Source organism: Callithrix jacchus, chromosome 1, assembly GCF_049354715.1.
Source record: "Callithrix jacchus isolate 240 chromosome 1, calJac240_pri, whole genome shotgun sequence".
Taxonomy (NCBI): domain Eukaryota; kingdom Metazoa; phylum Chordata; class Mammalia; order Primates; family Cebidae; genus Callithrix; species Callithrix jacchus.
Genome location: NC_133502.1, coordinates 103,237,307 through 103,525,664, shown reverse-complemented (window position 1 = coordinate 103,525,664; position 288,358 = coordinate 103,237,307). Strand labels below are relative to the sequence as shown.

The 288,358-nt window shown below is 39.4% G+C and overlaps 1 protein-coding gene, 2 long non-coding RNA genes and 1 pseudogene across 10 annotated transcripts; 3 read left to right on the top strand and 1 right to left on the bottom strand.

The window, feature by feature from the left end:
* Positions 1 to 86,983: 86,983 nt before the first annotated feature.
* Positions 86,984 to 236,121, top strand: TLE4 (TLE family member 4, transcriptional corepressor). 8 transcript variants are annotated; one of them, XM_035304155.3, is made up of 20 exons: positions 86,984 to 87,855; positions 88,714 to 88,811; positions 89,879 to 89,942; positions 91,122 to 91,166; positions 124,138 to 124,200; positions 138,691 to 138,765; positions 163,289 to 163,490; positions 165,388 to 165,404; positions 213,971 to 214,090; positions 215,085 to 215,138; positions 215,932 to 216,084; positions 217,298 to 217,430; positions 217,777 to 217,970; positions 218,773 to 218,849; positions 228,354 to 228,603; positions 229,671 to 229,918; positions 231,354 to 231,501; positions 231,796 to 231,946; positions 232,308 to 232,384; positions 234,370 to 236,121. In XM_035304155.3, the coding sequence occupies exons 1-20, from the start codon at positions 87,811 to 87,813 to the stop codon at positions 234,475 to 234,477; spliced, it is 2,322 nt and encodes a 773-aa protein (XP_035160046.1). In that variant the 5' UTR covers positions 86,984 to 87,810; the 3' UTR covers positions 234,478 to 236,121. The 8 variants fall into 8 exon arrangements, with proteins under 8 accessions (XP_035160046.1, XP_035160037.1, XP_035160087.1 ...); XM_035304146.3 differs by having other exon boundaries at positions 163,286 to 163,490; XM_035304166.3 differs by lacking the exon at positions 86,984 to 87,855 and adding an exon at positions 88,226 to 88,392.
* On the bottom strand, positions 147,204 to 166,779 carry LOC144581901 (uncharacterized). Its single transcript, XR_013533313.1, has 3 exons — positions 166,739 to 166,779; positions 151,512 to 151,609; positions 147,204 to 150,501 (listed from the first exon to the last, which is right to left on the bottom strand). It is a non-coding gene; the product is annotated as an uncharacterized LOC144581901 (long non-coding RNA).
* An 18,211-nt stretch (positions 236,122 to 254,332) lies between the features above and the next one.
* LOC118154527 (uncharacterized) lies at positions 254,333 to 258,585 on the top strand. Its single transcript, XR_004744527.3, has 3 exons — positions 254,333 to 255,529; positions 256,460 to 256,571; positions 256,828 to 258,585. It is a non-coding gene; the product is annotated as an uncharacterized LOC118154527 (long non-coding RNA).
* Positions 258,586 to 259,954: 1,369 nt separating this feature from the next.
* Positions 259,955 to 264,872, top strand: LOC100389479 (ATP-dependent RNA helicase DDX55-like; annotated as a pseudogene).
* The last annotated feature ends 23,486 nt before the right edge of the window (positions 264,873 to 288,358 follow it).

Below are 288,358 nucleotides of genomic sequence, written 5' to 3'. Positions count from 1 at the left end.
TGAAGATTATTTCTTCAAAACCATTAGTCACAGCAAATACTTTCCTCCTCGTGTGTACTGCCAACAACATTGTTGCCTGTTTGGTAGCTTTTGATGAAAAGACACTGACAAGTTTCTGCCTCACACCTGACTTTAGAAAGGCCCTTAGATACTTATAATGGAGATTGTTTGGTGTGTTGCAGTTAGTTACAAAAGGAACTCTAACTTTCCAAGAAGCTTTGTTGCAACATGCAAAACAAACAAAAGAAAGGTAGCAAAACTCTTCAAGCCATTACAAAATTTTTATTCAAAAACGAATTAAGTACACAGGGTAACAGAATTCATTTAACTGCAAAACCTAAAAACAAAAGAACAGAAGACAGCTTATCACAAATTTTGTCAATTGTTGACATTTTGTTTTTATTCTTTTAAAATGCACTGCAGCACGAGTTTTTCCTTATACATGTATACATTTCTCCTCAGCTGGGCTAAGAATAAAGTATTGTGCAAACAGTAGGTGAATGAAAATACTAGTCCACTAACTGATTTTAAAAGCTGTGGGAGAATTCTGCAAATTAACCCATTAAGCAGCTGTTGCCACCTAAAAGTTTGTCCTATGAACACTAAAATGCAAGATTAGACCTCACACAGGTTTGGTAATGACAATCTTGTCTACTGTTAAATCCAGTATTCCAAAATTCTAGCCAGATAACACGAAGCTAGGAGCATAGGGTCTGAGCTGCCTGAAGATTTGAACTTCCATGCTGTTTTATAAAGGAACGTTTATAGCCTGTTTACTTGAGGTTTTCTGGGGGGAAAAGGCAGTCATTGTGTGCTTTAAACCTTTCAGAGAAAAAAAAACTTAACAATATGCTTTGGAGTAATTCAATTTAGTTGAATGAGCAGTTTTCATTCTGGAGTTTAGATTTCAACGGCTGACATGTTCTGTGACTTTGGCCAAGCACTTTAACTCATCCTCTGTCATATCTATGAAAAGCGAAAAAGAATGCTTCACTGGAAATTTTCACTAGAGTTCCAGAAGATGAAAATTCTGGCCTTGATATTCACAAGTGCTCCGAAGACTTGAGCTGGGAGGTTCTTGTGCATTCTGGGCATAATGGGAGCAGGGAAAAGAAGCCATTCTGAAGAGAGGCACAGCTGCAGAGAAGCTTTCTCAACATAAAGCAAGAGTCTGGCCTCTTGGAGTCTCTGAAATACTCAGATTCACTGAACGCAGACTGGGAGGAGGACTATATATACTTATATATTGATCTGCATGCTGGGGTTTCAAATGTGATTCATTATGTACCATTTCCTTTACCCTAATCCATCTGCTAAGGTTTTCTTCTCCTGTGCAGAAGGAATTTGAAAAAGAAATGCGACTTTAACTGAGAAGAGAGTAACAGCATGACATAGTTAGCACCACCTGCACTAAGAAAGATTCAAGATGGTATTTGTCAAATATTGGAAGATATGTGTCTGCTAGCTGAGGGATAACGGGATGTTTTCAGAGACTGTTTTAAAGTTCTATGGCCAAGAAAAAAAAAAAAGCTGCATTTGCTTCTCATAATAGTGGTTATCGTTTCTCTTGTGAAATGTTTATCTACTGATGATCTCACTATGGCTTCCTTTGGATTGTCTTCTTGTTTTATTTTCCCTCACTAGAAAAAGCAAACATCTTGGTTCCTGTCTCTTTCTATTATAAGTACCAAGCATGTGCAGAGTTAAAACAAAGGCTGCACATTTCCAAGGAGCTGGATAAGTACAATCTAGTGAATCCTAATGGGAATACCACAGTGTGGGCATTTGGTAGCACATGCTTGTTGATTTGGAAAAAAGTGGGAAGAAGAGATGGATAAAGATGAGAAGGAGGCAGAGTAAAGAGAAAAGAAAATTAAGTAAACACTGAAGAGCATAGCCTCTGAGATGGGAGTGAATAAAACACTACTCAGCTCAATTTATAGCCTGTCAACTATGCTTTATATATACATAATTCCTAAATTTAATATGTTGAAATTAGCTAGTCTTCAACCAGGAATAAGCAAAATCAGTGTATCCTACCTAAATGGGTGTTTAAGTTTTTAGTCTCCTGGTTTATTATCCACACATATTGAAATATATTGACATCACAAAATTGCATTAGGGACAGAGTCTGCTCTGTAGCTAAAGTTGGAGTGCAGGGGCTCAATCACAGTTCACTGCAGCCTCAAACTCCTGAGCCAAAGCCAAATTCCTGCCTCAGTCTCCAGAATAGCTAGGATAGAATAGAATGTGCGTGCCATCACATCCAGATAATTTTTTTCACTTTTTGGTAGAGACAAGTTCTTGCTATGTTGCTATGTGGTCTCAAACTCCTGGGCTCGAGTGATCCTCCTGCCTTGGCCTCCCAAAGCACTGGGATCACAAGCATGAGCCACTGTGCCCAGCCCCAAGGTATTTATTACAGCTTTATTTTTTTCTTTTATTCCTGAGACAAAAAGAAAGTCATAAAATAATAGAATCATGTTACTAAAAATTTGGAGACTACAGAAAATGAGAACAAAATGTATTCATAACACAACCCATGACTACCATACAACTGTTGATGCCAGCCTTTCACCTTTTTGTTCTTTCTCTTTTTACCTCATGTTTTTACATAATGGCAATTATTCAAATATGTATATAAACACATTTTCTGTTTTACCTATTCCCCATAACATTATATTTGCATCATTCTTATGTTATATGTTTCAAAAATAAAATTTAATGACTGCATATTATTTCTGAGTGAATTATAATTTATGCAACCTGGCACTAAATCCAAAGAATATTCATATACGTTACTTCAAACACTGGAGTCCAAAAGACTGGAATACACCTAGCTGGAAAAAGTTAATGATGTTACTTTATCACAGCTCCTCCATACTATTATGTACTGTGAAGCTCCAGGAGAGAAGCTGTTCTTAGTGTGTTCTTTTCTCAAACTTAAACATGGATCCATTTCACTGTGAGCATTATACAACATGGTGTTCCCCACAGAACACTTTGGAAAACAATGATATGACCATTCTCTATTGTTTAATAGCTAGGTTATTTCATTATAATAAGTAATAAAGAATTTAATATCATATATGAAAATACTTTTCTATTTAGAGTTATTTTCTGGGAATCATTTATCAAAAGTTAAAAGAAAGTGAAAATGTATATTATTAAGGTCTTTGATACACATCACCAGGTTTTCTTCCTTCCTTCAAAATCCTTCTGGCAAATACCATTTCCAAAAATGAATATGGTATTATGCACAATCACTACTGCTCTTGGATTTAATTATGAATGAGAAACAAACTTAGGTATGATCGGCAATGTATTTCCACACTCTACAAGGCACCCACTGTTAGTCTCCAGATGTATATGCTCATAAGATTTATGGGCTTTATGAGTTTCAAAGTAAACTACATACATCTGACTATTGTTTACTGAGATTATAGGCTAAGATTATTTTTTACAAGTCATAAAGAGACTGAAGATTGTGGTAGTGTGTTTTTGAGATACCTAGAAAGGAGCTGACACATGGTGTATGCTCAGAAAATGTTTACTGAATAAAGGAATGATTACATGCAGACCCACAAAATGTTTCCTTTTGATCATTTATCTTAAGATGGCCCCCTTCACCCATTACCTTCTCACCATGGAGCACTCGGCTGATGCTTAAAACCACAGATGATCCAGGCTCACCATGGAACGTCAATATGGCTGACCACAACTCCTTAAGATACTTGAAAACGCTTATTCAAGGAATGACAGAAGCAGTGGGCCTTGGGAATTACAAGCCCCTGGCTACATATATGACCTTTGGCAAGTCTTGGACCTCTCTGGGATTCCATTTCTTCATAAAGAAAATAACAAGAATAATACCCCTTCCTGGATGCCCAGAAGTTCAAAGAGATACAAAAACACTTTGAAACGTTAATATCTCACTGAAAATATAAGATAGTATGATTTTTACCAACTCCATCCTAAACAGTGAGACAGAGAATGGAGTGCTTGGGGGTTTTGGATTAAAGAGAAAATGCCTGAAGGTAACACTGTTGTTTTTCCTGGAAGAACAAAAGTCTTTCCCCTTACTGGGATTTCCAGATTCTTCAGAAGTTGCCAGAAGCTGCAGACTTTAGAGTAATTTGCTGATTTAAAAGTAAATATTATTGACAACTGGGACTATATGGTATTTCTTTTATCCTAGGCTTTTAAAAATCAGGGTTTAATCAACATGATCTTGTGAAATACTTTGACCCCTCATTAAAAAGCAACATAAATAAAGGTGAGGGAGAAGTAAAAGCAGTGTGGTAGATCCAAATAATAAATTTATGAAAACACAGTGATAATTTTATGTAATTAGACACTTAACATTCATAAGGAGTACAGACCTTTGGAATCCCCAAATTTTTGACTTCAGAAATATTAGTATAAGCATTCCTATTGAGAGGCATGCATTTCTAGTACATAAGTTTGCAACAAATTAGCTACAGTATTATTTTAAACTTTAAAGTTTGGATCTTGCTCAAGTAATGATCTTCACAGTGACTAGCACATTTTTCTGAACAGCTTCATGGATCTAGTTTCCTTGTTTCCACATCTAGTTTATGATGGTCTTATCTATATTATTTACTTAAGTCACTGCCACATAGATATTACACTCATTTATTATCTCAAAACTCATAGTTACTGTCCACGAGCCCATTGTTCTTTATTTTTTTTTTTTTTTTTATATTTTGAGACAGAGTCTCACATTGTTACCCAGGCTGGAGTGCGGTGGCACAATCTCGGCTCACTGCAATCTCCACCTCCCAGATTCAAGCGATTCTACTGCCTCAACCTCCCTAGTAGCTGGGATTACAGGCGTGTCCCACCACGCCTGGCTAATTTTTTGTATTTTTAGAAGAAACGGGGTTTCACTATGTGGACCAGGCTGCTCTCAAACTCCTGACCTCAAGTAATCTGGCCACCTTGGCCTTCCAAAGTTGTGGGATTATAGGCATCAGCCACCACACCCGGCCTATTCCTTATTTTTTACAACTTTATTAAGGTATAATTAACATATAAAAAACTGCATAGCTTTCATGCATGTAATTTGATGAGTTTGAATATGTGCAAATACCCATGATCACATCAACAAAACCAAGGTAATAAACATATCCATCACCACCAAAAGTTTTCTTGTGACAGGGAGTGGGGGTGAGACTGGGAGGTGAGAACACGTAACACTAGATCTATCCTAAGCAAATTGTTAAGTGCATGATGCCATATTGTCAATTATAAGCACTATTTTGTACAGCAGATGTCTAGTAACATATATTACAGTTATATTACAGTTAACATCAAGTTACATTGAACAATCACTCCTCATTTCCCCTCCTCTTGACAGCTGGTAGCTACCATTCTATTTTCTGCTTCTGTACACTTGACTATTTTGGATACCTCATACAAGTTGTGAAGAGCACATTATTTCTTATTTTTTATTTTTATTTTTGAGACGGAGTCCCACTCTGTCCCCCAGGCTAGAGTGCAGTGGCACGATCTTGGAAGAGCCCATTATTTCTATATTTTTCACTATTTTTTCTTCCTTCCTTCCTTCCTTTCTCTCCCCCTTCCTTCCTTCCTTCTTTCCTTTCTTCCTTCCTTCCTTCCTCTTTCTTTTCTTTCTCTTTCTCTCTCTCTCCTTCCTTTCCTCCTCCCTCTTCCTTCCCTCCCTCTTGCTTTTTTTCTTTCCTTCCTTCTCTCTTTCCTTCTTTTCTTTTCCTTTTGTTGGCCTTTCTTTCCTTTCCTTCTTCCTTCCTTTCTTCTTCCTTCTTTTTTCCAGTACAGCCCTGAGAATTATGCTGGCATGTACTCTAGAAACATTTGTTGAATGTTTTCTTACATTTCTTCACATTCATACCAGAATCAAAAGGTGACCTTTGGGGGAGGGTAATTAATTTTCCACAGAGAAATAAAGTTAGTTTGTTTGTTTTATTCATTTCATACGAGTTACTGTATGTTATTCCCACCCTTGATGTTACCTTATACGTGGAAACGCCTAACAGAATACCACACTTTTGGCCTCTCCTTTCACTGTAGGGCAGTGTTGCTCAATTAGGGGAGATTTTGCCTTGGCAATGTCTAGAGACACTCGTCAGCACTGGAGGATAGGATGGGTGCCATCAGCATCTAATGAGTAGAGGTCAGGGATGCTCCTAAACATCATGCGATACAGAGGACAACTCCACAACAAATAATATTCTGACCTCAGATGTCGATACTGCTGAGTATAAAAAACCCTAACCTAGGGAGAACTAGAATACAATTAAGCTTAGTTGTATTAAGGACTTTTATGCCATTCCCTTGTCCTTTTTCTTCTCTTTGATGTTTGCCTGCCTCCATCACATTAGCATGTGTTCGCAGTATTTCACGGAGTAAGTTTACAGGGAGGACCTGCAGTTTGAGGGTGTAAGTTCAATTCAGAGGAGTGATAGCAAGCTCATATATCTGTGTTCCCCATGCCTTATTAGTTTAAAAAGTTTGAAAAGGACATTTCAATCTCCCTCTGCTTAAGTCCTGAATCTCTCTCTCTCTCTCAGTTCACTCTGGATGTAGGCAGGAAAAGTTACAATTTGCGGGGTTTCCTCAAGCTCCCACATCATATTTAATGACGACAACATGGGATATAAACCCAAAACGGCCATCTGAGTGTACTGACTACCTAAGGCTCTTCCTTCTTCACACCAGCTCTGCTCATGAACAGCTGAAATGGTCACAGCAGTGAATGCCAAAGGTCTGATAGTTGGGAAAATTGAGGTCCTTTAGAGGCAGAGAAACTGAAGAGCTAATTAATTTAAAACTGTAAGAATGACCATTAATGGAAACAAAATAAATACACATGGTATCCTTTTGGGACATGCCTACTAGAATACCTGCCCCAAATTAAAGTGAACATAATCTTTCTCTCCAGAATACATCTTTACACAACGAAACCTACATTTTCCTTGAGGACCATGTTTCTTCTACTCTTGGTCTATGTGAACCAACTTCATACCTGGCTTCATGGGTAGGCATGAGATAGAGAAACAGCCCATGGCAGCCTGGACTCTTCTGGGTCTCAGTGAATACATCAGCAATGGATGGAAGCCCAAATCAGAGCCAAACCAATATTTGAATTTTGCTAGAAAAAACTGGAGGTACACCTTTTACTTCTGCTGGAGTTGGGGTATGAGTATGGTAGCCTGAGCTGCCATAAACAGAATGCATGAAACAGAAATCAACATTCAGAATTTTTTACAAACCAAGAGATGACGAGAAAGAGTTCAGATCCTGATGGTATCATGACTGAGATTCAACCATGCCAAAATCTTGGATTTCTCAGTCACATGAGTCAATGAATTTCACTACCACCATCCTTAAAAAAAAAAGAAAGAAAAGTTGGCCTAGTGCGGTGGCTCAAAAAAAGAAAGAAAAGTTGGCCTAGTGCAATGGCTCATGCCTATAATGCCAACACTTTGGGAGGCCGAGGTGGGCAGATCACAAGGTCAAGAGATCAAGATCATCCTGGCCATCCTGGTGAAACTCTGTCTCTACTAAAAAAAAAAAAAAAACATATATATATGTATATTTATATTTCTATATAAACATTTATATATAAAAAATATAAATATAAAATATACATTAATGTAAATATTTATATATATATATTAGCTGGGCATGATGGCATGTGCCTGTAGTCCCAGCTACTTGGGAGGCTGAGGCAGAAGAATTGCCTGAAGCTCGGAGGCAGAGGTTGCAGTGAGCAGCGATTGCGCCACTGCACTTCAGTCTGGAGACAGAGCGAGACTCCAACTCATAAATAAATAAATAACATCAGGTGGAGTCTTAAGTAATAGAGACATCAACTGTAGACTCACTGTCTCAATTTCCCCCTAAATAAAATAATTCCTCCAAATTCTAGATATTTATACAGTGCTCATGGTCTTCCCAAATTATATTCTCTTCATTCCCTCTCTTGATTTCGGATGTTCAGATGCTTTGGTTGCATTTGAAAACATTTTCTAACTGTCACTGAATATTCTGACAGCCGTGGGTAAGACAATGCCACAAACAGGGTCATGGGTGAAACAGCATACAAAGATAAGATTGTGGCATTGTACCTGATCAGACTCTTGGAAAGACCCACCAAATGCTTTTCTATGATAATGACTAAAATAACAACAAAACTAATTTGAATAGTCCATACCACTAATTAGCATTTTACTACTTTTTTTCTCATATGCTATGTGCATTTTATGTTGTCTCAAGTATTTCTCCCACCGACCCCTGTAACGCAGTCTATGTTCTTCGCTTTACAGAGGAGGAATCTGAAACAGAGAGCGGTTCGCCAACTTACCGGAGGTTATGAAGTTAGAAGATGGTGGCAGTCCTGAAAATTAGATCAGACTCCAGACCCTGCGGCCTAAATCATCGTTCTCTTTTATTTCTCAAGAGTACTCACTGGTAAGTTCCTTTGCAAGGTTTCACAGCAGTCAAATGATGGAACTCAATGGCAGACACCCTTACTCATCTTTCCCAGGACATTCATTCATAGTGATTCCTTTATTGCACCTACAGGGAGCAATGTTTAAAATATTTCTCTGTAAATACAGGTAAAATTATATGTCAAGAGATGCGATGCCTGTGTAAAAGACACCAACCCAGACAGTTCTTGTAATTATCGGTCTAACCTTCATCAATCCCTTACCTTTCTGAGGCTCAGTTTCCCCCAGGGCAAATAGAAGAGGCTGTAATAGAGTGTAATGATAATGGCAGTCATTGACTGAGGGCCTACTACGTGTTAGGAACTCTACTGACCCTTCACATCCATCAGCTCTAAGAAATCCCTAATGTCTTTTTAGGTCTAAACCTTCTGCCATTATAGGACTTCTGTGAAATAAAACGTTTCTGAAAGGGACATCTGATAATACAAAAATGCCACAGGTTGAAAAGAGTTTAATAAAAAGACTGAATAATACACCCGCCCGAAAGTTAATTTTTACCTTTCTTCTTCACAAGGAAGCATTGTTTGGACTTGGCAAGCATACACACTGTAGCCATTATCCTGGTCTGGGACAGCAACCACTGGCTTTGGTGTGACTAAGAAACGAAATGCTTACAGCTGAGCTCCTGGTGGCCTGCTTATCCACTTGGCTGGGTCCTGTTGTTCTGCCGACACCCAGCAGACACGTGAGCAGCCAGAACATTTTGTGAATATGCAGGAGTTTCCTCCAAGGACGTCAAAAGGCCTCTATGACTCAGAAAAAATTAGGTTCCTGAGCAGTAAACTGCCCTTTAGGGGAAAGGAAGAGAAATTCCAAGGGAGAGGAGAAAAAAAGATAAAATTCATTTCAACTGCTTTTCTCAATTATGATTAAAACAACTATGACGGTACATGCCAATTGCACATTTTAGATACTGGCTCGCCTCAGAGTCATCTTCAAACTGGTTTCCTCCGTATGTATTTATTTTTCTTTAAATATCCGGAGACGTGCACATTATTATCTTCTGTGGACATCTTTAGTAAACAGGGAGCTTAGGCATGTTTGCATTGTTCTGGCTTGTTGCAGTTGTTGACCTGATTGGATCATGCACTGCTTTGATCACTTAAAAATGAAAGCAGCTTTCACTGCAAATTGCGCTGGGATGATTTGAAAACCAAACAAACCAAAAGGACATGTTCTATTTATTCTTTATTGCTCACACATTTAGAGAACACACAGACCTTCCTTCCCTCCCTCCCCAAAATATGAATGTGTTTAGAACATACTTTTAAAACCACTTCTTCTTTTAGCCTTGTAGGCAAAATCCTCTGGAGGGTGCTTCATAAAAAGGGTCTACAGCTTGGCAATTTCGATTTGGAAAAGCACACTTTAAATTATTTCTCCAGACTCTCACCGAAGTCCTGTTTTACAGGCTTGGGGGTTTCCTTCTGGACACTAACAGTCATTGGCCTTATAATCCTGGGCACAATAGCCACATCTTGAGTTTCATTTTCTTCATCTGTAAGATGGGGATAACTTTTCAAAACCTTATTGAAAGGATGATATATCTTCAAGCACATTTAGGCATTCAAAACAAATGTATACTATTTTTCCTTATGGTATTATTTTTCAATTTACAAATAAGAAAGTTGGACCTCAAATTAAATGCCTTGTCCAACTACTCACAGCACACAGGTAGTAGAATCTAGAAATGAGCTCTATTCTTGTGCCTTAAAATTCACTTCTTCCTCTTTTCTTCATATAATAGAAACATGTAAGTAAAGAGTCTGTGCTCCTATATGCACACTGCTTCGAGATTAGTCCCTTGTCACTCCCTATTATATAGTCAACACAAAGTCCCTTGTATAAGACATTCTAAAGCTGCCATTTTCTCTACATTATTTTTATTAAAATGTCCCCTAATTAAAAGATACTATTTTTAAAAAGAATTGAGAGGCAATAGTTTTAAAACTACTATTAGCATAATGATGTATCTGTTACCATAGTTGCCTTTCCTTGTCTTTTGATCAACAGCAGTGACAGCCTTATCTTCTCAGGGTTACAGTCCTGAGGTTATTAAAAGGGACCAAATAACCTAACAGGCTTGTATCTTTGATTTTTCTGCCATAGTTTCCAAGTTAATGAGTAAGAGGGTCGAGGGAATTTATTCCTGTGCTTTAGGAAATCTACAAACAATATTAAAAAAGAAGTTGGTGGCAGATTAAGAAACTTTTAATAACCTTGTGCAAACCTTCCAGACACTCATTACTCAGCTTCAGTTAGCAGGTATAGGTGATTGAAATATTCAATTTCAAAATACGCTGTGGGAGTTAGAAGAGAGCCAGCAGCTGACAGAGAAGTAGGTTGGGCAAGAAAAAGAGGTTTCGGGACCAAGGAGTCCAGTAAAAGAGTCAGCCCTTTTATTTTGTTATATTTTGAATGAAAATAACCCATAAGAAGGAATGTTGGAAGCCTTGGAGGGTCTTGCATGCATGCCATTTTGAAACTTGCTAATGAAAAACCACTGATTGATTTGAGGCCTATATATTTTGATTAAAAGCCAACACTGTATTCTCCCTTCTCTCTCTTGCTCTTGTTTTCTTAAGATACTATTTTCCAAGCAAATAAGAAGTATCCTAACTGCTTTATCCATTCCAGTCTAAGAAACGGAGGTTCCAAGATATTTCCCTATTTATCTTTGAACAGTGTTTATCTTCCCAATGCTATGTTTCTCAGACCCAACTGTGAATTTGTACATAGATTGAGATCATCAACTGGATTCCAACTCTAACCTTAGCTCTTTCTACTTTTAAAAACTTGTGCCAGCCATATTATGGTTTAATACAGGGTGTGTTGAGTATTATAGCCACCTTTGACAGAACAATGTCTAAGGCTCAGAAAAACTAAGTGACTTATCCAAAGTCACATAGCTACTGGCAGAGTTTAGAACATTTGACTGAGATCAAGCTATAACAGATCCCAAGTTCTTGGGCTGCATCCTACCATTCATTTCTTCCCTATAAAATAACAATAATCATCATCTCTGCTCTTCCTTCTAATAGAATCAAATAAACTAGTATTTGTGAAAATGTTTTATATGCCCAATGTAGAAATGAACAAATATGAATGTTTCAGGGTGAAAACAGAAAGGATCATTAGAGTGGAGGAAGCCACAGGGTCAAGAGCATGCAGGAAAGAGAGACTGTGTTATAGTTTGGATGTGGTATGTCCCTACCAAACTCATACTGAAATTTGATCTTTAAGGTGACAGTGGTAGGGGATGGGGCCTAGGGGGAGGTGTTTGAGCCAGGAGGTAGATCCCTAATAAACAGACTAATGCTCTCCACTGGGGTAAGTTCTTGCTGTCACTGGAATGGATTGTTTGTTAAAAAGAGTCTGGCTTCCTTGGTTTCTCTCTCTTGCTTCCTTCCTCTCCATATGATCTCCTTACACTTGTCTACTCTCCCTTGGCTTTCTGCCCTGAGTGGAAGCAGCATGAGGACTTCACCAGAAGGTGAGCAGATGCTATTTCCATGCCCTTTGAACTTCCCAGTCTGCAGAACTGTGAGCTAAATAAACCTCTTTTTTGTATAAGTTACCTAGTCTCACGTATTCTGTTTTAGCAACACAGAACTAACTAAGACAGAATGCCTTACCTAAAATACAGTTGAGATTACACCAACTTGAATGGGAATTCATGTGATAGAGCTGGGGTTGGCAAACTTTTTCTGTAAAAGGCTAAAGGGTAAATATTTCAGGCTTTGCAGCCCATATGTTCTGTCTCAAATACTCAGCTCTGCATGAAAGCAGCCATAGACAGTATGTAAATAAATGAGCATGGCTAGATTCCAGTAAAACTTTATTTATGGACACTGACATTTGGATTTCATATCTTTTTCATGTATCATAAAACATTATACTTCTTTTGATTTTTATTTCATTTAAAAATGTAAAAACTATCTTTAACTCACAGGCCCTTTATAAATAGGCAGTGGGTCAGATCTGGCCCACATGGACATAGTTCAAGATTCCTGCTATAGAGCAATGAAAAATGATAAAGTTGTTGACTCATTTGGGTAACATTTGATAGGCAATTCAATGTCACTAAAGTTCATTAGCAAGAAAGTTATAAGTTTGGAGTGCTTTGGGCTGCAAGGAACCAAGAAAGCTGATTAACATCACCTGGGGTGATAAGGGTATGTATAGTATGGTTAACAAGAAATCTGAATGTGGAGGTTTGACAGTCCATTCAGAAATTTAACAATGCCCTCAGTGATCCAGACTCTTTTCGCCCTTTTGTTCCTCCATTCTCAGCATTTGACTTTCCATATATATGCTTAATGCTGCACTTTCCAATGATTGCTGCCAAAGCTTCAAGCAGCATGTCCTCACAATAGCATCCCCAGCATAAAAGAAGGGTAAGATTGTTTCACCCACAAGCTCTTCCCCATATCAGTCTCTTTGTCAGGAAGCAAATGCTTTCCCAGAAGCCCCACCACAGACTACTCTCTTGCTAAAGTTGGGCCAGGTGACCATATCTTTACATGGCAAAGGAAAATAAATTTGTCATGGTTGGCTTACATCAATCCTCATTTATCACATGGGGTCAAACAAAATTAGGATTTCATTAGCAAGGGAGAAATCAAGCAATGGCTGTTGGGTAGGCCACTGATAGGAGCTGCTTCAATGCAAGAAGCAATTTTTATGAGAAATCGAGCTAGAAATCAAGTTGAGGTAGGATGAAATTTTTGGATTCCCACAAGATCTTCTATCTTACCATATAATATGGAATTATTAATTAATGCTTCTATTTTATAAATGTACAAAAACATTGCTGAGAGCCAGGCCTATATCTTATTTATTACTGTGCTTTCTATCTGGCACATGTTTACAATTCTTTTGGCATCGAGAATACTTGACAAATTGAAATGTTAAGGCTTGTAGGCAGAGCTAAATAAATAAATCTTTCAGAAAAAAAAAGTGTCTGAATTGGAGACAAATAAGAAGAAATGGAATATGAAAGATGAATGTTCATAAACTGAAGCATATGCGACTTTATTTTCCCTGTGGGAAAGCCTGAAGTCTTCCTGGGAGCAATGCCTGGTCCTCACTCATGCCTCCTAGTATTGCTATATTCTCAGTGGAATGGAAAAGACTGGATTCAGTCTTTTTCCATCAAGTAAATTAGCCAAAAGAGAAGAAGAAAAGTTATCAGTGTTCCACCACAAAAGGGCTTTAAAAAAATATCTGGGCCGGGCGCAGTGGCTCACGCCTATAATCCCAGCACTTTGGGAGACCAAGGCGGGTGGATCACGAGGTCAAGAGATCGAGACCATCCTGGTCAACATGGTGAAACCCCGTCTCTACTAAAATTACAAAACATTAGCTGGGCATGGTGGCGCGTGCCTGTAGTCCCAGCTACTCAGGAGGCTGAGGCAGGAGAATTGCCTGAACCCAGGAGGCGGAGGTTGCAGTGAGCCGAGATCATGCCATTGCACTCCAGCCTGGGTAACAAGAGCAAAACTCCATCCCCCCCCCAAAAAAAACAACAAAACAAACAAAAAAATCTGAATGCATTCAAAAACAACTTACTAAAAATGAAAAGACAGACTCATAGCATGGGTACTTCATCAATAACAATTGGGAGCTAGACTGTCAACTACAGAAAATTAGGTGTTTCATCTTTTCTTCTTTTGTTTTAGGAGAAAAATGTAAGAATGTGTTATACTCTCTTCTAACTTGTAAACTGGTGGCCAGGCACTCTGGTCATATGGCAACACCCCAGTGAGTAAGGCAAGCAAAACTTGGTTACTAGAAAATTCAAGAGAAATATGAATGCTTTCGTGTCTAATTTTTGAGATAACATATTGAGTTCAATGGTGTCATGAAATAAAATGTACACCAAATTCAATCTGTTATATCATTAATAATATGCCTATGATTTGTCACACTGCCTGGTAAAAAGACAAAGGCAATAAATAGTTAATTTACATGGATATAATTATTATTAATTTTATGTAAGAAAGCTGAGATTTTATGATTTGTATTTTTCTTTGTGAGTTCACCATTATCCATAACCATGTCAATGTATATTACCTCCCCTCACATTTTTTATAGTTTTTCTCCATGACATATAAAGACAACAGACATTCACAGTGCAAGTCAAAGCAAGAGTCACATGCTCCTTTACAGACAAATTTCTGAGGTCTGCTTCTTTCACAGCCAGTCTCCTAAGCACTTTACATCTTAGCCTCAGGTCTAAGGCCCCTGTTCCACTAACCTCTCACATTCCTGGTTACTTCTACTCTTCCCTCTCTTACTATCTCCCATTACTCCAGACAGGGATGACAAAGTAGTTTTATCTAGAATGCCAACTCCAAGTCAATTGTACTGGTTGCTTAAGGAGCTGTACTTAGAAAAATTGCAAGCAGTGTTACTATGGGCCTGGGATATAAAAAGAGCTGGGTATCTGTCTTTCCTCATTTTAGTGGTTCTCAGAAGTTATTGCTTGCTCCTCCCTATACCTGAGGAGAACCAGCCCTCAGTGTCATAGCCACCGAAGAACTTAGGACAGAAAGAAGCAAGGGGGCATGGTACCACAATGGCCTGGCCCACTAGGACATCCTTTCAGAAAGAAAGGATGGAGGGTGGGTAGAGAATGAAGGAGAGAGAGAAGATGGCCAAAGAATGGGCGGAAAGCAAGCATGGGCAGAAAGAACAAACACCAAAAGAATGAACCTGAGAAAGAAAGAAGCAGATAAAAGTTAAGAGTGAGAACCATTTAAACAGGAGGAACTGTTTTCAGGCATAACATCTTATGCCTGCAAAATCCACTCTTTTTTTTTTTTAAGTGAAAAATATTATTTTAGAGATCATTAATGTAGGGCATTGTGGCTTCTGAAATTACCTTTCTTTACTTGAAGAGCCAGCTGCTTTGTACAGACAGTGATGTTACAGATTAATGTCAATATATGGACAGGAGTAAACAGTCAGAAATCACCACCGACCAATGGAACAGTCTGGCTACTTTGAGGCCAAAAATCTGAGCTCCCAAACTTCAGTGTTTTCTTATAGGAACATGTTATAAGAAAGTTGCTGTTTTGTTTTTTTTTTTTTTTAATGAACGAAAGAGAAAGGGGGAGAGAGAACAGGAATCTTGCTCTATTGCCCAGGCTGGAATGCAATCTAAAAATAGGTATTGAAAACCTCTTTTAAGCCGATAATTGGGCTTAACAGCGGAGACAGGAAGGAATAAGGGAAGAAAATAACTAACAAACAGCCAACCAACCATTTAAGTCTGTGAAAAGCCATGCAAATGCTGAAGAGTGATTTACTTCCAATTATGTAGTCACTTTCAAAATAGGTGTAGTGTGATACTGAGAAAAATGTACGTTCTGTGGACCTGGGGTGAAGAATTCTATAAATATTCACTGAGTTTACTTGTTCCAGGTCTGAGTTCTAATCATATATGTCCCTGTTAATTTTCTATCTCATTGATCCGTCGAATATTAACAATGTGGTGTACATGGTAGGCATGTGGTGTCAAAGTCTTCCGCTATTATTACACAGGAGTCCAAGTCTCTTTATAAGTCATTAAGAACTTGTCTTATGTATCTGAGTGCTCCTATATTGGGTGCATATATATTTATAATCATTGACTCCTGTTGTTGCATTGATCCTTTTACCATTATGTAATGTCCTTCTTTGTTTCTTTTAGTCTTTGTTACTATTAAAGTCTATTTTGTCAGAGATGAAAGTTACAACTCCTATTTTTTTTTTTTCCTCTCCATTTGATTTGTGCGTCTTCCTCCAATCCTTTGTTTTGAGTCTTTGTGTGTCTTTGCTTATGAGACGGATCTGGATACAGCGTACCAATGGGTTTTGACTTTTTATTCAATTTGTCTGTCTGTGTCTTTGATTGGGGCATTTAATCCATTTAAATTTAGGATTAATATTGATATTTGTGAGTTTAATATTGTCATTTAATGCTAGCTGGCTATTTTGCCCATTAGTTGATACAGATTCTTCATTGTGGAGATACTCTTTACCTTTTGGCAAGTTTTTGGGATGGCTGATACTGGTTGTTCCTTTCTCTGTGTAATGCTTCTTTCAGAAGCTCTTGTTAAACAGGCCTGGTGGTGATGAAATCTCTGAGTGCTTGCTTGTTCGTGAAAAATTTTATTTTTCCTTCATTTATGAAGCTTAGTTTGGCTGGATATGAGATTCTGGGTTGAAAATGCTTTTCTTTGAGGATATTGAATATTGACCCCCACTCTCTTCTAGTTTGTAGGATTTCTGCTGAGAGATTGGCTGTGAGTCTGAAAGGCTTCCCTTTATGGGTAACCTGACCTTTCTCTCTAGCTGCCCTTAGAATTTTCTCCTTTATTTCAACCCTGGTGAATCTAACGATTATGTGTCTTGGGGTTGCTCTACTTGAGGAATACCTTTGTGGTGTTCTCTGTATTTTACCTGGAGTTGGGTATTGTCCAGCCTTACTAGGTTAGGAAAGTTTTCCTGAATAATATCCTGAAGAATATTTTCCAGCTTGGATTCATTCTCTTCATGACATTCAGGTACACCTATCAAATGTAAATTAGGTCTTTTCACATAGTCCCATATTTCTTGGAGACTTTGCTCATTCCTTTTTACTCTTTCTTCTCTAATCTTTTCTTCTCATTTCATTTCATTAAGTTGGTCTTCGACCTCTGATACCCTTTCTTCTGCTTGATCAATTCGACTGTTAAAATCTGTGCATACTTCACAGAGTTCCTGTATTGTATTCTTCAGTTCCATTAATTCACTTATATTCCTCTCTAAATTGTCTATTCTCATTAGGATTTCATCAAATCTTTTTTCAAGGTTCTTAGTTTCTTTATGTTGGGCTAGAACATGTTCTTTTAACTCACAGAAGTTTCTTATTATCCACTTTCTGAAGCCTAATTCTGTTAATGGAATGCACTCATTCTCCATCAGGCCTTGTTACCCAATTGATGCGGAACTGTGATCCCCTGTAGAGGGAGAGGCATTCTGATTTTGGGTATTCTCAGCATTTTTACGCTGGTTTCTTCCCATTGTTGTAAATTTATCCATCTGTCTTCTTTATAATTACCAACTTTCAAATTAGGTCTCTGAGTGGACATCAAACTTGTTGATTCTCAACACCAGAATCTGAGCAACCTACTCGCTGGCCAAAACAGCGGCATCAAAATTCATGTTGCTTTTCTGCCCGGGAAACTCCGGTCTGGCTTCCTTCCCGAGTCCCTTTTTCAATCAGCTGAATGGGCGACTCTGCCTTCCCGGAGCTCCAAACGTCGACCAAAAGGGTTCCCAGTCCCGTTTACTCTGCACCGAGAACTGCTGCGCCAGCCACAGGAGTCACGCTGGCAACCCGTGGGGCTCCTCCTCTGGGAATCTCCTGGTCCATGAGCAACAAAAATTCGTCTGAAAGTGTGGTGTCCTCTCGTTCTCTGTGCTTTCACTGGGAGTTACAATCCTGAGCTGCTAGTAATCAGCCATCTTGGATCTCCACAAGATCCAGTCTCTATGTTCATGGTCTTTATGGGAATAGCTCTTAAATAAACCCAGTCTAAGAAAAAAATATTAGTTACTGCATTGTTTTTTTAATGTTCATGAAAACAGTCTTACACACACACATTCATGAACACCCATGCCCACACACAGGAATGTACACACACACTCACCAAAACATACACACAGACACACACAGTCTTATCTTTTCATACCAGTCAAGTTGCTTCCACTTGGATCTTCATACTTCTCAGAAGTGTCATCCTTCTCTTGGATTGTCCTGTCACCATGGAGAAATTGGTTGTGCAACCCAGAGTCAAAAGCTTTGGCTGTTTTCTTATCTATATGCTGTACTTGCCTAGAGGCTTTTCATTTTAGTGTGCTTTTCTTGCCAGAAAAGCAGAGTGGGTGGTTGATTACAAATAGAGACCTTAGGTGGTGGTAACTGTCGGCTGGTACAGCCATGGTGGCACACAGTTTAGAGGAAATACTGCTTCTGACTAAGTGGACAGAAACTAGAAATTTTCGAGTGAAAATAGGAAGTACAGACAATGGTCAATGACTCTAAACAACAAATGCTGAAGCATCTGGGGAGAACTATCTGCAAGATTGCATTCAAGTTAAACTTCTGCTCTTGAAATCAATCCTACATATTGCTAATATTGATTGTGTTGCCCTCACCTAGAAATTGGCCTGAGGTCATTTTAAAGGCCATCCTGCCTACTGCTGCTCCCCCTCTTCTTCCCCCAAACCCCACTCCCTGCCTTGTTTGTTGATCTCTGGGATTCTCAAAACAAGCTAAAAACTTTTATTCTCCAATTCAGTTCACATGGATGGACTACCTGTCATGAACTAGGTCTGGGGTTTTGGGAGATGAATTGTGCTTGCCTTAAGGAGTTTACAATCTGAAAAGTTAAAGAAAAAGAAACTAATAAATCAGAAAGAAAAGTAACATTCTGGCTTAAATTGGCACTAAGGTGCTTGTTTCTTGGTTACACCTCACAGTTGTCCACAGAAGGACCTCAGTGATGAGAGGAATAAGCAAATATGGTTGACACTGTAGGGACAAAGCCCAAAATGGTTTACCACATTCACAAAATATTTATATAAGTATCATGCCTTGTATTTGTGGTTTTCAACCAAGCATGACTTTTCCACCCAACTACAGGGGACTTTTGTCAGTGTCTGGAGACATTTTTGGTTGTTACAACTGGAATTGTGCATCTAGGGGTTGAGGCCAGGGATGCCGCTAAACATTCTGCAATGCACAGGGCACTTCCCGGCAACCAAGAATTACCCAGCCCAAAGTGTCAAGGGCTGAAACTGAGAAACTCTGCTTTATATTAAGATACACACAAATTTTATATTCTACTCCATGTTCGGTATAATATTATTTTACACATTTTTTTTTCTTTGAGTAAAATTGACACTGTAAGAAAATGGGTCGTTTATCTGGTGCCCCAGCCTGAGGTCTGGTACACGGCCATGCACCATGCTTTGAAAAAGATGGCCCTATCCCTTTTCTTCAATTGATGCCCTCATTGTACAGCTTAGTTCTGACCTCTGGAAGAGATTCCAGAGGCTCACAGCTGATGGTTGTCAGATTTACCAAATAAAAATACTGTTTCCTGGTTAAATCTGAATTTTAGAAAATTGATAAATAACTTTCTAGTATAAGTATATCTCATGTGAAGTTCAGGATGATTAAAATTTAGAATTTGAACTTGGGATTTGAATTTCAGATAAACGGCAAGCAATTTTAAAAATAAAAGGTATGTGCTATGCAATATTTGGGATCTAGTGATACAAAAAGTATCTGCTTTTTAATTCTGAAATTTGACTTTAATTGGGCATCCTATGTTTTACCCGGCAATCCCACTGCAGTTTCAGTATTTGCTCTCAATATCTATGATATTATGAGCAATATTCCTCCCTCTATACTCATGGTTAATGACTACATATGTTTATCTATTAGTAAGCATGTTTTAACCCTCCAAGTAAAATCAAAGTTTCATAGTTTTTGTTCTTTTTGCCATGAAAAATACCCTGAATATTGCAGAAACTCAAAAATTGTGGATGATGCATCATGTCATCATAATGTTATACGGGGAAACTAGAAACTTTGTTAGGTGTCATTGTATAATGGATGATCAAAAAACTAGGATTTTAGCATTGAGTATAAACCATATTGATTAGGGCAGCTTGGCTGTGAGTACCTGAGACCAATAATAATACTAATAATAAGTCATTTCTAAAACAAGACAGAAGTTTGATTCTGTCTTGTGTAAAAGCAGGCTGGACATCAACAGGGAAAAATTGGTGTGGAGTCTCCATGGCCAGAGACCCAGGCTTTTTCCAGCTTCTCACTCTTCCATTCCTAAGGTATGGACTTCATCCTCATGTTCCAAATGGCTGCTGGATATCCAGCCCTCATATCTATATTCCATAAACCAAAGGTGGAAGAGAAGAAAAAAAGATCACCCTTCATGTTAAAATTGATTTCCTCTACTTGCATCTCACCGACCAGAACACAGATATATGGTCACACACAGCTGCAAGGGTGGCTGACAAATGTGGTCTTATTCAGGGGAATAGAGTGCTCAGCTAAATGTGAGGTTAATCTGAGAGTAAAGTAGAAAATGGACATTTGATGAGGGAAAGGTACAGTCCATACAGATCTCTTCTGGCTTCAGTTTCTAACTCTTTTACCACATTTGAACTAATATCCCTTATTCTGAAAATAACTGGGAAACAGAAACTGGAAGATTGCCTATCCCCATCACAGCTATTCAAATCTTTGTTGTTTTCAAATGCCACCTCCTTCACCCAGCAGTCTCAGATTCTTCCTCTTCCTTATCTGCCCCTTATGAACTATCAAGCACTCAATGTGCCTCTCTTGGTGTGCACCATTTTTTTAAAACCTCACATTGTAGTTATTTGTGTGAGTTCACGTTTCTCCCACTAAATTGTAGCCATCTTGAGGACAGTCAGTTTTAAAATTATGTCTCTGGCCTCTTGATGTCTTATATATACTAGGGGTTTAATATTTGTTCCACAGATGATCAACTGTCTTGTATCTGAAGGAGAGAAGTGACAGCCTGGCCTGTGTCCATAGTCACGCAAGGGGGATGTCCACACGATCTTTAATGGTTGTAAAGATAATGTGTTGTGGAGATGATTTCATTTTGTTAAGCGGATTTGGTAAAAAGGAAAAATGAGTTTGTTTCAGGACTACAGGGAGCTTTTTAATATAACTGATGTAAGAGTCTCAAGATTTGGGATAAAATCTTGCCCCAACCTGCTCATGAAAGCCGCATATCTGCAAAACTCACCATTACCGAATGACATGGTGCAGAAAGGCTGTTAGGAAAGGCTAATGCCTATACATCTGGTGTAATGAAGAAATGGGAGAGTTAGGCATGGGAAACCGCAGCTCCAACAGAAGGAGCTGAAAAGATATAGATAAGATTAGTGACATATGTAAAGGCCCAGATACTGTGTGACAAAGTCTACCCAGCTGAATAGGCTGAAGCCAGAAGTAATAGGAAGGCCATGTTCTCCCTAATCCTCCAAGATAAGCTGTTCCATCCAGAATTATCAGCCAACAATCTTCAGCGTATCAGGCTGAAAATGAAGTTTCAGACCGCTTTGATTCCTCATCCATAAATGAGAAAGTGCCTGAAGGATCTTTATTTATTCTCGCTCCCACCGAAACACTCTTCAAAAAAGTGCCAATATACTAGCAACAGATGCATAAAGCCTCCCTTCCTTTGATTGACAGAACATGATATAAAGCAACCCTCACTTGACATTTCAGTTTCATAAGGCTCCTAGCAGGGGGAGGAAAAAAAATCTTGAAAAAAATCCACTAGAAAATAAAGAGGATTTATGCAAACTCACATGAATGTTTTCAGAATCAAATTGAACAATTTTATTTCTCTGCAGCCCTTATTCGATATTTTGGGTTGCAGATGAATCATTTCAGCAGGAGGAATTTCAGCCACTTGCTTATTAATGTTTATGGCTTATTAAAACAAAGTATTTACATGTTAATGTTTGTTGATTACTGGATGTTTAAGTTGCTTAGTTGTAAATGATTGAGATACTCACAATATGGGGAGAAGATATTTAATTTGGTGTTGTGGGTGCTTTAATTTAGATTTAAAAATAAGTAATTGAATGAGAAAATGTCATCTACACCTATGCATTTCAGTTTTGAAAGGTCATCCGTGGTTAGTTTATACATTTTCAAATTCTTGTCACATTGCTCAATAAGATATTAAAGTCAACTTCACCCTATACATATTTCTTTCAATTGACATATAAATGTTCTGTTTGAAATAATAACTGAATTTAATGCCTACATATTTCTTTTGGAAGAAAGTTTGGAAAATCTTCTAGATGAGCCCAAGAGAAAGACACTAATTCTTTTTGTTTTATCTAAGGAATTTCTTTTTACATTTAATTGCTCTCTGACTTTTTTTTTTTTTTTTTTGCAGGTTATCTGAAGTTGGAGTTCTTCATGCTCTGTGGATAATATAGTGTATAGAACTCCAGCATTTTCCTGACAAACATCAAAGCTACTTTGGATCCCAGGGTTGACTTCACGTCCCTCAAAGAGCATTTCAAATGGTAATCTTCAGACTGCCAAGAAAACTTGGGGTGAATAAAAGCAAAAGAAAGAATATACCAACTTGACAAACTTTGGCTTGATAAAAGTCAGTTTTATTTCAAACATAATTTACTTATTTATGCTTCCTCTTATTTTCTCCACTTTCTAACCAGCTAAACAATAGTGAGCAAACAATGTTGCTAATAACTGTATCTTTTTGTTTTTGACATAGAATCTTGCTCTGTCACCAAGCTGGAGTGCAATGGCGCCATCTTGGCTCACTGCAACCTTCCCCTCCTGGTTCAAGGGATTCATCTACCTCAGCCTCCTGAGTAGCTGGAACTACAGGCACGTGCCACCACACCCAGCTCATTTTTTGTAATTTAGTAGAGACAGGGTTTCACCATGTTGGCCAGGATGGTCTCAATCTCCTGACCTCGTGAATCGCTTGCCTCGGCCTCCCAAAGTGCTGGGATTAGATGTGTGAGCCACTGCGCCCGGCCTCAACTGTATCATTTTTGCCACGGTACCAGTGGTATTAGTGATGAGGTGGCTTAATATATTGGCTATTTTACCAGAAGGAAGGGGAAACTTGAGGAAAGGAAAGCAGAGTAACGATGTTCCTGGCAATGTACTTTTGCTGGCACAGAGATACTCTCAGATAAGCCAGAAGTGAGTTACTGAATTACTCTCTCCCTTTGTTGATTGGATGAGAGATTGATGTAATGTTTCTGGATTTTAACCCACTACCAAGAAGCTCTAAGGACTCTTTAAAGAAGTGCAATCTTCACCTTTGAAGAGAAAGCCTTGTCTGAATTCCCCAGCAGAAAAAGAGGAGCCATTAGACTGCAAAGACTGAACATAGACTATATAGAAACAAGTATTTACATAACTGTAGGAAAATTCATCTTACTTCCTTATGTCTTCGCTTGCTTTCTCCAGTGGTGACTTCTATTCCTCCTTAGTAGTAAATAGACTTCTACTCTTCCTTCCACGTAGGATTGAAATATTCATCTTTGATACAATAATTCAGATGAGATATGCAAAATGAATGGAAGAGCATAGGATGGGGTGGAGTCTCAGGACTATATAATTAGGCACTAGAAAAAAAGTATATAACTAACTTTAGCACATATGCTCAACTATGGGCCCTGAATCAGAAATAGATTGTTAAATTTTAAAGCATATATAAAACTGGCTCATGAGACCTTCAAGGCTTGGCTCCCAAAGACATGGATGGGAAATAGATTTTGGCTAACAGTCGTTCATTCTTTTTTCATTCCTTTATTTATTTATTTTTTTTTTTGAGACAGTCTCACTCTGTTGCCCAGGCTGGAGTGCTGTGGCACTCACTGCAACCTCCACCTCCCAGGTTCAAGCAATTCTCCTGCCTCAGCATCCTGAGTAGCTGAGATTATAGGTGCATGCCACCAGGTCCATCTAATTTTTGTATTTTTAGTAGAGACAGGGTTTCACCATATTGGCCAGGCTGGTCTCAAACTCCTGACCTCAGGTGATCCACCTGCCTTGGCTTCCCAAAGTGCTGGGATTACAGGTGTGAACCACCATGACTGGCCCAGTCGTTCATCCTTAATGACTCTATCCCCTTGAATCTATTTTATCAGTTTGCTTAGTGATTAGGTAAATTGTATCATGGCACAAAATGTCTTATTTTTATTTAAACCTCACAGAGACATCCAAGATAATACAGGGTAGGAGTGGGGATGTTGTACCAGGAGCTTCCATCCTCTCTAAGAAATATGAAAATGTCCTATAGTTTTTCAGAAGAATTTACTCATAACTGGACCATGAATAAGGAGAGACACTTACAATCAGTAGAGTATTAGAATAAATCTCGTTAGTATAGAGCCTTCTCCTAAAAATCAATAGTCCTTTTTTTAATGCTTACGGTGAGGCTGGAATTTTGTATACCTCATCTCATGTAAGTTTCAAATAACCCTAAGAGATGAGTACTATTATATTCCCCATCTTACATAGAAGGAAATTGAGGCTTCTTTCTGAGTTTAACTGAGCAAAGTTAGGTAAATTGTCAAGACCACACAGCTACTAAATAACTGAATCCAGCTCCATATTCAGCTCCAACTACAAGTCCAGCCTATGGTCACCACTTATTTTTTTTTGGTTTTGTTGTTTTGTTTTGTTTTTGAGATGGAGTCTCTCTCTGTCACCAGGCTGGAGCGCAGTGCCGTGATCTCAGCTCACTGCAACCTCCACCTCCTGGGTTCAAGTGATTCTCCTGCCTCAGCCTCCTGAATAGCTAGGACTCCAGGTACATGCCACCACGCCTAGCTAATTTTTGTATTTTTAGTGGAGACAGGGTTTCACCATGTTGGCCAGGATGGTCTCAATGTCTTGACCTCGTGATCCACCAGCCTCGGCCTCCCAAAATGCTGGGATCCCAGGCTTGAGCCACCACGCCCAGCCTGGTTACCACTTTATATTGCTAGTTTCTGACTCTTAGTTGGGAGTCACTTCTACACATTGCTTGCACACATACTTATTTTATATTGTAATGAAAAATAAGCCAACCATAGCCCATATTTTACTTGTAAAATCTTTGGATCTTCAGGCATAATGAAAATATTTCACAGCATGCAATGTGCACAGGATTGCCACAATATAATTACAGTATCAGTTAGTGTTGTGTGTGCATGTATGTGCTTAAAGGTGTCATTCCATCATTCTAAAATATACTTTCCATGCATAAGAATACATACTTTGTCAGAATGACACTTATAATTTCAGGATATGTGCAAATTAAATCTACCACTTAAAATGCAAAAACCTCAAATAAACAGACTAGATTCAAAAGCTGGCCATTTAATATAGAATTATTGATTAACTCGTGCTGTGCTACCTAGGCAAATCTTACATTTACTTGACATTGGTACAAGTCAGATACAAGCTGGTGCATTTTGCTATAATTCATGGTTACTATTCACTGTCTAAATTTCTTACAAATGCAGATCATTTCTGGTAAAGGAACTAGATATCAATGTGGACAAATCAAGATTCCCTTCTCCCTCACCAGGTCTTCTGAGCAAGTCAGTAATAGATTATGATTACAATACAAAGTATGTTCTTTTTGTTTTTTGTTTTTTTTTGCTTGCTAGGTTGGGGAAGTTCTTCTGGAAAAGTATGGTTTTTAAAAGGTATCAGCATACTCTCATTAGCACAGGAAATGCATTGTTGGAAATGGGAATGCTAAATTAATCAGCACTATAGGGTGTGAGGGTGTGGTCCCTATGTATTGAACATAGGGCATATGTTCAATCATTTACAGTGCTTGAGATAGTCCCCGTTCGAGAGCAGACACTCAATAAATATTTGAATGGATTCTCCATTCACTTCAACTCCCTTGAAATCATCACAAGTCATGGGACATTATTTCTTCTGGATATTAGCCATTCCACTGTAGTTCTTCTTCCTGTCTGCAGGGATGTCTGCCTATCTTCTGCCTATCCTAACCGTGACCTGATCTTTTCCCACTGTTTCTTCTCCTGCAAGCTTTTCCTTTGAGAGCACCTCAAGCCACCATCACCCTTGAATTTTAAAATCACACCTGCTAGTCTTACTTGCACTATTGCCTCGCTTCTGCCTTGTTTACCAACACATTTTTTATCAGCTATTATGAGAAAGATTGTGTTGCTTTGTGTTCTGCTGAACAGAGTAGAGACGCAAGAGAGTCAACAAACTCATTGATAAAGCTTTCAAACGGAGGAAAGCGGTCTGTTCCCATTCACAGACAGAGCCAAGCACTGCAGTGCACTCTTAGTCTGTACTGGCTGCCCTGTCATAAGAGAATCATGAATCTATTACACTAAACATAGATCTTTAATAAAAGTATTTCTAATAAGAGTAATATAACAAATCAGTAGTATAGGAGGAAGTCTTAAATATATGCCTATATTCTAGGTAGAAAACAAAATATTTTTGTTTTACTCTTTTGTTTTTAAATTTATTATGCATACCATGAAGTGTACAACTTTAAAACATCTATTTTCCTGAAGTCTACAAAAGAATACACACCACCACACAACCTAGAAAGAAATCACCAGCCAACCAGAAGCCTCTCTCATACCCACTTCTAATAATTTCTTACCCTATTCCCACCCCACATCAGAGATCTAAAACTGATTGCCAAAGATCAGTTTCCTGTCTTTTTACTTGTTATATATCTACGTAGACTTCATATATTGTAGACTCATCTGCGTCCCCTTCACTCAATCTTTTATCTGTAAGATTCGCCCACGTTGTTGTTGCTGTTCTTATTGCTATGTAGTATTCCATTGTATTGTAATATCACAATTCATTTGCTTTTTAATGGAAAATTGGATTTTCATCAATTTGGGACTAATGTGAATAAAGGTGTTATAAACATTCTTGTACACATTTTAGTGCACATACTTAAGGTTTCTGTTGGATATGCAGCCATGTGCCACATAATGACATTTCAGTCTATGACAGACTAAATATATGACAGCGGTCCTATAAGATCATAATACGGTATTTTTACCATACCTTTTCTATGTTTAGATACACAAATACTTACCTTTGTGTTACAACTGCCTACAGTATTCAGTATAGTAACATGCTCTACAGGTTTGTAGCTTAAGAGCAATAGGATACACCATGTAGCCCACGTGCCTAGTTGGCTGTACCAATGATGAAATTGCCTAACAATGCATTGCTCAGAACATTTCCCCATTGTTAAGTCATGTGTGACTGTATATCTAGGAAGGAAATTATTGTGTTACAGGATAAATATATTTATCCTGTATCCTTTTGTTTGTTTTTTGAGATAGAGTCTCACTCTGTCACCCAGACTGGAGTGCAGTGGTGTGATCCTGGTTCACTGCAACCTCTGCCTCCCTGGTTCAAGTGATTCTCCTGCCTCAGCCTCCTGAGTAGCTAGGATTACAGGTGCATGCCACCACATCCAGCTAATTTTTATATTTTTAGTAGAGACAGGGTTTCACCATGTTGATCAGGCTGGCCTTGAACTCCTAACCTTGTGATCTGCTCACCTCAGCCTCCACAAAGTGCTGGGATTAGAGGCATAAGCGACTGCACCAGCCTATTTTTGTTTTTAGAAGGTTATGGCCAAACAGTTTCCCAAAGTAGATGAGAATTCCCAGTTACTCTATGACCATCAAACACTTGGTATATTCTGGGGATTTGGGATTTGGGTTGTTTTAATCATTCCTGTGGATATAGTAGTAACTCTACGTGATTCTATTTGCATTTCCCAGATTCCTAATGCTGTTGAACACCTTTTCATATGCCTATTGGTCATTTGAAAATTCTTTTTCATAAAATGGTTGTTCAAATTATTGACCATTTTCTTGTTGGCTATTTATTTCTTATATATTTCTGATATACAGAAGACATAGATGAACAGATAAGATGTATGTATATATACACAAAATCATAGGAGTTCTTTATTGGAGACACATGGCAAATCTCTTCTATTCTCTCACTTGTCTTTTCATTATCTGAATGATATCATCCAATAAAATAAACTTCTGAATTTTAATTCATTCCAATTTATCAATCTTTGCTTTTATGGCTAGTGTTCCTTGCATTCCGTTAAGAAAACTGCCTTTAACAGCACTCTTGGACTTGAAAAAGAAAAAAAAAAAAAAAAGAAAACTGCCTAACTCAAGGTTAAAAAAAAAAAAAAAACAACTCTTCTAGGAAGCCGTATGGTTTTAATTTTCTCATTTAGTTCTATGATGTTTCTGGAATTGATTTGTGTATGGTGTAAATTAGGGGTCAAGATTTTATTAAGTAGGGATATTTTTAAAATGTGCCTTGTTTTACATTGCATTACAGTGGCACATTTGTTGTAAATAACTTGTTTATGTGAATCTGACACTGGACTCTATTCTCTTCATCTATTTGTCCATCTTGGCATTAGTACTATTTTAATTAATATAGTCTCAACAAATACTTACATACAATTTCCAACATTCTTTCTCTTCTTCAAGAATATCTTTCCTATTTTGGCAAATCTGCAACTTTTATTGTCATTCTATTGAAACTGTAGATAAATTTAGAGAAAAATCACATCCTGAACAATAATTATTCTCCTAATTCTTAAAAATGGTATGCCTCTTCATTTATTTAGATACTTTTTTAGTTTTCTGGGGAGAGATTTTGCACATACTTTGTTAAATTTATCCCTGGGTGTTTTATTTTTTATACTATTATACCTGTGTATTTTTCAGTTTTAGTATATAATAATTTGTTGCTAATATATAAAAGTTTAATAATTTATTTGATATTGCCCTGTGTTTATGCATAGAGTTTCAGGTTTTCAATGTATATAATCTCATCATCTGTAAATAATATGGTTTTTGCGCTCTCTTTTAAATATTTATACCTTTTATTTTTCTTGCCGACTAGGACCTCCAGTAAAATGTTGAGTCAAAGTGATGATAACTGATATCATTATGCCCTTCCCAATTCAGAATAAAAACTTTCAACAATTCAACCTTATGAATTGTTTGCATCTTTTTGAAGATATCCATTATTAGATGGAGAAAGATTCTATTTCTAGTTTACTAAGAATTGTTATGAATAAGTGTTAGCTTTTATCAAATATTATTAGTTTATTATTATCATTATTATTATTGATATAATCATGCTTTTTCTTCCTTATTCTATAAATGAAATGAATTATATTCATTGACTTTTTGAATGTTAAACCAATCTTGCATTCCTGGACAATGCTTATTTGCTTTCCATTATTCTTTATATATGCTTCTGGATTTAATTTGCAAAGATTCTGTTTAGACATTTTGCCTCTATGTTACTAAGAAATATATGTTGGCAAAATAATTGGTACCTGCTTCTCAATTAGTAGTATCAAGTGGCTTTCTGCCGATGTTTTGTAAAGGGGCCAATAACCTCTTTCAACCAGGATATGGATATTCATTGTTGCGTCTCTTGTAAGATAATAAGGCTTAGACATCCATGAGCAAATATAGCTAAGAATTTTGAGTTGTATGAGTTCTCCTGAACCCTGGATCTTCATAGCAAGTGGTAGAATGGAGGCGCTGGCTCAGAGCTTTGTGGACGTGTCTCTGAGCCCACAGCTTTCTCCTGTAGATAGGTATGATTAATCCATGTAATGGTTTGCCTTCAGGATAAATTCCAAACTCTTTAATACAGAACCCAAGACCTGTGGGTCCTGGGATCTACAGATATCTCTAGCATCATATCTCACTCTACTTCCTAGCTCCTTCTCACAATCTAGAAGTCCAATGCACTATTTACTGCACTACAAAGCCAGGTCTTCTTGCAATCTATATGGTTCATATGTACTGACTTCCTTATAATTCCTTGAATACATCAAGCTTTCACTAATTTTAGAGACAGGGCCTGCTTTTCTCCTGCCTAGACCTATTTTTTTCTATTTGTATTTTCTTTTATAGTGTGCCTTATTATACAGAGATATCACAGAGGATGACTACTATGTCTTATTCATCTTTTTATTCTATAAACTTGACCAGTATATAAGAGGCATTCTAAAACTATGTTTGTTTGAAATTAATGAATTAATGAAAATGTACTTGCTACAATTCTCTTATGTTCATTGGCATCTCAGTGTAAGAACTAAGGATCAGTCTGGGCTCAGTGGCTCATGCCTGTAATCCTAGCACTTTGGGAGACCGAGGCTGGCAAATCACCTGAGGTCAGGAGTTCGAGACCAGCTTGGCCAACATGGCGAAACACTGTCTCTACTAAAAATACAAAAATTAGCCAGGCATAGTGATGGGTGCCTGTAATCTCAGCTACTCAGGAGGCTGAGGCAGGAGAATCGCTTGAACCCAGGAGGTAGAAGTTGCAGTGAGCCAAGATCACATCATTGCACTCCAGCCTGGGTTACAGAGTGAGACCCTCAAAAAAAAGACCCAAAAGATAAGTGAGAAAAGCAATAACATCACTAACTTCTTCATTAACTAAGTCAGCAAATGACTGCTGAATATAGATAGGTGAAATCTTTATGCTTTCCAAATTCAGGGTTGAAAAGTTTAGTAATTCAACTGTAAGTGAGAAGCAAGAGAGGGGCAAAGGAAGTGCCACACATGTTTAAGGGACCAGATCTCAAGAGAACTCACTCACTATTGTGAGGACAGCACCAAGGGGGATGGTGCTAACCCATTCATGAGAAATCCACCCCCATGATCAAATCACCCTTCACCAGATCCCACCTCCAACAATAGAAGTACAAATTGCCATGAGATTTGGTGGGGGCACAGAACAAATCCATATTAGGTGGTGACTATTAAGGAGCCAGTCAGAACTCTTACTTTTATACAGTTCTGAACCAGGGTTTAACCAGATCATAATTTTATTCAGGTTGGTTTATCTTAGCAGTTCTCAAAGTATTGTCCAGAAACCAGTAGGGTTCCAAAACTCTTTCAGAGGAGCTGTGAGGTCAAAACTCTAACACTAACATTGTGATATTATCTTGCCTCTTTCACTCTCATTATCTTATGAAGGTATGGTGATTTCCAGAAGCTACATGGCATGTGATATCACATTAGAATGAATGAAGAAGCTGTCCTTTATTAAACCAAACATTAATGAGATCTGCAAAAATATGTACAACAGTGCCATTTTCTCACTCAATATTTTTGTTTTAGACAATATAGTTATGTTGACAAAAATGTGTTTTTTATGTTAATATGTCATGGGTTTATTATTGCTATTTTATAATAATTTAACAATTACCTTAAAAATGTCCAAGTTTTAATTTTCAATGTGGTAAATATTGATAAGGCCTCATAAACCAAAACTCCTTTGAGTTCTCAAAAAATTTTAGGAATATAAAGAGATTCTAAGATTGAAAAGTCTGGAAACTACTGGTTTTGCTAGTAAAATTAAGATCAGGTAAAAAGAATATTATCACTAGATGAACTAACAGATACCTAACATGATATACAAAAAATGGTCCCTGTTAACCCTCCAACTTTGGACACAAATTGAAAACATCTGTCTGAAAACTGAAACATTCAGTCAAACATCTTGAATGTTCAGAAATCTTCATGTATAGCAGGTTATGGATAAAACATTCTGAGTATTTGAGGGAGCGGGGGCATGGCTCCATGAGGAGGAACGTTCTGGTCCAGTTATGCGGTACCCCATAGACCCAGACTGAGTGTTTTCCATTTTAATTGGAAAACTTTGCAGCCTCTTGTTTATAGCACAGGGGACAGGAAATCAGGCATTCTTAAGTGAAATAAAAATAGAACCAACTCCTCAATTTAAACTTCTGGAATCTTTTCCTTGAAATGTTGCCTGCAGGTCTCTCTACCCAATTATTCTGCACCAGGACTGCTCAGCCACTGTCCAAGATGATCAATCCTGAACCAAACGCCATAAAATATTCAACTGCTCCACACCTCGGCCTGCTCTCTGGGCATTGTAAGTGCAGCACCTCCATCATATTTTTGCCTAATTTTTACTCTCATTGGTAAAATTAAAAGTAATAAGACTTCCAAAGATATGAGATCCTTATGAAGGAAAAATTTCTTCAACATCTATTTTTTAAAAACCTAAGTTCATTTTTCTGTCATTCCAAAGAAAAATTATCCATTTTATCTAGTAAAGTCATATATGTTTTACACTTTATCCAAAACGAAACTAGTGCCCCACCACCACCAAGAAGTCAAGAACAATTAAAAAAAAAAAAAGCCCACTAAAACAGGAAAAGATTGAAAATAGCAGAATGTATTATTTTTGCGGATATTCTTACAGTCTTGATGTGCTGTACCCTAAAAGACATTTTTAGACCAGATTTTGCGAGCAGAAACTATGATATTACTTTGCGAATCCTTCCATTTGAATTTACTTTTTCTATTGTAAATATGCTCATGCAGATTTATACGATGTAATATATACATGAAAGTGCTGTACACTATAGCATATACACTAATATTGGATTATTGTTGTAAGTAAAGAAAGCAAAATAAAGGTCAGGCATGGTGGGTCATACTTGTAATCCCAGCACTTTGGGAGTCCGAGGTGTGTGGATCATAAAGCAAAATAAAATAAATAAAATATGATCTTTTTAAGTAAAAGCTAACAACGATATTCCTATCTAATCACCTTCCATCAATCTGTAAGAATGCCTTACTGAATCCAAAGTCTCCTTTTTAATTGACTAATGGAATATTTCTAGACTGATCTATTGGAGTATAGATTCCATCAAGTAATCTGTCTGTAATCTGGAGACTTTTTTGTTTAAAGATGTCCAAGTGTATCTTGGATACTTAGTAATCTATTCCAGAAAGATTCTCTGTTAGCAAAGTCTACAATATGCATTATCCTACCTACCTGAGTATTGAACCAAAAATAATGGTTTGTAGGTATTATAATAGACAGTGTCCAAACTTTACCATTATGTTTATAATTATTTACATACATTGGTTTAAATTCAATGATACATTCTCCAGAGCTAAGTTTTTTGATTCAGATAGTGAATGGGTTTCCAGAACTTAAAGAAACAAAACAAAATAAAGCAAAAACATGAAAAGTCAAGCATTAGAATAAAAAACTCATAATAACTGTCATTCTTGTTCTGAGGACTAAGTTTGTTTGAAAATAGTTAACTACAAAAAAGAAAAATATTATTCGATGAATGTGAGGATGTAGAATCATCGATATATTTCCTTGAAACAGACTGTTAATAATAGTTTAAAAGATATCACTACACTGTGAGATAAACTACTTCAATGTAATTATTCGGTCATCAAGGACTATGAACACATAAATACAAATTTTGTCAACGGAATTATATAATATCTTCTGTAAAGTTTACTTTACTGAAGGCCTCTTACTGCCTTTACAGAGGCCATTTACTGCGAGGCCTCTGGTCATCATATCACTTTAACATTCTTTAGATTTTCAATATTTCATGACTATGATTTGGAAAAGTGAGGGGAGGCCTACAGAAAATATTTTACTTCATGGATATGCTTGTGTATTTGATCTTATTCACCAAGTTTCTATGTTTCATCTGTATTTCCCTGATAGTATCACTCTAAAGTGAAGAAATGGAAAGAGAAAGATGTAACAATATGTTTTCTTCTTAAATACCGTACATCCTCAGCAAATACTCTTGAGAACTTCAACGCTGGTTATTAAGGAAAAAAAGTAATTTACAATGCATATTTGGCACACAGATGTCCAAAGGAGACACCTCCTATTTTAAGTGCATTGTCTGCTTAGAAAGAAAGACATCTTCCTGAAGGAAAAGAATAGACAAGGGTGGAATTTCAAGTTTCAGCTTTATGGTGTAAATAGGTTGGCTTATACTGAAAAAGAAAGAAGAACCAGGCACCTTCAAAAGCCCCTACACATTTCTGGGAGGTGGTAGCAAGTGGCATGCTCTGCCTTGCCCAGCATTCATAATAACTTACAACAATAAAATCATAGATTTTGCCCCAAATAATTTCATCTGCCAATCATACATGATAAATTGGATTATGAGATTATTGGCACATAGTTAAATGTATTTAAATTACTATTTGTACAGCTGATGGAGATTTCTATAAATGTAGACTAGCAACAGAGCCTATACAACATAGAAAATAGCATGCATAAATCAAGTTAAATATTTGGGATCACGTATGCTTAATATGTGATGCAGCTGAACATTTTTTATCAGCATTTTGGTGTTTTCTTTCTCCATCCTCATCTTAGGCTGTGTTGCCAATGGACAACGTAGGGAGTACAAAGTACCCAACTTCTTCTTTTCCTTGGTTGGAGCTGAGTGATCCATTGACATTTTCAGTGGGACAGGTTGGCAGGGTTAAGGCTAAGGAAGAAGCCTGTGAAATCAAAATATTGATTGCTTAGGGGTGTTGAACAAATAAGTGAATAGATAGGCAATAATGGCAAGCAGGTTTCTCACCTTTGGAGAAGGAGTTACAAATATAGAAAAAGTGAATGCTGCAATTAAACCTGTAGTACTGAACTGGAATTGGAAGTGTCAATGTAGAATCATGGTTTTTAAATATACTTAAACAGAAATAGCGCTGTAGGTGTGCATGAGTGAGTGTGTGTATACTTGCACATTTTTTCTAGTACTATCTGAAAAAAGGGCCTAGATGCAATGACACCCTGATAGAAACAAACATTCAGGGTACTCAGGTGTTGGTTTCAAAGTAGTGTTCACTACTAAGGAAAAACCAAAGGTCCTGCATAAGTGATGGAATCAAGGACTAGGGCAGGGAAACAAAATGAGCCTGGAACATCTTGTGACAGAAAGGAAAAGCATGTTCAAAGAATTGTGAGGATAAGTCAAAAGGACAAAACAGCCAGCTTGAAAGGGCTTTCATTAGCAAAGCTTGGGACAAATTTACCATCAAGTTTTATAACTATAACATTGGAGTGTAACTCATTGAGTAAAAGAAGATTCTGAGCCAATACTGGTGTACATGGTAGGCAGACAGACAAGATAAATGATATATTGGTGGATGAATGGATGGATGAATCTGTAGACAGATGGACAGATAGCTCTACCTTATAGTAGAATGACATACATGTAAAAGGAATCATAGATTATACAAAATCACCCTTTACCACCCGTTATAGAAATAATTTATGCAGGCAAGAGTCATCAAAAGATGGTAAAACTAGTGGGTGAAAGTTCAATGAGAAACAAGATATTCATAGTCTCAAACTATTCCCCAAGAATTACTTAATGATTCATGACTTAATATGTACAAAACACATATTAAATATTCTAAACCTAGAAAATGCCATCTAAACAAAGTGACAGGAGATAAATAGCACTAAGAATGAAACAGCTGACATCATGTACCTGCAGAAATATGTGCTAAGAACACAACATCAGTTCAATGGTACTTCCTTGTAAAATGTATAAATCAAAAGAAAACATGAGCTGGAACTAAATTCTGGGACATTCTGCAAAATAATTGACTTATATTAACTAAAAATACCAAGGTAATAAAGACAAGGAAAGACTGAGGAACAACTCCATATTGAAGAAGACTGAAGAAACATGACAACTAACTGCCATGTGTGATCTTGGATTAGATCCTGGACTTCATAAAGAATGTTATTATGATAATTGGCAATATTTGAATGGGGGTCTATGGATTAGGTGGTAATATTTCGTCATAGTCAAATCCCTGATTTTAAAGATTTGAATGTGATTACATAAAAGAGTGTCCTTGTTTTAGGAAATACACATTGAAAGTAATAAAATATCATGTCTGAAACTTACTCTCCAATGCTTCAGAAAAGTGTATAGCAATATGCACATATTATGTATATTGTGTGTTGTGTGTGTGTGTGTGTGTGGAGAGACAGATGGAAAGAATGGTAAAATAAATGCTCTAGAGAACGATCCAAGATGGCCGATCAATAACAGCTCAGGATTGCAGCTCTCAGTCAAAGCACAGAGAACTAGAGGACGCCACACTTTCAGACAAATTCTGGTCACTCACGGAGCAGAAGATCCCCAGTGGAGGAACCACACGGGTCGCCAGCGCGATTCCTGAGACCGGCGCGGAGGCTGTGATGGCACCTCAGCGCGGCAGCTCTCAGTGCAGAATAAACGAGACTGGTTCCCCTTCTGACCGAGGTTTGGAGCCCGGGGAAGGCAGAGTCGCCCATTACGGACACAAGAAGGAAGCCAGACAGGAGAATCCTGGGCAGAAAAGCACCATCAGTCTTAACGCCGCTGTTCTGGCCCTGGGAACTAACAACTTGGACATCCAATCAGGAGACCTAATCTGAAAGTTGGTAATTTCAAAGACGACAGGAGGATAAATTTACAATGATGGGAAGAAACCAGCATAAAAAGGCTGAGAATACTCAAAATCAGAACGCCTCTACCTCTAAAGAGGATCACAGTTCCACATCAACAATGGAACAAGGCTTGATGGAGAACAAGCGCATCCCAATAACAGAATCATGCTTTAGGGAATGGATAATAAGAAACTTCTGTGAGTTAAAAGAACATGTCCCAAAGTAAAGAAACTAGGAACTTTGAAAAAAGGTTTGACGAAATCCTATTGAGAATAGACAACTTAGAGAGGAATATAAGTGAATTAATGGAACTGAAGAATACAATACAGGAACTCCGAGAAGTATGCACAGGTTTAAACACTCGAATTGTTCAAGCAGAAGAAAGGATAACAGAGGTCAAAGTCCAACTTAATGAAATAAAACGAGAAGACGAGATTAGAGAAAAAAGGATAAAAAGGAATGAGCAAAGTCTCCAAGAAATGTGGGACTATGTGAAAAGACCAAATTTACGTTTGATAGGTGTACCTGAATGTGACAGAGAGAATGAATCCAAGCTGGAAAATACCCTTCAGGATATTATTCAGGAAAATTTTCCTGAACTAGCAAAGCAGGTCAATATTCAACCCCAGGTAATACAGAGAACACCACAAAGATATTCCTCAAGAAGAGCAACCCCAAGGCACATAATCGTTAGATTCACCAGGGTTGACAGGAAGGAGAAAATACTAAGGGTAGCCAGAGAGAAAGGTCAGGTTACCCACAAAGGCAAGCCTATCAGACTTACAGCAGATCTTTCAGCAGAAACTCTACAAGCCAGAATAGAGTGGGGGCCAATATTCAACATCCTTAAAGAACAGAACCTTCAGCCCAGAAATTTCATGTCCAGCCAAGCTAAGCTTCACAACTGAAGGAAAAATAAAATCTTTTATGAACAAGCAAGTACTCAGAGATTTTATTACCACCAGGCCTGCTTTACAAGAGCTTCTGAAAGAGGCATTACACACAGAAAGAAACAACCAGTATTAGCCTTACTAAAAATATACCAAAAAGCAAAGAGCAACAACATAAAGAAGAATTTACATCAACGAATGGATAAAACAGCCAGTTAACATCAAATGGCAATAATCCTAAATTTAAATCGACTAAATCCCCCAATCAAAAGACACAGCCAAAACCCAATGGCATGTTACATCCAGACCTGTTTTACATGCAAGGATGCACAAAGACTCAAAACATAGGAATGGAGAAAGATTTACCAACCAAATGGAGAGCAAAAATAAGTAAATAAATAAATAAATAAAAAGCAGGAGCTGCAATTCTCGTATCAGATAAAATAGATTATAAAGCAACAAAGATATAGTGGTAAAAGGATCAATACAACAACAAGAGCTAAAGATCCTAACACCCAGATACATAGAGACTTAGATTCAATGAGACAAAAAATTAATAAGGATATCAAGCACTCAAACTCAGATCTGGAACAAGTAAACTTAATATATATTTATAGAGCTCTCCACTTCAAATACACAAAATATACATTCTTGTCAATACCACATCACACCTACTCATAGGTTTAAATGAAGCATTGATTGGCCATTATTAATACCCATTTTTTTTCAGAATAAAGCAATATTTCTGTTCACCCTCCCTCTCTCTCTTCCTCTTTCTTTCTCTCCTTTACTCATTTTTTTTCTTTCCTTCTCTCAAAAAAAGAAATCCACTTGTAAACCTCTAGATCCAGGTCAGCAATGTCTCTCTGATTGCTTGAATTCCTTCCTTCCCTTTCCTCCCTCCCTCCCCCCCTCCCGCCTTCCTCCCTTCCTTCCTTCATCCTTTCCTTCCTCCCTCCCTTCCTCCTTCCCTCCCTTCCTGCATTCCTCCATTCCTCCTTCCCTCCCTAAAAAAAATAAAAAATAAAAATAAATTAAATGCTCTTAAAAATATATTGGGGAACTTGATTGAGGACTACAATCAAGACTGAGAGATCTTTGTGTTGCTTCTGCATCTTTTTTTTGAAATCAAATATACCCAATCCCCAAAGAATTTTATAAACCATGCTTTTTTCTTTAGCTACCATTCTATCAATCTCCTTTCCTCTACTAATTTCTTTTTTTTTTTTTTTTTGAAAGAAAGAAAGAGAAAGAGAAAGGGGGAGAGAGAACAGGAGTCTTGCTCTATTGCCCAGGCTGGAATGCAATCTAAAAATAGGTATTGAAAACCTCTTTTATGCCGATAATTGGGCTTAACAGAGGAGACAGGAAGGAATGAGGGAAGAAAATAACAAACTAACAGCCAACCAATATTTCATTTAAGTCTGTGAAATGCTATGCAAATGCTAAAGAGTGGTTTACTTCCAATTATGTGGTCACTTTCAAAATAGGTATAGTGTGATACTGAGAAAAATGTACGTTCTGTGGACCTGGGGTGAAGAATTCTATAAATATTCACTGAGTTTACTTGTTCCAGGTCTGAGTTCTAATCATATATATCCCTGTTAATTTTCTATCTCATTGATCCGTCGAATATTAACAATGTGGTGTACATGGTAGGCATGTGGTGTCAAAGTCTTCCGCTATTATTACACAGGAGTCCAAGTCTCTTTATAAGTCATTAAGAACTTGTCTTATGTATCTGAGTGCTCCTATATTGGGTGCATATATATTTATAATCATTGACTCCTGTTGTTGCATTGATCCTTTTACCATTATGTAATGTCCTTCTTTGTTTCTTTTAGTCTTTGTTACTATTAAAGTCTATTTTGTCAGAGATGAAAGTTACAACTCCTATTTTTTTTTTCCTCTCCATTTGATTGGTGAGTCTTCCTCCAATCCTTTGTTTTGAGTCTTTGTGTGTCTTTGCTTATGAGACGGATCTGGATACAGCGTACCAATGGGTTTTGACTTTTTATTCAATTTGTCTGTCTGTGTCTTTGATTGGGGCATTTAATCCATTTAAATTTAGGATTAATATTGATATTTGTGAGTTTAATATTGTCATTTAATGCTAGCTGGCTATTTTGCCCATTAGTTGATACAGATTCTTCATTGTGGAGATACTCTTTACCTTTCGGCAAGTTTTTGGGATGGCTGATACTGGTTGTTCCTTTCTCTGTGTAATGCTTCTTTCAGAAGCTCTTGTTAAACAGGCCTGGTGGTGATGAAATCTCTGAGTGCTTGCTTGTTCATGAAAAATTTTATTTTTCCTTCATTTATGAAGCTTAGTTTGGCTGGATATGAGATTCTGGGTTGAAAATGCTTTTCTTTGAGGATATTGAATATTGACCCCCACTCTCTTCTAGTTTGTAGGGTTTTTGCTGAGAGATCGGCTGTGAGTCTGATAGGCTTCCCTTTATGGGTAACCTGACCTTTCTCTCTAGCTGCCCTTAGAATTTTCTCCTTTATTTCAACCCTGGTGAATCTAACGATTATGTGTCTTGGGGTTGCTCTACTTAAGGAATACCTTTGTGGTGTTCTCTGTATTTTACCGGGAGTTGGGTATTGTCCAGCCTTACTAGGTTAGGAGAGTTTTCCTGGATAATATCCTGAAGAATATTTTCCAGCTTGGATTCATTCTCTTCATGACATTCAGGTACACCTATCAAATGTAAATTAGGTCTTTTCACATAGTCCCATATTTCTTGGAGACTTTGCTCATTCCTTTTTACTCTTTCTTCTCTAATCTTTTCTTCTCATTTCATTTCATTAAGTTGGTCTTTGACCTCTGATACCCTTTCTTCTGCTTGATCAATTCGACTGTTAAAACCTGTGCATACTTCACAGAGTTCCTGTATTGTATTCTTCTGTTCCATTAATTCACTTATATTCCTCTCTAAATTGTCTATTCTTGTTAGAATTTCATCAAACCTTTTTTCAAGGTTCTTAGTTTCTTTACATTGGACTAGAACATGTTCTCTTCCCTCCAGAAGTTTCTTATTATCCACTTTCTGAAGCCTAATTCTGTTAATGGAATGCACTCATTCTCCATCAGCCCTTGTTCTCTTGTTAATGAGGAACTGTGATCCCCTGTAGAGGGAGAGACATTCTGATTTTGGGTTTTCTCAGTCTTTTTACGCTGATTTCTTCCCATCATTTTAAATTTATCTTTCCATCATCTTTGTAATTACTGACTTTCAAATTAGGTCTCTGAGTGGATGTCAAACTTGTTGATTGCCAGCACCGGAATCTGAGCAACCCACTGCACTGGCTAAAATAGCGGCATTAAGATTCATGGTGCTTTTCTGCCCAGGAATCTCTGGTCTGGCTTCTTTCTTGAGTCCCTTTTTCAATCAGCTGAATAGACGACTCTGCCTTCCCGGAGCTCCAAACGTTGACCAAAAGGGGACCCAGTCCCATTTACTCTGCACCAAGAACCACTGCGCTAGCCACAAGAGTCACGCTGGCAACCCGTGGGGTTCCTCCGCTGGGAATCTCCTGGTCCATGAGCAACAAAAATTCATCTGAAAGTGTGGTATCCTCTCGTTCTCTGTGCTTTCGCTGGAAGCTACAATCCTGTGCTGCTAATAATCAGCCATCTTGGATCTCTCTCTGTTTCTGCATCTTTTCTATAAATTTAAAGTCATTTCAAAATAAAAAATTAAGAAAAAAGCTTCATTTCCAGTACCCTTCAATAGAAGAACAGGAGGCGCTCTTTTTTTAAAAAAACAACAAATATGTGTGTGTACACATACAAATACAAGAAGCAATGGCCCAGAGTCTGCAAAAAATAATTCAAGGTTTATTAAACTATCAAAATATAACCAGAAAATATAGTTGTCTATTTCACCCAGTTCTGTCTCCCAGAAGATGAATCTCAAAATTTGGGCTCCAAATTTATGTCCACTTTTCTCTATTTCAATGTATTGATTTCCAGTTTCTCAGAGAATTATTTTGGCAGATTGTACTTTTTCTAATATTTCTCAGTGAGGCCACCATCCAAATATTCTACCTAAAGTTTTATAAATGTTCTCAATATAACCACGTATCATATCTCTCCCATGTAGAAAAACAGAGAGATTTTTTAAATTCGTAGATAATACCAAGTATTTTAATTTCAGGAACTTTGCCTGAAAACTAACTTTTTCTCCCTCTAGTGTTTGGATGTAAAGCATGGGGCCTTAGATAGTAGACAGGGAAGAAGATTATTATCAGAGGTGTTTCTTTCCAGCATGGGAGTTTTGTAATACAATAAATTTCATGTTTTCAGTATGATTTTCTTTAATTCTAGATCATGACTTTCATTATTAAAGTTTAAGACTACCTTTTAGGTAGGATATTTTTTAGAAAGGAAATCCTGGTCTCAATATTTGAGTGATAAGCTACAATAAGCAATTCTCTTTGTGACACTCTTTTAAGTTTTAAAATTTTAAATCAATTAACAATTGTGTTTTCGGGAGTATATTAGTCGGGGTTCATCAGAGGGACAAAACCAATAGGATATGTGTGTGTGTGTGTGTGTGTGTGTGTGTGTGTGTGTGTGTACATATATATGTAAAGGGGAGTTTATCAGGAAGAATTTACTCAAACGATTACAAGAAGAAGTCTCACGACGGCCATCTGCAAGCTAGGAAAACAGAAGCTAATACCCTGGCTCAGTCTAAGTTCAAAAGCGTCAAAAGCAGAGAAGCCAACAGTGCAGCCCATAGTCTGTGGCTGAACAACTGAGAGCCCCAGGTGACCACTGGTGCAAGTCCCAGAGTCCAAAGGCTGAAAAACTTGGAGTCTGATGTCCAAGGGCAAGAGAGGAAGCAAGCCTCCCGCAGAGCATGGGAAGAGAGAGCTAGCCAGAGAAGACACAGCAAGCTGCTTATCCCTTTCTTCCGCCTGCTTTGTTCTTGCCAGGATGGCACCCAAGTGGATGGTGCGCACTCATGTTTCGGGTGGGTCTTCCTCCCCAGTCCACGGACTCCATGTCAATCTCCTCTGGCAACACCCTCATGGACACACCCAGAAACATTTCACCAGCCATCTAGGCATCCCTCAACCCAGCCTAGTTGACACCTAATATTAACTATCACAAAAGTTATAAACCTCTCCCCTAAAAGAACTAAATGCTCTGTTTTCCATAATGGGAAGACAAAATAATTGAGTTTTGGTAGAAATCTAGTGTTACAGAAGTCCCAGCTAGATTCGAAATGGTGTTGATGAGACAATGATGACAACAGCAGTGGAGTGTGGTGCTGAGTGTGGGGATGATTATAAAGAAGAAGGAAGAGGGAATTAATACGATAATGTTAATGATTATATGTACTAACATTTGAGAGCCTATTTAGGTCCTGTTTTAAGTGTTCCTCATATCCTTAGCATACTTAATCATTAAATAACTCCATGAAGTATATATTATCATTATGCACATTTTGGAAGTAAAAAAAAAAATGAGTTCCAAAGAGATCAGATAAATAGCCAAAGGTCACAAAATGAACAAAAGGTAGAACCAAGCTCCAAATCCAGGTCAATATGTCTCCCTCACAGCAGCATGTTGAATTAGGAGTTGCCCTTCTCCTTCCTGGCCCCTCTACCAACACGCATCAACTATATTCCCTGAATTTTCTCAGAACGTAGAAGTTGAATGGAAAATAATCTTAATCCTGTCCACTGTTGTATTTCAGATATACAGACACACATGCCTGACATATACAGGGGGACTACGAAAAAATCATTATAGATGGCAAGCAAGAAGCCTGAGTGTTAGAGAAGGCAGAAACTCATAAGTGAGGGCAGCCTTGGTGACTGCTTGAAGGGAGCAAGAGCAGTGGTTCATGATACAGAGCAGACGCTGCTAGAACCCACCCTAACCTAGAGAAAGTGTTTCTCTGTTCTGGGAAGATGAAAACTAATTGCAAATCTGAAAGAAAAACAACCCAAGTTTCCAGCAACTCTGCTGAGTGGTCCTCTCCCTCTCCCACTGGCACCGAATGGGGGATGTAAGAGGGAGAAGGCACTACCAGGAGCCCCGTGAGAAAAGCACTCACCCCAATCATGTTCAAGTTAGAGAAGGTCAGCACAACTGCCTGGGCAGCCAGAGGGACATCAAGAGCTAGCAGGCATCAGAGCAGCCCAGCATTCAGCCATGAAGAAGGACAAGATGAGAAAGACCTTCAGCCAGCCGAGGTGGGGCCCACAAGCTGGAGTGTACATTTCAAACTAAGATATCTTTCTTGGAAACCTGAACTGAGACCCCAAAAAACAGGACTGAGTTTCTCTGTTACAGGAGTGAGAGCTCTTCAGTTCTGAGACCTAGAAGTAAAGCCTTAAAGTGGCCTATTCTCAGGTCTACACAGTCTAGGCACCCAAGCATGCTTGGGTTAACACTAATTTAGTAACAGGCTACTCTATTTTTAATAACTATTTAGGTTTGCTTTCTCTTATTGAGTCCTTAAGATCCCTACTTTTACTTCATACTTTTCTGTTATAAAAGATGAGCCAGGAAAAAGCAAACTCTGATTCTGTGTATTTTCCTAACAAACCATTCAGCCATCCAAATGGGAAAACAGATGATTTGCTATCTTTCAGAATGCTCTTCCCACATGGTGGGAAAAGCTTGTTTAGACATTCAGACGGATCTGGCGCGCTACCATAACTTCGTTCATTCACTCATTCTGCAAATATTTGTGGGGTGCTTACTCTGTGCCAAGTACTTGGTGCACCCAAAGCAAAGATCCCCACCCGCATGGAGTTTGTAGTGTGGTGAGAGAGATCACTTACATAATGCATAATTAATAAGCTAATTATTTGGGATGTTAGAAGATACAAGTGCTATGGAGAAAAGAAAAAGTCAAGCAGAGTAAAAGAAATCAGAAATGGCAGACAAGAGTTGAAGTGTCAAGGTTGAATATTAAGCAGTATAAATAGTTTTAATGTTTGGTAATAGAAAAAAGTCAGACTTGTTTAATGTGACCCACACCCAGGCTGTCTCCACATGCACCACCACCAACTCGTTATAAAGTTGTCCAGATAAGAACTTCAAATTGGAATTATTTTACTGAAATAATTCAAATTATTAAATGTAACTAGTTAACATTGTATAGGATGATGTAACTGAGTGATACATTATAGAGTTTTATAGTTTTCGAAATGCAAAGGTCTAATTAGAAAACCAGTGACTTCTCATGACATAGGTGAAAACACTAGACCCTGAGAGTTTAGGCCGTTTGTCCAAATCACTCAGCATAAAAAGAACTAAAATGTAGTTTTATCAAAAAGTCTTTTTTGTAAGCACAAATTTCAATTTTTTTTCTTAAGGAGTTTACCTTTCTTGTTCCTGTTTACTTTTTATTCCTAATTCCCACACAACTAGGGAATTTTATTACCAGTTCATCCTGTTTCCCCCTGCCCTGCTCCTTAGTTAGGGGTGTGTGTGTGTGTGTGTGTGTGTGTGTGTGTGTGTGTGTGTCTTTTAAGGTGTTTCTATATGCAGAAACAAGAAAATATGAATACATTATTTAATCACTTGCAAACACAAAAATAACATGTAGATACTGTTCTATACTTTCATTTACTTAGTTGTCTTTTAAATGAAACTCCTTACCTATTTCCTTAAATTCTACAGGTACTATCTTGCAATGAAGCATGTAATACTAGCAATGATCTTTTCTTAGCAGAGATTGAGACTCTGGAACAGAGTTCTTTAATCAAGATTTCAGTGAGAAAGGCCCCAGGTTGACTACAGCTAACAGAAAGCCTGATTTACAGAGATTCAAACAAATAGATGTTTTATTCTTCTCCTATAACAGAATCCCCGAAGTCGGTGGTTGCTGGCATTGAGTTAGCAGTTCAGGGATGAGTCAGGGACCTAGATCTTGTTTTCTCATGCTACCATTCTTGAAAGTTGGCTTTTATCTTCTTGCTTGCACCTTCAGGCATTATCTACATGGATGCAGAGAGGTGGCTAAGAGGCCCCCTCCTCAAGCAAGTTTGCATTATTGTTCAGGAAAGAAAGCCCTCCCTGCTAGCCCGCCCATTACACTTCACTGGCAAGAGCTGAGTCACATGCACACTCTTAGATCAATCACAGGCCAAGAGGAATAAAATTACCTTAGCCATATAAACCAATCAGCCTTAGGGATGATAAGTAGGGATGCCAATTTTTTGTAATTGTTGCACAGTATTCCATTGTACAGAAATAACTGGTTCTCCATTGATGGATTTTAATTGCTTTCAGTCTTACACTATTACAAGCTATGCTGCAATTACCATTTCTGGAATTATGCTATTTTTCACAAGTGGTACTTTATTTGAAAAATAAATATCTAGAAGTAAAAATTATTTTAACCAATTTTAAATGGAAACAATGTTCCAAAATACATAGTGCACAATGACATATGATGACATGTTTATGAACATTATTTTTAGGTTGATTGATCTGATTTAATAATGTTTCATTCATTGATTCAACAATTATTTTTAGATTCACTACTGTAGAGAAAGCTCTGTATAATTTCAAGGAATACAACGAATAATTTTTGCCTTCAAAGAGCATAAAAGTTTGAGAATTTAGCAGGCTGAAGTTAATTAATTTTAAAAGTTTTTCTAATTTAATGTATGTCTTAATATAGATAATTTTCAAATGCAGGCAATTAGTAGACCTTTTCTCCTAAGGTATATATAATCATTTTTTCAACATGGAAAAGAAATCCTTAAAAACTTTCAGACACCTTAGTAAAATTACTCATCAGTTTTAGGGTTTCTATTAACATATCAATTTTGTCTTTGTTATGGTGGCTTTAAATAAGTCTAGTTTGCAGTTTGACACACTGATTCCTCTGGGTTTTTTTCTACACTTTACGGTTTCACTGTGCTTCCCTGGATATATGTTTTGTAAACCAGCTCCTGAAAGAAGGGAACAATTGTCCAACTCTTAAAGAGCAAAATATTATTTTCAAGGTTATTTTTTCCACATATTTTCAGAAAGGAATTCAGAAGCAAAGGCATTCATTAAAATTTTTCAAACATAAGTGGAGGCCACTAAAGACATCCATTCTATAAAATGGACACTTACAGAGCTGACAAATTACATAAATGGCCTTTTGTGGATATTGATACCAGCTATGCAGAAAGAGGAGGCTCTCCACCAAGCATCTATCAAGGGCGCCAACAGAAAAACTAATTGGGCAAATCTCAGAATGTTCCTAGACAGTGTTGTTAAGGAATAAATAATAACAAACAATTAAGACACCAAGAATAAGGCAACAAAGCTCTTAAGGTTAAAAAGTAATTCCTCTAAATCGAGGACCTCTGTGAAAAGGGTTTGAGTCGGATCTAGAGCAGTAGTCCAAGTGTGAGGTTAATTGCTAGTTTTTGTAGAGCCAGGGAAAGCCCTGGCTTCAGAATGGTGTCATGATTGAGAACATGTGACGGCTGAGGATACGATGCTGTGGATCAGATACACGTGAGTCAATGATTTACCTTCTGAGTCTCAGTTTCTTCAGCTATTTGACAAAGATAATATGCCTACTTTTATTCAAGACCTGAACAAAAGAATATGATGTAACTATTAGACAATCTGCAATGTGCTGAAACTTGCGTATGAGTATGCTGTTTGGTTTTGGCTGGGCACCTTGGTTAGCATATCACTAAAGACTTCCCCAGACCTGACCTGAGGCTTCTTCTCCAGCACCACCTGTCTTTACACCTTAACTCATAAATTGCACTTGAGGAAACAAAAATCCCCATCATGCCACATTGTAGTTCCCCACACTGTTTCACATCTCTGTTCCTCTTGCCTGGAATACTTTCTTTCCTCATGATCAGCTCAAGGGTAACATCCACCAGTGGTGTTTTGCTCACCGCTGGATTTCTGGAGTTCCGGAAGTTGGTGGGTTTGTGCATGGGCCAAGTCATGCATGTGCTGCGTATCCATGTGTTACGCAGGAATGGGAAGAGGAAAGACGGCAGGAAATGGGCAATGAGGCTTGTTGTGGTTTGAGTTTGTTCCCCCAAAGTTCATGTGTTAGAGACTTAGTTGCCATTATAACAGTTTTAAGAGGTGGAGCCTTTAAGAGGTGATTAGGCCATGAGGGCTATATCCTTGTGAACGGAGTGATGCTATTATCTTGGGAGTTGGTTAGTTATTGAGGGAGTGGGCGCTTGATAATAGGGTAAGTTTGGACCTACTTCTTTCTGTCCTACATGCTTGCTTGCTCTCTGCCATGGGATAATGCAGCAAGAAGGCCCTCACCAGATGTCAGTGCCACGCTCTTAGACTTCCCAGCCTCCAGTACCATGAGCCGAATAAACTTTCATTTGTATAAATTACCTAGTCTGTGGTATTCTGTAATAGCAGCAGTAAACAGACAAGAAAAACAAGGCTGAAGAGGTCTTTCAAGACCATATTGAGAAGGGCTTTACGTGTTACAGTAAGGAGTTTTACCTAACATAATGGGTGAAATTTTAGGGAGGTTACGGTATTTTAGTAATGAGAGGATCAGATATTTTTTATTCAGGAATATGATCTGGCTGTAGTGAGGAGGATACATTGGAGAGAAAGAAAAGGTCACAAATCCAAATGGGGCCTGTCAGACAAAGAAAAATATCCTCCTCTCCTTTGGAGTTTCCAGAGGTTGGTGGGTTTGTGCATTGGCCCAGTGAGGGTGGTACGTAACAGGAATCCTGGAGACTTATAAAGCATCATGACATGAGTGTCTGGATCCCTGAGGCATGAGTCTAACTGTGGCAGCCCAGCCTCTCCCCAGGGTCTGCTCTCAGCTCCTCTCTCTTTATAACAGAAGACAGAGGGCAACACAAATATATTCTAATAATAAAAAAATAGAGGGAAAAATCATATAAACAGGGGAAGACAGCAAATGAAGAAGGAGCATGCTTAGAAGGGAAGTTACCATTTTTGTTCCTCAACTCTACGCCACTGGTTTTTCCTTTTACAATGTTCCTCAAATTTTAGAATGCACTGGAATCATCTGGAGGGCTCATTAAACCATAGATTCTGTTTCTGTAAGTTTAAAGTGGAGCCAATAATTTGCATTTCTAACAAGATCCCTTGATATGCTGATGCTGCTGGTACAGGAGCCACACTTCCAGAAACACCGTCCTAGTTTCTCTCCTGAACACCTCAATAACACAGCAGAGTGGTATTAACAGAACTTAGGGAAGGATTAAGCAATCTGCCCTCTGCCCTGGGTCAACTAGTTAGTAGGAAACAAAACTTGGGAGTCAGATTCTGTTGAGCTCGAAGTTCTACACGTTTTCACCTCACACTCCTCTTTCCTCCATCGATGTCTTGAGACAGAGGACCGGGCAGGGGAAGCTCCAGGTTTCCTCTCTATCAGAGTCCAAAGTACCCACAGCACAGAAATACGAGGGTGGAGTTTAGAGGAACATCTTGTACATCTGGGCCTTTCTTTTCCCCCAGAAACCATTTCAACTCCCTGAGTTGTAGTTCCTCACTGTGGCCCAAAAGGTGATATCCGGATATTTGCATGTGCACAGGCAATATCTCCTCTGAGGGAGGCACAGAATGAGCATCCCATTTTTCTACATGCGACACAATGCCTAGAAGCGTGTGATCTGCCCACATGCATCTTGCCTTGGATGCCTTTTCCAGTGAGTTCCAGCCTCCCTGATGTTTACATCACTACCCCCTCTCAGCCCCTACACCAGCACTTCCAGGTGGTTTTATAAGAAATCACCCTACTGTGCTCTCTGCAGACCTTTCCCCATTTTTCATAAACATTTCTGCATGCTATAGATGTCCCACACCTGATTTTCAACTTTGAACGATTTGTTTGAATGCCTTCACTTGCTTTTGTCCACTTTGGGCTAGAATAAAAAGAAAAAATTTAAAAACAAAAACAAAATCACCCTGGGAAAGCGTTTACTTTGAATATTGCTGTGCTTTGAAATTAATTATTTTCTCTATAGGTAATAAAAATGTAAAAAGCCAGGATGTCTGCTTTTGATCAAAGGAATCATTTAAACCCCATGTTTAATTTTGCTCCTTTCTGAAAGGTAATATTCAACTTACAAGGTGGGCAAGGTTTGCATGAGGAGTCTTTAAAGTCTTTCTGTGTTATTTACACTGCATATGTATCCACATTGAAATCATCATAAGAAGGCTAGTTCCCCCAAATATTTTTTTCCTACATAAGAGGTTGTTGTTTTTCATTTTTTTTGTTGTTAGTTTTTCTGAATGCGAAGGTAGTAACATCAATAATAAATTTTGCCCAAAGCAGAACCTCACAATCCTCCCAAATTTTCAAACTAACCTTACCAGTATAGTTCCTATTGACTTAGTTAACGTACTATTAGTCGACTTAGACTTGCTGTAGTTGTGTATTCCTTGACTTTAGGTGGCATTTTTGTCCATGTGGAATTTAATTAATTTATTATTATGATTTATTTTTAGACAGGGTCTTGCTTGGTTACCCAGGCTGGAGTACAGTGGTGAGATCATTAGATCACTACTCACTACAGTCTCCATCTCCCAGAAATCCTGCTTCAGTCCCCCAAGTAGCTGGGACTAGAGGTATGAGCCACCACGCATGGTGAATTTTTGTACTTTTTGTAGAGACAAGGTTTTATCACGTTGACCTGCCTCGTCTCAAACTCCTGAGCTCAAGCGATCTGCCTGGCTGTGTGGGATTTATTAAATCATTACACCGTATATAGTTTAGGTAAGTAAAAAACTACATTTTCATCAACGTAGATATTTAAAATATAATGCATTCTTCCTCTTCCTCTCACTTTTCTTCTTGTCTCCTTCCCTCTTTCCGTCTTACCTTTCTCCCTTTCCCTGTCCTTTCATTCCCTTCCCTAACACTTCAGCCCAAAAGCTATTCGGCAGGGCTGAGCAAGACGCAGTGGGGAGGAAGGTTGCTCAGTTTCCCAAGTTAAAACACCAGTGAGATGAATACGGTTCTGCACTAAGTTACGGTGGTGATGGGTGGCCCAGTATGTAAGGTTGCCAAATTTAGCAAATAAAAATACGGGTAGCCCTGTTAAATTTGAATTTCAGAGAAAGAATAATTTTCAGTACAGGTATACCCATGCAATATTTAAGAATACTTATATTAAAAAATTACCATTTATTTGAAATTCAAATTTAACCAGATGTCCTATATTTTATCAAACAACTCTATGTCTGAGCCCGTGTAGATGAGAAGGGCATTCACATGGGTAAGGAGCAGAGAGGGCAGCAGGTTAGCATGGTGTGCCAGAGCCAAGCAAGGTGCCAGGGACATCCCAAAAAGAGAGGGACAAGGGCCCAAGAGATTGCTTATGCACATGGGAAATGATCAAGTAAGAAAACACACTGAGGAATGTTTTGAAGATGGGAGTCACAAATTTGGAGTGGGAGAAAACTAGATGAGACATGTTATGGGACTGACTGAGCTTAGAGATACCAGTGTGAACACATGGTTGATAACTTGAAAATGCCATATGTACATATTTGCTTCATATGCATAGAATGCCTCTAGAATATACACGAGAGTTGTAGCAGTGTTTATCTCCAGAGAGTAGGACTGAGTGGCTGGGGCACAAGATGGAAAAATTACATTTCTTTATTTTCCTTTGCTGCTTTTAAAAGTTTTAATGTCAATTTAATTTATTTTTTAAGTTTAAAATTTAAAATTTTTAATTTAAATTGTGACACATACATTATCTGTACTAGAAAATGTATTTTTTAAATATTTGTTCATGAAAAAATGTAAAACTGGCCTTATTTCCAATTAGAAACCTTAGAGATTTTCTAGACCAAATTCCTGTATCCTTGAGGTCACAGAGCCAAATACAGCGGTGAGAAGGGGCTCTGGATTCACATTCTGATGCTGTTGCATGGCAGCACAGTGCCCTTGCCTCTCTGAATGTCGTTTTCTCACACTACGGTATAGAGTACAAAGCAAGGGCTCTGAAGTCAGCCCGCTTGAGGATGAGTCTTGTTCAGTGTCACCTGGTCCCAGTGCATAATCTTGGGCAAGTCAACTCGCCTTTCTAAACTTCAGACTTTGTTGTGATTGCATTAGCTTTATTCCATCAAACCTGAGAAGCCCTGGGCTGTTTAAAATGCACAATTATTTTATGTTCTACTAATAACTTTTTTAAGTGCTAGAATTTATTGTAAGATGTTAAGCACTGTGAAATGCAGGCTGATTTCCACATACATTAAAATGTGAAAAACATGCATCTTAGAATCAATATAGTATGATCACATTTACCAAAGGGAAAAATGTAACATTAAGGAGGTTCAGTGGTAATTGAGATGTAAGTGGACAGAAGTGAAGAAAATCAGGCTAGCATCCAATAAACATTACCAATGGGAGAAAAAGGAAAGCGAAGATATAATGGGAGGTAAACACTTCAATCTTCGCACAATTTTGATCAAGAAAACATAAACAGTTTGTACGTACTTTTAAGTAAACAAAAAATATAAACAAAATAGAATTGGGGTTACCTCCCAGGAAAGGCAGCACTGTTGTCAATAATGTAACCAAGACGGTGGCTCAAATCCCAGCACTTTGGGAGGCCCAGGTGGACGGATCACTTGATTCTAGGAGTTCAAGACCAGACTGGGCAATGTAGCAAGACTCCTACATTAAAAAAAATATTGGCTGGGCATGGTGGCTCACACCTGTAATCCAAGCATTTTGGGAGGCTGAAGCAGGTAGATCACAAGGTTAGGAGATTGAGACCATCCTGGTCAACATGGTGAAATTCCATCTCCACTAAAATACAAAATGCTAGCGGGTGTAGTGGTACGCACCTGTGGTCCCAGCTGCTCAGGAGGCTGAGGCAGGGGAATCGCTTGAACCCAGAGGCAGAGGCTGCAGTGAGCCGAGATCACGTCTCTGCACTCCAGCCTAGTGACAGAGCAAGACTCTGTCTCCAAACAAAAAGTTTTAATGTGAATAATAATAATTAATAATATGGCTGTGTACCTAGATTGCCTTCATTATCCACCAACTAGTCAGCACCTTATACCAGAACTGAGTCCTGGAAGGAGAGAGCCATGTACAGATTGTAGACAGTGGCACTGTTTAGTATCCCTGCTTGGGATGAGGGGAGTGCTGATGCCCTTGGGAGGGTCAGGAAGGGTGGGGTTGGGAAGTGGAGTGTTGAAGAGGGAGGAGATGTTGTAGGAATTAATAACATCACCATGTCTGGCGCATGGTAAGTGCTCAGTAAATGCTAACTATTGTTAAATGAAAAAAAAAAAAAGCTTTTTACGCCACAAAATGCTATGTGAATATTTATATTGTGTACTTTTTTAAGCGCCATCACGATTAGATCCTGATTCTTGAGACTTGCAATTCACTTTGCAATATGCCACACTACGCTTATTTCATGCACTATTACTTTAAATTGAACTCTTTTTCAATAAACTGCATTATATATACTTGTTCATAAACCATATTTTTGTGCATGGGTGCCGTGTATCTTTCAGATATTTCCATAATATACACACATAACGTAACATAGAAACACAGATTTTTCTTTTAAAGCCAAAGCTTCAGCAGTTTCTCTTGAATTTTATTCTGTCGTTTGACTACATTATATTTCTGATGTTCAATTTGTACTGAGTACATTACGGACTTCTCTAGGGAACAGAAAGAATTTTTTAAGTAAACATAAAATGCTTTGATAAATCAAAACATGTGAATGAGATTTCCGTTAAAAATGTTCCAATCTGTTTTGAGACTTGAAATAAAGCTGTCTTTTACATAATAAAACCTGTTAACCTAAAGGCAACAGAAAAATAATAATAATAATAACTCATTTGTTATAGAAGTAATGCATAGGGCTTATTGTGAAAGGTTAGTTATGTTAAATACAAAGGGGATCTTATTATAAACTAATTGTAAAGAAACATAAAAGCTGTTAAGATCTATGCTATCTCACTTAAGCTGATGATAAGTATAAATTATTGGAACCCATACTTAACCATTTATATCATAAACTAGCCATCATGTCTCTCGGGTTGAAAAGTCAATCATATTCTAAATGTCCTGGAATCTCACCTTGGTGCTAACTCCATGAGATCAGAGATCTTGCCTTGCCCATCCGTAGCTGTATTCCCAGCAACTAGAATAGTGTCTGCCATAGTAGGGTACTATAAATCCTAAATGAATAAACATTATACATAGATTTTTCATGATTTAAGAAATCTTGATCATCAAAATTTCAAATATAGGCCCAGAGCAGTGGCTCACACCTGTAATCTCAGCACTTTGGGACCACTTGAGCCCAGGAGTTTGACACCACCTGGGCAACATGGTAAAACCCTGTCTCTACAAAAAAAAAAACTTAGCCAGCTATGGTGGTACATGCCTGTAGTCCCAGCTACTTTGGGGGCTGAAGAAAGAGAATCGCTTGAGACGGGGAGTTGAGGTTGCTGTGAGCCATGTTCATACCACTGCACTCCAGCCTGGGTGACAAAATAAGACCCAATCTTGGAGAAAAAAAAAAAAAAGAAAAAATCCAAAAGAAAAAACAGACAGTTGGGGAATTATAATTTAAAATGAAAAATGGTTCTGTGGGCTTGCAAGTTTGATCCAGGTCAAAATGTAGTGAAACAGAGATCTGAAAATCTCAACTCAGCTGCCTAACCAGCTCTGTCTAGTCAACTATGAAGCTCTGCCATTTAACTTCTCTGAGTTCCAGTTTCTTTTTCACCTCTAAAATGACTGGAGGTAAAAGGAGGGAAGGATGTCTGAAACTAATGATTCTAAGGGCCCTTCTCGTCCCCAAAATTTGTGACACTGTGAGCTATAAAGCCTCACCACAAGGCATTTATGTGTATGTTTACACATTTTTACCTGAGATGAAAATAGAAAAACTAATAGCTAAGTCACCCAAAACTGCCAATGTTGTAGAGACTGTTGAGTGACCTTCAAAACCTCTTCTCCCCCTTCCTCCTGTGCACAGTGCTAAGTTACATATCTCCTTTTCCTGTGCAGTGAGGTGTGGCCAAGTGACCATGTTCTAGGGAATAGAGTGTTAGCAAGTGGTATGCACCACTTCCAAACCTGGCTCATAAAACCTCACATGTATTCACTGCCAAACTCTTGCCCTTCCAACTGTCGGGAGTGATGAGCTCCACCCCCACCTCAACACACACACACACCCAGAGTGACTTTAGAAGTTATATGTTGGTCAGGCATGGTGGCTCACGCCTATAATCCCAGCACTTTGGGAGGTCGAGGTGGGCAGATCAGGAGGTCAGTAGTTTGAGACCAGCCTGACCAACATAGTGAAACCCCGTCAATACTAAAAATACAAAAATTAGCCAAGCGTGGTGGTGCATGGCTGTAATCCCAGCTACTCAGGAGGCAGAGTCAGGAGAATCGCTTGAACCCAGGAGGCCGAGGTTGCAGTGAACTGAGATGGCATCACTGCACTCCAGCCTGGGCGACAGAGCAAGATTGTCTCAGAAAACAAACAAACAAACAAACAAACAAAAAAGCCATGTGTTGAATGTGGTAGACTCACTATCAGTCCGAATTCCTGAATAACTCTGTGCAGTAGAACATCTACCCCCTTTCTCACCCTAGAAAATTTGGGATACAATTCTCCGTGAGTCTTTCAGTTTGTTGTTGTTGCTGCTGCTGCTGCTGCTGTTTTGCACATCCTATGAGCAAAAGCACTCAATCTCTGCAATTCTTGAATCAAGGCTATTAAAAAAAAAGCCATTGAATCTTTTTGTTCTGAGCTGTCTTTTCAAGGAAGTTTACATAGTGAACAACCTTGAAAGATAGACTCTCCCTTGGAAGCAAAGGGCATATTTGTTTATTGTACTGTATGATAAAGATGATATCTCCCTATGGGGCAAAAGGCAGATATGCTTGCAGCTCATTAAAAATGTTATGAGTTCGCTAAGCTCCAGGATCCTTAGTTTAGCATAAACTCACTCCATGAGCAGCCCTCACCAACGACAATCGATACTGCTCGTGCAGGACTTGGGAAACATGGGGAAGTGACATAAACATGAAATTTATGTTGCTTGCTGTGGCATGAGTAATAAAGTCATTTGTCTCTGACCCAAGAATTTCATGTCTTCTGCCAACTTCCATGAAACTACTGTGGGCTAACTTGTAGTAGGGTTGCAAGTTGGGTAAGATTCCAGACATTCATAGTACTTGACACCCACTTACTTTCTCACCCTAGAAAACCCCTGGACTCATATGAACAATCCATTACAGTTTGGGTCTGTTTTTATAATCAGTACAGCAGTAGTCACAATTTCTACTAAAAATCAATAAGAAATTAGAGTAGATTACCTTATATTTGTCAAACAATAAGGTAAAAATAAAAAATATGAGTCTGTTACATGAGATATTCATATTAGAATATTTTTCAAAATGTATCAAAGGATACCGCTATGGTTTAAATGTATATGTGCCTTCAAAATTCATACATTGAAACTGAATCCCCAGTGCAATAGTATCATAGAGACTTTAGAAGGTAATTAAGTCACGAGGGTTACACTCTCATTAATGAAACTAGAGCCCTTATAAAAGCACTTAAGCGATCCTGTTTGATCTTTTTTGCCCTTTTGTCCTTCCATCCTTCTGCCATGTGAGGACACAGCAGCAAGTTGCCTCTTGGAAGCAGAGGTCCCTCACCAGACACCAAATCTGCTGGTGCTTCTTGGACTTTCCAGCCTCCAGAACTGTGAGAAATAAATTTCTGTGATTTATAAGTGACCCAGTCTAAGGTGTTGTACTGTAGCAGCCCAAACAGACTAAGATAGGTACACACGTCCTGTAAGGTCTGGAGAAAATAGTGTCCCATATTTAGATGTTCTGCAACAGGTTCACTGTGTTAAATTTCATCCCCCTTCCCTGGAGAGTCACAATGCACATTAGCTTATTAAAGATTCTGAGAAACCTGTAGTAAAGAAAACTATTTGCAGCATTTAACCCGTAGTATTTCCTGCACTTTTTCAGCATAACCCCTACTGACAAGCTATGTAATGATTGTCCATGGAATACACATGGGTAAATGCAGGGTTAGATTGTTTCTAGAATCCTTTATGCATCTATGATCCAAATGTCTGAAAATAAGTAGGAAACACATTTATTAGACAAATATGAGTACACTCAGTGCTCCTTAAATTTTAATGTGCAAATAAATCACCTGGGAATCAAGTTAAAATACATATTTTAATTTAGAAATCTGTGTAGGGCCTGATATTCTGCATTTCTCTCTCTCTCTTTTTTTTTTTTTTGAGATGAAGTCTCGCTCTGTTGCCCAGGCTGAAGTGCAATGGCACGGTCTCAGCTCACCGCAACTTCTGCCTCCCAAGTTCAAATGATTCGCTTGTCTCAGCCTCCCAAGTAGCTGGGATTACAGATGCCTGCCACCATACCTGGCTAATTTTTGTATTTTTAGTAGAGACGGGGTTTCACCATGTTGGCCAGGCTGGTCTTGAACTCCTCACCACATGATCTACCCTACACTACCTCCCAAAGTGCTGGGATTACAGGTGTGAGCCACCATGCCTGGCCGATACTCTGCATTTCTCCTGAGTTATCACGTGACGTCAATGCTGCTGGTCTACAGACCATTCCTTGAATAGCAATATTCTAGACAATATAAAATCTAAAAAATAATAGTCACACTGTGATTATTGTTTTAAGACATGTAGCAAATGAATAGATAAGAATATGTTGTTGCAAATAAGTTTTGTTTTGCTTTTATTTTTTTTTAATGAGGTTGCTCACCCAGTAGAAAATGTATGGGAATCAGTTTCGGATTCTGCACCATTGTGAAGGCTCTTCCCATTTAAAAGTTTGCACAGAGACAGGGTCTTCTACAAAGACACAAATAGCTTGTGATTCAACCCAGCAGATGGAATTAATCTGGCCATATTTTTACCTATGTGCTTGATATGGTTTGGCCGTGTCCCCACCCAAATCCCATCTTGAATTGTAGCTCTCATAATCCCCATGTGTCATAGGAAGGACCCTATGGGAGGTAATTGAATCATGGGGGTGGGTTTTCCCCCTGCTGTTCTCATGATAGTGAATAAATCTCACAAGACCTGATGGTTTTATAAAGGGCGGTTCCACTGCACGTACTCTGTTGCCTGCCACAATGTAAGACATGCCTTTGCTCTTTTGCCCTCTGCCATGATTGTGAGGCCAACCCAACCATGTAAAACCGTGAGTCCATTAAACTTCTTTTCTTTATAAATTACCCAGTCTCAAGTATGTCTTTATTAGCAGCATGAGAACAGGCTAATACAGTGACCTATACTAAAAATTACTGAAAATTATTCTCTCCATAAAATGCTTTTTTTCTTGTTTTCTCCCAGTTCACATTTGAACTTTTTTGACCTATGTTTCAATAACCATTTTCCCCACTTCACACTTATAATTCTATGATAGAATTCTTTCAACAAAATCTAAAGCCACATGAGATCAGGTAGAAAGATTATAAGGAGATCCATTTCCTGGAGTATAAAAACATAATACCAACAAAGTTACTTCCAACAATAAAAAGAGAGAAAGTTTGGCATGTGCTAATTAAAGAACCTGATATGTGTGAATTTGTTTCCAATTATGGGATTTGAATCCAATAATGAATTCTTTGAAACTGTTTCCAAAGAAACATATTTGGCTCTATAAAAATTTTATAACAATCCCTAAATAAAAATAATTTGCAAACTTTATGATACATGAGAAAAAAATGTCAAAGTTATACTGTATACTCCTAATTAAAAAATAAAAAACATTTAAAATTGTAAGCATCTAGGGAAAATTCATGATATAACATAATGTGAAAAAAAAGAAAATGTATCTTTTCTGTAAGTACACAACCAAAAAAATAAAATAAAAGAAGTTTAGTATGTGGGGTTATAAAATCATGACTAAAATTTTCTTTCACATAGATTTCTGTTAATACTGCATCTCTACTATTGGTGTATGTTATTTAAAATAACTAGAAAAACAGTTACTAATTATGGCAACAGGACTTAGAAAAAATGCCTTTTGTTGGTGTTTTTTAATGTGTTGGAGTGGAAGAAATGTTTACCTATCAGAATTTTCTGTCAATTTTCTGTCTGTAGTCTATAAGACTAAGCTATACATAGGGAATAGATAAGAAACCCAGCAGAAAACAGCACATCCAAAGTAAACCACTGAGAGGAGTTTAATAGCCTCTTTACAAATGTGTGGGCAAGGACTTAGGGAAATCAGCAAGGAATCAGGCAGTTCCAGGTCTGGGGGCGGTGCGGGGCTCACAAACGAGAAGCCGTTGTCACTCTTGGGACCAAAGGGAAAAGAATGCAGCAGTCAATGGAAGCTGGGTTGCATTGCTTAATGGAATGGGAAGGAAGCAGCTGACGGACAGAATACTGACAGCATGAGCCTAAGGAATAGATACCCCAACCTCACATTCCTGATGCATCCTAATCATAAATCCCAATGAAGCCAAAGAAAAAGGGAGCTGGCTGGTGCAGGTCAGCCCTCCAGGGGTAGAGGTAGAGAACAGACGCATGAAGATATTGAGACATGTGTGGACAATAAGCAGAACAAGGGGTTATACAGGAATGCAGGAAGGGGATCTGTGCATTTACACATGGGTTCACACAGGGCTTATGCTAAGGGCTTCAGGCTAATGCTAATGAAGAAAAATGTGACTAAAGGCACTTTGAAAACCTGGAGCATTGCATAAACATGTTTGTTTTTCCTTATATGCAAAAGTGCCCATGCTGTGTTTGCTTGGCTGAAATAAGATGTTCCAAGACATCCTGAACATTCCTTTGCATTAATAGCAAGAGCTAATGGATCTTAAAACAGAAGGATCTTATCAAACCTGTGTTTAAAAATCTCTCCTGCAGAATGGAAGAAAATTTTGTAGTCTACCATCTGACAAAGGTTTAATATACAGAATCTACAAGGAGCTTAACAAATTTACAAGAAAAAAACAAACAACCCCATCAAAAAGTGGGCAAAGGATATGAACAGACACTTCTTAAAAGAAAATATTTATGTGGCCGACAAACATATGAAAGAAAGCTTATTATCACTGGTCATTAGAGAAATGCAAACCAAAACCACAATGAGATTCCATCTCACGCCAGTTAGAATGCAGATTATTAAAAATTCAGGAAACAACAGATGCAGGTGAAGCTGTGGAGAAATAGGAACACTGTTGGTGGGAGTGTAAATTAGCTCAACCATTGTGGAAGACAGTGTGGCAATTCCTCAAGAATCTAGAACTAGAAATACCATTTGACCCAGAAATTCTATTACTAGGTACCAAAGGATTATAAATCATTCTACGATAAAGACACATAAACATGTACATTTATTGTGGCACTATTTATGATAGCAAAGACTTGGAAGCAACCCAAATGCCCATCAATGATAGACTGGATAAAGAAAATGTGGCACATATACACCATGGATTACTATGTAGCCATAAAAATGAATGAGTTTACGTCCTTTGCAGGGACATGGATGAAGCTGGAAGCCATCATTCTCAGCAAACTAACACAGGAACAGAAAACCAAACACTGCATGTTCTAACTCAGAAGTGAGAGTTAAACAATAAGAACACATGGACACAGGGAGGGGAACATCACACACCAGTGCCTTTTGGGGAGTGCGGGGAAAGGAGAACATTGGAACAAATACCTAATGCATGATAGTTGATAAGTGCAGCAAACCACCATGGCAGATGTATACCTATGTAACAAACCTGCACATTCTGCACATGTATCCCACAATTTAAGTAAAGCTCTTATTTTACTTAAAGTAAAAAGAAAAATCCTATCCTGATCATATCTTCTTGTAGCAGATTTTATATATCATATAAATAATTAATAAACCCCCCTACACCCTAATGGAGACTTTCTTGACTTCTAAATTTCCAAAAAAAAATTCTTTTTCTAGAAGTATAAATTGTTGATGATAGTGTTAGTGGTGACGTTGGTGATGACTACAGCTATCGCTTATTGAATACTTACCATATGTGCCGAAGTTCCTAAGAGGTAGGTACTAGTACTGTCTCCTTTTCACATGGGTAAAAACTAAGGCTAAAGGAAGTCCATTAACTTCTTAAAATCATATTACAGAAATGACTTGGGCTTTTGGAGGCAGTCACACTATAGAGCCCTCCATTTTAAGCAGTTTATTGCCTTTCTCTCTGAAAACAACAATACATTATATCTTTTATTTTAATTCTGAGAAAATTGATTGATAATCTTTAAAACTTTTGCTTAATAGCTAATTAAATTAAATACAAAACTGCTAAAGATGGAGAAAGAACAAGAGAAAAGATAACAGACAGGGCATGTACTGAGGGGAGATGGAGGACTTGGAAAGTTCTAAGCTGATTTCAGTCTAGTTTTTGGCTCTTGCCATTCACAAATGTCCTCTGTGTCTTTCCATCTGAACTGACAACTATCCTTTCTTTTCCTAAATGAGTGTCATGAACATGTGGGAGCTAAGTTGGATCATTTTGTCGAATCTGTATTTAAGTCCTTCATATGAAGCTGTAATAGTTTTGTATGTCAGAGGCCTTAAATTTATCCCATGTCAGTTTTGTTCAATGAAATTCTAAGAAATATGATGGAACTGAGCATATGACCACATTGCATCTGTCAGCGTGAAACAGCTATACTAACATGTCAAGCTGATTTTTGTAAAACACACCAATCAACCAAACCTGGGGGTCATCTATATTACTTAACATCAATAAATAGTCATTTTCACTCAACTTAGGAATATCAAAAGATAAATAGCCAATTGTAGATTACTCACACTTGATGCTTCTCCATCTCTAGACTGGTGGGCCTATTTTTCTGTTTATCAGATGATAGTCCATACTATGTAGAAACAGAACCTTTTAATAAGTTAATTTAATGACTTGTTAACAGCTTTGACAAAAAGGTTGGCGACGAAAGTAAAATGATTATATAAAGTGACATATTGAATTTACTTGTGGAATTCAATTATTCATGATATCTATTAACATGAATGCTGAGAAGGTGCTATAAATTTCCTAAAGCTTGGACTGCCCCGTAACTTAACCCATATTTAGCAGAAGAGATGAGAACGAATTCACTGGCTCCTAACTGGTCTGATTTGTCTGGTGGTGATGCGCCAGTCTATGCTGGTGCAGATGTGGGAATTGTAGGCGGCTGAAGACAACCCCGTTATATTCCTTGCTTTGCCACATGTTAGAAGAGACTTTATCTGGGCAAGGCCTGGATTTCCAAATTAGCTTTCTGTCATGGTCATCTGTTGTTTTTATCTTTTTGATATTTATTCTCTTCTTCTCCAAGTTACAATACTTCAAATTTGAAGTTAGCCCCACTCCTAATTTCAGAACATGTGGTTTGAGACGGATCTTGTGATCCATGCTTAGGCTACCAAAGCCCTGAATTTCCTTCGCCGTATTGCTTTTTCAGAGGTGGGCACGTGAGTCTGGCCTGCCGTACCATCAGAATTCCATCCCTTTGGGCATGCTGAGTGGTTTAGAAATCTGCAGAAGCCCAAGTTAATTCAAGCATAGTTAATTCTGAATCCTGGGAAGGTGCACTAATAAAATTGTCTTTTCTGCTGGGATGACTAACACTAATAGTGAAATAATCTGAGATTTAGAGCACCCATATATAGAGTTCAAGAAGGAAGCTCATGAATGCAAGACAGAGAAAGCCAAGAAACTGATTTCTTACAGCATTGTTTGAGCCCCTGGATCAAACCTTACCTGAAAATATGAGTACTGAAATTGGGTTTTCTGCCACGCAGTAAGAGAGTTCTAAATAATATATTTCTGAACTATAGTTGGTCTCACTTTCCAGTTCTCCTAGAAAAATCTCCCTATTGATCTCCCTTTTGATCTAGCACTCTCCTGTTAAAGAACATTTAGCAATAAATCTTCAGTGCTTAGCTTGACAGGCACAATCTGGCCTCTCCCTTAACTTGGCAGGCTCAGGCTTGTGGCTTAGCAGCATGAGGCCAGTTGGAAGGGAGAAAAAGTAGGACTTGGATGGGAAGTGGTCAGGGTGCTGTGGCCTCCTTGGAAGAGGGCATTTGTGGTGTCTGGGAATAGTGCCCCGTGGTCATTTCTAAAATCAGGAGTAAAATAAATATGGAAGATTGGAGACATAGAACAAATATTTCAGACATAATTCTGGGAAATCTGGGTCATCAAAAGGAGTTGGGATCCTGCAGCTCAAGGGAGAGGTAGATTTCCTCTCTGTCCTTAGGTGCTTGGACCTGAGTGGAGGCAGGCAGCCAGCCAGCCATGTGGTTGGGCCACCAGAGCTCATTCTGGAGAGAACCATGCAAAGCCCCACCTGCAGGGGAAATTCAGGCCACTGCCAATTGTACTAATCCTGTTGATATTTACTCAAGAAGTCAGATGGTCCTGAGCTTGCTCCTATGAGCCATTGATAGCTTCAGTTAGAGAAGACAGGCAGGAAACCAAGGTAGCTGCTAACAGGTGCAACCCACCTTCCAGCTCCATCCATTGGTTTGGAGACCAGCGTGGACTTGGGCTTAAGTCCCAGATCCACCACTGGCTAGTTGTACAGTCTTAAGCAAGTGTTTAAATCCCTATGCCTCAGTGTTTTTATCCACAAAATAGTGACTTTTTTCAGAAAGTAATGATGATGATGAAGTGAGAAATGTGTATAAATGCTTAGCACAGAGTAGATACGCAGTAAATGCTATTTCTTAGGACATCTCTACACTGCAGACTACGTGGACATCCCATTTTCTCTATGCATAGCTGCTTCTCCTACGGTTACACATTTTGTTTTCTCCTCTTACGTTTCCCTACTGAAATTCTACCCACCCTTTAAGATTTAATTCAAAAATCACCACTTTCATGAAGCCTTCCTCCCAACTAGATGGATTCTTTTCTTCAGTTCTAGTTCTTCGTAACAGACAGAAACCGTATATACAGCAGTAGTTCTTAATCTTGGCTGCATATTTGAACCATTTGAAAATCTATTAAAAATATTGATGCCTAGGCCCCAATCCCAGAAGTTTTGATTTAATTGGTCTGGGGTGAGGCTCAAGCATCAAATTGTTTAAAAAGCTCCCCAGGTGATTTCACTGTGCAGCCAAGATTTAGAACTACTCACGGTTGCATGAATATGTTCTTAAATAATGTTTACCACTGAATTCAAGCTAAGGTATTAATGGCTTTAAGTTTTAATAGACTAACCTTTAGAATACTTGTGTTTTTACTAAAAGCAGGGCAATACTATGCTCCAAGAATACAAAAGCAAACCAGATTTTTTTTAACATTTAGCCTAAAGGAAGGAATCACAGTTTAACTAGGGAGATGCATATACAGCTGTAAGCAAAGAATATGTATATATGAGTTGTACCCTAGCAATGTGTCAAAAATATTTTAGCAGCACAAAGAGGAAAAGCCAGCTAATTTTGAGGTGGCAGTAAAAGGAGAGAGAAAAAAATCTTCAAAATATGGATGAGTTGAGTGTTGAAAGGTGACAACAGGTTTGCAAGGTCTGGGTCAGAAGGCTTTCCAGGCCATATACGGAGGTGTCAACCCATGTGGCTCCTTCCTCTTCATATACCTTCCTAACCCAAATGATCGATTGCTAATAGAGGGAATTGCAAACACACTGAGAGGAAGTTTTGAAGCAGGAGGTCTATTTCCCAAATCACACCTATATCAGACTACTTTGGTTACAATGAACCAGCTTCCAGATTCAGTTTTTGTTGTTGTTGTTGTTGTTTTTTAAGAGAGAAAGAGTTACCCTCCAAAACCAGCTCATAGAAAGGATGGGTATGACAGGGTTCAGGGATGACTGTACCTGGAACAGAATGCTCCCAAAATTCTATTCTCCTCCTTCCAAGGACTGCTTCTCTTTGGATGTCAATTTCATTGCCACAGGCTCGTTTGTCTGTGCTTCTGTGGCTGATTCAAATGAGAATCCACAGTTTCTGGATTCATATATTCTCACCTGTCCCACTTATAAAAGCATTTTGAATGGCCTGAATTAGGACTTGTTAACTTCTAGACCAAGCAGGAAAGCAAGATATGGCGTACTCTGATTAACCTAGTTTGATTCAAGTGTCTATCTCTGGCTATCACTATGGCCAAGGAAGCAGAGTCTATGGGAAGTTCAGCTTCCATTCAAGTAAGTCTTGTGGTTAAAATAAGCCTTTCTTAGAAGAGACAAGGTGAGTGCTGCTTGGAAAAGTGTTGGGCAGATGTTAGAGATAAATCTCCACCACTGTCCATTTCATGGCCACCTAGCTCTCTCAATAATCTCATCTTACCATTTAAATAATTTCCCACATGCCTCTGTGGGTGACAGCAGCAACAGCCATCAAAAGGTGGAGTCTGTTTCCCTATTCCTTGAATCTGAACTGCACTTGTGACTTGCTATCGCCAATAAAATGAAACAGAAGTGACTGGCAGCTAGTTCTGAGCCTAGGCTTCAAGGGTCCCTGTGTACATCTACTCTTTTAAAACCCTGCCACCAACATTAGCACAGGTTAATCTGATGGAGGGAAGACCCTGCAGGCAGAATAAGATTGTTTTAGATGAGTCTATTCTAGACCAGCCAACCAACAGCCAAACCACCAGCTGAGTCACAGACACATCAGTAAGCCAAGATCAGCCAAGCCTAGCCAAGACTAGAAGAACTACCCAACCAAGCCACAAACTCATGAGCTAAATAAATCGTTGTTGTTTTAGGCTACTACATTTTGTGGTTGCATGTTAGCAGAATTTTTGTGGAAACAGATAACCAATATAGCCACCAGTTTACAAAATGTAATAATCCCACATATGATCATAGATATAAGCAGCCCACCTAAATGCCAGTTGCTTGATGTCCAGTATCACAGGATACTGTCTGTTCCTGTCCAGAATAGTCAAATGTGACTATTTTTTCTGACACTAATATTTAATGATGGCGGAAAAGTAGGATAACACCAATCAAAACTTCCCACTTAAACATGGAGAAAACAAGAGCAAGAGCTATGTGAAGGGGCAAATGCCACCTGGCATTGATCCATGCTATTGATCCTTGTCCCCAAGGGTTCCAATTTCCTTTGGGAGTCACCACTAGGGTCTGTGTGTGTGGCTTTAGTAGGAAGATAATTCCAGGTTCACAGAAAAAAAATACAAAAATTATCCTGCTGGACAGGGCTAATAAGATAAATGATAGCTTTAGTGGGTTTTCACTGTGTTCAATCATTGCCCTGGGAATATATTGAGTTCTTTAATTGGCCAAGCTGGTAGGTAGCTCAGGTTCTGTCTGCTGGGTGATTTTCCTTCTTGATTTTCTTCTGCAACAACCCTGAGGGAAGGGAAAGAGACTTAGAGAAGTTTGGACAATTCATCCATTCAGTTCACCTACAATTTGGTGCAGGAAACCCCAAAGGGCTAAGGATTTCCTTGGAGCCTAAGCAGTCACTGACTCCCGTATTCAGGTTTGGGATTTCTTCTGCAACATCATAGCCACCTAGTCACCAGCATCAGAAATGCGGTCCAACCTGATATTTGAACTAAACATCATCCTCACTTTTCTCCTAGCTTGTATCTGCTTAGGAGTTTAAAGAATCAGCTCTCTGCCTCCGTCTTGTGGTTGGGAGGATGGATAGAGAAGGAAGGCAAAATGAAATCTCCCTTTAAATGCCAGGTAATACTTGGGAAGGCTTGGAGATCAGACTTCCTAATTTGCCTGGATTTACCGAGTATTCCACTTCAGCTTGAACTGAGAAATGGACTTTTTTAATTTGCCAGTGCATGAACACCAGACATTTAGCAATATAGGACTGCTCCCAAAGGACAGAAATGAATTTGCTTAACAAAGCTATTTCTCTCCCCTGCCTTCAGCAGTGTGCATTCAGCAAGGGCAAAGTGTAGCTTCCTCATGGAGCACCATACTGAATGCCCTAAGAGGAAGCCCCCAAACTTCACTATCATATTTTTCTACCACATTCTCTAAAACTTCAGCCTTGATAGACATGTGGTTTGAACCCAAGAAACCATAGGCTACAGTTTAACCAACAGTTTCAAATCTGCCAGGATTTGAGCCATAAGCTTGGAAGACTGTTTCCAGAAGAAGAATCCTCTACCCAGAACATCAACATTCTGGACAAACAAAACAAATCCCTAATCATTACCACTTTATATTAAACACTGCTCTAGAATTGCCAACTCTGATTGATTAGCAGGGGTTGCATACAGTGCTGTATTGAGAGGGATTCTGAGGCTGTCTGGATTCTGTGGGAAAGAATGCCATGATTAATTAGTTATGTCTGCCAAGGTCAAGAGACAGGAGAGTAACAAGATATATGTCATGTTTGCCATCCTTATTTTATACCAATTAGGCTTAAGATCAGGCCTGTTACATGGATTTTTCTTTTAAAAAAAGAATTTCATAATATAATAAGCATTTGAGATAAAATTTGGGAAGAGTCTAATGAAAAATAATCACCTTAACTTCTCAGGAAAATACCTTCACTTTTGAGATGACTAGTTCACTTGTTTATATAAATAAACATTGCCCACAGAAGATTTTGTTTGTACTCCAAAAGTTACAAGGCATCCGCAGTTGAAACTGTCTCATGCTTAAGTTACACATCTTTTTCCTCTTAAATAAAAGGTCAAATAATAACTGAACACTTTATATCTTATAAAAATAATCCTGAGTTTTTGAGGCTCAGATATAATACTTGTTTCGCCTGCATCTCAGTCCTGTGAAGATCAGATGCACTTTGAATATGTTAAAATCTGTACAAAAGTTATTTTTATTGCATTCCACCTTGAAAACTCTAATACTCTATGAAACTAATTTTTGCCATCATGGAATTTTTTTTATTACTTGGCTCCTTATTAATGAAACTTCTTCCTTTGGGAGAATGATCTCCCAATGTCCTTTGGGGTCGCTCCAATCTCCTTTGGGGTTACCTTCAACTGTGAGTGTGTCCATGGTAGATGCACCTGACAGTGATAACTTGACTTGAGAATCCCCTGAGAATGACCTTGTATGAGAGAAGCACCTGAAATATGTGTTCAGAGTCCCAAGCTAAGGAAACCAGGAGTAGTCAACCTAGAGCCCTGTCCTGCAGAATGCGGGCCATATAGGGGATTGAGGCCTTTTATTTTGGTTTAAATAAAGACTGCTAAGTAGAGGTTGCTGGAGAGAGGATGAGAAGTGAAAATGCTATATGAACTGCATGCCTTTGGCAAGTAGTTGTGGTTCTCCTGCCCACCCCATCACCACTGGAATCTCTCCCATGCATGTAAGTCCCCCATAAAACCCCATGTCTTGTTTGCTGGCTCTAGGTCTCTTCTTTGACCTCATGAACCTGGTGACACCCCTTTGGAGTCTATAGAATTTGGCACAACACTGTGGCCTTGGCATAATGGTGGTCTCATCATCCTCACCCACGAAAAAATAGGGCAACAGTAGAGGGATCACTTTCCTTTTCTGAAAAGGAAAGCACCCACTCATTTTCTGAGATTGCTAGTGTCTAGACATGTGAGAAAGCTCAGCAGAATTTGATGCTGTCTCTGAAGATACTGGCTCTTGAATATGGGCAAAAGTCAGCAGCGGCAGCAGCACATGTGATCACAGCCTTGCTTGAGGGCTGTGATGGTGGTGGTGTTCTGATTCTGACTTGACCATTCCTGGGAGTGAGCATGCTGTGCCTCCTGGTGCCTGGCCTCCTTGTCTTCCATCTGTTTCTCAAATCACATATTTAAGTCTTACGTGAAACTCTTCATATCCAGTGTCTTCTAGGAATCCCCTTCCTTCTTGTATTTATAGTTTAATGTATTTATTGCTTAAACCAGCAGTAATTTCTGTTACAATCAGAAGCCTTCAGGGATGCAATCATGGACCAGAGTGACAACGTAAACTCTGTGTCTGTATTTTGTACAGTGGGCCTGAAATGTAGCAGGTGTTCAATAAATGACAGCTGAATAAATGCAAATGTGGAATATAACTGACTTCTGGACTCTCTGCTCTAATTAGCCACAAAGAGATCCCAGTGCAGGTCTAGGCAATGTGTCTCAATTTAAGGCAGAAAGGCCATGCCAGCTGAGTCTGTCCACTGATGAGAGGAGTAAAATCCCTCCCCAAAACCATCACCCAGAAAACTTTCACTTATTCCTCTTTGATGACCTCCAGCTCCTGTGAAGTTTGGGAAATCATATGTTTTACCTGGGGCTGGTTCCTTTCTTGCCACAAACAGATATGGGGGTCCATAAGTAAGAAAGATATGGATAAATACATACTGGATAGACAACTAATGATGTCTGAGAGAAAAAAGAATTAATTAAAAAAAGACAATTACCCTGGCCCTCTGAGCATCAGAGACTACTATGACTTGGACATGGTTTATTAGTCCCTACCAAAACTCATGTTTAAATCTGATCCCCAAAGTAGTGGTTTTGGGAGGTGGCACCTGCTAAGAGCTGTAATGGTTGGGGTGGATCCCTCATGAGAGGCTTGGTGCTATTTTTGCTGTAGCATGTGAGTTCTCACTCTCCGGAGACTGGATTAGTTCTTATGAGAGTGGATTGTTGTAAAACCAGGATCCCCCTCAGGGCATCCCCCTCTTCCCATGTGTCTACTCCCCTTCCCTTTGACCGTCTTGCCACGTTATGACATAGCATGAAAGCCCTCGTCAGAAGCCAGGGCCATGCCCTTGAACTATTCAGCAAGCAAAACCATGAATGATATAACTCCTTTTCTTTATAGATAACCTTGCCTTGGGTATTCTTTCTTTCTTTCCTTCCTTCCTTTCTTCTTTCTTCTTTCTTTCTTTCTTTCTTTCTTTCTTTCTTTCTTTCTTTCTTTTTCTTCTTCTTCTTCTTCTTTCTTCCTTCCTTCCTTTTTCTTTCTTCCTTCCTTCCTTCCTTCTTCCTTTTTCTTTCTCTTTCTTTCTGTCTCTCTCTCTCTCTTTCTCTTTCTTTTACCTTCTCTCTTTCTTTCCCTTCCTTTCTTCCTTCCTCCCTCCCTCCCTCCTTCCCTCCTTCCCTCCTTCCCTTCCTTTCTTTTTTATTTTGTATGGAGTATTGCTCTGTCATCCAGACTGGAGTGCAGTGGTGTGATCTCAGTTCACTGCAACCTCCACCTCCCAGATTCAAGCAATTCTCCTGCCTCAGCTTCCTGAGTAGCTGGGATTACAGGCGTGCACCATCACACCTAACTAATTTTTGTATTTTTAGTAGAGACGGATTTTCACCATGTTGGTCAGACTGGCTTCAAACTCCTGACCTTGTGATCTACCCGCCTCGGCCTCCCAAACTGCTAGGATTACAGGCGTGAGCCGCTGTGCCTGGCAGGTATTCTTTCACAGCAACACAAAATGGACTAAGACAGAAACCAGGGAATCTGGACCACTAAGGAAACTTCCTAATAAGTCCAGGTCCCCAGAATCCACTCTGTCTGCCCCAGGCCAAATATAGATGTCCCTAGAGAAGACTTGTTAAGTCTGAGGATGGGGACTTATTTTCATATAAAAATATGTAAGCTCTGATTGGAGAGGAGGACTTATTTATTAGGAGGAATCAGTATTACTCTAGCTGACCAAGACCTTAAAGCCTGGAGGTTTCTATCTGAAGGCAGAGATGGTACTAAACTGCCTGGGATGAAAAGCTGAAGTCTGTGATGTATTTTCAGTGATGCAGCTCTCCTGGCCAAGGGCTCTGTGTGCTGCCAACAAGCCTGCTGAATCCTTCCCTGACTGCCTTACAAGGGCCGCTGCATACTAACCTGGCTCTGGCCTTCCCCTTCAAGATGGAACATCCCACGAGACCCCACTAACCCAGCAATGACCCTTGCCACTCTGACCTTTTGCCAAGCTCTTGCTTCTGACCACAAGAACTAAATACTCCCATACTCTGCCCCATGAAGGCTCCATACACTGGGACCGAGTCATAGCTAATTGGTTTTTTACAAGCCTAAAATAATCCAGACAGTTAAATATTGATGTTCATTTCTGGGTAGCTATAAACACAAAAGGGGTGAAAGAGGATGTTTAACGGCTTCCTCTCATTCAGTCTTTACATAATAATGGTCTTTAGTCAATAAGCCCAGCTTTATAAGAGAAAATTCATTTGAATTAAAAGGGATGGTCCAATGTGCTTTATGTCATTATGACACAATGGTCCATCCACTTGCCGACATCTACTCTGTTCACCGAGCACACTCCTCTAGGTACATTTATTCTGGGGTGGAAGGAGGACTGTAGAAATCTTGAGACCTGGGCTGAAGGAGAATAATGCAGACCACATTGGGTGCCCAAGGGAGCATCTCCCAGCAGCAGATGAGACCTTGTCAATGACGGGGAAACCCTGACATTCAACTCAAGATGAAGACTGGGAGGCCATGGTACCATTGCCTACCTCTCTTCAAAGCACAGATGTGACAGAGGACCCAGGTGGGGACTTAAGATGATAGGGGTAGACTGCTGAACTGACGTGTCCAAAAAGAAACCTCAGCACCATTTCTGTTCCCCTTGCAATACCATTTATGTCCTCCCATAGTGTCTGTCTGTACTGGTCTTGTCAGGTCCTCAAAATGCACTTGTCCATACATTCCTGACTTTTACTCTTTTTTTTCCCCTGTATTAGTTTATATTATTTCTTGAAAATGCCCATCAACAAGCAGACAATAATTTGTTCCAATGCTGATACTTCTATTTTCACGTGTATTTGATTGTTACCATGAAATGCACATAATACATCCATATGATCTGCCTTCTTTATAAACCAGGATCAATGAATATTATAAAGATGTAGTAATCATCCTAATAATGACAGTATCCTTTGGTTCCAATAAAACACCATTAATATTACAATACAGATCACAGAATCACAATTTGCTAATTTATGCATAATTGGTCTGTCTCTCATAGACATAGATAGTTGGTATATCTCTCATAGACGTTTACGTTAAAGGTAACTTATATTTATGTAGGTTCTCATGTTGTCACTCTAGATTCTAGATTATTGAGGGCAGTGTGTTCGTTACACATTCACGTATATTACCAATCGGGTATTGATAGAAACTACAGTTTCTTTCATTTTTCTATTAATTGATAAATAAGGAACTGGGCAGCAAAAAAAGAAACAACTAAATTTACTTTAACACCCCAGGAAATTTTATCTTTTTCATTAATTTTGGCATTTTTCTACCTAATATGGAAGAAAATGCTATTTTGGAAGAAATGCTCAGTCTTTTAGATTTGTGCTTTTCCTCCCTGTTTTTCCCCAAAGCAGCCCCTGGGTCTATTTGAAGAAGTGGGGCTTGGTTGGTTCTGTGCAGTAGTGGGGAAACAGGGTCCTCAGAACAGCAGAGTCTACCCTGGACCCTTGTGAAGTCTACTGCAGAAGATCTCTGGGCTGGGAAACTGATGACCACAGCAGGTGGCTTTCCTTCCAGGAGGTTCTGCTGGGACCTGGTCCTAGAGCCTGGGACTAGTGTAGGTGATGTCAGTTTTCTCTTTCAGCTTGATCTACAGCCAATCACCTCCCTGGTGACTTAGTCCCATGTTCACCCTTGCTGGTGCCAAGGACTCCCAATAGATCCAGGCCCAGCCAGTCTGCCAGCAGTCCTCAATTGCTGCCCCTAACGCAGTGACTGCCCTCCTGCTAGAAGGTTCTTACTCAACTGTCCTTTAGCTTTCCAGACCCCCCTTTGATATTCTAGACCTCATTCTTGCTATAGAGAAGCAGATAATGGTGGAGGAGGTCCACCTTCTACCTCACCTTGGGGGATATGTGGGTTTACTTTCATAGGGCCATTCTTGATTGCTGAGAGCAGTCTGTGAGGACAGAGCCCCAGGTAGAAAGGAGGACAGAGGCTGGACTCTTCTTCTTTCTCCTCAACCTAACACATTTCGTTCACTCTAAGATGCCATTGGTGTTAAGATGTACCATTGTTCTGTGTACTTCTGCTACTACTAATATAACATAATAATAACCTAATAATGATGTCCAGAAAGCTGTGACACATCCTCATGCATCCAAAGTGTGAAAACATATATATTAAATCAGTGAAATGATTTATGTGTCGAATATACATTAGTACCCAAAGAACATTAGCCCCAAGAGAAAAGACAGTAGCCTCATCACTACTAGCCTTCCTCTCACTTCCCCCCACAATCCCTAAGACCAAGAGGAATAAGTCTGGGCTTTTTCATTTCCTGTCATTATAACCTCCTGCTATTCCAGGGTAGCAAGTTTTACTTCCTGGCTTCTCCTCTCCATAAAAGAGCCACCTAGTCACTCATGGCTCTTTTCTTTTTCTTTTTTGAGACTGAATTTCACTCATGTTTTCAAGGGTTGGGTGCAATGGTGCAACCTTGGCTCACTGCAACCTCTGCCTCCTGAGTTCAAGTGATTATCCTATCTCAGTTTCCAGAGTAGCTGGCATCACAGGAACCACCACACCCAGCTAATTTTTTGTATTTTTAGTAGACATGTGGTTTCACCATGTTGTCCAGGGTGGTCTAGAGCTCCTGACCTCAGGTGATCCACCCGCCTCAGCCTCCTAAAGTGCTGGGATTACAGGCGTAAGCCACCATGCCTGGCCTCATGCCTTGCTCTTGATGTCATGATATGATGATTCTGGAAAGTTTTTTCTGCTTTGACAAAGCCTGACTTCAAGACTACATTGACTTGTGACATATCCCCTTTTGAATATCAAAAATTGAATATTAGCTTTTTTTTTCATTTTGAACCATTTCTATAACAATCCTAAAATTCTCTGAAGCATGTTTTTTAGATGCCTCTGGCAGAATAGGGAAAAGTTCAGTTTAAGAAAATACAAAACAAACAAAAAGTCAAAGCACATTAAAATATTACAAAAAAAGTTATTGTTTCATTTTTATCTTCTCCTAAGACCTAGTGTGAAACAATGGGCAAACTTGACATAAGGCAAATTCTAGCTGAAAAACAAAGGATAAAAATACTTCTATTTGTTCTTCACATTCTTTTTGTGAGTACCTTTGAAAACAGAATTTGTATCATTGACTTTCTTGTAGTTTCTCACACACACAAAAAAGCTAAATTAGGTCTTTTTTTCAAGGAACTCACCAGGAATACTGACATAGTAGTTGACATCTTTGCCATTTCTAAATTAATAATATCTGTACCACCAAAAATAACCTGATGCCCTACATACTTTGTATTTCTTTGTGTTGCAATCTTGGGATAAGGAGTGAACATTTGCTTTTTTTTGATATTCTAGTAGTAACATCTCATAGGCAAAAATGAGGTACACATAAAAATTGTTATTATTATCTTGATATGAATGTAACTTTCCAGTATTAATTTGGGGCAGGCCAAAAGAGAAATTTCAGGAACAAGACTTGTAGTAGAGAGGTTTTTTGCTGTTACTGAACTTTTTCTCCCTGGCATTCTTTAAAAAGAAACTTTACTGAGATGCCTGGTGAGGTAACACGAGTGGCTTCTCTGTCCAGGATTTAGCTGCCTGCACAAGGAATAACTACCTCCTAAGGGCCTGGCCCTTTGATAGCAAGTGCCAAGACACTGAAGACAAAATCTAAATATAATTCTAAAGTATTTGGCAGGTCAATAGTTGATAGTACTATAAGTATTCAAAAGAAATCATAACATGATTGCGTTGACATAAAATAGGTAGCTGAAAGAAATGAAAAAACTTTCAAAATCACATGGGAGATTTTCTTAGCCCAAAACTTCATAATTTTTCATATTTTCAGTGTTTCAATCATAGAACAATAATTTAAAATATAATTTTTGGGAAACTATTATTTCCATGAATTTTGAGGTGTGATCTTTACCATATTTGGCAGAATCGTGTGTGTTGTGTGTGTGTGTGTGTGTGTGTGTGGCAGCAAATCTCTAGTAAGCCCAGTTTTAATATGGAAGTCATAAAGAGGGGAAATGATTGAATGTTGCTGAAATTTACTTTATAGCTGTTGCTTTTGGAAGCTGCTGATGAGCTAACATACTATCAGTTTTGCAAACTGATCTTTAGAATCCTAAAATAAATGAAAAGTTTTAGTTCTAAGATTTTCATATGTATTGGAGGAATTAGTAGAAGGGGAACATTTCTTTTTATGGTAACTGTTAATGGATTTCTCCAGTTCCAAGTATGATCCAATATTTCCTCATCAGTTTTTTCTTCTGTTTGTAATAGGTACTTTCCCTTACTCCAAGAAGCGTTTCTCACCAGCCAATTAATAGAATGCAACACACAAAAAGGGCTAGTGAATCTGTTTGTTACAGTCTACTTACTAAGGCTATGGCTACAATACTCCAGTGCTGAAGTCAGTGAAAAGGCATCATCCAAACACAATCCAAGGAAAATGCAAGCTGATACAGCACAAAGATGCTTTGTTTAAGAATGGCAGAAATTTCCAGCAACTATCTGGGAGAAAAAATGCAGGATGGGAGGGAATGTAATCAAATAACAAAACAAACCCAAACTAAAAGAGAATCTTTATAAACCAGCACAAGGACACTTTGTTTTTAAGTGCACACAATGAATTTTAAAGATCTTTGTTCAGAAGGGAAATAAAGTATTATGAAGGATGGACACATTTGATGGATGGATGGTTTCTGAAAAACCACATTATCAATTACTTTTTCCTTGTTTGGCTCCAGTCCAGTAATTTTTATTTGAACAAGCCACATGCTAGCATGGTTTTGATTGCAGGAAGTGACTGGTTGTTGTTAAAGGATACTATTTCACTGATGAGCTTATCTCTTCCTCCCCCCTCCCCTTTCTGATGGGACTCTGATATGAAAGGCACAGCTTCAGTTGTTATAAACAGAGTCAGGGATTGTTTGATAGACCCACCCGTGTTTTGCTTTCAGCCTTCTGTGGTACAATCCAGACAATGTATTCAGCAGGGCTTCAGAAAACAGTTGAATTCGGCTTATTTCTGTTCTCAACTCTGACATGAAATTTTGATATCTTTAATGTTTGTCTCTCATAAATTAAAGTTTGTTAGCAAAATAAGTTATGAATATTATATTCTTTTCTATATTAGACTACTATTTCAAGCGACTCTACTAAGAAAAAATAATCTTTATGAAACAGTGAAGCTAAAATATATCAAAGATCTTCTTGAACAATACTGTGCCCTGTTCTAGCTTTGCTTGTTTTCTAAACTTATCAAAACAAGTATATCAGAACACAGTCTATTAGTGTAAATATAAGAAATACAGCGAATTAAGCTATGTTATTAAGTACTCTTCAGTTTTCCCCTGTAATTAAAGAAAGGTTTGGGGGCCGTCATCAGTGGACAGGAAACTATCTATGAAATCAATTGCTAACACACACTGGGCTCTTTGGGTGTGTATGTGTCCACTATTCAAGATAACTTGCTTTATAATTGAATTTTTTTGCGTGTTACTGTCCCTGAAACTTAAACTAATTCCAGGTTCCCAGGGTCTCATAATAATTATAGGCTTTGGGTAGTTATTCAAGTATGTTTCCTAGTTCTATATTTTAAACACTAATTTTAATGATTATTTCTCTGCTGAGAATTAAGAAATAAAAAGATGGGCTTAAAGAATGGGCCATTTGATTGTTCATCAGAACATGAAAACAATTCCGAATGAATTAGAATTTAACCTTGTTCAATGGAGGAAATATAAATTTAGCAACCATTTTGTTGACTTACTGATTCATATCAGAAAAGATCTCACAACATAAATATATAAAATGTGTTATGAACCACAACTCGTTCCCTGAAAATAAAATGAAGACAACAAAACACATTTCATATCACAATTATGTATCCAAACATCTTATTTCTTTCTGATGTGAACGCATCTTGGAAAACAACAAGCAAAACAAGAAACCTTCCAGAGAAAGAAAAGTCCTGGGTTTGAATTTGCTGGTTGGCTGAACTTAGACAAGTTAGGGAACCTGAGGCTCCATGGACTCACCTTCAAAAACAAGATGAGACGGAGATTAAGGGATTGTATTCAATCATTTGTATTAGGATGTGTGGCACACTCAATAAATGTTAGCTACCAGTGGGGTTGATTACAGAAGCTAGTTGTGGAATAAATACAAGTCCTTTCCAGGATATAACAGAGCTTAGAGAGGCAAGATTCGTATTAGAGCCTTTCCAGCACTCTAAATCTTTATGATATCAAAAACAAAATGGCACATCCCTTCATAGATTTAAATATTCAGTTGAATTACTAGTTAGTACTCTGCTTGCCAGTTATTCCTTCCTAAGCTATGACTTTGTATATATTTGGTTTTAATAATTAGTAAAGTTTGAGTTGTGTATGCAGTAGCTTTGCAGCTAATAAAAATTTAATCAAACTTACTTTGATGCAACTTTGATTATAAATTTTCCTAAACATTGCATAAATAATTCAAAAATGTGACTAACATCCTTCATTCAGCAAAAATCTAAACTTCTCTCAAATTTTCAAAAGCTAAGTCTTAAATGTGGTTATGTTAGGGTATTTTAAACATCCTGTTCTAGAATGGGTAGAAACTGTACAGTTAACCATACCTTTTGCTTAGTAAAGTTGTTATTACAGTTTTTGTAGGTTAGAGGAGATCTCTGAATCTGACTAATTTTTTACAACATGATTCACATGTTTACGGCTTTCAGAGCAACCTTTTAGAGAAGGGTTGCTGGCCAGCAATGTAAATGTTATTAAAAATGTTTCTAATTTGCAACAAATATCTGACAATTCTTTCACATTTTCGGTGTCTTATGAAAATATATTTGTACATGAAAATTGCAATCATAATAAATAATTTTCTGAATGATGACATGTTAAAAATTTCAAAGAATATAAGCTCCTCCAAGGATTTAAAAATAAACTGTTTCCTTTCAAGAAAGCATAAGAACCAAATTTCTTAACCTTATAAAGGAAAAAGAGTTCTTTATTGCTTTTTAAGTCCTTGATGAAAGTTATTCCTGGAGATTATAAGATTATTGTCAGAATGACTTTCCTTTTAAAACCCTTAATTTCTCACTGGAGAAATTATAAAAGGTGCCTCAGTTTGGATTACATATTGGGAATGGAGAGTTATTTTTGCATTTCTCTCTTTCATATAGATGTTGCAAAAATTAGTCAGATTCAGAAATCTACCCTAAGCTATAAAAACACTGCACAGTAGCAGCTGTCCTGGGGAAAAGTATGCCAGTCATGCTAATCATAGACTTTCTTTGAGGTGAGAGTAGATGAGGGAAGGAGAATTGCTAGACTGCACAGTGACTGAGTGGTCTCTGCTACTGAGCATTTCAAAGGAGAGATATAAGCAATCAGTGGTTGATACACCACTTTCAGTGTGTGCCCTCCTGACTCATTAACTCCCTCTTTCCCTCAAAACTTCGGTAAAATCGTTCACACATGCCTTGTGTCAAGGTACTTCAGAAGAGTACAGGATGTCCCAAAAGGTAGTCTGGTATGGAAAATGGACAGATGAGCAGGAGGCATGGAATGGAGATCAAGTTTATCAGAACCAAGAAATGACAGAGAAACAGAGATACTCCTGCAGCAATCCCTGCAGCTGCTGAGAGGGATGTTGAGTTTCTTATTGTATGTGGGTTGATGGTGAGTCATTCTTGTCTAAAGTTATGAAAACAAAAATTCCAGCAGAGGCTGGAGATGAGGACATCCATTCCCTGGCATACGGGTTATACTGATAATGCCTTTCTATATACATACATTTAGACTGTAGAGTTGGTGTGTACCTATGTTGATACATATACACCAACTCTGACCCGGGCCAGTCACTTTTCTCCAAGTTACAGTTTTCACATTTTTAAGATGGCCACAACAATACATGCTCTCCCAATCTAAAGGGTTTTATAAGGCAGGAATAGACATGTGGAAGCACTTTGTAGAGCACAAAGCATGATAATCATTGTAAGGCATTAAAAGGCAGCTCTAGGCTGGTTGCTGTGGCTCTCATCTGTAATCCCAGCACTTTGGAAGGCTGAGGCAGGTGGATCACTTGAGGTCAGGAGTTCTAGACTGGCCTGGTCAACATGGCAAAACCCTGTATCTACTAAAAATACAAAAGTTAGCCAGGCCGGGTGGTCACACCTGTAATCCCAGCTACTTAGGTGGCTAAGCCACGAGAATTGCCTGAACCTGGGAGGCAGAGGTTGCAGTCAGCCAAGATCTCACCACTGCATGCTAGCCTGGGTGACAAAGGGAGGCTCTGTCTTAAAAAAAAAAAAAGAAAAAGAAAAAGCTCTAGTAGAATGAAAAAAAGTAGAATTTGAAAAGTTTGATTCCCAGCTTGTTTGCTTTACTAGTTGTATAATCTTCAAGAGGCCATTGGTTTCTGTGAACCTGGTTTCCTAGTCTGTAAAACAGGGATTATAATACCCATCCTGCTTCTCTGCTGGTGCCTTTACATAGTACCTGAGGTAATAATATGTAACAGCACTATGTAAACACTCTGGGTTCATAAAAAATAAGGTATCAAATGGTCTCTCTTGCAGACATATTTAATAAAAATCTATAATAAAAGCATTCAAATTTCATTCTACATAAAAGCAAGGAGCAGAGGCAGAGGGTGTCTCCATGAATGAAAGTTTCTCAGAATATAATTGTCTTTTCTAAAAGTAGTAGTGCACTGGACTAGATGTTACGCTGTGAATGATGGCTCACTCACACTGTTTTAGAAGGATTGCTATTAAAGGAAGTCATGTGATTTACCAGAATTGTTCCAGGCTACATAATATTGAGGACAAGTCCTGAATTGAATTATAGCAGTAGGAGCCCACATAGTAGCATTAAGAATATAGTTCCTTACAGTTTAGATCACTTTATGAGACACCTAATCAATTTTCAGCAAAATGTGTCTGCAGCCACTTTCCCCCAAATAATCTTCATTGCAGGAGTTTATTTCTTCAGAAGTATTAAAAATGGGCAAGGAAAATATAATCAACCTTATTAGATAATCCTAATACAAAATCCATTCCATATGACCAACTCTAAGATAATAAAACATTTTTTTAGAGCAGCAAATGTTTGCATTTAGGGGAAAGAGGTTTAGAGATCACACTTAGCTCCTTTAAGATTAAAACACAATGTAGATGAGACCAGAAAGGCTAAAGAGATTAACCAAAGTTAACCAGATTGTGGTAGACCGTGAATTAGCCCCCAGTTCTAACGAAGATAATACTGGGCTCTCTGGCCAGCTTGGTAGCTCACATCTGTAATCCCAGTGCTTTGGGAGGCCGAGGCGGTTGGATGGCTTGAGCTCAGGAGTTAGCCTGGGCAACATGGTGAAATCTCATCTCTACCAAAAATACAAAAAATTAGCCAGGTATGGTGGCCTCTGCCTATAGTCCCAGCTAGTTGGGAGGCTGAGGTGGGAAGATTGTCTGAGCCGGGGAGGTGGAGATTGTAGTGAGGTGAGATCGTGCCACTGGGCACCAGCCTGAGCAAATAGAGTGAGACCCCATCTCAAAAAATAAATAAAAATAATACTAGACTTTCATAAATTATTTTCTTGTACAAAGCAGTAAGATATGTACACTTTCCTACACCTACCCCATTCCCGCACCACTCATTTCAGAAAGTCAATGCACAGATTTTCTCCTGTAATTTCTGCCCTGTAGGCTGTTGTGATAGTTAGCAAGAGTGGGAGCCTGTGGAGAGGCACAGCAAAAGCAGCTGCATAGGTGTGAACCCTGCTGATTGTTAAAAAAGGACCATGGCTTCAGCACTGTTCATCTCTCTGGAACTTCCTTACTGAACCTTCAGACACTCTGTGGTTGGAGGCTGAAGGTCGTGAGCCTTGCTTCCTGCGGTCGTGGTAATTCTGTTGCAGCTTTTGCACAGTGGCAGCTGCAACACAGTCATCTCCCCTATTCAACCTCTGCCCCCATTTTCACAATAAAACATCTGCTTGAGAGGCGTGAACCAGGCAGGTGAGTTGGATAGTGCTCAAATTACATTCTTTAATTGAATACTCACTTGTGGAACTCAGGTTTATGTAAGGTATGAAATCAGGAGGTAGGAGACAAGAGTTCTGATCTCTGCTTCAGTACGTACACACCATATAACCTTGGGCAAGTAACTTCTTTCTAAGGCTCAGTTGATTAATCTTTAAAGTGGGAATAATGGGGATAACTTGTTCACTTAAAGGCAGGAGAATTAAATAGAAACAGCTCTTAAAAATTCCTTCTAGGCTGGGCACGGTGGCTCACGCCTGTAATCCCAGCACTTTGGGAGGCCCAGGCGGGTGGATCACGAGGTCAAGAGATCGAGACCATTCTGGTCAACATGGTGAAACCCCGTCTCTACTAAAAATACAAAAAATCAGCTGGGCATGGTGGTGCGTGCCTGTAATCCCAGCTACTCAGGAGGCTGAGGCAGGACAATTGCCTGAACCCAGGAGGGGGAGGTTGTGGTGAGCCGAGATTGTGCCATTGCACTCCAGCCTGGGTAACAAGAATGAAACTCTGTCTCAAAAAAAAAAAAAACAAAAAGAAAAAGAAAAAAATCCCTTCTAGGCTCTAGAAAAGTAAAGATAATGTGAGCTTTCCTCAAGTAAGGGAGTCATTTTTAGTAGTGTATTTCTTAGATATGATCAGTGTCATAGAGTATAAATAAGTTCACAGCTCTTTCCAAACAATTGTTCAGACTAGCAAGAAGTCTAGGGTCTCCGTTAGCTCCATTGTTGACATAGGTGTGACTATAAGAGTCCTATGCAGACTTACCTTCCTCACACACTCAGCCATTTATACCAGAGCACCCCATTAATGCCAGGATGTCTAAGCCAAACGGAGATTCACATCTTTAGTAAAAAGTTATTTCAGAATGAGAAAGGCATGTACTTCCTGCCTCTGTATTGCAGCTAGTGAATTTGGGTCACTGCTCCATTCTCCTGTTGTCTTTAAGTTGAGTGCTAGATAGCCCTCTGCCACATACACCACTGTGTCTGCACTATAATCTCTGGGTGGGAAGAGAAAGCGTTTGTGCTCCTTCTTGCCTACAGACTTAATTAGGGACCATTTCCAAGCATGCAAATAATGCAGCGTTTCAATAAGGAAAGTTATTTTGTCCCAGAAGCCTCCTTAGTACCTATGCAAATTTGTCCACTCCACTCCCAAGCCAAGTTCCCTCCCCACAAAATGGCAATGGGTACCTATATGCCTTTTATCCATCAAGATAAGAAGGGACTTCTCAACACAAAGATGGCTTGGCAGCCTCCACCACTAAACACAGAGGCAGCTGGCGACAAAGCACTGCCTAACCAGACAAGAAGTTAAGAAATTTGTCACTCTTGAGCATCAATGTCCTGAATCTTTTTCAATCATGAGTTTTCTGTCCAGTTATCTGTAACTTCACATAGATGGGAGGGTGGCTACTGAGCCAGTCAATTGCAGATCTAGAACTGGATATGCATGTTCTTGATTTTCTATGATCATTGCTGTTCTAGCTGTATATTCAAAGCAGAGCTTGACATTCTGACGTGCCTAGGCAGCCTCTAACCAAATTAAAATTGACCCATTACTCCTTGGTGGGGGTGAGGTGGTGGCAGTACCAGAGGATGTGTGTGTGGGAAGGGCAGGGTGTGTGCTTCTGTACTCTTTATCAGCTGCCCCCAATTAAAAACAATTTGATTATTCTTTAATAGGACAAAGGGTACTTTCTTAATCTTAGGTCAAGTGTGAATGTAGGCACCTTATACCAAATTGATATTTGTAATGATCTTGTCACTCCCTGCTTATGAGCCTTTCTCCCACCACAATGGCTTTCTATTATAATCAGATTAGAAAATGAATGCTTTTATCAGGCATAAGAAGTTCAATGTGACCAGAACCCAGTGATGTAGCCATGACCTAATCTTATATTACTTGGTCTCTAGCATGTAGCAGTCTTTAAAAAAATACTCCCATTCACCAATAGTTTCTCAAAATGAGGCTTTTGAATCCATATGAAATTAGCTTCTTAGTGGTTTTTGCTTTGGCTGACTCTTTTTAGGCTTTCAGGCTCCTGCTTAAATGTCATCTCCTCCAAGAAGCCTTCTGTGAACTCCCATCTGAACTAGTTCTACTACTCCTGTCACTCATTCATATTATGCTGCTATTTAACTGTTTTCTATCTCCCCCATCAGAATGTAGGCCCCAGCAAGAAAGACACTTTGCTTATGTTGTTTTTTTATATCAATGTGGATCTGATCAAGAGAGAAAAACAGTAATTTCAACAAGGAAAGTTTGATATAAAATATTATTACCTGTAACAGGGAATTGGAGCAAAGGGGGATTGGTAAGAGGTAAAGAGTACTCTAAATAATACAGAAATAGAGATTTAAGGAACAGCTACTTACTAACGAAGGGCTGAGATGCAGCATCTCACAAAGAGCTACTCCAAGACCCAGACACCCTCTTAGGACTGGCTGAGATCCAGACTTTGCAGGAGTGTGCACAGCTGTAGCTTTCTGAATAGCAGGAGAGTCCTGCTAGATTTCTTCCTTCTAGAACTTGCCAGAAATCCACACTCCAGAACTTGTTGGAAATCCATTCCCTGTGGTTTCAGGAAAAGCTCTTGAGGGAGATGTCTCATTAGAGGCACTTGCTCCGAAGCCACCTAAGGGGCTTCTGGAGGAAGCTGCTGGCTGCTGGGTGCTGCTGCTTGCTACCGGTGCTGCAGGAACCTGCCCAGTATGCACACCAGAGCCAGAAAGTCAAACGTGTTCCTCCTGCAACGTCTCTATTGACAGAGCTTTTGTAACAGATGGAAAATATTTAAAGGGCTCAGATTCAGTTTCGCTGAGCAGGCAAAGATGGTGAATTTGGAGCTAAGAGGCTAAATCCCTGCATTCTGGCACACAGTAGGTTTAATAAATATTTGGTGGTCATAAATGATTTACATCTAACCTAAGTGAAAAGTATGCTTGTTTGGCATATGTCACTTCAAGATTGGAGCTTCCAGGCCTAGCTTTTGACATGAAAGTTTCTGCCAAATGCCTTCGGCATGAAAACTCTGGAACCTCCCCAGCCTGTCTCCCCCAACTCTGTGGTAGGGATAAGAGAAGCCCCCAGATAACATCAGAGCTTGGCTCAACAGTTAGTGAGAAGTGCAATGAGAGAAGCACAAGCAGAGAAAAGGAGAGAAAAGAGGCCATGAGCCCCACTTACAGTCTGTGTTAGGGCTAGGGCTGGGCCACCAGTTGCTTCATTTGTCATCTTTCTGACGCACTGAGGTGAATTATATAGCTCTGCCATATGGCCAAAATGTGAAACACATCCAAGGGCTGTATTTTAAAACGTAACTTAAAAAATAAAGAAACATCTTGATTTCTCTAGCCACTTTTCTGTTGACACAAACCATCTAGAGAGATTAGGCGAAAGATCCCTGCTACAAGCTATCTGATATTTCCTAACAGAGCAAAGCTTCCTCTTTGTCCACTGACCCTTTGAATAGCTCTTCAGGTTCTATTCTTAGAATTCTCATTTCCTGTCCTGGGAAAAAACTTCACAGAATTTCAATAAATATTACCCAAATTATGTGGAAGCTTTCTATCAGGATGCAATGTGGTGTTCATTCACTAATGCTATCAATAAATATTTACTGAGCACCAACATCACTGAGACAATGATGGCAGACATAATTCTGGGCGTTTGAAGTGCAACTGTGAACACCACAAGGTCCCTGTTCTCATGGAACTTGCTAACATCCTGGCTAAAATAAAGAACATGGAACTTCCTAGAGAGGCACTGTGGGTGATTTAACAAACCATTGAAATGCTCTGGTTGGAGCATTTAACCAAACTGAATAAAACATGGTTGTTGCTGGTCTTCTTGGAAACTTCACTGTCCTTGTGTACAAATTATATCACTCAAGTCTTCTAACTTTTGATTCTTGGGAAGGTTTCAGAGCAGTACTCTCTAATGGTAATATGTGAGCCACATAAAGTAATTTAGATTTTTCTAGGAACAAAGTTCAAAAATTAAAAGGAAGTTGGGTACAGTAGTGTGTGCCTCTAGTTCCAGGTACACTGGAGGCTGAGGCAGGAGGATAGCTTGAGCTTCAGCTTTTCAGGCCAGTCTGGGCAACACAGGAAGACCTCATCAATACAATAAATAAATAAATAGAAACAAACCGATTAAATTAATTTTACTAATATTTTAACTGATTTATTCAAAATACCACAATTTTGACATAATCACGATAAATTATTGAACTGCATTTCTTCACATTATTTTTTTCGAAATCTCACGTATATGTGTACTTACAGTACATCTCAATTTGAATCGGGCACATTTCAAGTGCTTAACAGCCACATGTGGCTAGGTATGGAAGGGCAGAGGTTCAGAACACCGCCAAAGGCGTTCTCTGTCCTCTTATTTTGGGGATGGAGGAGAAAATACTTGCCGAATTGAAACATTCTGTGAACTTTGGCTCCGGGTGTTTAGTATGAAATCAGAGTCAGGTCGGGAGCGGTGGCTCACGCCTATAATCCCAGCACTTTGGAAGGCCAAGGTGGGTGGATCACGAGGTCAAGAGATCGAGACCATCCTGGTCAACAAGGTGAAACCCCGTCTCTACTAAAAATACAAAAATTAGCTGGGCGTGGTGGTGCGCGCCTGTAGTCCCAGCTACTCGGGAAGCTGAGGCAGGAGAATTGCTTGAACCCAGAAGGCGGAGGTTGCGGTGAGCCGAGATCGTGCCATTGCACTCCAGTCTGGGTAACAACAGAGAAACTCCGTCTCAAAAAAAAAAAAAAAGAAAAAAAAAAGAAAAAAAGAAATCAGAGGCAGGTGAAGATCACCATAGCCTTCCTTTGCACTGGCTCACTACAGTGGCCACAATGGAAGGAGGTTCACAGAATGTGCTAGTTTGGACATTAAGTCACTGAGTCTCCACTGAGGAAAGAGATAGCATTCAGAATAGTTTTCCCCTAACGCCAAACCGGCGGTACCATCTCAGCCCACAGATCACGTTACAGTAGCAAGCACGCTTAGAAATAAACGTCTAAAATTCAGCTTGTTACATTAGCCAACACTCTTCTTGACTTTTTCAGAATTTTTTCCCCTTTCCCAAGATTAGATGCTTGCTAGGAAAGACTGTGAGCCTCAGCGGCCTTCCCTTGAACTGTGGAGCTGCCTTCAGCTGGACACGGACTAAGGATTGAAGGGCACACTGATTGGGGCCGCCTCCATTTCCCAGGCCCCTCCCTAGGGGTGCCCCTCTTCAGCCACGCTTCCCCTCTCTTCCTTCCCCTAGCATCTGCCCCTGGGGCCACTCCCACCTTTCCGATATCTCTCGGGCAAGCGTGGCACCCTACTGTTTCAACAGGGACAAACTTGTTTCTCCAAAGAGCGGGAAAAAGACGAGCAGTCTTGGTACTGATCCGGAGGAGGAAAGTCCCAGGGCGGGCAGGGACGTTTTCTACCCATGCCCCGTCGGCCTGTTCTGTTCAGTACCGACTGTCTGCGGGGTTCACCTCGGGAAAGTTTTTTGGAGATCCAGCGATGCTGCTCCCCTGATATTCAGCTCCAACCGGAGACCCCGGGGTTACTGCCCTGCGACCCCCTGATACATCGTCGAGATGCACTTTCTCCCCGACTGCCCCCGGGGGTGGAGGGAGGGAGACTTGATTCGGGGCTAAATGGCAATCACAACCCCCGCAGGGCTCGGAGGAACGAGTTCCCCGCCCACCCCGCGGCCCCCGCCCCAGCCGGCACCTCGCGGCTCCAATTCTGGCTCTAAACAAGAACAGGGGCCCGAGTCCGCGTTCACACGGAAAATTATGCTGGCTCCAGCGGCGCGTAAAATTGATGTGAACCGAACGAAGAGGGATCAGCGTGATCCTCCCTCTCTTGTCTCAACAGGGGTTTCGGCGCGTTACACAAGGCCGAGCTTGTCTCTTTAAGGAGACATTGGACCCTAATTAGTCCGCATTCCAGGCGCGGCCACCGAGCGAGGGGCCGAGGGTGTCTGGGTTGGGAGATCGGTGGGCGGGAGGACGAGACTCGGAAGGAGATCTTTTGACCAGCCTCCAGGCTCACCGCCCCCTCCACCCTCTTTATTTTGCCGCCACCACCGCCACCAACACCGAATTCTGGAGATGCAGCCAGGGCAGCAGCAACAGCAGCAGTCGCCGATTCTCCCAGCCCCACGTTACTTTGATTGACAGCTGAACAAATGTTTCCCTGGTTCGAACGCTCGCGCTAAGGAACGTCAGCCACGGCGAAGCTCCGCCTTGGGCGGGCCATCTCCGCCCCGCCTCCGCCAACCTCATTCCTTTTCGTTAATTGGTCGGAGATACAGGCGACGCCCGGCCCCCACGTGGGTTTCAGCCGGGTTGGCTCCTCCCCGCTGGCTTGCCATTTGTCAGCAGTGAAATGATGGGCACTAACACAGAACGGCGATTAATGTTCAGCCATCTCTGATTGGTTGCTGGAGACGCCTACCGCAACGGGGGCGGGCGGGGTACTTGGAGAGCGCCCCAGAGCGCTCGCGTGGTGGGCCGGTGATTGTAGTCAATCTGGCCGTATTCTCAGGCAGGGTCGTCCGGGGCGGACTACATCTCCCGGGATGCTCCGCGGCCCCCCCCCGCGGAAGATTGTGAATATGTATCAGAATGTTAATGATTAGCTGCTGCTAAATTTGGTCAAAGAAGTCACCTACACAGAGCGTGTTGTTAGAGCTGTTCTGAGCGGGTGTTTGGGTTGTTGGCTGCTTTCTTCCCCCTTTCTCACACACTTGTATATTATTTTGAGGTGGTGTTCGCAGAGTTTGAAAGGAGAGAGAATTAAAAAAAAAAGCCGCAAGCGTTTCACTCTTTTATTTTTATAATCCCCTTCAATTTGGGGTTAAAAAAAAGACAAGAAAACAGGAAGGAAGAAAAATAAGGAAATGAGATGTGGTAAAAGAAGCTAAAAGGTGCCTTTTAAAAGATCGTTGCTGTGAAGTGAAAAAAATCTCCAGAGAAACCAAAAAGCACCGCCGAGACCTCTTCCGAACCAAAGGAGTTTGTGTTTGCTTTTAGGGAAGAAGAAAGATCATTCATTCGGAGGAATAACAACCAATTAAAAGACAAATAAAAAAAAGTTTGGAGTGGGACGCAGAGCGAGCGAGCAGCGCTGCCGGCGGGTAGTGGGGCTCGGAGCTCGCACTTCACCGGCCGGGTGAGCGGCCGCCGCGGCGCCGGGCTCGGCGGGTGCGCCTCGGCGAAGCGAACGTCGGAGCGTTGCCTCGGGAGACGCGCGCCGGACGATGCCCGCGGCGGGCCAGTGACGCCCGCGGGGAATGCGGAGCGGCCCGGCCGCCGGTACCCAGCCACCGCCGCGCGTTCCTGCCGCCCGTGTCACGCGAGACCCGGCGGGGGCCGGGACCGCCCGAGCCGCCCCTCAGACCCGGCCGGCCGCCTCCGCCGCCGCGGCCGCCTCCTCCTCGGGGCCGTTAAAGCCAATGAGCCGCGCGCCTCTGCCGAGCGCAGCCAACTAAATCGGCTTGGATGATTCGCGACCTGAGCAAAATGTACCCGCAGACCAGACACCCGGTGAGTGCAGGCGGCGGGGGCGAGGGCTCGCCGGGCGCTGGGGGATTCCCCGCGTCGCCCGGTGCGCACCGAGTTGTGTCTTTTGGCCGCAGGGGCGTAGAGAGCCGCCCGAAATCGGCGCCCAGCGCCGGGAGCCGCCCGCCCGCCATCACCCACACCCCCGGCGCGATGGCCCTCGGAGGGGGTGCGGAAAGGCAATTGAGTTGTAGCCATTTTCTTATTGTTGTCTTTGAAGCTCCTGGAAGCCGAGCCGAGCCGTTTGCGGTCCCTGCGCCGCGACTCCTAGAGGGGGGGTGGCGAGCGATGAAGGAGGCGCGACTCCGCGCCCGGGCGGGGAGGGCGCCCTCGGCGGCGGCGCTGCTGGGCTGGCAGAGGCTCGGAAGTGCGGGGCGCCGGCCCCTCGCGTCGCAGGTCCCCGGGGCGAGGATCACACGAACGAACGAGTCGGGAGGGTGGCAGTCGCGCCCCCCTCCTCCGGCCTGACCGCAGCCCGACGCGATGGCGCGGGTCCCCCCGACGGGCCAGTTTCGATTCCGGGTGAGGAGGGAGTGGGCGCGGTGCGCCAGTCCCTGGGCGCCCCTCTTTGGCCGGGGATGGGAGCTGGGGCTCTAATCCTCGGGGTCCGGGGCGCGCGGGGCTGCAGGCGGGAGCACGCGGGGGCCCGGGGCCACCTGGAAACCAGCCCCTGCTTGGGCTGTTGGGAGCGAGGAGGGGCGCGGGAGGAGAGTTTTAATCGCTCTTTGCCTGCGTGAGCGATGACCCCCCCACCCCCACGCTAACGCCGCGTGGTGTGTTTTCTCCGTCTCCCGGCTTCGCTTGTGATGTGGGCTAATTAAATATTTTATTGTTGTTCTTTAGGCACCGCATCAGCCTGCTCAACCCTTTAAATTTACAATTTCCGAATCCTGTGATCGGATTAAGGAAGAGTTTCAGTTTTTACAGGCTCAATACCACAGGTAACGATATTGACTTTAGCTGATCCTCCTGTTTGCTTAGCTCTTGTCTCCCCCACAAATATACACAAACACTTACCCTCCTCCTTTTTGGGGGGGGCGTCACAAAGGTATTATTTTTTTTTCCCGGTGGGCACAAAGGGCAAATCAAGGCCTCTTTTCCGTAGGCAGGTGTAAATAAATTAAGCATTTCTTCTCTCGTAAATAAAAAGAAGGCAGAACAATCGAAACTGGGGAGACTTGGAAAACGCTGAGGCCAAACTTTCGGTATTGATTTATTGGGGCCAGGAGAATGAAAGGTTGGGAGGATTCTGGGGCCTTTTGACATCCTTGGTTCTTTATTACTCCGGGCTTGGTTCCTTCTCACTTCTTTCTGCCATTCCATGAGAGCTGAGAGACCAGGGAAGTCGGAGTGAGCGATTTCATTACTTTTATGCTGAAAAAATGCTACATCTTATGGTTGATTTTTAGATTTCGGTGCCTTTGAAACATTTTTCTTTGGCTGGCTTTTTAATGATGCCTAATTCTTATTTAAATGCGAGAACCAAAACAAGCCGCTGAACCGGTTTGACACTTTGCTCCTGGGTAGTGGTATTCAACTTGTCTGTGTGTTTTGGAGGGAAAAAAAGACATCATTCTTAAGACATGCTTGATTCATATTTTCATTAATATCTTTGTAGAACATTAAAGAAACTCCCTTGTGACATTTTGGAGGACTTATTTGTGCTTGTATGTGCAGTCATTATTGAGGTTTATTTTCCTGTTTTATTAGGTGAATATTAAATTCTGGATGAAGTTTCTGAATTAAACGGACTAGAGGATTTGTTTCCTTTTAATTAAAAAAAAAAAACCCCTAAAAAAAAAAAAAACCACATATATATGATCCTTATTGAAGGTACAAGTCCAGGCTGGTTCCAATCACAGCTTTCCCCTTCCCTTTCTATGATGATGGAGGTATTTATTTAAGATTGTTGATGTAATTGTTTGTAGGTGAGATTTAGCATACGTGTTTAGAGTTGAAGGATGTAAGTTAAGATCACTGTACTTAGAGTATCTTATGTCTTGAACAGTCTGAAGCTGGAATGTGAGAAACTCGCCAGTGAGAAGACAGAGATGCAGCGGCATTATGTCATGGTAAGAAAACCATGTCACAGATTCCGAGTGCTTATTAGTTTGGAATACCAACAACAAGAACACGTTTAAATGGCTGGAGGCTTCAAGATAGATCACAGTCACCCTGCCAGTGCAGTTGAGGTTGTGGAAATGTGTCTATTAGCAACCTGTAATTTTAGGATGTTATAACCTGCCTTTGACAACTAGCTTTGATTGGAATTTTCAGAAAGTTCAGCCACATGGCATATAATTTTCTGTGCTTTGTTTTTACAGATCAAAAAAATAAAAATAAAAACAAAACCTCATTTGTTTTGTTTAGTCACAAGCAAAAATATTTTTGTTAGTGGTTTTCTTTGTTGTCTTATTGCTCCTGCTCCAAACAATTTTAAGCAGTTTTCTGTATGTTGTTAAAAATTTAATGTCTTATTTCTTTTCAAAGGAGTGATGGATAAGAAAAGACAGCAGACCATTTTTCAAATATTTTTCTCACTTTTTATGTTACTATTACATTTATATTTGTGCGTTTTCAATTTCTAAAATACTATATTGGTTTGAAGAATGTTGTAGTCTCCTGTATAACTGATTTGTTCTGCCAGAATTTCTATAATGCGAGTTATACTGCATGTTCGAAAAACCAGATTTGCTTTTACAGAAGTATTGTGAAGCATATTTTTGTGATTGTCCAAGAAAGCTCCAGAATAACCCACTCATTTATTTTTCTATCTAGCTTTTTTTGCCTTGAATATGTGAATATGAACAGTAACTAACAAATCAGAAATCAAACTCTTAAGTAGCATCGCCTTTTCCAACCTTCCTTTCAAAACATCAGCGTTTGTATGAGATATTCTTTGCTGTTAACTTGCCTGCTGTGCCTAGGAATTAAGAGTCCATGGAATTCCAAATTTTCATCAGACTTTTTTTGATGCATCTGCTTGGGATGTATAAAGATAACTGGAGATGTTAAGAATGCTGTGTTTGAATTTAATTTTTCTTAGTTTTTGTGAGTATTCTCTTAGAATCTGTATCTTAAGTTGGCTAAGGATAGTGATGGACTCTTGATTTATTGGCATAGGTTATATGAATATACTGGTTCAGGTGAGGCTTTTATGTTTGTTTCAGCTTTACTTGGGGCATTTTGAACAAACTAGGGAGATTGTTTGGTGAAAGTCAAACATTTAATTGCTTTTCTTTCTTTGACAGTATTATGAAATGTCCTATGGGTTGAATATAGAAATGCACAAACAGGTAAGTTATATCTTTATAACATTTTAAATGACAGTAATACTGTTACACTTTGAAAAGAAAATTGTATGTTTTACAGTTTTACTCTGTAAGCCATTGTGGCTACCTGTATTTAAAAGACTGGGTAGTGACGAAAATGCCGTTTTCACATGTGTGGCTCCCCATCTTTCTTTCATGTTATCCTAATTTTTATAATTTAAAAATGTTGCTTTAAAAAGTCTGACTACGTATTAAACTTTGTATGCTTTCAAAAGCAGGATGCTAAATTTTAAAATGTCTTGTTGTTCTTCTGAAAGAATTGCTTTATTTTGGGCATTGTAAACTTGTGAAAGAGCTTTTCTTGCAAAATATTAAAAAGTAAAATTAAATTGTGTGGTGCCTTCGTTGGCTTGATGTTGAAAGAATGGATAGAGGGTGAGCTGGGAGGATGAAAATGAAATCTGTGGAGCTACAAAAGAAATTGATGTAAAATCCTTGTACTGGTCCCCTGATGCTACTTAGTTGGGTCTTACCAAGAACTGCAACCGTTACTTCCAAAATTTGTACAGAGTAAATGAGCCTGATAGGAGGATGTGATAAGGTTCAACACTGGGTCTTGAAATCTAGCAATTAGTTCAGTAGCAAAAAAAAAAAAAGTCAGAAAGCACTGAGAGATACGACTCAGCCTTCTTTTTCTGCAGGAGACTGAGTAAAATAATTTGGCTTAAATTTCCTAGACAGAAGAATAATAGCACATACATATATATATATATATATATATATATATATATATATATATATAAACACATACACACATATGTAAAATATTGTTTGGCAATAATAATTCCTCTAGGAAGCATTTATTTTTAGTGATCTCCTAGTGGAAGTGCTTCAGGTCTCATCAGCCATTTCAGAATAGGTGTGTATGTGTTTGCCTCCTGGGAAAAAGACAAGGGAAAACTTACTCTTCATTTCTTCTTTATGGTCAAGGTGGATGTCATTGCTTTCTAAGTTGAGAAAATATGAAATGAGCAGATACTATTAGGCCTTCACTATTTATGGATTTCTTTTTGGATATAGTTTAAAGATGTCTGTTAGACAATAAAGCAATCCGATGAATAGTATTTGAAAACAAAAAGTTGGAAAAAAATGAGATGTTGCTTACACTGAGGACTTTTAATTACACATACTGTTTTACTTTGTATGCTATTCGGTTATGTCAATATTAGCATTATAGTATAGTTTGAATGCCGCCTGTTGAAATTAAATTCTTATTTTGCCATCTTTGCCATTTCTGTTTAGATTAGTAATGTAACCATCTTCTGCTTAAACAAAATCCGTTCAGTCTTAAGGATGGACTTTCCTTAGCTCCACCTTAAAGGAATAAATTACATGAGCGATGTAGTTTGTTAATTATTACATTTCCTTTGAGGTTTGGATCTTGTATATGTCTCTTTTTTTTTTTGTCCTTACCCCACCCCCCAAAATTAATTAGTGTCTTTTTAAGGATTGGACCAGATGATTAATTTAGTCCCTTTATTTCTCCTCCTTCTGTATCTTGTTTACTCTAACCACTTAGTTTCCAGGTCTCCTTGTACCATCTACATTTCTGAAAAGCACATAGCTTGTATTTGGCTGTATGTATTTCTTTTTTGAGGGGTATGTGAGATCCCTTAATTTTACACATTTTATGCCACTATAATTCTGTCATCTTCTTGTCCAGCTGGCCTCAAATGCTGTCCATTTAAAATTGAGAACAGTACATTTTCTCTTTTTTTCTTTTGCTTTTAAATTCAATCATATCAAGAATCCTGAGGGCAGTTTATCACATTATGAAATACAGACAGCCCTGCAAACCACCTACTTATTATATTTTCTTTCTTTCTCCCCCTTAAGCATAGAGGCATATCTGTCTTTATTTGTTTTCCTAGGCAGACAGCCTTAGTTCCTCTTAGCCTCTCTTCCAGATGCACTCACTGGATACCCTTGTAATGGAAAGCAGTAATAATGCAGGGAAGTTGCCCTGCGGCGTAATTGGGCCTAGTTCTCAAGATTGGGTTAGGTTTATTCACTTATTAGATTTGTGTCTCGAAGGGTTCAAGAGTAGGAGTCCCGGGAGTCCTTGGAAGTACCCTAGTAATTGGTGGCCCTGATATTTGAAACCTTTGTGTATTTTTTGGTTAATGTTCCTGTTCTTCTTGGCTGCTGCTAGCCACAGAATATTTATTTTTAGAGACATTTTTCATTGGAACAGAAAATGATAGTTGTGATGGAGTCATGACTCTGTGACTTAGCAAACTGATAAAAGGATAAAAGTATGAAGCAAAGACAAACAGGGTGGAGGTCGGTATTCTCCCTCCTCCCCTTTCTATGTGATGCTCATCATCAGTCACCCTGTGTTGATTCTGATAGAGAACTATAAAATGAAACCTATGGGGAATTTGTCATTCCGAAATGAAAGCTAATGTAATTAGTACCAATTAAAGTACATTTAGTAAATTGGATTTAATCTTAATTAAGCCTGCATAATGTTGCCAATTTTTAACAATTATGTTTGAGAACATAATTAATTTAAATTTTGGTAACTGAGTAAATAGCATTAGTCTGGTAGAATTAGTGAACTTTTTTTAAAAATGGGAACTTGGTGACGACATGGAATTGGAGCATGAAATATGAATCTAAATTTCTGGTAATTTTTAGGATTTATAGAGGAGCAGATGAAGCTGGAAAAAAAACAAAAGTTAGGATGGAGGATTTTAGGCTATAATGGGAATTAATGCTTTGCCACTGTCTCAAGTTCTGGCATAAAAGTGAAGATGACAAATAGGACATGGTTAGAAATGGCACATGTTTTAGTGTGATGTCTTCAAAATGGAATTTTTAAAAATGAAAGAACATAGGCCTTTATGCCCTAAGGATTTCCCTAAGTGTGTGGTTTTTTTTGTTTTGTACCAGATAGCTGACCCAGGGTTTAGTTGTTAATTTTTTTTGCTGATTGTTCTTCTTTGTAAATACAGTGCGGCTTCTAAATGGGTTGGTGGTGGTGGGCACAGTGGGGCGATGCATGGAGTTGATAGCATTACTAAATGCTCCTTGTTCCCATCTTTCACCTGTAATGCTGTAGTTAAAGAAGTCCTCACTGATGGACTCTGACAGCAGTGGTTCCCATTCTAAACCGCGAATATTGGATATAGATTAGGAACAATAGGTATGTGAATTCAACCTACAGGAACTATAAATGGAGATGAACATACCACCTTTTGAAAAAGAGAATGAGAACATTTATGACTTCCTTATAGTTAATATTCTATAACATCAAAGCCTCTTTATTTGAATTTTAGAAATCATTAGGAAATTTTAGAAATCTGAAACACATGGAATCTAAAAGTACTACACATTTATGTATGTTTTATATGTATTTTTATGTGTGTGTGTGTGTGTTTATATATATATTTAATTAAAGCAAGAAAACTCCTGTTTCACTCAAAGCCATGTAAATTTTATTATGAGACTTAGGCCACAACCATTTGAGTGCTGCTAAAATATTAATTGAATAGAAATGAAAGGGCCTTGCCAACTGATAGGATATCATAATCATAGCCTTTTTGGTCGATGGTAAATGATGATAAATGACATTAGGAACCTTTTAGCAAACTGTAATAACTACAAGGAGGGAAGCAGTATGGATTTGCATTATATCTGATACCCTCTAGTACCAAGTGGATTGCCAATACTGCTTGTTTAGCATTTTCTAAGGGCAATAAGATATTGATTTCTGACTTAGAAGGAACAGCTCTATTTTCACCATTGAAAAGTATTGCAGGTTGTTAAGAAGAAATTGACTTGAAGAGGCCGACTGCTGCCCATCATGGAGCAAATAAAGCAAAACTGCCGAAGCATGGTGGAGCAGCGAGACGGGCCCTCAGCAATTTGTTGCTATTAATTTACCATGCTCGACAGCAAATCAATCGGCATCTACTTCATCTGCTGGAGAAAATGCTGTCCAGGGTAGATAAAAGGCTCCACATGGTACAGAGAATAGACTGGATTGGCCAAAAGCTGGCTGCAGTTAATGTGTAAATAAGTGAAATCAAGGCCACTGTTGCAAAGGAAGCTGTTGTTAATTAGGTTGGTGTTTTTTAGTGAACTGTTTTAGAAAACAGCTAGGATTTGGAGAGTTAGAAGAGATTTATTGGGATTGAAGTAATATATGACTGGCGTGACAGTCTAGCCTTGAGTGTACTTGACTCTAGGGTGTGATAAATTTATTTGTGGACACTGCTTGCTGTGGAGTTTGTTGAAAGTTCAGTTTAGACCAAATTTTCCTTTGAACTTTAGACCAAATTTCCCTTATGATAACTTTTTTTTGGACCTTGCCAATTTCTTACATATCTGTCATATTGCGTATGCTTAGATTTAGAAGAGTAGATGGAGGAGTAGGTGTTTTAGTATGTAGGCACAAATGTGTCTGTTGTATTCTTACCCAGTGCCTTTGTTTTTTTCAGAGATGGGTATAACTGAACTCTTGTGTATTAATGAGAGTGGACTATCATCGAAGATGCTAGCTGAAAGTAACTAATAATCAAGGAAAATTTTGCTGACAGAACTTTCTTTTGCTTTATAAATATTAGGAAATAACAATCTAAAGGGCCCGGGTAGTGGGTGAATACTACTGGACTATAAAATCTCAAAGATGGCAAGTGAAATTTTGATGCCTGCAGAAACTTCAGATACAATTATAGGATCATGTGTGTTGGGGGACTGCGGGGGAGCTGGGGCAGTTTTCGTGTTTTTGGTTTTCATTAAGGTTTAAAGCCACCTTTTCTAATTTAAGATTATTTGCACTCTGATAATATTCCACAATTAATGTTAACGGAGTGAAGGGTATTGGTGGTGTTTTATCTTCTTGACTCTCATTTGGGCATTTTAAAATAGGAGGCCAACTTCATTTACTCCTGTTTAGTAAATCTAAATGAGTGTAGGTTTTAAATTCAAGTTTTTTCCCAAAACACTTCAGAGGGTCTAGCATTAGGGCAGTTGATAAGTAAGCGGAAGACCCTCAGGCAGGACCCAGTGAGCTGTCCTTTTACTTGTCACAGCACCTGCAAGGGAAGCAGATCTGGAGGATGAAATTTAACCTGTTAAGGTGCGTGTATGTTTTAGGGTGTTTTCTGAATACCGTGGGGAGTTTGCTTTTTCCTTCTCCCATGATGGATTCTTTTGTCTTTCTAGGGATATCATAGGAGGATATCTGTAGATTTTTTTCACCTAAGGCAGTCATTCTTGAGTGGAATGGGAATTTTCTTATAAATTGGAATTTATTATATATGTGGCTTGCACTTACCACTGATCTGGGCACACTGCCAAAATTCTTATCTTTAGTTCTCATAATGATCCTAAGACAGGGATTATGTTCAATCAAAAGTTGATTAAACAGGGTCAGCTGTGCACAAGGTTATACAGCTAATAGTTGGTGGGTTCAAGACGTCAAATAAATTTACCTGGGAGGATATCTCCTGGGAGATGGGTTTGCCATGGGTGAAAGATTCAGACACCAGTTCATTTCTGGAATAGAGAGTCCTTGAACTTTAGGCTCATATGCAGAACGTCTTGAGTTGGGGGATTCTCTGCAACTGCTCAGAGTTCATACGTGGCTCAGCTTGGCCTCTGTGTCCAGACTGCTTTCAGAGCCGGAGACGATGAGGGTTGCTTTGGAGAGGATGAGGGTTGCTTTGGAGAAGAGGAGGGTTGCTTTCACTTGGAATCTCCCACACATGGGCTAGGAGAGCTGCTTGCTTATCAAGATGGAATTTGCTTCCTCCCTAGGCAACCTATTTCTCATTTGTTTACAAACTTGCTCTTCTCTTTAACTTTTATCTTTTCCTGTGGCTTATGAGAGTGCCTACAGAACAGGGGCTGTTTGTTAATCACCATCTTGTGGGCTTTTGAAGGGGGAAGCTGGGAGGGGAAAATGTGATGTTTTGTAGCCTCTGTGGTGTAGAAAGAGGTTCCTAGATGCAGGAAATCACACACAACTCAGTTTTAAATGAAGGCAGATGTTTTGCTTTTACTATTAAGATAATTTCTTTGCAGCATTCAAACAAAAGGATCTTTCCTTTCACTGCCCGTTAATCCCCGCTGAATATTATTTATTTTTATTTATTTTGATGGGCAAAGTTCTCTGTATCTAGGTATATATCACTTTGAGCTGTGGATGACAAATGGACCGGGCTAATGAGCTACATCTCTAGGTGCTGTAGCGGCATTGGTGAAGGAGACCGTATAGGCACCAGCCCATTGTTCTTCATATTCTTCATTCAGTCTTTGCTTTCCTGGAATGTATATTTTTTTCTTTCTTCTTTTTCTTGTGCTGTAAGATAGGTAGAGGAAGCCAGTTGGGAATTAAATGTTGAAAAAATGCATTTATAAGTTTTTTGTGGTTTGAATTTGGCCTTTTTTTTTTTTTTTGCCTTTGAGGTAATATGATAATTTGGTTTACCACTTCTGGACAGCAATACTATATTTGGTGGCTAGAGAAAAGAGGGACAGGGATGTGAGTTTTAAAAGGCACTTTCTTGATCCCTTTACACACCCTCTTAAAATGACTCCAGTATTCCAGCAATGGTGGCAGATTCAGTGGTTTTATACTGGGTAAGTTATTGTCATTTTTGTAAGCTGGGCTGTTGGAGAGAAGCAGGAGGCCGCACATTTAGACATAGGCAATGGAGTATTTCCTCTGGTAATGACAGTTTGCACGGCTTAGGACTTATTCGAAGTAAGTACCCTACAAACAGGGTTTATGAAATTATCACTCTAAAGAAAAAGGGCCTCAGAAGTTTTAGTCAAAAGCAAAAGTTAGAGCTGTTTTGTCTTTGCCTTAGTAACAGCTGTCGGTGCTAGTTGTTTTCTATCTGTGAAGAGAGATTTAGCTGGCATTCATCACCACAGATCTATATACCCTCTCTGTTTTCATTGGAACTGACCCAGCGTTTATGCCAGGCTCTTGCTATTTCTATGTCATTGAGCCAAAACTTACCCCTGGAGAGATGCACTCTGTAACCCTTGTTCCATCCAGGGGTGACACATGGGCAGGGTGTGGATTTTCTTAGCTGGTTCGTCAAAGAAGCTGAAGAGAAATACTCTGGGATACCCCTTAGGTACTTTGCCCTCTGGTGAGTGGATCACATTGTCATCTCTTGAGGATTTTCCCACACATACGTCAAGAATTGTATGGTGGAGGCCGCTTCTGCGTTTCATGGAATGAAAGGATAACTTCTTCTGGCACAAGACAATACTCTATCCACACGGGGTTTGGCTGTGGTGTGCTGGAACCTCTGCTTGCAGCAACTTAGGCAAAGTGAGAGGTTGGGGAAGGAGGAGGAGGGATACTGGCTTTTTGATTTCTTAGCAGGCTTATTTAACTCATTATTGTTACTATTATAATTAGGGTTCTGTCCTCATTTTCTAACTATTCTGTTTCTGAAGGTCTGTGGATAATTTTGCTTACAGAATTTGAAAATGCAAGAAAATATAATGGAAAGAATAGTCATAGTAGAAATTATAAGCGCTAGTACTCTGTAACACCCTTTCTTTACAGAGAGCTTAAGGCATTTTATATGTTCTCCTTAATCTTCCTCATGTTCTGTAAAGCAGGTAGCAAGCTTGGATCCATGTATTTATTTAAATAGCTTCTGTCAGTGGAGTACCCAACAGTTTGCCAAGCAGTGTCATTCCACTGGCCTCCTTTAACAGATGACACTGAGGCTTAAGGGCTTAAGAGACTAGCCCAGTGTCACAGTCAGGGAGGATCAGCACTCGGGTGGGGATACCAGAGTTCACGCAGGTCAGCGAATGCGCCTGAGGTTGCATAGTGAGAGTCACTGGCAGAAGAGGAAATAGTAGGTTTCTTGACTTCCCTTCCAGGGCTCCCTTCGCTGACCATGCTGTTTCCAAATAGCGAATAATGTGCTTGTTTCTGTGATGCGTTTGGCTTTCTGCAACATGAGGAGCATGGTGATGCTACTGGTGGTCCAAGAGTGTTACACAGTCATCTGTAGTGCGAGATCTGATCTGTATTTGTGTTTGAGTATATCTCCTCCCTCTCTTCCCCTCTACCTTTCCATTGCCTGTGCCCTACCTAAAGGGAGTCTAGGATGAGCAAATTGAAATAGAAAGCCAAGGTCCACTTTTAGCAAAGTGCTTCATAAAATTGGCTGTCTTCTGTTCCTAAACTGTACCACGGAAACACACTATATTAGATACATACCTGTTTATTGCCTGTTTCTCTCGTGCTAGATTGTAAGCTCCATGAAAATAGGAGCTTTTGTTTCCTGCTGTGTACAGGGTGTTGAGAACTATATAGTAGATGCTGGTGCACAATAAAGTATTTGGTGAATGAGAGAATAGCAGTTAGAGTTAGCCAAGAATATGTGTAGTTTAATATTTTTAAGGGTGTATTTAGGTTGCAAGATACATAAAAAATTTCGAATCTACAAGCATACTTAGGTCTGTGTTGTCTGCTAGTGTGGAAAAGTGACAGGAAGAGGAAGCAAAAGCACCCGAACTTACTATGCCTTTTAGGAACAAGTTAGTATAGTTAAAGTAGAATGTATCTATTTTAGTATGATGAGTCTGCCTTTTTAAATATGAAAACATGAATCCGTCTGAACAGAATTTAAAATTCAGTTTGAACATCATTCTATCACTAGTCAGTGTTTAGCTGAAGAATTATTTTACTATTAATAGATCTGTGTACCTGTGGTTTGAATGAATGTAGGGTGATATTGATCTTAACTATATTGTGTTGTATTTAGCTAACTTCCCTGCAAAGCTGTAAAACATGCAAGCTTCTAGTTCTTTTCAAGGGGTAAGGAACTTTGAAAATGTCTTAGTTTTTTTTTTTTTACTAGTAGAGATAGTATAATGTTAAAGAGTAGTAATCATAACAGTAAACAATTTTAGGTTGTTTATCATGTTGATAATATTTTACTTATTCTTGCAACAATCTTATGAGATTACAGTAGTAGTAGTATTTCCATTTTATGTATGTGGAGGCAGAGACACAGAGAGCTTCAGTACCTTAGTTGAAATCAACTAGCCGGTAAAATAGATTTTGGGTTTGAGTCAAGATCAAAACACTGGTTTGATAGATATTTCTGCTTTAGTCCAATTGACATGTTTGGAATACTCCATCATTAGCATACTTACTACCTCCCCTCAAATGCTTGAGTGATTCTGGAGCCTCAGTTTCTAGTTCTGGCCTTGCTAGTAACCAGCTATGTGATATTGCTGAGTACCGTACCTTTAAGGCCCACGCTTTTCTCAGCTCTTAATTAGGGTGTAAGTGAATGCCCAGATCTCTTTTAGCTCCTTTGGTTAAAATGATCATTTGGGTTTGATTTGTTGCTTGCTGTGACCCAGTGAACAGAAATTGAGACCGTCGTTTTTTTCTGTTTTAGAAAGTCTCTTTTAGCACTTATTTTCAGAATTTTTAAAATCCAAAATTACCAAATGGGCCTCGGAGTAGAAATGTATATTTATATAATATTAGTACTTTATTTTTTATAAGGTGCTTTCTTATCCATTTTTTTCATGTAAGCCCCAATAATATTAATAAAACATTCCCGCCCCCATCCTGTGGATGAACACAGTGAGACGCAGATGTTAGATGACAAAGTTTTACCCTTAATTAGTAGGTGGTTTAAAAATTCACTGAGTCTCTTATGGCCAGTGTTCAGGCTAAAGTAATGTTGACACAGAAGTAGAGCAATTTTCGTAAACCATGTAATATAAAAATAAATATAAAATATATCAGTATGTCTTTAAAGTGATTATTAGTTTCATACTTTTACTTTGACATATATTAGAAAACTTAATTGTATGACTTCTGAAATTGTGTAAATTATAATGTGATCCAATAATTTTCTTCCAAAGATATGCAAAGGGGCTATATAGCAGTTTATTACCTGTTAGGTAATTAGCTCTAGGGGTTACTCTTCCAGAATCTAATGTAGATGCTTAAGGTAAAGCATGTCTGTAAACTGTGGCTTCCAGAGAGCTTGACATCTCAGAGCCTCAGGACTTTCTTGCTTTGTCCCATCAGGGATTCTTTCCTTAGGGAAGATAGATTCATTGTAAATAAATGGCTTCATCATAAATAGAGGAAGGAAGAAATGTTTAATCTTGACCTTTTTGAGTTTATGAATCAAAGACACAGTAGAGATCAGGTTCTTCATTAAAGTGTAGTTCCGAAAAGGAAGAATGTGGTTTTGATTAAAGAAATTTTTTTATGTTTTTAATTTTTATGAGTACATGGTAGGTGTATGTATTTATGGGGTAAATGAAATATATTGATAAAGGCATACAACACATAATAATCCCATCAGGTTAAATAGAGTGTCCATCAACTCAAGCATTTATCCTTTTGTGTGTGTGTGTTAGAAACTTCTTGCTTATACTCTTAGTTATTTTTAAACGTACAATAAATTATTGTTGACTGTAGTCACTTTGTTGTGCTTTCAAATACTAGACCTTATTCATTCTGACTATATTTTTGTACACAGAAGAATGTTTTGTTCACTGCTACACCACTAGCACCTAAAGTAATGCCGAAAATATAATAGAAGAAATGAATGAGTTAGTGATGGAACAGCTAAAGGAATGGTTTAATTTTTTCATTTTATTGCATTTCATGTAGCATCACATATTCTGAGTATCAGCTACCTTTATATAAGCTGTCTTTGTTTCTGAACTCTTAGGGTGGGCCTGGCTTTATGATGAGCGAAAAAGGCCTAGATAGGCAATCAGAGAATGGGAGTTCTTATCTCAGTCTATTACAGGTCCTTGAGCTGATGATTGGCATTTAAAAAATTTAGAATGGGATTCAATGCCAGATGATTTATTTCTAAGATACCTTTCAGCCCTTAACGTGATGTTTAAATGACCAGCTTAAAAATCCATCCCTACTTTCATTGCTTGGTACTGTAGGCATGCCATTTTAGTAAGTTAATACAGCTTGGTTTTTTTTGTTTTTGTTTTTTTATTTTTGTAGAACCTTGCTTTGAGCAATGTAAGGCTCTTGTGTGGACAACTAAAATAATCCTAATATTCCTAGTGTTTCACAGCCTAGAACCATCTGCTGTCTTGCTTTCTTTTCACAGTTGTAGCTGCATGTTACTGGTCCTTTTATAGGCTAAGAGCACATCAGTAACTACGTATAGTTTACAGATTTTCCATATGTATATTTTGGGCAAGTGTTAGTAAGAGCAGTTAAAATTTATCAGGTGCCTGCTGGATACCAGGTAAAGCACTAAATGCTTCAGATTTATTAATTTGTTTAATTCGTAATCCTTTGAGGAAGGGATCTGATTATCATTATTGTGTATGAGGAAACTAAGGTAAAGAGAAGCTGAATAATCTGCCCATGGTTATACAGCTGGTAGGTTACAGAGTAGTAGCTATGTCAAGCCAGGCATTCTGGCTTGAGAGCCTGCATTCTGGTTCTGAACCACTGGCAATAAATGCCTCATAAGTGACTGTTTCATTAGGGTAAACTTTTTTGTTTGTTTGTTTTTGTGGGTTTTTTTTTTTTTTGTGACAGAGTCTTGATCTGACACCAGGCTGGAGGGCAGTGGCATGATCTCGGCTCACTGCAACCTCCACCTCCTGGGTTCAAGCGACGCCTGCCTTAGCCTTCTGAGTAGCTGGGACTACAGCTGCTAATTTTTTGTATTTTTAGTAAAGACAGGGTTTCACCATGTTGGCTAGGATGGTCTCGATCTTTTGACCTTGTGATCTGCCCGCCTCGGACTCCCAAAGTGCTGGGATTACAGGCATGAGCCACTGCATCTGGCCTGTCCTTGTTTTTTAAATGACAAAACAGACTGTTTGCTGCTGTGTTCTGTACAGTGTGCTTAAATTTTAAAAATAATAGCTGTTCTCATTTGGGTATTTCATTTTGTTTTTGTTATGCAAATTAACACTAGATTAGTGGACTCATTCATTGGTTCACCTTTTATCACAGATTCTACTGTTTGTCCCTGGCTGGATGAACACAGGCCTCTAGATATTTTTGTACCTCTGACTGTGAGATTTCTAAAACAGGCATGACACCTTCTTTTATAACCACACATCACATGGGAACATTGAAGGAACTATAAACTTTTGAGTGCCTTCCTGGAGTGGAGAAGAGATTGAGGTTTTTGGCTGGGTTTGAAAGCTTCTATATAGTTCTGGAGTTTATATGCATAATTGTGTGCCTTTTTTGTGGGGGCACAATCTGTAGCCCTTATTGGCTCAATGAGGAAACTGGAACCCAAACAAAAGAGTTTAGGAGGTACTGTGCTAGAGCAGTGGTTGCAAACTGGAGCAGTTCCTTTGACATCTGGCAATGTGATAATATTTGCGGTTGTCACAACTTGGAGGTGCTACTGGCATCTAGTGGGTAGAGGCCTGGATGCTGCGAAATCTCTGTACAGGACAGCCCTGTGCAACACAGAGTTAGCTGGCCTAGAATCTCAGTAGTGCTGAGATTCAGAAACTCTGCTCCAGAGAGAGGAAAATATTATTAAATCCTTTTGCTTTTTTTATGGCCTGGAGAGTTACAGGTCTGGGGCATAATGACCTCTTTGAGTAGAAAATGCTAAGAATGAGCATTGTCTGGCTTCTCTAGGTCAGTCAATTTGAGATAATCCTTCAAACCATACTTACCTTTTTAGGTTTTTCCCTCCCTTTCCCGTGATAATAAGCAGAGCGGGGTTGGTGGTAGTGAAGTTCTGAATGGAGATATTACATGGTTCTTTGTAATCTTCCTTTTCGAAGAAGGGACCGTGATAAACCTTCCAGGAAGGGGGAACTTTTCACACTTGAGTTCAGCTTCTCATTGGAAGTGAGCTTGATTTTCATGTAAAACATCCAGATCTTTGTGGTGCTACTACTGTGCAAAGCAGATGACTTTTTCAGTGGAGGTATTGGACTGGCAGAAATTTCTTTATGTGAGGCCCATTTGTCCTGTCTCCCCATTGAAGTCACTAGAATTAGTCTTACTCCTTGTCTAGGTTTTTCAGAGGTGTTGCCCTTTATTAGCCTTCCTTTGTCCATGCTGGGGATTCTCAGTCATTTCAGCTTTTCTCTCGGGACACCAGTCTGGTTGGTACCAAGATGTATGTGATAGACCTGGCTGTCTGAGCATTCAGTATGACACTTCCGGCCTGATGCTACCCAACTGAGGGATTAGGGTAGATCTTTTTGCAAAATTGCCCTTCTGCTCTTTCTCTTTAGGGCAAAATACATTATGCTTGTCTTTGTCATGTCCTGATCACACTGTAATGAACAAAATGGAACCTTGAGTTTTCTGAGTAACCTGAGTCCACAATACGGGTTTGTTTTTATTTTTAAATCTGTGGGCACTGATCAGTGACCCTGTTTTACTTGGACTTCTTTTCCCTCCACAAATCCCACTATTCTGTGCTATGAATGTGGGAGACTATTTTAAAGGCCTTTGATTTTGGGGGGGTACATAGAACTGTTTGGGAATGTGGTTTTACCCTAAGTGTGTCTACCTTGGTTAACCTTCCCAAAAATATAGTCATCCTAAAGTGGCTAGTAAGAAACAGTGGCAGTTCTGTGGTTGCTCGTTTGCTTGAACATTTTTTGGGTGAGCTAGGGGAAGACAAAACACTTATTTGGGCTTCTTAATGGAGAAATTGTGTCCCCAAAATTCCAATGTGTGCTTCTTAAGCTATCACCCATTTCTGGGTTCTGGGAATATAGAGGTAAAACTTTGGCAATCCTACTTGTTTGTAAGTCTTCTCCATACATTTCAGAGGTGTCAGATTTAGGAGAGGCTGGGCAGGCAAAGCACATTATGTACAAAAACCTTCCTTTTGTAATGTGGGAACTCGTTTTCAAGGGCTTGATATGGCTAGCTTAGGAGTCTCATAGTAAAGACTCTGCTTTAGATGTAAGCAGAGCTGATAGAAGGGTTTTCTTATAATCCAAGCAAATTTTTTAAGTTATTTTGCATCAGTTTAGGATGCATACTTGTGAGGTGGTATTTATGCCTTCTTTCCAGATTAGATTTACAAATCCCACTTTCTTAGATACTTGAGTTTACATTTTGAGTCATGCTTTTTCTGCCACTTTCTTCCTGTTTGAGGCTCACACTACAAATTAACTTTCTAAACTGAAATATTTAGCTGCTCAAATTGAATACCTGGAACTGGATGTATTATAAAGATTAAGAAGATTATAACCTAAATACTTAAACTTGAAAAATAACTTAATCTTCATGAGATTGTTTTATTCTTTCTTCATTGGGAGGGTTACTTGGTTAAGAGCCAGTAGTCCTGGTCACCTCAGAGGGAATGCAAAGGCTATGTGGCTTTTATTCTTTCATCCGGCAAATGTTAATTAACCTCATACTATGTGCAGATTGCTTTGAGGGCTTAGCAGGTTAGGAAAGGTAGAAGGCTTGTCTCCATGGAGAATCTAGTCTTTTTATGTCATTTGGACCACTGTGAACAATACGAAGCAGTGCTTCGTTATGGACACACACTTGTGACATAGGTGGAAGAGAAGGGGGGTCTTTCTGGCTCTTGAGTGATTAAGGATGCTGTTATACAAGAGATGGTCACATTTTAGTGAGATCTCAGTGGAGGAGGGGCACTTAGGCAGGAAGAAAGGAAAGGGTAAGAAGTGGAAGCCACAGGAACAGGAAACTGCTGTGCGTAGTCAGGCTGCGGTCAGCGTTTCCAGCTTTATTAGTGGTAGAGGAGAGAATAGTTGGGAAGATAGGTTTGGAATGCATTATGGAAGGCCTTGAATGCTGGTGGTAGTGCTTGGGCTATGCAAAGAAAGCAAAGGGAAGATTAATCAGTTAGTTGGTCAAGAGACCATATCTGTCTTGCTGATTTGCTCGGCAGCCAGCATGAGGCCTGAGAGTGAATGTTGGTTGAAACAATTTGAGTGGAGAGGGGTGTGACTGGAGAGGGAGAGGGTGGAGGAGGTGAAGTCTGAACTAGGAAAACAGCAGTAGAACTGGAAAGGAGGAATCTTTATGACCTTGCATATTTCACTGGAGGAGGAGTGTGGAAATGCGTAGCAGAAAAGGCTCTAAGACATTGACATCTGCAAAGGGACAAAATCGTGGTGTCATTCATTGATAGAAAAACATACTTTAGAAAGGGAGAACTTAGTGTTGATAAGGCTGCCAGGTGTGGTGCCTAGGAAGGAGGGAGTGAAAGAAGGAAGAGGAGGGAATGAATGAGTTTGTTGTTTCTTTTGCTTTCATATCATCACCTTACTTTCATCTTTCCTGCTATATTTTATAATCCTTCCAAGAACCTCAAGGATTTGCCCCACGTCTTTTGTATACCACAGTGGACTTTGCCGGGTAGTGCTTTGTGAACATTTGTTTTAGGAACTATTTGTTTTTTTGTAGGACTGTAGAAGAGAGGGTTTTTTTTTTTTTTTTTTTTTTTTTTTTTTTTTTTGAGACAAGGTCTTGCTCTGTTGCCCAGGCTGGAGCACATTGGCATGATCATGGCTCACTGCAACTTCAGCCTCCTGGGCTCAAGCAGTCCTCCCATCTCAGCGTTCTGAGTAGCTGGGACTAAAGGTCCTCATCACCATACCCCGCTAAGTTTTGTAGTTTTTGGTAGAGACTGTTTTGCCCTGTTGCCTAGGCTGGTCTTCAACTTCTGAGCTCAAGCGATCCGCCCACCTCAGCCTCCCAAAGTGTTGGGATTACAGGGGTAAGCCACTATGCCCAGCCAAAGGTAGAGAGTTTCTGTCATTTTGCTCGGTTATTGTCATTACCTTTATGTAGACATAATGGAACTTGTAAATTAAATTGATTTTTAACTTTTTCCTCTGTAAAGCATTTTTAACAGAAGCGGGTCCAGCATCCTCTAAATTATTCATCTATCATTGAAACTCTTTGCTGCAGTTGTTCTTTTCTTCCTTCTGATTTTTATTTCTTTTTTGTCTTGGCCAACAACTCTGGATATCAGTGATCCTATATCCTTTTTAAGTTGAGAAATATCATGTAGACATAAGGCTGAGTCAATAATTGTCTTGGGCAACTACTGTGTTTCAAAAGAAATAATTATTCCCATTGTTCATTATGCTCCTGATGAGCTAAACACTGAAATTACAATAGATGGCTTTAGTCAATGTGAATTATTTGCATGTGGCTAATTTTCTTCTTTTTTCTTGCTGATATGAGGCATATTCGGTATTTTAAACTTTTACTGCTTTTAGACACTTGTCTTAAGCTGCCTTGGTTGAATTAGAACAGCAGTGGTACTAAGGAAAGTTAAGTAGAGATGAAATTAAAAAGGCCATACAGTACATTTTTGGTAAACCAAAATATTGCTTGGTGGCATAAAGCCACAGATCATTTAAAAAAAAAAACAAAAACAAAAAACGAAATGTGGTTTTGCTGTCTGTCCTGCAGTCTGTTTCAACTGTCAGAAACATACGTTGCTTTATGGGATGTGTTTTTCAAGTCTGACCACAGCTTTTAATTTCCTTCATTCCACCCACACCTCCTACCACACACCCATGTATCTGGTACTAATTTATAGGCAATTTGAATGTAATGACATAATCATCAGCAAAAGGGTCAGCACTTGTGGCAAAAGTGTCTTTCTTGGTGTGCTAACTATCAGTTCTGCACTCTTGGAAACCCTTAACAGTTAGAACACAGTGATTGTCCTTGTTCTTGGACTTTTCAGTCTAAGTTAGATTGAGGCCTTTAAAAGGTGGTTTTGAAGTAATTTGTATTTTTGCCGAAAACATAGTATTGAAGAAAATTGAACAATATTCAGTGAATTTTAGAAAGCAGGAGAAAGAAACTCATTTATGTTCCTACAGCTGTGCCTTAACTGCTGACCAGGCAGAGGCACCCCTGTGTTTCCATCATGTATGCTGTGTCTGATGGAGTTCGTGTCCCTCTCATGAAAAAATACTAGTCAGGGTTCAAAGGGTGATACATAAAATACATAGCATGAAAAATTAATGAAAAAATGAAACCTCAGATCTTTAAAATTAGTTTTGACTTATTGGTAACTTTATAGTTTCTTCAACTCCTTATAGGAGACATGGTCCTAAATATTTTGAAAAATCGAGTCCTAATTCAGCCAGTAACGTTTTGTGATATTGGTAAATTATTTAACTTTTCTGAGCCTCACTTCCTCGTCTGTAAAACAAAGGTCTAGGACTGGATTTGCACTTACTGTAACATGTTTGTTCCCAGGCCTTTAATCTGGGTCTTAGGCATCAGCATTTTTCTAAAAGCTACAGAGGTGATTTTTGATGTACAGCAAGGTTGAGGACCAGTGAACTAGAGCAGTGCTGCTCAAACTTCAGTGTGCATACAAATCACTGGGGATCATGTTGAAATCAGATTCTGTTTCTGTAGGTCTGGGTTTGGTGCATGATACTCTCTATTTCTAACAAAAAGATCTGGCAATACTGATACTGCTTGTCTCCACTGACCACATTTTGAGTAGCAAGGAGCCAAAACATCTCCAAAATGTCTTCCATTTCTACATGATAACTCCATGGTATAGTTTATGTAGTTCATGGGAGCCCATATGCTTGCTGCTTGAGTGAGATCCCAGATTTACAGTGTTAAGATTGATAGTGTATTATCTACATAACCTCTCATTGTTTAAGCTCCATCCAGACTCATGCATCTTTTTTTTTTGTATTTTTTTGAGAGATTCATGCATCTTTGAAACAATTCCTCATATTAAAGTCATTTTAATAGTACCTTTCTTTAGACAGCCCGACACCTCTAGCTGGTGGCTGGTGGGTTGTTACATTTGCTGTAGAGAAGAGGGTTTTCATTTCTCCCTTCTTTGTTAACTCCACTCCAACACATACTTCTCCTTTCGTCTCTTCAACAGGTACCCTCCCCATATTGCCCTCTAATACTTTGGGATAAATGGGCAAAAATAATCATTTTAATTTTTTTCTCATGCATGTACATTCTCTGTACACACAGTTAATAAATTTTGCAGAAAATTTATTAAACATAAGTTTAAGGGAGCAAAACTCCAACTTAGAAGTACATTTTCTTGTAGAAAAAGCTCAAACATACTTAAGCTGTAACATTTGTTTAATCCTATACTTTAACCCTAACACTTGGCAATTGTTTTTAGAAATAAGAAAATACCGTTTATAGTTTGTGGTTCTTTATTTTTGTTTGCTGCAGCTCAGCCTCACGTTATCAGGCATCATGACCTAGTGGGAAGACCCCTGATATTCTAAGCCTTCACCCACCCTTAAGTAGTTTTTGCATCTGTAGGCACTTGAGTTCTGTAACTAAACCAGAGAGGAGATTAAGGAATACTCCATTTCGTAGGGCGGTGTTGGTTGCCTTGGAGGAACATACCTGTCACCTAAAGTCTAAGACAGTAAGAAATTATAGTTTGTGATTGAAAAATGTTCCTTTGGAGCAGTGACACTCAGCGTGTGGTCCATAGACTGGTTCAGGTCTGTGAACTATTTCTTAAAGATGGGTGAATGAGATAAGGTAACTTGTTACTTGTACAAAAATTGACTCAGTGTTTTCTTCATAGAGAATGTCTTTATCTTTAAAAAACAAAACAGAAAACTCCATGGAACTAAAAGGCAGTTAACCATTATCTTTTTGCTAATTGGTAACAGTCTGGGAACTAGCTACTTGCTGCTTTAGAATACTTAATCAGTCAAAAGGTGTATCAGATTGTTTTATAATTTAAGAATAGACTGAAGTGGAAGCTCATAAAATAAAGTGTAACCTAAAAAATAAAAAAGTAAATTTAGAGGCAAGTTAGGTTAAAGATAAGAATCAAATTTAAGGTGGTGTGGTGGATATGTGTAACATAGTTAAGTCCAAGGCAGTTAACACAGGTTCACAAGTAGTAGGTAGCTTCTTACAGAGGCGGCAAGGTGCACTGCAGTTTGTGCTTGGTTAGTGCAAAGCTTGTTTAGATTCTTCTTAGTGCTTCTAAATTCTCTGAGATAATTTTTGTTTTTCATTTTTTACCATCCACTTAATCTAAGAGAACTTATTTCTGTTAATCACAAATAATTTTTATTTTGTAGCTTTAAATTTCAGAACCATGTTATTGTCTGAGAAGCTTTCAAATTAAGCTTGCCTCCCCTCCCTCTGCCTGATGATCTTTATTCTTTAGTACTATATATAAAATTAACTGCATCCTCTCTGTTCACCAAGAAAAGAGGAAGAGAGATCCTTCACCAGGAGCAAAACATAAATATTGAGAATGTCTTTTTTTGGGTCAAAGTGCAAGAAAAGTAGAAAAACAAAATTTTCTGGGGCTAGGTCTGTGAGCTCACTCCTTCCAATCAATGAGGAGGCACTTGTCTTCTGTTACTGTGCCAGTGAGTGTGGCATCCCCATCCCACTTTAGATCTGTTCTCTAGCCGCCTCATGGTCCTTGCAGCCCTTCCCCTGTGTAGTATAAATTAGTGAGGGATGCATTCTTAATTGAGAGACAGTAAAGAGCCCAAAGCTTGAATCGATATCTAACAATACAGCTACTCAATTTGTAGCACTATCTAATCTCAATTCTGTCTAAAACAGAACTACTTACCTTAAGGGATTTTATTTGTAAGCCTACCCTCGTAAATATTTCTGCCAACCAGATATGGGGCAGCTATTCTTCCCATTTCACGATTATAGAAATGGAGTCCCCAGTAATTTTGGGGTTTGTTTAAAGTCATGGGTTAGCTAGACTAGAAATTAGAGTCACACTAGAATTTGGGACTGCACAGCTGTATCATTCATAATATTTGGTGTTCTTTTCAGGATATTTTGTCACTTGGTTCTGAATTCTTCCCATGCCTCTCCGTAACTGTCCCCTAAACAAACCTTAACACAAGCCTGTGATTTTCCTATTTTAATGAATGGTAGGTAACACCATATCATCCAGGTTTTACCCACTGGAATCATGGGCTCCGTATACTCCTCTGGTTGTCTAATCTAGTGAAGGCACATAGTCTGCTAGTTCTTCATGTGCAGCCTGCCTCCATTCCTTGTTATCACCACAGTCACTATCACTGGCCATCAGACTTGTTGTCATACTAGAGGCTATGGTGGCCTCCAGACTTTTTGCCTACAGCCTTTGCCTTCTCTATTCCCTTATCTGGGCCTACTGGAGTTCCTGGTCTACTTCTGTATCTATCTTTTGGTGTTGGGTCATGTTTTAGGGGCCCTTCTCTGCCCCTGGAAAATCCTACCAGTATTCCCATTATGGCTCTGTCCTCTTCTCTGCTCACTTTGCCCTTTTATTTAGGTAATTTTATTCACTCTGAGTAGATGAATCTCAGGGGTTTTTTTTCCTACTATCCCAGACCTCTCCTCTGAAACCATTGTATGTCCTCATTTCCCTGATACGTAAATTCAGCAGATCCCAAAATGACATAGTCCTCCACAAGCCTGTTTAGTGATTCTTATCTGAGAAAATGCCAGCACCATCCACCCAATTTCTCAAGCCAGAAACCCAGAGAGGGAGCTGATTATTGTCCTTCCCTCTTATTCATTAGCCATACTTAGTCAAACATGAGGTCTTCTGGTATCGACTCTCAGTTACTCCTGCATTTGTTTACTTTTTTTCAGCTATATGATCATGGTGAATTAATAACTTTACTCTTCGTTGGCATTATTTGTAAAATGGGGACGAGAATAATCCTCTCAAAATTGTTCTGAGCATTAAGTGAAATATCTGGCACAGAGCAAGCTTACCATAAATGTTAGGATGGGGAACACCCTTGGCCACCATTTTTAAAAGGACTCATTATGAGTAATGCAATAGCCTCCTAACTGGTCTGCCTGGATAGAGATAAGCCTGGTCCTCTAGGCTTTTTTGGATCTACTTCTCCAGCTTCTCCTTGTGCTGATACTACCCCTTTCACTTTTGCCTTTGAATGTCAGTGTCCCTTGCTGGTATGGCAGGCTTTTTGGGGAATGGCCTTGCCTTTTTCTCTGCCCCCTTCTCCTTTGTGTGTGAGACTCAGTTCACCCTCAGTTACTCAGGGAAATAGTCCTCTATTAAGCATTTTAAAATAACTTGCATTCTGTATTTGTTTCAGTGTCTGTCTCATATGCTAGATTATGGGCTCTTGTTCCTCTGCTGTTTTTTCAGACTATAACACACTATACGGCAGAGTAGCAGACAATAATCAAAAGTTATGAAATTAATATGGCTCACATTTCACTCTCTTCCCAAAGCCAGAAGGGTTTCTTTCCCCTCCTCACTCTTAGATTTCCAGGGCTCCTCTGTGTACTACCTAGGGCCCTTAACATATGGCATTCGTATTGTGTTTATTTATATTTGATTTCTCTCCTGCTAGATTAGAAACACATCAAGAGTTCAGATCAGTTCTGCATTCAGAACTGCTGTTTCTACCACAGCTTCTAGCTTAGAGTAGGAGCCAGTAACTGAAAACATCTTTTTGAATTTCCTAAGTCTGAGGTGCTTTGGAAATTCATTTTGTTCCTATTCTGAAACTATCTTTCATCCTCCATCTTTCCTCTTGTGGTATATTTTGTGGTTATAAATCTCTTCTTTCCGTCCACAACCATTTAAATATAATCAGTGGCAAGAAGTGGGTGAAGGACAGAAATGCACTGTGGTGTCTTGACCTGTCTGGGACGTATCATAGCTTTCCTAGAAATTGACCTTGATGGGCCCTTACCGCCTTCTAAATAAAGTTCAAACTCCTTAGTGTAGCATTCAAGACCTTCTGTAGTCTGACCCCAGTGAACAACCCCTTTTGCCCTTATTTTCCGCTCTATTTTTTATTACATGCATCCTGTGCTCTAGCTTAATGTTTTTCAGTCCTGCCTGCACATTAGAATCACCTGGGGAGCTTTAAAATAAAATACTGATGCCAGGGTCCTGCCTTCGGAGATTGTGAGTTAATTGGTCTGGAGTGAGGCCTGGGTGTGGTTGTTGTGAAAGGTCTACTAGTGATGCTGATGTAAGGCCCAGACTGGAAACTACTGACGAGCCCAGTGTTTCCCACAGAATATCATTTCCTCTCAGAATTTTGAGGTGAAAGGGGCCCGAAGTCAAAGAAGTTTGAGTAGTAATTGCTTTTAATGTGCTTCTTTCCAAAGATGTAGAACGAACACTGTCAAATGAAAGGCTCTGAGATACCCAACAGTAAAGAAAAGTATTTAACTTTCTTCATAGTGTGTGAGGTAATCTGATCAGGGACTTCTTTATGTATATAATACTTGTTAATAACATCTGCAACATGTGCTGTAGAAAATTTTCTTTTCAGCTACATCTCAGCTTTCAAGTCACTTCTTTATTTGTCCTTCCCTGATAATGTCATTCAAACCAGATCCACCTCCTGCCCCAGGGCTCTCTCTTAGACCCCCTATTTTGTCTTCATAGCACTTCGCAGTATCTAAAATTCTTCTTCATATACTTGTATGTTTGCTTCTGTCTTCCTCTGCCTATGATGCGAGCTCCATGACAGCAGGAACTTACTTGTCTTGTTTACCCCTCTGTCTCCATTCAGCACCTGCAAAGTTCTGACAAGTACTTAGTAGGTATTTAATAAGTATTTGTCAAATGGACAAAAAGGCAGTAATACACTCGTGGCTTAGACTTTTTCTAAGGTACATTTATTTAAATATTTTAAACTGCCTATAGAATTTAATTTAAAAGCAACCCTGAAGTACATTTTAAAAGTGACTAGGAATATAGGAACACAATAGCTAACTTTAGCTTTAATTTTCTCAACCTGCCTAGTCAAGTATTAAACAAGAAGAAAACAAATAAAAGTAGATGTGAGCCTGATTACAGGGAAAATGCTATTAATTTTCTGATTATAGAGGGTTTTCAGTCTGTGGTAGGGGACTTCTTTTTTCTAATTTCTTAGCCTGTCCCAGGTAGCTTACCCCAGCATTTGGAGATTCCATTTGTGTGAGCCAGTGAAGGAGCCTAAGTGAGGAATCAATGAATAATAGTGGACTTTGTGTGCAGTACACCAGTCTGCAACAACAAAACACACAAAAACAGGCAAGGAATTAGTTTAAGTAAAAACTTCCTAATAATTAAAACCCTCTTACAGTGAGAGTATTCAAACAGGTTTATCATGGACAGTGGGGAGGCAATTTGTGTGTCAGAATCCATATGTGGAATCCCAAGTTTGGTTGCCTGCTGCTCAGCAAGTGATGTTGCAGCAACTCTTGGACCTTGTTCTGAAGGGATTTGAATAGCCTCTTCTCTAGGGGTCCTCCTGCTGCTGCTGTGCCCTTGCCTCCCCAAGCCTTACTCTGTCTTGTTTTGAGTGCGGTTAATAAGTATGAACTGGTCTACATATTCTAGTGTGTACAATTCCTGAGCTCCTCCACCATACCTTGAATTATTAGGAACTGTCCTTTTACTTCCTGTGAATCTAGTGATGCCGTTGCATGACCAGACCCTTTCCTTGGGCTATTAAAATCATCGAGTTGGTTCACTGGAGATAAGATTGTAGAGATTTACCATGAATGCTATATACAAGGTACTCTCCCAATATGCTGTCTAACATATCCCTCAGTCCAGTGGGTCAGATGATCAGCAATCTGGTATAAATAATCTCAAGAAGGAGGTTGAGCTGCATTTCCTTTATTACATTTAAAAATAATCTTTAAAACACGTATTTTGCCAAGGTTTCAGAATGGAAGCTTTAATCATTTATCGTCAGGAATTGTCCGGAATAAATTTGCATTTCCTTTTGTGATAATTTATTATTTTTTTGAATAGCATGGTATCCTAAATGCCAGAAAAGATGTGTGATGGGAAGCTAAATAAACCAAATCGGAATTTAATCAGCTTTTCCGGATGGATACTCATTTATGGTTGATACATTAATGTACTTTAGCTACAGGCATACCTTGTTTTACTGGGCCTCGCTTTATTGTGCTTCACAGAGACTTTGTTTTTCACAAAATGAAGGCTGTAGCAACAGCCTGTGTTCTTAAATTATCTATCCTTATGTCAGCAATAAGGCTGTTTCATTTTCTTAGTAGATCTTTTCATTTCCTTCAACTCCTTTTCATTTGCATTTATAACTTGGCTGTTTGTCCCAACACACCTAGCTTTTGGCTCATCGGCTTTTGACATGCCTTCCACTCTTAAGGTTAATGATTTTGATTTAAAGTGAGAGGGATGTGGCCCCGTGCGGTGGCTCACACCTATAATCCCAGCACTTTGGGAGGCCGAGGCGGGTGGATCACGAGGTCAAGAGATCGAGACCATCCTGGTCAACGAGTTGAAACCCCGTCTCTACTAAAAATACAAAAATTAGCTGGGCATGGTGGTGTGCGCCTGTAGTCCCAGCTACTCGGGAGGGTGAGGCAGAAGAATTGCTTGAACCCAGAAGGCGGAGGTTGCGGTGAGCCGAGATCGTGCCATTGCACTCCCAGATGCCGTTGCACTCCAGTCTGGGTAACAACAGTGAAACTCCGTCTCAAAAAATAAATAAATAAAATGAGAGATGTGAGACTCTTCCTCTCCCTTGAACACTTAGTGGCCCTCCCCTGTAGGGTTATTAATTGGCCTAATTTCAATACCGTTGTCTCAGAGAATGGGGAAGCCTGAGGAGAGGAAAAGAAAGGGGAATAGCATGAAGCAGTGAGAACACACACAGCCTCCATTCTGTAGCCCATGATCAAGGAGTAATTTCAACTTTTAAGACTTAAAGAAATACATTTTGTAAGGCTATAGCTGCCATGGATAATGATTCTTCTGGTGAATCTGAGCAAGGTAAATTGAAAACCTTCTAGAAAGGATTAGCTATTCTAGATGCTGTTAAGAACATTTGTGATTCATGGGAGGAAGTCAACCCTCATGGATACCTTTGAAGGGTTCAAGGCCCTGACAATGGTCTTTGGGGGGGTGGACCTTGAAGATGTAACTGAATTGCTGCAATCTCATGATAAAAACTTCAGTGAATGAGGAGTTGTTGCTTATGGATGAGCAAAGAAAGTAGTTTCTTGAGATGGAATATACTTCTGGTGTAGATACTGTGAACATTGTTGAAATGATCACAAATAATTTGAGTATTACATCAGCTTTGTTGATAAAGCAGGGGCAGAGTTTGAGAGGATTGACTTTTAGGAAATTTCAAAGAAATTCTGTGAATAAAATACTGTCAAACAGCATCACATGCTACAGAGAAGTTCTTTGGAAAGGAAGAAACAGTCAGTGCTAATAAGCTTAGTTATTGTCTGTTTTCGAGAAAATGCCATAGCCCTCCAACTCTCTGCAACCACAACTCTGATTAGCCATCAATATTGAGCCTAAACTCTCTGTCAGCAAAAAGATCATGGCTCACTGAAGGCTCAGATGATGGTTAACATTTTCTAGCAATAAAGTGTTTTTAAATTAAGATGTATTATATGTGCTGATTTTTTTAGATGTAATGCTACTGCACACTTAGACTATAGTACAAAGATAACTTTTATGTTTGTATTATACTGTAGTACACACATGTACTAGGAAACCAAAAAAATTGTGTTATTCTCTCTATTGTAACATTTACTTCATTGTCGTGGTCTGGAATTGAACCTACAATATCTCTGATATATGCTTGTATTTCTAAGCAATTCTAGCATACCTGCAAAAGAAGTAATGAGATTTCAACCACCCAAACCGTAGTTTCTTCCTTTTTTCAACAAAAGCATATTGAGTGTCTTTGACATACCAGCCACTGAAGCTAAAGGTATCTGCAGTGGAGCCTACATTCTCTAGAACCGTACTACTAGGGGTCTGGTCAGGATTTTCAGCAACAGCTTAAAGTTTGTTAGAAGTGTAGACTCTTGAGGTCCTTTATCAATCTGGATTTTAACATTTCCAGGTGATCAGTATGCACATTACAGTTTGAGAAGCACTAGTACATGTAAACAAATACATATATGACATAATTTCAGATGATTACAAATGCTGTCAAGAAAAGATAAAACTGTAATATGGGCCAGAGAGTGAGAGGAGGAGGAGTAATTGAGGATGGTAAGTGAAGGCATCTGAGGGAGTTTCCTGTGGGCTGAGACTTAAATGATGGTTGGGGATGAGCCATGGGAATATCTGGGGAAGGTGGTTCCAGGTAGAGGGAACAGCAAGTGCAAATACTAGGAAGAAGGACTGTCTCCTCCATCTCCTGCTGTGCCCTCTGCTCTAGCCGGGCCCAGACCCATGAATTCACTTGCTGACTGTGCCTGCACCTGGAAGTGTAGTGGAAGTGTAATGGTAGAGCAGTAAACGGGAAAAGGCCAAAACTTAGGTTTCTCACTATAAGCAGCCATTTATAGTGAGAAAATAATCAAATGTATTGTAAGGATGTGTTGGTGGTGACAGCTTCAAAGAATTGGAATTTTATATAGTTGGGAGGAGGGAAAAGAATCACTAGAGGCCATGCTAGAATTGGAAGAAGAGGAAATACTGAGAAATACAAGATAGATGGAGATTTCTTGAAAAACAGAGAAAAATAAGAAGTAAACAGACAAGGAAGCTTTAGCCTCACCTGAGAGGAAAGACTAAAAAGTAGAGCATGGCTCTCTCTTTAAAAGGTGGCTTGTTTCCATGGAGATAGGCATCCTTGATGATAACGGAGTAAAGACCACTGGTCTGTTTTGTTTTGTTTTATTTCTATATCCAAAATTCCTTTGTCTTTAGATATTTCTCACATCATTTTGATCATACAGATCATATTGGGAAAAATCAAGATGAATCATCTCCATTTACTATGGGCACAAGGAATATTTTCTTCCCTCTTCTGTGGCTAAGTGTGAAAATGTTTAATTGTAAATCAGCATTCAAAGGGAACTGTACATTTATGTTAGTAGGAAAGAGAAAGGTGTATGAGAGAGGAGGAGGAGGCAGGGAAGGAGAGAGAAAAGAAGAGAAATAAAACGTAAAGCAGGCAGTTGTCAAGGCTTGCTCTGACATACCAGCTGAGGAAAGAACTATTTGTAGAACATAGATATCTTAGTAATCAGAGTAATCAGGGTTCTCTGACTGGCTCTACCTTGTTCTGTGCAGGCTGAAGTTAAGGTCTCTAGAGAAAGTAATTTTCTTTCTCTACTCCAACTGACATCCCACTTTTCCCTGCCATCCTTTCTTCCCCCCACCATTTTTCCTGCCTCTTCCCCTCTGGTGGAGCTGAGTAGAACCATGATAACATTGGTTACAGTGTTTCCAGACTTGAGAACTGAAATGGTTTGACCTTGTACAGGTAATTGGATGTCTGACACAATGATCTTCATTCTCAACCTTGATAATATATCTCTCTCAATCTCTCTTAACGTTGTAGCAGTATTTAAACACAATAACTAGAGTGCAGAAGCTGCATGTAGGTAAATAGGCACCAATCTAGGATTTCTCTTTAAAGATATACCTCTAGAAAGCTCACATGGTAGGAGAAAATAGAAGGCACTCTTTTTTTTTTTTTTAAACCATTGTAAAAACGCTTCAGTAAAATACAGCTTTACCTCTGGGGGACAGATTGGAATAGTTCCATGAAATGTAGGTATACGGTGACCCTCTCTCTTCAAGAAGGACATTGTTCTGCATTTTCCCAGGTGAGCACCACAAACAGTAGCCCCATGTATCTTGTTAGGACAAACAAATGGGACCCCTGAGAGTATGCAGTTAACTGAGCTGCACGTTGAGTACTTTAAAGCACACTTAACATGCAGTAAAGTAGCATAAATAGGAGTTCAAAACACAAACCAAATTGGCATTGCTTGTGGTATCATCATTAGTAGAATCATTGTTTTGGTTAAACACTCTGATGAAGCAGTGGAAGGGAGATATGGGGGTGTGTGTGTGAAAAAAGGTTGAATGTTGACACTTTCACATTGTTTAACATAATACAAATTGACTACCCTGTTATAGACAGTGTCTTTTTCTCAATGGAGTAAGTGAGATGGGCAGAGCTTTTAAAAATAGCAAGTCTTAGTTTTAATCTGTCCTTTAGGAAATTGATAGACATATCAAATCAACTCTTAAAATGTTATCGCTTTGTTTTATTGCTTTATTAAGCAGTAGTAATTTTTTTTTTTTTTTTTTTTTTTTGTACAAAGTAAGCATGTGAACTGAAATAAAGCTTAGGCATTTGGTTTACCACCTTGCTACCAATACTGACAGTATCTTGGTCTAAGTCTTTAAGCTTTATTTTCTTAAGCTTTAAGTCAGGCTTAAGAAAAAATACATACGATTAGTTTTGTGTGTTATGTGTTCTTGACTCTTTTGTAAAATTGATTTTTGATAAGGCAAAAACTGAGTTGTCAGTTTAGAGAAATAGTACTACTTGAATATTTTCCCTTAACGTTTAGTCTGGATTTTAAGTCAGAAAGAATTTCTCATTAGTCCTCTGACTGTTACTTTAGAAAATTTGGAACAAATCAAGATATTTTCTCATTGAAATTTTAAAGAATTGCAGTCTTTGATCTGAAGTGGTGAAGTAAAGTGTTAAGGCTGCAAGATTTGTGTTTATTCTAAAAACTATTTCAGGCAGGGTAAGTAAGACTTGTCACCTTTTACAAAATGTTTCTTTAGTGAAGGAGGTCAAGCACGGTGGCTCACGCCTGTAATCCCAGCACTTTGAGAGACTGAGGCGGGTGGATCACGAGGTCAGGAGTTCAAGACCAGCCTGGCCAAGATGGTGAAACCCCCTTATCTAGTAAAAATACAATAACTAGCTGGGTATTGTAGCAGCTGCTTATAATCCCAGCAACTCAGAGGCTAGGCTTAGGCAGTCAATTGCTTGAACCCAGGAGGCTGAGGTTACTGAGCTGAGATGGCGCCACTGCTCTCCAGCCTGGGTGGCAGAGTGAGAATTCATCTCAAAAAAAAAAAAAAAAAAAAAAAGTGGATGAATGTATGTTCTTGATAAACATTTAATAAAATAAATAGGTTCATCTTTTAAAAATATTTGGCAAGAAACTACTATATAGAAAACTGATGGTAAAAGTTTATTCTTCAGGAATGTTTCCTAAAACTGTTAATTATTTTAAGTTGGCTGCTGAAATGGTTTCCTAATAACGCTTTGTTATTCTGTTTTATTTCAACAATACATATGTAGTAATATTGTTCCTATTTTGATGAGAGACAAACCCATGAAACAGTTTTTTAAATCAACAGTTGCTTTTGATATATCCCTTTGATTATCAAAATAAAGCTATTGGTACTTTTACCCATTTGTTATATTTTTAAAATAAAATTTGTGTCTTTTTAAGAAAATCATATAGGCAGAAATAATCTAAATAAAAATCAGATTTTTATTGTCTTTGAGGGAATGTAGTTACATTCCTGTATATGGTTAACTAAGTTTTTGTCTTTTAAATGATTTGTAAAATTTGTTATGTGATAAAGGAAATACGTATTCGGTATTGTGTGAATTAGTATTTGTTACTTTTTAACATAGTGATTGAGTTACAGCTTTCTTTTCAATGCATGATACCATTTTCCCATGATGTAATATAGTTAATAAATTTTCCAGTGATTCTTGAGTGTTGGAGTATGAACAGATAAAGGATAAAAGATTCTTGTCCGTGTTTCCCTGTTTCATTACCATGTGGTCATGCTCCTAGTCCACTGTCCATCAGTATTGTAGAGTTAGCCTATTGACATCCACATGTCAGGTGTCGTGTACATAGCCAAGGGATTTTCATAGAATGCCTTTTTTGTCATTACGTTTTTCTAAGATATTTTACCCAAACCAAGTTTTTTTCTTTAGTAGTGATGGTGCTCATTTTTATTTTGTTTATCTTTTTTATTGGAGAATGGTGTAAAGGAGAGGAAATAGAATGGTAGTGAGTTGCGGATAGGAAAATATGTGTGCAACTTTCTGATTTTTTAAATGGATATCTTCAGATGGAAGATATAATAGAATTGTCAAAAATTGTTAATGTGTTTGACAAAGTGTGGTTGCCAGTATGACCTTTTTGTTACATTTTGACATGAACAATTGTCCTTTTATTGGGGCTGTTAATGCTATTTTGGAATATCATGGGCATCTAAAGGCAATAGTTTAGCAGTGTCCATAAAGCCATCAAATGTGTCCATCAGATGCCATTATAATATCTAGTAAACCTAACAGCAGTATTTCAGAATCCCTGCCTGTTTAAATGGGCTATCTGTGAATGTACTTGCTCAGGGATGCATGACCCACATCACCTATAAATTTGATTGGAAGCTACAGTACTGGCGTAGCCTGATGGATAGCAGATTAGAGCCCTGATTAACCATGTGATTCAAAGACTGGGAATATATTGTCTAAGCAAGATTCATCAGATGCAATCAGAATTTCAAGTGGTCAGATGAAATTCAAATGTGTATTGTGGCTTTTCCTCCCCTATTGCTTTTCCTCTTAGGTTGCCTTCTTTCCCCAAAGCTGAAAAATACTTCTTTGATGAATCTGCTCCTTACCCTAAAGCTGTCTGTCTGTTATTCATCAGAAAGCAGGTCGCAGTTCAGTGAGCAGAAGAAAAGATTTTAATAGAAGCTGTGCCAAGGGCTGTAATGCATCATTTTAGGGCCCTAATTACATTACAATGACAAATATCAATGGTGACAACAGCAATAACCTACATCCTTTAATGGCTGTGCTGGAAAGGAGTTTGGGCCCCACGCCATTATATTAGACTCAGTTTCAAAACATAGGCCATTAGAAGTGTGTGTCCACAGTGTTATTGGCTGATCGCTGAAGCCCAGTGGAAAGGCCTGTAAATAAATGATGCCTCTCTAAAGCTGGGTCCTATGGGACAAAAGAGGCAAAATTAGATGACCATGGAAGCAGCCGTGTTTCCGAGGCAACTTTAGCTTTCAAAGTGAAGAATGACCTGCTTAATTTTATGAAATCACACACACATCCAACCCCCCACCCCCACTGCCAATTAGCCTGACCATGAAAATCCATTGGCATGACAACTTAAAGAAATTAAGAAGTCTATTAAACAAAAGGAGACCTTTAATGAAAGTTTGGGAGGTTTCTACTCTCCCTTTTCTGTTGTGTGTGTGTTAACATATGTGATTGAGTAGAAAAGGCTCTTCTTTTTACATTTATTTGTAAGAATATGTAGATTTTTTTTTAAAATAGTTGCTCAGTCTTAATACAGTCTAGGTCCAAAATTTTGTTATTTTCAACAGATGAATAAGTTTCCTTAGAGTAGTTTTTATTGCCTAGATTATGTAGGCAAACTAAAGTACTCAGTTTTCTTATGTGCCCACACATTTTTCAGCCCTCCTAGCAAGGGACTATTTTATTTATGTAAACAACATAATGAGGAAAATATGCTTGGCAGATGGTTCTAAGCATTAGAATCATCAGTTTGGTCTGCCCCAAAGTGTCTCATTATCTTTTATTCTCTCCCCCTCCACCTCTCCCTGCAAAAAGCTTAACAACCAAATGCCTTTGAGACGCAGTACTTTCAGTTTGGTGAATGCTACACTATTTTCTTAGCTCACCCTGAAATTTCACCCCATAACCACTGTGGTATGTTCGTCCAGGTGGAGAGTGGTTTGGTGATTCCCATTGCAGCTCTTCATGGTGGCTTAAGCATTCTTAAAGGATGGCTAAATGCTCCATGGGGCCAGTGCAGTAAATTAAATCAGGTCAGCACAGTTGGGTCCTTATTCACTGCCGCTTATTGGTGCTGGGTTTTTGTCCATCCTGTTAGTAATGCAGGCTGGAATGGAAAGCTTAGGTTTGAAACTTCATGGTGAATTTGTGTTTTCTTTTTGCTAGCAAAGTTTTTAAGGTGCTGGCATTTAAAAGATTGCGTAGCTACAAAGTTAGAAGGGTTGCTGATGAAAGAAGGAAGCCTAGATTGCACAAGTAGAGTGTCACTGTCATTCTGGTAATGACTTGGCAAGAAAAAGCATTTTGGGCCTCTCATAAAATGAGGAACTGACCCCTGGATGGAATTTAAGAATGTCTTAGAAATAGTAATTTCTTTACATTTTCTGCCTTTCAATGCATCTTAGCTCTCTTTCCTTCATTCCATCATTAAACTATAAACTATTTTGTATGTATGTGTATTAAAAAAAAACTATGTGTTTATATGTTACAAGTATACAGGGCACCATCTGAAAATACAAATTAAGATAAACTGGTAAATCTGTGGGTAACTTTTTAAACAAAACATATAGTGGTGATGTATTTTTTTAACTTTCTGTACCATCTTATTGGTTTAAAATGTCTGTACTTCCAAAAATTATTGGAGAATAGACTGTTCTCCGATACTGTTGGGACTTTTGTATATCTACAGTAAAAAAATAAAAAATGTTCCCAAGGATAGTCTTCAGATACATATAGATTGCTTTCTGCTAAGTGTAATAAGATTTAGTGTATCTCAACCTCTGTGCACCGAAAACTCTGATAGAACACATTTGGAAATTTTTATGGTTGAAGAAAGCATCCCATTCTCCAAGAATTTATAAGAATGTGAATTAACCCACTTTTTTGGGTTGCTTGGGTACTGCTATTTCAGAAGTTCAGAGTCTTGGGTTTTAAATCACAGTACCAGTGTTTTTAAAGCAAAGGTCACAAATACAAAAACCCAATGAGTTACTAACTAAAGGAGTTGAGATGTAGGAAAGGATGTATCTTTACTTATCTAAATTCTTAAGCACTTAGAACTGACTGCAGATTTTATGAAAAACATTAGTATGATCAAGGTTCCTGGTGAAGGCTTTTGAAAACTGATTTCCAGTCATAGAAATTAAATTCCATTTTATATTGCCCTGATCCTTGAAGGTTAACTTTTTAAGATGAATGCTGGTTAATAAATTGTGCTGTTAATGTGGCACCGTTGTCACTGCTGCTTTTTAATGGGCTTGCTGATGAGATAGTTTTCCTCTTCCTTAGGAAATAAGCCAGCTAAATTATAAAGTATGTTTTAATATCATCCTGTTAATATTTTGGGAATCTATAACCAGCTGACTGTTTTCTTTATTGCTTTCCTTTCCCTTATTTTTTGCAGGCAGAGATTGTCAAGAGGCTGAATGCTATCTGTGCACAAGTCATTCCTTTCCTGTCCCAAGAGGTAAGATAGTTGATTTTAGGTACTGGGCCAAAAGTTGCCATTTTAGTGGTTTTGCAGAAAAGGGATTGTAAAACTGACTCTCTGGCCTTGCCAGTCTCTTGGTGTTTGTATTTTATTTACATTTCTAAGGAACAGTGTTCTCATTCCAGCGTTTACACCTTAACTTTCTGTGGAATATAATTTAAATGTATTTACGTAATGGAATATTTTCTAGTTGGGTTAAGCAGAATTCAGTCATTAACATATTTTGCTATCTTTGTAGTGTTGCTTGGAATTAACGCTTGTTTGTCATAATCGTACCTAATAGGGTAGACTGAAAAACTGCCAGGAAAACAGGAGCTTACTCTGTACTATTGTGATTGGGTGTTAAGAATTGGCAGAAGACATCTCAAATGCAAAGACTGCGTAGTAAACAAACTAATGAAGCTTTTGGCTAGTTACTTTAAAAAATTTACTTCTTGTTACCTGATTATGTCTTTATATTATTATTCATTTGGGAAAAGATCTGCAAGATGAACGCAATGAACTCCTTTTTCTAAGTGTCACTTTTCTCAAAATGAGGTTTTGGTGATGGTAGGCTTAGCACATTGCTAAAGTCTGGCATGTGGCTCGCTAGTTCTCTTGCTCACCGCCAGGGGAAGAGCATGCTGTCAGCAAATGGGTACAGGTTGGAATAAAGCGTTGCATTTCTAGTGCTTGTTGGCTTCCTTTGTGGCTTTTCTTCTCTCCCTGCTTGCTTTTGGTAGTCACAAAGTTTAAGTGGGAATACTGGAAAAAGATAATTTTTTGCTTCTGGATTACTGAATGCCTTCATTTGCTCAGGTAAGATCCAGTTTAAGAAGGAAGGAGCTAATGAAATATCTGTGTGTCTTGTAGCTGCAATACTTTGTGCTATGGGCTGAGAAGGCACAGAGGCACTTTTCTCCTACCCAGTTGTTCTATAAGTGTGTTGTGTCACTGCTTTTCAGGAGAGAGGTTTATTCACCTGCCTGCCAGAGGGCATGTGCTTATGTTATGTGGCCAGTATTTGAGCATGCATGTGTTTTAGAGATATGCAGATTGCTATAGATGATTTTTTCTTTGGTCTGAACTGGGTTAGACCTGAGTAACTACGGGTACCCTTCATAACTATGTACTGGGGAGGGGGCACTCATATTCACAAATCTTAACACTGAATTCACATGCTTTCCTGGGTCTCCATAAACAAAGGATATGTTGTCTTTTCTCCTCCTTTAGCTGTGAGTACAAAACCTACCACTAGTCATATCCGCATTTGCCTGTTTTTACTTAGGATTTGCTTATGACTAGATTAGATGGCTTGGTGAATGAGGGTCAAGGGGTGTATTTGCATTTCTTTTGGAAACTTGTCTGCCCCCTGCCTGATCCAGATTAATGTGTACTTTTTACTTTAAGCAGCTCTGCTTTATGGAGATGGAGAATGGGAAGAATGTGTGACCCACAGAGCTGTAACCAGGCTGGGGTGTCATATTCTAAGGTGATAGGAAAAAGTTTGAATTGTCCCTGGGGTGGTATTAGACTTTGGGCCTCTATAGGCACAGACCCCTGTATGTGATCACCGGTGCGGCTTTGGTCTCATCATATTTCTGTGGATTGTGTTCAGAAGCCGAAGGTTGTTTTGGGGATGTCAATGAAGCTGATTTGCCAGTGAGTTGTTTTCCCACATGAATTATGTTGTTTGTGTGAGCAGGCCCAGTGGGAACAGAATGTTTAATAGTAGTGGTGCTGAGCAAGACTAGACTGAAATTACTTGTCTAAGGAAGTTGTACCTATAGATAAAAGCCATGGGGAGATACTGGCAACTGATTTGCTCTAGTTGGGAGGACAGTTGTCATACTTAACTGTTGTCATGCCACTTAACTGTTTATTTCCCAAATACTTTGATATTTCTTGGTTGAAATCCTTGATTCATGAATAATGATTTATGCCAAGCTTGTCCAACCCCAGGACCCTCAGGCCACATGTGGCCCAGGACAGCTTTGAATGTGGCCCAACACAAATTTGTAAATTTTGCTAAAACATTATGAGATTTTTTTTTGCTTTTTATTTTTAAAGCTCATCAGTTATCATAGTGTATTTTATGTGTAGCCCAAGACAATTCTTCTTCTTCCACTGTGGCCCAGGGAAGCCAGTAGATTGGACACCCTTGATCTATGCCATGGAAATGTTAATTCTGTGTATATGTTTTCTTTTGCTTACTTTAGATTTAATTTGCTCTTCTTTTTCTAGTTTCCTAAGGTGTTTGTATATCTTTTACTAAATGAGACACAAACAGTATTTTGTTTCCTTCAAATCAGGGCATCTCTGATGTTTTTTATCTGAGCATTGTCCACCTTCTTTCCTCTTCTGGGCGTTCTGTGAACATCAGACTCTTTACTTCTGCCCTGAAGCCAGATGGACCATAATCTGGAGGGAGGGGAGGAGCAGGTTATTAGAGGAAGATGAATTCTATTTCCTGTCTCTTCAGAGGCATGGAAAATCACTCTTGCATGGCTGTGAGCGTCACTCTGTGCCAGGACTGAAGGCTCTTAATCTGATCTTTTAACACCGGCTCTCTGTGTGACAGTCTCACTGCCAAAACGACAGCTGCTGCATTAGAATTTATTTTAAAATGTTTTTATTTAAAAATTAAATGATCATATTTAGAAAAAAGAAGAACAATTCCTGAAGAGTAGTGTATATAAGCTAACAGAACAGTGGCTAGGAGTGATCAGGCTTTTTGGAGTTTGACAGGAACAAGGGGTATATTTACATACTGTTAGATGAAGTCTCTCTTTAATTTAGTCCTTATGTGTTGATTAATATACCTGCTTGATATTGCTTGCGTCTGGTTTACCACATTTTTTAAACTTTAAAAATTATATAGTACTCAATGATAACTATTAAATACATTTAATTTTAACTTCAAATGAGTTGTATAATTGTAGTTCAGAAGTACCTGAAGTGTGTTTGTATATAAAAAGAAAGATATTTTACTATTAGAGTTTACTAAAACGTTAAAAAATATTATAGCCGTATATACTTTAATGATGTGCTGGTCCACTCATGTACAACTACTTCCAGCGTTACAGGGATTTGACAAAGATATTGCCAACTCTTGTCATTAAAAGTGAGTGTCCACCACTTGGAGTTAATAGAATTTCACAGGATTCTCAATATCAGAATTTAGAAAAACCTTGTGAACTCTCATCTGTCCCAAGCTATTCTTTTCTCTCACTTTTTAGCTTTTAGGAGTGGGTAAGACTCAAATTTCTTCTTCAAAAAGCAATCTCAAGGTGGTAAACGGGAAGCGCTTTTCTTTCCCTTTTTGGGTCTCATTTGCAGGGGAAGAACTATAAATATCAACTCTGAGTTGGCAGTTCCATAAACAAGAGATGCCAGGATGATGACAGTTGGATCTGGGTCCTGGCCTCCCTATTACAAATCGTGTGGTTTACTCTAACCGGGCTAAGCTGGGTGACCTTTAGCAAGTGTGTTGCCTCTCTAAGCCTCAGTTTCCTCATCTGTATGATGAAGTTAATCATAGCATGAAGCACATCCAATGTCTGTGAACATTACTTGGAATTATATCTGGGTAGCTTAGCACATAGTAAGCACCTACTGCCACTGACTGTTAGTATTAGCCACGGTAGTGGCAGTGGAGCTCTGTTTACCCTTGGGAGGACCTGGAACCAGCTTTCCCTCCCTTAGCTAATCATTGCATTTGGGAACATGTGAGTTGATTATCTTTCTCTCTAATTTCCTTATAGAAGAAAAAGCGAAAATTAAAAGTGAACCCAGGGCCCTAAGCTGGCTAAAAATCGGTGTTTTTGTTTGTTTCCATTGGCAATTTTGGGATATGGTTTGTAGACCCTTAGACCTCAGTGAGTCCTCAGTAAAACTGAAGATTGCCTTGCCTCCAGTGTCCCAGTAACAGCTCTTCCTCCAACCCAATTCCAGGAACGCATCTCCATACAGGAGAGTCTAAGGTGGACTGAAAATTATGCATCACTGTTACACCCAGGCAGTAAGGGGCAGCATTTCTGTTAATTTAGAATTGGACTAGCTCTCCCTCTTCACTAGCTTTGTGTTGCAAAGCTGATCTTTTTAAGCCTTAGTATTCCTATAGAATAAGTTCATCTTTGCAATGTACATTATGTGATCAAAATGTAACAGACTTGGCATAGGGAATGCCATTTCCCACCCACTCTTTTCCTGTTCTACTTCCAGGAAATGGATTCTATTTCAGGTTATTTTGGGTCCTAAGACATTTGGAAAGGAATGACTAGGTAAAAACTGGGAAGAGTTCAAGGTAGTATTTCAAAATGAGCTGGCTGGCAGTCTTTCTGTGGAGTTAGCTAGGCCTTGCAGCTCCAGTAGCTGCTTCTAACAGTGGACGTTTAGCTCCACACAGATTGTCTTTCAGGAGGAAGAGAATATTTTTATTTTTTTAGTAAACCAGTAGTTATTTGTCTTAACCTATTAAATTAAGCAGGAAATACTGTGCACTTAGTTGAGGACCTGTTGGAGGACAGTTGTGTTTTTTGTACTCTTGTTTCCCTGTAAGGATCACTTTTAAGATAGACAGGGTATGCTTCACAGTAAATCTACAAGGTGTTCTTAAGCTCTTTGAGAACCTCAAACTCTTGAAAGGCAGTAAGGTCAGTAGGTGAAAAGTTTATTACATTTTAGTTAAAAATCATTCCCCCAGGGTACAGTTGTTTTTTTCAGAATTGTTGCTTTAGTAACAAGGAGCACATTCATTGGAAGAGCTATGTTAGGCAAGAGGCAGTGTGATAAAAGCCAGAGGTCAGCCAGAGCCAGGACCAAATTTTGGCTCGGACACTTGCTTTCTTTGGTGTTGAGCAAAATACTTAGCTTTTCTGGGCTGCAGTTTGCTTATCAGTATAATGGGATACCTGTACTGTAGGATTGTTATATGAGGATTTGTGATAGTTTAAGGACCTCGCTGAATGTTTGGCTGCTTTAACAGAGATCAAAGGAACAGTGGTTTGTTCAAGAAAAAAAAAGCTGTTTCTCACCTAATAGTAATAGTTGGCAGCGAAGCCATCTGTAGCACATTTGGTGACTCCATGATACTATGAATTCGGGTTCCTTTTATATTGATGTTCATCATCCTCACACTGTCGTGTCTTGCCCCAGTGGCACCTGGCAGGAAAGAGAAATGAATGGGCAAATTATTTCCTTTTAAGGGCATGATGAGGAAAATGCTCACATATTTGTCTCTTTGCAATGGCTAGCACTTAGTTAACCTGTCAGCGGATAGTGTAAGGGAGAAAAAGAAATGTAGCCTTAACTGAGTAGCTTCAGTAACAAGGAGCACATTCATTGGAAGAGCCATGTTAGAGAAGGACTACTGGGGACAACTATCACTTGCTTCCAGACATAATACAATGCACAAAATAAAAATTACGGGTATTACTATTGTTACTGCTAATGGTTTATCTTTACATAACAAACTCTAGCTCGTGTAATTAGCACATCTCATGTTTTCAGTTATATAAGGTATAAAATAATGCATAGTTCTTGTTAATAGTAGTCTCTTCCTTACCATTCAAATGTTTGAGAAGGATCACTCATCAGATATTATTTATCATTTATACATGCACAGGGGATGAAAAAGAACCTATATGAACAATATGGCCTCAGTGGGCTGTCTATATTTATGTTTCTTATGACCAGTAGCTTCCCAATTTTCATTTATTAAACTCATAGTCATTTTTACCTTTAGAGAAATGGCATTCATTTTTAACCTTGTTATTAGCAGACTAGTTTCTAGTCATTGGGTGCAAAGGAGGAGGGATATTTCCCCCCTTCTCCACTCCTGTAATTCCATGACTGTTTGTTATTGTTGTCCTTTGAGTTAAAACAGAAGCCAAACTGCTTAGAGGCTGATGGAGGAGCCTCTCATCACTGTGATGATGAGAAGCACACCAGGGGACCTGGGCTTACCTGTGAATGGAGCTGTTTTTCCCTTGCATCAGTTATTTTAAGAAAATACTGGTTTAACAAATGAAACAAGACAAATTCTTCTTTTTACATTATTTAACAATATTTCTCTGATCCTTAGAATATAAAGGGAAATTAGGAGTAAAAAATGGAAACCATCTGTTTTTATTCTTATGTTTACCTAGGGAAAAGGGAACATACTAGCCTGAATGCTTTCTGGTACAAATTTAATTTTAACTTAAAACTTGGTTTGTTTTGTTCTGTTAGCTTTTCTAACATGTAGTACCAAGTAGTAGTTGGGCACTCTCCATTGCATTTAAATGGTAGAAAAATAATATTCAATTACATAATAGTGATAATATGAGTTTATTTGAATTACAGTTCCAGGAGCTAGAAAAGCTAGTCATACCAAACAAGACATAAACCCCTCTTTTGGACATGCCATAAATTTGGTCCATGTAATTTGATGGAAAACAAACCCCTTCCAATACATTATGATATATGGGTGTATCTCAGGTGCTGTTTACTTGGGCACCTGGGTTAATATGGTACTGAATTACTTGGAACCAGATTTTTCATATATAGAATAATTGTGAAATGGAAGTTGAAAAATGTGATCAGTCACTTTCATATTATGCCTTAGGGAGGAAATGAAGAAAATACAGTGGTTATATGCACTGGTGGCAGTGTTATTGCCTTACAATCATACCAGATTAACTCATCTTATTGCTTGTTAACTTTGTAAGGAATCAACGGCTTGTGATAACAGGTTTAGTATAGGAGAGCATGGTTAAAATCAGAGATCCCCTGGTAAGCACGCAGTGACACCCCTAAGACCATCTTCACAGAGTGCTCATGTAAGTGCCAGCAGCCTGCACAGGTCATGTTTGCTTCCTAGTTGGGGCCATTTTGTTGGTCTTGGTAATGCATTATGACAGTGCCATATATCGGAAGAATGTTCTAAAATATATGTTTTATTTTATGGACTAAATACCTGGAAGCCCCAATCCATGTCAATAGAAGGCATCCATGTCAATAGAATATTCTTCTCTTGATGTGGATTGGGGCTTCTGGGTATTTGGTCCAGTTTTCTGATTTTTATATTAGGTTGTGGGCATTGGTAACTTTTCATTAAAAAAAATTATATATATATAGTTTTTCATAATAATGAGCCATCAGCATAATTTTGTCCCATGTTTCGTGGTTGACTGATTGGCTTACTATATATGACCATGTATTTTGGTGACAATTGGATGTTTGGTAAGATTCATCTGGTGGCATCATGTCCTGTTTGACTTCCGGAAATGAAAAATGATTCTCAGGAGGTAGAACTTTTTTTCCTGTGATTTAAATGTGGGCCTTCATCCAAAGGCAGCAATGCTGAACTTTATCTGTACATCTTAAAAAATTAATGAGTGTTTGAGAACTGACTTATTTCTTTGACTTTTAGTTAGGTAGTGATTAGATTATTATTACTGGAGCTAAGTTTGAAGGCACTTTGAGTAGAGTTGCATTGTCCAATACAGTAGTGACTGTGTAAAGTTAAATAAAATTAACAGTTCAGTTTCCTAGTTACTCTAGCAACATTTCAAGTGCTCGGTATCCACCCATATGTGGCTAGTGGCTGTCATATTATTAGCACAGATACAGAACATTTCCAACATTGCTCAAAGTTCTGTTGGACAGCACTGAATTTGTAGAGCTTACCTGTCCATGAAGAATGCCCTGTCTCCACGTGAGTGAGAGTGGAGAAGACAAGGCCAGACAGTCAGTAGTGTGCACCTAAGAACTTTAATCCCGCGTTTCACAGCAAAAATGGTTTGGGAAGTCAGGTTTACATATTTACCCTTGCTAAGCTTTGTGGTGCTGAGACAACCTGTAGTTTACCAGGTATTTGTCATATTAAACCTGTGTTTGTGTATGCGTGTATATTTCTTGTGTGACTGTTAGGCTGTTCTTGCATTGCTATAAAGAAATAACCTGAGAGTGGGTAATTTATAAAGAAAAGGATTTATTGGCTCATGGGTCTGTAGTCTGCACAAGTATGGCACCAACATTGCTTGGCTTCTGGGGAGGACTCCCGGAGCTTTTTTTACTCATGGTGGAAGGCAAAGTGGGAACAGGCATATCACATGGTGAAAGCAGGAGAGAGAGGAGAGATTGAGCGGGGAGGTGTCATACATTTTTTAAGGACCAGATCTTTTGAGAACTCACTCTCTATTGTGAAGACAACATCAGGCCATAATGTCGTAGTGGCGCGAGCATAGAAAGTCAACACCAAGACAAAAGTATGCCAAATTGCAGGGTCTTTATTGCTGGCAGCCATGGAGGACTCACGTCTCTCCAACCTGTGGCCCGGAAAGGAGGGTGTCAAGACCTTTTATACCCGTAAAAATCACGTTGGGAGTGAGGGTGAGGGGCGGGGGTGGGGGTGAGGGGCTTCAGACATTCCGAGGGCTAGTAGATTCTGTAAATCACCTTCTGGGTGGAGATAAGGGTGAGGGGCTCTGGACATTCCAAGGGCCAGTGGACTTTTTGACATTCTGATTGTTACTTAAGTGGTTCACAAAAGTCAAGATTAGCATTTGTTTACACATTGTCTGGGTAAGGTGGCAATTACAGTTCTTAAATACTTATTCACATTTGGGTTATAGAGAGCAGTTTCAACAGAAAGCTGAGGTATGGTTGAGGTACGCAGGTTTATGGGGCTTTTTACCATGTCACAATGAGAGATCCATCTCCATGACCCAAACACCTCCCACCAGAACCCACCTCCAGCATTGAGAATTACAATTCAGTGTGAGATTTGCACTGGGACAAATATGCAGACTGTATCAGATTGACATTTCTTCGAATACTGTATAGGAAAGGCTGATTTGGGGAGATTGGATTAAATTTAAAGTTGATTTGTACTAATAAATGTAATAGAGTTGCTGAAAAGGCTTAGTAGGATTTTTACCCTGACTTAGCAGACATGGAGTGATCCTTTCACTTGAATTTGATCTGCTTGGCCATACCTGGAGTATTGTGTTCTAGACACATTGTGCATTGAAAGAAGACTAGCCAGAAGGATGGATGAGTGGGCTAGAGCCCCATGACACAGAGAAATTGTTGAGTGACCTGAGGATGGTTAACCTGGAAGAAATAAAATTGAGAACATGCATTATGCCATTTTCAAATATGTCAGTCAGTGGAGGAGAATTTAGAGACAAAACTGGGTCCAGTGGGAAAGAATTTATGGCAGAGTAGATTTCAACTTAGTATTAGGGCTCATTATCCCAGAATGGAAAAAGCTTGTCCATGAGGTAGTGAGTTCCTTTTCACAGGAGGTGATCAAGGAGAGATTTAGTTAGGGTGTGACAGAGGAGATTCATTCATTGGATAGAGTAGTGGCCTTTGGCCTGTGGTTGGTACTGTAGTTCCACCATCCCAATCCCCTCAGCCCAGAGAGCCTTTAGAAATCTGCATGCTTTTGGAGAGGGGAGAATCTTTTGTTGGTTGATTGGTTGTTAATAGTGCCTGGGGTACTTCTGGCACGTCTCATGATCTCTGAAGGCCTTTTCCAATTCTGAATTTCTGAGTGGCTTCTTAAGTACGTGTGGCTAATGGCTCCTGTTAGCCAAAGGGCATTTGATCCAAGTTTGGGCCTAAGTATCTTTCACCCTGGAATATTGCAGCCCTCTAACGGTTCATCCTTCAATCTGCTTTACCTCTCTGCCATCCACCTTCTTTACTGTTTCCAGATCCATCTTACTCAAATGCAGAACTGATAGCAGGCAGCTGCTTAAAATTTTTTTAATAATGTCTCATTTCCAACCAGGATAAAGTCCAGCTTTTTTGCATGTCATGCAAAGCCCTTCACTGTTTGGCCTCCTTCTGTCTTGCCAGAATTCATTTCCCATTAGTACTTTGTTCTTTGAACCATTCCCAGGCTACATTCGTGTCTTCATCCATTTGCCTTTGTTTTTCTTTGTGTGCACACCCTTTCCACTTTAAAGTGTTTTTGCTTATGTGTCATGTCATACCAAGAAGGCCCCATAAAATTGTACTAGGCTTGTCTGCAGCTGTGTCCCCTACCTGTTCTCCTCTTTCAGCCACACAGACATTCTTACTCCTTTTCTATAGAGGCAAGCTCCTTTTCATTTAAGGCTCCTACCCAGTTCTCTTCCCTCTGCCTGAAATTCTTTTCTTTTCATTCTTCATCTATAGAATTCCTGCAAATCCTTCAGGTCTCAGTTGTCAGGTCAACTTCCTTAGGGAATTTTCCCCTAGTCCCAAGATTACATTAAGATATTTCCCTGATAAATGATTGCATAGAATTCTGTAATTTTCTTATGGAAATTATCCTCCAGTTGTAATTACAGAGCCTTTTGAGTATTAATTCACCGACTGTTTTCCTTGGTAGAGTTTAAATTCTATGAGATCAAGAACTGTGGTTCTTGTTCATTACTCTAACCTCAGTATCTTTCTACCACAGTGCCTGGTGCACAGTAGGTGCTTAATAAATATTTGAATGAATGAATGAAAAGAAATGAACAAAGACTTCCCTGATGCCCCTAGAAGTGTGCTGGCCATTTCCTCCTAAAACTTCTCTCAGTATTTTATGTCCTGTATTCCTCTGTTACAAGATGTGCTCTGTATCTGAGTTCTGTGAGAAGCAGGGCCATTGGTCTTACATGTTGGAGACTTTAATTAATGTTGTTCATTATGAGAATCCTAGTTCATTTTATGCCTATCTCTACCCTTATACTCCTTCACTACCCCTATCAATAGGGGGAGTATTTTTTTAATTAAAAAAAAAATTTAATTTATAAAATTTGAAGCATATTTTAAAAGTAGAGGGAGAATGTAGTGAACCTAAAGTACCCCTACAAAACATCAGCAGTAATCAACATTTTGTCTTTTTGTTTGGTTTATTCCTTAGGATGAGTTTTTTTTGTTTTTGTTTTTTTAATTCTAAGGTGTCTTGTTTTTTATTAGAAGTATTGCATCTGTTGCTGTGCCCTAAAACATTGGCATGGCAGGTATGCTCATCATCATACCTTCTAAGAAATATACATTAAATATTTACTATACACATATTGCTGGTTTGTTAAGATCCCTTTTTTTTCTAGCAGGCTTTGTTGGACTTAATGAGCTTGTATTATTTTAGTCTCTTATAGGAAAAAATATTTTAATACTTTTTTTGAACAAATGCCAAAAATAATTTTGTGATGATGGAAGTAAGGCAAGTGATTTAATGTACAGAATTTCATTTTGCTGGTCCTTTCCCCCTGCAACCATGTTTGTATTACTTAAATCACTGTATTTTTAAAAAATGGTTTTTTACTGAGGTACAATTTACACATCATAAAATTCACTCATTTTAAGTGTGTGGCTCAATACTTTTCAGTAACTTTACAGAGTCATATAACCATCACCACAATCTAAGGGTTTGTTTTTCTTTTATAATTTTTTTTAATGATAAATTACAGTATTTTAAAGAATAAATAATTGGACATTTTTTGGTCTCTTCAAAATCCCAGTTAGAAGCCCCTTCTCTTATCCTTGGCTTATTAATATATTCTTAGTAGCATTTCATTTGGTGGTACTGGTGGCACATTCAAACAGGACACATATCTGAGTGAGCAGCTGGAGCAGTAAGAAAGATGACAACTCTGTTGCTTTATGCAGATTGGCTAGACCCACCACTCTGGTGCTAGTGCTGGCTTGGTGGCAGAGGGAACAAGTAGGAAGTAGAAGAGGAAATGAGATGTGTGGGGAGTGGGAAGAGAGGACAGATTGGGGAGGGGAGGGAAAGTGGAAGATAAGGTAGACATAATGGGACAGCCCTCATAGTTCTAGGAAGATGTGAAAAAGTTGCTGTATTTTCTGAGTGAGAGCTTATTTGTTAAAACCCGAAAACAGGAAAAAAAAAATGCCACCTGGGCCAGTTTACAGGAGTACTTTGGGCTTCCTTGTGTGTTCATCTTTCTCTTTTGTATGTAATGTTTTGCCCCTTTCTGAGTTTTAATTTTCTCACCTTCCCTGGTGGGTGCTTCCTCAGGCTGTGGTGTAATGTTACATGGTGTGGCTGAGTGAGCTAATATATTAGGGTGTTTCTGGAGCTTTCAGAGCACACAGGGGAGGAGGCATTGTTTGCCTTAGGGAGCTTCTATTCAAAAGGTCCTTAAACAATGAATGATTCACGGGTTGTAAGTAGGAATATAGGGAAGTAGAATTCCGAATTACAGGTAAAGTTCAGATACTGTATCAGCCCATGGCCATTGCCATCAAAAAGGAGAAGCCGAATCATGACTTACATTGTCATTTTAGCTTTATAACAGGAATTTCTTTAGGCTGTCAGAGTTATGGCTCGCTGGCGTATGCTTCCGGTTTTCTCAAAAAATGTGCTTGATTTTAATGCCGACACAGAAAGATATCTCCCGCTGCCTAAGGCATTTTACCCTATTTTAGCAATTGGAATCTAGCTTATAAAACAAGTGGTGAAAAAAAAGTATCTTAAAGTCTTCATGGTAGAATGGCACTAAGTGGATGTATTTTGCATATCTCAGTCTCAAGGAACGGTTCTTTGAATACTTACAGCTAATATTTCAATAATATGGAGAAATGGGAGAGTAAGAGCTTTAAAACTTTTGTTGAATGAATGAATGCTTGAGTAGAATGAATACCTGGTAGATGCGACTAAGTGTGGTCCTTTGTTTCAGGTGTTTGGAAGTTTTAATCTGCCATTGTTGAGTAAAAAGTTGGCAAAATCCCGTAAACATTTCTGTCCTACTTTTTTTCCCCCCGTCTTCCAACTACTGCCATTTCTCACCACCCAGACAATCAAATTGTCTAAAATGTGAGCATGAGCTCTGTGTTTGGCACACAGTAAGTGCTCAGTATACATACATAGTCAGGTTGGCTTTAGGGGAACCTGAAATGAGAGTTACTGGCCATTTTATTGACTGTGCCCTTCTATTTACTTGCTGGAGAGAAAGAAACTTTTTCTTCCACATTGGCAAGTATTATAAGGAGTAAGAGAATGGAATGGACATATCTGTAAATAGACTTTGGGGTTACTTCTTAACCCCCTGCTTTGAAACTGAAACGCCTACAATTAAGAAATATGAAAAAGTATATAGTTTAATAGTCAGAGTCTACTAAAAGCTTAAGATTGGATGGTCTGTTATTTGGAATTTTTCTTTCCATTAGTCATAGACACAAAATATACATTAATATTAGGAAACCAAGAGTAAAAACATCACATTGTAGATAACTAATGTAAAGCAGTTCCCTTTCCAGGTGGCCTCCCCGCTTCCCTTACACAGCTCAAAGGTAGAAATAGTGGTCACCCTGCGTAATCTCAGTAACTGTATATTTGAGGGTTTTGGAATGGGGACCAGGTGGTTCACAGAGAATTCCACATTGAACTGATAGCTCTTTGTATGTATTAAGCAGTGTAGTAGTTGAGCTTCATATTTTCCTCAAATAAGTGAAGAAAGTCAGCTAAATTTCTCAACTGAGATTAACCAAAATTAAACTCTTCAGGCATACAGACGAGTGCCTGTTTCACAGTGGAGTTCCTTTGGTTCTTCATTCACTAAACCAAGTTGAAAGGAACCCAGTAAGACTGATTTTAAACCAAAATTGACTGTAGATACTAGAGTAGTCAAATGTATTTAATGGGAAATAATATTTATTTAGTATTTGGATGGGGGGGTAATTCTTGTAAGTACTTCTCTGTCTAGATTATAAATGAGTGCCCCCATATAAAGACTTCTGTGCTACTTTTTCTGTTACAAAAATTGATTAACATCAGTTCTTATTCTCACTGGAACTGAATTTGGATGGAGGGATTTTCCTGCACTGTCCATCCTAGTTTTTCTTTAAAAAATAAAAAAGTATCTTAAACTTTTTTGGGCTTTAGTTTTTCTGTTGGATTTAAAAGAAATACCTGAAGTTCTTAAAGTTGAATTCCACATTTTTGATCTCTTTTAAATATGCAGCCCTTCATGATAGGAGTTAAAACATGAACAGTTTGCAGATTTTCAGAAGAAACATGTATGCTGTATGTTGTTCTGGTGTCTATGCTAACAAAGAATCAGGAGAAAAATTAAAAATAATTACCTCCAGGAAGTAATTTAAAAAATTTTTAATGTAGATGGCAAAGAGAAAAGGGAGTGGGTATAAAGAAAGCAAGTGGGATGGGTTGTGTTTTGTTTGTTAGTACTAATAGCAGATGTGTGGTCAAAGTGTGCCATAACTTGAAAGTGAAATTTAAGCTGTTGTAAAGGAGCATTTTTCATGGGGTCACAGAGATGGTACCTGCAGTTGGATGCCCAGTGACTCCTCAATTTTGTAGACCCAGAGGTACCCTAGACATTTAGTCATCCATCACCTCAAACTTGTGTTGGAAATCTGGAGATCCCCCAAATGCTGTTTTGCATGTAATTGAAGTTAGAGGACATGTTAGGAAAAGCTGTTCTTGACTGAGTAGAAAACAAATAATTGTATTCTGTTTCTGATCTTCATTTATAGCACCAGCAACAAGTGGTGCAGGCTGTGGAACGGGCCAAGCAGGTGACCATGGCAGAACTGAACGCCATCATTGGGGTACGTGGCCTTTCCATTTTAGCTCTGAACTTCTGAACTTAGTGTTTGTCATCAGCTCTCTCGCTCTTTCTTTTTACATTTTGTTCCGCCAAAGGGGCAAAAAGCAATAGATGACTACAAAATGAAATTAAGCACTTTGCCTTCAATCTCCTGTGAAATTTGATGGCTGCCTCAGAAACATTGGATCGCATCCTCACCAATTTAAGTTGATGTGTTCATGAAAACTCTCCTCCAAGGAGACTGGATAGCTCTTTTTCATAATATTTCTTTTCTTTGCAATCAGCTTCTGTAGCTAACCTAGGCCAAAAAAAGAGACATAGATTGCCCTGATGTTAAAATGACCTCGTTTCTTTTCTCTTTCCTCAAATAATCACGTAGAGTATCTTACTGTCACTTTCAGTGAGGTGTATTTTTCATATCTCCCCTTCTACTTACTCTTCCTTCCCCTGTCATGAGTGGCTCTTACGGGTTGGTGTTCATTTGAAGTAGAAATAATAGATGAATTACACTTTTTAAAAAAATGAGTGGCCCATTTAGAAAATACTTCTTGGCAATAGTGGCATTAATGTTGCATAGAAATTGTGCTGGAATTCATGGGTTTGGGCAGTCACTTCAACTCTGCTTATGTATATATATTTTTTCTCAGATGAATGTAACAGGTAATAAAATTATGCGCTGAAACTTAGAAATAATAATAAAGGCGAGAAATTGTAGCTGTAAAGAGCGTCATACTCACCTCTCTATTTATGCTGATTGTACAAGCAGTTCCTTGGGTTATTCTAATGGAGACACTACAACTGTATTTTCCTCTTTCTGTCCCCTCCCAAATACTTTCTTTTGTGTATAGATTATACACAAAAGTCTTTTTTTTTCTGTCAGTGTATCAAACACACTTTGAAATGCTAATTATTTCATTTACTTTCATTAAAATTCAAATTGCTGAGTGAAGATGTGGATAAGGGTTGCCGGATAATCAATCTGAAGTGAAGATATTGCTTCAATTATTCCTCTGTCTTTTAACAAGGAAATCAGAACTCTGGGATCACTGCTGCTGATGTTGAGGGCTCAGTAGTCTGATTGTAGCTTGTTTTTTAATGGGCTGTTTGGAGCTCTATTTTGTGTCCCTCTGACCAAAAAAGAAAAAAAACTGGTAGGAAATTAGCAGACATAATGAATGGAAAAGAGTGACCTTTATCTCCTCTGAAGTGCACCTTGGAAAGAAGAGGCTGAATCAGAAGAAGCCACGTAGAATCATGAATAACATTTGTCATACATTTTCTGTGCTGGGTGGGAGTAGGGACGGATAGTAGAGATGAATATATTTCACAATTGGTTTTTGTTTCCAAAAACTGCAGGAAACAGCAGTATATTGCTTTTTTAAATTTGAGAGAGCTTTAATTTTAAAGTTAAGTGTGTGTATATTTATTTATTTATTTAAAACCAGCTGTGCTCACTTGAAGTTTGTGCACAAGTGCAGGTGTTGTACTCACTGTGGATATTTTTTTTACCAAATCTTTTAGGAGTCAGAAGGGATATAACTTACATTTCTTTGCTGTCTGAGCTGTTTAACATGGAGAGAATGTGCAGAGTAATCCCTGATAGGAGAGGTTGCTGGATCATTTCTAGCTTAGTGTTTACTGTTTGTATGAATGGCTAAAATACAGATAGCCATCCTGCCTTATGTCTGATTGACAGCGTTTTCTAGGAAAACAGAATGGGTTATTATTATTATGTTTTATTTTTTGAGTCTTTTAGTGACTGCACAGTGGAGAGATTAAGCTAAACAAAAAACACATTGTTTTTGTGTTGAATGTTGCTTAATATGAGGGAAGATATAAAATTATAACAAGTTCCCTTCTCTACATCACATCAAGAATATTTTTAATACTGTTTTATATCTATTTCATTTTTATTTATTTTATTTTGAATGGAATGGCAGATTGCCTTCTGTCAGGGGAATGAGGATTTATTAGACTGCAGCCAGGTTACTGACATATTGTGTTTATATGGATTTAATTATCAAAATAAAGCTAATTTAATTTTGTGACTTAAAACTTATTCAAAGAACTAACTCAGCAATACATGTTGTCAAAGCAGCACCGTGTGCTATCAGAGCGGCATATACTATAGTAGGATCTGATGGGAGTTCCACACTCTTGGTATCCAAACAAAAAATGGAGTCAGAAATCACAGAAACTGACTCTTCTGGAAAACAGATTACAGAAATAGGAAAACAAATCCAGCAGTTTTAGGGAACCACAAACCAAGTGAGAAGAAAAGAGCTCAGTTACAAACTCACTCGATGAATTTTTGCCGCTGAGATTCTCTTTGTCTTTTTAGCCATGGTAGTGCCTTGCATCCAGTAGTTTTTGGAGTTGGAACATTGCAGTATTTTAAAGGCACTTGCTGTTCTCTGTGCCTTGAGCATAGATGGCTGGATAAGGTGGTGGTATTTTGACCCACTACCAAAAACAATGAGGAGCCAGTTTTAGATTTTTGTTATTTGGTTTTTCAAATGTAGTAAGCAGTGATTTTCTACACTGAAGGAATGACAGTTTTCCTCTGAGAGGCGAAGACCCATCTAAACCCCTGCAGACCCTCATTTATTTATTACTACATATGTGTCTATTTTATATGTATGCACACTATCCAGACAAGAGCAAATGTTCCCAGATTTAATGAAATCTGATGAAGCACCTTTTTAACTCTGCAATATTATTCTACCTTCATTGGTAAATGAGCCAAACCAGTGATCCATGCAGTTTAAATGCAAAATGCTGAAGTGAGCCTGAAACCTGGAGAGGAGGCTGTTCTCTTGACAATAAGCTAGTTGTGTTTAATGGAATGAAACACAGTTATAATGATTTCTTTCACAGGTCATGTTCAGTTTAAAACTGTTGATAGACTGAAATAAGTTAAATATCATTTATCTTTTATTTATAAGGAAGAAAACCAGGAAAATTCCTGTGTTGTGTTCTGTAGTTGCTATTTTGTGTTTTGTTTTGAATTGACGGTATTGTGCCTTTCCTTCAGGCCTTCCCCAAGTTCCCCCAGATGGGCCAGGGGAATGTTATGGATCTCCTTTGATTTTGTCATGTGTCTTGCTAGCCACTGTGTTTTTAAATTAGAATCTCTGCGAGATCACACTGTTGGAACAACACACAAATTGTAGCTTTAAATCAGTAATATGATCTAATTAGAAATGATGTTTTCATTTCCTGTATTATTAAATTGAGTCATCCGACTATCTTCAAATGCTTTTTAAATCCATTATGCTATATAATCAGTACATGCTGTGTGAATGTGGTTATGCTTAATAAAGGAGGCTGACTTTGGAACCTCATAAGAATTTCACCAAAGAAGCTACCATTAAGGAAAAAAGTTTAGTCAGTATGAATAGTGGAAAAGAAAATGTTTGGCTTATAAAAATAGACAATGTGGTTCCTTTGGAAACCCCCAACCCACTTTTTAAACCTAACTCTGAGGGGAAAAAATGATAGAAATGTATGTATTTGGAAAAAAGCACGCCTCACCCCTGAAAAACCCTTAAGAAACAGGTATGCCATGGTGTTGTAGGAATTGCAGTTTAGCACAAGAAATGCTGAACCTCAATTTTTAGCAGTGACATTTTAATGATAGGAAGTCTGCAAAATTATTTGCCATCAATTGTGAAGGCAATAACAAGCCTTGGTGGTTTTTCACACTCTCTGTGTTAAGTGCTTTCAGAATGACAGCGTAAACTGTGTTAGAGAACTCCAAGGAAGTAAAACTGATTAAAATGTTCATGCTTGAATGGTGCTGATGGAATAGTTCATTTGGACTTTCTCTACCTCCTGCAGCTCAAGCTGAAATATTAAAATTCAGTGGATTTAAATCTCTTTCCTCTCAGCTCAGGAAAAAAACATTACATTTTAATAGGTTTTAAACCCATAATTCATTGGTTTGGAGCAGCACTATTAAATCTATTTAAATATTACTTGTATTACTAAGGAAATGATTTAAATGACATTGCCTTTACCATCCTATGTGTTTGAGTTAGTTTAAAAAAGAAAGACAATACCTTTGGGGTCCTCCCCCCCTTAGCATTTTGTTTTCTTGTCCTTGTCATATGATTGAACCTTAAATTTATGTGTGCACGCACGCATGTGTGTATTCTATCTACACTGAAATCCTGGCAAGAGGGTCTTGCAGTATAACTGCTTAAAAATGTGTGTTTCTTCTTTTCTGTTATAGATATCAAAATTGCTATTTTAACTTTCAAAGGCATTTGGATGAGCCCCTGTGGTCATTTTCATTGTATTCTTTTTAAACAATTTAGCCATTAGGCAGAAAGGGAAAGATATAAATATGCAGGTATATATAAAAATGTGTGTGTGTGCTTCCCTCCCTTACATCACAAGTGTAGGAAGTATACCGCTGTGGATACATGGCCTCCAATAACACACAACTTGAAGTTAAATGGAAAAATATGCCCTCACGTTTTTTACCAAGGTATTCTCCTTCGTGAGCCCACCACGTAGCACTCAGTTTTTTTCTGTCTAGCCCTTGCCACCACAACATGCGTCCCACAGCTTGGCAGCACCTCCAGTCAACCACACTGTGAAAGTGCTTGCTTCCCCACAGTGCTTTGTGGGAGACTTTTGTGGGACTCCACCTTTCACTTCCCATGCACAGCCTGGAAGAGTGCAGGAATTACAGCCACAATGGGTAACCCTGAACCCCACAGGTAAACAGAGAGAGTAGAATGCTCCCTGCACTCTCCTGGGGGGACACCTGTAAGATGCCTTCTATACTACTACACAAAAGGATGCAGTAGGATGGAGCTTCAGTTGCCCACAGTAGTGATAGGCTAGAGAATACATGTTTATTTGGAGTTTTCCTCATTCCGCGGTTCACTTTTCGTAGGCCTCTACTCCTGTTGTTTGATCGTTTCAAAATTACCTGCAGCCAAGCCCAGTCCCTCTGCTTTCCCCACAGACACTTACAATTTGATTTCATAGGCCTCAAGCTACTTAAGAGGGCTTTAGAGTATAGGTAGGTAGGTAATTGTAGTTGTGTACTAGAATCACGGCTCCTTTTCTGATGCGAGTTCTGTGTGTAAAACGTATTCTTTAACAGCTAAGCTGTGCGACTCAGCTTTCACGTTACTTTTAAAATATTTTTTAGTAAACTTACAGGTAAGCTTCTCTGTCTTGTTTTGCTTCTTGCAGCTGATTACTATTGGTATTTCTAGATGTATGTAATACAGAATGAAATTTAAAATGAGCTATAAAATATATTTATCAGAGATTGTTATTTCAGCTTTGTTACTGTCTTTACTGAATAGTGTGCCTGGAGCTTAAAGGCTTTATAAAATATGCTGGCCACTGGCTGCATCTTGTACACACACAGCTTGCACAATGGGACAGGGGCTGGCTTGAAGATATACTCTGGTTTTTGTACTTGGAGGGCTTTACTCACCTTCTCTCATCAAATGATGGCAGGAAAACCAAAGCAGTTTTACATCACATTCTTCTTTATCTTCTGTGAGTATGCTTGCCCCTCACCCTTTTTCTTTCTAAACTGGTTCATTTACCATGGAGCAGGGGACTACATTATTGAATGATGTATTCATAATCTAATCTTTCTGCTACAGTTTGATGAGGCTCTAAGAGGGAGTAATTTCCCTTCTCTCATAACAAAGACTCTCATATATTTAAGTAATTTTAAAACTCTGCCTGCACTTCAGAGACGCCCAAAAAACACTAGGTAAGGAATAGGATTTCTGATTTGTGCTTGTGATGTTTTCTCAGTTATTTTCTATAACAAAGCTTCCCTGGGAGAAATTTCTAGAAGCCAGTCTATCCTCTTATCGCTAAAATTGGTACTAGCCAGCAGTGCTACAGTTTTTTCTTTCTGTTTGGAGTTGAGCCATCCTTTCCTTCTCCCCCAGTGAATGCACTTCCATGCTGTAGAGTTGAGTACAGTGTTACCAGAGTTGCAGAATGTGTCTGGGTAGATGTATCTGAGGAGGGATGTGGGCATTGGCTTCCACTGAGAAGAAAGTGGCTTTCCCAGATCCACAGAGCTTAGCAGTCTGAGGTTGTGCAGAGGTCTGAAGAAAACAGACTAAAACAGAGAATAAGGCAACCTGCAAGCTTGCAGTTCCAGAGTGTTACCTCTTTTTATAGGTTGTATTTGTTTGGTTTTGCGTTTCCTTTTGTAATTCTCTGATGATTTCCTGCCAGCAGTGTGTCTACACACAGCATCACCAACTTCCATATAGTCAGAGACCTTTTTCCTGTGGTGTCGGACTGCTTTGTGCCCCTCAAAGTTGAGGGAGGAGGCATGGGCTGTGAGAGGCAGTCTCACACCAAACAAGCAACTAAAGGGTTAATGACTGTGGTTGAATGTCAAGCACTTAGGTGAGGTTTTTAAGGACTTTTGTTGCCTATTCTCAAAGCTCCCTAAGAAACCAGTTTGGGGATCTTACTACTCCAAAATTCATTTGTGGCCTTAAGTGTTGTCCTTAAGACTTTTTTGAAAAGGTTAGAACTCTTTAGTGAATAGTAAGAGTTATTTAGTGATTATATCTACTCATTCATTCATTCAGTAAATATTTGAGTACTTTCACCAATATCCTATTAAAGGGGCATATTTTATTTTCATTTCGAGTGATATTTTAAGTTGTCTTCTGAAATGTATTCTGAAATGATCCTCAAGTTACATTTAAATAATTCTATTAAAATTTTGGTAGTTGTAAGCTTTCTGGTATTACATTGTACTATACATAATTAACTTTTCATTAACACATCTAAATTTCAATAAAACTAGTTTCCATGGATAACAGAGTAAAGAGAAACAGTTAATAGAAAAACATAAGAATGAGGCTGCATCCATTTACAAATTTGTATTTTTTTTTTAAATATTTGCAGATAATTGTTTCAGATATTTGGGATTAGGAATTCAGAGATTCATTATTGATATTCTCTCTTCCTTTATATCAGATTTAGAGTTATAATCTACAAAAAGTAAAATTTGCCCTTTCCAGGGTATAGATCTTTGAGTTTTGACAACCGAATACTACCGTTAGTAGTTGTGTAACTACTACCACAATGAAGATACAGGATAATTCCCCCACCCCAATCGCTTGTTACTCTTTGTAGTCATTTTTTTCTATCCCAGCCCCTGACAACAACTGAAAATGTTTCTTTTCCCAAAGTGAGCCTTTCTGACAATGTCATATATATGGAATTATATATCATGTGGCCCTCTGAGTTTTCTTCTTCACTTAGCATAAGGCATTTGTGATTTGTCCATGTGGTTGCTCATATCAGTATTTAGTGCCTTTGTTTTGCAGAATCATATTCTATTATATGAATATACCAGTTTTATCTCCTCACTTCTTAAAGGACAGGTGGGTGAATAAAGCCCTAAGAAACATTCTTAAATGGATATTTTAAATAAGTGAATGTAAGTTATATCTTTTGAGTATATTACCTAGAAGTTGGATTGCTGAGTTATATGTTAGTTGTATGTTTAACTTTCCAAGTAACTGACATACTGTTTTTCAAAGTGATTCTACTGTTTTGCAGTTTCACTAATATAATATACACGAGAAAACGTTTCCTCTACATCTTTGTCTGCACTTGGAATTATAGGTTTGTCTAGGGTTCCTTTAGCTATCCTAATAGGTGCATGGTAGTACTTACTGCATTTTTTATGCACTTTCGTAACAATGATGTTAAGTGTCTTTTTGTATACTTATTTGTTATCACTGAACCTTTTCTGATACAATATCTGTTCAAATCTTGGCCTGTTTTTTTCATGAGTCAGTTTTGTTTTATGACTGAGTTTTAAGAGTTCTTTAAATTTCTGGATATGTTTTTTATGTATTTTGTAATTCTCTCAGTTTATAGTTTAACATTGTCAAAGTTCAACATATGCACTGTTTTCCTTTATGGACTTAATTTTGGAGTTGTCTGTAAGTAATCTTTCTTAACCCAAGACCACAAACATGTTCTTCTAGGTTTTCTTGTAGAAGTTTTACATTTAGGCCCCTATTAAGTTTAATTTTTGTTTATGGTATGATATATGCATTAAGTTGAGGGGCTTTTTTTTCCACATGGTCAGGGATTCAGCTTTTCTAGCACTATTTGTTGAAAACGACTATCCTTTTTCCATTGATTTGTCTTTGCACCATTGTTGAAAATCAACTATATATATGTATGGGTCTGTTTCTGGACTGCTCCGATCAACCATTGCTGTCTCTTTTGCTACTACCATCTGTCTTGATGACTATAGTTTTCATTATTGATATTCTCCATTCCATTTTGCGCTTGTTCTTTCTGTTCTTACTTTCCCTTTGCAGTACTCCTCAGCACTTCAGGTCCTTATCATCAGTATCCTAAAGACTGGCTGATGGATGAAGGGAAAGGATCTAAGCCCAATATAAACACTTTGTATCATCAGAAATAGTGTCTACTCTGCCTCCTCACATTTCTCTCAAGGTTGAGTGCGTTTTTATTTCCTCCTGGTCCAAATAATGCCTTTAGCGAGACTCTTCCAGCTCCTCCTGATAGGGTACCTTGTTTCTGCATTTGTCTTTGTATATTTCATTCTACACACAGCAGCCCGAGTGACCTTCTTATGAAATAGAAATAGGTTCTATTGGTCTTCTGCTTAAAACCACAATGAGTGTAGTAGCACTCCCTATATATAGTCTCAGCTACTCGGAAGGCTGAGGTTACAGGATCACTTGAGCACAAGAGTTCAAGACCAGCCTGAGCAACAGCAGGACCTCATTTCTAAAAAATATGTTTTAAAAAAAAAAGCAAATGAAAAATTTCACAAAACCTGATGGCTGCCCCTTTTATTTACAAAATAAGTCTGAATTTCTGACCACGGCCTACAAGATTCTTCATGAACTGACCCCTCCTTCACCGGCCTTTCTACTGTCACATACCACTCATGTTTTTCATTCAGCTGTACTTGAGTCACATTGGCTTTTTTCTTCTGTCCCTTCTGTCCCTGGGTCACACCAAATGCGATCTCAACTGAGGGTTTGTGCACCAGCTCCTGTGGACTGCCCATCTTCTAGATACTAGAGTGGTCTTCCTTATGCCCCTTTTCAGTGTGTCAGCTCAGATGTTATCTCCTGAGGAAGGACTTCCTTGGCTGGCACTCTTTTTACATAGGGTTGCTTCTAATTCATTCTCTGTCCCATTAGCCTGTTTTATTTTCCTCATAGCACTTACCATTGATTTGTTGTGTGTCACTTTCCTTTGAGTAGCTGGTGAAATCTGATTCACTTTTATAGCCATGAAGCCTAGAATGATAGGTATCTCATAATTTTCAATAGATAGTTATATGATATATATTCAGTAACTGTTTAATAAATGTGCAGTAATTTGTTCATAATAATTTTTAATAGATGTTTGTTAAATACTGTACTCTGGGATAGTTTCTCATTTGGATATTCCTCCTACAGTTTTGAGCCAAGATAGAGAAGGAAGCACATGGACTGGTAGAAAATTCACAGTTCTGGGTTTCACTTATTATATGATATTAGGAATTTCATTTATGTTTTCTCATCTGTAAAATGCAAGGCTAGAGCTGATAGCCATTAAAGTGCTGTCTAGTCTGATGTTGAGTGATTGTATAAGCGTATTTGTTTTGATGATTGTGGACTTTTATTTTAAAACTCGTGGTCCTTTTGTATCACAGTTATTTTTCTAGGTTCATTGCCTCCCTAGGCTTGTATTTTTTTCCTGAAAAAGGTAACCAAATATAGTAAAAGTTACAGAATATTCGCGGTATGTCAGGTACTGTGCTAAGCATTTGCATGCATTATTTTGTCTAATCTTCACTTCAGCGCCATGTGGAAGGAAATACTATTCCAACTTTACAAATAATGAAACCAGGGCTTTGAAGAGGTGAGTTGTTTTCTGAAGGCCACACAAAGAGGAGTGGCAGAACTGGGATCCAAACTCAACCTGACTTCCGAGCTCACACGTTTAACCATTATGCTCTTATTTGTTTTCTTGACTCTATTCTTTCTTTTACACTAGGATCAATAATCTTTTTATCTTGAGATCCACTGATAGGATTGTCCAATCAGAGCTCAGTGTTGGAAGGAAAATGGAAACTGGGTATGCTGGGTGCACATACCAAGTGGTTAGCCTAAATTGTCTGAATTATATTAATTGCACAGATCAGTCGGATACTCTTGACTCATGAGATGTTGCTTCCTGTCTGTTGTATCTTACTTCTATGTACAAGAATTGAAAGTTGTTATAAACACAGCTATTAAGGCAGTGTTTTAACCCAGTGTCCTTGGATTTTCTGGAATTTCATGCTTGGGCATTGGGCTGACAATTAGCTGCCTGAAATGTTTGCAGAATTGTTTGTGTAGTGGGTGGGGGCATGTAGGAGTGGAGTATGTATAGTTTTTGGAGAATAGTGTCTGCAAAGGGTCTGTGACATGAACAAATTTGAACCCATGCCTTATAGAATAGGGCTGTGCAAGATCCTTATATGAAATAGTAAAATATCATGTGAGATGCATGTAGACAAAAAAAGTGTTTGCTTGTAGCAGTGTAAGGACACATTGTAAGGTGGTTGTTCAGAAACTTGGAAATCAGGAGTTTACGTGGGAGGGTTTCTTGATTAAGAACTGTTGTTGCAGGCAGTAGTAGATGAGGCAGGGGACATGACTGGGGGCGAAGGCCACAAAGGGGTAAACAATTTAGAACTCATGGGGATTGCCATTATTTTGTGGGGAGGTCTCTTTTTGAATTTACTTGATTGCTTTATGATAAGCTGTGTACTTCTTCACTGCTTTCGTTTCTCCATCTTGAGAGAACCTTGTATGCTGACTTGTGAAAAACAAGTATTTCATGGGGTATAGTAATACTGCTAACTTAAAAAAATAATTTTAACTAGTTAGAGGTAACTGTGCCTTTGACCTCAGCCTCTTAAGAAAAACTCAAACGGTATGTACATTCTTGAATCCTTTTTAAAGCAGCTGCATGGCTAGTCTGCCACTTGTGTGTCATGCTTTTTCTTTCGGTAGATTCATAAAAATGGTGAGTGTGTATCTTTGCTCAGGTTGTCTTCTGTGACCATCAAGGGCAGCGCCACTATGGTCCCAAAGCAAAGTGGCAGTAATGTTGCTTTTTTTCTTTATTTCCCTAGAGTGTTTCTGGGTTGACTCAAAGCAATTTGTAGACACAGCTCTGCACAAATTAATGTCTGGGAGAAGAAACTGTTGAGAGGTAAAAACAGTTTAAGTTGCGATCTACTTGGATTGAAAGCTCAGAGGTTGTTCTTGGGTTTCTTTCAGGCAATAGCTTCAGAATGGCCTCTGAGCAAAGACAGATGTCGAGGCAGGCTTTATTTGTTGGTTCTCCTTGCAGGCGGAGGCTACCTTCTGCTATGAAGGCCAAAGCATTCCAGGTGCTCTTTCTAGCCTTCCTTACAGATGAACTGTGGGCGTGTGACCCTATCCAGGTCAGTGAGATACAAAGAGATGTGGTTTTCTTCTTAACAGAAACCCATGGAGAGAGAATCAATCCTGCTTTCTGCATTTTAATATGGTTGTATGAAGACATGAGGTAATTTGCGGAGCTGTGGCAGCCATCTTGTGATGGGTGAGGATGGAATATGAGGGAGCGTACATGAATCAGGGACCCAGAGCTTTGATAATGTTAAGTCATCCATCCAATCCTGGACTTGTAGTGTGAGAAATAAAATTCCCTTTAAAAAAAATTCAGGCAATTTTTGAGTATTCTGTTCCTTGCAGAGAACTACCTTAACTCAGATAAACAGTTACATGCCATATGATGATGTTTCAGTCAAGGCAGACCACATATATGACAATGCTCTCATAAGATTATAATAGAGCTGAAAATATCTTATTCCCTAGTGACAGTGTAGCTATCATAACACCATAGCAAATTACTTTTTAAATAAATTTTGTGTAGCGGTGCAGAGTAATTGTAAAGTCTGTAGTGGTGTTCATTCATGTCCTAGGCCTTCACATTTACTCACCACAGACTCATTCAGAGCAAATTCCAGTCTTGCCAGCTTCATTTATGATAAGTGCTTTATATAGGTATACCATTTTTTATCTTTTATACTGTATTTTTACTGTACCTCTTCTGTGTTTAGATGTGTTTAGTTACACAAATACTATTGTGACACAGTTGCCTATAATATTCAGTCCAGGAACATGCTGTACAGGTTTATAGCCTACAGTTAATAGGCCATATTGCATAGCCTATGTGTGTAGTAAGGTATACCATCATCAGATATACTCTGTAATTGTACTGAAATGAAATTGTCTAAAGACTCATTTTTCAGAATATCTGTTAAGTGGTATATGTCTCTCTTTCTTTTTTTTTTTCTCTCTCTCTCTCTCTGTATATATATATATGTGTGTGTGTGTGTATATATATATTTCCCTGGTATATGACTATATATATATTTCTATATGTATATATATTTCTATGTTAATGTCATGACTTATATATGTCAGAATATTGGGAAGAACCTGAACACCCAATACTGGGCACTGCTTAAGTGAACTCAGGTATCTGTACAATGGCATACTATGTAACTATTAGAAATGATGTAGTCAAGGTAGGGAAAATGTTTTTGGTACATGGTATATAGGAAAGGAAGAAACAGGTTAAACCACAAGATAGTTTGATGTTATTTTTGTTAAAAATGCTAACATGGATTAAAAAAATACTGGGTAGACTCACCATGATATTAGTAGTTTTCTTTGGCTGGTAGGATTATGTGTGGCTTTTAATTTTTTTTTTCACTCTGCTGATCTTCATTTAACATACAAGTTTCTAATCTGAAAAAAAGTTAGAAGATAAAATTCTATTCATATGGCCATTCCTTCTCTCTTCTGCCCATCTGAATAAATGGTATTACTGTCTACCTTGTTACTTATGTTCCAACTTTCCAGGATATCCTGAATTCCTCCCCTTAGGTCTTACTCTGCCTTCTTCCATAACCAGGTCTTTTTCTCATCTCCTTCTGTGCTTTGCACCTTGTACTGCCACAACCCTAATTGAAGTTCTCATTCATTATTTTCTCGTTTGATTCCTCTGCATTACCTACTAGCTGGTCTCCTGCCTTTCATTTTTGCCACTCTCAGATTCAGAAAAATTATCATTTTTTAATATTGCAGGTTAAAATACTTATTAGTCTTTATACAGGCCAGTTTAAGCTGGTTTATACACTCAAGCTTAAAATACTTGTTAGTCCTCTTTATATAGGTCAGTGAAATAGAATAAAATACTAAGAAATAGATTCACTTGTATCTGTCAGAATGGACAAGCAGATCAGTGGGGAGAGAGATGGAAGCTAGTAAAAAGACAGAACTTTAAAAGTTTAAAAAAAAAAAAAAAACAGGAGAAATCTGTTTTTTTTTCTTGGAGTAGGATTTCTTAAAAGGGTCACAGAAAGCTCAACCCGTAAGAAAAAGATTGATAGTATTTATTACTCAGTTGAAATGAAAAACATCTGTTCATCAAAAGATACTTTAAAGAAAATGAGAAGACAAGCCAGAAACTGGGAGAAGTTATTTGCAACACATGTAACCAAAAAGTGATTATGATCCAGATTTATACCAGTTAAAGAGCAACTAAAAGTTCAACTTAAAAAACAAAACCCAAAACCCCATCATAGCCTAGAGCTCTCATTATTCTTAAAAGAAGGTCAAAAACCCTTCGTGTGCAGTCTGTTTCCCAGAATATATTCATACTATATCCGACTTCCCCATGCTAACTGGATTCACACCAGGCTTCCTTTTTCTTCACTGGTCACAGCAAGTACCTGTCTTGTTCTGGATCTTCTCTGCTGTTTTTCTCTTGCTTCGGATTCTCCCAGCTCTCTGCAAAGTGCTGCCATTGGCATCCTGCAGGTCTCAATTCAAAGGTTATTTCCCCACAGGATCTGCCTCCATTTATTTTTATGAATGAATGATTGTTTACTCTTTCTTCCCTAGTTGAGAAAGGGTCCTAATGGGGTAGCAGGTACATCACTGCACTAAATGGTAGAGGCTTGTGCTCCATTTCTTGATGGTAATACCATCTCCCACTGACTCTTTCATCTAGGAGATCACACATGTGAGTGTTGGCTGTATTAGTGTTCTTTAGGTTGCAGCTCCAGAGACTCATAAGTTCACAGTGAAGTCCATTCAGTGGGTCATAGTGGAATTTTTTTTAATTACAAAGGGTATAGAAGACAATAGAGAATATTAGAGTATGTTGTACATAGTAGTGTTTGGTAAACTTTGTTCATTCACGTGTATATTCTATGTAGACACATACACCTATGCACATAGACACACGCATATAAACTGTGATCAAAGTTTTGGAAAGCAGGCCTCCTAGATAACATCTGAGGTTCATTCCACTTCTAATGTTCTAAGATCAAATGCAGGATTACTGAACAACCTAAAGTAGATAGGCTTTTTAAATGCTGCTTTACTTAAAAAAAAAAAAAAAAAAAAAAAAGAGAGAGAGAGATGGAGTCCGACTGTGTTGCCCAGGCTGGAGTATAGTGGCTGTTCATAGGTGTAACCACAGCGTACTACAGCCCCAAACGCCTGAGCTCAAGCGATGCTACTGCTTCAGCCTCCTGAGTAGCTGGGACTACAGGCACATACATGCCACTGTGCCTGGCTCAGCTTTACTTTTTTTTAATAAGTACTCCGAACTAACTAAAGAAGGTTTTTCTGAGTACAGTCCATAGCTTGGTGACTTTAAAGACTAAAACTCACAAAATGGAACCATTGGTACCAGTAAGATGATAAAGACTCTAAAAATTTTTCTTAAGTAGTTTAAACAAGCTTCCGGGAAATTGTATTTCCTTTATTAATTTGCTTAGAAGTACGTCTACTAGTAAACTTTGGGTCAATTCATAAATTGTGCCAACAGGATCACTAATGGGAAAGTTAATAAATCAGGGTTTTTGTATTTTTTCCCCTTCCTTTCTTGCCATTATTACTTCATGAGTTAAACTACAAGTTAGGACAGTGGAGCCACTGGCACAAATCTCATGATTTGCTTGCTTTGCTTGTTACTTGCCATACCCTGAAGCCCAGCCCAGAGATTTGGAGGACTACAGAGATCTGTGGTTTGTTTAGCTTGAGAAACTCATCCTTTCAGTGATAATCTTACTTGGATTGCTTAAATGCATGTCTTCTCCCTGTAGTAAATCTCATGTTGTAAGTCATCAGAATGAGTTACAGATAAGCTTAGCTTGAAAAGTTTCTTCCTTTGTTCTTTTTATTCTTGCTGCTTTCCATATATTCACTTAACATTTAGCTTTTTCTGGAGATATTTGTTGAAGCAAGAATTCTCATCTTTTGGAAAGAAGAGCACATATTATTTTCCCAGCCTCTATAACTATAGGGAAGTTGAATGACTCTTAAAGCATATTTACTTTACTTTGATGATGAATGTACTCATCACCTAGATTTATCAGTTAACATGTTGTCACTTTTGTTTTCTGTCTCTGTTTATATACTCATACAAATACATGTGTACTTTTTGAAGGTGCTGAACTGATTGAAAGTAAAAGGCAATCATCATATTTCACCTCCTAATAATTTGGTTTGCTTCCTCTAGGAACAGGACATCTTCCTGTTATAAGCACAATACCATTAACACCTCCCTATACCAGTGGTACAGTTTACAATCATTTTTCTCCAGTTGTCCACAAAATGTCTTTAATAGCACTTTTTTCTTCATAGCATTTTTTTAAAATCCAGGATTCAATATAAAAATTCTGTTTGCTGTCATGTCTTTTTACTGTTTTTTAAATTGCAATACCCCAAACCATTTTGCTTTAAGATGTTGGCATTTTGAAGATTCCAGGCCAGTTTTGTGGCATCTTCCACAATCTAGATGTGTCTGATTGTTTCTGATTGTTTTCTCAAGTTTAGATTTAGGTTAAGTGTTTTTAGTAGGAATACTAACTAGGTGATGTGTATTACCAGTTGTATCACATACTGGTGAAGCCAGGTGATCTGTGGGGTGATTCCTGGACACTATGAGTAACCTCTTTACCTGCAACTTTTAAACTAGTGGTTGTAATATTGATGGTTGAGTCTGTCCTGCATTAGTTAATACATTTGACATGGTGAAATGATAAATTTTAAGTTATTTCCTTCCTTTCAAATTAATATTCTGTAAAGAAAAGCTATTCCTGTTTTCTTTTCTCCTTTCTCCCTCACTCTCTGTGCAAATAAGAATGTGGACTTCTGGTACCTTTCCTTAATACTAGCAGTCACCATTTATTGTTTATTATTTGCCAAGCACTGTGTGATATGGTTTGGCTGTGTCCCCACCAAATCTCATCTTGAATTATAGTTCCTACAAACCCCACATGTGGTGGGAGGGACCTGGTTGGTGGGAGATAATTGAATCAGGGGAGGGGCAATATCCCTTGTGCTATTCTTGTGATAGTTCTGTTGAGATCTGTTGGTTTTATAAGGGGCTTCCTCCTTCACTCGGCTCTCATGCTTCTCCTTCCTGCTGCCATGTGAAAAAGGATATGTTTGCTTCCCCTTCCACCATGATTGTAAGCTCCCTGAGGCCTCCCCAGCCATGCTTAACTGTGAGTCAATTAAACCTCTTTCCTTTATAAATTACCCAGTCTTGGATATGTCTTTATTATCAGCGTGAGAATGGACTAATACACTGTGCTAAGGGTTTTATACATATTATGTTATACCATTCTCCCAGCAACCTCGGGAGGTTAATTTTTAACTGTTGTCAGTTTTTACACCAAAAAATGGAGCATCAGAAATATTTAATGACTTGTTCACATAGATAATAAGGATTCCAGTGGCTCTGATGCCACTTCATTGTGATGCTTCCCAAATGTCAGCCACACTGTCCTTTCTAACACCCAGCCAGACTTATAGACAGCAGCGGGGCCAGCAGAACAACTGTCCACATAGTAAACAGTGTTTTCACAAGCCAAGAAGTATGGATACTAGCCCAGTCCTGGGCCCTTCCCTGTGCTTGCTGCTCTATTTCAGAGTCTGTTGCCTCTTCTGTTTTAGCTCCTTTCAAGGTCTGCTGAATCTTTCCTTCTCTCCTAGAATGGAACAGTGTCTCCCGGTTGGATTGAGGCACACATGCTCAGAGCAGGCAGCTCACAACTTGGCTAGCTCCTGGTGGAAGAATAGTATGGTTGTGGGCTTGGGAGCCAGCCAGCCCTGAACTTAAGAGTTGGCACTGGCTTGAATTCTCTGTCTAGTTCTTTGCCCCAGAGTGCCCACAGCTTCAGCTATTTTCTTGGAGTACCAAAACCTCCATTTCTGAAAACATTAAAAAAAATGTGTTACAACCCATATAGTCATTATTCTTAATGATGCTGAAATTATCTCAAGTTTTGCCAGTGGAGAGCTCTTCAAGTTGGCTCATTGTTCTTTTGACACAATATCCATTGGTCTAGATAGCTTTCTTGATTTCTGGCACAAGAAATAGCAGGTTCACCTTTCACTGGCACTTTTTATTTTTTTATTTTTAGAAACCAAAATATGAGCACAAAGTGTGCTCATTGCTACTGAGATGTTGTTGCTTCTAAGGATGATGCATGATTTTTGAGAATTATTCTGCTATTGATAGTCTAGTAGAGTTGGAGTGGGGGGTGAACAAGAAAACAGCTGCCTGGCCTTCAATTGGAAATGCCCAAAATTCATGTCAGTGACTGCAGCTCTGTCCTTGCTAGCTTCTGCTTGGTTAATGACTTGTCAGTCCCTTGTTGTCAAGCAATTGGGGTCCTTCGATTAAAAAGAACTCCCTTTTTTGCTGGCAGAAAGACAACATTTCAAAGGATGTTTCTTGTGAATTCCAGTGGTCCTTTTCTGCCCTTTGTGCCAAACTAAAAACTGCAGGGAAATCTTTGTTACAGAGAATCCAGTAAAAAGCTATTAACAGCATTGAGGCTGTGTCTGTCACTTCATTGCGGTGTATTTTCTGACGTCATTGCTATTTCTTAGAATTAAATTATCTTAACGGAGTACTTATTTAAGCTTAAGTTTAAAGTTCACTCCATTTTAATGTTTATTTTTTTGAATAGCCCATCAAGGAAACAGAAAGTAGTAGTTTATTTTGTATTGTGGTTTGAGATAAGAGAGGGTTTTGTTTATTTTAAATTTTAAGTAAGGCACCCAAAGATAAAGGCCTAGCAAGGATAGAGGGAAGAATTTTGTCATTATACATATTTTTCTCAGTAAGTCTTCCTCAGTGGTGGCTACACAGTATATGCTTATTTTAATATTCCAGTGTATGCCCCCTTTAATTCTCTAGCTTGATCTTTGTTTTATTTTTCTTCTAAAGCCTATATATATATATATAAAACCTGCTAGTTTGTAATGTATTTTAAATAACATCAGTAACAAATCTGTGTTATACTGTGTACTCTTATTACATATTTCCCTTCCTTTTGGTCTTTAAAAAGCAAGAAGTTTTATGTTTCTTAGTGGGACTGTAAGATAAAGTAGTAAATCTTTGCAGGTTAATTGCTCTGTAATTAACCCAGATGGGGCAGAGGGCAGAGGACAGTTTTGACTTAACCCTATTGGGAAACATCAGCAAGCTTTCACTTTATTGTAGGGCAATCCATCAGATTATGGTACTCTCAGCTCCTTGAATACTATCCAGAGAAAGCTTGCTCCTTTTCCAGGAAATCCCGAGTTCCTCTGTTGATAACAAACCTTAATAGAAATATGATTTTAATGAATTCTTGAAATTTGATAAATTAAGGCCTTTTATTTTAGTAGAGAAAAAGGTAAAGTTCAGCTTAACCATTGATGACTTACTGCTTTTATTTAAGAAGATGGTTTCTAATATGTTTTATTGACTAATCCTTATTAATTATAAAATGTCTGTCACTCTAGTTCTAGGCTAGTTCCTAAGGTGGAAATTTGCAAAGAAGCCTAAAAGTGACCACTAAGTACAGAAAGGAGTCTCTTTTATTAATTTATATATTTTAATACCTACTGTAATATTTTAATACCTCGCTTACATTTTTGTCATATGCTTTTTGGTGACTTAATTTCGTTTTATAGTTTAATATTTTTAAAACATTTGACAAAAATTGCTCCTTTCTACAGGATGCCTGAGTGTAATTTTTCTGTTTGATATTTTGTATATAAATAAACATGAATTTATGGTAGCTGCCTCTCGTTTATTCTTCCTTAAGTTCAAAGCATATATATGCTTGTAGTTTGGTTGTTAACATTCATAAAAATCTTTAAAAGGACTTTATAATTTTAGTATAGTAACAAATGAAAAAGCCTCTCTAAATGCAATATTGTATGCTGGTTTGGATTCTGAGACAGAAAAATGACATTGTGGAACAATTGGAAATCTGCATAAAGTCTCTAGTTTGGTTAATAGCAATGAACTGATGTTAATTTCCTAGCTTTGATAAATTCTGTGGTTATATAAAATGTTAACATTAATGAAAGGTGGTAAAGAATATATGAGAACTCTGTATGTAGTAGAAACTTAACTCATTAAAAGCTTTGACTATATATAGACATATGACCATAGTTTGGATTTATTAAGTAGTTTAGGAAAAGTTTAGTGGTAGTTACATTTAAGCCCATTTATAATTCGTAATTAAGAATTTAAAAATTAAAAGACCACCAATAAAAAATAAATGCACTTTTCATATGAGGTCACCGAGTTCTTTTTAGTGTGTTCGATCACTAAAAATATCAATTTTACTCATTTTAGATTATTGCTGCTTATTTTAAAGTGTCCACATGAAAGCTTACAGTACAAGCAGCTTGCTTTTTTAATTTCTTTTAGTTTACTTTTAAATTCAAAAGATTGAAACATCATATGGAGGAAAATAGAGTCAAAATTCATCAGTTTATAAAATCAGTGCTGATATTAGTTGGTAATCTGTTTGCATACCTACTAAGTGTGAGAAATATGTAGGTACTGTGGGAAATATTTTTTAAATAGCTCTAATTAAAAGGTGTGGCATACACAAATGTACGCACACACATGTAGTACGTATATATATATTTAAACAGTCTTTTTTTGTCTTGGGTTGTTAAGTGTCTTAAATGGTATTGAGCTTAAGTGGTATCAGAATTGAGAGACAGTGGTAGAGATTACTTTGAGCCAGGGTGATGAGGGATGTCTTCACCAAGAAAGTAGGCAGGAGTTTAGCTTAGAAGGATGAGTAGACCTTCTACATGTAGAGACAGATGAGACAGTACTCTGTGGGTGTGTGTTGATTAGTAGTAAAGCTGAGCCCTAGGGGTTTAGATGTCTCACTAAATAGACTAATGTTACGGGCAGAGAGTTCCCTGGATGGTGTTGCATAGTAGGGTGGAGTTAGGCGGATGCTAGTTTATGGAAGCTCTTGAATGCTAAGAAATTGGAACTTTTGGTTTTAGATAAAATGGGTCTGTTGCTTTTGGAACCGGAGAGTAACTATCAAAGAAGTTTTTATTTTCAGTAGTATCAGAGTTTTGTATTGAGTTCTCGCTATGTGTAGGGAACTGAGTTAGGTGCCAGGGGTACCAAGAGGCCTGAGACTGGTCTCTTCTTTCCAAAGTCTTATAGTCTCTGGCAAGTCAGGATCTTCTTATTTGTAAAAAGATGAGTAACAATACCTTTATGAGGCAATATATGCCAGTGAATAATACAGTGAGCCCTATAAGACATTAGATACTTAAATTGTTTGGAGAAGCCTTTAGGGAACAGGTAAAACATAAGCTCAGCTTAGATGGGTGAGTACAACTTAGATAAGTAATGTGGAGGTTGTTCTAAAAGCTACAGAAGGATATAAATTTAGGAAAGAAACTACAGTGGAGAAAGCAATATGGCTTAATTGTAACTAAAATGAGCTGATGGAAACTTAGAGTAATCAGCATGTGGGGTGATGAGTGTATTAAGTATGTGACAGTAGAAATGAGATTATTTGAGAATTGTCAGGACTTGGCAATGATCAATATAGGAGCACAGAAGGAAAACAAATTGGTGGTGACCAGTAACTTGAGCCAGTAGAGGTTGTTTTGTGTCACACATTTTCATTTCCAGGTAATACTGGACTGTCAAGTACAATTGTCTGACAAAAAGTTAGAGCAGGGGTACCAAAACCTGGAAGACAAATGTGGGTTAAAAGTGCATAAAAATGGGTGACGCCAAAGAGGAGCAAAGGAGCAAAAAGAGAAGAAGCCAAGAAGGACATATAACTGCTGCATTCATAGAGCCGAAGAAAGGCTGGCCATGGTGATTATTTCAGTGTTTTTGAAGCAGTTGGAGGATATGCCATCTATGACTGCATACACATCAGAAAAAGAAAACTGGGAAATGCTCAGTTAGTCAGATGTGAGTGGTCCTCAGTTTTATGAGAGTGGTGGGCCTGTAGTCCAGATGATCGGATGTAAGGAATAAGTGTGTGTGTATAGAGGGGGGGATTGTTGAAGTGGAGGCAGCAGATTTACCCCAGCGTTTGAAGAAGTTGGGATGTGCGAAGACAGGGATGGATATACATACATACATACATACATGACAAGGCAGTAGCTGAAGAGGGTAAAAGAAGGATGTTTTAGTTAAATTTATCAAGCATCAAGTGCCAGTTTTGTGCAAGGCACTAAGTGAGGGGCACAAAAGTGATTAAAATATAGTGGGATTTTTGTCCCCCTGAAAAAGTGCTGCCTCAAGTTCTTTTGATTTTAGATGGGCAGTTCTTAAACAAAACGTTGGACTCTGATATTAAGCATGGAATGACAAAATCAGTGACAGAACCACTGAAGATGAGGGAGAGTTGGTGAATTGAAGGAATAGTGAAAAAGTGGAAGAAAACATGATGTGCAGGTGGAGAGACTGGCCTTCAAAAGGAAAGGACTTTCTCTAAGATGAGCATAAAGAAGGAAGAGAAGGAGGTCATTTTAGACCTGTTCTGAGCTAGAATAAGGACCCCAGGAAGTCTTTACTGTGAATGTCATGTATAACACACAGTCTGGGGTTATGATTTCTGCCTTTGGAAAGTTCTAGTGCAATGGAACAATGAGTCATTCGGTGCTTATTTTTTATCCTTTAGGAGAAAAAGAATAAAAGCGACACGCCTGGATCATTAAAGATATTGGGTTTTGGCTGAGGTTTTGTTGTTGTTTTTGGTTTTGTTTTTTTTTTTTTTGAGACAGGGTCTCGCTCTGTCACACAGGCTGGAATGCAGTGGTGCAATCGTGGCTCACTGCAGCCACGACCTCTCTGGGTTAGGTGTTCCTCCCACCTCCGCGACCTGAGTAGCTGGGACTACAGGAGTGCGCCACCATACCCAACCTTTTTTGTATTTTAAGTAGACATTGGATTTCGCCATGTTGCCCAGGCTGGTCTCAAACTCCTGGGCTCAAGTGATCTGTCCACTTCAGCTCCCCAAAGTGCTGGGATTACAGGCATGAGCCACTGCACCTGGCTTTTTTTTTTTTTTTAATGTCTAATGTAATACCTATGTTTTAAAAACTGTAAGATAATGTGTGACTATTTCAGTGTCTGCAGTTAGCTAGGATTTGTGAGATGGAGACTCATAGAGCATAGAGTCTAAGAAGGGAGGTAAGGAAGACGAACGTGCAAGATCTTAATAAATGCCTGCCTGTTGACCTCTGATGGGAGGTAGAAAGTTTCGTGCCCACACTATACACATGGAATATTAGGGGATTTTAGAGGAAAAGAATTGGAGCAATTTAAGTTGAACAAGATTTTGAAACAAATTTGTCATATTTATTTCAAGTCCCTATTTTGTTTTCTTCACAGACATTATTTTCCACACAGTTAGGAAGTAAAATTGTGTGCTCATACTTTTTGGTCCCCACTGATAACAGTATATAAAGAACATGATTTTGGCCACTTAAATGAAGAGAATCACCTTTTTTTTTTTTTTTTTTTTTTTTTGAGACGGAGTTAGGAAAAGCTTCTGCAGGAATTGGAATGTGGATGGGGCTTGGTTGGTGGAGGCAGGACTTGGAGCATGGGTGGGGCTTGGTTGGTGGAGTATCTGGATGTGGCTCGCATTTTCCATTTTCTGCTTGTAAACTTGCTTTCAAGGTGTTCATACTTTATTTTATTGGCTATATTTTAAGTGCATGTAACCAGAAAATAGGTGCAGGTCAATAAGAGAAAAGAGCTAATTAATACTCTACTTTGACTTTTGTAGTCAAACATGGGAAGACATGTAGGAGGGGAAGAAAATAAACCTAATTTGGAAAGAAGGAAAAAAAGGCCCACTTTTTTTCTCTGAGATATTAAAAATATCATTTCAAGATTTTTCTTGGTAGAATGATTCCCTCTCTGTCCCTGTCTCCAGATATTTTGTGAAATTTTTGTTGGAAAGAAAATTATAGAAGGGACTATTTGACTATCATAGAGTAGGCCTGGAAAGTGATTTCTTTAAAGGCAATAACTAAAGTTCAGTCACTCCAAAAGTTAATCTGAGAATTACTCAATACTTGCTCTCACAGTATTGGTAAGCAGGGTTTGAGTTGAAGGGATTCCTATTGAGGGATATATTTAATGTCCTTCCTTTACCACCAGCTCCTCCTCTCCCCCACCTCCCACTCGGAAGAGGCAACAAGGCTTGCCCACAGCGGTTCCTGTAGCAGAGCTTGATGCAGCCTCGGCTGAGGTCAAGCACTCCCATTCCAGCCTCTTGAGGGCTTTCTCTATGTGTTGCCAGTGTGCTGGTAAAAATGACTTTAAACTCTTGTCAGCGCGGTTACTGGTGCATGCATCACAGTCCCACTCAAATAAACCTGTCACAACACAGAGTCGGCCGCTAGAGAAGAGTACAAGGGCAGGCCTCTAGCTTTTCATTCGAGCATCACTAAACGTGCACAGAGTGCCCAATTATTTCAGCATTATTGAGCAAGCCTACAGGAGGACCCAAGCCTTGCTACATTAGATTTTCTTTAGTAATTTGCTCAAGTACCGCTGAGGACACTTAAAGGGCTTAAAACGGTGGCTGCAACCGGTTTCCTTTTCTGGGTTGTTAATTCAGGTTTTCTCTTTCAAATTAACTCTCCCTGCATGCTGTGCAGTGGTTCTGGGAGAACTGTTTAACACTAATTTTCTCAATTTTCAGCTTTTTTTTGTTCAACATAACTGCTTTAACAGTTATTCACGTGTACGTTTTGATTAGAAATGTATGATAGTGAGGCCTTATTTTTTGAGATAAAGCCTTTTATGAGGTTTGTTGAAGAAATGTTTGAATGTCAATCATTAAAAGTTACTTATATAATTTCACCAGTTAAAAATTATTTATAGTGCGTGTGCAAAACCTCCAAGTATAAGAAAGTAAGCATTTATTGACTATGCAGCTTTTTTCCTCCCTCCGCCTTTTAAAAATATATATGTTAATGAAAATCTTTCTTTCATAGGCATTCAATTTTTTTATTGTCTATTTGTGCCTCCCTTTCTGTTTCTGTTGGGACAGGGCTTGGATATAGGGGGCAAATTCAATATCTGTGTTTAATTTTTCACAGCAGCAACAACTCCAGGCCCAGCATTTATCACATGGACATGGTCTCCCTGTACCTCTGACTCCACACCCTTCAGGACTCCAGCCCCCTGCCATTCCACCTATCGGTAGCAGTGCTGGGCTTCTGGCTCTTTCCAGTGCTCTGGGAGGTCAGTCCCATCTTCCAATTAAAGATGAGAAGAAGCATCATGACAATGATCACCAAAGAGGTGAGTGACTCTCTTGGGATGCCAATCTGAGATTACCTGCCTGCTGCTGAGAGTAGGTTCTGGATGCCATTGTTTGTTCTTTCTGCATTTAGTTTTACCAATGACTAAACAAAAGATTTCCACTGAAGGTAAATTAATTACTGCAAGTAGTCAGTTGCCAAATGTTATTCTAGTGGTTGGCAAGAGCTAACATACTCCCCAGAGGCAGAGGGGCCTGTTTCTGATTATTGCCTTTGATTTCTTGCTACCTCCTGTGTTCCCCAGGTCTACATCAGCAATGAAATCCCATGATGCTCTGTTTGAAGAAGCATGTTGCATTAATAGTTAATTTTGACGGAATTTATTTTGGGGAATGTCTTGCTGATAAATTCTCACTTGATATTTGACCAAATCAATTATTATTTATAAACAAATGAGCCTATATAGAGCAGTAAAAATCTCACAGGTAAGAAAACAATTTCAGTAGTCTTAGTAATTAAGAAGGTACAGACCAAATTAATGAAATCTGTTGGTTTAACTATCTCTCTTACCCAGTCTGTTTAGAAGCATGAAATTAACTAATTTCTTCCTATAAGACCAACATAATTGTTTATGCAGTTAATTGATTTAAAGGCCAGTTGTGCTCCTTCTAGGTTGATTTCCTTCTTCCACTAAGGTAGATGAAGGAGCAGAAACATTTTTATGTGACTGTTGTTTTTCTATGGTGCTTACTGAAAATTTTTATTAGTTAATGACAGAAATGAAGATGAAAAAGTCTCTCCTAGCATTCCTTTCTGGGAATTTACTTAGCACATGGGTGGTTTGTTGACTTGAAAGGTGTAGTTCATAATTAAAAGCTCATATCCCCATTTCAGCATCTTTGATATGAATTATAATATTAGTCAGTGATTTTTATCACATAAGCATAAATTTCCATCTCTGATGTTAGAAACACTGTAATTTGTTATCCAGTTATCTTAATGCTATGGTACAGAGTTGATGCATGATTATAAATACTTTCTTTCTTTTTTTTTTTTTCTGAGACAGTCTCACTCTGTCACCTAGGCTGGAGTGCAGTGGCACAATCTTGGCTCACTGCAACCTCTGCCACCCAGGTTCAGGCAATTCTCCTGCCTCAGCCTCCTGAGTAGCTGGGATTAGAGGCATAGGCCACCACGCCCAGATAATTTTTGTATTTTTAGTAGAGACGAGGTTTCACCATGTTGGTCAGGCTGGTCTCGAACTCCTGACCTCATGATCCACCCGCCTCGGCCTCCCTAAGTACTGGGGTTACAGGCATGAGCCACCGCACCCGACCTGTAAATACTGTCTTTTTTTTTTTGAGACGGAGTTTTGCTCTTGTTACCCAGGCTGGAGTGCAATGGCGCGATCTCGGCTCACCGCAACCTCCGCCTCCTGGGTTCAGGCAATTCTCCCGCCTCAGCCTCCTGAGTAGCTGGGATTACAGGCACACGCCACCATACCCAGCTAATTTTTTTTGTATTTTTAGTAGAGACGGGGTTTCACCATGTTGACCAGGATGGTCTCCATCTGTTGACCTCGTGATCCACCCGCCTCAGCCTTCCAAAGCACTTAAGAAAGTATTTACAGGCTTGAGCCACTGCGCCTGGCCTGTAAATACTTTCTTAAGTGGAAAAGTCTATAAGGAGCGCAGATAATAAGAATGTCTAGCTTTGGTTCTTCTGAAATTGTGTCAAAGATAGATTGGTACTTTGTGAATTTGGCTGAACAGTATTAATAATTAACTTTACAGCACAGTTGACATCTGTGTAATTTATTATTTAGCAGAGATCAAGTTTGATAGATTAGTATGATTTTATGTAAACTAACTAGTACTTTTCTTTTTTTCTTCTTCCCACCACTTTATGTGCTTGTGTTGCTGCTGTTTTGCATATAGACAGAGACTCCATCAAGGTAGGACTCAAAATTTACAGACTGAGGAATGGCTTAAAAGGGCTGTAAATGATTTAAATGAATCTAGTAAAGAATTCTTTGAGATTTAGAGAATGATTTCTTCTTTTGCTTTACTAAGTAGTGGTTAACTGCACTTTTTAAAATTACCTTCAGGTGTGTGGTTGATTTTTTTTTTTTTTTTTTTTTATAAGGTCCCATTTCTCTATCAGAATCAGATTTGTAGACCAAGGTTGAACTGCAAGATCTGGCTTGGATTGTTCATTTTATTACTTGCTATGTGGAAAAAAACAAACTGCTTTTCTTCACTTAGGCTCTGGCTGTATGATAACAATGAAATGAAGTAAATAAATTGGTTTGTAAAGAAATACATATGAGTTTCATATTTGAGGAAACACCGTTCCATCCTACAAAACTCTTCATCGAAACATGTGTTTAAGTGAACGGTGTAATTTTTTTATCACTAGAAACAATTTTCTCTTTTAAATTTAGGTGAATTTTTTTTACCAGATTTTTTTTTTCTTTTAAATAAACGTTTTGGTTTCCAGTATAACAAGTTAATTCTCTTTAGGTTTTTTATCTGTGTTATCTGCCTTTTGTATCCCTTTTTAGACAAGTTGTGGGGAAAGAGGAAAAGTATTTAGGGCCTAATGATTTGGATATGCTTCTATACCTCAAGAATGAGATGTGCTCAGGATACCTGTATTTATTTAGTAAGCAAACAAGAAAACCAGACTGCCATGGTAGGAAATGAGTAAAATATGAAAATTGATGTGATCACTTCTGAACCAGATACAATATAAATACACCCATTGTCTTATGCATAATTGTATTACATATGCCTTTGTGTGATTTATTGGTTAGAAGGAAAGGACATTTCTCAAGCATTGACTGAGGTACAGATCTGCCAATTTCTTTATATTTTACAACAGTTGAATGTTTTGGAGTACATCTTGCAGTTTTTAATGGAGTTATGTATATGAAGATTAAATCTTCCCCCCAAACCACTGTGCTAGCACTTTGAATGCCTTTTTACTCCTTCTTGTTTTACAATGAAAAGGAATTTTTTTAAAAGCCCTTAAATAATGGAAAATAAAACTCGAGTCTATCTGTTTTATCCTTCAAGAATCTTTGTAATTTGAAAGGGCATCTGCACTCCCATATAAATGTCAACATTTACTATTATAACTGCACACACTGAATTATTTAATTACGCATTTACAGTTGTGTATTTTGTTGTATCATATGTGTATCAATACCTAGATTAAAAAGCATTCTATTTTTATTTATTTATTTTTATTTCTAAAAAGCATTCTTATTCAAAGTATATTTCATACCTGTGTACTTAGGAAGTAGTATGTAAATGCAGTGACTAGGATTAACTGATACCAGCCTTTGAAAGCCTGTCTAGTTATTCTGAGGTCATAATGTAAACATTCCCTGCCTTCTTATTCTAAATATATACCTTTAGACAGTCCAGTGAACTAAACAAAAGCCTTCACTCCCAGAAGACTGTGAAAATATTTATACTTCAGTGCACACTTTTGTGTCAATTACATTTTCTTATTCCCTCATGCAAGAGTAGGATGTGTTACGAAATCATTTATAATCATTCAGGGTGAGCCTGGAAATGAGTATATAGCCAGAAGCCAGGGGAAAAACAAAAAAGAAACACTGATGATTTTGTCTTTCTATTAATAGATGTTTTGGTTGGGTACCATTCTCAAATGTGAAGTTGTATTAGGCCAGGTCTGGGGCTGTCCTATAGTTGTACAAGGTGAAATAGTTTGCTAATTTTTCTGAATGAGTTCAGTGATGCTCAGAGAAGCAGTTTTAGTTGCTTGTTCCATCGATTGTCCTCCCATAAGTGGTTCCTGGTTAAGAAGGGCTTTTTACGACTGTCTGCTATGTGACTCTAGATGGTTTTTATCAGCCAGAGCATGCCAGCTGCCTGCAGCTGGAGTTGAGCTTGTATGAAATAATTTATTTATGCAAGATAATGCTCCTTAACATTTAACAGGTAATGAACGTGATATAAATTTCCTTCTTTTAATTTTTCCCTTTCCTTTCTAACGTGCAAACAGGCAGCTCTGGTCCTCTAAATAATAAGTAATTTTTGGCCATCTGTCAAAAGGAAATTTCAATACAAATTTAAATTAATGGTGCCTGAAATTTTTTATAGCTCCTCTAAAAGCCTCTAATGTGCAGAAAATTCTGAATCTGCTGGTAGTAATTAGTGTTGCATGTAATGAGGATGTGGGCAATCTTATACAGCCCCAGTGGAACATTTTGATATGGTAGCAAAATTTTGATTTATACAAGGTTGTAGATGGGTTTAATTGTGAGAGACGCTTTAAAATGTTTTCTTGATGTTACAGATTGTTAAACAGGGCAGATTTCAGAATAGCTTATATACTATAAATTTAAACTTACTGTAAAGATTCAAGTAATTAAGGTACTTTACCTTTAGATGCCAAGTAAAATGAAAGAAATTCACTTGTTAATGTGTTGGGCCTTTTTTCTCCTCTGTTTTTCTTTTCTTGGAACTTCTGGGGCCACTAAATCGCATACTGTTGGCTTTACTGAGCTCGTTTTTTGTAGCTCCTGTAGCCAAGTTCATTCCTAAGCCTGTTATTTGCAGACCTGTATCTGAAGTTTTTCAACAAAGGTGGAGAATGTAAATATGGATCTAAAGGAGAAAGCACTGTAGGAGCCCAAGAATCAATTTCCTTGGTGATGAGAAACTAGACCAATGTGTGTTGTAGGGCTGTTGAACTCAGGAGCCATGGCACCTGCAGCCTGCCTTGCTTGTCACTTGGCTATCCAGTGACTCCATGTGCCTAACAGTAAGTCCCACATTTGAGGCCTGAAAATGGCAAGAAACACAGACTGTAATTTACTCTCACCCTTAATGGGAGGGCAGAAAACCCACATTTATCTCTCCAAAAGAAATCCAAAGCAGGGTAAGTGGGAGTGTTCTCACCATCTTTTGAGTATTGAGAACCATATCTATCATCCCTAGAAAAGGCAAAAATGACATTAAGGACAAGTTTTCTGAGATGATGGAATCTTCCATTGCTCACCTCCTCTCATTGAGAGCCAAGGAGTAAAAGTAATTGGCTCTAAAATGGTGTCAGACCGGACATTCCCACGTGCTGCCAGGAGCCTCCCATTTTATGGAGGTTCCAGTTCATTAAGAGGAGTCAGCTGCCCTGAGTCATTAGGTTTCTCATAGCACTCTCTAGTTTTTGTCTGAGTGACTGAAACAAGGGTAATGATACAGAGCTGTGAAGGCCAAAATTGCCTAAAAGTTGGTAAGAATCTGAGGTTCAGAAATTAGTGTTATTTCCCACGCCATCCCAAATGTCTACATAATTTCAGGTAGCAAAAACGAGGCACCAAAATTAAGACCAGCTTAAATGTAAGTCCCAAAATTAACTCTCACCAAGTGCTGATAGCTCCATGGCCTCACCCAAGTTGCTATTGTGCATTCTTTATTATTTTGTAAGTCCTTTTTATGTGTCTTCCTGCTTCTGTGTTTTATCCTGAGTGCAGTAACCTTCTCAAGTCAGATCTATGAGGGATTTGCCTTTTTTATCTGCAAAATATAGCAGAAGTACAAATATTTTTTTTCCTCTGTGCCTATGCTTACCCAGTACAAACGTTTTTTTCCCTGTGAGTGGTGGTGTTTTTATTTTTGTTATTTCATTGGAATGTCTTCAAGCCCAGAGTGCTGGATGTATCATCAAAGAGTATGATCATTTTTAGTGACTTGTGCAGTGCCAAATTGATCTCTCTGTACTAATTTAAAATGCCAAATGCAGTGTTTGAATATGTTGCCACACAATCCGCCAATATTGAACTTTATAGTTTTTGTAATTTTTGTTGGCATAATGAGTTTGGATGGTGCACTTTGTTTTTTTAATTTACATATAATTATTTTTTAGCTAAATGCTTCTCTGTGGGTATATATACATTTTCCGATGCAAATTCCTTGATTTTGTTTAAAGGTTTTTATGGTGATTCATTCATTATTTGTGTTTAAGGAAATGCCTTTTTATTCTGCCACGTCTATATTTTGGGGCATAGATGACTAAAACATCATACATTGCTTTTTTCTATCTCCCAGTTGTTCTGTTGACCATAAAGGTTTATCAGCGGAAAATTAGAATAAGGTTACTTTTATGTTCAAATTGAAGGGCATGATTCAGGCCAAGAAAGCACTTTTACCTCATTCGTTACATGTTACAGGTGAAAGTGGGTTTTTAGCCTGAATTAACAGAATGATTACTTCATACACCCCTTTAAGTAGGCATGTTACCATTTGGGAAATAACTTACTGGGATAAATTTGTATTACTTCAGACTTTAGAAGTACATATTGTAAAAAGGCAAAGGCATAAAATAATAGAAAGCTAGATTGAAAAGGGGGAATCAATGAACTCCACAGAACACTAAAGAATGTTGAAGCAAACAAAACAGTCATGGACTTTTTGTCTCTGGGCCCTCAGTAATCAGTAATCTGAGAAGAGACATTGTCTAATTGAGGGCTGTAGCACTTCAGCTTTCTACTCTAACCTAGGGAAAAATAAGGTGGATCCAGTGCCCACTCAGTCCTACTGATCTCTGAGCCGCCCCCACTGCATGTATAGCTCATAGGTTAGATTTGACCATTGAAGGTAGGTGTTGTTATGCTTACTCTTATTTCATACCTGAGGAAAGGTTTAGAGGTGTGAAGGCCTGTCAGAGGTCACATAGCCAGTGCCGTCCTCAAAGGGAAGCTCTTGGGGTGACCCAGTTTCATTCTAAATTATTAAAAATTTGAAATATACTACAAAGTACAGAGAACCCCCTATACACCCAGCAACTAGGTATAAGAGCTATCAATATGTAGCCACATTTTTATTCTTTTTTCTTTGCTGAAGTATTTGAAAACAAATCCCAGATAGTATACATTTTGTTCCTATCTACTTCAATATGCAAAATGAACACATTGTCTAAATAGTGAGTCTTTTTTTAGATAACCATAATGCTTTTAGTCACTTAGTAAAATAATTATTTGATATCTTCTGATACCCAGCTTATAATCAAACTTCTTTGATTATTTCAAATAATTGGTTTGCTTAAAATGGGATTCAAACAGGATCCCTTTTATTTTGTTGTGATCTCTGTTAGGTCTCTTTTAATCTAAATCTTTCTCATTAAAAACATTTTTGTTTTACGCCACTGCCTAACTCATAATTTCCTTCTCAAACTAATCTTTGATTTGTCCTCTTACACAATTCCACAAAGAAGATTAAGATTTTTTCCCTCAAGAAGATCAAATTTAGGGGGAGGATAACTTTACTCATTTGGGGCATGGGGAATCAGGGATACCACCTAATAAGGAAATAAAAGTACTTAAGGTATTTTTAAAATCATATTTTAAAATATGTTTTAAAAAGCCTAACTTGAGCAATACTTATTTGGATAGTGGATTTGTATTTCAAATACATGATAGTCTGTGTTTCAAGGTTAAGGAATAGAAATAGAATTCTAACTTTTTATGTTGAGCATACATTTTTAGGTATCTTACTCCCTTGATTATTGGTAAAATCCATTTCATTGTTCATCACCAATGTGTACAGGCAAAGCTAGACTTCGTTATCCTATCCCATTTTCCCATTATAAGGAAAAGGCTTTTCCTGGTGTGATTCAGCATGAAGTATTCTTGAAACCACAAGGAAGCACATTGAATCATTTAGAATAGTAGCCGTTCTGTAGGAAGGCTATGCCAGGTTCTTCAACAGTCCTCTCTACCACTAGGCAAGCTGATCAACAAGTCATTTAACCTCCATGGATCTCAAGGCTGTAACTCAAGGCATTCTTCTAAGTATTTGGAATATAGCTATTTTCTTACGTGTTATTTAGTCCTGTCCTAGAAGCAAATTTTGAAATTAAAATCTTATACCATAGGTTATGTTTCAGCAGTAAAGTTGGCCATACCATTAGCCAAATTAACACAGTGGTTAGCCAGGCGTGGTGGCGCACATCTGTAGTCCCAGCCACTCGGGAGGCTGAGGCAGGAGAATTGCTTGAATCCAGGAGGCAGAGATTGCAGTGAGCCGAGATCGTGCCACTGCACTCCAGCCTGGCACCTGGCGACTGAGTGAGACTCTGTCTCAAAAAAAATAAAAATAAAAATAAAATAAAATAAAAAACACAGTCGTTAGAAGTGCAGAAGTCATTTGAGGTGTTGGGTGGTAGGGTGATAAATTATGCCTTTCAAGTATTTAAGGTTATAACTCTTTCAGCTTCCCAAAATAATATGGTAATTTGAAATTAGGTGTTTTGGCATTACTGTTGCTTTTTAATTCTTTGTTTATAATACTTTTAGATATTTATTTTTACCATAACTATTTACAGTTATCAAGTAACAAGTTTTGTTCTGTGGGTCTATGATGCAGTAATTTGTTCAGTATTAACTGATACCTGCCTTTAGGCGTGTAAACTGCGTGAAATGTAACAGGTGTCCTAATTCCAAAAAATATGTGGTAATTGTTTGTTTGTCAAACAGATGAATAAATATCTTTAGGGCATAGCTGGTCCTCAGGTGGTGAGCATAAATGGATTAATGATGTGACTCTGGGAGACACCCAAGCGGCACCCTCCTCCACCGATTGCTGAAGCAGAACAAATATTAATTAACAGGGGCGGGCTGGCTGGCAGGTTGGCTTTCTCCAGCTGATTTGGCAAAATGGTTTAATCCTTTCCCTCCATAAACCAACCCTTTTAGTTATTAGACAGACATTTTCATCCTGATGTTTAGTATATCTAATTTTCTTAATTAGGATGCATTCATCTCTTGGGAAAATTTTATGAAGTTTATAGTTAACATTTTAAAAAATTTAGAGGAGCCCAAGATTTATTTAAGTGTTAGTAGTTGGTGCTTGAATTTCAAAAGCATTTGTTTCTCAAAATGTAGATACTTCTTCCAATGGAATTATTTCAAAGAATTGTTCTCCATCGATTGATTCCTTCCTTCCTTCCTTCCTTCCTTCCTTCCTTCCTTCCTTCCTTCCTTCCTTCCTTCCTTTCTTCCTTCCTTCCTTCCTTCCTATTTATTTGAATCTAAATGTTGAATAAGGTAAGTCATGTTGCTTTAACTTTATCAGATTATTCATTATTTAGAACCAGTCCAATTTTTTTTGTATGTAATAAAGTATACTGCTTCAAAAAACATTTTAAGCTGAGAGTAGTGGTATTGTAACTTAAGAAATTCCCACTTATGGCTGGGCGCGGTGACTCACAGCTGTAATCCCAGCACTTTGGGAGGCTGAGGCAGGTGGATCACAAGGTCTGGAGATCGAGACCATCCTGGCTAACATGGTGAAACCCCGTCTCTACTAAAAATACAAAAAATTAGCTGGGCATGGTGGTGGGCGCCTGCCATCCCAGCTAATTGGGAGGCTGAGACAGGAGAATTGCAGGAAGTAGAGGTTGCAGTGAGCTGAGATCACGCCACTGCCCTCCAGCTTGGGTGACAGAGCAAGACTCCATCTCAAAAAAATAAATAAATAAAATAAAAGTAAAATATTCCCACTTATTTGTGATAGTTGCAGCTGGCGGGTAAGTGCCCTCCTCCTCCCACCCCGGGTTCAGTTTTGCCTCTTCACTAGAAACTGGAGAACAACACACAACACACATGTAATCCGTTTACATGTATTCCACCTTTCTTCACTGACACTGTTTAATATTCCATCCCCTCTGCAACCACTAAATGTTCATGAAACCTCCCTCCCCTTTTACTGAAATGCAGGCAGTGAGGTGGAAGTTAAAATGTCTTAAGTATTCTTGTCGTAAGTGAACTTTCTAAGATACGGGGATAAGGGTGAGCTTGAGCAATTCTTTTTCATGGAAATGGACTCATTATTTAATTCTAACATATCCTGAAGGATTCTTGAATCTTCTTTTTAAATGGCTACTTTTCAAGCGCTGACTTCAAATTTGAGAAGAGAAGAGGGCGGGGAGGGGGGTGGGGTGGGGACAGAGGTAAACAAGTTAGTGATGCCACCCAGTGAGAGAAGCCACTACGCTATATAATAAGATCTCCTTTTTATTTATTGCTCCTTATAGTCATTTTAATTATTCTGGAGAATTTTGAGAATTCTATTCATTTATCTTTTTTTAAACTTCTGTTTTCTTGAGCGACATTTGGCCTTTTGAACAACAAAATAAAATTGGAAATGCTAATGTTTTGAGCCAACTAAAGAAGGAAAATAAAAATGTCACCATGGTAACAAAGCTGCTTTCTAGATGGTTTCCTAAGATATGCCTGAACTAGAAGCAGATGTCTGATTTGAGAATCTTGCCTCCTTCAATGTAAACAAATAACTTCTGGGCAGGTGTTGGAAATAATATGGAAATCCTATTAAGGGGCCCCGGGTTCCTGTCAGTCAGGAAGCCCTTACCACAAAAGGGCTGGTTGTCGCATAAAGGAGCAGAGTAAATTCTCATTAGGCTTGAGCTTTTCCCAGGAAATGATTGTCTCCGTGTGTTCTTTCTCCTGTGAATCTGAATGTAAGCTGTTGCTTCTATTGATCTATTCACTGGCTTTATTTTTCTCCTCTTCATTCCAGATCCTCCCTCGCCCCCACGAGCCTGTGTTCTCCCCCTCACCCACCCCTTCCCTTTAGATTAACACTTGATCTGTGCTACTGCTCTGAGAGTTGTGACATTTGTGATTTTAACCTCCCAACCTGGATGGGGGTGGGGGTGGAGAAGGAGGGGAAAGTTAGTCTCGTTTCCTTGGCCTTTTTCACAAAGACTCTGGCTGATTGGAACTGGCACAGCTAGTGGCAGCAGCAATAATGAAGACCATTCTGTGTACATTTACTTGAAGTTATATTTTTATGAATTAAGCTGAAACTGAAAGCTTGAAGAGATAGTGTTTTGGGAACTTTTAAAAACATACATAGTTGTTTGGTAAGCCTCTGAGGCTGCCCTGGCCGATATGGGTGTAGCCACTAGTCACATAAAGCCATTTAAATAAAGTTAAATTAGTTAAAGTGAAATAGAATTTTGAAACCCATTTTCCCAATTGCATTAGCCACATATTGAGTGCTTAGTAGCCACACATGGCTGTAGAAACTGCCAAAACAGCAGAGATACAGAACCTTCTCACTGCTGCAGAGAGTTCTGTTGGATGATTGCTGTTTCTCTATCAGACCCTGATGTGGCTTGATGGTTTTGACTTTGCTTCTTGCTAAAAGTGATTCCTGATGTTCAAAACCTAGGTTCCCCTGGTTTCATGAAAACAAGGCATGTATGTATTCAGTTTTGGGTGGTTGATATGGTTAGCTTCACTAATATAGTAGTGATCTTTAAATGGTTTTAGATTTTTTTTTTTTTTTTTGGTCATGGAACTGGTAGAGGAGTTTAAACATGGGTCTTCCCAAAAGCAACCCCTAAGAGATGCAGTTCAATGTTTCTAGATAGAAAGTTGTAGCAGTTTTGGTGCTTGAAAGCTGTGCATAAGGGTGCTCTTTATAATACTCAGAAGGTTAAATGTGGATAAACACAAAACAAGGCTTCAGAAAAGCCACACTATTATTATGCAGCGTTTCTTGGACTATAGTCCCCGAGACGCACTTCATAAAGCCAATAAAGCGCGCACTGGTGGTCTCCCGTTGCCCTAGCAACGGGCCATGGGGCACAGTGTATGTGAAATGCATGAACATCTGTGAATTAATCTTTTTTAGTTTGTTCTTTTCTTGGCACTGATTGGACCACTCGGGCTTGTGCCTGTGACACTGCGTTCAGAGGGGTAATCTGGAGCAGTCCCCAGGGCCTTGCCCTAAAGTGGATGGTGGAATGGAAAGTGAAGGGAGATTTATCCCGGCAGTGCATTCAGCAGTGCAGGGATTTAGCCTGACAGCACTCTCGGCGGGATGTTATTAGCTTACTTTCTGGTGCATGGGGAAATGAATAAAAAATTTTCTAGTAAATCTAAGCATTATTGGGTTTATTGGGTTGCCCTGAAAAAATAATCTGCAGAGAAAATTGAAATAATCACTTGTGTTTGTACCACAGTTATCAGGACTTGAAAGCTGAGTTATTCCACATCCTTGGCCCAGCCCCGGTCTCAGGGATTATAACCAAACCATATTGGACTGTTACTGCTCTGAATGAGACTCCTGAATTGGATGCATAGGCTGGAATCTATTTTGATGATAAAATCTGATAGTAACCTAGTCTGATCTTATTTAGGGAAATTTTAAACTAAGCTGGTGACATTTTTGCCTTTGGGAGTAAGAGCAAATTATGACTAAATAGGTAAGCATCCAGGAGCAATACTTAGGTTAGTTAGTTACTGCCCCACCCCTGACCTTTTTTGTTCTTTTCCTCCTGCCTCCTTCCCACTGCCACTTCTTCCCTCCCTTTTTTCAAATTGCCATCTTCCTTCTAGACTTCAGCGTGACTATACAGACTGTGTTCAGTTCCTCCTGTCAATACCAGATGCTCACTTGTAATCTGTTTTGCTCACCCTTGTCATTTTCAATTCCCTTCTCTTTTCTTCCTTTTTTTCTCTTTGTGCCTCTTTTTTTTCTTTCTCTCCATTCTTCCTTATGGGTCAACCTTCTTTCCCGGAGAGAAATGAAAGAAGAATATTGCATATGAAATGTTTCACAATGTATGTTGTCTATTTGGTTAATAGGGTGAAAATTTTCTTTAACAAATGTGTTAAGACAAAAGTCTCTGCTACATAGTAGTCCATTTGATTTGTTTGATTGCATTAGTACTGAAAGATATTTAAGTGGGAAGAACTCCTTATCAATTCTGCATATATTTTCCTTTGGATATTAAAAAGGCCCAGCTATACCTCTGTAGCTGAGAGATTTTTCTGATTTTTAACTCAAAATTATTTAATGATTTCTGACTTTGAAACTTGTTGGTATTGATAGATGAACTTGCAGTCTAAATAAAATATTTAAAGTTAGTCAGTAGGTATTGATTCAGCAGCTGGAGGGCAAACAGCCCTGTACTGTATTGTGGGTGCATAGTAAAGATTAGATAAAATCCCTTCCTTCAAATCATTTTCCTATTAAAATATGGAACTGCGATATGCTGCCTTCTGAGTAGAATAAAATATATTAATGGATTGTTCCTCTTCATTTCTCACAGCTTCTGGTGAGTCCTGCATTCTTTAAAATGTGCATATAAAACCAGTTTATGATGATTGGAGGGCTAGCTCTGAAGGCAGTGTTCCCAGGAAGCTGCCAGGGCTGATGTGCAAATACATGCAAACATGAACCTTCAGCAAACACTGACAGTAATGCCAGTGGCAACATTCTGTCGACTCCCAATCTAGATATGGGCCTTTTACTCAAATTCAGAAAATGTTTTGTAGGAATCAGCAAAACAATTGGACTATACAGCTAAAATATTTGTCATCTGACTTTTTGACATTTGAATACCCTCATTAGCTTTTCAGGTGATTTCTCTGATTTAAAAATGAGTAAATAATTTTATTTATGTTTTGCTGCTCCCATGTAGCTCTGATGGTATTTTCTTCTTTCAAGAGTATTTTTAAAAATTGCCAACTTTCTATTTGTTACTTGAAGCCAGCTTCAGAAGGACCTTCACACAGCATATTTCTGCGTCAGGGTACTTCTGTGAGACCTTTAGAAGGAAGAAAGTTTCTCAAATTTTGTTTTCTATGTCCTGGAGGAGTAGTTGGTTTTTGAAAGCACAAATTTTTATGCCAAGAACTAAAGATCTCTAGACACTGGTGGTAAAAAGTGAAAATTCTACAATTACAGATGGCAGAGTAAACTGGTTATAGTCAGAAGCAGAAATGAGGTAGAATGAGCATGACTCTCTGCTCTTTCCTTCATCTGTATGGTATTTTATTTTGGTTTGTGTTTGTTTGTTTTCGTTTGGTTGTTTTTTTTTTTTTCTTTTTGAGACAGAGTCTTGCTCTGTCACCCAAGCTGCTGGAATGCAGAGGCACAATCTCGGTTCACTGCACCCTCTGCCTCCTGAGTTCAAGTGATTCTTCTGCCTCAGCCTCCCAAGTAGCTGGATTATAGGCGCGAGCCACCTTGCCTGACTAATTTTTTTAGGTATTTTTTGGTAGAGATGGGGTTTTACCTTGTTGGCCAGGCTTGTCTCGAACTTCTAACCTCAAGTGATCCACCTGCCTTGGCCTCTCAGAGTGTTACGATTACAGGGATGAGCCATCATGTCCAACCCCCTCATCTGTTTGACAGTTGGTTAAAATCTCTATCATGTCCCTATGTACTAAGCTGGTAAATAGCAATAATTATTGAATTTTGTCTTTAACTTTTAAACTCTTACTGTATTTTAAAAGCAGTAATAGAAATAAAATCAACATTTTAATTACTGTTGTAGATATGTGGATCTATAAAAGTGAAAATGTTTAGGGAAAAATAATGTTGCGTGTTTTCATAGACCCACAATATTACATGGAAACATTTGGTGATTGCAGTGGCTTCAGCATTTTAAGACTGGGCTGCCAAAAACTGTCAGTGAAAGAGTCCAAATGGAGGCCCTCATACCATACCCCAGAGTATTTAAAAGTTATAAATCCAGTAAATAAATACACCTTAGAGATGACCTGAAAGGCCAGGTTGGAATTTAAAATTCTCAGGCACTTTTGGAGTTCATTGCTTTAACCATGTGGGCCCTCACATCTTTTCTTGTACGCACCCTAGTTCTCATTTCAAAGCTCCATCAAACCCCCATGGCTGCCCTCAGATCCAGACACACTCAAACCAGCAGCTTGATCTAACCGTTGGAGACCTCAGGAAGAGGACTGAGTAAACTCTGGAAGTGGGCCTGGGGTGTCTGGGCAGGGAAATTTCAGGTCCTGGGTACCCAGCTCTTAGTGTAGAGGCCATGGACAAGTGCTGTGTGTGGGCACGTCCCCTTGTCTTACAGGGTGAGGCTCATCCAGCTGAGGGCCAGGGCCCAAGTCAGGGGCCCTTCTCACCAGGCTGCTTCGTTTGTACTTGATTTCACAAGCTATACATTTAAGAGGAAAGAAAGGGAAGTTAGAACTGTTTTGTCTTAAGATAATTCTTTGTTAAATAAATATTAACATTTTTAATCAAAATGTATTCAGGAAATTCTAAAATATAACATGTATATGAAATATAAAAGATAATCTTTAGGAACAGCTGCCTTGACACTGTGCTTTGTAGTCTGTTTACATACGTCTGTTTTTAAAATACTCCATTAAAAATCCTAAATGCATATCTTATCTATTGCAAGTGCTTGTGAGAGGGAGGTGGGGAGGTACCTTTAAAGTTGAGCACAAGGTAAAGATAGTGGAGCTTCAAAGTCAGACCTTCTGCACGATCCCACCATCCATCTGGTCCACATTGTAAAGATTGGGCACTAGTGAAAATGCCAGGCAAGGGTTAGTCCTAAAGGGATTAGTCATGAAGATTTGAGATTCTTAAACTAAAGATTATCACTGGGAACTAACTCAGGTCATGATTTCTCTTTTCATCTGCCTTTGTTCCTTTTATGCACTTCCGCAGTTGGACAGCTGGAAGTGCCACAGAAATATTTGAAGAGCCTGTTTAGTAGTTTACGTGAAAAGTCGTTGAATAATTCACATAACAAATGATTAGACAAGCACTTGTCCATCTGACTGAATTATTCTACATGTTTGCCCAAGCAACAAAGGAGAACAGCGTTTCCTCCTACAGTGGGTATACAGTGGCAGTATTGACCCATCTAGTTATTGGGTAGGTTTCAGTCTTTTGTTGACACTGTTGTTAATGAAAGCAGCCCAGACGAGCTGTGAGCAGCTGGGCTGGATAATTGTGAAGGATTCATGCTTGTTGCTGTTACCCCCAGTGTTTGCAGTGGGTTGTTTGCTTTGACTTTTGTTGAACTGTTGACAAAAGCATTAGATACAAATGGGAACAAATAAAGTGGTGAGATGCCAGGAGGGCTTGGCAGGAGTAGTGGTTTTCTTTCTGACTTAAGTGGAGGATGTCGGAAGTTATCTAGATGGAAAGTGGAAGGTGTATTCTGTGTGTATATAGCAGTTTTCCCTTCTGAAACCATACTGAAAAATGTTGTTGCTTATGTACCTTGGCTCACAGAGGTGAGAGAATCAAGGAGGCCACCATATCTTGTAACCCTTAAAAAGCCACCCTCTTTCTAATGCCCATCAGGTGACTTACAGGCCAAGAATATTACAACAGAAAATAGTTGGTTTCCAGATTTCCTCTCCTCAACTTAAAAAAATTTTAATAATAAAAGTATTTTGGACTGGGGAGATGACAGACATGATGTTGAGGTGGGGAGAATTAAGAACAGTATATGCTAAAATAGTATAGCCAGCAAAATGGAAGTCATTTACTGGAACGCTTTTAATTTGGTTTAAACAAAATATTCTTTTGTATATTCAAATGGGGAGTAGCTCAGCTGTTGTGAAGCCAGAAAATTAATGTATTTTTAGTGAAATAGCAAAAGCATGTCAACAATGTAGCTGCAGATGATAATGCTGGCATTTTATTCATGAGGAATTATCAATGCAGGTTACTGGACAACATAGTGTGACTGAAAATGATTGAGTGTTGGAGAAGCCCGCTGTCCTTCCGCTCCATTATTCCATTTTGCATTTAGGCTTCCCCAGGCTTCATTTGTACATGTATTTTCCCTATCACAAACCAAAATATAAAGTCTTCTTGGCTTAGGATTGTATGCATATTTCTCCCTTTAAAATGTCTCCAAATGAAAGTTCTCTTAGAGTATTGACTCAGAAGCTGAGGTGTTTGTTTTCAGTGCATAGATGGTCAGTGGAGGTGGTTAGGCTTCAGAGAGAGGTGCTCTGAACAGTCTATCTAAATAGGTCTATGGCAGTTGTCTAAAAGCAGCAAAACTCACTGCAATTTGATAGATGGAAATTGTCATGAAATATACCTTCTCTGACAAGTAGAAGATTTGGAGTAAGTAGTGAGGCCAGGAAAATGTTTAAAAAACATGGGCAAGAATAGGCAGAAACTATATTAAGGAAATTAACATGCCTTCTGGGAGAGTGTGTTTCAGTGATACGGTAATTGAAGAGTTACTAAAAATGTATTTGAATGGTCAAGAAAATTAAGCTCTGTCTTTTTGTTTGGTCTCCAGTTTTGGTCTAAGGCACTCTGGGTACCATCACTCAGACTTTGTTTTGTTGGAATTATTTCACCCACAGTGTCTGAACAAGGAGGAGGCTAGGGGTTCCTCTCAACGTTCTGTTCTCCAACATTATTTATCAGATTCCCCTCCTCTACTGGTGACAAAAAGCATGGATTATACCTTTGTGTAATTGTGCTTGTTCCAATACTTGATGTGACCAAATCTAGGAAAGAGCAGAAATTTACTGAGTTTGTTAAAAGTGGGAATGACCAACTGTTGTTGTCTTTGCAGCATCTTAATCCTAGAGAAGAGCAGTAACCACTGAGAAGCGGTCAGGACTTTATCAGAAATGGGAGCGTGCATTACATGGCTGTGCTCCACCAAAAAATGTAACATGAATGCTCCCCAGGTTTCAGCTCTCAGAAGATATTTTGCTTATTTCAGTACTAGATAGTCAAGTGTAAATGTCTAGATCTGAAGTTCATGAGGAAGAAACCCCTGAAATGACAGACACTGAATGGGGATAAATGCATCTATGTGATTAAGCAGTTGGTAGTTCTTCCAGGGTTTAGTACTCAAGAGAGGAGATAGGGAAATTGTTCAAGTAGAATACTTGAAAAGACTCACCTTAGAGGGGATATCTAAAGAATAAAATACATAATAGTTAACTAGGAAAAAAAAAAAAAGAAGAGAAAACTTGAGAAGAAAATAAGGCAAGAAGTTTTTCACCATTAACAATCCAGAAGAAAGACTGAGACTGCACTGACTTGACTCAGCATGACTGTAAAATTATGGGACCCTGAGCAAAAGCACAACAGAAGGCTCACAAATGAAAAGAAGGCGTTCAAGAGAAATTTACTTAGGCCACGTCAAAAAGATTGGTACACTGCACCCTAAGGCAGTGGCCAGAGATGCAAGGGTAAGCATATTTTGGAAAAGAACTGTTTTACAGACAGATATGCCTCGGTCTTTCCTCCCCCTCTTTTCCCACTGCTGAAGCAGGTATTCATGTTTGCTGTGCTTTTAAAGCTAAAATAGCACCCTTGTAAACGGTGATTCAAGGTGACTCTTTACACACACTGTTCAAACTGCGTTTCTTAAGGTTGGGAAGTTGGTGTATGTTGGGACCTGTCTACTTCTGAGCATGTGACATACTGTGAACTCTAGAGAGCCAGTAGGCAGAAAACAGTGTAGGAATACCAACGAGACATTCATCCTCTGGAAACAGATGGCCTGGGTTCAGATCCTGCCTTCTGCGGTTTACCAGCCTTGTGATTTTGGACAAGCTCCTTCTCCGTGTGTGTGACATGGGGTGGTAAAGGTGCCCAACACAGTAGGTCTTTGTTGTTACTTTTTTGTTTTTTTAGTGTACAATATTAATAATTTGCAAATGACCTGGTTCTGTTTTTTCTTTGGGGGGTTAATATTTAAATTAACTTGCATTCGACAAGCCAACACTAAACTAACAGCAGAAAAGAAGCAAACTAGAAATGTGCCAGGCCACGGAGAAATTATTCTGAGATTAAATTTTGCTTAAAAAAAAAATCTACAAAATGGATCTTGTACGTGCAGATGGTTGAGAATTAACTTTAGCTGATCCTAGCACATATTTAATTCCATTGGGGATTTTGTATTTAGGGATAGTTCAACCTTGGCTGAGAATGTGACTTTCATGTATTTTACAGCAAGACTACTTGCTGCTTGTAATGGATGAAATTGGAGACCAAAGAGAGAGAACCTTGTGGGTTCCTGTCAGTCTAAATCCTGGTTTTAAGAGACGTTCTGCTGCTGTGCTAGTGCTGTGTGCTTCTGCTGGTAGGAAAAGCTAATAACTACCCCGATGAGCTGAACGAGTGGCCCGAGGACTGTGACCTCACAGTTTACCAGTTTTACCGTTTTGCAGAGAGCCTCTTTTATTTTCATGTCAGATTATCTGTAAAATGGACCTCTCCCTCCAGTGTTGTAAACCGTAACAATTCTGGCATTCCTCTAATTGTGTGGGGAGAGGGAATATACCCAACAGACGCTTGTCGAGCAGGAGAGACTCTTGCTGCTTTTCATTATTTTACTACTCATACACCTAATCCCTGTCAATAAGGTTGACTGTATGGGGAAAGAACACACGTCCCTGCACTATAATACTGATTTATTTGCAGCTTCTTTTCTTCAGACTGAGTTAAATGAATCTCATGAGGCAGTGAGTCAGTCTTGGTATGGACTTTGGCAGAGGTATGCCTGAAGGGAAAGGAGTGATTGCAGTATTCAGGGTGCTGGGGAACTGCAGGCCTGGTCCAGCAGGGGAGTTTTTAAGTACTATATTCCCACAGCTATTCCAGACGTGAACCATGTCATCCCCGATTGCTGTGTTTTCAGTGAAGATTAGCCTCAGTTTCTCCATAAAAAGTCAGCCTGGAAGATTTATATGGCCTATCCTTTTTAGGCCATTGAAATAACACTTTTTTTTTTTTTTTTTGCAGGGGTGGTAGGGGCGAGGGAGTGCCCTTTCAGTGATTAGTGCCCTCTACATAGTTGTCTTTCAGAGCTACAAAGTGAAGGAACCCTTCTGTCCTGGGGAGAAAGGGTGCCCAGAATGGAAATTCAGGTTGCTCAAAGAGTCATAGCAACAGGGCTGTAGCAGATTCCATATTTTCTTAATAAGAATGACAAAGGGGCCAGAGTCCTGGAAAGCAAGATACACACTGGGCATCAGGTGGTGCTTGCCCTCATGGGGAGAGTGTGGTTTTCTCCTAGAAGAATGCAGAATAACCAGCCAACATGGCCAAGTTTCCCACTGTGGGCAAGCAGTGAGGGGAACCTGAGCAGACAGGATTTCAGCTTCCCACACGAGCCAGGGTGGGTCTGGCAAAGGTGTAGGAGACGTCTTTCAAGTGGATCTGTTTTCTAGTTGTCTTCTACCTGTGGATGTATAGAGTCATCTTCCTGCATGATCTGTTTTTGTGAGACAGAAGACCTGGGAACCATGAGGCCATATTTGAAGCAGCTCATTCTTACCAACCACCAGAACTTTGTTTTTAGAAAAGTAGAATCTTCCCCGAAGGCCCAAAAAGCCTTTGTGTGGGGTCAGCTGTGCTTGAGAATTCTTGAATCTTTGTTACTGTTTGCTTTCTTACCTACCTAAGATGTCACTTTTGCTTGCTTAGCTCAGGTTTGCAATTTGATTTAGAGGGATTCACATTTCTCTGGTTATCAGAACTTAGCATCAGTTGTGTTTCTTTGTAGAGATACATTTTACTTAAAAGATAAGGGAAAGGAACATGTATATATGTAGCTCAGAAAACCCTAAGAGGAGGGACTAGTTTAAGTTGAAACTTTCTACAACGACAATTAGAGTTCTGTTAAAGAAACAAGTGCGAGTGAGGACAGGTGGAGCATAGAAAACTCTCAGCCCAGGGACTCAATTAAAAACGCTTTTAAAATGTAATTCCGGTCTATGTGGATAGTCTTAGAACATTGCAAGATGTGTGAAAACATGCTTTAAATGCCAGCAACCAGTGAAAAGGGCACGGTTTTAGAAACCCTGCTATAAATTATGTGCCTTTGGCTTTCAGGAACGTGGAGGATACATCACTGAAATATTCAGAATAAATATCAGAGAGAACTGTACCAGTCTTCTCATTCTACAAGGAATGAAATTTTTAAAGAGCTAGTTGTGTTTGGCCTAAGATCCTGAAAATTTTTTTATGGTGTCACAACATTTGTTTTGGGAGATGTACAAATCAAATCTGACCATAAAAAATATTATAACAGAAATATCCATCTAACCAAACAATTTCTAGACCCAACCAGTGGTCCACTTACTTAAAACAATATTGAATGTAACCCAATGCCATTAAGGCAAAATAATGTTAGTCTTGGAGATTTTTCTTTCATGAGTTCCTTACTTCTTGGAATTCATATAGGCAATCGGCAGTGATTCCAAAAATGTTTATTTACCTTTGGAATATACTATATGATTTTAAAAGTGTAGTTTGCCTTTCAAATCGTTTTCTGCCTTCTTCCATATTGCAGTATTTGCTTTTGTGGGAAGAGGCTACTCCAAATGAAATTCTGGTTTCTGATTGGCTTCCTTTTTGCATATTTTAGTTTCTCATACTTTTATATCTAGAAAGTTTTTCATGTATTTAACAGAATAATTTCCCCCCCAAAAAAATGGAAGTAGTAGCATAATTTACATTTTACTCATTGTCAGCCACCAAAACCACAGGCCACAACTTGATCAAATATAGTAAATATGAAACAAAACACAGGCTCAAAATAGAGTGGATGGCCATTGCTACATGTGAGTGGTTTTTACGCCGACCCCTAGTGGCATTTGTTTCCAGTCATACCTGTGCCTGCCTTCCTCAGGGGTGATTTTGTTGGGCCATTCTGCTTGGTGTTTCCTGACTCTGCCTGTCCCTGGGTTCAGAACCCAGGGATCTTCTTCCTCCTAATTACCCTTACCCTCTTTATTGCCCCCAGGTGACATGCCTCAGGCTTCCCCGTCGCCCCCCCATGGGGATCCCTTCCCAGATAAAAGAATTGAGAGGTGGTGTATTGCTTTTCTCAGTGTTTTAAGGAAAATCACTAGAAGCCCGCTTAGTATAGAGTGAGAAGCATGTGCTTTGTAGCCATTGCCATGGGCTCTGGAAACAGCTCTGCTCCTGCTAACTTTATGGTCTTGGAATGAATAATAATGAACACTGTGGGTACATATACTCTGTGCTCTCATCAGAACAACCCGTTAAGGTGGAGTTTGCTATTATTTCCGTATTGTAGATGAGGAAAGTGAGACACAGTGAGACTAAGTAAGTTGCCTGTGGTTCACCCAGAACATAAGTGGTGAGCTGACTACGGTGCCATTTGTTTTCAGAACCTATGCTTGTTATCTCTACCCTAGCTAGGGTCAGTTTTAAACCCTCATCTATATGTACCTTACTTGGTGTAGGCAAAATGCAGACATTAGAGATAGGAGGAGCCCCAGCAACAGGCCTGCTACTTAGGAAAATAATCAAGATTGTAGGAGCTTCCTCCTTTTCCTGTCAGATCAGCAAAAGTCCAAAGTAATGCTTTCGTGTATGTGTATTCGTAATAGTGCTGTTGTAATGTGTTCTTTTCATGTGACTTGTCTGCCATAGGCCCTTAGAGTATAAACTTATCACATGGGCTGGGATGTTTTAATACTTCACATTTTTGTGGAGCTTCAAAATGGTGGTTCAAGGCCATTTTACTTTGGAGCATTTTGGAATGTCATCATATAGTCCCGTGCGTGTTTTTGTGTTAAATTTCTCATATCCAGCAGATGTGTCCTCCTCTTCTACCAGCTCAGAATCTGCCATCTGATTAATTAAAATGTATGCAGACAGAAAATCTGATGAAGATTTTAACTTGTAGCCCCATCAGTTTGCTGGAGGTTGATAGGAATACTCTTGCAGTAGAAGAATTCCTCAATTTTGGTTTTCTAGTTTGATGTCGTTTTTATTTCATGAAGAAATAAAGGTAGTTTCTGTTTGTTTTTTTTTAATAACCACTAACTACATGTAATGATAATACTTTGTAACTTAAGTGTCTATAATTTTTAAATCTCGTTGTCCTTTCTGCTCATCCCTGATTGATGAACAAGCACTTCTGCTTGCAGTGTTTTGGCTCTTGTTTCCTATCATCTGACTTTTGGAGATTTATTTCATGGACTGAGTAGGGCCCACTTTTGTATCCTGCTTTTCTTTGTTTTCCTTTCCAGTCTTCCATTCCCCTTTTTCACTGCCATCTCCTCCTACTTCTCAAAAAAAGGCCAGCTCAGTGCCTTAGTTGGGTGGCAGTGGCAGAAAAATACTTGATTCCAGTGCTATCTCCAGTTGTTGGGGGCAGCCTAAGGACTTAAGTTGAGGGCTGCATATGATAGTGATTTATACTTTAAGAATACCAAATTGGGGCCCATGTCTTCACAGAGGCATTTCTTGTATTAATTTGTGAATCTCATGAAAACAAGACATTGAAATTAAATCTCATTTATTCTTCATTTAACCAATCACTTTAAAAGAAACATAAAATCCTGAAATCAGGATATCTTTCAAATCCAGAGTGTGTAGTCATTAACAGTTATTTGTGACTGGTGGCTTAATCATTTTCAAGATTCTTCTTTGATTCACTAAGCATTGTTACTGCCACCGTGGTTGGTCATTTTGGTTTTCTTTTAAACACAGTCCTCAGCTTTATATTAGGGAGCTAAAGTGAGGTGAGAGATGGTGTCTTAGCATCCTGTACCAATTCAGTATCCCTTATCCAAAATGCTTGGGACCAGAAGTGTTTTTGATTTGGGTTTTTTTCAGATTTGGGAATGTTTACATTATACTTACTAGTTGAGCATCCCAAATATAAAAGTATGAAATTTTAAATATGCCAATGAGCATTTCCCTTGAGCGTCAGACTGATGCTACAAAAATTTTGGATTTTGGATTTCAGATTTTCAGGTATGGGCTGCTCAACCTGTATTGGCCACTTTGAACTGATTGAATAACAGGTATCACACAAGATACTTGAAGCTAGATTGCCCTGGTAGAGTGACAGTAAGGGATAACTACTTTACACTCATTTTATATTCCTGCCATATTTGATGATCTGTTAATTGCCAGTCATGTTTGTTTAGATAGTCTGGTTGATGGGATTCCTCACTGTGCCTCCCCCAGGCCTTTCTGGCAAAGGGCACAACAGATAGAGCAAACAAATTACTGCTTTTTTTTACCACTGAAACTATTTTGGTTCAGTACTCTAACTTATTGAGTGTATTTTATTTTTTAAATAAAATATGTGGAAAGAGAGAAAAGCCAACCAGGAGTTTGGTAGAAAGAGCACTGAACTAGATTCAGGGGAGGCATGGCCATCGTCTGGTCTTGTCTGTGCCCTCTATCTCTCTGAACCTCGCTCGGTTTCCTCATCTGAGAAGCTCAGACTGCATAACCACTTAGGTTCTTCTGAATAAAATTAATGATGTATGATGAATGCTGTGATTTATTTTGTTTATTTGATATTTGATAGCAGCGCTTTATTATTTTTAAAAACCCTCAAATTATTCGTTTGAGCTAAATGTTACTCCATATAGATATTCTCAGTGAAATGTTGGAGATGCCTCAGGCATGTCAATCAAAGATTTGTTCAATATTTTAATTTATTTCATATGTTTGAAGGTGGAAATCCCACCAATCCATGGTTTTAGCCATGAATAAAACATGGTATTGTGGAAGGTATAATAGTATAAAATCCAGAAGAGTAGATCTGGGCTCAAATCGCAGACTAGAGATAGATGACTTAGCAAGTTATGCAGTTTTCCCCAACTGGATTCTTTTTAACAGTAACAATAGCAGCAATAATAATATCTATCTTACTGGGTTATTAAAAGATTAAATGAGACTGTGTATAATTGCAAAGTGCCTGGCATTTTACTCAGTTCTCACTAAACGTTTCATGTATTCAAAATAGTAATTCTGGCTAATTCAAAAACACTTACTTGCATGCTAAGAGTTGTAGTGCCCAGCATTAATTTAGTTTGTGGCCTCTTTATGATTTTCTGTCCTTTTGAAGATGTGTCCATGACAGAAGTAATAATAACCAGACTGCTAGAGCATCTTGAGTATGTGTCATGGGCCAGACATTGGGCTGTATGCTTTATGTATGTTGTCTCATTCTAAGATTTCCTTTCCTTTTTATTCAAAACGTTAACTCTGTTTACCTGCAAGTATTGGACTGTGATAACAGCAGAGACAAGATGCTGTGGTAGAAACTTTTTATCTTTCTAAATTGGTAATCATGGGTCCTGATAACTTGTTATAGTTGTATCTCTATTAATCATTTGTAAAACAGCAATTCTGTGTTTTGAATTAATATTTAATCAGAGATGGATTCATTTATTTTTCTTTTGTGGAAACAAACTTAATTGAGCTTATACTATTCCAGAAGCTTTAAGATGTGGCATCCTACAACCATCCTGTTTGTAAATATTGTAGGCTTGTCATTGTTTTCACATCTATAGAAATGTGGTCCATTTGTGGGTGCTCTTTTACTTACAGAATCAGAAGTGGGTAGTGTAAGAGGTTCCTCACATTTAAAACTATGGAACTTTAGAAGGAAGATTACTGAAAGGTTAACCTTACAGGGTACTTTTGGCATAATTTCTCTCTTAGATTTTGAATGCTTGTTTATATATAAAGATGAATATCAAATTCAGTAGCTTGTTAACAAAGCAACTAGTGAGTGATGTAGTTGGTAAAGAAACTCAGTGCACTGTCTTATGTATGCAGTCTCTGTGTCTGTTAAAAGAAATTAATAGATATGTGAACTGTAAATATATAAAATGAGGCAGAAAAAAAATCATGCATAGCCTCATCAAGCATCTAGATGTATAGGTCCACAGATAATGATCTTCATCAAGATAGGTATGGTGAATCTGCCTGTTCAGTAGTTAGTACCTTTTTTTCATCATAATCCTGACTTTATGGTATACCTCATACTGTAAGACCAAAAGAAAACAATTTGTAGGCATTAGTCTATGTACATTGTATTTGAGTAAGTGCCCTTGTTTATCAGCTGACTTTCATTGCAAGCTTGAATTGGAAATCACATGCAGACTTTCCTAATCCTAACTCTTACTAGCTGCAGGACCTTGGACAACTCCCTTCGCCTGTATTTTTATTAATACTCAGTATTTAACACCAAAATATTTGGACTAGGAGTTCTTTAAGTTTGTGATTACATCCAAAAAATAAGATTCACTCTGGGAGATTTATGTATTGATGAATGAGAATGAGTCTCGGATGTCCTTAATCTGCTGTGGTTAAAGATCACCACTCATCAGCCAACTCGGTAATGTTTTTTGTTCTTTATGTTTAGATGTAAAAATAAAAATAGCTGTTATATATTTGCTAGATTTTAATAAAGAACTTCATATGGCAAAGAGCTCTTCAGAAGCAAAGGTCAATTGGTTATAGGCTCTTTCCTTATAGAGTGACAGCATACATACCCAGAAAGTCGGAAGATTGCCAGCTTTCATGTGACTGGGTGTTAGGATGTTTCTCTCAGGAACTGAATATCTAATGTCCACGTTAAGGACATTCTAAGCCCTTGTTCTAAGGATACAGTGACTTTTCTAGCCACATAGATACAGGTTTGTTCAGTGATTCCAAGGGTAACATTTTAAGAAAAATATGCTACGTATTTTCCAAGGATTCCTTAACTACTTCCTAGTGGGGGTAAGAGGAGAGAGAGAAAGAAAGAGGGTGTATGTGTAATTTGGTATAGAATGTAGTTATATATAATCTGATTTTTTTAAATGACTCTTGGGTAGCATAAGAAGATGTTGCCAAAAGAGTGCAGTCTTCATTAGTTTGAACTTCCCTCATTGGTTTCTCAGGTAACCTGTTGTTATTGTTAAGATCTGGTGCCATAAAGAAGGCTACTCAGATTCAGTACAGTTGGCAGTTGGTTGGAGTTTGGATCTGGAAGCATCCTACTTTGTGGTTTTCTTAAGATAAAACTTTATTTTAAAAGAGAAAATAAATATACAGGCTCTTTTAAGATTAGGCAGGCCCACAGTCTCTTATCCACTATTCTGAAATCCAGAAAGCTCTAAAAACTGAAAGGTTTTTTTCTTGGCATCTCATGCAGTAACAAAACTGAACCTGGCCTAAAGTGATATAAAAATATATTTATGTTTGATTATGGACTGTTATTCCTGCCCCTATTACAGTATGTATCATACTGCCTTTATGAAATTCCCCAAGTACTGAATTCTAAAGCACATCTGGCCCTCAAGGATTTCCAGACAGCCTTTTCCAAGTCCAGCCTTGGAACTTGTGTGCTTACCTTATCTCTAATTCTGTCATTGAAAAGAGGCAAAAGGGTAAAAAACCTTGTCCTTTTCAGCTTCGAGCCTTCCTGCATTCCTGCGAGGGGCCTGTTTTGTAATAGTCATTTGTTACGCTCTTGAATAAATCAGTGAAGGGAGGGAGGAATGTTCAGGTAGCTGTTCCAAACCAGTCAGCCAGCAATTTCCTGTCCAGTGTCCTATGCATAAATCAAGCCATGAAACTCAGTTGCCTGATAACTGAAGTTATCAAGTAACAACTTAGGACCTTTCCCCTGCATTTAAAATCATGAGAATCAAAGTGCTCAAGCATCTCAGGGTAGTAAAATGACTCTTGGTTAGGGCTGCAGATTACACTGTGCCCACGGCCTCTGTCTCACCTTCCAGAACCTATTGAGCAGCATCCTAAGGAGAGAATGCCAGAAACTTGTTATGATTATTGTGGTGACAGTCTTCAGATTATATAAAAAAATGTAGAAATACACCACATTCTCTTGCTCTTGCATAGACAAAGGGTTGAGTAAACTATGGCCCACAGGCCAAATCTACTTCCCAGTTTGTTTTTGTGTGGTCTGTGAGGGAAGAATGGTTTTTATGTTTTTGACAAGGCATAAACAAGTAAACAAAAAAATATATAAGACCTTATGTGGGTTGCAGAGCCTAAAATGATTGTTGTCAAGTTCTTTACAGAAAAAAATGTGTCAACCTTTGATATAGACCGTCAGTTTAACTCCCAGACTTACTGCTCCTGTCTTTAAGAGGGATTCTTTCCTTCTCCATTCCTATTCTCCTTGGTCTTCAAGAGTCAGCTGACTCTGTGGTCATTCTTATAAGGCTTATAGTTACTTTTTGGATGAAATGAGAATTCTAAAAGATGGTGTACATCCCCTTTTTGAAATGTATACAGGAGGAAACTCTTAGGTAGAATTAAGTTGATTTTGATATTCAGATATAGAGAGAACCTATTACAGAGTTTTTGTGGTACCCGTACTAATATTATGAAGGTACCCATTACTCTGGTCCCTTGTTCATTGTTGATTATGTCTAAATTATGTAATCTGGAATATCAGTATAATTTAGGAATCATACTGTGAGCCACTCTATTTTTTTCTAAATTATGTAAGTTACATCTGCACATAACTTTTTATATCTTGCCTTTTAATCCCTGAATGATAAAGTGTGGGTAATCTCACTGATCTTGAAATATTCTCCATATGTTTGTATTAGGATATTAGTAAAAATCAGTTGAGACCTAGAATCAGAAATATTATATTCTAATAGTAGCTTCACTCTTTTCTAGCTTTGTGACCTTAAGCAGTCACCTACTCTCACAAGAGTTCTGTTTGCTCATCACTAACATGGTAGTAATAATACTATCCAAATAAAGTACTATAGAGGGCATATATAATGGTGATACATGTGGACATGGTGTTGGTGAACCTGTAATGAACTTGTTATGACAGCTTATCATTTATACATAAACTGACTCATTTCTTAAGATATCAGAAATCATATTCCATAGAAAGGTGAGAACCAAGAAAGGAATGTGGTTGCTTGTTAATTTATATTTTTTTCATCTACTCCTAATACGGATGTCTTAAAAATGGGAAGGAGTATTTATTCCTATAATGCACATCCTCAATTAAGTGATTATATTGGTTAGCAATTACTATCTAGGAACTTTTTCCAAAACATTCTATTAAGAAATGGAAAGCATTTGTTACATCTCATTAGTCTCTGTGTTGGCTGCGGCAGAAGCACTTCTCTCTAGCCGGGTTTGAATTTGCTTATATGTCTACAGTCAGTTGGAAGGTCTAAAACAGGGATCTCCAAACCCCAGGCCACAGACTGGTACTGGGCTGTGGCCTGTTGGAAACCAGGCTGTACAGCAGGAGGTGAGTGGCGGGTGAGTGGGCATTACCGCCTGAGCGCCACCTCCTGTCACATTAGCAGCAGCATTAGATTCTCATAGGTGTGCAAACCCCATTGTGAACTGTGCATGCCAGGGATCTAGGTTGTATACCCTATGAGAATCTGACTGTTGCTTGATGATCTGAAGTGGAAAAGTTTCATCCCAAAACCACCACCACCACCACCACCACCACCACCACCCCGCCCCCGCTCCCGCTCTATCAATGGAAAAATTGCCTTCCACGAAACCAGTCCTTGATGCCAAAAAGATTGAGGACTGCTGGTCTAAAAAGTCTATAGCTCAACTGACCTGGCTCTCCTATATGTATCTGTGGTATCCCTCTAGCAGGCTAGCCAAGACTTGTTCTTTTGACACTAGTGCAGAGTCTAGGACCCTCTCTTTGCATCATGTGTTCCAAAACATACCAGTAAGAAATGGAAAGCATTTGTTGCATTTCATTAGTCTCTGTGTTGACTGCAGCAGAAGCTGTTCTCTCTAGCCAGGCTTGAATTTGCTTATATGGCTACATTTAGGTGGGTGGTCTGCCACTGGCCAAAGCAAGTCATACGGCTGAGTCTAATCAGTGTGACAGAGCCCTACCAAATGTGGCTACCAGGGAGGTGTGAAAAATTGCAGCCACTATTGGAGTCAGTCTAACACAGTAGTTTTAGAGGTAAAGGAAGTCTGCCCAAGTGGGAACTGGCTTGGAGCCTGGCATGTGTGTCATGGTTAGGCCCGTGTGCATGTGAACGGCTTGTGTAATTTCAGTGCTTCCCTTCTCATTTCTCATCACTGCACTAGAACCTTGGCAGCCTTACCATCTGACTGCTTCACAAGAAATAGCCCACGCCCAAATACACACCTCTTGTGTTTGAAATAACACAGAGTATTGTTTCCAAGACAACTCTGATGAAATGTCAGCTTTCTCTGGGTTCTAAGCCCATTTAAGAAGCATTGTTATCCTCATTCCTGCTGGGTAATTTGTATACTGCAGTAGTTTGTTTGGAAACATGCCTGTTGTTCTTTAAAATATGCTTAATGCTAGATTAGAGAACAGATTTTTTTTTTTCTGTTTATGCAAGCTCATTTCTAAAGCATTTAAAATAAAGAGCTTGGGCATGTATGGTATTTAAAAACCCTTCACATGATGTTTTTAAAACAGATCAATTTCAGCATTAAAATGTTAGGAATTCAGCCAAGGAAAATTCAGCTTGGATTGTATAGCTGTAATGATAATGTATTATAACCATCTTCTTTGAAAGTGATTGTAGCAACAGAGTTGAACCTGGTGAATTATATAATTTAAGAGTATTTGCCAGAATGCTACTGTAGGGGGATTGTTCAAGCCTTTCCTAAAACAAAGCCAAATGAAACATGGATTTTATTATGAAGTGCTTAAATCACAAGAATAGTCATCACAAAATATCTAAAGATAATTCATTTGGATTGAACAGAAGGTCATATGTCTGAACATTACTTATCACACCTACTTGGCGGAATATTAGTATGTAAGAGAGCATGATTTTTGTTTTTTAGCTACTTTGGCTTGAATTAAAAATGTCTTGAGTTTGCTTATTACTTATCCAAAAAGTATTTTCAAGTCAGAAGTAACTTCATAATTGAGACATTACTGATTTCAGAAAAATTTTTTTTTGCAGTGTTAATTCACTTTATTTTTCTTATGTAAAAACCCTATGTTGTAGCCACAGCTGGAGCTTGGGTCCTCTGCACGAAGACTCTGGTGTGGTTCTTGACGAGGTGGTCAGTGAATTCCTGATAGGGAGATGTGTTGCATACAGTCTCTTTCCAGAGGTCGGGGTCTTAGAGATGGCATCAAAGGTGGCCTTGGCGAAGTTGCCCAAAATGGCAGTGCAGCCCCTGGCTGAGGTGTAGCAGTCATCAATACCAGCCATCATGAGCAGTTTCTTGGGCACAGGTGCTGAGATGATGCCAGTGCCACTGAGGCATGGGGATGAGGCACAGCAGCACAGAGCCACAGCGGCCTGTCACCTTGCAAGGGACAGTGTGGGGCTTGCCAATCTTGTTCCCCCAGTAGCCTCTGTGCATGGGACAATGGAGAGCTTGGCCAGGATGATGGCCCCACGGATGGCAGTGGCCACCTCCTGGGAGAACTTAACACCCAGACCGACGTGACCATTGTAGTCCCCGATAGCAACAAACACCTTGAACCTGGTGTACTGGCCAGCACGGGTCTGCTTCTGCACTGACATAATCTTCAAAACCTCATCCTTGAGAGATGCCCCCAGGAAAAAGTCAATGATCTCAGATTCCTTGATGTACAGAGAGAAGAGATCGATCTTCTCCAGAGACTTGATGTTCATGTCCTTGACCAGGTGGCCCAACTTGGTGACAGGCATCTACTCCTAATCCTCGGCCTCGGCCCCGGCCCCGGATGCCACTGCTGAAACCTCCGCGGAAGCCAACCACGGTTCCCCATCCCGGGACCCCCAGGGCCTGCGGGGCTCCCTGTTGCACCGGCATCATCCGCCATTTGGTGTTTTACCAGAGAAGAAGCTGATTTCAGAAACTGACTCCCAAGTACAGATGGCCTCTATATTCCAGGGTTCCTCATCCTCAGATTCAGCTAACCACAGATGGAAAGTATTTGGGGAAAAAAATACGGTAAAATGTACAAATAAAAAATAATAGTGTAACAACTGTTTACACAGCATTCACATTGTATTATAAATAATTTAAAGAGATGATTTAGGTATTATAAATAACATTATAAATAGTTATTATAAGCAACTTACAGGTGATTCAAAATTTACAGGAGGATGTGTCTAGGTTATATGCGGATAGTACACCATTTTATATCAGGGACTTGTGTGCCCTCTGATTGTGGTATCTGCAAGGGAGAGGGAGGAGTGTCCTGGAACCCTACCCCCATGGATAACCTAAGGATGACTGTGATGTAGAACGTTTACATATCAGTCACATTATTTAGGTGTATCATTTATCTTTTTAAACTTTTTTTTAAAAGCTTTGAGCCAATCAGTTTCTAAACATTATCAAAGCATCTGTAATATTGATTCCTCTTCTGGGTTGAATTGTGTCTCATAAAGATGTAATACAGTTCTGTTCCCCAGTACCTGTGAATGTGCCTTTATTTAGAAATAGGGTCTTGGCGGATGTCATCAAGTTAAAATGAAGTCATCCGGGAATAAAGTTGGCCCTGCATCCAGTGACTCATGTCCTTATAAGGAGAGAGAGGTTTGACAATACAGAGTAGGGACAGAAAGGAAGGCCACGAGAAAGCAAAGAGGAAAAACTGGAGTTGTGCTGCCACAAACCAAGGAATGTCAAGGATTGCCAGCAGCCATCGGAAGCTGGAAGAGGCAAAGAAGGATTCTTCCCTGGAGCCTTTGGAGAGAGCCTGGTCCTGCCATTGCCTTGATTTCAGACTTACAGGCTCCAGAACCGCAAGAAATAAATGTGTGTTGCTTTAAGCCACCTAGTTTATGGTGGTTTGTTGTGGCAGCCCCAGGAAACTAATAATGGCTCCCAAGAGTGAAGTTTATCTGTCAGTTGTGTTTCATCGTCAGTGAAGTACTTGCTGTATGATGCTAAATCCAGTGAGTGTCTATATTTAATAAGCCCTCAAAACCATACTTACTAAAAGCTTTTAAAATTTTGTCATTTGGTATCGTCTAGTCAGGTGCAGGTACTGCACTTAGGCTCTGGGGATACAGTGGTAAAAACCATGAAGAAATTTCTGCCCACGTGGAGCTCACATTTCACTGGGAAGACACACATTAATTACAGATTAACAATAATGATAGTATTGCTTCAGTTTGCATTATGTAGCCTACATTCTTCTTTCCCCCCAAATCCTGATTGACCTTTGGATCCATCCGTGGGTGATGCGTCGAGCTTACCATGCTCCTCACTTGCTCGTGGGCTTGGGTTAGTGTTGCCATGGCCACATGTTATGCAGAAGCAGAGTTCACATGAATCTATGACGTTCTGGTGTGTCCCAGAGTTGTATCATCTACATCCTGTGTGGACATATGTGCTGGCCCCATGGGTGCCAAATTTTCTTCTTTGTCTCTCCCTTCAAAAAAAAATCTCTCAAGTGGAGGCCTCAAAACTCTTTATTCTCTGATCTTTTCAAAAAACAAAACAAAATAAAACATTGTAACCTTATTTTTTCTTCTTACATTTTTATAGAACTTACAGGTTTTCACTTCTTACTTGTTTGGTAGAGTTCTCAGCCTACATCAAATATATTTGAATCCAGAATTGTCAGTGCTAATGAAGCAAGCCCCTTGTCATTCCTTGGCCCCTTCCTTGCCCTTTTTTCTTGATGTTGCCTCGATGCTCTTTGTACAGGCTGGTTTCTTTACACAATACACAGGTGTCATTTGCTGAGCCTCCTGTAAGAGGTAGTCCTTAAAATCAGTGGCCTGTCTTCAAGTTTCAGCCCTTTGTGACCTTGCATGAGTTACTTCATCCCCTAGGATTCAGGTTTCCTCCTGTACAGAATGAGGAGGTTAAGGTAGACAAGTGCTTCTCAAACTTTTTAATGAACATGAAAAGCACACGTGTTGGTTACAATGTAGATTCTGATTCAGTAGTTCTGGGGGTGAGGCTGGGATTCTGCATTTCTAACAAGCCCTCAGGAGATGCTGTTGGACAGTAGAACACACTTTGAGTAGCAAGGGGCTAGATGACATCTCTGGTCCCTCCCACCTAAAGATGAGAACTTTCTTTCCTTGTTCAGTAGAGTCAGAAGCTATGAGCTTCACATTGAGAAGTCCCACCTTGCTGATCTTTACATTTTAATAGTCTCACCATCTCTGCACACTGTGTACCAAAGGAGGGGTCACAATATACTTGGTGCTGTCCAATAGTGCTTATAAGGACTTGCCATCTGCAGTTCTTATTTTATAGCTTGGCCTCCCCCTCTACCCCGAAAAGATTGAAGCTAAACCCACTGTCTAATGCCTAATTAAAATTAGCCTTCAGGTTACATAGTTCTTGTGACTGTTTCCCTTGGGTATCCCCCATTCCTTCATTTCACAGTATTGGTAGATTTATAACAGTCCTTATAACTGATTAAATGTCTCAATTCTTTTGCTTTATGTGGTGTTCTTGGTCACTTAATTATACTACATAAAATGGTGTCTTCTTGTTGTCAGTGCAGTTGGATTGCAGCATGGATAGCGTCTTTGGATATATATATATTTTTTTTTAAAGAGAAAAAGAAAAAAAAAGAATGAGAGAGAGAGAAAGAGGAAGAGAAAGAGGGAGAGAGAATGGGAATCTTACTGTATTGCCCAGGCTAGAATGGAGTCTTAAAAATGGGTAGCGTCTTTGGATATTTTTTAAAATGTTCCTATCATACACTTTGAACTTGTAAATAGAAGTGCTGATCATGCATAAATGTGTTTAAGAAATTATTTCTTTATTACTGTTTAGCTGAACTGATGGTGACACTAAACACTGAGGCTTTGATGTTTTATATGGTATTCTTCCCCGCTAATTAACTTCACTAATGAAGTTAATTGTGGGGAAAAATGCCGTATAAAACATCAAAGTCTTGATGTTTAATCACAACTTAAAAAGAAGTTTTATACTCTTCAATTGCCAAATACATTCCAATTAGCTGAAGGAAGGTCAAAAATTCTGTTTTCCCCGATCTCATCTTCAGAGCTTTTCTGGTTGACCACTGGTTACTTGAGCTGCCTGAGTATTAATCTAGACAAGCTGACAGTGGCCTGTGGAGGATAGCATATCTTCCCACAAGCTAGAAACCAGCATAACTGAGAGACTCAGTTTCTGTAAAAGGCAGTGATGACTTCTGTAATGTATTCATGAAAAATGAATGCAACTCACAGAGTAATTTATTTCTCTACCCTTTAATTTTATTATTAGTTTGACCCACTACATTTTCCCATGTGTTTCCATATGTTGCTCTTCTAAGCCACTTCTCTAATTTCTGATAGGCATATTTCCTTGCCGAATTCATTCTGCAAAACCAAGGAAGTGTGTATGTATATTTAAAGGCATCAGGCATATATAAGTGGAGGCTTCACAAAGTTGATACAAATTTTTAAATGACCAGTAGCTGAACAAGAACTTCTTCTCAGGTCATTTCCCCATGGTATGTGTTACATCAATTTTTATTGTTTTTTTTCTTAATCAGGCAGGGTTTACAGTAGCAGTAATGTAATTCAAATAAGCAATTATTGTAATTGACCTTGGCGATGAGTATCCGTGGCTTTTACCACAGTTTGCTTAATACCTGAGGATGGCCAATTATCTCATAATGCCCACTTTGTTGAGATTATTGTTTTAATTATGGCACTCAAAATACATCACTTTGTCAGCATTGTAGAGTCAGGCATGGAGGCACTGCATTCAATATTCAGAAATGTGTAAAGAGCATCTTGCCTCATCTTATGACATGGTTATGATTGCGTTTTTTCTCTCTCCCAACCCCCAGCTGTGGTTTTGAAATGTGGTTCCTCCTGACGTGATCAGCTGCAGGGAGAGAAAGTCTGGGATTTGTTGTTGCTGAGCTAATTGTGCTCTCAGAAAGGATGAAGGTGACTTGGTGCTGATAGGTATGCAGGTCTAGTTGATTAGGAGTGGTAAATGATAGCAATCACAGTGGCTTGTTGATTAGATGAATATGCCTTGGGTCAGAGGTTGTCAACTTTAGAATCACCTGGGTGTTTTTTAAGATAGCCTGTATTCAGGCCATTCATTTAAGCCTACCCTCTCTGGAGAGAGTCTGATTTAATTGTTCTGGGGTTGGGTCCAGATGGGACTTTTTAAAAGCTCCACAGGTGATTCTGATGCCCTACCAGACCTTCGAACCACTGCCTGGTCCTTTGAATTGTTTACTCTTTGCCAATTTGTCTCATCCCAGCCATGACCCTGTCCCAGATTATAGGATTCCTTTTGGGGGTGCTTGTTGCTGTATGCCTTACTCTTCCCCTCTTTCTTTCCAGACTTAGCCTAGCCATATGCACATGCATGAAACAACCTCAGTGCAGGTTTGGGTCCTGGTAATGCTTATTCTTCCCAAGCAGTTCTAGGTCTACCTCTCTCATAGGAAGTCTCAGTGGGTAAATTTCACCCCTTCACAAACCTGAAGCGTAATTTTTATCAGTGCCTCATTATGCTCTTACAATTCAGTTTTCTCTTGATCATGAAATATGGCTTACCTTTTATCTAAGTTTTTTGAGTAGGATTCAGAATTTGTTCTTTAGATCTGTCTTACATACTGGGCACAACTTTGTGAAAATGTATTTCTGGTTGATTAGATCAATAGTTATCAAGTTCCTAGTTGTGTTTCTCCCTTCTGTGTTAAACCTGGAGGATGCTGTTCACATGCATCTTGCAGTCCCTTGATTCCCCTAAGGATAGGAACATTATTGTAGGGTATCTAAGACTCCAGCTTTTTAAAAATTTTTTTGAGACCAGATATCACTCTTACTCAGGCCAGGGTTCAGTGGTGCTGTCTCTGCTTACCTGCCACTCTCAAGAGATCTCCCCACAAAGTAGTTGAGACTATAGGAATGTGCTACCACTTCTGGCTTTTAAAAATTTAATTTAATTTAATTTAATTTAATATTTTGAGACAGGGTTTCGCCATGCTGCCCAGGCTGATCTCCAACTCCCTGATTCAAGCAGTTCACCTGCCTCAGCCTCCCAAAGCACTGAGACTATATGTGTGAGCCACCATGCCTGGTGATTCCTGCCTTTTTTTTTTTTTGAGATGGAGTTTTGCTCTTGTTGCCCAGGCTGGGGTGCAGTGGCGCAATCTCAGCTCACCACAACCTCCACCTCCCGGGTGCAAGCGATTCTCTTGCCTCAGACTCCCAAGTAGCTGGAATTACAGGCATGCATCACCATGCCCGGCTAATTTTGTGTTGTTAGTAGAGACGGGGTTTCTCCATGTTGGTCAGGCTGGTCTTGAACTACTGACCTCAGGTGATCCACCTACCTCGGCTTCCCAAAGTGCTGGGATTACAGGCGTGAGACACCACACACAGCTAATTCCTGCCATTTTTTAAACTAAGAACTTGTATTTTATTGCAGATGCATGCAGATGGCATTATTATATTGACAAACTTGATTTCATTCTAATTCTGTATGTATTCACATAGAAACACACATTTGTATGAGGTAAGTCACTCATTTATACCCTATCGTCTCAGATCCATCTTCTTCCTTCTTGCCCAGTACCCCTCTAGTCTAAACCACCAGCGTTTCCCCCTGGACCACAGTGACAGCTGCTTACTGGTCCCCCGCATTTCTCCTCCAAGGCTCTATTACCTGCCAGGTCCACTTAAGCCCACACCAACAGCATGAGTAAAGTAGAGGCACCAAAAGTGGTAAAAGCTCAGCTCTGATGATCTGATTCAGAATTTTGCAACCAGAATTCCACTGTTTAATTTTAGCATACATGGAAGGTTTATATTGTACACTTACTGTTGATTTTAATTGCAAAGGATGGAGGTAGGGAATGTAATCTTTTCTGTTCTTAGGGGCTTTAAAAATTCTTCCTATGATTCTAGCCTCCTCTCTGAATGATTTTTAGGGTGCGTATGTCATCTCATCAATTCCCTTTGACGGCCCTTAGAATGAAACACAGGCCTCACCATGGACTGGAACTGTACACTCTGGGCCTCCTTTCCGCCATTATTGTCCCTCTGCTCTCTCACCTGCTCCCTCCATTTCAGCACACAGCCCTCCCGTGTGCTCCAGCGCCACTGCCAACTTTCCCCTTGTTCATCAATATGCATGTGTTATTCCCTCTTTCTAGTATAGTCTTTTGGCTGTCAGCAGGGTTGCCTCTAGCTTTTGCTTCAGGTGTCAGCCAGAATGTTGTCTTTTAGCAGAAGCCTTTTCTGGCTGCCTGGCTGCTAGTTATTCTCAGTCTCAGCATCTTATGTCCTTTGCAACACATTGCCACTCGCATTTGTTTTATTCTTATTAATGTCATTAGCAGCTTGTTTTACTTTATTTTCGTGTCCCTGAACTAGAACCAGTGCTCTGTGAGAACGGGGTCCCCATTCACCCTTTTAATTGTATTTCTAGTGCCTTAGGGCCCAGCAGAATGCCTGGCAACTAGTGGGAACTCAATATAATAACCCTCGTGCTTTGTTATTAGTAAGAGATTATGTGTCTGCATGTCCCCCTCCCCCATGTTATTCTTGAGGCCCCAGTCAAGAGCACTTCAGAGTTATTTGTCAAATTCCAGTGAAGTCAAGGATGCAAGCTTAGCCTTCACATGCCACCATAACTCAAGGTTGCCCTAGAAGGCACATTTGACATGAATTCTGCAAGCTGGAGAAAGAGCACAACTTCTGAAGGGAACACCAACCCAAGAGGGCAGGAAGATGCCCAGACTCAAGAATGTGCTGTCTGAACTTTTGACTGTGGAGAAGTGGACTGGCTTTTTCCCAGAGTCTTGAGGCTTGAAAAGGTGTTCATTACCCTCTTTCAAAGGCTTAGAGGAGACAGTCATAACAGCTCTAGTTTCTGGAAACAAACATGAAAGGAAGGGTGGTATGCCTCTACTTCAGGTAGTTACCTCATTTAATTGTCATGACTATCTTAGTTTGTTCGGGTTGCTGTGTTAAACTACCATAAACTGGGTGACTTAAATAGAAATTTATTTCTCACAGGTCTGGGGGATGAGAAGTCTAAAAACAAGGAGCCTCCATTAAATGCTTGATGAGTACCTGATTCATAGATGATGCCTTCTCGCTGTCCTTATACAGTGAAAGGGGCAGAGGAGTTTCTCTGGGCCTCTTTTATAAGGGTCCTAATCCTATTCTTGAGACTTCTGCCCTCCTGACCCAATCACTTAAAGGCACAACCTCCAAATACCATCACCTCGGGTATTAAGTTTCATTATATGACTTTTGATGGGACACAGACTGACTATAGCAGTGACAATCCTATAGGGAAAATACCCTTATCTCCATTTTACAGGTAAGAAAGTTAAGGCCTCAAGGGGTTAACTTGCTGCAAGTCACATAGCTGATAAATGCTGGAGCTCAGGATTGAAACCTCGTGAGCATATGTGTATTCCCTTCCCTTCTCCTTGGATTCTACTCTCACTGCTGGCAGTAAAGCTGGTGCCTTTTTCACTGTTGTGTTTCCAATGTCTAGAACATTACCAACACAGAATAGCTATTCAACTTATGTCACAGGGTTCGTCTGGTATTACAACATGAATCTCTGCTTGCGAACTTGTTGTTGTTCTTCAGATAGAGGAATAAAGATTCATTTTTCCATCTACCAGCAAGCGTTGAAAACCCTTAGGCAGAATCTCCCCACTCAACCTCTGTGGTCTAGCTGGCCCTGCCAAGGCTGCTAATAACCTCTCCAATCTAATGTCTCTTCTCAGTGGAGGAGGGTCAGTGGGTGTCTGTTTGAGAAACGATGTCAGTGGCTCAAATGTGACATGACATTTGATTAATCTCATGTTCTTGGATACTTTCTTATACACATTAGGTTGTGGGATCTTCTGCATTTCGATTAGTGTACCCTGGAAGCTTACAAACCATAAGATAACAGACTGTTGGCTGTGTTGGCAGAGAGCTGTCCTGTGGTGGGATGTACGTGCACACATATGCATGCATGTAAAGAGAGAGAGACACGGACTGGACCACGAAAGTTGTACCTCTGCTTTGAGTTATTTTAATCTTCCTTCATTGGTTTAGCACACATTTATGAATTGTCCTTGCATTAAAGTTTATCGTGTCCTTTGAGCTATATTTAGTATTAAATAACGAAAGCACACCACTGAGCTAGCATTCTTTCTTTTTAATAAAATAGTGATTGATTGAATGGCATTCACCTCATTTCTCTGTGTGGTGAGTGAGAGTGTTTTCTTGCAGTCCATTTACAGCATGCTGCTATTACTGCACCATTTAGCTTGATGCCAAATTGCAGTTGGCTCCATTCATTTCTGTTTACTGAGTAGCACTGTAGTGATTAAATGTCACTGGGTACACCGAGTATACAAAAGTAATTAACCTAAAAGGACATGTTAGAATAAAGGTCAACAACCTCTTTAGCCCACAGTGCCACCAGCAAGACAGAGTATTGACAGAGGTATTGCTGGCAGGGCAAGGGTGGAGGGGGAGGTGGGTGTGCAGAATGGAAAAGAGAGAAGCAAATGGAAGGCGAAAAAGGGAGAGGGAAAGGTCAGAGAAGCAGGAGTGTTAGACCAGGACTCACAGTTGTCTGAGACAGCAAGTAGAATGGGGCTAAGCTGTTTTTCATCAGTCCCTTATAATTTAGCTCTCTGACCTATGATCTTTTGCTGGGGGGGTGGGAGGAATAAGAGATTAGATCACAACTTGACTTGTCTTTCAACATTTCAGCACTGGTTAGTGGAGTGCTCTTGCCTGGGTAGACCAGAGTAATTTTGGTCCATGCTTGATGAATCAACCTGTTCTTCCAGTGTTTTACGTTTTTTTCAAAGTCTCCTGTGTCTTTAGATATTGTTGTCATATGAAAGCTTGAAATTGTTTCTGTAGAATGAACTAAAATTGTTATCTCTTAATATCTGTATCTCATTTGTTTTCATTCCTCAGCATACTGAAGTCACTATCAGTCACAACTGATACTAATATGCTTTATGTTGCTTTACATAGTAAAAATTTACATAAAGTGGCAGGTAGTCATCTGTGACTTAAAAATCAACCAATGTAAACCTCTTCCTTAAAAAACAAGTATTATATCTGTCTGCCTTATATTGGCCATTTTCTTTCATCGTCTGTGTGTGGTGACTTACTACCCAGAAAAAAAAAGGTGGGGTATACTAAGGATGTTTATCCTTTTACCACATAACCTCCTTGGGTATAAACATTTCAAGGAGATCCCCAGGGTCACTATTCTCTAAACGAGCAGCACAGAAAAAGTGCTGATGCTTGCATTCTTCCCTGGGTCTGTCAGGCAGGATTCCTTTAAATCCCGCCTTTTCAATGGTCAGACTTCAGTAAGATTTGTTTCCCTGTGGTCACGGACAACTGAGGAGTGTGTGATGAGAGACAAGGAAGAGGATAACCTGTTGAAAACTTTCTGTCTTATGGGAAGAATTTATTTATATTAGAATTTTTTAAAAGGTGGCCTTCATACATTCATCCAACAATGAATATTCATTGCATACCCACCCAGAGGCCAAGCCTGGCACTGACCTTGAGGGAAGGGCCTGCATCCTTGATTGGTGAGGACAGCAACAGTGAAAAGGCACCAGTTTTGACAGTCTTTTCAGCATAGTTCTGAGAATTATCTTGTCACCTTGTTACTTTCAAAATTACTATTTTTGAGGCTGCCTCCCTCTTTTGGTTTGCCTGCACATACATGCATATAACACACTCACATGCGTGCACCCGCACCCGCACACACACACACAGCCGCTGTTCTTCTATTACAGGCATTAAGCACAGAGGATACAAAGAAATAAGACACGACAGTGCGTGACCTTTAGAAATGCATAATCTCCTACCTTAATATAATGAAAATAACATGAAGCATACGTGAGCAGACCCAAGTTTTGTGCCCATTCATTTGTCCAGTAGCTGTCAATTAAAACACCAAAGACCTGGATTTTCGTGGTGATCAAAATGGGCATAGTTCTCACCTTCACTGAACTTCTAGTCAGGTAAATGAGATAAATAATCAAAAGAATAGCCACAGCCACAGTGCTAGCAAGGAAGCATACCAGGGGCTGTGCTAGAGATTGACTGGAGGGAACTTCTGGGATAGCATTACAGATAAGCCCTTTCTGAGGATGTGACATTTAAACCGAAGACATAAAAGATGAAAAGATGCTAGCCACTCAGGCTGGGAAAGAGAGTTCTTGGCAGAAGTCTGCACAAAGGCTCTGAAGGATGAAAAAATTTGGGTTTTCCAGTGCTCTATGAAGGAAATTTTCAGATCAGATTGGAGAAGTTGGGCAGGGGCTCGATCACACCTGTTACTTATATCAAGTGCGAGATCTTTGTCTTAATGGGTGTTGATTTCTGTTTTGACTTTGAAAACTTTTAGACCTGTGTTGTCTGACATGGTAAGCACAAGCCACATGTGGCTTTTCAGCACCCGCGGTATGGCCAGTCCAAATTGAGATGTACTGTCAGTATAACATGCATATCAGATTTTGAAGACTTAGTACTAAAAAAAGAATGTAAAATGCCTCACAAATAATTTTTGTATTATTATGTGTGTTGGATTTTTGAAGTATTGGATTAAATATATCAAAATTAATTTTACTATTATACATTTTTAAAACTCTTGACTATCAGAAAAATGTAAAATACATAGGTGACTCACATTATATCTCTGTCATTGCCATTCTAAAGAATAACTTAAATATTTTAATGAAAGCCCTTAAGACCAATCAGTTAAGCGATCATTGAAAACTGTTTAGCCATTTTGTGGTGATATAAAGAGGACCAGGAGTTCTTGATTAGTGACCTTAAAACTATTGGACAGCATTCCTTTAAATGGATACATTGTCATTTCTTTCTTTTTTTTTTTTGAGATGGAGTTTCCCTTTTGTTACCCAGGCTGGAGTGCAATGGCGCGATCTCGGCTCACCGCAACCTCTACCTCCTGGGTTCAGGCAATTCTCCTGCCTCAGCCTCCTGAGTAGCTGGGATTACAGGCACGCGCCACCATGCTCGGCTAATTTTTTGTATATTTTTTAGTAGAGACGGGGTTTCGCCATGTTGACCAGGATGGTCTCGATCTCTTGACCTCGTGAGTCGTATTACTCTCAGACATTGTATAGAGTATATTTGCATACGTAATACATAAGAATAATATATAGGAGGCACTGTCGAGTTAATACTCTTCGGAAGAAAAATGTTTCGCCTTTCAAATAGATTAAAACAGTTTACTGGAAAAAGACAGCAACACGAAAAGACATTCTCTTCTAATGCATTTTAATAGTTATTAAAATGAAGATTCTGGTCCATTGAGATACAGCTTGCCAAGTCCTATAGTTTAGTCCAAATAAATAAATAAATGAAGTTTAGTCCTTATTTCTCTGAGCTGCTACCCTACTTCAGCTTCTTTCAAAGCAGCTGTTACGATTGTGTTGATATTTTCATTCAAAAACAGCTCAGTGCAGGAATAAGTATAAAGCCAGTGTACCTTCCCTGAAAATAGGAAAGACATTTTTGCCAATCCTCCCCGACTTTTGTTTTTATGGCAATCAAACTCATGTACCACATGAAATTTGCCAGTGAGACTTAGTAAGGTTGGTTTTAAGGCAATAGGTGAATGAGTGGTTTAGGATATGTTTTATAGGTCATATACTGAAAAAAATAATCCCAGAAGAAAGTGGCCAATGCATGTGACTGTAATTTACATGGAGTTGGCATACAAGATTTATAGAATCTGTATTAAGGAGAGCAGAGAATTCTTGCTGGAGAACAATTGCACATAGGAATGTTAGGCTTTGCCGACTTTAAGGAGGTCCATTGGATTGAAAAGCGTGAAATGACTTTGGGGTGATAGGTAGTTTAAACAATGAAGGCAATACAAAGTTGTGTGCACTTGGCAATTTTTATTACAATTTCTGGTAGACAATACTGTCCCGTCTATAATGATCAGGAATGGGATTACTCGATTAATTCAGCTTGTGCTTTGGATTCTTCTTTCCCCCAGTGGTGAGGGGTTACACTTGTTCCATCTCATTCATCCACTTGATTGATTCCTTGTGTGGCCCAATGCTTGCACCATATGCAGACTAGCTTTCAATAGAGGGCAGCTAAGCTAAGCTCCCTACATCAGAATCAACCCTATGTCTTTGGTTTCAAAGCATCATGTCCCAGCAGCTCAGTTTGCCAGCTAAAGTAACTGTTTAATGAAATTTCTGGGGTGGAGCCAACAGCTTTATTCCAGGAAAAGAAAGCAACAGTCAAGAAACCCCAAGAGGACATTAAGGTAATGTTCTAATTTAAAATCAATTTTATTGATGCCTTATAAATTATTAGGGCATTTTATACTGACCAAGTAATACATAATGCTGGGGCCATGAAAACAGAACATGAATGACTGAATATTGAAGTGCTGTGTTTTCTACCACACGTGAAGAAAAAAATACGTAAAACTTTTATATCCTAAGTATTTTGACTTGAGGAGCCCTACTGAAAAACAAGGTGTATATTTCATTCTTCAACGTATATATTAATATTTTATTCAAGACATTTCATGTGTTTCTGTACTTAATGGGTTGAATACTTGTTGAATGAGTCCTTAAGTAGACAAAAATTATGCAGTTGTTTTCAACATTTGCCAAAAAGGTATAGTGCTCTCTGTGAGGGCTTACGAGATGCTAGGTACATACTTCACATTGTGAACTCTACTTTATCCTTATGGCAACTTGCAGGGAAGTGCTGCTCTGTCACCCTCATCTTACCCACTGGAGAGATGGAAGCTTAAAGAGGTTCGTTAATTTTTCCAGGGTCACATAGCAAGTGTTATACAGCCTGGTCTTGAGCCCAAGTTTGTCTGACTTTTATACCTTTAGCACAACCACTGTAGACACTGCCTCTCTACTCAGTTATTCTTCTGACTTGATTCCTCTGGTTTGATAATATTTTGATTACTTGCAAAAGAAATTTATCTTGATCCAAGTTTCTCTTACCAAGAGAGAAGTAGAGACAAAAACAATAATAGAACATTTTAAAGAGTATATTGTTTGTGAAATGTTATAGAAGGTGAAACATTTGTTAAGAATAGACTCGTTACTTTATATGGAGATTATATTAAATCTTCTTTTAACAAGGTCAGGTCTTCAGAAAGTTTCAATCATTTTTGTAAGTGAGTTTTGATTTATGTTAATTTGAAAAAAAGCAAGTTCTTTGGGAGTTTTATACAGATTGTGCTTTTAATGACTTCCTTAATCAAGCAGGTTATTTAAAAAAAAAAAAACCCTCTTACTGTAATGAGCAGTAAACTGACACCAGTGACTGGCTCAGTCGGAGCTCTACTATATTCAAGTTTTTTACCACCAGCATGCTATAAATTTTAAGTTCATTTACATAACTTTACATGTGTTATGTGTCAGTATGTGAGACTTCTGCATTTTGATCAAATAATTTTGATTTTAAAGGTTTTATATTTTTTCCCAAGTAAAGATTATTTTCTCTATATATCCTGGTTGTTTCCCTGTAAATGAGCTAATAATAAGTTAAAATGTTTTATCAGTTATGAAAAGCTCAATGAATGGGAAAATAAACATTTTGTATAATTCTGTGCAATAAAATCCAATTAGAAACTAGCTGGGTTATGGTACTATGTAGTTTAATGTACATAGATTTATTCAGGATATTTTCCAAACTTATTCAAAGTATTTCTAAAATATAGAAATACAGTGCTTTGAGGTCTAGTGAAGATGATCAACTCTTTGGATGATTCACGACTGTAGAGTCAGCAGTGTTTATTTCTATTTTTGACATGGGTCTTTTGCTTTTCTAAGGGGTTGCAGAGGAAATTATGATTGAGGACTTTGTTATGGCCTCAGTAAAGGATCTACAGGGACCTTCTTCAGCTTTCTGTCTTGGTGTCCCTCGATCCCCATCCCCAAAAACAAACTCAACCTGAATTGACCCTGACCCTGATTAATGTTTGAGAATTGTATAGTGACTGAACTACAGTTAGAGTAACTATAATTTATCATCTAAACATGGCTGTTTTTGACAGTGAAGGGAAGCCTGGACAACAGGTGTAGAAAGGGCAAACGAGGACTTGCAGTTACCCTTGGCAGATCTTAATGGTGCCTTCTGACTCCTCATTATCCGTTTATCTGTTTGAAAACTGATCTACCCTTTGGTACCATGTAGATAGGATTTTTGAGGGCCATAGCTGATGAGCAAACAAGGCATAACAAATGAGTTTCAGGCCTCTTGATCGTGGTTGTCCATGTGACCTTTAGCATGTTCTTTCTCTGGGCAGGGAAGTCTAAGTGCTGAACTTCATGAATGGAAACCAAAATTAGCATGTACATTTGAAATCAAATTAGAAAGTCCATTGTGGAGATGGTATTTGCCCTCTTTCCTTGGTGCAGTATGGAACTAAAACTTTATTGTGATTGTCAAAAGAAGAGTTTTGGTAAATAGCAGCATGTTAAAACGCTGTAATTATGGGCCATCAGATCTGTGCTAGGGAAAGTGCTATACAAATGTCTAGAAAAGACCTAGATAAGGTTTAAAATAGAAGATCCATAGTAGCTCACCATCCCAATCTCTAAAGTAAGTAGAAACAACTGGAGTGCAGGGTACAGTGATAGGACTAAGTTGTACTGTCGAGGGGCTAGGGTATGTGCCTGTGATTGTCCATTGTACATTATGTGGATTATTTTTCTTGGTCCTCAAAGCACCCCTGTGGGGCTGAGGATAGTGTGTTGTTACCCCAGACTAAAGAGAGGTTGAGACTTAAGCACATCCCTTACGGCTACACAGCTATTAAGTGAAGACTCTAGACTCACACCAGGCAGTCTGACTCCAGAGAGATGCTCTTGGCTGCTATTAAAAATCTGTGCTCCCTGTTATTAAAATTAGCTAATTATAACAATGGCATCTTCTTTTAGGGGGGAGCTACTTTATAGAAGCCTTTCACATACATTGCCATCTTTGATCTTGAAGTGGCAGAGAAGTAAAGGTGGAGGAGTGGGGCCATCCCTTTCAAGTTGCTGGAGGTGTCAGTTTTCCGTCTGACTTGGTCAACAGCCTTAGTAAAGTTTGGGGTAGACTTTAAACAAGAAACTAGAATCTTCTCATAGTGAAATAGAACCTGACTTATGATGTTGGAAATCGCTTTTTAAAGCTTACCTTTTGCTACCAAAGCAATTGATGTTTCCATGTAATAAGACTTAAACTTTTATTATTTTTTTATTGTTTTCCTCTCTTTTTCTTAAACAAATCTAGCCTGTTTTTAAATATCCCAGTATAAATGTTTGCTTTTAAAATCTAGAGGTTTACTAAACAATCACATTCAGGTTATTCTGCTTTCTCTGGATCAGCCATTGCTTCTGACTGTGACTCTCTAATCTTAACAGATTTGCTGAGATACACATACGCACACACACACAACAGTCAAAGTGTAGTGAGAAGATTTGTGTTTAATCCTTCCAAATTTGTAGATTTACAGGGTCACAATACAGCTTCAGTAAGTTTCTTATGAAGTAAGCTTGAGAAATATTTACTGTAAATTGAGCTTTTAAAATCATAATAGAAAAATAAAAAAGCTTTTCTAGTAAAAGCATGACTTTATCAGTATTTATTTAATTCCTCTTATTCACGTGCCCACAAAGATCCAAGTGGCGTTCCTGTGGCAGAATGGTAGACTTATAAGATTCACGATGAGAGTCTGTGCCAAGTCCAATTTGATTCTAGAGTAATTATGTTATTAGAACATTGCTGATTGCCCCAGTGCCCATTGTGCAGCTTAACCTTTAAATGCTAGTGATAATTAACTACTTTATCATTCTACCAGGAAACTCCAACATATAACTCTGTTCTAAGTCAAATTTAAAAATATAATGCTGCTTGCACACCCAGAAACAGCTAGCTTAAGAAAAATAAGTATTTGGTTGTACATAAGAGCCAATAAATAAACAAAAATCTAACTAGGCATTACCTTTTAGTATTTTTAAGAAACTGTTTTGTTTAGAAATTTTTCCTTTTAAGCAATGTGGAAATAACTTTCAACAGAATATATCAGGGTTGGAATGCTCAGAGAATTGTTAATAAAAGCTACATACACTCCATTGTTCTGTGTGTGTGTGTGTGTGTGTGTGTGTGTGTGTGTGTGTGTGTGTCTGTTGTCAGATAGCCGGATGAAGGCATCTAAGGGTAGGTAACTGGAGCAAAGGTGAGAAGGGGCTGAATTGCCATATTACCGATTCTGAGGATACCACTGCATAAATCTTACTCTAGTGACTGGTATCTCATGGAATTGTTCATCCTAGTTACACTCGGAAAAGAAATATTTCATGAGAGATTTGAAGTGAGATTGAGGAGTACAGAGGGGGATGTTCAGCCATTTGTGTTCATAAATATTTCTGGGCAGTTCTCTTCTGGTCATTATTTGAGGTGCCCCCACCCTCAGGGAGCCCACAGCCTTAAGTGGGAAGTGGTCTTGTAAACACAGCAATAAATTTACTGTGAGTGCTTTACTCATTGGAGGAACAAAATGTTAAGGGAACAAAGGAATGAATGATTAATTTCACCTCACAGCATCTGAGGAAGCTTGGAAAGGTGACATTAGAGCTGATTCTTAAGGATAGTGGGGGATTTCAAAAGATCTTGAGAAAATAGGCATTGCCATAAGCCAGGGGAAAGAAGGCTACAGATGCAATGAAAGTACAGAACCCAGGGGAACACTGGCTCTAGTGCTGATGTAGGCTACAAGGCCAGGACTCTGGATTGGGGCGTGAAGACTTTGGAAAATAGCCATACTCATAAATTTGGCATTCCTCCCCCTGTGAACAGGAGGAAACTGTCCTTTCAAAAGGGAGTAAGAATAAACTCAACCTTTCTTTGGGAAATATGAATTCCAAAAGTGAGGTGGTTAGACTGGAGAGGGTGAAAATTAGAAATGGGATTGAGGCATGAAGTATGGTAGATAGATAGTAATCCGCAGATGATGACTGCATGCATGTTTTCAGTGGTCATGAAAACCTGCTGAGTGCATTGGGTTGTGTGACAGCGAAGCAGAAGCGTTGACCCAAGTCTTATGACTTGGGAATAATTTTTGGAACTCAGCAGAGATACACAAAAGTCAAGAAGTAGTCCACTTAAAAAGATTATTTGGCTTGTAATATTTTGCATCAGACTTTAGCCTTACTGAATAATGCCTACAGTCTTTTCAGCCACGAAGCTTAAAGTTGAATGTTTGAAACAGATGGAGTATTCATATAAAACCTCAAGAGGGGCTAGCACAGCAGCGAAGGGTTTAGAGATCCCTAGGCCCTCTCACTGGGCACCTGCTCACTGGGCCCATGTCTCTTCCCCTACTGAACTCCCACCTGTATACCTTTGGAGTTCGTGGTAGAGTTGCCATCATCACAGATGTGAAGAAATCCTATTAATCTTCTAACAAGATGCTTTGGAAGTTTAGAAATGCCACAAAAGAGATTGTGGCATTATGGTTCAGTAGAAATAAAATGAAACACAGACCCAAAAGTTCTGCATATATACACTTTCTCCCATAGTTAATTAATAGGCTCTTGTAAATGTTGCACATTTTTATAAATGTCAGTTATTACCAAGAGGCTAAGATAGAGCAAAAAAAAAGTTTAAAAGATAAATTTATGAATGAGGAAGAGCTTTATTGACCAGTTTTCTGAATTGATTTGCATTCCAGACAGAGATATTGCAGTGGTTATGCTTTGTTCTTCCTATAACTTTTTTCCAGAGTGATTTTCAGATATTCTTTCTACTACCCTCCAAGATCAGCTCGTTCTTACCCTGGGCTAGGCTAATTCACACTTGGGAGCCCTGCCCTGGTACCCTGCCAAGGGACTGTGCTACTCAGGTTTTGCCATTCACCGCTCAGCAGGATAATGGGGCCCTCAACCCAGATCCAGCTCTCCCACCTTGCCTGCATTTAGATATTTTCTCTGGTCTGTCTGAAGCATAGTGACCAAGCAATTGTAAAGATTAGTCCCAGTTTTCCTTGGCACTTTTTTCACTTCTTCATCCATGATTTCAAGCTCTTGCCCAATAACCACCTGACCTTTTTGGCAGAGAGTCAGGTCTATCTGTGCCTCAGGTCTTGTCACCCATGTCTCTTGTGTGTATGGGAGACTGCTCCAGTTGAGAGCTCCCTGAAAACTGAGGTGAAGCAAACAGGCTGAGCCTAAATGTGATCCCAAGAGGCATGGAGCATCTTTCTCCATTCCCTGGCCCCAGCGGTATTCCTAGGTTTCCAGAGATTAAAAGGAGCAGATTCATGGAAACTGTAGGAGTGAGAAAGGAATACTGGTATTTTTGCAGGTGGTGCTTTTTCTGCCACTCTGCATCTTCCAGGCCCTTAATATATGGTGCTGAGCAAAATTTTATAAATATGACCTATGTGTCACATGACTACTGTCTTTGGTTGCTCAAAACCCCCAAAATTACTTCTCCCCACCCCCTTCTTTAAAATTGAATTACTAATTATCTCTTAAGCTCTACTTTATAGTTTCTCTTTAGAAGCTTGAAATGCTGGCTTCCCCTTATCCAGCAAATTAAAAAAAAAAAAAAGCCTAGCCTTTTCTCTTTCCCTTTTCTCTCATGTCTGCTTCCTTTTCCCAACTTTCTAAAGGCACTTCAGCGGTACAATATATCCTTCAAACCAAACCCATTCTCTGTTTTGAGTTTACACTAACTCCTGTCACCCTTTTTAATTCCTCACCTCCCTCTGTCCCATCTCTCTGCCTCTTCTCGCTTATTCTTTCTTTCCCATTCCTTTCCCCTTTGTCTTTTGCTACTTATCTTTGCCTTTCTATCCCTGTTTTCTTCTTTCCTCCCCTCCACTCTCTCCTGTCTCCTCTTAACAGCTTTGCAAGTACATACTAATAAAGAACAAAAAGGAAAGTCTCAGGTGACTTAAAAATCACTCTATTAAAGAGGTGATAATTTCTCAACTATGCTTCCTCTCCTTTTAATTCCAGAGCTCTTCGGTATCTCCATCAGCCAGTTTCCGAGGTGCTGAGAAGCACAGAAACTCCACAGACTACTCCTCTGAGAGCAAAAAACAGAAAACGGACGAAAAGGAAATTGCAGCTCGTTATGTAAGTTCATTCACCTTTGCTTTAAGGGAGGCCAGCTTGCCTTTTTATCTGTAGCCATTTTACCCTTTGACTATTACCAGCCAATACAGGAACACAGGATAACACCCTTTAAGAGACAAAAAAACATTTATTGCGTTTACAGCTCTGTGGTAATTGGCTAGCTGAAGTCCTGTGTGCATATAGGTGCAGGTAAGGATAGAATGCTTCGCTGGACAGCTAACAGAAGACCTGTGTGATCCATATGATTGTTTCTATGGGCGTATTTCCTTCTCCCATTTATTTCAGAGTGGTTGGATTTTCTGTGGTTAGCTAGAATTTTTAAGGAAAAAATATATATAAAGTAAAAAAATGTGTTTAAATGCCTAGATGAATTCATGTGCTGAAGGATATACCAAATATTACGTAATAAAACATACAGAGACATCCATAGCCTGGATGGAAGCTCATTTTCCTCTAGTGGCTAGACAGGTCACAGGAGTTGAAAGGGAGGGAGCAAGCTGATGGGGCAGTGTGGAGGTAGGCGGCCCCTGCTCGACTTCCCTGGTGGTGTCCTACAGGGCTGCATAAAAGCTGAAAATCTGGATTTTTACCTCCCAATACGCAGTTTTTTTAAACAACTAACAAACCAGACCACACCTGTCTATGGGCTGGATTTAGGCTGGGCCTGTCAGTTTGCAGCCTCTACTCTAGAGTAATAAACAAACCATCAGCTTCAGTTGTGTAAACTGAAAAATATAATCAGATCACTCTCATGGTGCAGTGGGCAGTGCATCAGTCTCATAATCTGAAAAATATAATCATGTTACCCACCTCCATAGCATCATCATGAGATTAAAGAAAGTGGGACATTGTCAAGTGTTTAACATGGTTTGGTACAGCTCATTGTTATAAGATATGAGGAATTAGTCTGGACTTCTCTAGGGTAAATGTGGTATTTTTTCTGTGAGGAGAAGATAATGCTTCTCACGCTTCTCATTCTCACTTGTCAACGCAGGACAGTGATGGTGAGAAAAGTGACGACAACTTGGTGGTTGACGTTTCCAATGAGGTATGTTTGTGGCTACTTTAATTTTCTGATCTTGCCCAGCCATATCAAAGACTAGTTGTCCAAACAATTAGTATCCAAAATATTTTGAGGTTTGTCAGTTTTTTTTGTTGTTATTGTTGTGGTTTTTTGAGGCAAAGTCTTGTTCTGTAACCCAGGCTAGAGTACAGTATTGTGACCACAGTTCACTGCAGCCTTGAACTATACTCAAGTGATCCACCCTGCTCAGCCTCCAGAGTAGCTGGAACTACAGGCACGCGCCACCACTCCTGGCTAATTTTTTAATTTTTTGTTGAGATGGGGTCTCATTATGTTACCTAGGTTGGTCTCAAACTCCTGGGCTAGGATTACAGGTGTGAGCCCCACTGCACCTGGCCCAAAACATGTTCTTGATTTCTGAAGGGACCCACATTTTATTTACATAAAAATTATGTACTACTGATTTTCTATATATTATTGGTCCTTTTTATTGTCTCTGTTCTTTTCTATTAAGAGTAAAGTGTCTTTCTCTACCGCAATAAAGGCACACCAGTTCTCTGTGGTCAGACTACAGGTCTCAGATTGGTGGGGTTCTGATTTTTGTTTGGGTTTTAAATAAGTACTATAAATACTATCTTTTTTTGGCCTCAATAATAAATATTTTGGTTAGTTGTTTCGGTGAGTATTGTTATCTGTTCTAGAACATTTGTGCTTCTAAACATTCATTAAATGCCTTTGGCTAGAAATGTCCACACCCAACATCCCTGCATTGTAAACGCGCTGTGCTTGCATTACTATCCATGATGTTCCTTTGTAGGATCCATCTTCCCCTCGAGGGAGCCCAGCACATTCCCCGAGAGAGAATGGCCTGGACAAGACGCGCCTGCTCAAGAAAGATGCTCCGATTAGTCCAGCTTCTATTGCATCTTCCAGCAGTACTCCTTCCTCCAAATCCAAAGAACTTAGCCTTGTAAGCAGCTCCTTAACATCTCTCTGAGTGTGGCCCTCTGTCAAGATGTTTGAATTTCATTTTTTTTTCTTTATGTTTCTCATATTTTTTACAGGACTTTTATTTCCAAGTCCATATGTATGTTCAGTATTTAATTGACAAAAGTATGTGGAACAGAATAAGTTTACTAACTTGTTGGTGATGAGTGTTTATTTTGTAATTCTTTTTGCAAGGATAGAAGAGGGATATGGGAAAATTGAGTGAAACACATCTTAGCAAAGATGAAAAATGCACACTGGGGTTACAGAGATAGTTTTGTTGCCTGTGGTTTATGGTAAATTTAGTTTGGGGCTTGAATGTGATTTTGTTGCTAGCTTTGTTTGAATTACCAAGCTACATATGACTGCAGTTTCCCTTTCTATCTAAAAAGTAATCTGTTATTTGCAAAAGTATACCTTGACTCACATCACAAATCACAGATGCAAAAATGAACTACTCACCCATCAGGATAATCTCTCTGTACCCTATTCTTATGTGGCTGTGTAGTTAATTGCAATTTTGTGCGGTGTGTCTTTTTTCCTCACCAGTTATTTCCTTGTAGCATCACATTTTTAAAAAGACAAATTTAGTTTTCAAATAACATTTGGAATTCACAGCTAAAGGAAAGGAGATCCTCAGTTGGTCTGCAAATTAGGGAGGATATGTCCAACAGAGGGCTAGATTGTTGGGGCTTTTTTTTTTCTTTTGTTTTCTCTTGGCCTTCTGGCCTTCTTTTAATGGCACCTGCTCTCTGTTTAGTCTCTCTCTATGACAGTTCAAACTTGAATCTGTTTCCTAATGTGATCTGTTCAGTGCACCAGGAAGCCTCTTGTGACATGAACAATCTGCCAGGGGCTCAAAGTTACCCTAGTCTTTACCAAAGCCACCAGCAAATGGTCAGTCACAGTTAGGACATCCTGGTTTGTGAGCCTCATCCGACTCAGACCAATTTCCTAGAAATGAGCTTCTCTCCTGTAAATTCAGCTTCAGTTTATGCCTTTCCAAATACTAGTTCTGTGGTCTCAAGGAACTCTCTTATTTCTTTGTTACCTTTTTAATTGATGAAAGTCAAGGCCCAAGCTGAAGAACCTCTTCCATTTCTTTTCCTCCCTTCCTTTTCTTTACCTTTTTAATGTTTAACGTCATTGTTAAAACCATGTTCTAATTGCTGGTACATGTCGTTTCATCTTGTTAGAATGAAAAATCTACAACTCCAGTTTCAAAGTCCAATACCCCTACTCCACGAACCGATGCGCCCACCCCAGGCAGCAACTCCACTCCCGGATTGAGGCCTGTACCTGGAAAACCACCAGGAGTTGACCCCTTGGGTTAGTAAGAAAAACGTTTTTTCTATAATTTTATACTTGTTTTTAAAGAATTTAAAGCAATTTAAAGAGTATAGTACATTAAAAGTGCAAATGACCAGCATCGAATAGCTATTAGACAAAATTATTTAACCTGAACCAAGCCCCTGGGACCAACCTTGTCTGGCACATGGTAAAAGTTCAATAGAGTAAAATGAATGAGTGAACTTCTCTGAAGGCTTGAATGACTTTTGAAAATATTAAAGTAAGCTCATTTGAACCATAAATTCTGTTTTTTGGCACATTTACCAATGTCTTCAACATTGTTTCCTGTGTTCTTCATTTTTCTTCCTTCCATTTTGGTGTGCAGCCTCAAGCCTAAGGACCCCGATGGCAGTCCCTTGTCCATATCCAACTCCTTTTGGGATCGTGCCCCATGCTGGGATGAATGGAGAGCTGACCAGCCCCGGAGCTGCCTACGCTGGGCTCCACAACATCTCCCCTCAGATGAGCGCAGCCGCCGCTGCTGCTGCCGCTGCTGCTGCCTACGGGAGATCACCAGTGGTGCGTTTGTGAGCTTTACAGAGTAATATTTCAGCACACAGAGGATTGTCTTGCTTGCTTGATTGATTGATTAAGACAGGATCTCCCTCTGTCACCCAGGCTAGCATGCAGTGGCACAATCTCAGCTCACTGCAGCCTCTACCTCGCGGGCTTAAGCGATCCTCTCACCTCAGCCTCCCAAGTAGACTACAGCATATGCAACCATGCCCAGCTAATTTTTTAATTTTATGTGGAGACAGGGTTTCACCATGTTGCCCAGTCTGGTCTCAAACTTCCGGCCTCATGTGACCTGCCCGCCTCAGCCTCCCAAATTGCTAGGATTACAGGCATAAGCCATAGTACCCAGTCTATGTATTTTTTAATGTAATTTCTATAACCTGAGGTATTTGGAGATCTGTGGGTATTTATACCTTAAGCTACATGTAATTATATCTGAGATCCATTTTCTTTTGTAAGGTGAGGAAGTTTCTTTTTAATTTTGTGTGTCTTTTTAAAAAAATACTAATTTAAAATTTTCCAAAATAATACTAATTTTGGAAATTTCAAACCCACAGAATTAGGTCACATAGTGTAATGAATGTAATGAACACTTTGGTTCTACTGTGAGCTTCAGTAATCATTTTTTAATCCATGTTCCACCTCCAAGTAGGTTACATTAAATCCTAAACACTTTATCATTTCATCTCTAAAACCTTACTTTTAAAGGATCTCTTCTCCCAGGTTTTAGAATAGATTTTGAGAAGGATAAAAACAAGCCAAATTAACTGTGCTGTTTTTGTTGTTTGCTTGGGAAAAATTATAGGTGGGATTTGATCCACACCATCACATGCGTGTGCCAGCAATACCTCCAAACCTGACAGGCATTCCAGGAGGAAAACCGTGAGTACCTTTTTGCCTCTGTACACATTGTGTGTCAAATTTGGGTCCCTTGCTGGCCCCTTAGACTTTGAGTGCCACAAGACAGTGTTCGGGGAGTTCCCATGACTTGTATTTTTTACCTTGCAAGATATTTTTCCTTTTCTCTTAGAAGGAGAAGAGAAGTAATTAAGTGGGGTCTTGCACTTTAACATTTTGTGCCTTAATATGTAAATGCGAATTGCAGGGACACCTCCAGTAGTCAGGTCTTCTCCGCATCTGTTGCAGATTTCAAGGCAATTCTTTGTTCAAAAAGTCTGATTATTATGTGCAAACCTGGATGTTCAAAATTTGAATATGTTGGGAAAGGACATGCCAAACATCAAAGGCTGAAAGGAAATAAGGGCGCTCTTTATGCTAAGTTCTGTTTTCAGAAAAGGTGATTTGCTCAGTTGACTTCTTATACCGTGCTCTGGGCATCTGGAGCCTCTGTATTCACAGATTCCTTGAGTTATGAAAGACAAAACACAACACACCAGTTGTTCTAGCCTCCCTTTGTGCATTCTGATCTCTCAAGGTATCTCATTCTAAATACTTTATTTTAATCTAATGCACCTTTTTATTACTGCCTAATCACAGTTCTCTCTGCTAATTGGCTTCATCTTCCCAGAAACAAAGACTTTACTGTAAAGTAGCACTGGCTCTTCCTTTAAAATTCCAGCTGGCTTTCTCTCTCCTCTCCTTTGGGAAGCCTCCCCTGCAGATCCTCCTTGCCTTGTTAGTCACCTGTGTGTGTGCATTTATTCTTGTCACTCCCTGAGCATCCCCTCTGTCACTACACATGCCGTATATGTGCTGTCTTCCCAGTCTCCAGGGCTATCCAGATCTGACCCTTCAGTAGCAGCTCAAGGCCCATTTTCCCAGAGGCTTCCCTAGTAGCTTGCCTGCCTTGAGGCATTTTGCGCTTACTGGCCTTCCTACAAAACTTTCTGTGGCTTAGTGTCTCATTTAGTTATCTAAGATGTCATTGTGTCAGAGCGTTCTGCCCTGACAACCCTATTATCCTTCTCTCCCTTCCTCCCTATTGTTCTGTCCTGTTCTACTACCTTTTGAATGCTTATGTATAGCCATTATCTGCCTCTCCCTGACTTGACTGTAAGTTCCATGAAAACAGAGCAGAACTCTTTGCTGCTGAGTTACAGAAGTAGCCTCACTGCCTAGAATGGGACCTGGTTCATAGTGGTGCTCACGGTATAGGTTTGTTCAGGGAATTAGTATGTGCTGGTCTCTTTCTTCTCGACTGCCCATTGCTTGTTTATTCACTCCCACACACTCAGGCACTTCGTTTTCACCCTGGTGTTAATTGTGTGCTCTCTTCTCCCCCGTCCCTTCAATGTTGCCTAACCTAGATCCTTTCTTTACTTTTCATCCGAGAAATTTGAATCTTGGTTCTTCTTTTTGTAATGTATTAATACTTTTCTACAGACGCTACCTTAACCATCGTTTGCATCGAAAATAGTGCTGGCTCCATAGCCTAGTTGCTTGGTAAATATTTGACTTATTAATAGGGGAGAAAAGACAAATTAGAGTTCCTTGAGAGTTGAAGGTATAAATACCAATTACCATAACATTCTATGTACCTGTGTGTGTTTTGCAAATAGTTGTTGACTGATTGACAAGTCTTATTGACCAAGAACTATGAGATATTTGAAGGTGAAAGTTGGGTCTATTTCAAGCAATGCTAAATAACAAGGTTATGTGATTAATCAAGTAACGACCCAGATACCTACAAGTTACATATGAACTTGTGGAGAAAGTGGAAGGGTTCCTTTAGGGAAGAAGTAGTATCCCTTGTTTTATAGTTACTTCTTAGGTAACCAACAGCTGTACCCAGAGCTGTAGCTTAACCACTAGAGTGAATGAGATGATGCTTCTTGCCTCAGCTGCTGCTTTGAGGTGGATGGGATGTAAGTGTGTTGGTGGATGTATTTAAGGAAACACTTTGGCTAGCAGATTTGGACCAGTTAAACCACTGTGGAAATCACATTTGCTGTGACTCAGATGGTGCTTCTGAGTCCTTTTTCTTCTTTTTTTTTTTTTTTTTGAGATGGAGTTTCGCTCTTGTTACCCAGGCTGGAGTGCAATGGCGCGATCTCGGCTCACCGCAACCTCCACCTCCTGGGTTCAAGCAATTCTCCTGCCTCAGCCTCTCGAGTAGCTGGGACTACAGGCGTGTGCCACCATGCCCAGCTAATTATTTTTGTATTTTTAGTAGAGACGGGGTTTCACCATGTTGACCAGGATGGTCTCAATCTCTTGACCTTGTGAGCCACCGCGCCCAGCCACTTCTGAGTCTTGAGCTGACTTCCCTTCCTCCAGTCTTGACTTTTGATTTTATAAAATGTTTAAGTGTTTAAGATCCTTTTGGGCGGGTTAATGGATTGGAGGATTCTTGAGAATTTTTGTTTATGAGAGTGACGGAGTCATATCTACTGCAGTTGACAAATGACACTTTAACAGGAAGCATGTGGTGCTATTAACAGAATATGGGTTTGGGAGTGCGACAGGTCCAAGTTTGAGTTTAGACTCTGCCAGTTGACCACTAGGAAGAGTGACTTTATGCATAATTGCTTTGTGAGCTTCAGTCAGTTCGTCCATGAATCAGGAATGACACCTCCTCAGCAAGAAGGATGTGAAGATACAAAGTAAGATAGTATGTTGTGCATTCATTCAGTGCCACATTTGTTACATGGTGGCTCTTTGGTCAACCCCAGCATTATTTCCCTTTTAGCTTTGTAGCAGCATATTATTCATTTTTCAGCTACTTATGTAGTAGGAGGTACAGTGTGTTTTAGGGGCAGAAGTGACCCAAGAATATGGGTCATTAGTGTGTTTAGGTAACAGAGTATATACATTCACTATATTCATATAGAGATAATATAATTTTATTATAGATTTTTACAGCAGAAATGAATATAACAGTCATGTGGCTATTCAGGTCATAAGATACAGAATTGTGCAACATTGTCTTGTGCATATTTTGCAAGACAAGACTTTTTTTTTTTTTGAGACAGAGTTTTGCTCTTGTTACCCAGGCCGGAGTGCAATGGCACAATCTTGGCTCACCGCAACCTCTGCCTCCTGGGTTCAGGCAATTCTCCTGCCTCAGCCTCCTGAGTAGCTGGGATTACAGGCACGCGCCACCATGCCCAGCTAATTTTTTGTATTTTTAGTAGAGACGGGGTTTCACCATGCTGACGAGGTTGGTCTCGATCTCTCGACCTCGTGATCCACCCGCCTCGGCCTCCCAAAGTGCTGGGATTACAGGCTTGAGCCACCGCACCCAGCTGACAAGACTTTTTTAAGTGTGCTAGAAAATAAAAAAATCACCTGAAGTCCTCCTCCACAACACATACCCACAATGTAACTACCTTTCTCCAGAAAGACTTATACAAGGTGTGAGTCTCTCTTCCAATTATTTCACAAAATGAATTGCTGGATATTATCAGAAATTATAATTAAATGCATGTTCCAAGTTAATGAATGAAGTAGTATTTATTGGATAATTCACATTGAGTCCTCTTGTCTGTTCAGGTGAATTAGCAGAGGTTGCACTCCATATGTAGTTGGTATGACAACATAGTTTAATTTCAACATAAGCCAAAAATGGACTTTCTTTTCCACCTGCTACTCAAATGGAGACTTCTGTGGCTAGTGCATAACTATTTGATTAAAATCATGGTACGGATTGTATGGGATATGACGTGTGAACACAGCAAAAAAAGAAGATCTCAGGTTAGTGGATTAAAGGCTGCTCACAATTCAGAAAGCTGACTCTTAACATTGGCTTATTTTTATACAGCAAGATTTTCAAATGAGAATAACATGCATAGTAGAAACCTTCAATGAGTATTCGTTGGCAAACTCATTGGTCCGTTTGTATGCTACTTAGAACTGAGCTTACTATCATACGTCAATGTAAAATACAATAACCAGACTTCTAATTGTGACCTCAAGTGCAAATGCCATCTTGTGACACATTGGAAATGTGGAGAGGATATTATGCGCGTGAGAGATGAGCACAGCAGAACTGGGCCTCAGAGAGGAAATGAGCACAAGGTGGGAAAGCCTTTTTTAAATATGCTGGGTCTTTATGAAGATGATAATCCATATATAACAACTTTGACGCACGTTTTTAACAAAGCAAATTGCAAGTATTTGGATTGTTCAAAGTGTAGTTATGTCAGAAAGTCCAAGCCTAGCATTTTCTTAACTGTCTCTTGTTTTCATCGCCATGTTTGTTGGAGAGCCACTCTTTGCTCGTAGCATCTTGACCTGGTGTGTGTGTGTGTGTGTGTGTGTGTGTGTGTGTGTGTGTACCTGTTGAGGGGAGTTCAGGTCACTCTGTTTCTCTGACTCCCTGCACCTTCTCCCTCCAGCCCTGCATTCTAGTTATTTGTTAGGCATCTTAGCTAGGGATCTTGAGTGTATGTTACTTGCATCACAAATTCATTATATTCAGAAAGTACTTCTGTAAATTAGGTCCTCCTTGGTTCTTTTTTTCTGAGGTAAAAACTCAGTTACTCTAGCTCCCTCCTCACATCTTATCAATTCAGTCCTAGGGGATTTTGTATCCACTGTACCTTCTAACTTGTCATCCTTGCCCTTTCCTAGTTCAGGCCTCGCAGTACCTCTTTCTGAAATTGTTGGAATAATTGTTGTTGTTGTTGTTGTTGTTGTTATTGTTTGTTTGAGACAGTCTCAGTCTGTCACCCAGGCTGGAGTGCAGTGGCACGATCTTGGCTCACTGCGACCTCCACCCCCTGGGTTCATACGATTCACATGCCTCAGCCTCCTGAGCAGCTGGGATTACAGGCACATGTGCCACCACACCTGGCTATTTTTTTTTATTTTTAGTAGACACAAGGTTTCACCATATTGGCCAGACTGGTCTCGAACTCCTGGCCTTAAGTGCTCCATCACCCTCCACCTCCCAAAGTGCTGGGATTACAAGCCTGAGCTACCATGCCCAGCAAAAATAATTGATTTTAATTCCTCCTGTCTATCCTACTACTTACTACCAAGTTTATTTTATGAATGGCTTTGCCCAATAATGGCACACACCCTCTATCCCTCAAAAAACCCTTCAGTCAATTCTGGGAAGGTCTCAGGCTAGCATTCTGGTCCTTCCCTTTTACAGCATTACGTTGATTCAGTTATATAGAGATAGAGATCTGGTATGTTTTGTCAGACTGTGCTTGACCAGTTTCTCTCTCTGCCTACTGTGGGGTTATTGTTGAATGAATGAATTCCTGGATTAAAACCAATTCAGGGATTTCCCAGATCATTTTACCTCATCCTTTTGGAATCATTGTGCTCTGCTATTCTTGCAGAAAATTTTTTTCCATCTTTCTCTTTACTTGAGGATATCTTTTCATTCTTTAAAAACCCATCTCTAATACCATGTCTCCCTCTCATGAAACATAAGTTCTATTCTTCCTTCTCAAAACATTTCAGAATACTTTCCATTAGAATGTGACCTGATATTGTATTCACTTCTGTACTTTTCTGTCATTCTGCTAACTAGATTTTTAGTCACTTGTGGGCCACACCAGGTGCATTTCCTAATTTTGTATCCTGAGCATGATGTTCACATCAGAGTATAGGGATAGGAGGCACTTAACACATTCGTGAGTTAAATTAGATAAAAAAGAATAGTCCTTTGGCCTGGGTTTCTCTGATTTCTAGCAATGTTGACTTTCCTTACATTCCAGGACTCTTTGTTGGTTACAGTCAAAGAGTTTACCGACATCTGATAATAAGCATGTACTACAGCTTTCTTTTTTCCAGTTCTGAGTGCCTTCTATGTTACTAATAGCCAAGAGAGGGCCACGTTAATGTCAGTGAAAGCAGGCTGGTGAAATTCATCTGGACTCTTTGAAAGGACTCTTTCCAGGAACATAGTAGGTGCTCTGCTCATAGAGTGGTTGTGGTTGAGGTGAAGACCGTCCTGTTGAAGACTTTGAAGGAAATTGTGTGCCTGATTTCTTAACTATTTAAAGTCTCAGTGCTCTTTAAAAACCATTTAGTGATTCTAGAGAATGGGATGACGTCTCTAATAAATTATTATTAAGAATGTATAACACCATCTAAACTTGAAATAATCTTCGTTTCCCTTCCTTTAAGATTTAGTCTTTATGACCTCTTAATTGCTAAATCAGTTAGCCTTTTTCTTGGTCATCACCCCTCAGAACCTCTGCCTTTCATGAGCATTACCGCCGCGTTCTTATCTGAACTGAAATTTGGTCATCTCCTGAGGTCATCCCTTCACTTGCAGCCCTATTCACTGACCTCAGCACCAGCAATGGGGTTAATAACGGCCATGGTTGCCGCCACTTCCCCAGCCTCCCCAAGAACAGAACTTCTCTACCTGATTGTGAAAACCTTGCTCCTTTTAGGCTGGTGCCTTTGGACTGCCCGCTCCGCCACCTTGTTGTGAATATTTCCCAGTGTATTAGAGACTTGACACATGGCCAAGAGTCTTCCATCACCCGGAAGCTGCCATAATCCTGGCTGACTCTGGTATCTACAAAGACAGCCCCCCAGTATCTTCATGATGATTCTTGGACCCCCTCATCTCTAGTGAACATCTGCTCTCTTCACCTGTATTTACAGGTTCACAAGAGCTTGTCATTACCCCTGTGTCACTTCCAGATTCTAAGCATCCCATCCAGTACCACCCTCTGTGCCTCCGCTCAGCCCGAGTGCTCCACGTCCTGTTTCCAACTTGCCACTGTCTCCCAGGCTCGAGCCACTGCTTGTTCCCTAGATTACGATGTGATCCCCTGACTAGCTGTCTTTCATTTTGCCCCCTACAGTCTATTCTTCACCCAGCAACCAGATCATTTGCAAACGTTAACGGAGTCATGTCACTGTTCTTGCACAAGTCTTCAGTGGCTTCCTGATCTACTCGGTCATATCTGTACTCCTCACAGCCTACATGGCCCTTTTTAGTTTGGCGTGCTTGGCCCTTCACCCTTACATCCTATATGCTCTCCACTGAATGCACTCTGGTCTCTGCTTAGTTCTGGTCAAGGCCTTTGCATTTGCTGTTCCCTCTGCTTGGCACACTCCCCATTACTTATTTGCAAGGCCTGTGTCCTTCCTTCAGCTCTCAGCCCATATGCTGCCTCTTCAGAGAGGGCCACCAACTGCAACCCTGTGCAGCCCTACTCTCTTTTATCTGAAACTGTGTCTGTATATTCAATGGTGTTTTCCACTGTTTGAGGCTACTTATTTATCTGTTACCTGTTTTCCCCTCTAGGATGTAGACGAGTGTAAGGATAGGTACTTTGTCAGTATCGTTCACCTCTGATTCCCCAGCACCTGAGAGTACCTAGAACATGTGAGGCACTTAGGAAATATTTGCTGAATAAATGAATAATTAGCATGCTCCCTTCCTCTGGCCTTCATATTTGCCATACTCCTAATCATCTTCAGACAATTCGTACCCACTCTTTATATTGCAGCCCCGTTGCCATTTTCCCTCTCCTTTTCATTCTGTTAAGTTCCTAGACTACCAGGACTTGCATTGTTCATCACACTGACCATCTGACATTTTGATAGTTATTTATGTGCATATCTCACTAATGAATGTGACCCTCAGGCTATAATTTCAGGGAAAGAAGGTATGTGGGTTTCTTTCTTTCTTCATTCTTACCATAATATGCTTGGCACAGTGGGATACTGAAGAAATACGTGTTCAGTGAATGAATCTTAGTAAATTGTCATGTGACTGAACATCCTCTCCCCCTTTCTACTTTATTATCTCTCCTAACAATTTACTTCCCTGACTACTATGGCTGGAAATTCCTTAAATGTCCACATTATTTGGGATTCTGTATGTAGTCTGCTTCTCACTACAGAATGTGCTCTGGGATTCTTTCCGCCCCCTTACTTTCAGCCATCACTTCTTCATGGATGATTCTAACCTGACCTCTCTTCTGAATCACAGCTGCTTGGATTTCTGCCCTGAAGTTCAAGAAAACCAAATTCTTTACCTCCCTACAGGTGTACCCTTGAGTTATGCTTCCCTGTCATCTTCACAAGGTAGTGCGGTCTACCTAGTCACCCAGGTTCTAAACCATAGAGTTTTCTTTAGCATCTCTGTCTCAGGTCACCCATCCAGAGTATCTCCAAGTCCTGTTGATTTGATGCAAGATTGGCTTCCTAGCTTCCCACCTCCTTCCACTCCAGCAGGTCTCACATACTATGTTCTGCAACACTCCCTAGTCTGCAGAGAAAGTAAAAGCCCACCACTGTCTGGTGCTTTCATCTTCCACAGCCATAATGTGTGCTTCATTTTTTCTTAGAACATTCAGGTAGTTGAGGCCTCTTCGATAATGGACTGAATTATGATGAATGTGGCCAGCCTGTAAATTTTGGCATTAAGGAGTGATAAACGGTTGTAATTCTACAACTCCCCGCAGTTTGGTCCAGCTCCCTATCCTACCCACAAGTGCTTTCCCTTGTTGTGTCTTTTGGAAACTACTTTCCATAAGCAAAGCAGATTCCCAAGCTCCGTGCTCAAATAGAACAGCATCTTTTCCAAAATGGGCTGTTGCCTATCATAGTCCCCAAGGTAGTCCCAGCTGCCTCCTGCCTGCCACTGGCGTCTTCTGCTTCAGAAATCCTAACATGCATCACAGCAGCCTCTCTTGTCCCTTCCTGACTTCAGTGCCCTAAAAATAAAAGAGTCTGTTGTTGCTGTAACTTCAGTTGCATTTTACAACCAAATGCTTTCACCACCCGAGGGGCTTTCCCTGGAAATGAGCTAGAGATGAACTGCCTAGAGATACTCACAGGTGGGCCTTCAGGACTGTCAGGACGCTTTTTTAGGTTCTCATTCCATTTGGATTTACTAGGATTTCTGATTGTCAAGTCTGATCAAGGTTTTAAAATAGGGCTTTATCTCTCTCTTTTTTTTTTTTTTTTGGCACATCTGTCCTTTCAACATCTAAGCCTAGAGACTCTTAACTCCTTAAAGCTTCCTGATTTTGACCCACTCATCTCCCTTAGTAAGTCCCTTGCCTGGAATGAATTGATCTATAGGCAAGGTCTCATCACAGGCCTCTGATTCATCCACAAGAAAAGGCAGTGCAAGTTTATAGAGCATCCCTGAAAGGTGGATACTGCACTCAATGTTGGTTATCTCATTTAATTCTGTGAGGTATAGGTAGTGTTCTCTTTATTTTAGAGATTAGCACTGCAGTTTAGAGATTCTAAATAACTACCTATGTCCCATAGCAGCTTGTACAGAGACATCCTGAGATCTGGCCCTGTAGCAGCCTAGCTGTATGATTCTGAAATTATGTTCTTTACACTGTATGCGTAAATTCGATTTGTTTGTAAATCATGGTGGCACTGAAGGTGTTTTATTTCTCATCTCATTACACTAAACAGTTAAGTTTAGTTACACTAAACTTTCTTTACATTCCCCTCTTTGTTTGTTCCTCTTCATTGCCTTAGGGCTTACTCCTTCCACGTTAGCGCAGACGGTCAAATGCAGCCTGTCCCTTTTCCCCCCGACGCCCTCATCGGACCCGGAATACCCCGGCACGCTCGCCAGATCAACACCCTCAACCATGGGGAGGTGGTGTGTGCGGTGACCATCAGCAACCCCACGAGACACGTGTACACGGGCGGGAAGGGCTGCGTCAAGGTCTGGGACATCAGCCACCCTGGCAATAAGAGTCCTGTCTCCCAGCTCGACTGTCTGGTGAGTGAACATGGATGAACAAGACTTAGACTTTCATTCAGAAAACAGCAGAGGATGATGAGAGATCTGCATGTATGAGTAGCACCACACAGTATTGATCCCAGGTGAATAGTTGCTCTTCAGTGGACTGCAGTCTTTCACTTGGAGGTGTGTCTTTTGCTTCCTAGAGGCACAGTGATCTAGTCTTCACTTGTGGCATGTGCACCACACTGATCATTAACTCTGCCTCCCATGGGAAAAGGCAAATCACTTGTTTTCCTCTCTGATGATTAAGCAAACTAAGAGCCTATTCAGTGATATGAGCATGCATCTGAATATCATCGTCTGTCACATGTAAAGAGTAACTTACTACCTCATGTGGTAAATACTAGATAGTCCTCCAGCTGCTTCACTGGCCTTTGTCCTTCAGTTACTTAGGAAACGTCAGTTTAGTAGAATTTTTGCTATAGCATGAGGCTTAATCAGTTGAACATAATAAAAGATTCCTGAAACCTCATGAGTTGGGAGGAACTTTTTTCCTGTTACTTAATACTCCTTGATCAAGTCTTGCCTCTGGCGCAGCTTCGTCAAAGGCATGATACCCTTCAGTCATGTAATTCAGGGCCAGGCAAAAGGAACACACCGCCAGGGATCTACCCCTAAAACTTTCTTGGCATCAGTAGCAGGACCTTTCAACAGCAAAACTGAGCCTAAGTCTACCAAGATTCCAAGTTTGCATACTCCAAGACTGTGAGAGCTCCTGTGTTACTGTATGTGTGTATCTGTGTATCTGTATTGCAAATGATAGAAGCAGTTGGTTAATTTGGTGGTGGTGGGAGTGAGTCCAGAGCTTTGCATTTTGATGCTAATTAAGATTAAATATCTCAGTAATAAATTTTGTAGATCAAGTTTAAGTACTTCCCTAATTTCATGTAATTTTCTAGCATTAATACACTTTATCATTGTCATAAGTATAAATGGCTCATTAAACCAGGGGGGAACACAATACTTTTATGGATTTCTGCTCTCATGTTAATGCTGTTTTCCTTTCCTCATGAGTAATCTCTTGATGGTTTTTGTCTCTGCAGAATAGGGATAACTACATCCGTTCCTGCAGATTGCTCCCTGATGGTCGCACCCTAATTGTTGGAGGGGAAGCCAGTACCTTGTCCATTTGGGACCTGGCAGCTCCGACCCCACGCATCAAAGCAGAGCTGACGTCCTCGGCCCCTGCCTGCTATGCCCTGGCCATCAGCCCCGATTCCAAGGTCTGCTTCTCATGCTGCAGTGACGGCAACATTGCTGTGTGGGATCTGCACAACCAGACCTTGGTGAGGTAGGTTAGCAGGATCCATTACCAGGCTGTGAGGAGGAGCCGATTGTGCCAATGTGCTGTGTATGTAGGTATGGGGGTATGTGTGTGTGAGAGAGAGAGAAGAGATACAGTTATCTTACTAAAAATTGTTCAGAACAGGTCCATTTTAAGATATTAAAACAAATTATCAGTGTAAAAATCTTGCTTCCTGTGCTACTTGAACTTCATAAAATGTTTTTTTTTGTTTGACATTATACTAGTGCATCACCAAATTGTTTTAACAAAATAAGGTCAGTTTGACATAATTAATGTGCATAAGGTTTTCATGACCTCATGAGCTCATTAGACATCTGTAATTGGCTGTCTGTGCTTGCTAACAAACCATTGTTGTTGATAGAGCCTCATTGAGAAGATTCGCAGTGTATGGTACTGTCTTGAATGCCATACACATCTAACAGGTTCATTCCTTCAGCAGCTATTTAACAACTCCCATGGGCGTATGCACTATATTGGGTGTAACTCACTCTGAAATGGTCTAGATGATCTGTTGTCCCACCTTTGAGGTTGGATAGACATAACTTTACAAATGAGATGGAAGGGATTTGGTGTTAGTAGATGTGAAAAGCTCTGCAGCAAGTCTCTAGATGTCAATACCTAAGATATTAGCAAGGAAGCAGAATGATCAGCTAAAGGGTATGAAAAGTTTGTAATCAGACGTAACTCCAAGTCAGGTATGTAAAAAGAAGAGGGCTTTACTATCTGTTATTTCAAAGGATTGAAACCTATAGATTCCAAAAAAAAGTAAATCATCACTTTCATTGCTTATCAGGCAGGCTTTTATAAGAAGCAGCTTCTAACCCCTTTTCCTCCCGGTGACCTTGGTACGTTTTGCAATGAGTGACTCTGGGGCCAGTCATTCATACTGAGTGTCTTGCCAGGTGCCTGACTTGAGAGCCTGGCTTTCTGTCTTGCACAGCTGCCCACAGGCACATTGCTGCTCACTGGCAGGACTAGTTCTGTGGCTCCCTGTGCCATCTCCAGTCCTTTCTAAAAGGGAAAATTAAATTCTCTTTCCTTCATATCATAGTGATAGAGTAGGTCTCAGAATATATCTTTGATTAGTTTATAGATGTGTAGGCGTGTTTTCCTTTGTTAATTTCAGTTAGAGATTTTTTTTTCCATTAGTAATATCAATCATGTTTTCATGAAAAAGTAATTTGACGAATTCCTAAGTATTCAAAACTGAGCAAAAAGTACAGGAGATTTGGCATTTTAGTTACACTTTCATCTCTTTGTATATGTTTTGTCATTACTTTGAATAATTAGAAACCGTAACAAACCAAAATGAAATCTGTAAATAAGGCCTGCATTGAAATTAAATCATCAAGGAATTCTAAATTGAGTTGAACTAAAAGCTAACTTTTCAAGCCCTTTCCCTCCATTTTGACATTTTCAGGCAATTCCAGGGCCACACAGACGGAGCCAGCTGTATTGACATTTCTAATGATGGCACCAAGCTCTGGACGGGCGGTTTGGACAACACGGTCAGGTCCTGGGACCTGCGCGAGGGGCGGCAGCTGCAGCAGCACGACTTCACCTCCCAGGTATAATCTGTGGCTGAGGCATTTTAAAGGTATGGTTTTATGGAACATATTACCTACTGAAAGAAGAGGCAGTTCACTTAGCATGTGATGCTGTCACTTTTGACTCTGGATTAATCACTTTGGGGACTCATTACTTTGAAATTACCCATTTGACTTTGGTTTTCCCCTGTACAATTCAAATTATCTTGATTCTCTTCATAATTTAAGTATTATCTGTAGAAGAGATAGTACCTCCCAGATAAGAAAAAGCATGTCCACTGTGGCCACTGTCACCATCACCTGTTTTAATTCTAGATCTTTTCTCTGGGCTACTGCCCAACTGGAGAGTGGCTGGCAGTGGGGATGGAGAACAGCAATGTGGAAGTTTTGCATGTCACCAAGCCAGACAAATACCAACTACATCTTCACGAGAGCTGTGTGCTGTCGCTCAAGTTTGCCCACTGTGGTAAGCAAGCACCTTTTGTCCATTCAACAAGAATTGCTTCCTCCCCCTTCCTATGTTTTTATTTCCAAGTTGGACCCTTGAGTTCATTACCGTGCCCTTCTTCAGAATTCTGTTACTTCTTGTTACATGTCTGCTTCCCCAACATCATGTCATTTTCTGGCATTAATCCACTTTAACCTTAACGATTAATGACTCTCATTAAATCCAAAAAGACAGGCTTTATTTTTGACATGAAAGTAAGTTGTTTTTTTTTTTACAAATGGCTGAGTCTTCTGTGAATAGTTTGATGTTCTGTAATGCGTAGCTTGGTGTCTGACAAAGTAATACAAACATTGTCTTTTTCAAAACCTTTTACCTGTAGGCAAATGGTTTGTAAGCACTGGAAAGGACAACCTTCTGAATGCCTGGAGAACACCTTATGGGGCCAGTATATTCCAGGTAACGTGGAACTTGTTAACTACCACTTATGCTTATTTACTCAAACTCTCTGCACATTCTCTCAGATTAATAATGTGCAGAAGTATCCTGGGAGGGCGGAGCTAGCATTATTCACATTGTACAGAGAAGGAAACTGTGTCCAAGGGGAGGTTGTCATAGCACAAGCCATGGAGCTGAGGATAGTCCCCCGTGTTCTGAGCCCAGAGGCAGCACTGTGCCTGATTCACTGCTCACTGTTTCTTCATCATCAGTCCCTTTTTGGAGTAGAGGTTTGTATTCTGAGAATTTTGTACAGGTATATCTTTTTTAATTTTTAGTTTTAAAGTTAAACATTTTGCTTAAATATACTCTAGGTAAGTAGTATTAGTTATTTTATTTTTTCCAAAGAGGAGTGTTATCGAACAGTTTGATAAAAGATCAGTTTTATAAACTTTTGTCCTTCCTATTGACTCGGTGGAACTTTGTATAGCTTGTGAAATTATTGTAGAAGGACCAAATTGTAGACATAGTACACACACATGCACGTGTGCACACACACTCTCTCCTCCTCTCCTACTGGTATGTGAGAATTTCATAGGCAAGTTGAAAGACTTGCCTTTATTAACCTTCTATATTTAGGATGTTATTTTCTAGTATTCTTTTTTAGAAGTAATATAATAGACTTGCAGTTTTCTTGACCAAGCGATATTAAGTCATCATAAAGTAGATTAATTCCATCAACTCCAAAATAGTATGGAAGATAATCAGTAGGACAAAAAAAGCCCATTGCTACAATCAAGAAGCTTATACTTTGATACAGCATTTTTCGTATCATGGATTACCAATTGTTAGATAGTCTCAACTGCACTTTAAAAAAAAATTTTTTTTTTAGAGTACATCTTTTATAGTAAGCATTAGTACCATGTCTTTAAGTAAAGTATTCAGACTCCTGGTTAAAAATCCTGTGTTGTTTTCATTTTAAATGAGCACAATTTAGTTAAAAGTTAACATTGAATTCCTCATACTATAGTTGAATATGGTATACAAAACTCTATGGTAGGTTTTTTTTTTTTTGCAACTGTTGAACCTCTCCCCTTTTGTAAATTTGTGTTACATTTTTACAGTGGGGACATTAGGCTTTTTCCTAGGAATATTTTTACATTCTTTTTTTTTTTTTTTAATGTAGTGTTTTCAGTGCCATTTCTCATATCTGATCTCACTGAACTCTACTGTATCCCTCTGAGGTGGTAGACAGGTAAAATGTCTACCTGTTATGCTATTTTAAGGAAGCTGAGGTGCCAACCGGTTAAGTGACCTCCGCAGTGTTCCACAGCTCAACCTAACTCCAAGCCATGTGTTTAAAGTTGAGGGTTTTTTATGCCAATAACACCGCCCCCCAACTGTAGAATAGGATTTGAAATAAGGTCTTGCTTTGCCTACAGAGATGCTCATACCATTGGCTTGTCTGATGTCCCCAGGGCAGAAGCCTCCTGACTGACCTGGTGGGGTGTTAGCAAGGGTGGATCCAATCCAGCTCTGCCATTTTGAGAAAGTGCCACGTGATTGCTCATGCCTGTAATCTCAGGCATAATTTGGGAGGCCAAGGCAGGAGAATCGTTTGAGCCCAGGAGTTCAAGACCAACCTGGGCAACTTAATGAGACCCTATCTCTACAAAAATGTTACAAAAATTAGGTGTGATGGGACACACCAATGTTGTAGTCCCAGCAACTTAGGAGGCTAAGGTGGGAGGATTGTTTGAGCTCAGAAGGTTGAGGCTGCATACAGTGAGCCATGATCACACCACTGCATTCTGGCCTGGGCAACTGAGGGAGACCCTATCTCATTAAAAAGAAAAAAAGCAGCTCTGTGCATGACCACCTTTCCTTGACTGGAGCTCCTGTTTGGTCAAGGAGCACATTAAACATTTGCATTTATTCCAAGTCCTCCATACTCATGGGATTTTCTTTCAGTATTTAACATTTCTGATTATATGTTTGTTTCCTAGTCCAAAGAATCCTCTTCGGTGCTTAGCTGTGACATCTCTGTGGATGACAAATACATTGTTACTGGCTCTGGGGATAAGAAGGCCACGGTTTATGAAGTTATTTATTAAGGACAAATCTTCATGCAGACTGGACTCCTCCTCCTTGTAGCACTTTGCTCTGTCATCCATTTTGTTCACCCCCTATCCCCGCATCTAAAACCAAGGATTTCAGATACTCATTGCAGTTGTGGAGTTTAATCCCCTTTCTTAACCTCACTTCCCACTTGCTATTGAATTGTGAATAGTCATTGAAAACCTGTGATACCAAATCTTCAGCTATCTACTTGGAAGAACATGGAATAAGCATACTTAACAGTGAACAGAATCTTTAATTATGTATTATATCTGTAATATATTTATTTTGTTTAAAGAAGGCTTTCTAACAATGACTGACTAAATAAAGCTGTCTGCTCCTGCATTGATAATGAAGGTGCGTTGTATTTGATACCCCTCCCCCCCTTTTTTTGGCAAAGGAGGGGAAAGGAAGGTTTAAAATAATTGATTTAAAATGTCACTAAGTGTAGACTAATGACTGTATAGAGATGTGAAATGTATAATTACACATGGAAGCAATATGTTGCTGTGTTGTTATTAGGTTTTTTGTTTTTGTTTTCTACATCTTTTAAAGACCTTTGGAAATTTGGCTGAACAATTAACATAACAGGTCAACTCATACTCATTTGGGTCTATTTAGACAACGTTAACCAATATATCTATAGCTTTAGATTATATTCAGTCAAAGTTATTGGACTCTTTTTTTGACTTGTTGACAAGTATCTTTGTAATATGTTTTTAGTTCCTTTTTTTATTGTATTATAGACAGATGAACAAATTAAATTTGGCCTCAAAGAGAGAACTTAATCCCTTCTGGATATCTTTGCCACGTTTCTTTGCAAAAGGAGATATATATATATCTATATATGTATATATGTACATATATACATATATATCTATATCTTTAGTCAGTTTTGTTATGAGAAATTATGGATTATTTTGTGGCATATTCTTTGGGAGCTGCACAGTTATGGGAAGGACTCCCACTGCAGTGCAAGTCAAGTCTTTTACAAAACAAGGACAGCAGAGGAGGGTTTGCAGAGACCTCCCTCTGAAAAACACAAAGAACGGACTCTCCTGGGATGAGGACTTCCTTTCTTTACCTCCGGTTCTTTCCATGTCTTAGTTGGATGTCCCCGAGATGGACACAGGCTGTTCCATTGTGCCAGAAACATTGTGTTACCTTTTATGTTGTTGTTGTTGCTGTTAAACTATAAAATGTGACTTCTTTTTTTATTATTATTTTTTGTTTGAATGCTTTAAAAATCTTTTAAGTCTGTGGATCTGCTGATGTACAGTGCCTTTGCTGCTATGGATCAAAATCAAAAGAACCGTGTAGATATACTTTATTGTATAAGTAGAAAATTACTTAATTTCATACTAGAAATGGATGGATGCTGCAAGTTGAAATGGACTGTCCATTGACGTTCCTAATGTGGTAGCAGAAAAAAAAATGGTGTCTTAAGTGCTTAGTGTTTGATGTCATTAACAGTTTCGTAAAACTCTACAGTGTAGAAAGATTTTGATACTAAACTGTGCATTGTACATAGTTCTAATGCATTGTATTGACCACCAGTACTTCTATAATGGTAGATTGTTTGTGCATTCAGACTTTTAAGCATTAAACATAAATAACTTCTAGTATGCTTATTTTGCTAATTCTTTGTCTTGATGACATTAGTTTATTTTTTATCTTTGGCTGTGCCACTCCTGTATATTGAAAATGCCTAGTTTTTTTCAAGGGAGACTGTTGTTAAAGTAATGTGGGTTATTTTCATTGTTGCTATTTTTGTTTTGGTTTTTTCTTGAGAGGAGCTAGAAAGGATAGGTGATGGAAGTTAACAGTGACCAGTTGGTGCCAACTGAGTACTTCTTTGATTTGTAAAAATACTGCCTGTCAAAAGGTTATGTCCCTCAAACCCTTGATTCTTTAGAGCTATGCTGTTCAATATGGTTACCCTAGCCATTTGTGGCTCTTTTAACTTCATTAAAATTAAATAAAACTAGAAATCCAACTTACCACACAAACTAAATTTCAAGTGTCAAGTAGCCACATGTGGCTAATGGCTATACCATATTGGAATGCACACATCAACACCACCTTTAAGTTAGCCCATATAGACCATTGCCAGCCATTTGAATTTGCGAAGCATTTCTAGCATAACATGCTGATGTCTTTACACCAGGCTTCTTGGGCTGCTACTGGTTGGGTGTATGAAGATTCAGTATAAGGAGGGGTTTAAGAATTCTAAAGTCCTGGGACTTAAAAAATCCTATATTCTAAGGTTCTATTAAGTAGCAGGGTTATAAGCCTCACAGTAGTCTGGAGGGATCATCTGTAAAAGATACGGACTCTTCAGTTACTGAGTTAAGTACAGATCAGTATTCATCAATTAGACTGGAAGCCGCACTTCAAGTGTGATAGTACGTGTGTTGTTAACATCAAATGATGACACAGAAGTCAGTCAAGGCTGGCTGAAAATTTAAAAACCATAGGAAATCAGGGTAAGTGATCATCTTCAAAGGTGTGTCCCTAGGTAAGATGGTGAAGTTTATGTTGGACTGGGAAGGAATAATATTCAATATCTGCTATGTACAGAGCACTGTACTGGCTTATGTTACATATGTATAATGTGTATATAATATACACATATAATATTAGCCACCTACACATTATCTCACGTTTTTTACAGCTTGTGTGCTGTATGGTCCAAAGATTTAGAAAGCCTAAGGGAACAGCGAGTCTGAGGAAGGTACTAATGCATCGAGTATGCCTGTATACACTGGAAGACTGGTGGCCTCTGGAGAAAGAGGGAGGTAGTTACCCAGGTAAGGCACAGAGCAGAGCTGGCCATGTGGACTGACACAGTGGAGCACACATTGTCCTAATAACATCTGAGCTGTGGGTGGCCTTGGAGAGAAGCTGGCGATCCCTCATAGAGTGGCAATCTCAGGGTGTGGATAGCAGCATCACCTGGCCTTCACTGAGAGCTTGGATTCCCCTCCTCACAGGAAACACTGCATCCCCTTCCCCACAGCAGGGATTGTGTCAACTTTCTCCTCTAGTGCCCAGCTTAGTACCACATTTATATAGTAGTTATGTTTGCTGAATTGGGCAGATTAGGAGGGTAGTGAGCATAGAAGTGTAAGTTCTTCCCAAAGTATTCCTCCACTAATTCATATGTATCCTTATTAAAAATGTTTAAAAGATGAGAGAGCTTTGGAGTAAGATAACCGACACAAAAAGTGTGATATATGGACAATGTGTTTACACCTCTAGAAGGAGGCAGTGCCTGCCTCAAGGGGTTGGAATTCCTGTTGGGTATCTGATGGGTCAAGTCTGTGATGCCTTTAGTTATCTTTAGAGAAATCCAAAACTTTGGCTGTTGGATGGAATAAGAAACTGAGATGAATGCATAGATTTAACTTTTTGAAATAAGTGGGCATCTATTTCCTCTCATTGCTAACATATTATCAGATTAAATGTTTATGTCTATATGTAAATCTCAAGCCTGGCTTGATGTGCACAGAGTCTTGATGTTCTTGATGTAATTATAATGTTTTTTCCTTAAACTTGGTTCTTAGGTTTACCCTAGTTTTTGCTTCAAATGTGGTCTTGCAGAATCTGAAGAACAACAAAGATAGAAATCACCCTGCACCAGGGAAAGCCTATTCTCAATGAGAGAAGAGAACAGAACTCTAAAGACACTCCAGGGAAACCCAGAGTGAAGAAGCCACCATGACCTTCCTAAGACTGGCGGATCAAATGGAGAGTGACAGATTCTAAGACCTTAGAGTATTTATGGATACACACCACACTTTGGGCCACTTTTCAGCAATATGGCTTCATAGACTGAGCTGCACCTGATCCAGCCTTACCCTAAACAGTGTATGTTGGAACCTTAGCTGCAGCCTCAGAATACCTGCAGGTGGTTGGAATTACACAGCCTTGAGATATCCAGAAACTTGGTTTCAAACCATCACACACAGCCATGAAATTCTGGGTTCCTGCAGCCAAAAGCAGGGGAAACTGATGTTCTTCAGCCAGAGGTAGCGTTCTGGATAGAGGTGCTGTGCACATGCTAGCCTCGTGAACATATCCTCAACTGTCACCTCATCCACTTCTGGACAAGCCTCAATCTGGACAGTTTTGCAGTTGTGCTATCCTAGAAGCAAAATGTCCAAGTTAAGGTATTTTTCCATTGAAATTTTTGATAGTTTCTTGGAAATTTGTTCTGAGATTTTGTGACTAGCATTGAATAAGCAATATGAAATTATGAAGATGTCAGTACCAAAAAAACATTTATTTCTTTGAAATTCTTCGATGCTCATATTCTATCCAAAGCTACTTGGCTGCTGCAACTTGCAGAGAGGCATTCAGCAAGCTCTAGGGTCCTGCGCCCAAAAGTTTCTCACTGGGGCAGCAGTTTGTAACCACCCCGCGTTCTTTTGAGCTAACTGCATTTATTTGTCTTTAGGTTCAAACTTCATTCAGAACTAACAATGGAAATTGCTTATTTTTGATGACCCGAGCACATTAGAAAACCTCTCATGTATTACAGCATCTTAAGAGCGATGCTATCATAAGGTAGAACTCTTACCTTATAAGCTATTTCCATTTTAGTTGAGTTTGAATATTTGGCAGCTGGTGACAAATCTTGTGGGTCCCATATAGGAATTCACAGGAGAGGCTCTAGTTTACCAGTCTTAAGGGAAAGAAAATTCTCAGCTAAGCCTTCAGGTATTTGGCCTGTAGAGAGTTCCCCACAGGGTTGCCTTTAGTCCAGAGGAAAATCATGAGCACAAGTGTTTTCATGAAAGTTATCCCATTTGATCTCACTGCAGGCCTAGCCATGGTGGACACTAGAATCCTGAATTTACACACAAGAGCACCAAGGATCAGAGGAGAAAGGTGTTTACCCAAATCCGTATCTCCTAGGGGCACAAGCTCAAGGCTTCGGACTTGTGGTCCAGAATTCTATACTATGTCCAGCATGACAGGTTGGAACAGAAATGGAAATGAAGGGTTCAAGACACTTCTACTTCATTGCTCTCTGTCCCTCAGTTTCACACAAATTAACTGGCTTCTGGTTTCAGCATCACAGAACCTCTTGAAACTCCTGAAATCAATCACAAATTGTGTTCTTTGTTCCTGTGCTGTGTGTGCCCACTGTGGACTGAACGTGGTACGTACAATGCAGATACCCACTCGCATGTGAGTAGATGTCCCCTGTGTGTGTGAGACCCTTGGCCTCTGACTGCCTTAGGCAGGGAGCCCATTAAGTTCACCCTGTGGGGTGATGAGAACATTGGGAAGGTTATTTTGGAAGAAGATTTAAACTCTCATAAATGTCCCATTTTATTTGACTTGGGTCTAGCAAAATAAACACATGAAGGTACTTGTGAAGTAGTTGAGTTTTGAGAATTTAGGCAGCAAAATTCTGGGACTCTCAGTCCTGTTTAGGTAGGATCTAATGAAACTCAGGTCCTAGTGTTTCTGGATGGCCCTGTATTTCTCCCTAGACCTAAGGAGCAGTTGGCCATTGCCCAGTCTTTACTAGACACCTCCACTGCCTCTTCTAAGAGGAATTACCATACTTGGTACCCTGGCTCTGTCTTAGGTGGCAGAAAGTATGAGTTGAGCTAGGGAAATTTTTATTCCCAGGACTCTAGGAAGTTGCAGGAGAATGAGTGAGTGGTGGAAACTGAGTCAAAGGTGAAATGCAGGCATTGTGATTATGAGGGCTCCAGGAAAGAAGACTGTCGGACTGAGCTTGTGCTCTTCCTCCTCAAGGGGTCAGCAACAGGGGCTGGGAGACGTACTAGCAGGATGCACCACCAGTAAGCAGTGAACCTTCCCATTCCTTGAAGAACTTCAGTTGGACACCCTTGCCCTAGAAGAATTGAGTTTAAACAAACACCTATTCACTTAAACACCTGTTATGGTCAACTTTGGGTAATGTACCAAATGCAGGGAAGGCTGTTAGCAAGAATAACACATCCCTCTCAGAAGTCAGTCCTTCCCAGATAAGTGAAAACAAGGCTTTGTTTCTGGAGTAATTGAAGAAGTCAACTGAAACCTTGTTCTTAAATCTCTGCCAGAGATTCACAGCCCCTTTCATGTTTCCTATGAGTAGGCAATCAGTGTTAATGCTAATGTGATTTCACGTTTTGTGGCTGAGTCACGAAATTCAGAGTTATGGTTTCGGTGCTGAAGGTAATCCCACCACCACCGGTGCAGCTTTAGGCATCCAGGTTTTAGTGTAGGCAAGAACAGCCCCCTGGGCACAAGAAAGTTATAAAGGTTACTTTGAGAACAAGGGCCTTGATTTGCAGACACTTGTTCCTGAGTGATGGTCTTTAAAACAAAGCATTAAGTGCCCATAATGAGAAAGTTAGTGGTGACTCAAGCTGACTAAAAGTGAAAGGATTCAACTGCAGTCCCTGAGGGGTAGACTTACACATTTTTGAGTCACCTTTGCTTTTACCTCGAGAGGCTCCGAGTGAGGTGATTGGCTTGCGCTTTGCAGACATCCTGCTTTGTATGCAGCATAGACTTTGAGCAGGAGACTTAGCAACAAGACTTCCAGCTCAGCTCTTCCAACATCAGCACACAGCATTTGCACAGTGTGTGTGTGTCTGTGTGTGTGTGTGTCTGAATGTGCACTTTTCTTGCCAAAGATTTGCTTGTGCACAAATTACAGAGCACAGCGTTGTGGTGTCTTTTTCATATTTCACACCATTAGGTTTCCAGGACTCATTAAATTTATAATCTGACCACAGACCTGCAGGAGAGAATATGATATGGCAATCTGGTGTTGTCCAAGCTTGCAAAGTTTCATCATTTAAATTTTTTTAAATGTTCTTATTTTCGTGGTGAAGGTTTGTCACATCATAATTTACCTTCATCATCTGACATTTTCAGGAAGTGAAAAATTGCATGTTATTTAATTTTTTAGATAACTGACATTTACTCCTTGAAAAACTGAAACAAACTTTTTGACTGAAATTTGCTCAAACGTATTGAACTCTCTTCTACTTTTAATCCCCTTCAAAAGGTGCCATAAACTTTCCTGATGGTAGAAAGTCAAGGTAACAATTTTTTGGTTGTGCTCTGTAACAGCTATGCTTTCATTAGTATTTTCATTATTAATAAAACAAATGGATTTATCACTTTCCACATGCCAGCTGCAATGCTAAATGCTTCATTCATTCACATAATCTCATTTTTGCCCTCACAACTACCCTGTGAAATAAAGGTGTGGATTCTCAAAACTCACTTGAAATATTTGAGCCCATATGTATTTAGGAAGGCAGATTGTTTTTATTGTTAATTTTTTTAAGACAGAGTCTCGCTCTGTCACTCAGGCTGGAGTGCAGTGGCAAATTTCAGCTCACTGCAAAACCTCCACCTCCCAGACTCAAGGGACTCTTTCCTCAGCCTCCCAAGTAGCTGGGATTACAGGCGCCTGCCACCACGCCCAGCTATTTTTTTCTATTTTTAGTAGAGACAGGGCTTCACTGTGTTGACCAGACTGGTCTCAAACTCCTGGCCTCAAGTGCTCGCCCACCTTGGCCTCCCAAAGTCTGGGATTACAGGCCTGAGCCACCTCGCTCAGCCAAGGAATGCAGAGTGTATGTGCACCAAATATGTCCCATTTAGCAGTGCCCCATAATGAAGCACATTCGTATTTCTGAGGCAAAACATCTGAATGTTCATGTTCAGTGGAGTAAGTAATGGCCATAAACATCTACAGCTCCATTTAGGTCGGTTTTGTCCCCAGATGCATCATGAAAAAACTTGATTTCTCTGAATTTTTTATTTTGGAATTGAAAGGGTTAGTGGATTCCTCATCATTTTGCAGATGAGGAATCGGATTCACAGAGATTAAGTGACTTAATCACTTAATCGAGGGGCAATAACAGAAGCTTGCTCTGATGCCAGAGCTGGTGTCTCCGCATCTGCCCACTGTCAGCACGTGTTCTTGTCCCCAGGGACTAGGACGACGCTATTTAGAATGTTCTTTTGGTTCCCTGTTTTGTATTGTCTGACTCCCACATAGTACTTCCATATGTTCTCGGCATCTCCTCTAATCAGTCACTAAAAATTACTTTTTCACTATGCCCAAGAAAATAATCCATACTTCTTTTTTTTTTTTTTTTTTTTTTTTTTTTTTTTTTTTGAGACAGAGTCTTGTTCTGTTGCCAGGCGCCAGGCTGGAGTGCAGTGGTGCAATCTTAGCTCACTGCAACTTCTGCCTCCCGGGTTCAAGCAATTCTCCTGCCTCAGCCTCCCGAGTAGCTGGGATTACAGGCACATGCCACCATGCCCAGCTAATTTTTGTATTTTTTTAGTAGAGATGGGGTTTCCCCATATTGGCCAGGATGGTCTTGATCTCTTGACCTTGTGATCAGCCCACCTCGGCCTCCCAAAGTGCTGGGATTACAGGCGTGAGCTACCGCGCCCGGCCAATCCATACTTTAAAAAAAAAAAAAAAAAGTAAGGCATGGGCTTTGTTACAGTGTGTCCTTGGCCCTGAGAAGCTTGGTTTTTAATTAGATGCTATTTTATATGTGACTTGTCTAATCTTTAGATGAAAGACATTGTCAAAAGCTGTGTGTGGCCAGGCATGGTGGCTCATGCCTGTAATCCCAACACTTTGGGAGGCCAAGTTGGGTGGATCGCCTGAAGTCAGGAGTTCGAGACCAGCCTGGCCAATATGGTGACACCCTGTTGCTACTAAACATACACGAAATTAGCCGGGCATGGTTGGCGAATAGCTGTAATCCCAGCTGCTCAGGAGGCTGAGGCAGGAGAGTTGCTTGAACCCAGGAGGCAGAGGTTGCAGTGAGCCTAGATGCCATTGCACTCCAGCCAGAGCAATAAGAGCAAGAATCTGTCTCAAGAAAACAAAAAGCTCTGTGTGTGTGTGTGTGTGTGTGTGTGTGTGTGTGTGTGTGTGTGTGTTTATTTGTTTTTTGAGATGGAGTCTCACTCTGTTACTCAGGCTGGAGTGCAGTGACACCATCTTGGTTCACGTAACCTCCAACTCCCAATTTCAAGCAATTCTCCTGCCTCAGCCTCCCAAGTAGCTGGGACTACAGGCAGGTACTACCAGGCCCGGCTAATTTTTGTATATTTAGTAGAGAGGGGGTTTTGCCACGTTGGCCTGGCTGGTCTCAAACTCCTGACCTCAGGTGATCTGCCCACTTCAGCCTCCCAAAGCGCTGGGATTAGAGGTGTGAGCCACTGCTCCCAGCCGCTGTGTATTTTAATGGTAATGAAAACATCAACAAAACACATGTAGCATCAAAAAATATCTTTAAAATGTTTTGATTGGTGATGTTCCAATCATGTTTTATTTTTTTCTCCTCCAACTTCAAAATGTAGTTAGCTTTTTAAAACACACACAACTTTGTGTAAATTTTTTTTTTAGAAAATGGTGCATTTTGTTTTTGCCTTGTTTTTTCCTTTTCTTTTTTAAAATAAGTTCTTTGTAATATGTCCAACATTCTTGTATGATAGATGGCACACAAGGGAAGCTTTTCCTTGATTACTTTTGTGTGTTTTGATTTATGAGCTCATAAAGGCCCAACCATGGTGGTTAAATAATTCTTTATAGTCATGTTAAAATTACACTAAGATAACAGGAGGGCCTCTTCACAGGATAGATTGATGGGCTTCAAGGCAAAGGACACAGGTTGCTTGAAATCCTGATTGCCAGAATTCTGGGTACACAAAGCCATTTTAATCTCGGCCAAGTTTGAGGACAGTCTGATTATGTGGCCTGACAGCTCAGTGTCACACACCTGCATTAAAGAAGGCTGACTCTCCCCGCATTGCCAGGAACTCAGGGAATTCAGAGAGATGACTGTAGAGTTTTAATTAAGATCTCATCATAGAACTTGGACCAGTTAAGTTACTGTCTGAATTGCTTTTCTGTGAAAAACAGCGGCTGCCAGAACTACTGCAGAATTCATAGCTATTTAGACGAGTGCATAATTGGCTCCCTAGAGGAGAATTAGGCAGCTAGGGGTGTTTTTAAGTGGGATTATCTTTTCAGGACGTTGCAAAACTATAATCCCACTCATGTCTAGTTTCTGAAAAATCTTTCCTGAGACCTCCACAGTCCAGGGAGATATGACTGATGTCAGAATGGAAAGCTGACCTCTCGCTCCCTCCACCCTTGTTTTGGCCATAACAAACCCATGTGATGCTAGTGGCAGGCACAGGGGTGTTAATAAATGTGAGGTCCTCCCCCGATTCATTCCTCTAAAGCTAAGACAGAATTCTTAGCTTAATGAATATTTGTTCTTGGAACTATTAACTTGACTAATATGAATAAAAGTTGTCATATAAAATGTGACAATGATCAAGCAGATTGGTTAGAAGAGTTGCACAACTTTAACAATGCAGAGTGGGGGCGGGTAAACGTTTTAAAAAGGCAAATTCTGTTTTTACTGTAATGCTTTCTAAGAAAGACCGTATTTCAATGCCTAAGTAAATACACAAACCAACAGGTGTGTATGGCCACCTGTATTAAAGTCAAGCATTAGGTCCAGGTGTCTGGCTTGGGCAGCTGAATGGCTGGCAGTGTCATCCTCTGAGATAAGAGAGGGATAGGGTATGGCATTTACCATGAGAATAGACATGAAGAGGTCTCAGATGAAAGTGAAAATTTCAGTCCAGAGGCATGAGAAGAACATCTAGGCCGAGGTGACAGTTGTATTTCCGTAGAAATACTGCCATGGGGATGGAGGAGATGGCCACATATATGTAGTGAAGGGAGGAAAGGCTTGGACAGAATCCTGAGAAATAAGATAGGCAGATCTAAGAGAAAAGAAATCAGGGCTAAAATAAGTCACCAGCCTATAACATGGCTGCCTGGCCAGGCACAGTGGCTCATGCCTATAATCCCAGCACTTTGGGAGGCAGAGGTGGGTGGCAGATTACCTGAGGTCAGGAGTTCTAGACTAGCCTGACCAACATGGTGAAACCCCATCTCTACTAAAAATGCAAAACTTAGCTGGGCGTGGTGGCACCTGTAATCCCAGCTACTTGGGAGGCTGAGGCAGAAGAATCACTTGAACCCGGGAGACAGAGGTTGCAGTGAACCGAGATGATGCGCGACAGTGAGACTCCATCTCAAAAAAAAAAAAGGTGGCTGTCAACGAACCTGCCTCGGGATGCCCCTCTGTGTGCAGCCCTCCTCCATTGTACCAGGATTGAGTTGGTTCACCAGTGGGATGTGGCAAAAGTGATGGTATATTAGGTTATACCAGATTATAAAAGACACTGCGGTTTCGGCTTTGCCGTCTCTTTCTTTCCCCCTGCTGTCACTTACTCTGGGGAAGCCACCTGCCCTGTTGTGAGCATCCTGGGGAGAGTCTCTTGTGATGAGGAACTTTGGCTTGGCCAGCTGCCCTGTGAGCGAGCTTGGAAGTGGAGCCTCCAGCCTCAGCTCAGGCACTGCAGGTTCATTGGAAACCCTGAACCACAACCACCTGGCTAAACTGCTTCTGGATTTCTCACTCACAAAAACTATGAGATAATTTTTGCTGTTTTAAGATACTAAGTGTTGAAGTAATTTGTTTCATGGCAATAGATAACTAATACACAGATTACCTGTAATTCAGGTCTCATTGACTTTTTTTTACCCAACAGTAAAAGAGAAATCCATCATCTAGGTCTCTTTCTGTCACGTTTGGTTCTGACCTCCCTCCAAGTTGTTATTAAGCCAACAATGACTTTCAGGGTCACTTATAATCATTTCTAGCCATATGCAGGGATTTTAGATTTTCTTTCCTGTTACTTTAGTAGTCTTGTAACCATAACTTCTTGGGACTGATTAAATAGTTATTTTGTTTTGGGGGTTTTTTTGAGACAGGGTCTCGCTCTGTCACCCAAGGTGGAGTGCAATGGTGCAATCTCAGCTCACTGCAGCCTTAACCTCCTGGGCTCCATCAAGCTTCCCACCTCAGCCTCCCAAGCAGTTAGGACTGTAGGTGTTCATGATTACACCCGGCTAATTTTTCTACTTTTTGTAGGGACAAGATTTTGCCATGTTGCCCAGGCTAGTCTTGAACTCATGGGCCCAACTGATCCTCCCACTTTGACTTCCCAATGTGCTGGGCCACTGTGCTCAGCCAGATTTTTTCACATCTAAGAAGTAAATTATACAAAGAAGACTTTCTTAAGTTATAATGGAGAAAAGAAAGGACCGAGGAAATTGACCTGCCAGAAAGAAGGAAGAAAAATTGACGAGATGGAGCAAAGCTGCTAATGGTACCTGAGCTTTTCCTCCATGCAAAAATAGTGAACTCTGTTAGGACAACTGCAGCATTTTTCCCTGGAAGGTTAAATGAAATCTAAGGTTTTAAATAGTTAAGAAAACTTTAAAGCATTGTTTATGTTCTGATTATATTCAAATAATTCAATGATACTTAAGAATCAGTGGGTATTACTGGTTTGGAGAATTCGCTAAAAGAGTAATTGTAGTACTGTTTCTGAAAAAAGGTATGGAAATCATAGTTCTTTATTTGACCTTCAACTGACTGTTACGTAGAAGAGCACAGCAACCATGCAGATAACATAACTGCATGAAATACTTGCAGCATATATGACAACCAAAGTTTTAATACTTTTATGTATAAGTGGCTTTTATAAACTAAGAGTAAAATGTACCAAATAACACAGATGGACTATTCAGCAAAGACTAAAAATGAATACTTCTGTTCTTATAATTTATGTATTATTTATTCATTTTTGAGAGGGAGTCTTGCTCTGTTGCCCAGGCTGGAGTGCAGTGCTGCAATCTCAGGTCACTGCAACCTCCACCTACTGGGTTCAGGTGATCTTCCAGCCTCAGCCTCCCAAGTAGCTGGGATTACAGGCACCTGCCACTATGCCCAGCTAATTTTTGTATTTTAGTAGAGACAGGTTTTCACTATGTAGGTCAAGCTGGTCTCAAAGTTCTGACCTCAAGTGATCTACTTGCCTGGGCCTCCCAAAGTGCTGAGATTGCAGGTCTGAGCCACTGCGCCCGGCCTGTTATTAGAATTTATAATTGAATGAGTACAAGTTCAAAATAGCATTTTTCACCTATCAAACTGGCCACAACAATTATTTTTAATCCAGTGTTAGAGAAGAGTGGATAACAGACATTCTCAATTCTCATATATTGTAGATGAGAGTTGAAATTGGTAAAATTTCCTGAAAGGCTTTTTTTTTTTTTAAGACAGAGTCACACTTTATTGCCTAGGCTGGAGTGCAGTGGCATGATCTGCAACCTCCGCCTCCTGGTCAAGTGATTCTTGTGTGTGCCTAAGTCTCCCCAGTAGTTGGGATTGCAAGTGTGCACCACCACACCCAGCTAATTTTTTGCATTTTTTTTTTTCCAGTGGAGATGGGGTTTCGCTGTGTTGGCCAGGCTAGTCTCTAACTCCTGGCCTCAAGAGATCCACCCACCTCAACCTCCCAAAGTGCTGGGATTACAGAAGTAAGCCACCACGCCTGGCCTGAAAGACTTTTTAGAAATGTGTTTCAATCATCCTAATGTGCATAAGCTTTGACTCAATTCAGTTTCTATCATTTTACTCTAAATATTTCAGGGTATGTTCCAAAGATTTTTTTAAAAAGGGATTTTAATTGAGTTCTTTTTTTTTTTAAATCTAGTTACAAATTACAGAAACCAAACGTGAAAAGGCTTAAGCAAAAACAAATAGTTGATTGGCTAGGGAAACTGAAAGGTTTGAAGAAACAAGTTACAGAAGAGCAAGAATGCAGGTGGGCCTCGGGAACAATTGGAATCAGGGTTCCAAGGTTACCTGGCCGTGCTCTTTACACTCATCTGCTGCTCTTTGAACAGAGTCTTTTGTATTTACTACAGAATGCCTTTTTCTCATGGTGGGAAACATCACCACTGGTTCAACAGACTGTATCAACAAAGGAAAGGCTGATTCCTCTTAAATTCTCTGAGTTCAAGTTCAAAAACAATTCTATGAAGAGACTCTGAAGGCCAAGTCTGGAGGATCAGACTTGGAATAGTCGATTGCGATGCTGGTGATTGGCCTAGATTGTCTCAGGTGCCCTCTTCAGATGACTTGACTGTGACCCAGATGTTGAAGATATCAGAAATTGCCTAGCCATGCATCTGGGAGGAGGGGAAGGGTCTAGCAACTGGGCAGGCAACCCCCTAGATACTCACAGGAAAAGTTAGCTGTTTCACGTGGTAAGCCATACACTAGATGCAATATGGTGTTTAAATTACGGAAACTGGGGTAGGGGATGAGAAGCAGACAGCCATCCGTGACTTCAGAATGATGGCAGAAGACAGGAACTTGGTAGCTGTGTCACTGAATCTACTGATAAGTCACTTTCTTGAGGAAGTTTTAGCCAAATTCAGTTGGCATATGGTAGGCATGTAATATCACCCAATTCACATGCGGGTGTGAATGGAAGTGGAGAATCTGATATTTATTACATGCCTACAGTATGTCTGACTCTGGGGGAGGTACCTGCCTAACTAGTTATCTAAATATATATGTTTCATATATTTCTGATTTCTCTCTCATTTATTTCTGACTTCAACTCTATGGGACTTTGGAAGCCCATTATACATGCAAGGACACAGAAGCCTGAGAAAAGTTAAATAACTTTTCCAAAGTCACACAACTGGTAAGTGTCCAAGCCTTTGAGATTCTGACTTTGATGTGCTGGCTCCTTGTATCCTCTGACCTTTCTCAAACTTTTCACTCCAAGATGTCTTAAAGATATGGCATACCTTTCAATTAACCGGCATTTCATATACCATTCATTTTCATTTTACAAAGCTTGAGTTTATGTCATTTGATTTTCTCCAATATAAATTTCACACCATTATTTCTGCATATTCGTAAAACCCGTCCAAGTAATCTGTAACTAAATCTTTCCCAAACAATGTAAATCCCTTACCCAATAGAGTCTCCAGTGCCCGTAGTAAGCTGGCTCTTCATAGAGGAAGGACAAATAATCCTCCACAAAATGCTAGTCTACCCACGTATTTTATTTTGTTTTATTATTTTTTTTGGAGATGAAGTCTCCCTTTGTTGCCCGAGCTGGAGCGCAGTGGTGCAATCTCGGTTCATTGCCACCTCTGCCTCCCAGGTTCAAGCAATTCTTCTGTCTCAGCCTTCTGAGTAGCTCTGATTACAGACATCTGCCACCATGCCTGGCTAATTTTTGTATTTTTAGTAAAAACAGGGTTTCACTATGTAGGCCAGGCTGGTCTTGAACTCTTGACCTCTGGTGATCCACCTGCCTTGGCCTCCCAAAGTGCTGGCATTATAGGCGTGAGCCATCACACCTGGCCTATCCATTCATTTTAGAGTCATGATAGTTCAGCAAACAGTTGCTATCTGATTAATCATTCTTTCATTGAACAAGTGTTGATTGAGGACACAGCATGTGCCAGGACGATGTTTGGGGCTGATGGGCATGTCTAAGTGTCCAGGAACCACTCATTGCTGTGCCAAGTAGTATCGCACCAAATATTCTCCTATCCAAATCTCCACCTGCCAATTAATTGCTGAAACACTGAGAGCTCTCCTTTTTAGTAAACCTTCACAGCAAATTTCTTCTGGTCTGAAGTTATCTGTTGATGAGCATATCATGGAAGAGAGAATCAAGAGCTTTATAAAATTCAAGCTCTGTTACATCTATTTAATCCCTCTGATCTACTAGGCCTGTCACTCTGTTTTAGAAGGAAATTAGATGGTTCTGACAAGACTGTTCTTCACAAAGCAATGTTGATTATTACCTAGTATTCTGTGATCTTATGGGTGTTTGCAAATTGATTTTTTGATGATTTGTTCTAGTGTTTTCCAGGTATGAAAACTAAACTGACTGCTCTATGATTTTCAGGGCTGTCCCTTTCTGTTTCAAATATAGATCTCTCTACTTTTTACTGGTTTTTAGTGTCCTTGCTGATCCCTGTCGAATTTTTTAAATGCTTTTGAAAAACACTGTTAGCCTTGCTTCAAAGTTCGGTAAGAAAAAACACTTAACGGAAATGATGACTTGAACATCTACAGTTCATTTTAGAAAAGAAAACGTGATAATAAAGCATTGTAATAGAGCTTCTTGCAAATTGGTAAACTCCTGGAGGATTTGCTAGACCACCATTCACGGAGCAAAGGCTGTACTTAAATGCTGGAAGGAGGAAGATTGCCATTCTGTTTAGGGGCATAACAGTAAGTACATGTTTAGCAAAATGCTTGAAAGTGTTTAGGGCAAACTGATTCAAATATGTCTTCCCCTTAGTAAGCCTGCTTTGTAAAAGACATACACAGATTACAGGATAATATATACTTTTGGGATGTAAAGAGATTTGTTTAGTCCTCTGAAGAGGATAATCATTGATAGAGATGAGCTTACCTGCTTTTTCCCGCCGTTAGAGTAAGTTCAGTATTGCATTCTACTAGAAGCACAGGTGAAGAATCTCCTTCTGACCAACTGAATTTGAAAATGTACTCCACAACCAATTTAAACTGTTATTGCGTGGAAATTATATCAAGATGACAACCTGTAAGGTTGTACTAGGCTCACTGTATGAAAACCGGATTTTCACTGCTGTGAAATTCCCTCTTCCAAAACATCTGGGAGTAAAAACTAGGTGAAAACACTCAGATGTGCTCCAGAAAAGTGACGGGATTTTCTTCATTCTCTAGTTTCTTTCTTGGCACCATCGTAGACTCATTGGTACACTTAGCTTTGGAGTCTTAAAAGCAATAGTTCAGTAAAGAGAGCTTTGTGGCTCCAAGGCAGACAGAACCATTTTTCAATTGCAGAAGCACTTAATTCTTTCTCACTTTAAGTGTGAAAGCCATTTGGGTGATAGCCCAGGCAGGGTATTGCAGACCAAGAGTGAAAAACTCTTGGCCTCTGAAAAGAAACAGTAGGGGAAAAAATTCAGTTACCATTTACTAAGAAACCAAGAAAAAAAAGTATTGCATTTCAAAAAAAAATTGCTTTTGGCAACTGTGCTTAAGACTCTCCAATTTGGAAGTTAAACATGGGAAAATGTTATAAACGGGTTGCAGCGTATTTGTCTATCACTCTCTTTTTGAAGTGGCAATCTGGGTGACTGGAAAGTATGAACACATCTCTATTCTGGTGCAGCTTGCTGAGAACTGCAAGTTACAGAATGAAGCCTGCCTGTTGGGCTGCTGCTTATAAATAGAAGGAATCTGGTTCATGCCATAGAGCGGGAGCTTCCATTGGAGTTTTTGCATGTGTGTGAAGGAAGCTAGTGTGTATTTGACAGGACAGCTCAGCTCTCATGAGCCAGCAAGTAGTGACAGAAGAAAGGGGCCCAGCAAATAGCCATTCTCTGAATGTGCTCCTTGAGGATTTGGGATATTTCCTGTAGCAGGAATCCTCATGCCTGGGTCAGGACTTGGGGACTGGCAAGTGGCTCAGGGTTCTATCAGGGAGGCCTAGGGAATTCTGTAATGCCCATAGCTATTCAGCAATGACTCATCCTCCGCAGTGACAAGCATTCTCTTCCTCTTCTTCCCTATTTGATGGTGGTAGTCATTTTATAAGATGATAGGCCTATGGAAAATTTGAAAGGCTCATAGGATATTTATATTGAGATAGAAAAATAATATTTGAAAAGAGATAACAGTACAATCACTATGGAAAACAATGTAAAGTTTCCTTAAAAATTTTAAAATACCATGTGGTAGTGTATTCCTGTTGTCTCAGCAACTCAGGAGGCTGAAGTGGCAAGATCACTTGAGCTTAGGAAGTTTGAGTCCAGCCTGGACAACATAGCCAAATCTTGTCTCTAAAAGAAATCCTTAAAAAATACAACTACCATAGGATTCAGCAATCCCACTGCTGGATATATATCCAAAGGAAATGAAATCAGTATGTCAAAGACATAAGAGCAGTCCTATATTCATTGCAACATAAGTCATAATAGCCAGGAAATGGTACCAATCTATGCACCCATGAACAATAAATGAATAAAGAAAATGTATATATAATAAATTATAGATATATATAAATTATATATAAAAGATTTATGATATAATTATAAATCTTATAATATAATTTAAAATAATATAATTATAATCTTAAAAATAAATAATTTTTATATATTATATATTTATATATATAAATTATATATGTTATTTATATATAAATATAATTTATATATACCACATTTTCTTCATTCATTGTTATCATTTATATATATATTTATATATATAATTTATTATATATACCACACTTTCTTTATTCATATATTCAGCTCTAAGAAGAAGGAAATCCTGTCATTTGCAACAACATGGATTAACCTGGAGGATATTATGCTAAATGAAATAAGCCAGACACAGAAAGGCAAATACTACATGATCTCACTTACAGGGAATCTAAAACCATTGAACTCATAGAAGCAGAGAGTAGAATGATGCTTACCAGGCACTGGGGGTGATGCTAGGATTGAGAGATATTGGCCAAAAGGTACAACATTTCAATTAGGAGAAGTTCAAGAGATTGATTATGCAACATTCTGACTATAATTAATAATAGTATAATATACTTGAAAATTGCTAAGAGAACAGATTTGAAGTGTTCTTAACACAAAAAACGATGTGTATGAGGCAATACATACATTATGAAGTCAATTTAGCCATTCTGCAATACATGTTATACACCATAAATAGAAAGAAAATTTGTCAATTTGAAAAATAAATTTTATGAAAAGAAAAAAAGAAAAGGGATGATTTTTTGCTGAGCAGGTTACCCATTTACAACATTTTTTTAAAGCCCCACAGTAACACAGTTATTAGGTGGGCCTAGCCCTGCTTAAATGCATGGAAGTGGAGGCTCTGGGCAGCAAAGTAGTGGGCCCAGAGTCCATAACCAGTAAGTGGTGTGATCAGTTCACCCAGCTGGAGCGTCATCATCCATAATCAGCTGCTCCACCTTTTCCTCCTAGGGGTAAAAGCCCATCTGTGAATTGTACCAAGATCCTGATTATCCAAGGAGGAAAATGAGTCCTTGACCTGCAGCCTGTGTGTCACTTATGTCTTTGCACTTCTACTGAGGAGTGGTGGGAGCAACAGCGGCCACCACCCTCGGGTGGTTCTGTTGAGAGACAACATGTTATAGTTCAGGACCAGGCTGCTTTACAGCGGGGATTATCAGCCATTTGTCAGCACTCTGTAAGCCCTTCAATTTTCTGGGTGAGAAAAAGTCCTTCTTCATTCCTCCGAGGATGGTTGTCATCCAGCTGTCATTTGGCCATTTAGAGTGCAAGAGATTGTGCTGTTCATCCGACCATATTTCTCACAGTGACATCTGTGTTTCTCCCTCTCTTCTTTCCTAGTCTCTGGTTCGATTTAGAGGTATAGATTACTGTTTTCCTTATGCTTAATGTCTAAATAAACACAAAATCTCTTGACAGCTTGATGTGTTCAGGGCCACCATCTTAGGGATGTTTTCAAAGTCAATGCAATGAGTGATGTTCAATGATTTCTAGACTTCTATTAGTTTTGGAAACAAAGTCCTCGCCAACTGCACACACACACAGGCATGCACACACACACTTGCATGCACACACACTCTCTCTCACACACACAATGTGTTCTGCAGTATCAAAGCTCTTGCCATGTCATTCAGTGGAGAACTCGTAAGAGCTTCATTGGCTCTGCTTGGGTGGACACAACTGTGCACTGGATTCCAAAAGATAAACCAAAGACCGGGTCATGTTTTTCATGAAACTTTCAACAGATTGTGGCAACAAATGGATGAACAAACAAACTAATGAATAAATAAGTGCAATAAGGAAGTTTTCTTTAAAAACAAAACTATCCATTCAAATAGTCTTTAGTCTAAGTATACATTTTCATGATTGTCTGTATGTGCATTAGAAATGTCATTTTTAGGAATTGATGGAGATTTCAGATGGCTGATGTTTGTTTTCAATGACCTATTTTGCCCTCTCCCTTCTGCAAATGGTCAATTCCACATGGATTCTCAAAATTATAAAAAATGTCTACTGTTCCTTGAAATTCGGAATGTGGAACCCGGTAATGAGAGACATGATAGGGACAATGTTTATTGTCCCTATCATCCTACACCTGCATCCCCACTCATCCATGGAGAGAGTCTAAGAAGAGTAAAGGGAAAGGAATTGGGAAGAAAAAAATGATCTCATTTGCAATAGAAAAAAACAGAAGAGGATATATATATATATTTAACCAATACATTGTATTAAAGAATTTTAGTAAACATATTTCCATATTTAAGTACATTTGTAGACACTCTGAATCTGTTTCACAGATGCACCAGTGCTGAGGGTTTGTTTTTTTTTTAAATCAGATCATTAATGTTAGAGGTTTTAAGTTTTTGGAGGTATGGAAGGTAACTTCAGGTTCTTTCTTATCCACTTTCCTTTTTTCTCTCTCCTCCTTCCTTCTCTTCATTCTCTCTTCTCCTTCTGAGTACTCAGCTAGGCAAGGCAAAAGGGGCTCAGCCCTAACCTCATACTTTAGAGAGTCCTACATATCACATAGAGACACAGATTAAAGAACATGTGGGAACCTCTGCCACTTGGGATCCAGTTTTCAGTGCTGAGATAGTGTGACCCTAAATACCCACCCTCATGATTCACATCATTCAGGCCCCAGGCAAATACTTCTCCATCTTGTCCTGTATCCAAATGCCTTAAAGACTTATGAGCTGTCCTGCTGCTACTCACATCAGTGATGAACACTACCTTAGAGTCTGTGAAAAGATTTTGAGTGGCAGAAGCACCTAGGTAAGAGAAAAGACAAATTATTGGCTTGTCAAATCATTTTTCTCTGATAGCATGAAGGCAATAGAGCCTTGTGTGATCAAGTATCATTTCCCAGTTGTGCTGAGCATCTACTTTCTTACTTCTCTTTGTGTTTCCACAGGTATTTACAAATTAGCACAGCATTCAGAACAGTAGCACCTGGAGTCTGGGGAGCCTATTCTGAAATGAAATCATCCAAATTACTCTTACATCAGTATAGCTACACATCTAGACATTTTGTGAGTAGTTGTTTTTCATATATGGCTCTAGATGTTGCTTTAAGCAATGATGAAAATTGTGATATGACTATATTTTAAAATGAAAATATTTGGTAAGTTGTGGTAAAAATAATCTATGACCAACAATCCAAATACAATGTTTGGACATGATCTATAAAGGAATTTTATTGACAACTCCAGTTGCTACTGTGTTAGCAGAGTAATTTTTCCCCAAGCAGAAATTAGTAATAAAAAACTACCTTAGGACAATAATATTTTAAGAAAAGCATCTATTTTGGCATTACTGTCAATAGAATATAAAATAAGTGAAAGTGCCGATTACAACATAGTGTTTTGCTGAAACAAAGGCAAAAAAAAAAAAAAAACCTTTGTGGATTGTATTTGTGAATTAATGACACCTATTTTATTACTTATCAAATACTACTGGCCTATCAAGAAGATACCCAGACAAACACAATGTAATTAAATCTAGTCATATTTGAGAGTTTGTTGACTTTCAGTCATGCAAAAACCATAGCCTTTAAAAATCTTTCTTCATTCTATCATTATGAATACATGTTTGGCCAAGAAAAGGATAGAATGGCCATTATTTGGCAGTTTGTTAGCTCATAATTATTTAGCTCTGTAGTACATGTCATCCATGTATACCCTCACCACCTTCTTTCTTCCATTTTCCCTTCTTTTCTTTTATCTTGCCTCAGATGTGGCTCTATTTCTCCCTTGCACACCCCTCTTCTCTCCTTTTTGTCCTCATAAATCTTACTCCATAATCTCATGTGCTTAATTAATGTAATATTTCTTTATTTTTAAAAATCAAATTAAATTAATCTCAGAGTTTCCATCTCTCTCAAGTGACAAAAATATGTCAATTTTAGTCATTACAGAGGAGGGCATGAGGATGGTATTCTCTTCCTCTTTCTGTTTCTCTAGTGCCATGTAAGAAATCAGAAAGCCTACACTAAATTCAGGAGAAGGCTCTTTCACTCAAGACATCAGATTGAGCACTGAAATCCTGGGTCCCAAGCTAGGTAACTCACTGAAGGTGAGCAGCTTTTTTGTGAAGCTGGGACTTGATCTGTCATTGTTATTGGGAGCCTGGTGGTGGGAGTCCAGATGCTCCCAGACCCCACATTCATAGCATCCTGAGGTTCTGCTTTCTTCCCTCCACAGGGCAGGAGGAGGTGGGTGTGGGTCACACTATCTGAAGAATCTGACAACCCCAACCCCTTCCCAGTCTGAGAAAAATATCTCTGCTTCCTTTAGTTACCTTAAAATCCCTCCTTCCTCCCTCTCCCTAGGATAATTCCTTCAGGAGTCCTGTGATTCTGGAAAAACAAGCAAGAGAGTCAAATTGTCTAAACGTAATTTCTGCTTTCATGGATCACAAACAAGAAAGTGAACACAAAGGTCTGGCTATGTTTTTGGAAGAGAAGAAGGAAAACTCCAAGAAGGGCAAAACAAATAGATGTTTTAGAAAATTATCTCATATATTTGGACTTTGGGCATGTGGGCGAAACCCTCCCCTAAACAGTGTATGCTTAATTCTGGAGCTCTGAGGGGGTTGGAACATGAAATCAGGGGCCCAGATAATTATGATTGATTTTAGATTTTAAGTGAAATTTCAGGTGTTGGTCCAGTCTATCCATTCAGCTCAGTAAAAAACCAACAGAGATAGTGACTCAAGGTTCTTCTTCTGGCCAAGAATGAAGTCAGTGCGTTGGGTTGGTGCATCCCTAAGGTGTATCTCTTGGGAATTAGTGTTTCCTACAAACTCCAGCCTAGGCCCCTGGAAGACCCGCTTGCTGCTCCAGACACACTTAACATATTGACAAAATTAAACATGTTCACAGGTGAGCTTCTTCCTTCCTTCATATATTCACTTATTCATTCAACAAATTATTTGTTGAGTGCCATGCACTGTACTAGGTGCTGGGTGTGCACTGGTGCCTAAAATAGACGTGGGGTTTTCCTTTGGAACTTATGATCTAGTGGGCAAGGATATCCAATATACAAGAAAACAATATAAATTACAAATTGTGCTAAGGGAGTGAACACAGAGAATGAGAAGGACACTCAAAGAACCTAAAACACAATTGTGTCTAGAAAGACTAAAGGAATTAGGAAGATTGTTGTCTTTTTCATAGAAGTATCAGAAGAAGTTCTTACCTATGTGTAAACTTTAGAGGATGTTGTATGAAAAAAGTGCTTTTTATTCTTCATTAATACTAAGGAGTTGAGCTAGCATTAAAACCTGCAAGTTTTGAGGAGATCCGTGTTGGATTCACCTGATGAAGAATTTTTGTGCTGTGAAAGAATGGAATGAGTTGTTCAGGGAGGGTCAGATCATCATCAGTTCCCTTGATTAAAAACAGACATAATTACTGCTCAATAGTAAAAAAAAAAAAAGTAAATATGCCACATGAATGAGTCTCAAAAGCATAGCGCTGAGTGAAAGATGCCTTATACAAAAGGCTACTTATTGTATGATTCCATTAACTTGAAACTCTAGATTAGGCTTAATTAATCACTGGGGGATAACTGGGACAATCATTGCCTGGGGAGGGGCAGTGCAGTGGGGCTGGAATTAACAAGGAAGGTGCGTGAGGGAACTTTCCTCACGGTATAGATAATGGGCATGTTCTATACCTTGACAGAGATTTGGCTCACACAGATATGCCCATTGGCAGTACACAGCCAGTTGTTCATTTAGTATGTTTGCATGTCACTAGACACACATTTTATCTAAAGTAAATAAGGAAAAATTGAGGAGGGAAGGAAGGAAGGAAGCAAAGGGAGAGAAGGAAGGAAGAAAAAAGAAAAAGGGTAAACACAACTAAGGAAGGAAAGAAGAAATGAAGAGAAAGAACCAAAACCAAACAATAAGTTAATGATATGCATCCTGGAGTTTTAGGGGTGAAGTGTACTGATGTCTGCAATTTCTGCATGACTCTGAAATACATGAAAAAGTAAGATGACCTGATGAATGGGTATTTAGCTACACAAATAATAAGGCAAATACAACCAAATATTAACAATTGTAGAATCTAGGAAATGAGTGTATGGGGATTCACTGTATAATTCTTTAGCTTTAGTGGTGTTTCTGTTTTGTTCTTAAAATATTAAGTAAAAAGTAGTCACTACTTATTGAGGACTTACTAAAATCTGTTAGTTGTTGTGCTATGCAGTGTTGATATATTGCCTCTCCTACTAAAGAGAATAATTCATGGTGGATATTTATTCTTTGTGGATTAGTAAATTTGTAAATTGTAAATTAGGAAACTGTGACTAAGACAATTCAACGAACATGTTCAGCACTGTATGACTAAATGGCGGGCCTATCTGCTTGCAAAGTTTGCACCTGTGCTGTCTCATATGGTACCCACAGCCACACGTTGTGCTTGAGAACTGAAATCTGGTTAGTTTGACTGAGGAACTGAATTTATGATTTAATTTTAATTAGAAAAACAATATTCAATTCAGTAATTGGAAAACTCAATTTAGTTACTGTAAAATTTCAAGTATGTTTGCAACAACTTGGATAAGTGAATCTATATTTTCAATGCTAAATTTTATGAAATCTAAGTACTGATCAAATATTTTTTTTTTGATACAGGATCTTGCTCTGTTGCCCAGGCTAGAGTGCAATGGCATGATCTTGGCTCACTGCAGCCTCCAACTCTTGGGTTCAAGCAATTCTCCTGCCTCAGCCTCCTATGTAGTTGGGACCACAGGTATATGCCACCAAGCCTGGCTAATTTTCAAACTTTTTTTGTAAGACAAGTTCTCACTTTGTTGCCCAGGCTGGTCTCAAACTCCTGAGCTCTAGCCATCATCCAGCCTCGGCCTCCCAAAGTGCTGGGATTACAGGTGTGAACTGCTGCACCTGGCCTCATCAAGTATTTATTTAAAAAAAATTGTTTTTGACACAAAGTCTCACTCTGTTGCCTGAGCTGGAGTACAGAGGTGTGATCATAGCTCACTGCAGCCTTGACCACCCAGGCTCAAGCAATTCTCCTGCCTCAGCCTCCCAAGTAGCTGGGACTCCAAGTACATGTGACCACACCCAGCTAATTTTTTTTTTAATAGAGATGAAGTCTCTACATTGCTCAAGATGATCTTGAACTCCTGAGTTCAAGGGATTCTCCTACCTTAGCCAAAATGCTGAGTTACAGGCATGAGTCCACTGCATCCAGCCTCTTATCAAGTATTTCTAATGCAAACTTAGTATCTAAATCATGTGTCTTACATGTAATGTAGACACATTTTGAAGATTTATTGTGAAAAAAAAGAATGTAAAATATATAATTAATAATGTTCACATTGATGATAGGTTGAAATAATATATTTTGGGTATATTGGGTTAAAATTTAAAATATTGAAATTATAGTTTCACCTCTTTTTACTTTAAAAAAATCATGCCTATATGGAGGCGGCGAAGGAGCCCGCCATGGAGCACGTGACGGAGGGTTCCTGGGAGTTGCTGCCAGTGCCACTGTACCCACGGGTGCTGGGCGCACTGCGGGAGCTGGGCTTCCCATACATGACGCTGGTGCAGCTGTGAGACCTCAGACAAATGGCTTCAGCTCTCCGAGCCTGGTTCTCATCCTGGACCTGCCCACTGTAGCTGTAAGACCTTGGACAAATGGCTTAATCTCTTCGTGCTTCATTTTCCTTCTCTGTGCCTCATGGGGTTGCTGTCGGGACTAAATAAACCAGTCCGCACACCGTAGGCGCTCACCTGCAACCATCCCTCTGTTCTTGCGAAACAAAGATGTTGCTGCAGAAGCGGTCACAGGTAGTGGCAAAACACTCGCTTTTGTCATCCCCATCCTGGAAATTCTTCTGAGAAGAGAAGAGAAGTTAAAAACAAGTCAGGTTGGAGCCATAATCATCACCCCCACTCGAGAGCTGGCCATTCAAATAGACGAGGTCCTGTCGCATTTCACGAAGCACTTCCCTCAATTCAGCCAGATTCTTTGGATTGGAGGCAGAAATCCTGGAGAAGATGTTGAGAGGTTTAGGCAACAAGGTGGGAACATCATTGTGGCCACTCCCGGCCGCTTGGAAGACATGTTCCGAAGGAAGGCAGAAGGCCTGGATCTGGCCGGCTGTGTGCGATTCCTGGATGTCCTGGTGTTGGACGAGGCAGACAGACTTTTGGACATGGGATTCGAGGCAAGCATCAACACTATCCTGGAGTTGTTGCCAAAGCAGAGGAAAACAGGCCTTTTCTCAGCCACTCAGACGCTGGAGAACTTGGTGAGAGCTGGCCTCCAGAACCCTGTCCGGGTCTCAGTGAAGGACAAGGGCGTGACAGCCAGCCGCGCCCAGAAGACCCCCTCCCGCCTGGAAAACTACTACATGGTATGCAAGGCAGATGAGAAATTTAATCAGCTGGTCCATTTCCTTTGCAGTCATAAGCAGGAGAAACACCTGGTCTTCTTCAGTACCTGTGCCTGTGTGGAATACTATGGGAAGGCTCTGGAGGCGCTGGTGAAGGTCATGAAGATTATGTGCATTCATGGAAAGATGAAATATAAACGCAGTAAGATCTTCATGGAGTTCCGCAAATTGCAAAGTGGGATTTTAGTGTGCACTGATGTGATGGCCCGGGGAATCAATATTCCTGAAGTCAACTGGGTTTTGCAGTATGACCCTCCCAGCAGTGCAAGCGCCTTCGTGCATCGCTGAGGTCGCACGGCCCGCATTGGCCACAGGGGCAGTGCTCTGGTGTTCCTTCTGCCTATGGAAGAGTCATACATCAATTTCCTTGAAATTAACCAAAAATGCCCCCGCAGGAGATGAAGCTCCAGAAAAACACAGTGGACCTTCTGCCAAAACTCAAGTCCATGGTCTTGGCCGGCAGAGCTGTGTTTGAAAAGGGCATGAGAGCTTTTGTGTCGTATATCCAGGCTTATGCAAAGCGTGAATGCAACCTGATTTTCAGATTAAAGGATCTTGATTTAGCCAGCCTTGCTCGAGGCTTTGCCCTGTTGAGGATGCCCAAGATGCCAGAATTGAGAGGAAAGCAATTTCCAGATTTTGTGCCTGTGGACATTAATACAGACACTATTCAATTTAAAGATAAAATTAGAGAAAAGCAGAGGCAGAAACTCCTGAAGCAACAAAGAAAAGAGAAAACAGAAAATGATAAGAGGAGAAAATTCATAAAAAATAAAGCTTGGTCAAAGCAGAAGGCCAAAAAAGAAAAGAAGAAAAAAATGAATGAGAGGAGGAAAAGGGAAGAGGGTTCTGATATTGAAGATGAGGACATGGAAGAACTTCTCAGTAACACAAGACTCTTGAAAAAAACTTTAAAAAGGCAAAATAACTGAAGAATTTGAGAAGAGCTTGTTGACAACTGGCAACAGAACAATCAAGACAGAAGATTTTGGGATCTCAGATTTGGAAGAGGACAGCTGATTCCAGTGCCACAGATGAACCCACAAAGGCATAGTGATTCCTTAACTTGGTGGATGGCTCCAGTTTGCTTTCAGTGGAAATCAAAACTTCAGGAGACATCTGAGAAGAATCACATCTCTGAAAGCTGTCCTTTCAGACTAGAGGGAAATGAGGAATTTCACAATTGTGAATATTTTACTGAAAACAGTCCAGTCTTGGCCAAATGTGGTGGCTCTTGCCTGCAATCCCAGCACTTTGGCAGGCAGATCACTTGAGCCCAGGAGTTCAAGACCAGCCTGGGCAACACAGTGAGACCCTCTCACTAAAAACAACAAAACAAAACAATTACAGTCTTGAAATAGTCTAACAAAAGAAAATGCAAAATTATTTGAGTGTAAACAATAAAGTCAATATTTATCATGATGGGTCACATAGATATATATGAGCATTTATATATATATACATATATGAGCTTTTTCTGAGGCTATATTTTTAGTTATTTATTTTTAAACATAAAGATACTGAAGTATACTTGACTTTTGGTTTTCAAAACCATTTCTTAGTATCTTCGGGCACTTGACCTCCCTGAATATCCTTGGCCCTGGGCTTCAGTTATCCTTTGATGCCCTGAAAAGGTGGCTAATGTGCTGTGGTTTTTCTATGTTAAGAATAGTCCCAGTATTGTTTTATTGGTGAATAGCTGAAAAACAGAGGAATTAAGTCATATTCCAGGAAGGAGAGTTAGTTTTAGTGCCTTCTGTTGAATAAATGGCATCCTTTTGAAAAACAACAACAACAAAAAAAAAAAACCAAAACAAAACAACAACAACAAAAATCATGCCTATAATCCTAGCACTTTGGTAGGCTGAAACAGGTGGATCATATGGTCAGAAGATCAAGACCACACTGGACAAAATGGTGAAACTGTCGCTACTAAAAATACAAAAAAAATTAACCAGGCACAGTGGCATGCACCTATAATCCCAGCTGCTTGTGTGGTTGAGGCAGGAGAATTGCTCGAACCTGAGAGACGGCGGTTGCAGTGAGCCAAGATCACATCACTGCACTCCAGTCTAGGTGACAAAGTGAGATTCTATCTCAAAAAATAAAAGTAAAAAAATTAACATATAATATATGTGACTGTATTAGTCTGTTCTCACAGTGCTGATAAAAGACATACCAGAGACTGGGTAATTTATAAAAGAAAGAGGTTTAATTGACTCACAGTTCCAGAGGGTTGGGGAAGCTTCACAATCATGGTGGAAGGCAAATGAGGACCAAAGCCATGTCTTACATGGTGGCAGGTAAGAGAGTGTGTTCAGAGGAACTCCCATCAGATCTTGTGAGACTTATTCACTACCATGAGAACAGTATTGGGGAAACCACTCCCATGATTCAGTTATGTCCACCTGGCACCACCCTCAACACTTGGGGTTATTACAATTCAAGGTGAGATTTGGGTGGGAACAGAGTCAAACCATATAATTCTGCCCTTGGCCCCTCTCAAATCTCATGTCCTCAAATTTCAAAACCAATCATGCCTTCTCAACAGTCCCCCAAAGTCTTAAATCATTTTAGCATTAATTCAGAAGTCCACAGTCCAAAGTCTGGTCTGAGAAAAGGCAGGTCCCTTCTGACTAAGAGCCTGTAAAAGCAAAAGCAAGTTCAAGTTAGTTATGTCCCATATATAATGGGGGTACAGGAATTGGGTAAATATACCTGCTCCAAATGGAAGAAATTGGCCCAAACAAAGGGGCTACAGGCCCCATGAAAGTCTGATATCCAATAGGGCAGTCATTAAAACTTACAGGTCCAAATGATCTCTTTTGACACTGTGTCTCACGTCCAGGGTGTGTTTATCAAGAGGTGAGCTCCCATGGCCTTGTGCAGCTCTGTCCCTATGGCTTTGCAGCATACAGCCACCCTCCTGGCTGCTTTCACAGGCTGGCATTGAGTGTCTGTGGCTCTTCCCGGTGCATGGTGCAGGCTGTCAGTGGATCTACCATTCTGGGGTCTGGTGGACAGTGGCCCTCTTCTCACAGGCCCTAGTAGGGACTCTGTGTGGGGGCTCCAACCTTACATTTCCCTTCTGCACTGCCCTTGTAGAAGTTCTCCATGAGTGCCCTGCCTTTGAAGCAAACTTCTGCCTAGACATCCAGGCATTTTTATACATCCTCTGAAATCTAGGCAGAAGTTCCCCAAACCTCAGTTCTTCATTTCTGTGCACTCATAGGCCCAACACCACATGTAAGCTGCCAAGGCTTGGAGCTTGCACCCTTTGAAGCAATGGCCTTAGCTGTATGTTGGCCCCTTTTAGCCAAGACTGGACTTGAAGCAGGTGGGACACAGGACACCATGTCCTGAGGCTACAGAGAGCAGGGTGGCCCTGGGTGTGGCCCACGAAACTAATTTTCTTTTCTAGGCCTCCAGGCCTGTGATGGTAGGAGCTGCTAAGAAGGTCTTTGTCATGTTCTGGAGACATTTTCTCCATTGTCTTGGTGATTAACATTTGGTTCCCCGTTGCTTATGCAAATTTCTGCAGGTGGCTTGAATTTCTCCCCAGAAAATGGGTTTTTCTTTTCTATGGCATTGTCAGCCTGCAAATTTTCCAAACTTTTATGCTCTGCTTTCTCTTGAACATTTTGCCACTTAGAAATTTCTTCTGCCAATTTATTGAGGTCAGGAGTTCAAGACCAGCCTAGCCAAGATGGGTGAAACTCCATTTCTACCAATAAAAAAAACCACAATAATTAGCTGGGCATGGTGACACATGCCTGTAGCCCCAGCTACGCAGGAGGATGAGGCAGGAGAATTGCTTGAAACTAAGAGGCAGAGGTTGCAGCGAGCTGAGATCATGCCACTGCACGCCAGCCTGGGCAACAGAGTAAGACTTCCTCTCAATTTTAAAAAAAAGTTTGTGCACGGCAGCTCTCACTTGTAATCCCAGTACTTTGGGAGGCCAAGGTGAACAGATTACTTGAGGTCAAAAGTTTGAGACTAGCCTGGCCAATATAGCAAAACCCCATATCTACTAAAAATACACAAATTAGCTGGGTGTGGTGGTGTATGCCTGTAATCCCAGCTATTTGGGAGGCTGAGGCATGAGAATCACTTGAGCTGGGGAGGAAGAAAGAGATTGCAGTGAACCAAGTTTGCAGCACTGCACTCCAACCTGGGTGACAGAGTGAAACTCTCTCTCAAAAAAAAAATTTCTTCTGCTAAATACTCTAAGTCAACTTTCTCAAGTTCAAAGTTCCATGGATTTCTAGGGAAGGACCAAAAATGCTGCCAGTCTCTTCGTATAGCAAGAGTGACTTTTATTTCAGTTCCCAACAAGTTCCTTATCTTTACCTGAGACCACATCAGCCTGGACCTTATTGTCTGCACCAGTATTAGCAATTTGATCAAAGTCATTAAACAAGTCTCTAGGAAGTTCCAAACTTTCCCACATTTTTCTGTCTTCTTCTGAGCACCCCCAAACTGTTCCAACCTCTGCCTGTTACCTGGTTCCAAAGTCGCTTCCACATTTTCAGGTATCTATAGTAGCATCCCACTCCTGGTACCAATTTACTATATTATCTGTTCTAACATTGCTAATAAAGACATACCTGAGACTGGGTAATTTATAAAGAGAGGTTTAATTGACTCAGTTTCACATGGCTGGGAGACCTCCAATCATGGCAGAAGGTGAATGAGGAGCAAAGTCATGTCTTACATGGAGGCAGGCAAGACAGTGTGTTCAGGGGAATTCCAATTTATAAAACCATCAGATCTCATGAGACTTATTCACTACCATGAGAACAGTATTGGGAAATCCACTTCACCTGGCCCTACCCTCAACACATGAGGATTATTACAATTCAAGGTGAGATTTGGGTGGGGACACAGCCAAACCACATCAGTTACTTACATTGTATTTCTATAATTTGACAGAGCTGGTCTACACTCTTTCCACTTTACCCAGCATGGATTGTATTCATACATAGGATAGGCATGTCAATTACCAGGTATGGGTGTGCAGTGAGGTCAGGATATACTAAGTCATAAAACTCTTCGTAACTTAGATCCTCAGAAATTTTGTATCATGTTTATTATGTACCAGAAATGATTTTCAAGACTTGACATTTATTAATTCATCTAACCTTACCACAATCCTATAAAGTAGGTACAATTATCTACATTTTACAGATGAGAAAACTGAGGTATAGAGGCATGTGCACAGATATTTAGTAGCTGCTAAATCAAATTAAAGGAACTACTGCAACTGGCATATACAAAGAATTTAAAACTGAGTCTTTCAGAACTTTCTTTAAATGGCTTTGATTTAGAGATTTGGTTTCAATTATTTGGACTTCTCAGAATGTTTTCATCCTCTTAGGACCCTGGCCTCATTTTTGTGTACAGGCTTTCTGAATTGTACATCCTTCCCAGAATTCTAAAGCGTTTATTCAAACAATGTAGATGAAACTAGATAATTTGCCAACAGGAGTACATTGTATCTGAGCAAATGGATTATTAGAGGGGTCCCATTTGAGAATTGATTATTTTCTTTGAGTAGAAAGGGTAGTTTAATCTCTTTAAAAGCCTGCCACACCCTGTGGTAATTGACTTAGCAGTGGAATTGCTCTCGAAGAAAGCTCCTGCTTTTCTATGCCAGAGATACTGATGGAAGACTTGAAGTCCCAGGAACAGCTGAGTTGCACTTCATAGATGTCTGTTCACATAGGAGAGAAGGTGACTACTGCATCCTCAGGCAGTTAATTTTCTTTTCTTTCTTTCTTTTTTTTCTTTTCTGAGATGGAGTTTTGCTCTTGTTGCCCAGGCTGGAATGATGCAATGGCACGATCTCAGCTCACCACAACATCCACCTCCCAGGTTCAAGCAATTCTCCTGCCTCAGCCTCCCGAGTAGCTGGGATTACAGGCATGCACCACCACTCCTGGCTAATTTTGTATTTTTAGTAGGGATGGGGTTTGTCCATGTTGATCAGGCTAGTCTTGAACTCCAGACCTCAGGTGATCTGCCCGCCTCGGCCTCCCAAAATGCTGGGATTGCAGGGATGAGCCATGTGGCTGGCTGAGGCAGTTAATTTTCTAAGTGCTAAGCTTTGTTCCTTTTGAAGGGAACCTCAATTGGCTGGTGTTCTAGAAACCATAGCAAAGAAACTCAGAGAAGACATCATAAGTTACTGAGCATCTTGGATAGGCAGGCACAACTGCTTTTCTTTGTAAGATCTCAAGCCCTGCGCATCTTTTATGGGTATGTCTTAAAAGTTTAGGTCAGTGCTAACTCCAGTTGTAATCTATGTCTATTTTCTGAAGGCAATGCCTACTATGGTCATTAGACTGAGTATGCTCTATGCTGCTAACACATTGGCAAATCTTTCAAATATTAATAATAAAACAGGGAGCTTTATAAATGCAGGAAAATGCCCCCATAATGTCAGTTCTGTGAGGGTAGAAGGTGATAACATGGAAAAATCTTACTGAGCCGAACACTCTGAGGATAACAAACGTTCATTCTGTGCATTCTCCTAAAAGCACAGAAGGTGGCAAATATAAATATCTAAAAGGTCTTATCTTCTGAAACCACAAAATGAAAATGTCCAGGCTTGTTAATCATCAGTGACAAATGGTGTAGAGCGCCTTGCATTTTGTTTACTCTAGACCAGGGCTGCTCAGAGCATGGTCCCGACTAGAAGCATCACCTGGGATCTTGCTAGAAATGCAAGTTCACAACCTGGCATAATGGCTCATGCTGGTAATCCCAGCACTTTGGTAGGCCAAGGCGAGTGGATCACCTGAGGGTCAGGAGTTTGTGACCAGCCTGACCAATATGGTGGAGCCCCATCTCTACAAAACAAAACAAAATTAGCCAGGCATAGTGGTGCATGCCTGTAATCCCAGCCATTTGGGAGGCTGAGGCAGGAGACTTACTTGAACCCAGGAGGCAGAGGTTGTAGTGAGCCGAGATTGCACCATTGCACTACAGCCTGGGCAACAAGAGCAAAACTCTGTCTCAAAAAAAAAAAAAAAAAAAAAAGAAATTCAAATTCACAAGCCCCCTCCAAATCTACTGAATCAGAATTACTGGGGTTGGTGAGTTGACACAAAAAAAATCTGCTGTTTCAAGAGCTATATATGTTCTTATGTTAAGCATTTTTCACAATAGCCAAGATACAAAATCAAGCTAAGTGTGAATCAACAGATAAATGGGTAAAGAAAATGTGTATGTGGTTTATATACACAATGGAACACTATTAAGCTCTAAAAAGTAAAGAAATTCTTTTCTGTCATTTGCAACAACACGGATTAGCCTAGAAGCCATTATGTTAAGTGAAATAAACCAGGCACAGAAAGACAAATACTGCATGATCTTACTTATATGCAGAATTCAAAAAAAGTCAAGCCGGTAAAAGTAGAGGTAGAATGATAGTTACCAGACTTGTGGGCTCGGGAGGGAGGGGTAGAGAGGGAAAGAAGTGATTCAGTTAGACAGGAGGAATAAGATTTAGAGATCTAAACTTAGAGTCATGACTTTAGAGTCATCACAGCATGATGACTTTAGTTATAATAACGCATATTTCAAAATTGCTAAAAGTAGATTTTAAATCTTCAAATCGCAACGAGTAAGTGTGTGAAGTGATGGAAATGCTAACTAGCTTGATTTAATCATTCCACAATGTAAACATTTATCAAAACATCACATTGTACCCCATAAAACCCCATAAATATATACAATTATTATTTGTCAAGTAAAGAGCCTGCATTTTGACAAAATTCCCCAGATGAGTCAGACAAGGGCATCTCCATCTCTGTGGAGAAAGAGCTAAATTTCTTGTTTTTGTTTTAAGTTTGTCACTGAGCCGTTCTTTTAGAAAACTTTTTATTCAGCAAGACAAATCCAGTGATCACTCACTGGCCTGCTACAATTTTTTTTAAAAACATACTCTAAAGCTTGTGTACCTTTCTTATTGGACACTGGTAACAAGAGTCCCTGGGCTGGTAGCAGGCTATGGACCCCCCAGACCATACCTCTCCAGTTCACTGGCCTTTCTGATCCAGAATAGCCACCGTTGCTGCCCAGAACTTATGGATCTTTGCCAGGGAACACCACAAGCCTTTCAGAGAATAAAGATAGGGACATGCAAGTTAATCAGAGCTACCTCTTCTATCTAGATTGGTCAGACAGTTACTAAATAAACTTTCTAATGACACTTTTAAGCCGAAATAGATCAGATAGATGGTTTGTCTCTTATTGCATTAGGACGATGAATTACAAAGATTTGCTCTTGTATTACTGCTGTGGTTCATGAAACTCACAGTTCCCATGAGTACATAGATATTATGGAGCAAAGAAAATTTATTTTCATGTCTCTCTTCCAAATAAGGCAGAGTTTATAACTTTCTGCTAAAAGGTTGTGTTGTAAAATTTGGCTGGTCAGATGACATTTGGAGGCCATCAAGTTCTAATTGATGAATAAACACAGGAGACTATTTTTCTTCCAGACTTAAATTATGGAGCTGTCTTTGTCATAGGAGATGGAAGTATTATACAACTTTTACATTAATCTGTACTCCATTTAGCTATTTTCATCCCAAGGCCACATGCTTTTAAATCTTGTTAAAATACATTAGGGCTTAATGTATTTAAATCTTGTTAAAATATACCCCTTGTTTATATTAGGGATTCACTAAGAGAAGGTGTCAATGATGTAAACATTACATAAAAGTAAAGACTGCGAAGATGAAAACAGTGCTTAATGGAGCTGCTTTGCTAGTGGGAAATGAGTTCTGATATTAACCAGAACTGGCTCTTATTCTGAGATGTTCCCCACTTACAAAGAGTGTCAAACAGCCTTTTAGCAACCTTCAGGGAAAAAAATCTATGATTGTTTACATGAAAATGTTTCAAACTCTTTCTCTGCTATAAATTGTCTACAGCCAAGTGGGTGCATTAGGATTTATACTAAATCTCTTTATCTGGTAAGATAAAAGAAATGTTTATAATAGCCCTGAAATGTATTTGCTTTCCCATGGCTTTTGATAATACTCCTATGAGGAGCCATTTAAGAAATAGCAATTTAACCTCCTACACAAACCGTAGCATAAGGCTTTTGGTATTTTCTAATGTCCAAAAAGCGAATAATTGTGCTTTTTCCAATTATTCAGCCTCTCCTCTAAAAAGGAACCTAATTTGTGAAGTTTTTCTAGTTTTTAAGTATAGAGGGCAAAATTTTTCAAATGTTTCTCATTTTGGTTTATTGAATTCATATATGATGAAAGTATGCCCTAAAGAAAACACAAATTTAAACCATAATGAGATAATGTTCTGTAGCCACCACAGTGGCAAAAAAAGAAAAAGGCCAACAAAATCAAGTGTTGGTGAGGATGTGTTGCAAAGACACTTATACAAGCTGGTGAAAGCATGAATTGGCCCAGCCACTTTGGAAAACAATTTTATCTTATTTCATAAAGTAGAGCATCTGAATACTACACAATTCAGCATTTCCCCTCCTGGGTATACAACCTAAGGAGATTATTGCATATGTGCACTAGAATATATGCAAGAATATTCTTATCAGTGTAGTTTCTAATAGCAAAAATTCCAAATAGTAAATCCAAATGACCATCAAATAAGAGAAAGAGTAAATTCATTTTGTTATGCTCACACAATATAGTATTCTGCTATGTACATCCACATGAATGAATCTTAAAAACATGCTATTAGATTAAAAAGCAAGTTTGAGAAGAATACATACAAGAAGATTCCCTTTGCATAAAGTTACACAGTGCACCAAACATCTCGGAGATTCTAAATGTGAGATAAAATGATTAAGAAATATGAGTGAATTATTAACACAAAATGAGATAGTGGTCATCTTTTGGGAGGAGAAGGAGGAAGTCAATGGAGGTGAGTCACTAGTGGAGCTTGAAGGAACTGATCATGTTCAATTTCTGAAAGTGGGTGGTAGGTTCATGGGTGCATTTTAAAAATTAGGCAGGTGTGTTATATATAATTTGAAAGTGTGAAACTTCTTACAATAAAATAAGAGAACTTTTGATCTTGCTCCTCTAGCTCTTTCAATTTTGACAATAGGGTGTCGATTTTAGATCTCTCCTTGCTTCTCAGGTGGGCATTTATTGCTATATATTTTCCTCTAGAGAATGCTTTAAATGTGTCCCAGAGATTCTGGTATGCTGTGTCTTCATTTTCATTAGTTTAGAAGAAGATCTTTATTTCTGCCTTCATTTCATTGTTTATCTCATCAACATTCAAGAGCCAGTTGTTCAGTTTCCATGAAGCTGTGCAGTTATGAGTTAGTTTCTGAATTCTGAGTTCTAACTTGATTGCACTATGGTATGAGAGACTGTTTATTATGATTTCCATTCTTTTGCATTTGCTGAGGAGTGATTCACTTCCAATTATGTGGTCAATTTTAGAGTAGGTGTGATGTGGTGCTGAGCAGAATATACATTCTGTGAATTTGGGGTGGAAAGTTCTGTAAATGTCTATTAGGTTTTCTTGGTCCAGGTCTGAGTTCAAGTCCTGGATATCCTTGTTAATTTTCTGTCTCGAAGATCTGTCTAATATTGACAATAGGGTGTTAAATTCTCCCACTATTATTGTGTGGGAGTCTAAGTCTCTTTGTAAGTCATTAAGAACTTGCCTTATGTATCTGGGTGCTCCTGTATTGGGTGCACATATATTTAGGATCGTTAGCTCTTCTTGTTGAATTGATCCTTTTACCATTATGTAATGTCCTTCTTTGTCTCTTTTGATCTTTGTTGGCTTAAAGTCTATTTTATCAGAGATGAGAACTGCAACTCCTGCTTTTTTTTTTTTTTTTTTTTTGCTCTCCATTTGCTTTGTAAATCTTCCTCCATCCCTTTATTTTGAGCCTTTGTGTATCCTTGCATGTGAGATGGGTTTCCTGGATACAGCACACCGATGGGTTTTAGCTTTTTGTCCAATTTGCCAGTCTGTGTCTTCTGATTGGGGCATTTAGCCCATTTACATTTAGGGTTAATATTGTTATATGTGAATTTGATCCTGCCATTTTGATGCTAGCTGGCTGTTCTGCCCGTTAGTTGATGCAGTTTCTTCATTGTGTTGATTCTCTTAGGAAAGGAGGAAGTCAAATTGTCTCTATTTGCAGATGACATGACTGTATATTTAGAAGACCCCATTGTCTTAGCCCCAAATCTCCTGAAACTGATAAGCAACTTCAGCAAAGTCTCAGGATGCAAAATCAATGTGCAAAAATCACAAGCATTCCTATACACGAATAACAGACTTAAAGAGAGCCAAATAAAGAATGAACTGCCATTCACAATTGCTACAAAGAGAATAAAATACATAGGAATACAACTAACAAACAATGTAAAGGACCTCTTCAAGAACTACAAACCACTGCTCAACAAAATAAGAGAGGACACAAACAGATGGAGAAACATTCCAGGAAGAATCAATATCATGAAAATGGCCATACTGCCCAAAGTAATTTACAGATTCAGCACTATCTCCATCAAACTACCAATGACCTTCTTCACAGAACTGAAAAAAAACCACCTTAAACTTCATATGCAACCAAAAGAGAGCCTGCATAGCCAAGTCAATTCTAAGCAAAAAGAACAAAGGGGGAGGCATCACACTACCAGACTTCAAACTATACTACAAGGCTACAGTAATCAAAACAGCATAGTACTGGTAACAAAACGGAGATATAGACCAATAGAACAGAACAGAGGCCTCGGAGGCAACACAATGTATCTACAACCATCTGATCTTTGACAAACCTGACAAAAACAAGCAATGGGGAAAGGAGCCCCTGTTTAATAAATGGTGTTGGGAAAACTGGCTAGCCATGTGCAGAAAGCAGAAACTGGACCCCTTCCTGACACCTTACACTAAAATTAACTCCAGATGGATTAAAGACTTAAACATAAGACCTAACACCATAAAAACCCTAGAAGAAAGTCTAGGCAAAAACCATTCAGGACATAGGTGTAGGCAAGAACTTTATGACCGAAACACCAAAAGCATTGGCAACAAGAGCCAAAGGAGACAAAGGGGACCTAATCAAACTCCACAGCTTCTGCACAGGAAAAGAAACAGTCATTAGAGTGAATCAGCAACGAACAGAATGGGAAAAAATTTTTGCAGTCTACCCATCTGATAAAGGGCTGATATCCAGAATCTACAAAGAACTAAAACAGATTTACAAGAAAAAAACAAGCCCATTCAAATGTAGGTGAAGGATATGAACAGACACTTTACAGAAGAAGACATACATGAGACCAACAAACATATGAAAAAAATGCTCATCATCACTGGTCATTAGAGAAATGCAAAGCAAAACTTCATTGAGATACCATCTCACGCCAGTTAGAATGGTGATCATTAAAAAATCTGGAGACAACAGATGCTGGAGAGGATGTGGAAAAACAGGACCACTTTTACACTATTGGTGGGAGTGTAAGTTCAACCATTGTGGAAGATAGTTTGGCGATTCCTCAAGGACCTAGAAATAGAAATTCCATTTGACCCAGCAATCCCATTACTGGGTATATATCCAGAGGATTATAAATCGTTCTACTATAAGGTCACATGCACATGAATGTTCATTGCAGCACTGTTTACAATAGCAAAGACCTGGAACCAACCCAAATGCTCATCTATGATAGACTGGACAGGGAAAATGTGGCACATATACACCATGGAATATTATGCAGCCATCAAAAATGATGAGTTCATGTCTTTTGTAGGGACATGGATGAACCTGGAAACCATCATTCTCAGCAAACTGACACAAGAACAGAAAATCACACACTGCATGCTCTCACTTATAGGTGGGTGTTGAACAATGAGAACACATGGACAGAGGGAGGGGAGCATCACACACTGGGGTCTATGGGGGAGGGAATAGAGGAGGCACAGTGAGGGGTGGGGAGTTGGGGAGAGATAGCATGGGTAGAAATGCCAGATATAGGTGATGGGGAGGAAGGCAGCATATCACACTGCCTTATGTGTACCTATGGAACAATCTTGCATGTTCTTCACATGTACCCCAAAACCTAAAATGCAATAAAAAAAGAGTATGTGAAAAAAAAAAGACTAGGACTAAAGATATCACTTGGGACCTATATGTCTCATTAGCTTATTCTCCAAATTCTCTGTTGCTTAATGAAGTAAAGTATGTTTTTCTCTCACGCTACATGTCCAGTGAGAGTCATCAGGGCCTCTGATTATTGTGGTAACTCTGAGACCCAGACTCAAGGGTTTCTATGCAAAAGAGATTCTGTGATTACTGCCTGTGGGAAAAGTTATCTCCAGATCATAACAGGGTTGGGGTGGAGAAGGAGGACAGAAACACGATGAGTGAAGTACTGGCTCTTCAGATTTCTATCTGGAAATGACATATCACTTCCACTCGCATTGCACTGGCCAAGTCAAGCCCTAAGGCCCTGCTAACTTCAAAGATATCTGAAAAGTACTATGTCTGTAGAAAGAGGAACTGAGTATTTGTGGACAGACTGAAAGGCCATAATGACTACTATATAACCATAGCCAAATTTTGAGTTCATTGCTGCTGCTTCTATCCCAAGCTCTAGAAGAACACACATTTGTGCAACTCTGGTGGGTTGAACTGAAATAATGCTCTAGGACAAGTCCATTACAAATCTAATAAAGATACACCATTACAACTCTAATAAAGATACAAAGTGCTGAATTAAAAAGGCTTCTTTCTTGATGATCTTAGGAGAGAATTCCTTCTGAAGATAGGATACTCTTAGTCCAAACGAAAGTCATCCTCATGGAGTAAAAGCCTCTTATCTGGTTAAAGGTTCATGGATTTTATCCATTATCTGCACAAGTGAAAGGCTCACTGTTCTACTTCCCAGAACTGTAGAAAGTCATATTGGGGTAGCACTAAAGATGGGTAGGGGATGACTGGCAAGGATAGCAACAGAAATCCAAGCTTACCAGAAAACACGGCCACTGCAGGTTTCAGATTCATGACCAGGACCTCCCTCTCTCTTTGTGTCTCACAGAGGATGCTGGCCAGTCATCTTTGTTGGACATGCCTGCATCCAGGCAATTGAGGGAGGGTGAAAACACATGCCAGCCATCTGACCGGGGTGGTGAAGCCAACCTCTACCGTCTTGTCCTCAAAGGTGGGGCAGAAACTTGCTCTTTGCTCTTCAGCCCCATTTCCTTGTCCAGTGCACACTGCAAGACTACTTAGGTTAGGGCTGTGGGATCTAAGTTCTGGATAGTGGACCATGTTACACAAGATGTGATGTCCAAGCCTGATGATGGAACAGCAGCACACTATTTCAACTTTCTTATAGCCAAATGCAGAGATGTTAGGAGCCTGTGTTGCCAAACCACTACATTGAAGGCTGGCCACTGAAAACCCAATTGGATGATGACATGAGCAAGAAATAAGCCTTTATTTTGTGAAGTCAGTGAGATTTGTAGGTTGTTAGATTCATGAGCTAGTGTTGGTAGCCATCAGAAAATATGGAAGATCATAGTTTATTTCTTCAAAGATACTTCTGACAAGGAACTCTGGTGGGTTGAATTCAAATAATGCTCTAGGGCAAGTCCTTCTGATTGGTATAAAAAAGAGGCTTGTCATCTTTTCTCACTATCTTTAAAGTGGCTAGGCAAGCCAGGCTCTGCCTACGTGCTGAGTGATCATTCAGAATTGGTATTATAACTTGGCACACATAAATGTTTTCATTAAAACAATGGATCCCATTTAGACTTTTTGAGTGTCTGGAATTTTGAACATTGGTTTACCTTTGCAAATGGTATAATAATTGCTAGGTATTTTTAGCAGAAGGTGTGATAGGATTTAGGAGATGGCATAATAATTCTGCAAAAGCCTGGACAGGTTACTTTTTATGCTTCAAGGTAGATTACACATGATAAACCCATTGGGTGAGGGGAAATACAGGCCACACATGCTATTTTATGTATGTGGAATGTGGGGAGAGAAAGGTGCCAAGGGAAAAAGGCTAGAAACCAGAGTGAATGAGCAGGCAAAAATGACGGGCAGGAAGGGAGGTTTCCAGTGATTTTTTTGGGCAGACATTAAAAAACATATAAAATTGCAGACTGTAGTCATAGTAATGGAACCTGTAAGGTGACACTTTTGTGCCCATGATGTAGGCGTGGCAATCCTACATGAGTTTATTCTTCTCTACAGAGTGCGTAGGAATAAGATTATAATTGCTTAATAAGGACACATAGTGAAAACCTATCATATCTGAGTGGCCTCTCAGAGGAGTTAGTTACACATTGGCTAAGGCGTTTGATGTGTTGGGCACTCGTCACAATGAGCCGTGCATTCTTGCCTTTCATGTACATGTCTATGAAGCAGCCTGGTGCAATTGTCGACTCATGAGTCAGGAATCTAAACTTAAATTTTGACTACATCCCTTAGTCTAGGTGTAACTCTGGACAAATTCTACAACCCCTTGAGCTTCAATGTCCACTTCTAACAGATGAAAATCACAAAGATGTTTTATGAGATCCAAATGACAAAAACAAACAAACAAACATGAAAACGAGGACAGCAGGACCTGGCATATCACTAGCATTCAATCCACTAATTCCTTCTTTCTGTCTTCCATTTGATATGAAGTGCCTTGAGGGAAGGGATGAGGGGACGCTCTCTCTGCATCACGTAAGGGCCTGGCACATGGCAGATACTAGATAAATGTATATTAAATCCACAAATGAAAAGGGCCAGTGGTCAGATTATGGGGCTAACCGCTGGGCTCTAGTAAATTAAAATATTGATTTTTCTCATGAAATTTCCCTTACGATGTGTATGTAGGATAAGATTTAGTTCCCCAGCATTCAACAGAGACTCAAAGGACAGTGGCTAAAAACATAGAAGCTCATTTCATGCTCATGTAAAAGCCTTACTATAGGCAGAGCAGGACTGGTGTCCTGGCCCCAGTGGAGGTCCCACAGGCCTTTGACCTCATTGTGCAAGATGGAGGAAAGGGAGAAAAAAGCCACCCGCAGACACTGCCTCTAATGAAACAGCCGGGAGACTGTGCTCACATCCTTCCCGCATGTCCCCTTGGCCAGAAGTTCTAGTTGCAGCATCAGGAATGTGATTTTTAGTCCAGGTGGCCACGTAGCTTCCATTAGTTTGGTAAAGGAGAACAGATGTAACGGTCTAAACTTCCACCCATAGACTTTCTTCTGTAACACTGCTTCAAAAGTGGAAAACATTGCTGGTAGCCCATTCTGGACCATGAAGGTGGTAATCACGTCCCAGTGATGGAGCAGAGAAAGGACAGAAGCAGCACCCTGAGTCCCAGATAATTGAGGAGCCACTGACAGTCTTGAACTGCCTGTTTATTGTCAGAAATAAATTCCTTTCTGAAAACTCCAATTCTTTTTGGATCTCTGTTGGCCACAGCTACATTTCCGCCCTGAGCACTGCAAGCTGGCTGGTGCCCATGTGTGCCTGTGTGGCTCTATGTGAGCCTGGAGTGCTTTAACCCTTCCACTCATGCTCAGACTTAGCCTTTGCCCAGGAGATCTTGGTCCCTCTTCGTCCTGCCTGGGCAGCCCCACGGACTGGGAGGAAACTGTTCTTCTCTCCATCCAGCTGTGACTTCATTCCATTAGGCAGGAATTTAAATCAGGGGTGAGTTAATAGACCGAATTGTACCCCAGTGGCCTCCAATTTATTCTCTTCTCACTTATGGGGTCAGGCCCTGTGTTTCATACTAGCAGTACAAATTGTGCAAGACTCACAAAAATCAAGCCAATCAGAAGTAGTAAGATGATAAAACTCAGCCCTACCTTGCTGTAGGAAGTCTCAGTAGGTGAAAATTTACATATTTAGAATGATCATGCCTCTACATAAATATGGATCCCATTATAAAATAATTACTGAAAACCTCATGATTTGCTGAAAACCTAAATACTGTTAAAAAGGGGCATTTCCCTACAAATTTATGATACTGTGCCCAAATTTTGTTCACTTAAAATGTTCCCTTACTCCATCTGTTACATAAGATAGACCAGCTCAAACACCCATCCTTGGTCTGGATAAAATAGATGGAATTTTATCCATGTAATACTTTTTTCAGTGTTGCTGCTTTGCCATTAAGTAGTCAGTATGAATAACCTGAAGGAATAGTAAATACATATTTTCTAAAGAAATAGAAAAGGAATTGAAGTGGTGTTCTGGTGTTTATAGAAGATCAAGCTTTCTATGTTTCTTCTCCATTACATTTTATCACAGTTCCGTCACACCTTTTTTTCTTCACATTTTAGAGTTCATGCCTTGTGTACTTTATAGTTTTATACCTTGTATATTTTTAATGTCATTAAAAAAACTCAAGTCTAGGCATTTTCACTTCTTATGCCATGGCTGATACTTCAGAAGATTGGAGCTAAAATAATCATGATCCCTTCAGGGAAGACCTCCAGCTTTTGAAGTGGGCCAGACTTCATGCCTAACAGCTTTAACCTCTAATAACACAGAGGGGTAGAAGAAGAGCCTAGGATGAGAAGCCAGCCTTTCATCTAGGCTGTCTTTTCCGAGTCCTTTTTTTTCGAGACGGAGTTTCGCTCTTGTTACCCAGGCTGGAGTGCAATGGTGCGATCTCGGCTCACCGCAACCTCCGCCTCCTGGGTTCAGGCAATTCTCCTGCCTCAGCCTTCCGAGTAGCTGGGATTACAGGCACGCGCCATCATGACCAGCTAATTTATTGTATTTTTAGTAGAGACGGGGTTTCACTATGTTGACCGGGATGGTCTCGATCTCTTGACCTCGTGTTCCACCTGCCTCGGCCTCCCAAAGTGCTGGGATTACAGGCTTGAGCCACCGCGCCCGGCCTTCCTTCTGAGTTATTAAAAAGGACTGCTTTAATTATCTATTCTGTTGCTTTTCTTGGCAGGCAGAAAATTTTCAGGGTTTGGAGGTAGCATCTTTCTTTACCCATGAGTCTATGAAGAAGTCCACTTTTCATGAGCAGTCGGTTAAATCGCTCATCAGCTCTGCGGCCCTAGTTCCATTTGCAGCTCACACTGCCACTTGATGAGGAGGAGAGGCACTGGCAGGCAGCCAAGTCCACACACCAGGCTAGAAAACCAAAGTTTGGGAAGTGTTGAGTACCATCTCTACAGGATTATGCCGCCACAAGTGTGCTGTCGTGAACTGCCGTCAGGGCCCTGGGTTAGGTTTATTCGCTCCTCTTCCATTCCCCGGGAATGCCTGCTCCGATAGGCAGAGATTGGCCAATCTTTTATCGGCATTCTCAGTACAAGTTTATGGAACAAAATTCAATTAGCAGAGGGAAAGGCACGCACAGATACAGAACATACATGATTTTACAAACATCTGGTTTCCACCCAGAATATCTGCTCTACGGTCCACCTTTACTCTCTGTCTCCGGAAAGCAGGATGCCCCCTTTCCAGGGCTCCTCATCCAGCCCTGCCTTGTGTAGGGGTTCCCTCTGTGACGAGGGCAGTGAGCTCTCACGTGGCTGGAGTCTCCTGGGACTTTTCCAAGATTCCAATGGTGTGTCCGCCTCTGGAGTGTTGCTTTTCTTGTTTCAACGTTCCCCATGTTGGTTGCTGAACTATAGTGCACTCCACTTGGAGAAAGAAAGCAGAGAGAATCCCCTGGGGTTCATTCCTGAAGCACTGACTCACTTTGCCTTCTTGCCACTGTTGCTGGCCTATCATCTACCTCCATCTATCTTTATGTTGGACCAAGCAGACACCAGAGACATGAAAAAAAAGTCTCTCTCTGCGTCAGAAATGACCAGCAGAACCCCACCTACCCATAAGCCACGTGCTTCCAGCTTGTATTTGTCTCCATGACAGACCCCTGAAGACCAACTCTGCTTACCGCTCTCTCTTCTGCCTTTTGTTTTGTTCCTTTGAGAACCACAGTCACTCGGCTGAGTGGAGTGGAAGGGAGGCTGTGCTGAACTTGAAGCTGGCAGACAGCAGTTTTGATCCTCCTGGTTTGTGAGCTTAGCATTGGTGTAACCTTCAGATGTCATTTAACCGAACTGAGACTCAGTTTCTTCATCAGTAAAATGGATACACAAAAGCCCCTGCTGCGTCGGCAGGAGCCAGCAGAAACCCCTTCCTCATGCCCTCAGGCTTAATCTCCATATGATTAAAGACTTACCACACGTGTTCAGTTTAATAGCCAAAAGCCAGACTCACTTGAGAAAATACAAATAGAAGCCAATATCCAAATCTAGAGATTATTAATTGATAGAAATTAGCTCAGCAGAGTCTGGTATACAGGGTTAGCTCTCTTTGTCTTTACAGCCATCCCCGGCAGCACCTGATGGATATGCTTTCACTCTATAGATGCCAGGCAGAAACCCCTAGGAACTCAAGGAAGGAGAGGTAAACAGCATTATATCCTTACTGCAAGACATTCAGCATTGTTAGATTTTCTTTCACAGTGTGAGCTTGTTGGTGTGTGTTCTCTTAAAGCAGAAATGTAAAGCTAAGTAGCATTTATCCGATTCTGTCCAGGAGTGATTGCCAGAGGTTTGTAAGTGCCTGGAGGTGAGGCTTCTCTAAACTTCTCAATGTCCTTATTGATTGTGATGGGAGGTGGCAGAGTCTGAGCTTGCCCCAGGTGCCTGGCCAGCCAAGGAAGAGATTCCTGGGGTGTGCTGTCATTTAAAAAACCACACTTGTGGAGGAGGCGGTCACAGTGCAGGGCGTCGGTTTGGACGTGAAGGGGAGAGCTGAGGCTATTACTAAAGAGGAATTCTTTCTTTTGAAAGGCTTCTCATTTCTCTTCGTGTGTGGTTTTTGGGCAGAAAAGAGGTGGGAATCGAATTCTGCTCAGCCTCCATCATTCCCACGTCACTCAGATGGGGCATTTTTACTATTGAAATTAATGCCTTTAGTATTAATTCCAATAATACAGCTGCCTTGGAGAGATTGATGGCTGACCTTTTATTCATTTGCCCTGTGTGCACATTTACTGAGTACTTATTATGTGACATATTTTGTTTTTCAAGGGCCCTGCAGGTCTTAGCTCATTTATTCCTCACAGGATCTCCATGAAGTGGGCACCATTTTTATCCCCGCTGCACAAAGGAAGAAACTGAGGCAGAGAGAGGCGAAGCTTTCTTAGAGCCCTTCTATTGCTAGGGATCCTTTATGTTTAACAGCTATTGACTTGAAGGTCTCAGTTTCCAGTGAATTTTTCCTAAATGATCTAGCCTGCACCATTTGCTCACTAAGCAATCAGTATGTTTGTTTCACACAATGACAGACAATCTGAGCAGTGGGGGAGAGTACCACCAGGAGGCATCACTGATATTAGATCCTGTATGTCATAGAGCAGATGGCCTGGATGGTCGTGTTTATAGAGGACACCTGTAATTTTAAGAGCTTTTCTCAGTCTCTGACCTCATTCCTGTGGTTCTGTAAAACATCTCACATTTCCTTCCAAAGCAAAGGCACCAACATGCGTCTCTTCTCAAATGACTTTTTAAAGCACTCTTGATAGTCTGTTCAGTTTGAATACATTTGTGAAGCAAATTCCAAAACTGCATATTATATCTTCCGGAATGCTGCTATGGTTCGGATATGGTTTGTTTGTCCCCACCAAATCTCATGCTGAAATTTGATCCCTGCAGTGGCAATATTGGAGGTGCAGCCTGGTGGGGAGTGTTTGGATTATGAGAATGGATCCCTCATGAAGGGTTGGTGCCCCCAGGTTTGTCCCATCTTCACACATACCTGCTTCTCCTTTGACCTTCTTTGACATGTTTTGACTCATCGCAGAAGTCCTCACCACAAGCCAAGCAGATGTAGGAGTCATGCTTTTTGTACAGCCTACAAAACTGTGAGCTAAATAAACCTCTTTTCTTTGTGAATTATTCAGTCTCGGGTATTCTTTTATAGCAACATGAAGCAGGCACACCATTACTGTAAAATAAAGGAAGATTTTAAAAAGGGAAATTAAACATCGACTTACTTCATAGGCAATCAGGAATAATTAGGACAGCTTGGTAACAGCACCTACACTGCATTTGGGATCCACTCCTGCTCTTCGAACCCAGGGAACCTGATTCGAATTTGATTGCCAACATGACCAGGGTAGGATGCTTAGAGCTGCAGTCTGGTTGAACTGAGATGACGTGATCAAAGCAGGTGATCTGCTGTAGCGGAATTGTAAACTGGGATTCTTGTCAGGATGCTGGCAGGCAATATTGAAAAATTGGAGTAGGCCAGTTGCGGTGGCTCATGCCTGTAATCCCAGCACTTTGGGAGGCCAAGGTGGGTGGATCATGAGGTTAGGGGTTCGAGACCAGCCTGGCCAATATGGTGAAAGCTCATCTCTACTAAAAATACAAATAATAATAATAATAATAATTAGTGGGGGCATGGTGGCAGGCACCTGTAATCCTTGCTACTGGGGAAGCTGAGGCAGGAGAATCGCTTGAAGCTGGGAGGTGGAGGTTGTAGTGAGCCAAGATTGAGCCACTGCACTGTAGTCTGGGCGACGGAACAAGACTTCATCTCAAAAAAAAAAAAAAAAAGGAAAAATTTCTCTCTCTTAACCCTTGAAATACTTTAATACTTTATACCCTTCAAGGTGCGTGTCAGAGGCTGCTAGTCTACAAGGCTTCTCGAACATTCTGTTTCCTCCTCTCAGGAGCTGGATTTAATCTTTCTCTCCTTTGTGCTTCCTGTATTATAGCACACACCAAAGACGTCTTGTATTTATCTTTATTACCTGTGCTGACATCTTACCTTGACTGAAAGCTCCCTGAGGGTAGGATTCATATTTTCCTTATCATTGCTGTCTCCATATCACCCTTCACAGTGCCTTGTACAAAATAAATGGCTAAGGACTTCTTGTTGAAATGAAGTAGATTAAAAATCTGCCGTAGTTCAGGTTGAACTGAGAACATCAAATATTTTTGAAAATGTGTAGATTTGGGTGGTGGATTGAGGCAGAAATAGATGAGGCCCCCAGGAAGTAGACAAATTGTAGACAAGTGTAGATCTGTTTCCTCCCTAAGCAATCTATCATTTTCATTGTTTTCTCCTCTATGGTCTGTTTGTCCTTCTTGCTATTTCAGAGATTAACTGAACAGCATTCCTTTTTCTGGCATTCTCTTTGTGTTATAGCAGAGCTTCTTTTGTCAGTGGAGGGGAGGGCTCTGGGCTCCTAGAGGGCTGCTCTCCTCCCTCTCCTCTCTCTGAGTCTGGAGTGCAGCACTGACCTCCTTTCCCTGTGAGGGAGAATCTCATCTGGCCACCAGGCTTGGACTTGTGTGGCGCCAGGAAGATAAGACAATGTAAGCAACAAGTTTCCTTTAATACCAGCTGGTTGGGGATCAGCCTCACCAGCCCCAAGGCAAAGCTTGCTGTTGCTGTTTAAAATAATAATCTATGCTTGCTTTTGTGTATTTTAAGGACTGGGCCCCACAGTTCACAAACAAAAAGCTAATACAGAAATTCTTCTCTTCCTACGCTAATGTTTTCATTTTGTTTTGGGCCATTTGTTTGAAAACAGGGGATGTTCTAAATCTGCAGTGGCCCCCTGGCTGAAATATTAGACAATTTCTTTCTTGATACTAATTCCCATCTCTACTTTCTCAAGTGGAGCCTGGATCTGGGGAAGGGGGAGAGAGGGAAAGAGAGAGAGAGAGTGCGCGCACGAAGTCTGAGGGCTCCGGGCAGGAGTTCTCCTCAGCTCCTGGTGACTCAGCTGGGCTGTGTCTGGGCTGTGGAAGACACAGGTTTGGGAGCAGGTGGCTGGAGTGATCTGACACAGCTCAATCAGGCCATAGGGGCAATAAAGGAGACATGAAATGTTCCCTAGTCCTTCTGATCCATCTTGAATATTTCAGGCCCCAGTGTTCTTTGATCTTTAAGGATTTTCATTAGTCTCTTTCTGGTCACAACCAGGATTCAGCGACTGAAAGAACAAGAATTTCCCCTGTCCCTAAGTTTTGGCAAGACACTGGAAAACAATGAGTATAAAGCAGGAGTAGAAAATACAGCTTCATGCATATGTAACCAGTGGGCTTTACAAGCATCACGTGGGTCATAAGCAAAACACAGAATAATAGTGTTTCACCCATCTTGAAGCTCAGTTAGGTGGGATTAATTTTCCCCTGGTTTGGGATGTCAGCTCTGGTGGATCTTACCGCTTTTGCCTCCATTCCTATATAAAAGGTACTCCAAGGTCACTGTAGGTTGCAAACACAATCTCAGTTCAGTAATTAGAGTGTCACGGTAAAGATGCTCATCAAGACTTTGAATGTGATAGCATTGAATCATTTCCGTTTCTTCAGCGCTGACCTGCATCAGGCTTCATCCTCTGGTCGACTCTTTCTCAACTGCCTCTCCCTGCTCACCTCTTCTTCCCGCACATTTTTTCTTCCTTCTGGTTCCTTGCCAAGGTCAAAGGTGGGAGAAGGCGAGATAAGGGTGCATGGTAGTTTTTACAAGGCTGGGTATCTCTGTCTTGGTAGCTAAGGCTGCTGTCCCTAGATAGGTTGTAGATAAGAAGATGATTAAAACAGACCCTTTCTCCACAGGTGCTTTTTTTGGTTCTTTGAGGTACCCTGCTGAACTCCTCCTCCTGCAGCTTCCTTTGCCTGGGTAGATTTCTCTCTTTCAGGTGGCCATTTGCAACTTCTCCCTCAGCCTGTAGGATCCAGCTGTATCCTTCCAACTCCTGTTGAGGTCTTCCCACCCTTCCGTGTTACTCTTTTGGGCAGGATCCAAGACAAGATGAGCTGGGCCTCTCTCCAGGGGCATGACTCACCCAAGTCCCCAGGATCCTTTGCCAAACAAGTCCTGGGCATGCAGGCTGACCCCACACAAAGCACTCTCCTGGTTTCGTCATGAAAGAGTGAGGCAGCTCCTTTCTCCCGGCACAGTGCCTTGCTCCCCACCAGAAGACAGACCTTAGACAATACTTCACTTCGGCTTTCTCAGCATGAGTCAGGAACCAGTCCTCTACCAACTGCAGGGAACATTTTTCAAAATGTACTGTGGGGTTTTAGAAACCTCCTTTACCAGCCTGTCATCCTATATGTTTGCCCCTCATCATTTCCCAAAAAGGAAAGAATGGGGTTTCACAGCATAGCAAAACCTCCAGCAAACCAACGAGAAAGCCCTTGCCAGTTTTCTTCTTCCACCTTCTCTGATGTCCTTTTATAATTTTGATCTGGTGTGAAGGTTCAAGATTCATGGGACAAGGGTTTGAGGCCATGTTCTTTTCCCATTTGTATATAGAGGTGACAATCTTGTTTTATTCACTTTGATATACAATATCTGTTGTTTTATCCAGTCAAAGCTGAGGCTGGAAAAATTCATTTCTTGTATACAGCTGCACATGTTACCTAAGGTAACTCAGACTAGAAAGTGATGGACCTTTGATTCTGCCCCTGTCCAGCAATATTGGGCAAGCCATTTGGGTCTGCCAACTTCTCTATGCCACAGAAGAATACACCTAAGGTGACCAGTCCTTTTCATTAAGAGCACAAGGCAATGCCAGTATTTCCACTCAGTTCTTGGAGGTAAAGGTGGGGACAGTAATGAGCACTTAGGAAGGGTTTCAGCTCATTGTTGTGAGGGGAGAGACAGAAAACTTGAGGATGTTTCCCCCCAAGTGTTTCAATGTATGGGATGCGGTAGGAAGGGAGAAGAGCATATTCATTGGCATTTAGGGGGAAATCATTAGATTCCTTCTCTAATAAATAAGTTCACAAGTTCCACTATCACATATTTCCCCTATGGGCTATTTGGCGATCTCTTTTTTTTTTTTGAGACGCAGTTTCGCTCTTGTTACCCAGGCTGGAGTGCAATGGCGCAATCTCGGCTCACCGCAACCTCCGCCCCCTGGGTTCAGGCAATTCTCCTGCCTCAGCCTCCCGAGTAGCTTGGATTACAGGCACGCGCCACCGTGCCCAGCTAATTTTTTGTAATTTTTAGTAGAGACGGGGTTTCACCATGTTGACCAGGATGGTCTCGATCTGTTGACCTCGTGATCCACCAGCCTCGGCCTCCCAAAGTGCTGGATGACAGGCTTGAGACACAGTGCCCAACTTCACATACATCTTTCATAACAGTGCAGCTCAGGCAGATAGAGACATAAAAGTAAGTGAAAATATACAAGGACTCTTGAGGTCTAGGCTTGGAACACACACCTCATTTCTACCTGGATGTCCTGTATTTTCTTATTTGCTAAATCTGGCAACTCTACACTTCATTTTACTGGATGAAACAAGTCACATGGCTGAGCTCAGAGTGAAGGGGCGAGGAAGATCACCTCATTCACCATGAGAGGCCATGCAAAGTTACATGGCAAATGGCAAAGATCTAGAGACAGTAACGTGACCAATCTACTACATGGACTGTTGTGAGCATCTGTTTTCTGGCTAAGGACCTACACAATACATAGGAACCTTCCTCATGTTCTTTTCACTTGTGTTACTGGCAGTAATCATTACATTTCTTTTGAGGACCAGAGCTGTTGCCTACGGGATGCATTGAGAGCCATGCAGAGAAGTTAAGTGAACACAGTCCCCTGTTAAACGGACTTCTGCTCTCACTGTGGCTTTGCAATACATGGGATTCAAATTCCTGCTTTGGCAACACGACCAATTTCTTTGCCTTTTGGCCACCGCTTCATGGTTCTGAAAAGTCAAAACTGTAAATGTTAACTCTGAGAATATCAGCATGTTATGGTACTTAAATTACACATGAGAGAGAGTGACAAGGTGAGCTAGAATAACAAGGCAGGTTGCAAAATGGGTGTTAGAGAGTTGGGAAGACAGAATAAATGTCAAGAAGGAGGTGGGAAATGGAATGCAGCTCAGGCCAAGCTTTCCAAGGCTGCTTGATTGTAATCTGGTGATATTGTTAAGTTCCTTAATTCCTGGTGAGGACTGAGAAGCTTCTGGTCCATATCAACTTTAGAGACAGCAATCCAGTTCCTCAGCTTGTTCCTTGCAGGTTTAGATACATGTTAGTATGAGTGGGATAGCTCCCCTTTGTAGACTGAAAATTGGTTGGAAAACTTTCCTGTGTGAGAACTAATTGCACATAAATATTAGTTAATCTCTGTTTTTCTCAATTGCATTTTAATTTTATAACCAACGTTTCTTGACATTAGAGAGAGTGAATGAAAACATTGTATTTGATTCATTGTATATTCTCTTACAAATTTGAGTTGCAAATTCCCCAGAGAGAAATCAAGCCAATTCTGTATTACTATGGATATACAGAATTTGGTTCCTGCTTTCATTAAATGCAGTAACCTTAAAACTTTTCTGATATACAAGTATTTGTTTTATGAAAATGAAATTTGAGATTTGGAAGAAGAGAGGGCAGCTATTAGCATGACTTAATTTTTATTGCTATTGAGGTAACAAATATTCATTGTCTTGAGAGTGAATTGTTTTATTTCTCTAAAAAATATACTTTACAGTGATTGAGGAGGATGATGTATTTTTTTGGAAAAGTACTTTCAGCTGTTTCTAAATGCAAAATGCCAAGAAAAATCCCTACAAGAGCAATCTGCATAAAGCTTTAGTAAGTTCATTGCCATCTATTATACCCTTTCTGTTTCCTCTGTGCTTCTTAGGAATCCTTTCTTTATATACTTGGGATTTTTTCTGCTTTGAAATGAAATACTCTATGGAGAAATTACTTTCTATATCTGTTTTAAACCCCTATTTAGTTAATTAAAATGCATATTTAAGAGTTATAGTCTGTGCAGCTTAGATTTATGACCCTAAATACTTAAAGTCAACAGTGTATGAAGTCTGGTATGGTTGATGGGGCAGAGAAAATATGTACTGCAAAGTACTGAAATTTTATAAGCTTTGGCAATAAAGGGTAAAGATCTATATTCATTTAGAAACTAATGTTAGAAAACAATGTTTTGTAATTTCATAGTTTATCATCTCAGTTGATTCTCAGAATAACCTTGTGTGATACAGGCAGGTCAAGTTTTTATATCCCCATGTTAATAATGAGAAAATTGCAAAGAGAAATTTTTCTTTCTGTGGTTAGGAGACTGAGTGATTGAAGAATTAAGTTGATGGTGTTGAATACAATTCCATCTGAGCAAGAAAGTCTGTGGTAATTAAAGAATTCTTAGTCTGAGAGTAATTCTTAGTCAGAGAAGGCAGCAGGGTTAAGTCCTGTAGTAAAAGACGGACCCAGATCTTTGACCACACCTGGAATTTCGGAATGCTATTGTGGCAGATGGCATTTTCCAAAGACAGCTACTACAATCTCTTTGTCTCTCTTTTGCCTCCCATGCTCTTCTACAATGTGACCTTCTCCTCCCTTATCAAGAGGTTGAGTCTGATTCTCCTCCCCTTGAATCTGGGGGGACTTGTAACTGCTTCAACCAATGGAGTATG

Bases quoted from the DNA above. Each gene is read 5' to 3' on its own strand.
- TLE4 (XM_035304146.3), top strand. From the start codon at position 87,811: ATGATTCGCGACCTGAGCAAAATGTACCCGCAGACCAGACACCCG. The intron at 88,812-89,878 runs GTAACGATATTG...TGTCTTGAACAG, and splicing joins TTACAGGCTCAATACCACAG to TCTGAAGCTGGAATGTGAGA. The intron at 214,091-215,084 runs GTAAGTTCATTC...TTGTCAACGCAG, and splicing joins AGGAAATTGCAGCTCGTTAT to GACAGTGATGGTGAGAAAAG.